Source organism: Furipterus horrens, unplaced genomic scaffold, assembly GCF_987537825.1.
Source record: "Furipterus horrens unplaced genomic scaffold, mFurHor1.1.pri manual_scaffold_4, whole genome shotgun sequence".
Taxonomy (NCBI): domain Eukaryota; kingdom Metazoa; phylum Chordata; class Mammalia; order Chiroptera; family Furipteridae; genus Furipterus; species Furipterus horrens.
The window spans coordinates 166,443,348-166,731,705 of record NW_028327174.1 but is presented as its reverse complement, the minus strand read 5'-3'; the positions used below and the strand labels follow the sequence as shown (position 1 = coordinate 166,731,705).

At 40.3% G+C, this 288,358-nt stretch overlaps 1 protein-coding gene and 1 pseudogene across 4 annotated transcripts; both read left to right on the top strand.

The window, feature by feature from the left end:
* Nucleotides 1–108,673: 108,673 nt before the first annotated feature.
* On the top strand, nt 108,674–109,208 carry LOC150013226 (glyceraldehyde-3-phosphate dehydrogenase pseudogene; annotated as a pseudogene).
* Nucleotides 109,209–186,176: 76,968 nt separating this feature from the next.
* On the top strand, nt 186,177–270,896 carry TLE1 (TLE family member 1, transcriptional corepressor). Of its 4 annotated transcripts, none has more exons than XM_090274202.1 (20): nt 186,177–187,475; nt 188,198–188,298; nt 189,756–189,819; nt 189,918–189,962; nt 214,789–214,851; nt 216,373–216,477; nt 229,243–229,447; nt 230,182–230,198; nt 241,850–241,966; nt 245,102–245,155; nt 245,650–245,802; nt 247,213–247,357; nt 248,330–248,520; nt 250,507–250,583; nt 262,416–262,665; nt 264,322–264,569; nt 267,501–267,648; nt 269,066–269,216; nt 270,118–270,194; nt 270,310–270,896. In XM_090274202.1, the coding sequence occupies exons 1-20, from the start codon at nt 187,452–187,454 to the stop codon at nt 270,415–270,417; spliced, it is 2,343 nt and encodes a 780-aa protein (XP_090130328.1). In that variant the 5' UTR covers nt 186,177–187,451; the 3' UTR covers nt 270,418–270,896. The 4 variants fall into 4 exon arrangements, with proteins under 4 accessions (XP_090130328.1, XP_090130331.1, XP_090130332.1 ...); XM_090274204.1 differs by having other exon boundaries at nt 186,179–187,475; nt 216,373–216,447; XM_090274205.1 differs by lacking the exon at nt 245,650–245,802 and having other exon boundaries at nt 186,178–187,475.
* The last annotated feature ends 17,462 nt before the right edge of the window (nt 270,897–288,358 follow it).

Here is a 288,358-nt window from a genome sequence, read left to right as displayed (position 1 = left end):
GCTCTTTCACTGAGACTGCAGAATGGGTCACAGTTTTCAGTGTTGATCCCTCTGAGGGCTGTCTAAAGGAATCTAATTTTTTTAGACAGTACCTGGCACCAAAGAAATTTATAATACCTAAAGCTGGGATCTCAGGTCCCCATGCCCAATCCAGGTGTAGGTACCTGTTGATTCATGCATTTTGTTTGCTCTTAGACAAGAGTGTGAGCATGTGGTTGTAAAAATTCTGCTAACCCATTCCCACTTCATTTTATATTAGTGGCAATTCTTTAAATGAAAATGAAAATACAACTTAACAAACTTTGTAAGGTGAAGCTAAAGCAGCACTTAGAGAAAAATTGATAGCACTGAATGTATTTACTTGGAAAGTAAGATTTACTATTTCTAAGGGGCTCTCTTCTTTTACTTACTTGTAACTATGCATTCAAAGTATTGGGAAACATGGATAACTTTCTAGTAGCTTAGTAACAGAAGGAGGAGATCCATACCACACAGGAAGGAAAGGATGGGAATATCTAAGAAGTTGAGCTGGAGTTTAGCCATGGTGCAGTAAGGATCCTGAAAGAACATGGTTTGCACCACTGAAAGTGCATTGGTACCTCAGTAAGCTGGATGTAGAGAGCACTGTCTAGGCTAGATTTTCAGGCACACATCACAGAGCCATAGCACAGACAACAAAGTTCCTTTAAGGTGGAGGAAGGGACAACTCAGGGAAGATAAATTCACAACCCTCACCCAGCCTCATCATCTAGTCCAGCAATGTGTCTATCCTTTCATGGCTCTTTAGACCTCTCCAACCAAAATTCCAACTCCACCCATCCACCATACCATATATTTACCTAGTGAAATTTTCTTTTTATTTCACCTGTTACCCAGATAGTGACTCTTTTATTGCTTGGTGATCTCCCTTTGGACCCTACATAACCTTTTTTAAGTATATTTTATTGATTATGCTGTTAGAGTTGTTCCAAATTTTCCCCCTTTGCCCCCTCCACCCAGTACCCCCCTTAATTCAGCAATCCCCCCCCCCTTAATTCATGTCCATGAGTTAGGCATATAAGTTTTTTGGCTTCTCTCTTTCCTATACTATTGTTAACATCCCCCTATTTTCTTTCTAACAGTTTGCTTCTTAATCCCTGAACCACTTCTCTCATTTTCCCCCTTCCCCTTCCCCACTGATAATCCTCCAAATGATCTCCATACCTATGATTCTGTTCCTGCTCTGGTTGTTTGCTTAGTTTATTTTTGTTTTGTTTTGTTTTTGTTTTTTAGATTCAGTTGTTGATATTTGGGAGTTTGTTGTCATTTTAATGTCCATAATTTTTGTGTTTTTTTTTTTTAATAAGTCCCTTTAACATTTCATATAATAATGGCTTGGTGATGAAGAACTCCTTCAGCTTTACCTTGTCTGGGAAGCACTTTACCTGCCCGTCCATTCTAAATGATGGTTTTGCTGAATAGAGTAATCTTGGTTGTAGGTCCTTGCTTTTCATCACTTTGAATAGTTCTTCCAGTCCCCTATTGCCTGCAAAGTTTATTTTGAGAAGTCAGCTGACATTCTTATAGAAACTGCCTTGTAGGCAACTAACTGCTTTTCCCTTGCTGCTTTTAAGACTCTCTCTTTATCTTTAACCTTAGGCATTTTAATTATGATGTGTCTTGGTGTGGTGCTCTTTGGATCCTACTTGTTTGGGACTCTCTGTGCTTCCTGGACTTGTATGTCTATTTCCTTTGCCAAATTAGGGAAGTTTTCTTTCATTATTTTTTCAAATAATTTTTCAATTTCTTGCTCTTTTTCTCCTCCTTTTGGCACCCCTATTGTTTGGATGTTGGTACACTTAAAGTTGTTCCAAAGGTTCCTAAGCATATCTTCATTTTTCTTTTTTTGAATTCTTGTTTTTTCTTTCTGTTCTGGTTGAATGTTTATTTCTTCCTTCTGTTCCAAATTGTTGGTTTGAATCCTGGCTTTCTTCCTTTTACTGTTGTTTCCCTGTGTTTTTTCTTTATTTTGCTTTGTGTAACCTTCATTTCCTTTTTTTTTTTTTTCCTGTACTCTATGAGTTCTCTGAGCATCCTTATCACCAGTGTTTTGAACTCTGTATCTGCGTTTGGCCGTCTTTGCTTCCTTTAGTTCTTTTTCTGGGGTTTTGTTCTATTCTTTCATTTAGGCCATATTTTTTTGCCTCCTCATTTTGGCATCCTCCCTGTCTTTGTTTATGAGTATTATGTAGAATTTCTTTTACTCCCTGTCTTACTAGTATGGCCTATGTAGCAAAGGCACCTATAAATTGTGGGGGGTGAAATTGCCTGGGTGGGGCCACTTGCTTCACCATTTTGTGGCTCTGTTTGTGGTGGGGGGCTTGGAGAGGGGACAATATTGCTGCCTGACTTCTGGCAATTTGTTTAGCATTCACCCTGTTTCCAGTCCCTTCACCCACTTCCTGTATGCAATTGTCACCCTTACAGTTGCTGCCCTGGTGTTTACGTACATTCTAAGACCCTCGTGGGTCCTTTAATTGACAAAAATCCTGAAATTTCTTCTGTTTTTACAGACAGAATAAATGGGTTTTTTTCTTCCTGGTGCCAAAACACCAAGCTGTGTGGTCGCTCCTGGGGGTGGGATCATTCGCTCCCACGATATCCCTTCTCATTTTTACTCACCACACATGAATGTGGGACTGTCTGTTCCGCCATTGCCACCAAATGCCACAACAGCTTTTTTGAGCCACACCACCTCTCTGCCTTATCTCTGCGACTCCACCCTCCTACCCATCTGGATGAATGTGGCTTCTTTAAATCCTTGGTTGTCAGACTTCCATAAAGCTCAATTTTCTGATAGTTTGAGTTGCTATTTGTTTTTGAAATCTGGCTGTAATTCTTTCTATGGTGAAAGAATTACATGAGGAGGTGAAATGTGTCTATCTATGCCTCCATATTGACCAGAAGTTCTAGATCCCACATAGTCTTCAAAAGTCTGCTGTGCCCAGGGATTTACATTCCTAAACTATAGCTTTCCCTTATACATAATGTGTGTTTACCTGAATGAAACCAGACATATATTCAGCAGCAGCTTCACCCCTCTAAGTTCCACTTTCTTCTAAAGATGTACATATTCATAGAAAAGCATGAAGGAGCACAGTAGCTGGTACCAACAGAGGGAAAACATGATAAAATGGGAGATGAGGGCATGGCACAGCCAGCACCAATGGCAGAAACTTTAAAATCTTTAATCCTTTTTCTCTCAGAAACCCTTTTAGAATGGTCAGTCTCTGAACATTCTCAAATGTAGCCCTCTTTACCCATACAGTGTCCAGCCATGCTGTACCCTCTTTATTCTGTCAAATGCCTTCTCTCTCCTCATTCTTTAATTTTTTTATTTTACAGAACGACTGTGGTAGCCTACAATTTGCAGGTCCAAACTCATTTTGATTCAGGGAGTTGGCTTGTCTTTAGCATAACTTCTTATGAGCAAAATTATAATTATAGTTAGCACCTCATTTGAGTTTTTTTAAACTACATCTATGGCTATTTCTTCCATGAAAAGATTTATGGTTTTTTTCCATTTGCTTTCAAAGTTTTTACCAAAATTCCTATTGAAATCTCTATTCCTTTTGAAATAATAATGTAATTTTAGTCCATGGTATATATGAATTTATTTCATTTACCCATGCTAACGATTTAACACTTATAATCACTACAGCTTAATCATTTAGATTATAAGCTGCAGAAGGTCAGCCTTGTATCATTTCCTTACTTTGCTTGCCTGCATTCCTTCCCTGAGTCTGATGAATCAGTTTGGCCCCAGACCCCCAATCCTCTCTATCCCATATGAGGAGGTTTACCAGTCTTGAAGCTCCATTCTTTGTGTGTCTTCTACATCCACAGCTTTGCCATTGTCTCCATTCAAGAGCAAGGTACAATGCAAGCCTACCTCCTTCTCTCATATCCTCCCTTAAATGCTGGGGTGTCTCTATTCAGAAAAATTCTTCTACACACCTTTCTACTTCTGGTATTAGTTTCTTGTAACAAGAGTAGTCTTGGCTATCCTTAGGTCCATAGGACTCATAGACATAAAACATCTTTTTTTCTCTTATTTTAATTATATTTTATTAATTACGCTATTACAATTATCCCAATTTTTCCCCTTTGCCTCCCCTCCACACAGCACCACTCACTCCCTCAGGCAATCCCCACACCACAGTTCATATTCATGGGTTATGCATATGAGTTCTTTGGCTAATCAATTTCCTATACTGTACATTCCCAGAGCTATTCTGTAACTACCTATTTGTACTTCTTAATCCCCTCACCTCCTCACCCATTTCCCCAAACATCCCTTCCATCTGTCAACCATCAAAATGCTCTCTATATCCATGATTTTGTCTCTGTTCCTCTTGTTTGGTTAGTTTGGTTTTTAGATTCAGTTGTTGATATTGCCATTTTATTGTTCATAGTTTGGATCATCTTTTACTTGAATAAGTCCCTTTAACATTTCATATAATAATGGTTTGGTGATGATGAACTCCTTTAGTTTTTTCTTGTCTGGGAAGCTCTTTATCTTCCCTTCAATTCTAAATGATAGCTTTGCTGGGTAGAGCAATCTTGGCTATAGGTTCCTGCTTTTTATGACTTTGAATATTTCCTGATTATCCCTTCTGACAGTCTTATGGGAACTCCCTTGAAGGTAACCAACTGCTTTCTCTTGCTGCTTTTAAGATTCTCTCTTTATCTTTAACCTTTGACAGTTTAATTGTAATATGTCTTCGTTTGGGCCTCCTCGGGTTCATCTTGTTTGGGACTCTCTCTGCTTCCTGGACATGCATGTCTACTTCCTTCACCAAATTAAGGAAGCTTCCTTTCATTATTTTTTCAAAGAGATTTTCAGTTTATTGCTCTTTCACTTCTTCTCTGGCACCCTTATGATGTGAATGTTGGAATGCTTGAAGTTGTCCCTGAGGCTCCTTACATTATCTTAGTATTTTGGAGTCTTTTTTCTTCTTCTTCTTCTGATAGATTGGTGTTTTTTGCTTCCTTAGGTTCCAAATAATTGCTTTGATTCTCAGCTTCATCCACTGTACTGTTGTTTCCCTGTAAATTGTTCTTTATTTCAATTAGTGTATCTTCGTTTCTGACTGGATCTTTTTTATGCTGTTGAGGTCTCACTAAGTTCCTTGAACATCTTTATAACCAGTGTTTTGAACATTGCATCTGACAGATTGCTTATCTCCATTTTATTTCGTTCTTTTTCTGGAGTTATGTTCTGTTCTTTCCTTTGAACCATATATTTTTTATCTCTTTGGCAGCCTCCTTGTGTTTTTTTCTATGTATTAAGTAGAGCTGCTACAACTTCCTGTCTTGGTAGTGTGGCCTAATGTAATAGGTGTTCTGTATGGTCCAGTGACACAGACTCCCCTATCACCCAAGCTGGATACTTGAAGAGCACCCTTCATGTGTGGGATTCAGATCCTCACTCCTCAGATACCCCTCCCAAGTTTTTACCCACCACACATGGATGTGTAACAAGCCCATTCTCTGTCTCTGATCTCCTACCAGTCTGGATGGTTGTGGTTTCTTTAATTCATAGTTGTCAGACTTCCATTCAACTCAAATTCCAACAGTTCCGAGTAATGGGTGTACTACATTTTAGTTATAATTTTGATGTGGTTGTGTGAGGAGTTGAGCCTTATTTACCTATGCCACCATCTGGACTGAAAATCTCAAAAACATCCTTTAAATCTCAGCAAGATAAGCTCCACCAAAAATTTTCTAGGTAAGAAGGGTTTATAAAAGTGGCACATCGGACTTCCGGCCAAGATGGAGGCTTAGACGGACACGCTAGGTCTCCCTCTACAACTAGAGAGGAATACAACTACTTCAAAACAAAGGATAACTAGAAATTCCAGAAAATAAAACTACACGGAAGCCCAACATATGAAGTTATAAACCAGCGGTGCCATTTGGGCAGGTAAGAGTTAAAGAAGGCAAAGCTGTTTGCGGAGCGGCGGGCGGGGCGGCGAAAAATCCCGGAGGCAATCAAGCCCCTGGCGTGCGCGACTCCAATCAAGCCCCTGGCGTGCGCGACTCCGGCGCTGGGGAGAGCAGCCGCAGCATCGCCTTGAACAGTGAGGCCCAGGGGGGCGGGAGGACGGATCCCGGTCTCCTAGCTGAATAACTGTGTGAATCCATCTTGGACCCCCGCCCCCACAGAAAGCACCACAGGGCTGCGAAATAGGTCGCAGACAGGCACCGGTCGCTAATTTGTGACGCGTACACAGGCACCGCCCCAGACAGCCGGCCCAGGAAAACAAAACGCATCTGTCAAAATGTGGCAGACAAATATAGAAATCCCGGTGGCACAACTCACCAGGCAGCAGATAGAGAACCTGACAGATGAACAGATAAGAAACCTGTCAGAGGCTCAGTTCTGGGCCATTGTTATCAGGTGGCTTACAGAATTCACAAAAGAGCAGGAAAAAGATATGAAAGAAGCGAAAATCTTTCATAACGAAAGGAACAAAACCACATACGAGACAGATGGTGAGGAATCCAGAGTTCATTTCAACAAACTGGAATATGGAGAAGGAACAAGCAGTCAACCAATGCAGCGAGAGGAAATAGGAAGCAACAATGAGAGGATCAGAAACCTCTGGGACAGCTATAAAAGGCCCAACATAAGAATCATTGGTTTGCCAGAGAATGAGGAAGATAAACTAGAACTTGAAAAATTGAGTGAAAATATAATAAAGGAGAACTTCCCAGACTTGGGGAAGGGAATAGACTTGCAGGTCCAGGAAGCAAGGAGAGTTCCCAAGAGACTGGACCCAGGGAGAACCACTCCAAGACACATTATAATCAAAATGTCAAAAATTAAAGATAAAGAGAGAATCTTAAAAGCAGCAAGAGAGAAGAAAAGAATTATGTACAAAGGGGTCCCAATTAGACTATCAGCTGACTTCTCAAGGGAAACCCTACAGGCAAGAAGGGACTGGCAAGAAATATTCAAAGTAATGAAAATCCAAAACCTACAACCACGAATACTCTATCCAGCGAAATTGTCATTCAGAATAGAAGGACAGAGAAAGTGTTTCCAGGACAAAATAAAACTGAAAGAGTTCATTAGATCCAAACCACTGTTATATGAGATGTTAAAGGGACTGGTTTAAAAAACAGAAGCTAGGGAGATGAAACAAAGGCAAATGAAACAGGCAACGAGAGTGGAAAAGGAACTGTGGGTAAGGGAAGCATAGTGGGGGGAGGTCAACAGGGAGGGGGAATGGGGAGAGGGAGGGAGATGATATAGGAATTGGGGATCATGGTAGGAGGGAATGGAATAGACGGAGAGAGGTTGGGAGGAACTGTATCCACAACTAATGGACATAATCTAAAAGGGGGGGACAACTGGAGGGAGGGGGGCCACCGGGTGGAGGGGAGCAGAGGGAAGGGAAATTGGCACAAATGTAATATTTTAATCAATAAAACACATTAAATCTGGAAAAAAAAAAAAAGTGGCACATCAACTATATTCTTTAAAAATGGCCTTCTCATGAAAATAAACAAGCCTGAGAAGCTGAACCAGGTAAAGGGAGGCTAAAGATGCATGACAACTAAATCCTGTAATGAAAGGTTTTTTTAATGCTACAAATAGCATTATGTGATAAGTTAACAAAATGGAATATTAATGGGAGATTAGTTAAAAGTTTTGTACCAAATCTTAAATTTATGAAGGAAATGACTATACTGTATAAGAGATTATCTTTTTCTCTTAAGAAATATATAATAAAACATTTAGGAGAAAATACATGATACATAAAGTGTATTCTCAAATATTCAGAAATGTATGTGTAGTACACAGAAACAAAGAGAAAGACAGAAGAGATCATAAGTGGATCAAAATGTTATTAAGTAAATTTGGACTAAAGGAATATTATTTTCTGTACATGCAACTTTTCCACAAGTTTAATTATTTTCAAATAAATTCATTTAAAAATGGACCGTTGATCTTTGTCCTGAGTGTTACCAGACCTTTGATATTTCTGCCTTTGAGTCCCACAGCTGCCATCACCATCATAACCAGTCCCCATAAGTGTGCAATGCCAACTTTACAACAATTGTCTGATTCTGTCCCAGGCAATAAAACTGGGATCCTCTGCATATTTGAAGCATGCTAACTTTTCAAATAGGATTTTACAAAATAATCAAGGGAACCACCCTGCTCCAAAAAAATTTTTTTTCAAAAAATTATACACAATGTAAAACAAAAAAATAAGTATGCTACAGCATGGAACCGCTAATTTCTCGTCTGATTCCACCAGGTCGCTTGTCTTCTGGGGGTTTGTGGGATGAATGGGTTTGCCATACCTCCTCTGCTCTCCTAGTTACTTACCATTTCCCACCTGGATTTCCATCTCCCAAAAATGTGTTGACATCTTTTGTCCTATCTTCTTCCCTTTTTGTCTTTCTCAAGCACATATTCTTTTTAAACTCTTTATTTTTTATCAACTCTTTTGAAATTATAATTTGCATACAGTTTAATTTAACCATTTACATTTTATAATTCCATGATTTTTAGTATATTCACAAATATGTGCATCACCACAATTTCAAATATTTTCATGACCTCAAAAAGAAACATTATAACCTTTAGCTATTGCCTTTCTCCTGCCCTCTCCCCATGGCCCTATGTAACCACTAATCTACTTTGACTCTGTAGATTTGTCTAAATGAATATTTCATAGGAATGAGATCATATGTGGGTATTTATGACTGGCTTCATTCACTTAGCATAATGTTTTCAAGGTTTATCCATGTTGTAGCAGGTATTAGTATTTCTATTGCCAAAAATAAAACAGTGTGTGGTTATATCATGCTTTATTTATCCATTGATCTGTTCCTGGACATTTGGGTTTTTTCCATCTTTTGACTACTATAAATGATACTGCTATGAACATTTGTTTATATGCTTATTTTTCAATTACAGTTCACATTCAATATTATTTTACATTAGTTTCAGGTATACAGTATAATGGTTAGACATTTATATAATTTACAAAATGATCCCCTGAGAAGTCTACTACCCACCTGGACCCTTGCATAAGAAGGGATTGGCATGAAATATTCAAAGTGATAAAAAGCAAAGACCTACAACCAACATTAATCTTCCCAGCAAGGATATTGTTTAAAATCAAGAGAGAGATAAAGAGCTTTCTAGACAAGGAAAAGCTAAAGAAGTTCATCACCTCCAAACCAGTATTACAAAAAATGTTAAAGGGGCATCTTTAAGAACAACAAGGGGAAAAAACATAAATGTGAATAATAAAATGGCAATAACTACATACTTATCAATAATCACCTTAATTTGAATGGATAAGAAAACAAGATTCATACATACACTGTCTATAAGAGATCCACTTCAGGTCAAATGACACATATGGACTTTAAGAAAGGGGATGGAAAATTTTATTTCAAGCAAATGGAAACAAGAAAGAGCAGGGGCAGCAGTACTTATATCAGGCAAAATGACTTTAAAACAAAGGTTATATAAGAGACAAAGAAGGACATTTCATAATGATAAAGGGATCAATCCAAATAGAGGATTAAACCCTTATAAACCCAATGTAGGAGCACCTAACTATATAAAGCAAATATTGACAGATAGTTGGGGACTGTAACACCTTATTGACATCCATGGGTAGATCTTCCAGACAGAAAAATGGACAAAGAAACAGCAGGCTTAACTGACTCCTTAAATGGATTTAATTGACATTTTTAGAGCATTTAACCCCAAAGCAGCACAATATACATTCTTTGCAAGTATGCACAGAATATTTTCTAGGACAGACCACATGTTAGGCCACAAAACAAGTCTCAAATTTAAGAAGTTGATATCCTATCAATCATCTTCTCCAACCACAATGGTATGAAACTAGAAATTACAAGAAAAAAAAAAAGAAAAGAAAAACACATGGAGGCTAAATAACATGCTAAAACAAAGAATGGGTTAACAAGGAGATCAAGGAAGAAATCTAGAGATACCTTGAGACAAATGAAAATGAAAACACAATTGATTCCAAATCCATGGGTCATAGCGAAAGCAATCTTAATAGGGAAAATCATAGCAATATAGGCCTACATTAAGAAACAAGAAAAATCTCAAATAAGCAGTCTAACCTTATGCCTAAAGGAATTAGAAAAAATACAAAAAAGCCAAAGTTAGTAGAAGGAAGTAAGGAAACAATAAAGATAAGAGTGGAAATAAACATAATGGAGCCTAAGAAAACAATACAAAATAATACAAATGAAACCAGATGAAGCTTTAACCAGATTCATAAAGGAAAAAAAACAGAGGATCTCAATGAATAAAATCAGAAATATTTATAAGTTTTTCTGCGAACATATGTTTTCGCATCTCTTGAGTATACAGTATACTTAGAGGTGGCATTGCTGGGTCATATGTAACTCTATGTTTAACACTTTGAGGAAGTACTAGACTTTTTTCCAAAGTGCCTGCACCATTTTTCATTCTCATTATGAGTGTATGAGGGTTCTATATTCTCCACATTCTCCACGACACTTACCTGACTTTGATTCTAGCTATTTTTATGTGTGTGTAGTGCTATCTCATAGTGTTTTTAATTTGCACTTTTCTGTTGGCTAATGATGTTGGACATCTTTTCATCTAATCTTTTACTTTTAATGGCATTTTGGGAAGAAAAAAAGATAAATATGTATCATTTACTGAGTTTAAGTCATTTTCATGCGTGACAGGAAAAAATTTTCTAAATATTTGAAACCACATATAGCGATGCCTATTTCCTACTTTTCTACTTCTCTACAGTTAGCATATTAGCATTGTTACTGTGTGATTAAGAAACAGCAATACCTGGCCGTGTGGCTCAGTGGATTGAGTGTCGGCCCGCAAACCAAAGGGTCACTGGTTCAATTCCTAGTCAGGTGACATGTCTGGGTTGTGGGCCAGGTCCTCAGTTGGGGATCCCCAAGACGTAACCACACACTGATATTTCTCTCCCTCTCTTTCTCTCTACCTTCCTCTCTCTTTATAGATAAATAAATAAATCATTTTAAAAATTAAAGAAAAGAAACAGCAATATTGTGCACTGATTTTGCTCTGTAAGATTACTTCTTTTAAGGATTTGAAAGAATTCACTCAAAGGACTCCTCAAGGTTGAGTAAAAGGCAGGGGGAAACTGGTTGCCAAAGTCTTTAAAGCTCAATGCTTTTTCATCACCAATGCTGTTTACATCTGTGGTGCATTAAATGTGTTTCACACGTGATAAATATCAAAGAAATGTGAGAGCCTTGACCTGGGCATATAGTATATGTCTGCGAGATGGATGGCAAAATGTTTCAATGGGCCTTTTGCACTTTAATCATAATGTAAAAAATGAGTTGTAATATGTATGCCAAATAATAACTGAAGGTTGGGTGAGGGTAACTGGGAAGATCTATTATTCTGTCTGTGTGTGCTGGTATATTTTTATATATTTTTGTAATAGCAAGTTTAAAAAATATAAAAGATGTTAGGTGCCTCATAAGGAGGAGAGGAAACGGGATACTTGGCCAGGGTGCATCAGTCCAGCAAGTTTAGAATTTCTCTATCTCTCAATAAGATTATTTCAGGAAGTGTCATTACTTTGAGGTTACGAAGGAAACTTCTTTCCATATACCATGAAGGAAAAGGGGAAAAAAAGGAATGTGAAAGTGTTTTGTTGGAATATTCTGTTGAAAAATTCCCATCTCAAGCCTTCTAGGTCCTCTGAGAACAGTGGTCCAGCACATCCATTTGAGCAAGAGAATATGGATTCAGTTTGAAGAAAGTGAGATTGAAATAGATTTGAGAGGCTTTGGAGAGAGAATGGACTAAAGAAACAGGAACCTAAGCTCCCTTTGTTTTGTCCACATGTTAGTAAGCATGGGATAATTATTTGTGGAATGAACGAATGATTTCCAGGTGGTTCTAGGGCACCAGATGACTCAGTTGTGAGATTTAATCCAATAATGATCAGTTACTAATAGAAAGGCACTTCTGGAAACGAGTTGAATTTTTGCCAGACAGGAAGGATTAAAGGGAATTTGAAGGGGCTGATTTTAGTGCAGATGTTTAAATGTTGGTTGCCCAATAAGACCATCTAGCCTATTTTTGGTGAAGGAGGAAGACGAGAAAGAGTTTTGTGTGTTGACAAGGAATAAGTGGAAAAATAATTGATGTGGAGTTGAAAAATTCACAAGGGGCATATAAACTAAAAGGATAGGCATTTAAGGTCAAAATTGGAAATTCAGACTATATTATTCCAGATGGCAGATGTGTTCCTCGCAATTAGCTCTACAGTGGGGCAGTGACTGCCCTGGAGTGGACATAAAGTACCCAAGATGAGATGATGTAATAAATGGGGAGCTGGGTTACAGGCCGCTCAATCCACATGGATGTTATGGCCCTCTACTGCCTGCTCACCTCTTCAGGCTTCCTGCCCTGGGCCCCATCCCACCCATTGTGACCCCAATTTTCAGACATTGTAAGGTCAATGACAAAACTCTGGACAAGAAGATACAAATGTGGTAGTGAGAGATGGTTGTGGTGGACATCTGTTTGTTTTTTTAATTTGTACCCCGTATTCACAAGTTCTACTAGAAAAACTACCTTAAGTGTTTTCTAGCACTGTCACCCCATTTTTGTTTCATAGTCTGTCCAAGTAGATTTGCTTTCCCTCCAGACCCTTATGGTAAGAGTGGGTATGTGTGCAGGTTTGGCCAAAATGAGCATTCTATGTAGGTCAATAGTAAGCCCCCAAATATCTGTATCCCTGGTGCATAGTCTAGAATTCACCTCTGGTTCATGAACTGCTGGTCTTCTATGGAAGATTTATATAGCTCCACCAAGGTTGCAATATCAAAGATGGTACCTCCATCCTGACAGGTGAAATATGCATGTTAAGAACAAGACCTTGTATATTGCCATCAAGCATGGATGGAAAGAAGGAACCAAGATCACCTTCCCCAAAGACAGAGATGCCATGCCTGATGATATCCCTGCAAATACTGTTTCGGTTCTCAAGGAACAGCCCCCTGCCTTTTTGGTGGAAGGCATCAATATGCTGTGCGGTGCTCTAAGCAGCCATGACGAGTGAAGCTTAGATCAGTTTGAGGGATCTACGGGCAAGACAAGAACCATGTGGAGATGATGAAGCATAAACCTTTGGTCCAACAGCAAGGTCACTCTCTCCTCTCCGTTTGTACTTTCCCACTCACTCTAAGGCAGTGGTTCTCAACCTTCCTAATGCCGTGACCCATTAATACAGTTCTTCATGTTGTGGTGACCCCCAACTATAAAATTATTTTCGTTGCTACTTCATAACTGTAATTTTGCTACTGTTATGAATCGTAATGTAAATATCTGATATGCAGGATGTATTTTCATTGTTACAAATTGAACATAATTAAAGCATAGTGATTAATCACAAAAACAATATGTAATTATATATGTGTTTTCCGATGGTCTTAGGCGACACCTGTGAAAGGGCCATTCAACCCCCAAAGGGGTCGTGACCCACAGGTTGAGAACCGGTGCTCTAAGGCATCTTTTCCTTACTTTCATCTTTATTTTACTCTGGGAAGTAGATAGCTGCCGGGTCAGTATTATGACCAGCTGATTGATGATTTTGCTCTGGAAGCAAAAAAAAAAAAAAAAAAAATGTCAATTCCTTAGCCTGAAGAAATACCCAGGGGCGGGGACTCCTTCCCCACAGTGACTTTCCAGTAAGTAAGCATCAATGTCAAGTTCAAAGTATGCTTCCCTAACATGTTAATACAACAAAGATCTTTAAGCAGATCTATGCTGTTCCTAGACCCTTACCCAACCAGGTCAGGATCTGCTGCATCAATATCCCCCTAAACATGCTCATGCAGGGTTCACTCACCTGTGGGGTACTCTGATCTCTGACTCCTAAATAATGATTAAACCCATCTCTTCTTCACTGATATTTTCTGAAAAATATACCTTTCCTTGACCCTCTTCAGATATAGAAGACCTGTCTTCTGTACTGCTTAAAAGAATGTTCAGCATTCTCTGAGGGGAAAGGTGTGGACTGCCATACATGTTTATTAATGCTAACCTACAAGGCAGGTGACACAGCCCATGTCCTCCAATGTCATCAGGGAAGAAATGGGTTTGGGGGGCGGGAAACATGATATCTATTTTTCAACAAGAACTCTGGGGGGGTGGGGTGTTGGGGCGCTGGTCACTTTTGGAAGACAAAGAAAGCAATCAGTACGTGCTAAACTAGCTTTTTTCCTTAAAGCATAAGCCATGAGATGCCCCAAACCCATGCTCCCAACACAGGAAACAGAAAAGACATTACTGTTATCAGAGAAACACTTATTGAGGTGAATCAATATTCTCTACAAGGAAGGAATTATTTTGGTATGGCGAATTTTTTTCCCAGGAAATTCTGGAGTAACATTTTCTGTCTGAGTAGAGACTGATCTCTGAACACGGACCTTCACTACTGCTGAGAGCATCAGGAGGCCCCTGGGCAGCTTGAGGCCTACTGTGGCTTGGATGGGGCACAGTCTGCGGGACACAGAGTAGGGATGCTTCTGACATAATAGCTGGCGCTTTCATGCCATGACTTTCTGGGGGTGTCTATCCTTGTCTCTGACTTTTCTACTGCTTAAAGAGCTCTGTCTAGAAAAGACAGCTGCTGGGCAACAGGACTTCGTATTTGTCACTTTACAGGAGGAAGCCCTGGAGTTGAAAGGATGCCATCGGACAGGCTCCTCCCAGGCCCACACTGCTGCCTTCTGCTGAGCTTTCCCAAATTTCACTGTAGAGGGAAGGGGCTCTTGAAAGCAGAGGATATCTATTGCCTGCTGGCACCCCAGTTTCTCTCCTCAAGGACCTTCCCAATGTCTGTCATGACTTCCTGAGCTTCCATCATCCCAGTAAAGGCAGCTCAACTTTTAACTGGGCCTCTGCTTTACATAGACAATATAGGGCTACTCTTTTCCTGGGAGTTTTCATGCTTTTTGAATTTTATCCCAGGAAAAAGGATTTCAGGAGGAAAGTATCCCTTCCATGACTGAGTCTGGGGAGAATTGCTCCCAAGCGTCTCCTTGTCCTGAGTAGGAAATCTCTTCCTTCTAGGTTGGGATGTTCCCAGACCTGCGTCCACTCCACAAAGCTCTTCTGATGTGGAGCTTGTGGGGCTCACTATTCTTGCAGCTGTTGTGAAATTGTTACCCAGCCTTAGACTTGCTTAGTGACCCAAAACTCCTGCCACTGCTCCATACTGACTCTTCTGTCCTCCAGATGGACATGCAGCACCTGGAAAGCTCCCATGTCCACACTGGAGGCACCCTGAGCATGAGTCAGGGAGGCTTTAGACATCAAGCTGTCTGAGTCATGGGACATGTCAGTGGGTTGGACTTGAGTCTGCCTTTGCTTCCCCTTCTCCAACTTAGACTTTGACTCAGGAATGAGGTTTTTCTTAAGGTCTGATGATTTGGGATCTTGGACAACTGATAGCTTTGCTGAGGATTTTCAGTGGTCACGGTAGTTTCTTCTTTACTCTCATTCACTAGTTTCAGATTGAAGAACATCAAGCTCTCAGCCCTGAACGCATTGAATGGCTTGAAAACAGGTTCTGATTTCTTCTCCATTTTCTGCAGCTTTGGGGAGAAAATGTTGGCTATTGAAAAATGTCTCTGACTTATTCTGCCACTGATGCTGTTTGTGACAGGCAGGTGAGTCTGTGTGGCATCCCCAATTCTCTGAACCTCCTCTGCAAGCCCATGGAGGACATCAGAGGGAGATTGTCTCAGGGTCCCCAATCCTTCCTCACCCACAAGTGAGGTGGCAGAGAGAGGATAGTGCAGGATGGTGGCTGAAGCTGCTGTACATACTTTAAAGCTTCCTCTGAGGGGCGTGAAGCCGCCAGATTTGGAGTGCACCTCAGAAAATATGTTGGTTGAAAATGAGTTGAAGTATCTTTCAACTTAAATATCTCTGTGGATTCAAGGACCTTGGCAAGAAAGCCCTACAACATCCTCATACAAAACATGGTATTATGGGCTTCCAGCATCTGCTGCGCACTGGACTCAAGGAAAGAAAGCTCCTGGGACCTGTTCAGGCTCTAGTCCCCACATACTGACAATGGCAACATCTCTATTTTATTTCGGTTTGGAATTTCACGAAAAGCGTCTGCTTGATAGCATGTCACTAACTATGCACAGTCCCAAGGAGCTGACTCTCATTGATTTCCTCAAACTTCTTGCTCAGATGCATTTTCAGGACATTTCCCAGTTGTCTCTGACTTACACTCTGCCTGGACACCATTGGATTTCCTCCTGGCAGACTCACATAACTGTCTAGGTATTTCTCAGAGTCATGTCCCACATCCTTTTCTGAAGTGCTCTCTGAGTCACTCAACAGATAATCTTTTGGATCATTTTCTGGGCTGTGTTTCCATTCTTTCTGCTCCTCCTCTAGCTGAAATATTTCTGACCCCTCTCATACAAACTTCCTGGTTGGCTCAATCCAACATTGACATTTTTGCTACTCTGACCTTTATACAAAAAGATACGTGAGAGGCCGTAACTTCTCTTTGACTCAGCTATACCTGAGAAATTGCTTGAGGCCTCATCAGTGACACAGACTCATGGATCCTGTGGGGCAGCCCCCACTGGTGTAGGATGAGCCCCTTTTTAAGGTGATGCTCTAGTTTCTCCCAAAGTTCACTGCTGAGGGGAAATTTTACAAGAAAGATGGAAATTAAACATGGGCCTTAGAGGGCTGGCATTAAGAAGTGTTGGGAGCTAAGGAACAAAGTCTTCTTGAGATTTTTGAATCATAGAAAGTAAACTCCACAAACTTTACTGATGCTTCTGCAACACACTCTATTCCAGGTGTTGAATTTCAGATGAGGTGAGACAGTCTGATTCATCCTGGGTTCTATGGAAATACACTCCACAAATCCTAATCTGGGGTATGGAACTGGATGGTAAGATTGGGGGTAAGGACTGAGGGTGAGCCTGGGGTTCGACCTGAGTGAGAGCTGGAGGCTGAGATTGGGGCAAGGATGGAGGCAAGAGATTGATATCCTGGATCATGGAAGAGTCAAGAAACGTGGAATTAAGGGTCAGAAGAGCTTCTGGTTGGACAACAGCATTTGCACTCCATGTGGTGGCAGAGAGGGAAGGTCAAGGGGTTGGGGTGTAGAATGGTTCACTGGAAATTTGGATTCCAAAAGAGGAAAAGACTCTGACAGCAGAGAGTAAACCAGTGGTGATGATGATGGAAAATCACCTAATTGGGTCCTTGGGTTAGGGGAGAAAATGGAGGGGGCTGGTGGGAAAAGCTCAGGCAGAGGAAGTGGTATTAGGTCTCCTGAAGGGACTGCTGAGAAGGCAGAAGACTCAGTGAATGATGGCTCAGTCACAGGAGCAGAGGAAGCCACAGAGGACACAGAGAGAGTAGAATCTTCAAAGTGTCAGAAAAAAGGAGGAAAGACAAGTCACCCTTTAAGGATAGAAATCAGCATCTTTTTCTTCTCTTCTTTTCTCTGGTAGTATCTGCAACCTGAGGAACCAGGACAGAGAGTTGTATGGGATGAAGGTAGAAGCACAGGCATTACAGAGGAATCTCTTTATGGGAGACCATTGGGATATTAAACTCAGAAAACCTCAAGACTCAGTACATTGTGTCAAATGGTCAATGATAATATTAAAGCAGTTCCCTTGTAGGTGTTGCTTCATTTATAAACTATTTTTGCTTACATTATCTCGTTTGATGTTGAAAACCACTCTGTGTAGCAGAGAGGTCAGTAGTTACGTCAAAGAGGAATCTGATCATCCTGAAGTCAAAGTACTTTTACAAAGTCAGGAGACACAAGTTCTGACTGTTGACATCAGCAACCCCCATTGCCCAGGTCCACCACTGCTTCACACCCAGGGACAGCAGAGCAGGGAATCTGAGAAGGGTCTCAGGTTCTGTCTTCCCACAAGCCTCTTCTCTGTGAGCTCTGTCTCCTGAAAGGAATTGTATCAAACAACTGACATCCCCAGAGACCATGGTCCTGTGATTTCACAGAAAGAAAGAACTTGGTCACCCTTGGGGAGCTCAAGTAGAATAAGCAGAAACTTACCTTTCAGTGTCCCACCTTTCCTTGTTCTCTTGGCTCTGCCCTGATGATGAAAAAAAGAAGAGAATAATTTCTCTCCTTAGGAAACTCAGACATTCAATATCTAAGAATAACATGACTCAATTTTAATTACTAGAACTTTGTATTGCTTCCTTTTATCAGTTTTTATTATTCTAAGATATTTCTAATTTTTTTCTTCTTTGAAAACCTCAAAGTAATATTGTGTCTATGGGGTCCATTGTTGGTATTCTCAGTCAGAAGTCCTCTGCTCAAGGAAGGCACAGAATCTGATACCAACAGTCACACAGCTGCTCCCTCAGCTAAAACCATGCAATCTGGAACAGAGCTCAGGCTCCAGCCTCTGCTCAGAGGCTCTCAGAGGCTCTCAGGGGCTCAGCACTCTGCTTCTGATCAGCCCAGTACAAGGGAAGGTTTGTCTAGTGAAGCTTGACATGGGAATATGACTCATGGCAAAGTGTTGGAGAACTAGGTTCTTCTGCAGAGGTCCCAAACTCTCAAAATAACCCAACCCAGGTCCATGAAATCAGTGTTTGGGGTTTTATTCAGGAATCTTCTGCTGCACCCAGATAGTCTGTGAGCTTTCAGATAGTGCCTCGGTTCTCCCTGAATCCCTAGCTCTGCCTAGTCTCTTCTCCTCAGACATCCCATCCTAGGTATTTCTCTGACCCAACTAAACTCATTTATAAATGTAGGGCTAAAACAGAACCCATGGGCTGCCCAGATTGAAACAGAACCCACGGTCTGTTCAGTTATGAGAGGCTTGATTGCCCATCACCAAAAAGCATAACTCCCAGTACCAGAGTTTGGTGAAAAGGAAAGAAATTGTTTATTTAAAGGTTATACAGATTTAGATTAATGGTGGATTTCTGCCATTAAGTCTTACTTGCTTTAAGACACCCACAAACACATAGTTTTGCCCCATCTTGCCAAACCAGGCTAGTTTAGAAAAGTCAGAGGTACCATTTCCCTCTATGAAAATAGAAGTCTGTGGCTTTGTATTTCCCAGACTCATCTCAGCTTTACCGGCAGCTCCCAATCATTCGTGCCTGACTAGGGAGGTTGTGCCTGTGTCACGGTGTTTTTCAGCTCTTAATCCAGAGCCACGTGGCACCTTCTTACCCACCTGACCTTAAGGCCAGCTGGTGAGGTGCTTCTGTTCTCTTTCAAACTGCATGGCTCTCTCCTGCTTAATGACTGCTGCCTTATTTTTAAATGCCTGACCTTTGCCTGTGACACAGCCAGTACGTGGTGACCAATCACAGCCACTTATAGAATTTTACACAGGCTCCCTTAGCTTTTTGTCAAAGCCCCTCCCACCTCCTTGGCCATGGAATAGCAATAGCTATTTACATATTAAGAAACTAAGTATAGGCCCTGGCTGCTGTGGCTCAGTGGATTGAGCGTCGGCCTGCGAACCAAGTGTCACTGGTTTGATTCCCAGTCAGGGCACATAATTAGGTTGCACGTCAGGTCCCCAGTTAGGGGCACATGAGAGGCAACCAAACAGTGATATTTCGTTCCCTCTCTTTCTCCTTTCCCCTCTCTCTAAAAATAAATAAATAGAGCCTACGATGAATTGCTTTAATTTCTGAAATAAATAAATAAATAAATAAAATAAAAAGTAAGTAAATAAATAAATAAATAAAATTTTTTAAAAAAGAAGAGAAACTAAGTATCTCTCAGGAAAATTGCTGTGCTCCACAGAGTCCCATCCCCCATCTCCAAACCACAGGCTGTGGGGAATTTGGGGATCCCACTCTGTAACAAGACTAGAAATGGAAACAACAATAAAGAATCTCTCTTGGGGCTTGTGCGGGGTTGCTTACCTTTTGTGTGTGTGTTTTATTCCCCAGAAGTTTGGGGTTGATAGAATTTTCACCAGGAAACAGAAAAGGAAGAGCAACCACAACACACAGATGTGAGTTAGGGTACAGTTACTATCTAAAGATTCTGAGCAGAAACTCAGGTAAAGGTCTAAGAGGCTATTCAGAAATTAGCTGAATGTCATTTTCTGAATGGCAAAGCTGCCTGAGGCAACTGAGCTTTGAGAGTGCAGACTCCTAACTTTATTGCCAGGCCCCAGGAATCACAGAGCGTTTCTGAGGGTGGCGAAGGCACACCTTTAAAAGTGTGTGTTCACATCTCCCCCCCACCCCCACTAGCCCAGCAGATTTGCTCCACCCATCTTTTGTCTTCTAGGTCCCTCTGCCTTGCTCTGCCATCCTATTTTCTAATCCACTTACATCGTATCATAAGTTTACCTTGATCAATGTTCTCCATGTTCCATCTGTAATGCAGATATTACCTGACATTTCCTTTAATGTTTAAAAACCTTGATTTGGGGCTCACCAATTTCTTTACTTTGAAAGCCTTGAAACAGTGCCTGGAATTTTTGCTTGTACCCAGACATTTACACTCAGGATCATATAGGACCTTAAATCCATCTTTCTTATGGAATATTTTCCTTACACAAACCCAGGTATAGAACTTAATGTTCTTTTATATTCAGTTTTCTGAATGTTAAATAGCAAATTTTAATTGATTTAGTTAGCCTTTACTGTCTTCAATCAGAGGAGATAATTAAAGTGATAATTTATTACTCACCATTACAAAACCAAAATTGTTACCTTCAGTATTTAGCTAGAAGAGGGGAGCAAACAGAACTAGACATTGAGTTTAATACACTGGGAAGCATAAGCTTGTTTGCTTGCTCAGCCAGGAAGCTGCAGCTTCACACTCCAGGGAATTACAGCATTTCTCCAAGAGGCTTAGCACTCCACCCTTCCCAGACTCTGGTACCAGATGACCAGGTGAAAGCAGGGGAAGACAAGCACAGGTGCAACAGAAGTCAAAATGGCACAGGGGGAGGTAGTGAACCACAGAGGCCTGTCAGTCTAGCCTGGGAAAAGAAGGGATTGGGCGCACCAAAAGTATACAAAAGTTTGAGAAATTGATTGGTCATTTTAAGAAATCACCTGGTCTGTCCCACACCCAAGCTAATACAACCCCAGGAGAACAAAGAAGCTGTCTCTTGTCCTGGTGACCCGCTCTTGACCCATGTGTTGGTGTGTCCTTTCTCCATGGCCATGTGGCCCTAACAGCTGCATGACCCGTGGCCATGTGGGCTTCACATACAGGCTCCAGAAGGGAACCTGAAATGGACCACAGCTGGAAACACATGCTAAGCTAGCTGGATGCTGGACTGGACTGGACTTTAATATGGAACAGGAACTCTGAACACTGGTTTTTATCTTGGCCTTACTGAGGACTCAGTTGGACTTTTTCCATGGTGGGACAGAGGGAGATGGGACATGGGAAAACCAGGGGTCAACTTCTCCCACACGAATAAACCATGCCATACCACAATCTCTCATGCATGGGTTCTTGAAATGCTTTTCTTTTGATCCTATGGAAGGATATAATTCTCATCAACAACATTATGAATATAAAATAAATGTAAATAATTAAACCTTCAAATGATCTTGGGGGTAAATCTGTAGCAATTATTTTTCTGAAGTTAGTGAAGCTTAAGCCACATAAACACTTCAGGAAATGTTACATACACACAGACATACACATCACAAATCAATATTTTCAAAATAAAGTGTTTTATTTTTTATTTTGACCCTACTTCTTTTTATTCTCTAAAATACAAACATTCTGCCACCTACAGCAATCTCCTAACAGTTGTAAAAATCCCTGTCTTAGTCATTTCTGGCTGCTATAATTAAAATACAATAGAATGTCTGCTAAAACAACAAACAGTTATTTCACACAGCTCTAGAGGCTGGGAAGTCCAAGATCAAGGCACCAGCAGATTCAGTGTCTGGTGAGGCCTACTTTCCAATTCATAGACAGCTGTCCTCTTTCTACTACCTCATGTGGGGGGAAAAAAGTCCTTTCTGGGATCTCTTTTCTAAAGGTGCTAATCCCATTAATGAGGGCTCCATCCTCATGACCTAAACTTCCCAAAGGCCACATCCCCTAATACCATCACATTGGGGTTAGGGTTTCAACATATGAACTTTGGACGAAACACAAACATTCATCCTACAACACACCCAAAGGTTGAGATAGGCTATATTGTGCTAAGCTATTGACCTCCTTAGTCCTCTGGTGGTAGAATGGGACCTAGCTGTGTCAAAGCCATAGGGAAGATCGTGTCTTGAACAGCCTCACCTGATTATTCTTGTCGATCCTATAAATATAATATTTTCCTAAGAGATCTGCATACAACTAAAATAAAGTGATAGAAATTGCTAAATAAGTAGGACTAAGTGTTACAGAAACCGGAGTCCAAAAATCCCCGGAGTTTGCGGCTGGGGGATGGGGAGAAGGAAGCAGATTTCAGAATGCCTCCACACACCTGAGGCTGGTGTCTGGTGTCTTTCATTATGCAAAATTGCTTGGATGCTTCCAAGGCCTCAGGTAGATGGGAGGAGTCTTGAACCAGGGGACGGTATGGAAAGCACACAGGGGATGCAGTCAGGGATCTATAGGCAGCTGCTAACACTTTAGGGGCGGCACGCTCTGGGGCTGTCTCCCTTGCTGGCAGGTGTTCGCAGGCGTGCTCTGGAGAAGGAGAGGAGATCCACGTGGTTTACAGAAAGAAGACAGTTTGCAAGGAGGCTGAGAATCCTGGCGGTTTTGTATTGAGAGCTGAAGGGCACCACAGCACAGAAAGGACCTCCCCAATCAGATTGAATGATTGGCAGCCGCTGGTAAAGCTGAACTGTGTTTGGGAAGTAGGGAAACGGTGTTTCTGACCTTCCTAAAACTGGCTAGGTTTGGTAGGGGGGAGGCAAGGATATGTGACACTGTTTAATAAACAATTTTCTTTTCACTCAACTGAAGTATTAAGAGTTGTAATTCTGGTGGCGGGCAATCGGACGCCTAACTAAAGAGCCCACGAGTTTGTTTTCAATTGGAGCAGCCCAGGGGTTCTGTAACAATTTGGCGACCACAAAGGGACTCTGTATCATAAGAACACAATGCAAACAGAAAAAAAAGAACAATTAATTCTTTAGCCAGGACACAGTAGATAGAGTCAGGGAAAACTTCAGAGTTGGTGCCAACCGACATAGGCCTTGTGAGATTATGTTCCCTCTTCCCTTCTCTTTCCTGTTATTATACCTCTTACTTGTTTGTTTGTTTAGACTTTATGGTTTAGATCACTTTACCTTCATAACAAAATTTAGCAGGAAGTACAAAGTCCTATATGCTCCCCTGAGACATACAGACAGACACTAGCTTCCCCACTGTCCACATCTAGCCAGAGGCGGATTAAGGTCAGTTGAGGCCCTGGGCACAGAAGAAAGTATTGGGCCCCTTAAAAAAAAGAGAGAGAGAGACAGGGAAAATAAAAATACATGTTAACCATATTTTAATGCAGCGTAGTAATGAAACCAAACTTGGTGTGTTTAGAAAAAAGTGTTAAGTTGAGGTTTTGTGGGGCCCTTCAGAAGTCCGGGCCCAGGGCACGTGCCCGGTATGCCCGCCGTTAAATCCACCTCTGCATCTAGCACTGAGTGGATAGTTTTACATTAGGGTTTATTCTTGGTGAGGTACATTCTATGGGTTTAGGGCAAATGTATAATGATATATGTCCACCGTTATAACATCAAAGAGAGTAGGTTCATTGTCCTAAAAATTCTTTTTTATGCCTGTTTATCCCATTCTCTTCCATAAACCCAGGAAGTCACTGATTTTTTTTTTTTTTTTTTTTTACTGTCATGAGAGTTTTGCTTTTCATCTGGTGGACTTATATAGCGTGTAGCCTTTTCAGATTGGCTTCCTTCACCTAGTAACATGCATTCAAGGTTTCCCCATGTCCCTTCATGGCTTAATAACTCATTTCATTTTAGTGTTGAATATATTCTATTATTTGAATGTACCACAGTTGCTTTATTTATTCACCTTGGACATCTTAGTAGCTTCCAATTTTGGAAATTATAGAAAGGTCCTATAAACTTTATTTTAAAAAACATTTTATTGAGATATAACTCACACACCATACAACTCACCCATTAAAAATGTACAATTCAGTGCCTTGTAGTCATCGGCAGCCGTCCATCTCGAGAGACGATGGTGTAGCTTCTTAAGAGTCTATCTGCACCGCCGAGAATGGCTGTGCAGTCCGACTCGGGAGTGACACGGTATCTGTCTCCTCCCGTGTTGAATCGACATCTTGCGATGACGCTGGAGTGTCCTCTCCAGTGAAGCTGAAGCTACAGAGCCTGGGCAGGGTGATATGGAGGGTCTGCTGTTGCCCATGCAGCAGACCCCCCCTCTCTTCGCAGCTGAAGGGTCCAAGGGAAAGACGGAGTCAATACAGCTTGGCTTCAGGTGCGCCGCAGGAGTTGCCGGTGTTGACTACAATGTCAAACCGCCTTAGGGACTCCGGCTCCGGATTTTCTGTCGGGGTTTACTCCCTTAGCCTTTCCCCTGAAGAGGTATGCCGCAAGGCAGCGGAGGTTTTTTGGAGTCAGAGTTTTCCTTCTCTGATGTGCCCTTGTAGTATATTCAGAATATTGTGCCTGCATCACCACAGTCAATTTTAAAACATTTTCAACACTCAAAAAGAAACTTTAGCCTTCTCTTCAACCTTCTTCTGCCCTACAACTCCTAGATTATCACTAATCTACTTTCTTTGTAGATTTGCCAATTTAGAACACTTCCTACAAATGGAATCATATGGTATGGGGTCTTTTGTATCTAGCTTCTTTCACTTAGTATGTTTTCAAGGTTTGTTTCTGTTGTAGCATAATTTATAGTACTTCATTTTTTAATGACAAATAATATTCCATTATAGGGAGATACCATATTTTGTTTACATATGAATCATTTGATGAACATTTAGGTATTTCTATTTTTTTGCTATTATCAATAAAGCTATAATGAACACTTGTGTACATGTTTTGATGCAGACTTATGCTTTCATTTCTTGCTTATTCGTTTTTCCAATAATTTAAAGTTTCACTTTGTGAAAGCTTGTTGCTTTCTGAGATTTTGGTAGCATAATCATATTAGATTCCCTATAAAATGAGCCCTTTCAGGTGCAAATGCAGTTTTTATCAAATATCTGCTGACACTCTCAAGAACAGCCCTTGAATCAGCAGGAATGATGTTGATGCGTGATGCTTAACATTTAAAAATAATGAGCACCTTATGTTCTCAAGGTCCTATTCTTAGAAAATCTGAAAAGGGTGTGGGAAGAGGAAGTCCAATGCAGCCAGAGGGAACATGAGTAAACCTATAACATATATAATAGTACATGTCTGGTCACAATAAAGCATAAGGTAAGTGCTTAAGGATGAAAGTAGCAAAAAATTAGGCTAAAAAAGTAAAAGGAGACTCAATTGTGGAAGACATTGAATGACAGTTGAAGAAGCTTAATTTGAACTGTGTACCTAGGGCAGTGAGAAGCTAAGGGTTTCATAACCAGAAGAAAGGCATACCCAGACCTCTGTTTTGGAAGATGACTGGCAAAAGAGAAGACGGTTGCGAGCTCGTGGGGAGATGTGCAGATTAATCACTGTGTCACATAGAACTCTTTCTCTTGCAGATGATAGAAAACCAGATGAATTCTGGCTTCAGCAAAAATTGCAATTCATTGGCTTATATTTCTCCACAATAGAGGAGGAGATTGAGCTTCTGACTCACCAACCCTTGGTTCTGCTTTCTCAGTGTTGCCTCATTCCCAATTCACTTCTCTTGTGGTCCCAAGATGGCATCCTGGCAGGAAAAACAGAAGTGCTGTCCTAGTGTTCTCAACTAAAGTCCCAATATTCCATGGAATGGGACTAGCTCGGTCATAAGAACACTCCTGAAATAATCCTTGGGAACTAGAGAATAGCCAAGTCTGTGTCAGTGCTGCTCAAAGTGTGGTTCATAGACCAATGTCTGTTTTCATACTTTTCTTACCATCTGCAAGAGTTGAAGTATAGAAATTGAGGATGGTTGGAAAGAAACATTTATTGCCATTTGGCAGAGTAATTAAATCTAATAATTAAAAAATAGGGGCATGTATTTTGTATGTTTTTGTTTTGTGTGTCATTTTTCCAGTGATTTATTTAGATTGTAATTTACACAGTATCAGTCCACAGTGGGCGGGGATATGCAAAAAGAAGCAAACTGGTTCATCACCACAGAAAGTTTGAGGAACTGTGGTCTAATGTACATACTCCACTGGGAAGCCTGGGGTGAGTTAGCATTCTGGAAGCACACAGAGACTTTGGGGAGATCTTTCCCTCTCTTCATTAGGTGGGACTTTAACAAATATCCACTATATTATGGAACCTAATTTGGAGAGAGAAAGGACATTCCCAGTCTCACTTTAACTCTCCTCTTTTCTTATGCTTTCTTCTACATGGATCTGCCCTTATTCGGAGTCCTTGGTAAGAATATACTCTGCTTAAGTTTTGCAAATGGCCATTTTAGTAGGCTAAACATTACTTGGGCATTCGTCTGCCCTCCCCACTGGAACTTTTATTACTAGAATCACAGGATTCAAAAGGCTCTCCTAAGCCATTAAGATAAAAGAAACTTGGAGGTAGACTAACATAAGGTTCTTACTAAACTGATTCAAATTCCTTTCCTATGTTCGTAGCGCTGAGGTATGGAAACGCCAGAGCCTTATGAATAAATGCCCACTCCCACTCCTGTGTCTCTGTTTCTCTCTTGCTCTCACTCTGTGTGTGTGTGTGTGTGTGTGTGTGTGTGTATACACATCCTATCTTATTGGTTCTATTTCTTTGGGGAACCCCAAAACCTTTATCAGCCTTTGGGAACACTGACTTTTGAAAACACATTCAAATATACTCACTTAGATGCCCAGCAATGTCCACCTTAATCCAGCTTCTCCATCCTATTGCAAGTTCATTTCATGTGACTTTCCAAAGCACACTCTGCTTTACTCCATCTGGTCACCTCACACATTTGTGCTCCGCACTCTGCTGAGAATGCCTTGGTGTGAGGCCTCCCCAGTTCCTGTCTTCAAGGCCTGGATTGATTACTTCCTGAAGAGGTAAGGAAGAAGTAAAAGGTAGAACAAGAGTCACATTTAGAAATATGTAAAACCAGCTTTGAAACATAAGTTTTTGTCTCATGTGCTAATCCTGACTAATCGATCGTGGCTACTTGGAATATTTTAGGAAAGATTCTGAGGTTCTGTCTGGAAGAATGCAGTGATCTATTAGTGATGCCTGACAGTAGAAGAGTGAGACGGGGTCAGAATGGAAATAAACCTCATACACATTTGCCACCTCTGGCCTGGTTATTCAGGAAACTAGCCAGAATATTTTCCTGAGCCTTTTCCAACGCCTCCTCAAAAAAAAGTATTGGATCTGTGAACATTTTGAAAATACGAATTTACATTCCAGTCATTTCCCAGATTTACATATGTAGGAAAAGTCAACAAGAGCATTCAAAGAAGGTAGAAAGCATACAGCGAACAGGCTACATTTGCTTCCCCAAAGCCTCCTTTCTCCCTAATACCAAATGTCAAGGCAGAATTTGCCTTCTGGGATGAGTGAGTGCGGAATACAAATATCCCCAGCATGCTCCCTTAGCTACTCCTTAGTCAAGCTGCTCAGCACCTAACATTGGAACAGCCTTAAAAATACTTTTAGGGAATCATAAGCTATAAAAATTCCCTTGGGGCATAAAGTTGAATTGGTCCTTCCATCATATCCCTGTTTTCTCATCCCAGGATGAGATAAATTTGCAACCACAGATTATGAGATACATTTTTGTAAACAGCCATCTGTTGATGAAAGAACTGCCTTTAAAGATCTGATGTCTGCCCTGGCTGGTGTGGCTCAGTAGATTGAAGGTGGCAGGTTCGATTCCCAGTCAGGGCACATGCCTGGGTTGCAGAACAAGTCCCCAGTTGGGGTCTGCATGAGAGGCAAACACACATTGGTGTTTCTCTCCCTCCCTTTCTACCTCCCTTCCCCTCTCTCTAAAAATAAATAAATAAAATATTTTTTTTTTAAATAAAGATCTGCTATCTTTCAATAATACACCGACAATCCTAAAAATATGGCATCTGCAGCCGTGTTCAACAAGCTAAAAAATTTTCATGGCATGGAATTTCTATCATAGAAATTTGTTTCTTTGTAATTTAAAACTCCTCTCAACCTTTGCAGCAGTTTTGGAGCCAAGCAGATGGCAGGGGAGGGTTTTACCAAGTGGTAAAGTTTCAGCTGCAAAAGGCAATTCCTAGAACAATTCAGAAGCTCATTTCCCCCAATACTTATATTGGCAGAGGGTTTGTGAATCCTTTTAGGAAAATGAGAAGGAAGCAGTGTATCAGAATAAGGCATTTTTTGTTTGCTTAGGTTATGTGGAAGCAAACACTACTAAAGCCAATTCTTTCCTCGTGTTTGCTATTTCCAGGACAAACAGCCGGACCTGTTTGAAAATTAAATAATACCAAAACAGCTAAAGCTTAGGGTCTGCAATATAGGAAACCTCTAGCATATGAAGCAACTACTAAATGCATTCTGAAACCATTGTATAATAGTTTCAGCAAAGTTGCCCCAATGCTGGTTAGCACTACAGACTCCTGTAGAAAGAGCATAACCTGGACTAAGATCCTGCCTCTGATACTAAATAACGACATGATCTTGAACAAATTATGTGTCTTTTCTGAGTCTATTTCCACAAATGCAAAATGTGGGTGGAGGTGGGGACAGAAGGGATAATAGCAATCTCAGAGGATTATTGTAGAACTCAATGTGATAAAATGTCTATGAAAGTAACTGAAAAATGGTCAACCTTAAATTGGTATCAGTTTTTCTTCATTTCTATTCTGCCTGGCTTGGCAAAAGTTCATATCAAAATAGCTGTCATTTTTCTCAAACTATTTCAGCTCTGGCTCATCTATAATTTTCCCTTTATCGTCAAGCAACTTTAATTTTAAAAGTTTCTTTTCCTTGAAATTCCATTTCCCTTTTTTTGTGTGAATTGGGCAGTCACAGTCAGCTTTGGGGGTTTTACTTTTGATCCTTTATAATGTGTATTTAATAGAAACTGTAAATGTATTTGTTATTCAGAAGCTATAAATGTATTGTCTTTCAAATGAGAACTGTTTAATTCAGTTTAAATTTCTTAAATAGAAAAAAAGACATTATTAGTTGAGATAATTTCTGTAGCAAATATCAGAAGATCTATTCAAATGGCTTAAACCATGAAGGGAATTTACTGGCTCCTGTAAGTGAAAAGAACATAGACTTTCATGGCTTGTTTCAGGCATGATTTGGTCCAGGCTCTGGCTAAATTTTTCTACAGGTGTCTCAGTTCTATCTGTCTTCAAATATTGACTTTGTTCCTGGGCTGTCCTCCTAAAATGACTGCCAGCAGCATTCATGGTGATTCTCTATTCACATGTAAGAGTAGAACAAAGGCCAAGGCCAGTTTGCAGCACCACGTTCTAATCAGCTGAGCTAACTGGCCAGTGGTCCAAGGCCAGTTTTTAGAACAATCATACGAAAGTCCCAAACTTCACTCTAATTGGACGACCCTGATAAAATCTCTGTAGCTAGGCAGATGCTATGGTTTGATTGGCTTAAATCTGTATCAACCACTATGACAAGGAAATGGGATTCTCCTCAGTAGCTTAGACCAACCAGGGCCCTTGTCTGAATCTGAAGATAAGGTTCATCCCTCCTTAGGGATTGTAAGGAAGAAAAAGTCCTAAAGAACATTGTTAACTGTGGGAACATTTTTTATAAGTTTTAGATTACATTTTAATATTTTAAAAATTTATTTCCAATTGTACCCACTGAATTATATTTAATAAACTTACTATACAAATACAAAGCATCCTATATGCATCTTCAATACGCTTCAGGTGAACATACCTAAATAAGCATCAGGTGGTCCCTGCAGGAAAATCTCAATATTCAGAGAGCAAGTGAGGAGTTTACAAAGATATGAGCAGGACTAAGGGATTACCCAACCCAACAGGCCAAAGATGCGAAACACCAGAGTTAGCAACAATAGGGAGCCCTTAGCACCTCTGGCTTGAAGGCAAAAGGAGAGGGAAGGGTTGCCAAAGACCAGACATGGATGGAGCTGAGCTTCTCTCTGACCTGCTGGTACCTTGGGCATCGGCAGGCCAAGAAGCCCAGTTGGTGCTCGGCACAGAGCAGGATGGAGACAGGTAGAAAGCTCAGTGGGACTGGCAGATGACGAATGTTTAGTATGTGTTTTTGTTTCTAAATTCTGCCAAATGTAATTGTAACTGGGTGTATAGAATAATGAAATTACTTAAAACTGATGATAAAATAAAATTCTCCCATTGACTCTCTTAGCAAAAAAAAAAAGAAAGAAAAAAGAAATTGTATGCCTATAGAAGAAAAGACCCTCAGATCAATGAAATTAGCCTTACGTGCATAAAATATAGAAAATCATATGATAAAAGTTAATCACCAAAACAAACCTGGAAATAAAATTCCTGAAAATGAAAGCTAAAGAAACAGTGATCCTATGTCAGATCACAATGGAGATGTGAGCCTCAGACCCACTTCACCCACACTCACCTGGCTGCATAAACAACTAAAGTAACATGTTTTTAACATCTTTGCTGACAGGTCCTCAAGGGTACATTTTCTGACATCTGCAGCCTAAAATCATAATAAAACCATCTATATTTTTAGGAAAACAGAAAGCTTTGTCCTTCTTAGCATCTCAAAGGATTATTTTTTCCTTTTGCATTATTTTCCATTACTTTCTGCATTCTTATCCTTGTGGACTCCTAGTGGGCCACCTAAACTTTCCGCTTCTTTGTTCTTTTTCACTGATGAACTAGAGAAGCAGGATTTGTTTAACTAATTCTTTCCCCAACATACCCCTCCAGTTTGTTCCCACATTCCAACAATGCAAGTCTCTTTCTCTTTCTAAATTCAACTTAGTGCAGAGTTCTGTGTTCTTCCATTGCTCTGGAAAACTCTCTTCCCTGTCCCCACCACACACACACACAAAGAGCCTTTAACTTCCTTCAATATCTGGTCTCAATTCCTTAGTAATCTCATCCCATACTGTGACTTTCAGGACCACCTCCCACAATCCACCTGACCAACATAATTAAACATCCCCATTCTTCTGCTCACCTGGCACTTAGTCCTCAAACTTTAGAATGATTCTGATCACCTGTGTTACAGTTAGCTCTTTTGGGGTCCATTTTCCCATAGATTGTTAGCTGTTGGAGGCAGAAATCATGCAGTTTAACTCTATATCCCCCGTAGTAAAAAGAGAAGATTCAGAATTTATGCTGAAAGAAAGAAAATCTGAAAAGCTTTTCAAGATATCTTTAAAGTTTCTAATAATAGAAGTAACTCTTATGCTCTGCCCTCTACTCCACTGTACATCAAGGTCGAGGAAAGAGATGGCGGACATTCGGGCTTCCCACTTGGACACTGGTTTCCCACTTGACCCAGAAATAAGGTCAAGGCCATTCCAAAAAATTCTTCTAAGACAAATACAAGAACAACATATAATAAATTAAAACCTTTTCTTCCCATTTAATTCTCAGCCAAGTTCAATATATTAAGTTGCTTTAAAATGAGTTGTGGCTGTTTATTAATAAGCAATAAGGTAGCTGTGTTTACGAAATGGGTTGTAGCTACAACACATTGACATGGTTATAAATAAAGCCAACTTCAAAGAGATTAGCAGTGGAAGATCTGATATTTTATTTGTTTCCACGAGAACTCTCCCAGTCACTTCATGTTTATGGCAAAGTCATAACTGCACCCTAAGGTCTGTTTAGCCTAGACTAAGCAGCCATTATCAGCCCCATTAATGCCACAGCAAGCTCAGGGGAGTTCTTTGCAGACCAGGGGTGGGGAGAGAATGGTGGCAGTTTGCTTTAAGCAGACACAGCTCTGAAATCTTTGTTTCCTTTGCAGTCAGTAAAGACAGACCCCCAAATTTCTGACTATGAGCTCTTAAGAGCTCCCTTCAAGCCCACTCCTCCCTTGAGTCATGTTTACTATTCACATTAGGTGGTCACCTAGTATACAGTAAGCTCTTATTACTTGCAGTCCACTGTTCTCTAAAACTGCTTGGCAAACTACAAAGGCCTTTCAATTCACTTGTTTTCCTGCCTGAGGTGGGGATACTCCTCCTCCATCTGAAACTAACAGCACGCATATCACAACTACCTTTCAGTGAGGATGGAACTTCCCCGATTTCTGAAACAACACAACAGAGTGGAAAGAGTGCTTTCTTTAGAAAACTAAAGGCTTAGGTAAAAATTCTTGCTCCATGACCAGTGCTATGACAAGGGTGAGGTGAGTGAGGGCCCTAAGGAGCAAAATTTAAGGCAGCATTCACCCCTGGGTTTCCCCTGAACCTGCTCCATCCATTACAGCCTGTCATTTATTTTTTTAATCAAAGGAAAATTTATATAAAATTAACTATTTTAAGTGTAGAATTCAGTGGCTTTTAATACAGTCACAATGTTGAGCACCACCATCTCTATCTAGCATCAAAAGTTTTTATCACCCCAAAAGGAAGCCTCTTGTGCCCATTCAGTAGTCACACCCCATTCCTTCCTCCATCCAACCCTTGCCAACTGCCACCATCCTTTCTATTGCCATAGATACAACATGTATGGTCTTGAGTACTAATAAGTACCTTACCTTCTGCCAAGACGCTATACTTAGAGACTTTTATGTGCAGTAATTCAATTCATCCTCACAAAAAAACCAATGAGGTGGACACAAATATTCATGAGGTGGACATGAATAGTTTATTATTTAATTCTTTAAATACTATTTCTTCAACAGCAGACCCTCCGTATCACCCTGCCCAGGCTCTGTAGCTTCAGCTTCACTGGAGAGGACACTCCAGCGTCATCGCAAGATGTCGATTCAACACGGGAGGAGACAGATACCGTGTCACTCCCGAGTCGGACTGCACAGCCATTCTCGGCGGTGCAGATAGACTCTTGAGAAGCTACACCATCGTCTCTCGAGACGGACGGCTGCCGACGATTTCTTCAACTGTAAAATGAATAAAATGGCAACATGCTAATAACAATTTGCTAAGCACATTTATATGAGAGGCGTGGTTGCAGGCCAGGAATCTCAGGCAGGACTCCTCTCTAACCAATTGCTGGAGTCTGACTTTCTGTGGAACAGGGAGAAAGGGATTCCTGAGATGGCTCAGTGGGACAGAGTACAGTCATTGACTTCAGTCTGTCGTGGACTGAGGGATGGGTGAAGTTCAGTAAAGAACAGAAATATGCCTTCCCTCTTAGGCAAGTAAAAAAATAAATAAAATATAAAACAGGGCAAATGCAATGCAGACTCTGCCTCGGTCAAGAACAGGAGGGAAGCCTCGCCCCTGTGAGTGCAATGAGGCAGCGAAGGCTGCTTGTGGAGCGTGAAGAGCAGAACTGCTGGAATTCAAAACAAACAAAATGGAACACGGTCAAATCTCAACTCTGCAACTTATAGGTAATGTCAAAGGCATGCTTTATAGTAGGTAATCATGAAAAAATAGTGAATAGAGAGAGTAACTAAATGTGTGGGTAATATAATCATAAATAATTTCTTCAAATCTTTAAAAATTGTCTAAAATATTGATGTCTCAGTTTGAACTCATATGAAGGCCAATTTCAAATGTGGGAAGATTATTTTTGCTCTCTTTACCCCCATTAATAAGTTTGAGAGATAATTTTTTTTAATGTGAGTATGAGCATCTAGGAAACAGTCAAAGGGGAATGAGGGCCTGTGAATTGATAACAAAAGCTGTTTGTTAAGAGTTAGTTGATAATGGATCAGCAAGAGATTATTCTGATGCTCCTAAAAGATCTGCTGTGAGATTTCCAGGAACTGCATGACCTTTAGACAGAAGACAGGGGCCACAGAAGAGCCAAATTGCTTTAGTAGAAAAATTGGCCTCTGACCATCAGCACTAAACAATTCCAACCCTCTCCCATATCTGATAAAACCCTCCTGTCCACATCTTCCCCTGCAGATACTGCCCTATTTCTCCCTTCCCCTTAACTGTCGTCCCAAGCTCTTTGGTAGTTGTTCATATCATTTTTCCTCCTTCACCTCTACCCTCACTCCACTAAAGCATCACTTGTCAAAGCCACCAACATTTCCTTATAGCTAAACATATCAGACATCTTTTCATCTTTGTCTAACTTGGCCTTATTGTGGCTCTGAATGATGATAACTTTTTCTTGGAAATTCTGACTTTACTGAACTTCCATAACGCAATAGTCTCATGGTTTTCCTCCTGTGTATATTAAATCATAATACGTTCTCTTGGAGACGTTACAAAGGCCCCCAGGTGCAAGACTCCCAAACTGAATGTATAATCTTTCTCTGCACATACAATTTTCCTTCTATGCCCTTCTTAAAAATGAATGCCTCTCATATGCATGGATGCTGAAGCTAAAGAATCAAACACCATCTTTGAATCTTCCCTCTCCCCCAGGGCCCATTCTGTCAGCCCACTGCCAACCAGTCAGTCCATGCTGATTATTACTGTTCCTAAGTAGCTCTCAAATACTTCTACTTTTCTGCACCCATTCTGAAACTGCCCAGTCCATGTAGCCAGCTAAATCACTGGGTGATCTCAGTGACCTCATGCCTCAGAGCCTCAACCTGCTGCTCTGTAATGTGAGACAGTTAGAATGAACAGCAAATTTCTTCCTTCTCTATATGCTGTGATTTTAAGAACTTAAGACCATAGAACGGATCAGGGCAAAATCAATTCCCATGATTTGAGAGACCAACCTTCTTTCCCCCTTTAAATTAAATACTAGTGTAACCATGGTTGTGCTTCATATTCTCCCATAGCACAAGCACAGCAGGGCAACAGCTATATCACAGACTAGTAACCTCAGACCATAGCATTTGGGATCCTACCAATTATTGATATAACTGGGTTCTGGCCCTTTGGAAAATGCCTAGGCATTCCAGGGCTAGGCTTCATACACAAAAGGAACTTGCCAATCCCTTTAAAATATGTAACTAACAGTTATCTTCACTTTGGTATTTTAAATATGTTGTTGGGGTTTCACTTCAAACTGCTATATAGTAATTTACCTCAAATAGCTTCAATCCAAGGCAGTGGCTTTCAAATTCTTTTGACAGAAGCTCACAAAAATATATATATATAAAAATTTTATCAGCGACCAGTATACACACACATGCACAAAACTAATAAAAAAGTTTTATGAAATTGTATTTACCCTTGTTACATATAATGCACCCTGATATTATCTATTTCATTTTGTTTCATTGCTTTTCAAGTGCTTGTCACAACCCCCACTATTTTATAATAGTTATTTTACAATCCACTACCTGTCAGGTCCTGCAATTTGAGAAACACTATTTTAAAATTATAGGTTCCAGATACTCAAGCCAGGAGTCTGGTGCTCACATTTTTTAAATGACTCATTTAAATGCATTATCAAAAAGCAATATTTGCTAAATAAATCTCAGTCCCCCAAAAGGGCATTGTTTGGGGGTTTCCTACCATAACTCACCAGGTGAGTAACTGGCTTTCCCTTTGCAGAACTGAGGCGTGAGCGAAACATCAAGTGAAAGTGGCATAAAATCAAAACGGAGTTGGAAAAGGAAGACCGTCACCAAATGCAGTGTGTTGTCCCTCTGGAAAACATAAAAGAGCCTAGAGTGAGGTGAATGGAACAAAGCAGAAAAGAGATGTTAATGGAGAAAAGACCAAGCTTGCAACTTCTACCGCCAAGCTTCACAACTTGCACTTGTGCTTTCCAACCGTGTAAGACGGAGAAATGTTGAGACTTCAACAATCATGTGGCCTTGAGTATCTCAGCAGACATCATTTAAGTCATTTAAAAAGATAACTGTAAATTAAATTAGTTCATCCTAGTTATGCAAAAATGATAAATTCAAATAAGCAAGGTAATTTGCCTCTAAATTAAAATTTTTTCAATCACTTGGCATCTCAAATCAAAGCAAATGGGTAATGCTAACAATTATATCAATTTGACTCTTAAATTTAAATACATAAACATATGATGAACAAGATTAAAATTCTTATTTGATATGCACTTAAGTTATTAAGAGCTGCACTAGGGTAGGAAACCACATTCAAGATGCAAAATAGGGTCATGTCCTTGAAACCAAAGAAAGTTGCCACCAAAAGAGCCTTTGTGAGAATCTAGCAACATAATGAGTCCCCAAAATCTATTAAATAGGTTACCCACCTCAGGAAAAGTAAGATAGATCACACTAGTAAAGGCAACACTATGGAAACTTATGAAATATTTATCAAGAGAAATATTTGGTAAATAAGAAAAAAATTCCATTTTAGGAAGCACTTTGATAATATGTTAAACTTCAAGTGGTTGCAATTGTAAGCACAGATTTCTGTTGCAGGAAAAGAAGTGAAGATTTATTGAACATCTATGTTTTGCCAGGCATTACTAAGAAATTTCAAATATAGTAGAGCATTGGAAACTAGGAATCAAAGATGTTAAGTAACTTTCCCTAGATCATATAATAATAAAGGACAGAACTAAGATTTAAACTCCATCATCTGATTACACATCAATTATTCTTGTCACGTTGATATCACTTTATCTTGAACCACTACTAAAAATACATTATTGTTAAACTATTTGCTTAAATACCAATATTTCCTCAGGTATATGACTAAGGTCAATTTAGATTCCAATTTCAAGGCTCATGAGCAATAAAGTGATCTTTAAAGAAAAAAACAGGAAAAAAGAAAACATACATTCTGGGTGGCACTACGAATTTTTCAAACATTTGCTAAAGTATTTTTTATGTTTCATGTAAAGATGAAAGAAGTTATCTTTTACTATATAACAAACTACATCAAATTGTAGTAGCTTAAAACAATACAATAATTTATTCTTATGTCTTTTTGTTCTGTGGGTTGACTGGGATTGTTTAGGGTCTTCTAGGGAGTGCAGTCAGATTTCAGCTGAGGCTGCAATCATCTGTGGGCTCATAGGGCTGAACATCAAGCTGGTTCATTCACATTTCTGGCAGAGGATGCTGGTTATTATTTGTGGCTGCCAAAAGAAAGGGTCTATAAGTGACCTTTCCATGTCACTTGGGCTTCTTGCAGGGTGGCGGCTGGGTTTCAAAAGAGAGCATCCCAAGAGCTAATGTTCCAAAAGACCCAGGATTCTTATACCCTAGCCTCGGAAGTCCTAGAAAGTCAGTTGCACAGCATCCTGTTGGTTGAATTGGTCAGGAAGGTCTAGAGGTGAGGAGTTCAACCCCATCTTTTGATATGAGAAACAATATGACATAAAGGGAGGGAAGGGTATTACGCATCACACCTTAGTCTTTTGCTTCCCACCCTGGCATCTCTACTTTACCCAAGTGAGCAAAGGGCAAATATATAATAAAATTATAATAACATAAATTATTTTGTGTATTTTCTATATTTTTTGGCTATGTCTCTTTCTCTGGAAACACAGCATTTCTTGAATAAGTGAGAAAATAGAAGTCTCTCTCTTTTCCATTCTACTCTCTTTTTTTCCTTCATTACTTTTCTTCTTTCTAACTGAAGATAAAAAGATAAAAAATTAATTAATTAATTAATTAGCAACATATCTAATTAGCTAGTAAATCTTATGGTTAACTTATAACTATATCTCCCATTTAATTTCTACCTGACAGATTCAGTCATCATCTTATATGAAAAGACAATAAAAGAATTTTTTTAATGCAAGCCAAAAATAGAAAAAAGTGTGAAAGAAAAAGCAGATAATTAAGAGAGAAGGAAAATATAACTGGAAGGGAAATAAATCAGGAAGACTGAACAGTATTAAGCCCAGGTGGTTGAAAAGACCAAGAGAAACAAACCAAATTCTCCCCATCTAATGCTGCATCCATGCCTTCCTTTCCAATCATTGCCACCATTGCCAGCCTAGTCCAGCTTTAATTCTTAATGCCTTATTTACTGCTGTTTCATCCTACCTAATCTCCCTGCCTATTCTGTATCCTCCTTAGAAACCACCAAAAACACTTTTTTCTTCATAGTGTTCCCAATTTTAAAAAAAGAAAAAAAAGAAACAATAACAACATCATTAAATGACATCTGGAGGATAAAGTCCAATATAAGCATTTTAAGGATTTTCATAATCTGACCTGACCTTCCTTGCCAATCTTGTTTCCCAAGTCTCCTTTACATAAAACTATTGATTCAACTAGAGAGCTCTATTCACCATATCCAAATACATAGAAAAATGAGACTATATCAAGCTATTACATCATGAAAAATACAAAATCTAAATCAAAGAAAATAATAAACAACAAAAAGATTGTGTTTCACAAAGCAGTGTGGCAACATTTCAAGCTTGTTAATTATAGCACTTAGGGTCCAGACCACTTCTCACAAATATAGCCTTCTCATTTTTGTCTTCTGTCCTTTGCTTTAACTAATCTTATCACCAGGAGTTTTCTGTGCTCTCTGCCTTCCAAAATCCTATCTCACAAGAACCCACAAGAAAATCTCTTCTTTATGGAAACTTCGGTTTGCTGATTAATTTAGAAGAAGTGTGATTAGCAAGATTATTCTGGACCTGAAGTACATTGTTTAACTACAAGCATCTGGTTTGATTCTCTACGGAGACCAAGTTGCTCAAGTTCCATTCAGTTTGTACTTTGTAAACACAGTAGTTTACAGGACCATTTGACTCCAGTTTAGTAGATAATTCAACCAGCATCCATTCATTTATACAACTTTTATTTGCAATAATTACAAACAGTGATTACAGAAACAGTTAAGAAAACACCACTGCAAATATTATAACTCTTTGGAAGTCTGGTATAAATGAGACTTTTTAAAAAGAGGATATTTGAAGATAATGATGGGTGTAGCACATGATCAAATAGATTTTGTGGTGAGAAAAGTTTATTGTCAGGTATAATTAAAGCTATGGGTACCATTTTGAAAGTACAGACTTTACAGGGCAAGAAAAGAGATGTTTTGAAGCAAAGTACAAATTAGGAATAATTACAGTGATGATCATGGAATGTCAACATCCATTTTCAATATAATGAGCTCAGTGTCCTTCAAAGTTCCATTGAGTCCAAGAAAGCATTAGTATAAAAGCAAAGGAAGCTTTGGGAAGAATACCTTTGAAGTATTAAGAAGTAGAGTGACTGGCAGCCAGAAAACATAAAAGTGGAAGAAAGCATAAATGTCTTGATCAGAAATTGTACATTTCAAAATATCTTATTAAAAAAGAAAAATAAGAGACTTCCAGTCAAGATGGAGGCATAGGTAGACACCCTTCACCTCCTTATGCAACCATGGAAAGAATTATAACCATATCTCAAAACAATACCCAGAACCATCAGAAAATCAAGCTGTGTGGAAGTCCAACAATCGAGGATGTAAAGAAGCCACATTCTTCCAAACAAAGGAAGGGCAGTGTCCCAAAGATAGGTGGAGAGGCGGTGTGGCACAGAGAGGCTGTGTGGCACGGAGAGGCAGCAGCAGTGGAACTGACAGTCCCACATTCATGTGTGGTTGATAAAAATCAAGAGGGATATCTTGGGAGCGAGTGATTCCAGCTCCATGCCAGACTGCACAGCCCAGGGTCCCAGCACTGGGAAGATAAATCCCCATTACCTCTGGCTGTAAAAATCACTGGGGACTGGAGCAGTGGAATAAACAGCAAGAATTTTGCTGCTTAAACGGTCCACACATATTTAGAATGTATGCAAACCCACCCACTCTGGGTTTCACTAACAGGACAGCAGCTTAAAGGGCATAAGTTGCATACAAGAAGTGGGTGAAGTGACTGGAAACATGGCAAGTGCCGGGAAAATCTCCAGAAGCCAAGCAGGGAAGAAAACCGGGGTTCAAATCAATGATTTGGAACATAAGGAAGAAAAGCTCAGTCAGCCAGTACAGAATAATAAAACAAGAATTGAATAAACTTAGGAGAGGCTTAGGAACCTCTGGGACAATTTTAAACATTCCAACATCCGAATCATAGGGGTGCCAGAAGGAGAAGAGGAAGAGCAAGAAATTGAAAACTGTGAAAAAATAATGAAAGAATACTTCCCAAATTTGGCAAAGGAAATAGACATACAAGTCCAGGAAGCACAGAGAGTCCCAAACAAGCTAGACCCAAAAAAGACCGCACCAAGACACATCATCATTAAAATGTCAAAGGTTAAAGATAAAGAGAGAATCTTAAATGCAGCAAGAGAAAAGCAGAAAGTTACAAACAAAAGGGTGCTTATAAGACTCGGCTGGTTTCTTGAAAGAAACTTTGCAGGCAAGAAGGGATTGGCAAGATGTATTCAAAGTGATGAAAAACAAGAATCTACTACACAGATTCCTCTATCCAGCAACGCTATCATTTAGAATGGAAGGGCAGATAAAGTCCTTCCCAGACAAGGTAAAGCTAAAAGAATTCATCATCACTAAGCCATTATTATATGAAATGTCAAAGGGACTTACTTAAGAAAAAGATCAAAATTATGAACATTAAAATGACAACAAACTTACAACTGTCAACAACTGAATCTAAAAAATAGAAACAAAATCCAACTAAGGAAACCAGAATAGGAACAGAATCATAGGTATGGGGATCATTTGGAGGGTTATCAGCTGGGAGGGGGAAGGGGAGAAGTAGGGAAATGATGCAGGGATTAAGAAGCATAATTGTTTGGTACAAAATAGACAGGGGTAAGTTAAGAATAATATAGGAAAGGGTGAAGCCAAAGAATTTATATGCACAACCCATGGACGTGAACTATGGGGACATGGGATTGCTGGAGGGAAGGGGTTACTGGACAAAGGGGAGCAAAGGGGAAAAAATTGAGACTACTGTAACAACATAATCAATAAAATATACTTAAAAAAAAAGAATAGTATGGAAAATGAAGAAACCAAGGAACTTACACTCATGATCCATGGGCATAAACTAGAAGGGGATTGCTGGAGGGGGGGTGGGGTACCAGAAAGAGGGGGGCCAAGAGGGAAAGATTGGGTGAACTGTAACAGCATCATCAATAAAACATATTTAAAAAAGAAAAATAAATTTTCTTTTTCACATCCAATATTGCATGCAACTGTTGCTTATTAAAATCTATTTTGAATTCAAAACTGGGTAAAACTAAACTTTTAGGGGAGTTTATAAAGGTGCTAAAATTAAAAAGAAAAGTAAGTAAAGATTATTATATCAGACAAGAGAGTGAAGGCTTCTGGGGCAATCAAAGTTGTATTAGTTGACATGAGTGGTTCTATGGACACTCAATTCATTTTGTTCAACTATGTTTCATGCATTTTGCTGTTTATGAAGATGTCATATATAAAATTCATTGACAATAATGAAATCTTAAACTTTTACAATTCATTAGCTTGTAGGTATATGTTTATGCCATAACTAGTGCTTTTTTCACATTCCTTTTTGCCCAAATGAAGCTGGTTGTGCATTTAGTGACGACTTGTTTTCTAGAATAAACAGTTAAGCTGGTCTGACCCTCAGTGACATTTCAAAACCATCTCTTTATGAGTAGGCATGAAATGTCCTTCTTAAAACAAGTATGAAGGGTTATACTTTGTATTATTTTAAAAACCTGATACAATGCTACACAACTAAGATGCATTCATTCATTTGACAGATATTTATTGACTTACCCGACTACCCAGAAAACCACAGCCTTTTGCCAACTTCTATGGTTAAATGGCATTTGATGAGTGCTCTAAAGACACTGGAGATTCAGCAATTTCTCATGGCTCCTGGATATCACTTACTCTCACTTTCATTTAAGTCTTACAAAGGGATACTAAAAAGGGTTGCCACTTAGACATTGGAGATGTAATAAAAATCTAAATAGAAAGAGTAGAAACAGGAGGGAATTTTAAAAAGCAGAGGAATAAAGAGGCAGAGATTGTATGACCAGCAAGGCTTGAGGGCCTTGCAGTTTAAGCTGAGCCACGTACTCTTCCTGTTCCCTTCCTTGATCTTTCCTCCCACACATGCCCTCAATCGGGAGGAGTCAACCCCTGCACAGACACCACTGAGACAGGTCAAAAGCTAAGGAAAGGTCCCAGGATCAAATCTTGGCTGAGTAGGGTCAAAGCTTCTGAGCAGCCACAAATAGAAAAAGCCAGAAGAGAAACATCACCCATTTTCAAAGGAGCGCCAAGGTGAAAAGCAGAAAAGCCGAAATTACTAATAAAGTCCCAAGGCATGAGGACAGAGTCAGAAGCTGGGAGGAGAAGGGGAATCAAGAAAGTCAAGTACCAGGTAAAGACAGAAACTGAAACTTGAAAGAAAAAAAAAAAAGTGAAATAAAGGGTCCAAGACAATAATTGGAGCCATTTCTCAGAGTTCTATACTGGATTTGGTTGAGTATGGGTTAGCTTAACTTGAAAGAAAAGAATCTGAACAGACACTGTCCTTCCTTATGACTTTTATCTTCCACCTATTGACAGCCTATGATTGAAAAGGCATTAAAAACACCAAACAAAATATAGAAGTCTTTTAGGTAGTCTTGCTAATGAGCCAACATAGTCCAGACAGATTTGGCCATGAAGGTGACCACATAGCCTGAGGACAGTTCTCCCTAGATTACTCCATTGACCATTTTGAGAAACAAAGCACTTGAAGAAATTGTATATTTAAATAAATTAGTTTAGATTTGAGCAGCCCAAGACATTGGTAGATGGAAATGCCTTACTTACCAGCAGAAAATTTACTTAACATGTACTATGTCCCATGCAACATGCTTCCCCAAAGTATTCTAAATATAATAAACATTTTAAAACTTCTCCATTTGATTAAAATCAATTAGATTTTTTTTTTTTTAGGACTTTGACCCTCTCCCTCCCCAATTTAATCCATAAAAGACTAGGACCATCTTGCCATATTCTTTTTATCCTCTATAATTTCCAGTCAACCCTCAAAAGTGAAGTATGCACTGGAGGCCCTTAGCACCTCAAAGATCATCTCAGTTCTGCCTGTTTCACAGTAGAAAAGTGACTTGCTCGGTCAATGTGCTGCTAAGTGTATAGTGTTTTCTTAAAAACAAGTGTTTTCTTTCTTTCTTATTGTCTTATCTTTCTTTCTGCTTTTCAGGAAAGAAGCAACAATAATTAAAACTCTGCTATGTGGCCTGAGCCAGGCTTAACAAAAGATATGGGTGTGTGTGAGTATGTGTGTGCATGTGTGTATTCCTGTTACACGATGTGATTGCTGATGTGAGGTGGGAGACAGGCACATGCATATTTATGTCAAAGAGATAAAGAGATGCTATGACCCCACAAAAAATTTATTTTTGTAGCATTAGTCTTATATTTTGGGGAGAAGTTTGAAGAGCAGCTAGGGCGATGTGTAGGGAGCCTCAGATATGAAGTTAACCAAAGCCTTTACCAGCATTAAAATATTTCACTCTAGAGAAGAAAAATGCAATGTTCATTCATCTTCTTCCCCCTTTCTCACTTCCCTGGTGCCCTTCCAAGGTAGGGCCCCTTGGTGTTGGCTTCTCAGTCCTCCTCCCGGGGGAAGCATATCAAGGCCAAGAGGGCCAGATGGGGCTGCTGGCAGAGGCGCTGCTGATCTGGCTCTTTCTTATCCCACTTTCCGTCTGCCAGTGCTTTTGGCGGTAGCAGCGCCTGTCCTGATCAGGTTCAAATTACCACCCTGTGGCCAGCGGCATGTGTCCCAGCAAGCATCTGGTTGCATTCACCAGTCCTCTACCTGCTCAGGGCTGTAATGTGCCATTGTCTCGTGATTCCTATTTTACACTTCACACATCAGCTTTCTCTCAAGACAGTTATTTGATCACTAACCTCTTTGACTATCATGGTCATCGGCTCATTTATTTTTTCTATTTTAAAGGATGGTGCTGGGTGCTCAGGGAGCAGCTGTATCGATTTCCACATTTGCCAAGGCATCCAAGTGTGAGCTGCCTATCATGGTACTGACTTTAATAAAAGGTTATTACTGTGATCATTATTCAGCATTTATATAACTCCTCACAATTGTTTACCCATTATTCCTCAGAGAACCCCTGTCAAGGTGCTCAATATTAGCAACACCACTGTAGAGGCAATAAATCAGAGAGAGGTTTTAGAAATATCCACAAAAGGACACAAATTGAATAACCACAGAACTGGGGTGGGCCTGGACCTTCTTCCCTCTAACATTCTTGGTGAGTTCATTCATTCCATCATTCTGATTAGCAGACCTACACAGAATACACTCCTTTTACAGGTTATAGCTCAGACATAGTGAGAGGCTTTCCCTGGCTGCCCTGTCTAAAATAGCATCCCCTCCTTAATCACGTTCCTGGGTTTATGGACTTCACAGTGCTTAGTGCTACTGAAGTTAACTTCTTTGTGTATTTTGTTCTTGTTTTCTGTTTGTCTTCACCATTCAAGAGGTCATCCCTATAACACAGCAGTCTTGCCTGGGTTGTTCATTGCTATATCCCCCTGCTTTGTTGGAAGCACCTGACATACCATAAGTGCTCAGTAATGCTTGTTGAGTGAATGGCAAGGAAAAGATCCCTGTAAATACTCCTATTATGCATCATCTCTTATGCCTTTTCATCTCCTTCTGGGCTTCCTGGATATGGTCACATATACAGTTATTCTGGAGCTAATGATCTGTTTTGCAGATGGCCCAAGTCCATGGCTTCTTTTTCTCCTTGGCTTCCTTTCCTCTGAAGATTCCTCCAGATCTTTCAGTCATGTATCCACTTTAGTTGAGAGGGTTCTAGGAAAGAGTAGGGTGATGAAAGTTCTACCAAACAAATTTACTATTTCTAATAGCTTTGGAAAGATACAAAGTTGAAATTATTGATTCCAAGATTTCTTTTTTACTGTATTTGTGGATTTTAAAAAATCCATCTGCTTTATATGTGCAATACAGTGAAAAGTACTTTGAAGATTTAAAAGTACTGTATAAAATGTAAGATATAATTATATATGTATGTAGTCCCATTAACCTTGATAATTAAGAGTTGGTTATACATTTAAGGTTTAATTAGTTTTGACAGAACAGTAGTTCACACTTTTCTAATGGGTAGGGCTGGCCAAGGACTTGAAACATATCTTTGGTTGATTTTTTTTTCAACCATAAAATCAAGATAAAGCTTAAAATCTCTTCAAAGTATGAAAGCTTGCCAGTAATGCTGATTTCTCATCAAGTAAGAATAGACAAATGGTACTAAACATTTGAATTTTCTTGCTTCAAATTTCAAATGAGAATACAATTTCTCCTCCTCACTCCCGCCCCCCAAAATCTTAGGCTGGTGTTCGAAGAAAGACCTTCTGAATAATCTAAAAATGAAGTTTTCTATTTAAAGGTTGTTTCTAATGTTCTCTATAGCCCTATATGCAACCATAAAATGGGTTGTCTTTTTGTTTTAAATATAACAAATCAACATAGGACCTTATACTTAATAACATGTGCTGTTGCATTTGGTATTACTACAATTATGTCCACAGATACTATTGTTGCCACTTTATAGGTGAAAAATGGAAGCAAAGCCATTGAGTACCTTACTGAAGGTTTTAGAAGAAGTCACCAAGCAGACTGGTCTGGCTCAAGTCTCCTGACTCCAGTCTAATATTCTCTACAATAATATTAGAAAACCATATTGGAAAGGGAAAACTCATTTCTAGTACTTCTCTCCCACCAGCAAGCCTCAAAGATCAGGCATATATTTTACTTAATGCTTAAACTGGCCACATTTACTCAGTCTATACCTTATTCCAGGCCCTGTGCTTTGTCTTGGGAAGATGCAAAGAAAGCAAAAAAATTAGATTTCCCTGGCTTTTACACACATAAAAACATTGCTGTAATACAAGGAGACGTCAGGATAGGAGAAGTGAGGGGAAAGGCATTAACAGAGATGGAAAACTCTATGAAGGAGGGAAAGAACAGTATCTGAAAACATTCCATGAAAGAGATCACCTTTTCTGCCAAAATGAAGCTGGCATAAAATTAAGATTTAACTGAAGACATATTGAGAAGAGTGAAGAGGGGGATGAAGTGGCTACCAAATTTTGTCTACCTAAAATTATATCTATTTAAATTTTGTCTACCATGTCAAGAAGTTAGTAGGTAATATTATAAAATTACTTTTACATAAAAGCATTTGTTTATTAGTTATATAAGTAGAGGTAGGCATAGGAAGAACTAAAATAGAAATGGCGAAAGTGATTTTCCCTGGGATATGGAACTGAAGGGATTGGAAAGAATGAAATTGTGAAGTGATATGTTCTTTTTTTATTTCTTTTTGTCTTTTTTTATTTTCAATTAAAGCTAGCATTCTATATTATTTTGTATTAATTTCAGGTGTACAGCATAGCAGTTAGACAGTCATATACTTTACCAAGTGCACCACCCCCCATATTTTGAGTACCCCCCTGGCACCATAGATAGTTTTTACAATATTATTGACTATATTCCCTCTGCTGTACTTTACATCCCCATACCTATCATGTAACTACCAGTCACTCCTTAATCCCTTCACCTTTTTTACCCAGCCCCCAATCCCCTTCCACTCTGGCATCCACCAGCCTGCTCTCTGTATCTATTAGACTGTTTCTGTTCGGTTTATTTATTTCGTTCTTTAGATTCCACATATAAGTAAAATGATATGGTATTTGTCTTTCTCTGTCTGGCCTATTTCACTTAGCACAATGCCCTCTAAGTCCACCCGTGCTGTTGCAAATGACAAGATTTCATTCTTTTTTATGATTGAGTAATATTCCATTGCATATATGCACCACTACTTTTTTAACCATTTGTCTGTTGATGAGCACTTGGGTTGCTTCCATACCTTGGTTATTGTAAATAATGCTGTAATTCTGTGCATGTGAAGTAACATCTCCTTGTCATTTTAATTTTCATTTCTCTGAGGTGATATGCTCAGAACTGACCTTTACATATAGCAATGATTCTCACATTTGAAATAGTCTGCTTGTTAAAGTAAAATTGCTTGGCCCCAAGCCCAAGGTTTCTTCTTGAGTTGGTTCAAGGTAGGGCCCCAAAACTGGCATTTCTACTATGTTACCAGGTAATGCTAATGATGTTGGAATGAGAACCACAATTTGAGAACCAGTGAAAGAGTAATCTAGCAACAAGAAAAAGTCAAGACTAGAGTACTGTGAAAATGAGGTAAAGGGACACATTCAACAAGATAGAAAATAGAAATGGGGCCCTGAATAGGAAGCTGATGGTGGGAAAGTACAGAGCAGTAATCAAGAGAACAAACTGATTCAAAGGACAGAAGATCATTGGACCATGTTCTGGGTCATTTGAAATCACAAATCATCAGTAAGTCGTCTCTAGTGCCTGTGCCAGGTACACAAGAAGCACTTACAAGTCACTTTTAAAATAGCAATCTTGTCTAGAAATTAAGCTGCGAGTTTTATCTTACTTTCCCTTCCTCTCATGTCAATACCTCATTCTAGTACAATTTACGTGGCAAAAGCATCTTCCAGGGAAAAGCTTCTATAGCTGCACCTTGTTAGCAAGTGCATCTGCCTGTGTGTATAAAATCATACAAAGCCTGGTTTCCTTATTATTTCATTTTAGCACATCCTTGTAACTAAATAGTGTTTAAAATAAATAAATATAGAGTACACGAAGCATCCATTTCTACCAAGTGGTGAAAAAAAATTTATTAACTCACCATACCATATAAATACCTCAGGAAAACATAGATGAACATTTATCCAACATTCATTGAGTATCTATTGCACCATGGATTTGCTAGTTTACAAAAATGACTAATACATGGCCTCCTCTAAAATCTAGCTGTCTTTTTTCAATGCTCTTGAATCTGCTCATGGATTATATTTTGTTTGTAATAAAAATTCTAAAACAAGAACAGAAAAAGAAGATACTGTTTCTAAACTGACCACCTCTGTTGCCTAATTATTCAACTGAAGAGAACACTTTGGTTCTGGGTTATTTCACCAAGCTCAGATATATTTTGCTGACACAGAGAGAGTCTGGGGAACATCCAGCACACATTTTCTCCCCTCGTCTTTAAGGATAGTGAGTGTTTTATCACTTACACCTTTCAATGCCCAAGTGAGTGCCACTTGGGTTTTTTTTTTAAATACCATTTCCTTTACTATCTCCCAAAATAACAGGGTCACTTCAGGACCATTGAGTGGTTGGCACTGTGATGTGTTTCCCAGAAGTACTAATGGTTCTGGAGAGGAGCAAGTATTTTCACAGCCACAGGTCTGGGTGCTGAACTTCTACTATCAGTGAAAATCATGTACCAGTGAAAATATAGAAGTGGAACCAACCGTCAAAGGGATAAGGTGACAGGGAGTTGTTTAGTTGAGTCAGAGAGCAATCAAAAGTGATTTCTACAGCTGAAACAAAACAAAAACAAGGGTTGATGGTCAACTTCCTCTTTTATGTTGGCTAATCAAGTACTCCTAAGCAGCCCTTCTCAAATGTTTCAGGTCTACTAACTACTTCAACTCTATAAAAGACCCGACATATTGTACGCTCTACCTTTTGGTCACTAGAGAGAAACAAATGGGAAAATGTTCAGTCTCATTAGAGTTAATGGAGTCATCAATGGGACTCAGGTCTCTCTGCCCCATCCCCAGCCTTATGCAACTCTAACAGTTATGAATGTTATTTGTTAAACGCTGCTCACATCCATCCACAATCACTCCCCTTAACCACACCCTGTGTAGTCTATGAATGTCATCTCTCATAGATTACTGCATCTTGTGTCTCTTGCATCTTGCTTAGTCTCCTCCAAACTATTCTTCACATTAATTCACAGTGATTCATTGACAGTAATCCTTTGAAAACTGAAATAATACTGTTAAAACCTGAATACCCCAAACATAAAAATAAAATTTAACTAAAATTTTTTCTCTGGCTCCCCATTGCTCCAAAAACTTATCCTGTTCATTTGGCCCAGAGAACTCTGCTTCATCTGTGCCTCTTGCCCTTTTCCTTTTTTTTGTTCCATCATGCCTTTCCACCCCTTAACCCCCCAACCCTCCACACACACACTCTTTCTGCTCTCATTCCCCTGCCTGGGACACTCTTCCGTCACTGCTTTGCCAAGCTGTCTGCTTCTCGTATTCAGCTCTTAACTCATATCAGCTCCTGAGGGATGCCTGAGGAAGACCCTCTCCTGCCTGGTTTAGGCCAAACCCCCTTGTTTTGAACTCACTTGGCACCATCAACCAGCTCATGAATTCTACATTGAGTACACCATAGGACATTTGTATAATCTTGTGTGATTGTTTAATTTCTGTCTGGACTCCCCACTAGACTGTAAAGTGCACAAAGGCAGGGACTCTTTTGTTGCTTACCATTGTATTCCAGAGCCTAGCACAGTGTCTGGCATACATTAGGTATTAAGTAAATACATCTGTTTCAAAGGAAGAAAGGAAGGAAGGAAAAATGTATGAGTGGCAAATTGACACTACTAAAATAACAAAGAGGAAATCTAGCATTTTATATGAATGATAATAATAGGTAATATCTTAAACTTCCAATGTTAGGTAAAGTTTTGAGATATATTTATAATTTATTCCTCATGCCAACCCTATAAGGTACTTATTTTTAAAGTATATTTTATTAAATATGTTGTTACAGTAGTCCCAATTTTTTTTTCCCTTTGCTCCCCTCTGCCCAGTACTCCCCTTCCCTCCAGCAATCCCATAAGTTCTTTGGCCTCGCCCTTTCCTATATTATTCTTAACTTCCCCCTGTCTATTTTGTACCAAAAAATTATGCTTCTCAATCCCTGTACCATTTCCCCATTTCTTCCCCTTCCCCCTCCCAGCTGATAACCCTCCAAATGATTCCCCATACCTATGATTCTGTTCCTATTCTGGTTTGCTTAGTTGGATTTTGTTTTTATTTTTTAGATTCAGTTGTTGATAGTTGTGAGTTTGTTTTCATTTTAATGTTCATAATTTTGATTGCCTTTTTCTTAAGTAAGTCCCTTTGACATTTCATATAATAATGGCTTGGTGATGATAAACTCCTTTAGCTTTACCTTGTCTGGGAAGCACTTCATCTGCCCTTCCACTCTAAATGATAGCTTTGCTGGATAGAGTAATCTTGATGTAAGTCCTTGCTTTTCATCAACTTTAATACTTTTTGCCAGCTCCTTCTTGCTTGGAAAGTTTCTTTTGAGAAATCAGCTAACAGTCTTATAGGCACCCCATTTGTAGATAACTCTCTGCTTTTCTCTTGCTGCTTTTAAGATTCTCTCTTTATCTTTAACCTTTGGCATTTTAATGATGATGTGTCTTGTTGTGGTCCTTTTTGGGTCTAGCTTGTTTTGGACTCTGTGCTTCCTGGACTTGTATATCTATTTCCTTTTGTCAAATTTAGGGAGTTTTCCTTCATTATTTTCTCACATAAGCTTTCAATTTCTTGCTCTTCCTCTTCACCTTCTGGCACCCCTATGATACCGATGTTGGCACGTTTAAACTTGTCCCAGAGGTTCCTAAGCCTCTCCTCATTTTTTTCAATTCTTGTTTCCTCATTCTGAACTGGTTGACTGATTTTTTCTTCCTTATGTTCCAAATCATTGATCTGAATCCTGGTTTCCTTCCCTTCACCATTGGTATTGTATGGATTTTCCTTCGTTTCATTTAGCATAGCCTTCACTTCTTCCTTCCTTTTTTTTTTTTTAATTTATTTATTGATTATTAGAAAGAGAGGAATGGAGGGAGAAAGAGTTGGAGAGAAACATCAATGTGTGGTTGCCTCTTCCACATCCCCAACTGGGGACCTCACCTACAACCTAGGGATGTGTCCAGACTGGGAATTGAACCGCTGACCCTTTGGTTCACAGGCTGGTGCTCAATCCACTGAGCCACACCAGCCAGGGCCACTTCTTCCTTTAAGCATTTGCCATACTTAAGCATACCTGTCAAACCTCTGAGAATCTTTATCACCAGTGTTTTGAACTGTACATCTGTTAGGTTGGTTATCTCCTCGTCACTTAGTTCTCCCACTGGAACCTTGATCCGTTCCCCTTTTGGGGCCATACTTCTCTGTCTCCTCATCTTGACAGGCTCCTGTATTTGTTTGCCTCTGAGTCTTAGGTAGAGCTGTTGCACCTGTTATGTTGTAAGAGGCAGAGCTTTATGCTTTGATCAGTATGGGCAACCTATTTCACCACATTATGGTGCTTTATGTGGGGGAGGGGTCTGAGAGGGAACAATGCCACTTGCTCAGCACTTTCCCCTTTTCCAGGCACTTCTCCCACTTCCCATATGGGACACGCGCCCCTCTTGCTGTTGCCCTGGCCATTGTTTCCAGAATGGGTGGGTCTGTGGACATTCTAGAATAGTGGGGCCCCTTTAAACAAGTGTACTCTGCTGAGAGACCGGCAGTTTCTTCCTATGCCCCAACCCCCACTGGTTTGTAGTCAGAACCAATGTGGCTTGATTTTGCCTGGCACTGGGACCATGAGCTGTGCGGTCTGGTCTGGTGCTGGGAACGCTAGCCAGGTGTTTCTCTCAACTTTTTAAAACATGTGACTGGACTTTCCACCAGCCTGCTGTTACTGCTGCTGCTGCTGCTCCTGCCACCACACCGTGTCCTCTCAGCCCCGGCTCCATCCCTCCTACCTGTGGATGAGTATTTCTTCATTATATCTTTGTTTGTTGGACTTCCATGCAGCATGATTTTCTGGAACTTCTGGTTGGCTCTAGTTTTGAGGTAGTTGTATTCCTTCTTAGTTGTGGAGGGAGATGCAGTGTGTCTGTCTAGGTCTCCATCTTGGCCAGAAGTCCTGGGTAGTTATTTTTATTATCCTCATTTCATAGGTGAGGAAACTGACCTGCATAGAGATTAATTTCTCACATCCACACAGCTAGAAATACACCCCATATATGATCATACACAACCATAAGAAGCCAATCTGCTCTGGGAATCTTTTTGACCAGCCTTTCTTTTTGTAATAATTTATTTATTTGTTTGTTTATTTATTTTTAGAAAGAGGGGGAACGAGAAAGAGATGGAGAGAAACATCTCTGTGTGGTTGCCTCTCACTCACGCCCCCAACTGGGGACCTGACGTTCAACGTAGTTATGTGCCCTGACTGGGAATCCAACCAGCGACACCTGGCTCGCAGGCCAACGCTCAATCCACTTAGCCACAGCAGTCGGGCCTGACCAGCCATTTTTAAGGAGTTTTGGAACCACTGCTTTTAAGGGTCAGGGATTTTTCTTATTTGGAATTGAACTTTGTAAGTACAAAACTCTGCATCCTCTTTACAAATATGTCAACCTCCTCAATAGATGAAGAAGATCAGAGATACTCTTATCTGCATTTTAACTGCCTCTGTATCACTTTACAGGTGAAATTTTTCTTCTAGATGAATGTACGGGTGGGCCAATTAAAATGAGCACAATGTAAAGTAATAATAGTCCATCCTCACTTCGGTTTTGACTATATTGTTTTAAAGTGAGCAGAACAGCAATTGAAGATCCTAAATGATGGGATGGAAGAGACAAAGAGAGAGTTCAGAATCTGAGAAGAAGAAAAGAGCAGTTTCCTAGGAAAAAAAGGTTTAAATGGAGACATATTTGTTTAGGAAAGAGAAGATAAAAAGATTGTGCTGCCCTCCAAATATCTACAGGAAACCACTTGCTGTGTACAGCACCACAGATCAGGTTATTTGGGGTCTGATCTGGAATAGAAAGCTAATGTGTAAACAAGACAAAGCCTTCTGTGGAAGGGAGGCAGGGAGTAAGGGCTTCGCATGGAAATAGCAAATAATTTATGTGCAAAATGGAACTCTAGATGGAGCAGTTCCCCTTATTTGAATTGTTTGTGGAGTCTGATGCTGATTTCACTGGATTAGTGACTATCAGGAAGACAACTAGTAGGAGTCCCTTAGCTCTGTGATTGGAAATAGAATGGAATGATCCATCACTTACAAAACAGAACCTGACTCTGTGGGTGGGATTCATGTAAAGAGGGGAAGGCAGGAAGATTAAGAAGAGCAGGGGGAGGGAGAGGAGTTATAATAAGAAGAGCTTTGAAAAGTTGTCCAAAAACATGGAGCGTACTACAGAATATATATGGGGCACAAGCTCCAGAGTCCAAGTGCTGGGATACAAATTTAGGTTTCATCATCTACCAGTTGTAATCTCACAAAGCCTTAGACTTCCCATCTTTAAAATTGGGATTCTAGTCGTATCTAACTCACAAAATTTTTTAAGGATTAAAGAACCTAACCCTTGTTACTTTATAGTAAATATTTAATAAATATTAGTGCTACTGCTGCTAGTAAAGATGATCTATCATGTGATAGCATAAACTTGAAGGACCAGCTGTGTTGAATACTGTTGGGACCCACCAAAAATAACTAGAACAATAACCGTACTACATCACTCTCTTCTGGGGGAGGTCATCACCTAACGGTGAGCTTTATACCTTCGATGCAGAAAGCCAAAGTAAGATGCCATCTTCCAGAAACTGTCCATTCTGGGCTTGTTCTAGAAAATCACTTTCTTGTCTCCCTCTTTTAGCTTTTGTTCTCCATCTTTTTCTTTTTTGCTTACTTTTCTACTTTGCACTCTATTTTCCAGTCCTTTGAAACCTCTGCTCCTCTCCACATGTAAGGATCCTGTCGAGACAAACTAAGCAGATCTGTTTCCTCTGTGTTTAAATGCTGGGGGCCAAGGAGGGAAAATGTTTCCTTTGGGTGGGTGCCAAGTAACTTCAGGGAGTGGGGGTGAGAGTTTTTAATGACACAGTAAGAAAGAAAATATTTATGTTTCATTTTAATTGAACTTTTCTTAAACTCACTACATTTTAGTAGGTGAAAAAAATCAACATATGAGAATACTGGGCACAAAAATATACACAGCTCTGGCTTTGTGCACAGAAATGAAAAAAACAAATTGGGGAAAGGGAGGTCTAGCACAAGCATCTATGAGAAGAGCTGTCCCACTAAAACTCTGAGCTTAGTAGCACTGCCTTTATCACATCATTCAAATGATTAGTGTAGATCCTGTTTGGCCCATAAAACTGGCAAGAAAATGAACAAGTTTATTACTTTACATATATTTCTATTTGTTGTGTCCACTGTGGTACCTTGAGGAGCAAGATTATAAAGTGTCACCCTCCAGCTAAACCTGGAGAAGTGAGCATTATGAAAGGAGGGGGCTTACCTTGTCTGATGACTCTAGAAATGATTCCTAAGCATTTTACTATGTGCTAGGTACTGCACTAACTACTTTATACATTTAATCTCATTTAAACCTCCCAGCAGCTCTGTGAAGTAGGTATTGTTAAACCTATTTTATTATGGGTCACAAAGCTGACACACAGAGTTGGAATTTTGGGTCACAAGGTTGACACACAGAGTTGGAATTTTAACCCAAGTTAGGAAGACACCAAACCCTGTACTTACACTGCAAGATCAGGTGTGGCCCCACCCATCCAGTTACTACTCTAACAATTTCTGGAAAGATTCGTTATCTTAGGATTTATGAAGACAACAGAGGAGCTGAGAATAAGAACTGTGTGCATATGTGTATACAATATAATTAAATGACATAAAATATCATGTTCTAGAAAATGAATCACAACAAAACTAGGTTAGAAACATCGGTTTCTCCCACTATTTCAAGCTAAAAGAATGCTTCTTTTCTAGTTAAAAGTTTCTCTCCTCATTGGGTTATCCAGCCTTTTCTAATCCATTTCTGTGTGGACTGCCAACCTTTACATCCCAGCTGTGCCTCAGTTTTATCATCTGAATAAGCAGTACGGAACTCAGAGAGTTATCAGGATTAAGAGAATCCATGCATTTAAAGCACTTGGAAGAGTGCCTGGCACATTACTGATATATTAAAAATGTTACCTATTAGCATCATGCCATTTCCTTGAATGGAGCTCATTTCCATCTGAAGCACTGATTTTAATCCTTGTCAATGGACTTCCTTGAAAATACAGACATTATCATGATATTTCCAAGGAGATTTTGCTTCTCTCCACCACATCTATAAATTGCTCTTACCTGATTGGCTTATTCAGAGAAGGAAAACTCTGACTCCAAAAAACCTCCGCTGCCTTGCGGCATACCTCTTCAGGGGAAAGGCTAGGGGAGTAAACCCCGACAGAAAATCCGGAGCCGGAGTCCCTAAGGCGGTTCGACGTTGTAGTCAACACCGGCAACTCCTGTGGCGCACCTGAAGCCAAGCTGTATTGACTCCGTCTTTCCCTTGGACCCTTCAGCTGCGAAGAGAGGGGGGGTCTGCTGCATGGGCAACAGCAGACCCTCCATATCACCCTGCCCAGGCTCTGTAGCTTCAGCTTCACTGGAGAGGACACTCCAGCGTCATCGCAAGATGTCGATTCAACACGGGAGGAGACAGATACCGTGTCACTCCCGAGTTGGACTGCACAGCCATTCTCAGCGGTGCAGATAGACTCTTAAGAAGCTACACCATCGTCTCTCGAGACGGACGGCTGCCGACGACGACGATTGGCTTATTAACTGCCCAAAAAGGCTCCTTCTTTTTCCATAGCCCCCTGTAGCTCCTTGGCATCCTCTGGGGAGGGTGAAGGTCTGTGTTGTACACCCTTTGCCACATTGAGATAGGGGAAAATGTTTTCAAGGACGATGGTAACAAAAATCATCTATTAGTAGTCCAAGCAAATTGATCTGCCTTTTTCATACATCTTCCAAAAAGATTTTCTGTCTACTGTAGAGCATCCTGACTCACAGAGTTGGTTTCCAAATTCCATGCCTGTTTCAAGTATCCATGAAGTCTCAGGCGCTACACATTTAATCATCCAATACAATGCTCCCATTTTACAGATGAGAAAACTGAGACTCCAAAAGTTGTCAGTGCCCTGATAATATTTTTCCCCCCATATTTTCTCTTAATTGAATGTATCTATCCTGAATTATAAATATTTCCCACCTCTCTCCAATAAAGATATTGCTAAATTTTCTAGCTAAAATTCCTCAGATAGTTTGTCACTTGTGTTAATAACTTGTGGAGGATGGGAGGGGACTTTCATATTGATATTTCTGAATCTTTTCTTTTCTCACCTAATTTTAACTCCATTGTTTCCCAAGGGCTATTCTGGTTTTATAGATCAAAAATATTAAATATTGGAAATTCTGTATGTTTCAACCTGATACCTAAAAGTCAAATACAGTCTCTATTTTTAGGTTTATGTAGACATTGATATTGTTAATTTTGTTTCTTGATTCTTTATTTTCTTAATATACAATATACTTTTAGCAAATACTATAAAATCAGGAGATTTACTATGTAAATAACTGTAAAACATGCACAAATATGAGCTAATGGCCCATTTAATATACCCCTTGAATTTCAGTCTCCCACAGCACAGCTAGGGTACCTATTTTGGGGTCCCCAATACTGCCCTTTCTTGTCTGACATGGACACAGTAAGGCACCAGGGGGAGAAATCAATCTACCAAAGAAGTCCAAATCTGCTGCGTGACTGAGCAGAGAACAGCAAATTACATTTGCAGCAGCCTGAGGCTGAGCAGTGTGCCTGGCACAGCACAGCAACCCAGGCTTGGGCAGAGGTCAGAGGTCATAGTGGACCCTGACTCATGTTCCTTCTCCTGATCAGGACCAGCTGGCTTTTCATATGTAAACAAGGAACAGACAGGGCCAAGTGTATGATGTCAGTGTATCGGTGACAGCACAAGGGCAGGTTGTGAGAAGTGTCAGGGAATGTGACCACTGAGTCTGCAGTGGTTTCCTCAGAGAAATCCTCGTATGTGACTCATTCCACGTCTGAATCACTCAAATGGGCAGATAATCACAAGCAAATTGCAGGCTGCATCAAACAATTCTTATACTGTACTGACACATCTATAAGACTACCTGGGAGTGGGGGGGCAGTGTTATTCCCACAGGGTGGTTATAGTTAATGAATGAAGAGATTAAAAGCTGCTTCAAATCCAGCTTTTAAAAATGTGAACAAAGCAGTAACTCAGTAGCAGTTTCCGCAGGACCCCCAAGACCCGAGCCGATTCTTTCAATCCAGTGGAGGCACACGTAGGAACAACAACTGCCTGTGGGAGAGGGGACACCAGTGCCACCGAGCCTTGGGCTCAGGATCACCTTGATTAAAGCTTCACTTTGTCACCTCAGGCAAATGACCCCACTGAGACTCAGTTTCCTCTTCTACAAAATGAGAGATACCTAAGTCATAGGGTCATGAGAAACAGTAGTCCCTGGTTGCTGGTGGTGTCAACAATTTAGAGAACAGTGCCAGGCATGTAGCAGGAAGTCAGTAGACAAGAAGGATTAATACCTATTTAAGGCTTGCTCTGTGCCAAGCATTTAATCCTCTCCACAACACAAAATGTACATTACGTGCATTTTATAAGTGAGGAAACTGAGGCATAGCATTAAGTTCCCACATTTAGCAAGGAAAGGAGTTGGGCCTCTAATCCTGGCTGTCAATTGACCCCAAAGTTCATTCTCCTCATTAATAAATGGTGATGCCCATTTGTCCTGAGAATGACCCATAGAAAACAAGACGACATCAACAAACCCACTGAGTGCTTCTTTTCCCCTTCCTCTACCTCTCTCCACCCCATGCAACCCAGGTCTTTTTGGAGCTCCTAAACCCTGTTGGGATTGCTGAGGCCCAGCAAAACTGTTCTGGATTGAAGAGAGATCAGTCCAGAGTCTTTTCAAGCTGTGTTCTGGGCAGTGAGCCTAACCTTTATTTTGTTACTGATTTACTCTACCCACAGTCAGCTTTGGCTATCTTCTATGAGAACTGGGTAGACTCAGGAAATACTCGGCTGGCCAACCAGAAAATTAAATAAGAAAGTCGTCAGGCCCTGAAGCTTAATTCTCAAATGCCAAACAATTTAGAACAATGAGTCACTCTTTCAAAATAGAAATAGTTGTCAACAAGTGTTTAAGTTCTTACAGCATACCATATTTTAACAGTTAAAAACACAGCCTGAAAGCATAAATTCTAGTCCCAGCTCTGGCTGTGTGACTCTGAGAAAGTTTCTTAACCTCTCTGTGCTATAATAGTTGCCTCATTTCTCACCTTGGAAGAATAATAGGCCATACTTCAGAAGTTGCTGTGAGGATTAATAAATTAATACATGTGCCTGGCACATCATGAGCACTATATAAATATCAGCTTTGCTTATTATTAATTTATTGTTATGTTTCAGTACATGTATACAGTTTTGCAGCAACGTCTTTCAAGAATAACATTGCTGATGCTTTATTCCTTTTGAAAATGGTTTCTCTGTTTTTACCATTTCACCACTAGTCACCACCCTTCCCTTTTAAACCTCCTTCCCATCATCTCATCTTTTCCTTAAGCAAAGGAAGTTACATTAAAAAGCCTCATGGAATTACAACACTCAACATTCTCATAAAAGTCAGGAAATGCAAAAGTTCAAATTCTCTTAAGACATAAATACAGAATCATGGCTCTGACATAATATTTCAGAGGGCTCAGTGTAGCCTCTGGTGGTGAGTTTTGAGGTCTTTACTACCTCCTCTTCCCCAGCTGCTTCTTTCTTCTAGAATGCCTCCTATAGATGTTAGCTGGCCTCTGTCTAGACTTGCCATTTCAAAGGAGTGCAACCCTTGCTCCAGGCTCAGACTCACCTCAGAGTGCAGTGGTTCTCAGACTTAAGTGAGCAACAGGCTGCCCTGGAGGGCTTGTGGAAACACAGAGAGAAGGGCTCCCCTCTGAGGTTACCGCCCTCAGTAGTTCTGGGGTGAGGCCTGGTAATCTGTATTTCTTATAAGTGCCCAATGGTGCTGCTGTTCTGCTCAGGATTACGCCAAGAACCACTGCCATAGGCATTTTCTTCACTTCCTTCCCCTGAAATCCCAGACTCTTCCAAACCACACAAAAATGGAATGAAAAATTCTGCTCGTGTATTCATTTTTACTCATCTTTTGAGAAATGCAAAATAAGTTTTGTTCAAACACGGACACAGCCTTAACAAAACAAGACTCACCTCATTTCAGTTGCTTCACTCATTCCACTCACCCACCCCCTTCTTCAATCAGTTCCCGCCTCTGTCTTTGCACAGATGCTCAGAGTTGTGTGTTTGTTTCTACTTCTCTAGCCCTGCTGTTTACATGTACACATTTGTGTTCTCCTTCTCCCCCATTAAACTAGAAAGTCCTTGAGTGTCTTTCTCTCTGAGGCTCCCCAGCGCCTGATGCTGAAGGCACAGTGGGTGTTTGGTAAATGGAGTTGACTGATAAACGCTGACTATTTTATTGTACCTGGTAAGCAAAGTGAAGAAACAGATATTGCCATAAGAACTTTAAACTTTGCTTCAGAGACCAAAGTGTGTTTATTTTTTGCAGCATTCATGTAGCCAAAAGATGACTTTCCACTCACATATAAATATGCAATATGTTGCCAATGAGCATTTTAAATGCTTTGATGCCATTCTCAGAAATACCATCTGTGCATCTTCATCTCACATAGTTATCAAAATGAGTGATTTAATATAGGGCAATATGTTGCAAACTAATAGGAAATTGCAAGAATAATATCAGTTTCTAGAAATATTAGTGTAATTTTAATCAACTTTTATTTTATGGGACATTCATGAAGGTGCACCAACTACATCAAATCTTTTCAGAATTAAATAAAGGAAATGCTGTTAGTCCTGAAGGCCATCAATGAGACTATTTCCTGAGAGTTAATAATTAACCCAGAAGTTATTATTATTATGTACTGATTTACAAGTCTCATGAACTTACATCATCAAAGGATGAGATCATTATTGTTTTATCTATTGACTAAGAGTTGAACTGTACCAAGTTAAGGATTCAGTACATTATCACTCTTTCCCAAGCAAGCAAAGGCTATTAGGGAGACAATCAGAAAGCAAAGCCTCTGTATCAATATCCTCTGAGATCTAGAATATACATTAACCATAATGACATTGGAGGTCAAATATTTACACAATTCTGTTGAAAGAAGTCATTGTTCTACCATGTCCCAGGTGATGTGACAATGTGTGGCCATTTAAGTATTTTTTTAAGGATTTGATGCTACATTTAACCTTCTGATCTATTTTTTCTGATCATTAAATTAAGAAGATTTTGCTAGTGTATTCTGAACACTTGGTTTCATATCAGTTTAAATCTTTCTAAAGTTCAACCAGGGACCAATAATTAGTTCTAACTGGGAATAAGTGTAAGCTGTTTCTGAATTTTTTTAAAAAGTAATTTCATGCTATTGTTAGTTTCATAATAAAACGTAGTGACATCTGAGTTGATTTCTTTCCTTGGTCTGATTCCCAATGTTGCTTTTATCCACCCAAGTCAAGTCTTGTTTTATAAAAGGAGCTGTATTAGTGATTTGAACCTAGCTTTTTCTTAGATATACCATATAATTACAGGCAGCACACTTTTCACCCTGGCAATGAATTCATCTTTTCCCCCAAAGAAATGAGAAAAGTAAAGGATAAAGGGTATTCTTTTTGTCTTTAAAAGTTAAAATCACATTTTGCCATATTGTACATGGATTTCAAGCCAGTAAGACTCTTTTTTAAAGTTTTAAAATTTTTTAAATTGAGATGTAATTGACATGTAACATCATGTATGTTTAAGACGTATGACATGTTGATTTGGTACATTTATATATTGCAATATGATCACCATGATAGCATTAGCTAACACCTCTGTCACATCACATAATTTCTTTTATGGTAAGAATAATTAAGATCTACTCTCTTAGCAAGTTTGATGTCTATAATACAATATTGCTGTCTACAGTCACTATGCTGTGTATTAGAGCTCTAGGACTTACTTATCAGTAGTTGGTAGTTTATACACTAAACCCTCCAGCCCTTGGTAACCAGCATTCTCTGTTATTATGAGTTCAGCTTTTTTAGATCCCACATATAAGTGGTATCATATAGTATTTGTTCAAGTCATTGAGGCTTCTTGGCTTATTGGCACAGCTTTAAAACCAAATGGGCAAGTATTACACACTAAAGTATGCCAAGAGCAGCTATGGTCAAGAAAATAGTAAAAATAATCTTGATCCTCCTCTGCTATTTCAAAAGCATAGTTAAAACTGACTTCAAAGGAAACTGATCTTTGGACCAATTCCAAGAAGATGAAAATTCAATCCAGTCCATTCACTCCCGGAAACTGTGGATAATATGAAAGTAATAGTCAACATAAACCCAGTCTTCAAGAAAGTCAGAGAACATTAAATGGATGATAAGAGGTCAAAAGGACTTGTGGTAAAGTACTTTTATTTTTCCAGGATTTTGCTGTGATTTATTTTCTAAATCGTGTTGAGTTTCTAGTTACTAGGAGCCTTGTAGACTTTGGGATTAGTAAAAGATAGTAATCAGTGCTGTAATTAAGCAGTGTTTTCACTAATAAGTACAGATTTTTTAAAAACTAGTTAATAGTCCTTTAATGAAAAAAAATTTAGTGAGAAGAAATATTTTAAAATCTTTTCGTTTGTTTACTAAGTTTAACTTCGTGGGTAAAAAAAAAAAAAAAGAACTAGATCTTAAATGAAAAGATCTAAAACTGAGCCCATTTTCTGTGTATCACTTATTAGAGAATGCTGGCAGCTTAGCATATCTACAATTGAGCACTGATTCATCTGCCCCAAGGTAAGTTTCATAGTGTTTGAGCTCTTCAGATACAAAGTAATTGGGACTGTTTTAAATTGAATCTTCGCAGTTTTTTTTTTTTTTTTTTGCATGCCCCACATTTGTACCTGTTTCGTTAGTTTCTTTTCTCAGTTGTTGCCTTTTGCAAAATTAATTTCATTCCCATGTAAAACTCTTCTCAAGTTTCCAAATAGAGGGGGTAAGCAAAAGTAGGCTTACAGTGGTATGTGAAACACAGTTTATTTTTGTATTATTATTTATTAATTATCAATTATTAATTTGTGTTATAATTGTAAACCTACTTTTTCCCACCTCTGTATATAATTTTATCCATCAGCAAAATTTTAGAATCTTTGCAACTATAATAGCTACATGTATTTCTGCAGACATATTCCTTTGAAGTGTAATGCTTTTGCAAAAAACAGGCTACAGATGACATGCCTGGGATGGAGACTGTCAAAATCGATGGTGGTATTCCCCATTGCTTTGAGGATGCTATTCTGGGTGATGGATGTTACCTGGCAATGTGGTAGAACATACACACGAGCTTTAGAATCAGACCTGGGTTTAAGTCTCAACTTCACTACTCAGCCTCTGTGTGATCTCTGAGAATTACTCAGCCTTTCTAAACCTCCGTTTCCACATCTATAAAATAGGGGTAGTAATAACAACCTCATCAGATTAGTGTAAAAAGTTAAGAAGATACTGCACGTAAGCCACTTTGAAGAGTGTCAGCATATAGTAAACACTCAATAAATGTGAATTGCTATTGTTATGTTTGTTTGGTTGGGTGTTAACTTCCTCCCTTCAAGAAAGTCCTCTTTTCAAATCAGTTTAAAAATACCATTGACCTTTGAACAATACAGAGATTGGGGTGCTGACCCCTCACACAGTTGAAAATCCATGTAGAACTTTTGACACCCCAAAAACTTAACTGCTAATAGCCTACTGTTGATTAACATGTACTTTGTATCATGTACTGTATTCTTACAATAAATTTAGTAAGCTAGACAAAAGAAAATGTTATTAAGAAAATCATAAGGTAGAGAAAATACACTTACATCACTGTACTATAGTCACCATAAGTTTACATCATATGTTTTAAGCTACACAGTTCATATGTGAATTTTTTCAAATTGTCAGTTGAAAAAAACAACAATCCACATGTAATTGGACCCTCACAGTTCAAACCCATGGTGTTCAAACATCGACTGCACATTATTTTCCCCAGAAATGGCTCATCCATTTTATCGTGTTACAACACACTACCTAACACTTGTTTACATACAAGTTCATCTTCATTCATTCAGTATATTTATACAATATTGGGTGAAAAGTATTTATTAGGGCTTATTTTGTCATCACTGTGACACATGGAAAAAAGAGTAAATCTTCCAGTAAGATGATAATGCCATCCTTGCTTTTCAAGACCTCACAATTTCATGGAAAGAAAGGTAATTTTTTTTTAAATTACAATTCAATGTGAAAGAATTTGGGAACTGGCAGACAGAGGAAACTTTTTATAAGAGGACATCTTGAAGAATGAATAGGAGTTTGTCAGGTCAAGAGGATGGAGGCTGGGGGTGAGTGAGGCTCCAGGCCGAAGTACTGGGAAAGCTAAGTTATTAATCAGAAGTTGACTAATGAGGACAAAATCAGAAAAAGAGAAAGAAAATAAGTGGTGCAGGGAACATTCCTGCACCTAAGGATTGAGTGGAGCACTGAGCTATCTCCAGCTAACCACAGAGAACAAACTCCCAGAGACCAGACTGTACCAGCTACCCAGATCTTATGTCTCTCTCTTGAAAAGAAGTAAGTTTTGCCTCTGTGGATTCCATTTTCTATACTGGCAACCTACATTTTCATGGGATATTATTCCTCTTCTTTCAAATTTATACTCTTTATTTACTAAATGGTTTGTTTATAAATGTAAATGATAAAATACATGTGACTTTAGCAAAGAAATAAAAACAACAAAACATGCTCCTCTAAGGCGAGCCATTTTAACATTTCTGCTTTAACGCTTTAATCTTTCTTTATAATGGTCCAGATGGATGTCAGTCTTCTGATAAGTGCTGACAAGTGCTGCACACTCATTATGCACCAGTCATTGTCCCTGACTTTACTTAATCCTCCCAACAGCCTTACAAATAGTGGGTATCACCCTTACCCACATTACATATATATATGCAGAAATGGAAACTTGGGAAAGTAACTTTCCTAAGGCCACAGTGCCACTTGTGACAAGGTGAAGACTTGACTCCAGATCATCTGGCTTCACAGCCAATACACTCTTAAGGCCCAGAACAGCGGTTCCCAGCACCACGTCTTGAAATGGGGCCAGGCAGTAAGGACAAGCTCACTGGTCTGTTGTGAGATGAAAAACAAAACCTAAAAAGCCCAACACAGTTATATTTTACGTAGAGATAGGCTTATTAAAATGTTCTTTATGAAATTTTGTCTTACTATTTTTTATATCATACTGTCCTTTATTTTATGAGATGAGATTGAAGATGGCACTTGCTTTCTTCACAATGCCCTACTTACAAAGGAAAACGAATGTTAGCATGTGATGTCAGTTTTTTAATTTAAAATTTTTGCTTTCATTCCCAGAAATTCAAAGTCTAAAATTTACTACTGGCTGAGAAAATATCTTCCTCCCTGTAAGGCACATGTTTATCCTTTGTTGTCCACATGACTAGTCATTGTCATCTTGAACCTTCCATTTTTCATTGCCTGGTTTTTAAGTGTTGCCACTTCCCTTTCCCAAACTTGGACCCATTTCTTAAATGCATTTATATTTACAGAAGGAGAGTAAGTGAATAGATAATATAATAGCTTTCTTCTGCTGTGGTTTCCACAAGAGTGAAAAGTCCAGCTTTTTCTTATCATAACTGGCTGGAAACATTCCACATCAGAGATGTCAAGTCATAACAATATGGAAAAAAAGAAAAGCCCACTTTGCTCTCAGAACTACAAAGTTCTTCTATAGAAAAGACATTCTTAAAAGCCATTTGCAATATCCTACATCAATTTCCTCTGGCAAGGCATCTCATACAAAGGGGTCTTATAAATGGATTAAATGTGGTTGGGTGCAAAAGTACAGTAAGCCCTCTGTCAGATGTTCTTGAGGGTAGACGCCAAAAACAGGGGCTTCCTTCATAAAGGTTCCCTGAAAATAGCTGACTTGAAGTTTTGTGACCAGTAATAACCTTCTTAAAAATAAACCACTTATACCATCTGCTGCTTAACAGTGCCCTATAAATTATACCAGGAATGTGTGGCTTTTCTACCCTGCCAAATGTCTTCCCAGTTGACAAAAGGATAAACAGAGGGAGGAGGTGAGGGCTGGGCAGCACTCACTCTTTCCATGCCTTGCCTGCTCGCCACCTTTGTTTGGCCTCTGCCTATGCTCAGCGTCTTCCTGGGCAGGAATAAGAGCAGAACCCACCTCCATATTTCCAAGAACAAATGAGTCAAGGTTGGACAGGGTTAAGTCAGAAGGAGCAGGGTGAAGAGGATGCTCGTGGTAGTCCGGGCTTCGATTGCTGGTTCAGTTAGACACAGACGCAAGCATGGGAGAGGGATCAAGAACAGACGAGGAATCAAAATATTATTGTTAATATCTGACAAATAAGTATTAGAAATAATTACTTGGGCCAGAGACCAATAGGGTTTCATCCTCCTCAAAATGTAGATTAGGTAAACTTACAAGGGGAGAGTGGGATTTGCCCAGTAATATCTAACCTAACTTGTATGCACTGAAATATGGCCTGACTCAGACTCTGCTGAGAACTAGCCACATGTGAGCCACATGTGAGCAACATTTCCCCTCTCAGTGGGAAGAGCCTGAGAGAGGGGGAGAGGGGGAGAGGAGACAGCCATTTATATCCGAGGCCCCTCAGAGAGGGAGAGGCAGGCATGTGGAGAAAAGAACAGGTAAGAAATCGCAGGTAGAACCCAGAGCATCTTCCCAGGAAGGCCACGGTTTCTGTAAAGCACCAACTTCAAAATCCCTCCAAACGCAAAAAGAAGCTTGCTTAGGCCACCTCTCAGATTGTTAAGAGAAACAGTTTTGTCTTACACTTATTCTAAAGTGCTGTGTCTTGAATCACAGAATTATATAGTTTTATTTAGCTTTTTTCTTTTAGTTAAGTAACACGAGCAATAGTCAAGCTAATATATAAGAAACTTAATTGAGCCTTTTCCCCAAGTAATTTTTTTACTCTTCAAAATGAAGTCAAACACGGCAATGACAATGGAATGGCGGGGGGGGGAATAAACTCAAAAAGAAAGCCCTATGTTCAGGAAATGAGAAAATTAAAATGAAAAAAGATTACTTGCATTTACACCAAATAAACCATATTATACTGGGTATCATCTAAGCCAAGATTTTTCTCAAGGGAAGTGCAAACAAGCTCATTGCAATTAAAGTCTTCATTCATCACCCAGTCAGTGATCTCCCAGGTCAGTCTCCATTAGTTCCTGAAGGGCCAAGAGGAGGCTAGTCCACTGCTGATTCCAGCTGGCTTCATTCTCTCTGAGATAAGAGTTCTTAAAGGAGTGCATTACACTCGTGTGTGTGTGTGTGTGTGTGTGTGTGTGTGTGAGAGTGTGTGTATGTGTGTGCGTGCGTGTGCATGTATGTGCGGTGAAAAGAGCCAGCAGGAGCATTCAGGAGCACCCAAGATGCATTTCAATCCTACTCCTGAAGGGTAGAATGAGCAACACATCACCACTCCGTCAACAGGCTCCTGGTGGTGCAAGCAAGAGTGCCGCTAGCCTCTCTTCAACACGCTCCTCTCAGGCGCTCTGAGCTCTCCTTCAGATGAGAAAGGGAAAAGAAACCAGAGGCTATACTGAGCCAGGCAAGAGGTATACTGGGTGTAAAAGGAGGAGGACCAAATTCTAGCTACTCCCAAATTCCACGTGATTTTTTGTTCTTCCCTCAGAAGATTATTCAAGGCAAGTTGGGAGCCGATGATTAGAAAATATGAATGTCAGGATGTTGAGAAAAACGCATGTAGTGGGGGAAAATAACAGACATGAGGTAAAATCATTCAGTTACACTTGTCTCAGCTAAATTCAAACTCAGACTTCATTCTTGCACTTGATCCTCAAAAGAGGGCCTCTGACTGGCACCTTGGTATTGCTGGGCTTTCTTGATCATATTGCAGATATTTATTCAGGTAGGTGGGCCTCAATCATCTTCAAATGATTTTTTTTAAATCTCTTATTCCATTCAGTTTGAGAACCACAACTGTAGAGTCTAGAGGCCTGAATTTCCTTCAAACATCACATGTTTTTTCCTTCTTCCTTTCACTCTAGATTTCCCTAACTCCCACCCTTTTTGTTCTTTTTCCTGTAACTTATTCAGACATATTTTCACTGGAACCTACAGTGAATGCAGCCCTTTTAAACCTAGAAATTAACTACTCTTGAAAACTTCTCAAGGCAACATTCCTCCAATTCCATCCTATAATAAACTCCTATTATGAGGAAAGCATGCCATTATGTGCTTTGGAGAATACAAAAACATGCCAGTCCTGTGTATTTATTTATCTATTGCTGCATAACAAATTGCTCCAAAACTTAGCAAGTAAAGCAATAAACACTTATCTTATAGTTTCCATGGCTCAGGAATTGAGAAGTGGTTTAACTGGATGGTTCAAGCTCTGAGTCAGTCCCAAGGCTGCAAATCAAGGCAGAAGCTGCAGTCACTTCAAGGTTCAACTAGGGGGAGGATCCACTTACAAGCTCACTCACACATGCCTTTCCACAGGGCTGTCTCTAAGCTTTTTTGTTCCATGTGGTCAGTCTCTCATCCTCCAGAGCCTTGCTAGCAGGATAGCCTGGGATAGTCTGGGCTTATTTCCATGGTGGCTGGGCTGGAGAAGGGGACAAGAATAGAGGGAGAGGGGAAGAAAGAGAAGAGAAAGAGGGAGAGGGGAGGGAGGAGAAGGAGAAATGGAAGAAAGGGGAGAAAAGAAGGAAGAGAAGACAAGCAAGAGATATTGATCAACATGGATGCCAGGCTTTTTATAACCTTATCTTGAAACTAACATCTTATCATTTCTGCCATAGAAGTAAATCAATAAACCAACTCACATTCAGGAAGAGAGGAATATGCAGGAGGTGAATGCCAACAGATGGGCATCACTGGGGAGCATTTTAGAAGCTACCAGGCTCCACATCTTGGACAAAGTGCAGCTACAGCAGATGCAAACAAGTTGTACAACAACAGTAGAAGGGAAATGCTTTGAGATGGCAGAAAAAGAACTTAAAATCATGTGGGAGATGCTTGGAAGGCTTCTTAAAGGAAGGGGAAAAAATTGAGCTTGGTCTCAAGTAGACCTCAAAAATGCATTTCAGGCAGCCAGAACTTCTTTAGTAAGTGATCTGGGATTGGAACAAGCATCAGAATTACTTGGAGGGCTTGCTAAATGCAGATGGCTGGGCCCCACTTCCAGAGTTTCTAGTTCAGTAAGCCAGTGAGCAGAGGGCACAGAGAATTTGCAATTCAGGCAATGCTGATGCCTTTTGTCCAGAGACCACACTTTGAGAATCCCTGACATGAGTGGAACAGGGTACAGATATTCCCCACAGCACATGGTTTGGGGGATGGGGGAAGGAGATAATACAGCTTTTAAGGTACTTTGCATATCTATGGCAAGATGGCAGCTAGGTAATAGCTGTGCTGTGGCCTGGGGCAAAAGATGTCCATGACTTAAAAGGAAGGGTGAACAGCCTAGAAAGAGGAAGCATGTTGGAGGAGCACATTGTAGCAACCATGTGAGAAGGAGCAAATAGCTATGCAGTTTGTAGTCAGGATCCAGCCATGTGACCTGGGCTAGTAAGAAAGCAGGCATACTACTGCTTTGATCATGACACTCCAGGTGACTCCAAAGCCACCACGGACTCCACCTTGCAGACCCAGATTCTTATCTGGACTCTTGGAACTCGGGACATATGGAAAGGACACTCTCTTAGGACTTGTGCCTTTCCTGGATTTCACTATGATCCAGCATAATATGGCACATTCTTTTCTGGACTATTATCAGAGGCTGAAGACAACATACCTCAGATTCTGAAGGGGAGAGCTAACAGATAAGGCGATGAGGAACTATTGGGCTTGGTTTTGACTTACAGTTTTTGGGGGAGCAAGGGAAGTGCTGGATCCTGTAGGAGAACAGGGCTCTGAGTAGGAGTGCTCCCAGTCCTTCCAAAGTTGGAATATCGTAAATAAAGACCCATTTTTCTCAACACTAATTGTTGGATCATACACCAAGGTACTACATGAGTGAGCCCTGGCTTGGAAGTAGAGTATATTTGGAAAGTAACAAATATATCTTTTTTACTTGTCAATTTGGATTGATTCAACTAGTTTCAGGGTCTTCTTAGAATCGATGGAAATGAAAGGCATTAGTCTATACTTAATGAATTCCAAACTATCAACTTCTGGTGCTGGTAAGGATTTAGGGAATCTAAACCCATCATTTTACAATGAGGAAAGTAAGAATAAGAGACAGGCTCAAACAAATGAGTTTTCTTTAAAATCACAGGGGGGGAAAAATGGTGGTGGGGGGAATGAATAAATAAATAAAATCAGGTGGATGCTTGTGGTTCCCTTACTCCAGGGCTTCTGAAAGAAATATACTAGAGCCCTTTCCCTTTAGAGATTGAGTGCTTTCTATTTGAAATGAGCTAACGAGTTTATGATCAATTTTCCCAGTAGAATACTCACCCTCTATAAAATGCATATTCACATACTTTAGTAGGGAAGAAAGGCTAAAAGAACTCTCAGAACACCTCTGGGTCCATTAGACAAGTTTCCTTGTGCAAATGGATATATGTAACTCCTGCCTGACTTCTGCTCAACAAATAGAAGCCTTCCTCACACTTCTGCCCTCACTCACCTGCCATTGTCCCTTTTCTCTCACAAGGCCTCAGGTATACAAATTTGACTGCCTAAATTCTGCAAAATTTGGATTTGGGGTGCTGTTTCTTTTTAAAGCTAAATAATTAATACAATCGCATGTAAACTGGGATACATCCATCTGGACTCCTAAAATATGCTTTCCTTGGAAAGAGGGAAGTGAAACCCTGCAAGCCATGCAGCTTGTTCCTTGAAATGTGTGCACAAAATTAGCTTGATGCCTTTGTTCTGTTGTCTGAGCTTTTGTCACCTTTTATTTGACTGAACATAGGAAAACAGTATGAAGACATTTAAAAGAAGCTCAAGGGGACCTCATTTGCATATTCAAATGCAAGCAGTTTTTATCATTATTCCCCTGCCCCTGACTTCTTTTACTCACTCTTCCCCCAAATTACTGCCCTCCACCAGACTCTGACATATGAGGTCTGTCCGAGAAAAGTCCAGCAATTGTTAATACAAGGAGACTGTTTTGCATGACATCCATGTAATCTGGCAGCCAAGAGTGGACTGCAATGCGCATGCATAAACAGTGATGACTTCAATGTACTAGTCAGTGGGGGCGGTAGACGCCACTGAGTGAGCATGTGTACTGTGGCCATCACATTCAAAATGCCTGAGTGAGTAGAGCAACAAATCGGCATCAAATTTTGTGCTAAGTTTGAACATTCCTCCGAGGTAACTATTCATATGATTCAGAAGGCCTCAGCTATGGGCAACTGATGACTGGCAGCTTCATCATGACAACACGCCCACTCATGCATCACGTCTCATGCAGAGTTTTTGGCAAAACATCAAACCACCCACGTGACTCAGCCACCCTGTAGCCCAGATTTGGCACCCTGTGACTTCTGGCTTTTACCAAAACTAAAATCACCTTTGAAAGGGAAGAGATTTTAAACTGTCAATGAGATTCAGAAAAATACGTCAGGGAAGCTGATGGCGACTGGGAGAACTGTGTGAGGTCCCAAGGTGCCTACTTTGAAGGGGACCGAGGCATCATTGTCCCATGTATAATCTTTCTTATATCTTGTATTTTGTTTAATAAATGTCTCTTTTTCATATTACATGGCTGGATACCTTCTGGACAGACTTCATACATTCTTGCTCCAAAAGCAGAAACAAAGATTCTGAAGGGAACTGAATGGTAACCCCCTTTCCACTTGTGGTTTCTGCGGAAACTTGCTTAGGCACAGGTGTCTCTTTAATTGTGACATTCTGAGAAATCCTGCAGCTCACCACCCACACTTCCTCCTAAAGTTAGGACCTGTCCCGAGCTTTAACCTTGAATAAAAGATAAACTACAGACAGATTGAAGTTAGCCATAACCTCACTGCAGCTTCTCTCACACTGAAATCTGGTTTCTGAGCATACATCTGTTAACTGGGATGAGAGGATGCCATGCAGCTAATGTCTTCTTGAAAACTTGAGAGATGAGAGTGGCAAACTGAAAATCCATTTTAGTCATTGCCTTTACCAATTTAACCACAAACTGCTTCCTCTTCTCCCACCAAGCAATGTTTAATGAGCTGCATCAGGCGTACAGTGGAAGCAGTGAACCACTGGAGGCAGGAGAACACGTCCTGTGAGCAAGCACACCGGTCAGACCCCGCCTTCTCCACTTCCCAGGTTCCTGGGCTTGGCCAGGTTACTTAACACCTCCAGGTCTCAGGTTCTTCAGGGCCTTGGTTCCCTCACCTAGAATGGAGGTGGTAAAATGGAGTCATCAGGAAGATCGCAGACTCTGTGTGAATACCTATATCACCCCGAGTGACAGCACATGTTCAATAAATGGCAGTTGTGATGACCGGCACAGTAAATTAAACGCACGAGTTTTTCCCCAAGTGCACCGTCTTCATTTACACCGTGCTCAGCTTGATTCTATTTTGCATTGGCTCAGAACCATTTTTGCGTATCTTACTCTCAATTCCAGCTCAATTAGAGAAATCCAAATTTACCTGAACAGTAGTCCAGGGTCAGCCTCTGATTGAAAATGTCTGTATTGCACTAAAATGCCTAATGTGCTTTTCCCAACCAAGACCAAGTTATTAACAACAAGGATGTTTTCTAAGTTATTAGGAAGGAACTGTCAGAAAGGAATCATTCTTTGTATCTTCTGCGGGTTGATAGGAAAAAAGAATTTTAAAATGTTGGAGGCTGAAGCATCAGTCACTGACATGTATTCATCTGAAACAAAGATGACGTTTTTTTAAAAATCTGTCGCGCACATAGACAGCAAGAAAGATACTTTGGCTGCAAAAACTCCTCATCTTCTCTGGGGAGGCTCAGGCCTCTGCCTGCTGTTCATCAGCCTTGATTTTGATGGGGTGATTTTTAGTCAGCTGCCTCAATCATTTTGGCACAGACAAAAATCCTTTAAAAAATGTTACACTTCATCAAAGTGTATCATGAGACTTCACGGTCATTATCTCAATGGTCGCTCTGATGTGCTACAATTGGCAAAGACACAAACGGTAGGGGGTGTATAAGAAGAAAGCCAGCGTTTCGTGTGGAAAGCTGGCAAGCCTCGCCAAGCTTCTGTCAACAACTCCGTGGTCTGATCCGATGCACTGAGCGTGCTGATGATGCTCTTGTTTCTGGAGGAAGTAAACAAGAAAATGAATTCCACCACGCAACACAGCCTCTTTGTATCTTCTAAATGGTGTGACTGGACCTGAGCCAGCTGCGTTGAAAGTTTGGCCATTTATGTCATCAGGGCCCCAGTACTGATGGAGGCTTTGATTACGACTTGGACCCAGCTATAAGACCCTTCAGGGGCAGCCACGCAGCAAATAAAGGCATTGATTGGTTGTTGGGTCAATTTAGCCATAAGGGTACAGAGCATGGCTCTTTTGAAAAGCCTAATGGATTAGCTACACAACCAGTCTCACTGTAGGCCTTATTTTTCAAGTAACTCCATGACAGTTTTCCAGCTTGGCAGGGAACTAACTCTTCCTCCAAAGCAAGCTTCAGGGCTGTTCTTGCTATCAATAGTAAGGCTCAAAGGATTAGACACAGCGGGCTTTACAATTTAATGAAAACAGCTGTTGAAGCAACAATTAAGGCCAACAATAGTTTGCATGGAAAGCTATTAATTATGTAAAGTTATGCAGAAAGTGGAATACTCTTTTATTCAGGGCCTTCTAAAGCTACTGAGCTGCCTTCCATTCCGTGGCTCTCAAGTGTCAGGAAGTGGGGTGCCTGTAGGAAGAGCTCCACTGCATGTGGGTTGAATGTGTCAGCAGAGCTCCAGGCTGCCAGTTTGCTGCAAAGCCAGTCATGGGTGAAATATTAAGGAAAAGAATATCAGTTTAATTTACATGACCTTGGGTATCTCAGATATAAACTCAGAGCTGTGTTTTCACAGGTTTCTGAAATTCAGTTTGAGCCTTGTGGTTGGGATCTCTCCTTTTGCTTAAATTTTGTGTGTGTGTAATATGCCCCCTTTGGGGCCTCACTCACCCTGAGACATTATTAACATTATTTTGTAAGTCAATAGTAAGGAACTGTCATGAAAAAAAATCACTCGGGGCATTGGTGAAGTCCCTTGTTCTTTGGACTAAGTAAGATTTCATTCTATTAGGATGGTCCAATTTGGACTCTCAACCACCCATGCTTCCACCTCCTCCCCTAAAACAGTTCATCTCTCCTTCCACTCTGTTTGCTTGCTGGGGCTCTTAAATTCATTGCTTCTCTCTTTGCAATTTCCATCCTTGACTAACAGTGCTGAGAACTGACTTATAGCCCCTCTCCAACCCAGGGTTCCACATCTCACTTTCTCCCCATATGGGAATCACCAAGCCAAGAAGTCCCATTAAGAAGGTTATTAACTGTATACATAAACATTGCCTCCTGCCTACAGTTAGATTTATTTCTCATCACTTCCAAGTAACTGGTTTTAACACTCTTCCCAGCACACCCAACACCTTTTATTTGACTATATTGTTTTAGCAAGGCCTTTGGGAATTTAGCTAATTTCACGCTGGAACTTATTAAGTGGGATTTGACACTCTTTGATAATTCCAATAAACCATTAGTCATGTCTCACTCCCTTCAGGGAAAGAATGAAAGCTTTATTAGTCATAGATTCCCTATTCTAAACATGTTACCTGAATTTAGTGGCGTAGGGGTACTGAAATGCAATTGACTAGATTGAATAGAACTTTCCCTGAAACTATAAGAAAGCTGTCATTAGCTATCAACAGTAAGAGCTTTTGCCTTTTTTGAGAAAATTCTCATTAGGTTCACCTGAGCATTATGAAATAATTCAGTGAACTTAATTTACTGTGAATGTAATAAAATGAACAGTGCACATGCGCATGCACATGCGCGCGCACACACACACACACATATACATGTACATAAATTCTCTTTGAAGTACTTGGTTTAGTCCTTTCCTCCACCCAGGATACAAGAATAAGCTCCTTTCCTTCTATGGACAGTTTTAAAATTGCAAGAGACCACATCTCGTGAAGGCCCCAGAACATAATTGAGTGTGCAAATAACATTCATTACTAGGGTCACAACAATAATCCAATTAACATGTATTTACGTAATGCTTTTAAAATCATTCTTAACTAAAAGCCACATTCATCCTTGAAGTATAAGGGAAACAAGTACCATGTCCTAGCATACTCTAGTTCACACTTTGCACTGGAGAGTACAAAACAGCATCAAAATTACAAAAGCAATTATTCCAGTTAGCCAGATGTGATTTTTCAATCATTCTAAGAATTTTATTTTTTAGCAGCCCTTATTCCAGTGGCACCATTCACAGCTCTCATGCTGGCACCGTGCTTACATCTCTTCATTATTAATTCAGCTCATGGAGCTTAATTGGACAAGGCTAGAGCGAATTTGACAAACATCACAGCAGCAGAAAAAGCAATCACTCTTTCAAGATGAAAATTTGTTTGATGTCTTACTGTGTAACTCATTTACTCTCCTCGGGAGTCATGTGACCTGAATGTTAATCAGCCATTGATTGGTTCCTCTCCTTGGACAGTTATGCGACTCGAATATTAATGGGCTGGCACTTGGTAGCTGTGCTGTTAGGCAACCTTGTGATTGGCTGCCAGGTTAAGATACGGAGATAAGTGGGTGCTTGATGAGCACTTGACAGAACTTCACAGAAAATTAAGGCCCTAAAATAGCATGAGAAAGTCTTGTCAAATCAAGCATGATTATCATTGAATGCTTAAGGAATTCATCATCTGCATGAAATTGATACACTTCAGCACCAGTAGACCCTGTAGTCAGCAGGGACTCATCAGATTTTTATTTATATGTGTTCACCAAATCACATTAATTCTGAGAGCTAAAACATGCTAAGGATGAAGGTTATTTTCTGTTCAATCTAATTTATCTATGACAATAATCATCACTAATAATGTGTCAAATTGGATCGCAGTCATTTTATGCATGCACGCTGATTTGGAAAATAGTGTTAAACCATCCCGAGGTAATTAACAGCCGGTAAAGGTATGCCGGCCCGAAGTAATCAGCCTATCTAGATGGAAAATTAAGTTTTATAGAATGAATTTATAGATACATATCCTTATTTAATTCAGAATATAAATTATTCCTGGTAAAAGCCGACATCATTTTTACAGCACCATTAAGGCCAATAACCATTGAGGGACTCGAATCCTTAACTTGCTCCATCCTTCACTTTTTCTCTCCTTTCCTGTGGTTAACTTTTTAATGGATGTCACTTCCTTCTTGGCAAGACCTCATTTTAGAGGGGTTTGGTAGGACTAAGTGATGAATGAATATGCATTCATTTAAGTGTTAATCGTGGATGAAGAACTCTGCATCACACCTCTTAATACACAATGCTTTATAATTATTGACCATGGGGGAGGGGGGCGTTGGGAGGTGGCATCCAGGAGAGTACAAAGAGGGGGGTGGGGCCCAACTTTGGCCTTTTCCTGTGCCTCTATTATTTCTCCTCACAAAGGGACAACAGGAAATTTTGCAGATTAACTCCTAAGGGATTAATGTTTCTTGGGGAATCATTTAAGCTTAAATTGTTTTTGTTGAAAAATACCTTTTATGGAATAGATGCTGGGGTTTTTTTTGTTTGTTTTTTAAATAACCTCTTGCTTTTACAAGGCATTATTTGAGTAATAAAGTATTGGAGTAATAAAATCTTAAAAGAAATGTTTATACCCTTTGGTGAGCTCAGCTAAAATGTTTGAGAGGAGACTTACACCCCGAAAAGAGGCAGAGAATAAAAATAAATATATGCAAACTGTTGTTTCTTTCCCGCCACTACCCCTCCGCGCACACCCCCGTGCTCCACCCACCCCCATCTTAATCTCCTGTGCAACCCCTATTCTCTCCCCCTCTCTCAGGAGGTCTCTTTATTGATTAAATGAATCTGCTCCAAAGGCTGGCTCCCAGGCTCTTTGATCTAATCCGATATGATTTTATCCTATCGCTTCAGCAGGACATCGGGGAATTAACAATAAGCAGCTTTACCACAAGTGTTTAATAACTCAACACAATCTCCTTATGGCTCCGAGCTGCTCATGTTCCCATCCAGTCCACCATAGCAAACAGTGTAACAGATTGGCCATCCCCCCCATGAACCCGAGGAATTTTCATGCACTGTGAAAATAATCGCTTCAAGTTCCTTCATAAATCATACAAAGCAGATTTTAGCATCTTAACAAATTGAAAAAAAAAAAAAAAAAAAACACAGCAGAATGGATAGGGGGGTTGGTTAACAGAGAGAACTCACCCTCCAGCAACAAGGGGGTGGGAGAGAGGCAGGCTTTTCAATATTGCAGTGGGGGGAGAGACAGATGTAAAATAACATGCTTCTCATGCAATATGTTTCTCATCTCCTTAAATTTTAACATGAATGAAATATAATAATTTGGGTAGGCTCAAACCTAACAATGCTCCAAGCTCACAACTGACCTTTTTTTTTTTTCCACTTTGACGGAAACAATGTGGTTTCAACAACAGGCTTCTTATTGTTGTTCCTGTGACAGCTCTTGAAGTATGCAAGAAAAACACAATTAAACAAGGACTGTGCATCCTGCACAGTGCCGACAGCCAAGATGTTAGACTGAAATGGTATGTCCCCTGGATTTCAAACCAGCGTACATGCATAAAGGGGCCTCCTAAATGATCACTCAATTACAAACTGCCATTGTTGAAATGCCATTTTTTTTCTTAACCTATGGCTGCTCCTATATATATGTCCCTAACTCTACATTGCAAAGGTAGAATTTATTTAATATCTTCCTCACCTCCAAACAAAAAAAAAAGTGCATTTTACCCTTCTTTCCCAAATATCAGAAGCACTGTGAGTAGAGGTGACTCCTTTTCTAAGGCAGAAATTGTGGTGCAATGGTTCACCCTTATGCCAGAGCCGGGAGTCTGTGAAGAAAAGGGGAGGGAAAGTGGGCTTGTGAAAGCTGCCGGATTATTAGTGCCATGGGGAAAATTTCACTCTAGCACTAATCTAAAATAAAACATCTTTTAGTTGCTCTATTTAATACCTACTGTACGTCAGAATTACCTATAAAAATATGTTTCATAACAGAGAAACAGCCCCCTCTCTCCACCTCTGCCATTGTTCTCTCCATTACCCTGGCAGCTCTGCGATTTCTTGCGGCATCAGCAGAGTAACGAAGTGCCCTCTAACTGAACATCTAGGGACACAGGGAATTTTGTGACTCAGGTTTAGGCCAGATTACTATTACTATGGTGAGATCTTTTTCCATCTCCCCAGGATCCAGGGTACTTATAAATTCACTCAGATACAGCTGGAGGTTTCAGTACTGCTTTCCAAAATAAAAACATTTATTTTTATACCTGCATATCCTCCTCCACCCACGTCCATTCATCAGTATTTATCCAAATTTCCCCACCACTGTATGAATCCAACATTTTGTGATGTCTCCCCTTTCCCACCCCAAAAAGGGAGATTCTGATTTTGCGATTTCTACTCAATATGGAATGGAACGCTAACATGAATAGTTATTATTTCCTCTTTGGAAATGCCTTTTGCCTTACTTTTTCCCCCCTCAGATAAACTACGTCATAACAGAAAAATCCCTGTGAAGTTCTCCAAAGAACTCTATGCCGCTTCCAGACCCTGGAACTATAATTATGCCTTGCGTAACTGAAACAGAAAGAGCATCCCCTGCCAACTGTGAGTGCCCGTTTACATCAGGAAGAGATAGCAAAATGTACTCAGGAAAGTTCCAGCCAAAGTATTTGAAAGGGTTGCCTGAACCCACCTCTGCTTTCTAAATATTGTCCCTGGGTTAGGAACTAGAGAAGCAGAGGAAAGGAAAGCAGGGAAGGAGGACCCCAGCCAGAGGCCTGTTGACTTTTCCTGCCGGGGCATGATGTCACAGAGTTCATTGACTTTGGGGGCTGATATTGACTGAAGTCTTGTTGCACACTTAGTCCAGGTGCTTCTACTGGAGAGCTTCAGACCTGTCATTCCACTGCGAGGTGGCCTTCAGGTGTCCTGAATCCCTGCACTCAAATGCAGAAGTTCAGAACATTCCACCAGGGGGTAAACATTCTTGACATCAAGTTGTACAAAGAGGACTCTTCTGATTGCAGTTCACTTAGTTCACAAGATTGTCCTTCTTTGGGGTTGCTGCAACTGGAACACGAAAGAGAAAGACAAGAAAGAACACTGAGGAAAAAGAAAAAGAAAAACAACTGAAGCCACAAGTGGGAAAAAAAAAACTATAAAATGGAAGTGCATTATGTTTTTGTACATTTTCGAAATGTAGCCAAACTAAACCATTAAATGAGGATTTTGTTTCACAAAGTCTGCAAACTATTCAACCGCTAACCCACTACACCAAGTATGTGGTGCCAACCAAAATATGTCAAGATTACTAGTACTCAATAAAATCTCAAAACCAAATGACATGCAAGCTGTATTTCATGATTAGAGCGCTTCCTTATGTCAAGGAACATACATATTAACTTGTTTAAACACAGCGATGGGCTGTCACTCTGTTTGTCAAAAGCAGAGGAGGGAGAAGCTAGTGCTCACCGAAGCCGTCCCGATGATACTTCACGCTCTATTTTCCTGGCAGACAGCAAGACACCATCCAATTCCTGCTTATGTCATCTGAGGGGAGAAGACTAAAGAATAGAGCAGAAGGGGAGAGAGGCCGAAGGGAGGAGGGAGGAGGAGAGAGGGGCAGAGAAAACTTCCCACTTGACAATCAGGGCACTAAAAGGCAGGGTTTGCAGGTACCTTACCCAAGGCCCTGACATAAGTACAGAGCTGGGATTGGATTTTAAAAATGCTGAGTCACCAAATCTACAAAACGCAAACACCTCAAATATTCTTTTTAAATCTAGGAACTAACATTTACATAAAGCGTTAACGTCTACAAAGAACTCATATATATTTTCGTTAATGAATTTTCATCACTGTCACAGTCATTTATATATTATTATCCTCGTTTAACAAAAATGAAGCCCACGTCTCAGAGAGATGAACTGATTTGTTTGACCAAGCAGCAACATCCAGAAACAAGTAAAACTAGGGCAAGACACCTATGTCTCAAACATCCAAACCAAGTAGGAATGATGCAAAATGCTGCTGCTCCTCCCAACACAGCGTTTCTTTTTGCACCAGAATGCTTGACTTTGAGCAGGATTCTAAAAATGGAGAGGGGTAATTATCTCATTCTCTGTCAACAGCAAAGAGCTGCTGTGTGCTTCTACCTGGCAGGAGAACGAAAGGGAAGCTGTTCTCTCATTTACAAAATAAGGTAGTGAGAGGTATGATTATGTTAGGAACACTTGAAGGGGATTTTAGGCAAAAAGGAAAAACCAGAGCCTGCTTCGATCTGTTACTGGGGTGGTTCTCCCCTTTTGTGAGCCTGGCAAGTCCCCCACAGAGGCTGACACAGATGCACATCCCCACCCACCTGTCCCCCTACACCCACATGCTTTGCTTGCATTCACCCTCTGGATGCTGGAGAATCACTGCCTCCCTTTAACTGCCATAGCCTTGTGGTGTTGTGGGAAAGAACTGGAATTCAAACCAGAGTCTCCTCTGACATATTACAATGTGGCTCCTTCCAGTCTGCCCTTCACACTGCAGCAGGAGGGTCCAGTGGAGCCTAGATGTGCTGGTTGGTGTCAACTTCCATCCATTCACACACATACCTTAGCCTGATGAGAAGTCAGGCCTTTCAATATCTGGGCACTCCTGGCATTCTGGCTTCATCCTCTGACGCTCATCCACATACCTGACTGGCATAGTGCGAACTTAGAATTTTGTCATGGGCTGAACTGTGTCCCCGGCTAAAATTCATACGTGGAAGCCCTAGCCCCCAGTACCTGTGAATGTGACTACATTTGGAGATAAGGCCTTTAAAGAGGTAATTAAGGCAAAATGGGGTCATTTGGATGGATCCTAATCCAACATGACTAGTGTCCTTACAAGAAGAGATTAGGATACAAAGAAAAGACCTTGTGAGGACACACTGAGAAAGCAGCTGTCTACAAGGCACAGAGAGAAGTCCCAGAAGAAATCAAACTGGCTGATACCTAGATCTTAGATTTCTAGCCTCCAGAATTGTGAAAAATTAAATTATTTTCTGTTTTTTGAGCCACCCATCTGGGGTGGCTTAACTAACCAACTTCTCATCCCCAGACAACTGCAGTGGTTTCCTGCATGCTGGTCCCTCTACCCGCCCCTGTACTGTTGGCCTAGCGGACACTGGCTTCGTTTCCAATGTTCAACTCAAATAGCACGTCTCCTCTTAATGAGATCTTCCCAGCTATTCGTCGGCACCCAACAGTTCATCAGTGAAAACACAGAGGCTGTGGCGTACATCTGTTACATGACCATCCCCTGCACTTACCTGGTGGTCTGTCTCCTCATATACGTGAGTTCTGTGGTAGAGGGACTCTCTCTTACTCATTTCCCTAGTGTAGCACAATGCCCACCAGAGAGGACATTCAATTAATGTTTGATGAGGGGACAAATGGGAGAATGGAAAGAAACAGCAACAATAATAATGACAATAACTAAAACTCATTAAATGCTTACTATGCACCAGACACTATAAGTGCTATGCTTGTATTAACCAACTTTATCCTCCCAGTGACCATATAAAGTAAACAATATTGTTATCTTCGTTTATACCAAAGACTTCGGCATGCCAAAAGAAGTAACTTGTCCAAGGTCATGCAGAGCCAGGGATTTAAAACCAGGTATCTGGTTTCGGAGTCTACATTCTTAAAATATGTCTTCCACTGAGAAAGAAAAGGAGAAAAGGAAGAAGGCTAGAAAGGAACAAAGAAGGGAAGAGGTCATCAATTGTGTAAACTTCGGCAAGATGCTTCAATTCTTTGAAACTCAGTTCCCTCTTCTGCTTATCTCAGGAGAGGCTCAATGGAGATAATATCGATGGAGAGAATATAATTGCAGAGTACTGCAGAACCACACAGCCTCTATTTTCAGTAACGAGAAAGCAGTCAAGTAACCACAGGCCTGTCACTTGAAAACTAGATTTTCCAGTGGAGACTCTTGCATAGTGGAAACCCCTGAGAAGACACAAGGAAGAGAAGAATGGGGTAGTCAAAAATGATTGGAAAGAAATACTGCTGTGCCTGACACCAGGGACCAGAAGCAGCGCAGCGTTTCTGCAGCACTCCAGGGACACAATTCCCCTTAACATATTTCTGTCCCCTAGAAGTATGCATTCCAACATTGACCAGGAGAGTCTCTGAGGATACCCTGCAGGGTGTCTTTGGTTCAGAAACCAGATTATATCTGTGATAGACTACAAATCACTATTATGTTAAATTTTCAGTTTCTCTAATCCACTTTATTGGACTTAGTACTTAGAGTAGGGATCCCAGTGTTACCTGTTGGGGTGGAAGGATTTCCCATTCTGTTTTCAATCTGGACTTCTCTTTTTGTTTGTTTTTTAAATACTGTCTTCAATGGAACACCATATCTCTTTTTATCTCTGATCCGGAAATGCACTGAGCATGAAACAAGGACTTAATGGGGCCTGTCTCTTAATGGTAAAGAGACACGTCTAGTTGTTCCACACCTGCAAAGACTTTTCTTTGAAGGTTTTCAGATGACCTACTTACTTAGGCTGGGAGCAGAGTGGTTAAAAGTGTTTGGAGGAAATCAGCTGTAAATAGAAAAGCTATGTTTAACATAATCCCCTCCAGAGGACTCCTCCAGTCACTGTAATCAACCCTGTAGTATCAGGTGAAGGTTCTTGATCCTCTCCCTGTGGCATTATGTCTCACCACATACCTGATAATAAACTGATGGATTATCAAACAAGATTACAGCCTTAGCAAATAAAATCATGTTTTGTGTTGAGAGAAAATGCTTACTATCCCTATCTGCCTGACTAAATATTTACATATCACAGGCTTTCCAGGGTCCCTGTTCTTTCTAATCTGATTTTTTAAAAACAACACAGAGGTTAAGTTAACAGAAAGGAACACACTGTGCTTTTGACTCTAAGCTAAATTGCACTTCTGTGAGAAAACAGGGGTTGTCTAAAAAGTAGAACTAAATCCAAGGCCTCAGGTTCAGATAAGATCAATGGGTACATGTGACAAAAGATGGAGCTGAGTGTGTCAGGAGGAGTCCAAACACCTATTTTAAAGGGAACATAAATGAAGAACAGAAATCTAAAATGTGTGTGTGTAAGGAGAGCAATGTGCTTATATAAAGTTTCATGATGATTTGTGTCTTTTTACCTTTCAAAGCCTTTCTCCTCCATTACCCACATTCTCCTATCCTCCCCCAACCCCATTTTCTTGTTTTCCCCAATCTCTCCAATTCACAGCCAATACAATGACACAAGGTGAGGCGAGGAGAAGGTAAGTGATTCGCAAAAGGTCCTGGAAGGCAGGCCTCTGCTAAGTGAAATAAGTCAGTTAGAGAAAGACAAATACTATACGATTTCACTTACATGCAGAATCTAAAGAACAAAATAAACAAACAAACAACACTGAAACAGACTCAGATACAGAGAACAGAGTGATGGGGGCGGTGTGAGGGGGACAGTGAAAAAGCTGAAGGACAAATTGTAGTTACATAATAGTCATGGGGATGTAAAGTACATACAGCATAGGGGATATAGTTGATATTGTAATAACTGTGTATGGTGTCAGGTTGAAAATGGAAAAGTCAGTGCTCCTGCGCCTGTCACTACCAGAACCAATATGTAGAGTCAAGGACTGAATATTTACAGGTGCTTTACGCAAATGCCAGCAATCTGAGAAGACAGCAGATTATGTACCCTTGAAAATCATCTTAACATCTCATTTCAAGCTGACCTTTTTTATGAGGAAGAGAAAGGATAGGTAAGGAGTTCGGGGAAAAGGTTAATTGGATAAGAGTTACAGTCCTGTGGTGAATTTCCTAGTACATCTTTATCTGTTGATCAACAATTCTTTATCTGCATCACAGGCATTCCTTCCCTGGGACACAACAGCTCAGATACACTCTCTGTGGCTTGCAGACTCCTGAGGCACAAAGGCTGAATTGCTTGTAGACCTCCTGGAGTCATGCATTCCAGTTACTGGAATGACGCTTTCCACATGAATTAATCACTTAAGCCTATCATCTAAGGCTAAAATCTCTAACTCTTGAGTCCCCCTATCAAGATGGGTACTATACTAGATTTATTGGAATGATCATTTCATAAGTTATATAAATGTCTAATCATTGGGTTGTACACCTGAAACTAATATAAAATAATACTGAATGTAAACTGTAATTGAAAAATAGAATTTAAAGTAAGACAAACATAACCAAAAAAAAAAAGGTCCTGGAAGGCAAGTCTCAATCTCAAATTTTCTGATTCCTACTGCAGCCCCCTTTCTGCTGCACTTCTCTGCTCTAACACAGGGATGCTCTCTCTCCTAAAGAAATGGAATGGCAGAGTTTTTGTTTCTTGTTTCTTGTTTTTGCTTTTTTAAAGCTTTGTGTATTCATATTGACAAATTGAAGTTAAATTACTATATGGATTAAGACTCACAGACAAAATGGATGTAACTTAAAATAGAAAATGGGCATTTTTAAATGCCTCTTAAGAGAGAGAGGAGTAATAAAGAATCAATTTGGAAAGTGTATATTGGTCAGTTTAACTTTGTTACCATCCCAGTGAAAAGTACATGGCATTGACAATAGCCTTAATGGCTAGTTACAGAGCAAGTTACTTCAGAAGATTTGACTTCCCTCTATGAATGACAGATCTTGCAAATATGGAAGGCCAAAGAGACTTGATTCTCTGCATGTGAAAGTCAGAGAAGCTCTTAGTTCCAGTGACTTTTTCATCTGCCACACAAAATAGCACGGGGCTGACCACTATGGCAAAGAAACTTCTGTTCAGTAGACATTAGAGGTCCACAAAAGTGCCTGGGGCAATATGATCTATACTTCTGTCTCCATGTTGCCACAGGGTAGATGATCTTCCAGGCAAATTAACCAGTTATTCTGGCATGAGAACATGCTAGCTTGAGAGCACTGTGCCCAGGTAGCCAGTGTGCTATGCAAAATCAGCCACCCAATGAACAGTTTTGAGTGAAAAAATAATGAGCGTAATACATGATCAAAATCTAATGCTGTATTTCTCTCTTGTAATGGTATGTCATCTACACAATGTACCAGAAGTAAACTAGTGAAACTATGACTTTTCCCTTGTAATAATTATAAGTGTTAAAGAATATAAGTTTCTTAAAACATACAGAAGACAACAAACAATACAAATTATCTACAAGTTTATATAAATATCAGCAATAAAAGTACATCTTTCCTCACTCACAGTCTTTTTCCTTCTATCTCCAGATGGATTCTCTTTACAGTTTGGTGTGTATCCTTCCAGATGATTTTGCCACTTTATTATTATTTTTTAATATTATGTGCAAAGGTCTTTTCCAGTTAATAGACAGAACTCTACCTTATTCTCTTTAACTACCACTTAACATTCAAAAGTATGGATGTTCCATAAATTATTATGGATTCTATTGATGGAGATTTAGGTCATTTCAGTTGGGGACTATTATAATCAAGAATGCCATAAACAGTTATGTGTGTATTATTTTGTGCACATGGTAGAAATCTGACTTGAGAGCAATGTCTGGTTTTAACTTTAACAGGTATTGTCAGAATAACTATCACCTTACACTTCCACCTACAGTATGTTAGTACCTGTTTTTCACTCTCTCGCTGACACACTATTATGAAATTTTTTAAATTTTGACAATTTGATCAGCAAAAACTACCTTCTGTTATTTCTGTTTCTGTGATTTGCAATTTTCTAGGATGTATTCTAAATTAGTTTTAGGAACTCTATACATTATCCATTTCGAATTACTTATGCTACCAACATAATACGTGGCAAACTTTTTGCCATTAAATTTATTTTCTTTTATCCTACAGAAGTTTTAAATTTTATGTTATAAAAATCAGTTCATTATTTAACAGCTCCTGAGTTTTTGCTTTATCTTAAAAAAAAAAAAAACAGCTTTTCCACCCTGAGTTATTTTTTCCAACATCTTCTAATACTTATTTATTTATGTATTTATTTTACACTTAGCTCCTTGATGTATCTGGAATTCATTTTTACGTATCTAAGAGATAGGGCTCTCACCTTATTTTCTTTCTAAATAAATAGCTAATGTTCCCAGCACCATTTATTAAATAACCCACACTTTACTCTCCTATCTGAAATGCAAACTTTTCCAAAGAGTAAATACCTGCATATGCTTAGGGCTCCCTCTTGTCTTTTGCAAGTCTCTATCTCTTCTCCAGTCATCGCAACACCATTTCAATTGCTATGGCTACATGTCCTGTTTTGACATCTGGTAGAACAAGTCCTCCTTCATTGTTCTTTTTCGAAATGATTGTATTGAATATTTTCTCTCTTTTAAAGCTTTTACTACATATCAAAGAGATAAATATTAATTTTAAAATGTGTTTGAGATTTAAAGAATAACAATAAAATGAATATACATGCAATCTCCTTCCTACATTTTGTTCTCAAAAGATTTTTAAAGTCAATGAATCTAAACAAACAATAAGTGTTGGCAAGGATATGAAGAAAAGGGAACACTGTGCACTATTAGTGGGGATACACACCAGCCATTGAGGAAAGCAGTATGGAGTTTCTTCAAAAAATTAAAAATGGAACTGCCTTATGACTCAACAATACCACTTCTGGGAATATATCTGAAGAATCTTGAACACTAATTTGAAAGAATATAAGCACCGCTGTGTTCACTGCAGTGTTATTTACAATAGCCAAGATTTGAAAGCAGCCCAAGTATCCATCAGTAGATGAGTGGATAAAAAAGTTGTTGAACATTTACACAATAGAATAGTACTTGGCCATAAAAAAAGGAGGAAATCATACCTTTTGTAACAACATGGATGCACGATAAGTGAAATAAGCCAGTCAGAGAAGGACAAATACCATACGATTTCACTTATGTATGGAATCTACTGAACAAAATAAACTAACAAAATAGAAAGAGACTCTTAAATACAGAGAACACTGACAGCTGTCAGAGGGGAGGGTATGGGGGGCTGGTTGAAAAAGGTGAAAGGATTAAGTGGAAAAAACAAAACAAAAACAAACAACAACTTAGACAACAGTATGGTGAATACCAGAGGGGAAAGGGGTTGGGAGGAGATAAGAAAGAAGAAAGGGATGATAAGTGTTGATGAAAGGAGACTTGACTTGGGGCAGTGAACACACAATACAGTGTATAGATGTATGTTACAGAACTGTACCCCCCAAACCTATACAATTTTATTAACTGTCACTCCAATAAATTTAATTTAAATTAAAATTAAAAAATCAACATATCTAATTACAGTTAACATGGTGCTGAAATTATAGTTTGGAATGCATTGAACTTATATATTAATTATACAGAACTGACATCTTTTAAATATTGTGTTCCCACAATGAAACATGGTATTTCTCTTAATTTTTAGAGAGTTCCCATGACCATCAGTTAAATCTTTTATTTGGTTTTTACAAGTCGGTACTGTAGTTTTAACTAAATACTCGAGCTAATATTTTCAGTTGATTATTTTGGATTTTGTAAACATATTTTATATAAATATATATACATATGTTGCCAAACAGCAAGTTGGGGGTCCCGCTGCCCACTGCCACCCTCTAGGCAAAATTCCAGAGACAAAAGTTTGGTGATAAAGGAAAGGAGTCTATTCAAAAGGAGTCACTTAAGCCTATCAAGTCACAGCTTTACTTACTTAAGTCTATTAATTAAAGCTAAACTCTAACACTTGGGTTCCCCTAGCATTTCACTGTTAGTTTCTACAGGGTTAGTTTACAAACTAAAACAACATAATATATGAAAGCTACACAGTTCTGAAAAAATGGCAGGCTTCTGCCTCAGAGTCTGTTCCCTCTAGAACACTCAAAGAATAAACCTGTCACCCTCTGCCAGGCTAGCCTGATCTTGGGCTGTGCCCGGAGTTCCTTCCCAACTAAATTACCGTCCATTGGAAAATGCAGGCAGCTGTAGCACAATCATTCAGGCATCTCGAAGAAAAAGAGCCAGCTAATCCAGGAACCAGAGAACCAGAGACAGAGACGGAGACAGAGACAGAGAGCCAGCTCAGGAGCCAAAAATGCTCTTGAGCCAAAGCGCCAGCCCTCTTTTTATTTCCATTGGCTCTGGAGACGTTCAGCTTCTCAGCCAATCCCATCCTAGACTGCTTTCCATTGCCTCGGGAAAACTTCTCCTACAATCTCTCCTATTTCACCCCAATAATCTTAATCAGATATCTCTGTGTCATATATACATATACATATATATGTATAATATATAGTGAAATATTTTTTCTTTTTTTTCCCAATATTATATGCATTTTCTCTTATACTATTCCTTACACCTAAAAGCTTAACTAGTATCATGCTTTCATTATAATTTTGAGTAAGGATAGTGATAACAAGTCTTTCTATCTTGTTCTTTTTTTAATGGTATGCTTTATTTTACCATAAAAATTTTGTATTTGCCTTATATTTCTGGTAGATACTCTCTATAAAGTTAACAAAGTTTTCTTCTCTGAATAGCCAGTAGGTCATTTTTATATTACTTTAAATAACAAATAGATATTGAGTTACATCTAATGTTTTTAGCACAATTGTGATAATACAAAGATTTTTCCTCTTTTTAATATAGTAAAATACATGAACTGATTTCCTAGTGTTCAATAATTATTGCATGTCTTGGATTAATACCAATTGGTAATAATGGATTCAATTTAAAAATATTTTACTTGGGTTCTAATTAATGTTGATATGGCAAATTGGCCAAAAGTGTTAATTTGAGTGTGTGTGTGTGTGTATGTGCAGTCATTGCCAACTACATAAAACAACAGATGAATTAAAATAATTCACTTCTATTTATGTAATTAGTTCTTAAGCTTTTGAAGAGATGAAGTCTATGAAATAGTATTAAATAGTCAAGGTCTTGTATCTCTTCTGGGGTAGATGTTTTATTACGTTGTCAATTTTCTCTATGAGTACAGGTATTAGTAATTTATATTTTCCTAGAAAAGCGTTCTTTTTCAAAAATTTTGAATGTATTATTTTAAGGTCAAAGACATTATATTTTTATAAGGCTTTTCAATTTCATCTATATCTGTAGTTTACTCCCTTGTTTATGAAGAGAGCATCTTTTTTTTTTTTTCTCGATCAGATTTACGAAAGGTTTTGTCCAATAAATGTGCCACTTCAAAGAAGTAGCTTTAGGTTTTATACAGAGTCCACTCTTTGGTGTTTTCTGTATCTATGTCATTACTTTCATTTAGTATCTTTTTTCTTATACATTCTTGTTTATTTTACTGTTTCTTTTCTCATCTACTGAGTTTTTAAATCCCTTCTTATTTTCTAATAAGTGAATTGAGGCTATAAAATTTCCTTTAGCCTTAGTCAGCAAGTGTTGATTGGTAGAGCTTTCATTTTTGTTTATTTATAAATGGTTAATACTTTCCGTCTTTATTTTCTATTTAAACCAAGAGTTATTTAGGAGAGTGTATCATTTTTATTTTATTTTTTCCATTTAATCTTTATTGTATATATTTTTACATTATCTTTTAGCCCCCTTATAGGCCTCTCCCTCCAGCAATCACCACACTGTTGTCCGTGTCCATGAGTCCTTTTTCCTTTTGCTCCATCCCTCCACCCCCTCACCTCCCCTGCCTCTTAACTGTCACCCTGCTCTCCATCTATGAGTCTGTTCCCATTTTTTTTATTAGTTCAGTTTGTTCATTACACTCCTCTTATGAGTGAAATCATATGCTATTTGTCTTTCCCTGACTGGCTTATTTCACTTAGTGTAATGTTCTCCAGGTCCATCTATACTGTTGCAAATGGTAAAATTTTCTTCTTTTTTACAGCCGAATAGTATTCCATTGTGTAAATGTCCCATAGTTGTTATATCTACTTATCTACTGATGAACACTTGAGCTGCTTCCATATCCTGGAAATTGTAAATAATGCTGCAATGAACACAGGGGTTTTTATGTTCTTTCGAATTAGTGTTTTGGGATTGTTGGGGTTTTGGGGGGATATATTCTAGACATCGGGTTGCAGGTCAAAAGGCAGGTCCATTTTTAATTTTTTGAGGTATCTCCATACTGCTTTCCACAGTGGCTGCACCAGTCTGCATTCCTACCAACAGGGCAAAAAAGTTCCCCTTTCCCCACATCTTCACCAGCACTTGTTTGTTGATTTATTGATAATAGCTATTCTGATAGGTGTGAAATGGTATCTCATTATAATTTTAATTTGCATTTCTCCGATGATTAATAACATTGAGGATATTTTTATATGTCTATTGTCCATCTGTATGTCTTCTTTGGAGAAGCATCTATTCAGGTCTTTGACCCATTCTCTAATTAGGTTGTTTGTTTTTTTGGTGTTGAGTTTTGTAAGTACTTTGTAAATTTTGTATATTAACCCCTTATCAAATGTATCAGCAAATATGTTCTCCCATTCTGTGGGGTGTCTTTTTATTTTGTTGGTGATTTCCTTTGCTGTGCAAAAACTTTTTAGTTTGATGTAGTCCCATTTATTTTTTCTTTTGTTTCCCTTGCCTGGGGAGATATATTTGATAAAATATTGCTACAAGCAATGCCCCAGGTTGTGCTGCCTATGTTTTCTTCTAGGATTTTTATGGGTTGGGCGTCTAACATTTAAGTGTTTGATCCATTTTGAATATAGTCTTGTGTGTGGTATAAAAGGGTGGTCCAGTTTTATATTTCTTCAAGTACCTGTCCAGTTTTCCCAACACCATTTATTGAATGAACTATATTTAGCCCAGTGTATGTGCTTGCTTCTTCTGTCAAATATTAATTGACTATAAAGGTGTGGATTTGTTTCTGGGCTCTCTATTCTGTTCCATTGATCTATGTGTCTTTTTTTATGTCAGTACCATGCTGTTTTGATTACTATAGCCTTACAGTACAGTTCGATATTAGGTAATGTGATTCCTCCAAATTTGTTCTTATTTCTCAGCATCACTGTTGCTATGAGGGGCCTTTTGTGGTCCCATATACATTTTTTAAATATATGTTCTAGTTCTGTGAAATATGTCATTGGAAAGTTGATAAAAATTGCATTGAATCTATAGATTGCTCTGGGTAATATAGACATTTTAATGGCGTTAATTCTTCCTATCCATGAACACAGTATCTGCTTCCACTTATTTGTAGCTTCTTCAAATTCTTTTTTCAGTGTCTTATCAGTTTCCAAGTACAGGTTTTTTACATCCTTGGTTAGGTTTATTCGTAGGTATTAAATTCTTTTTGAAGCAATTGTGAATGGGATTATTTTCTTGATATCCCTTTATATTAGTTTATTATTGGCACATAAAATGCAACTGATTTCTGAATATTAATTTTGTATCCTGCTGAATTCACTAGTCAGTTCTAGTAGTTTTTTGGTGGAATATTTTGGGTTTTCTATACACAGAATTTTGTCACCTGTGGATAAAGACAGTTTTACTACTTCCTTTCCAACTTGGACGCCTTTTATTTCTTCTTCTTGTCTGATTGCTATGGCTAGGATTTCCAGTACTATGTTGAATAAAAGAGGTGAAAGTGGACATCCCTGTCTTGTTCCTGATATTAAGGGGAATGTTTGTAGTTTTTGCCCATTGAATATGATACTGGCAATGGGTTTGTCATATATAGCCTTTATTATTTTTATGTATATTCCCTTTATTGCCATTTTTGCTGAGAGTTTTTACATAAATGGGTGCTGGATTTTATCAAATGCTTTTTCAGCATCTATTGATATGATCATGTGGTTTTTATTCTTCATGTTGTTTATGTGGTGAAGCATATTTATTGTTTTGTGACATCGTGTCAAACTTGTATTCCTAGAATAAATCCCACTTGATCATGGTGTATGATCTTTTTGATGCATTGCTGTATTTGATTTGCTAATATTTTGCTGAGGATTTTAGCATCTATGTCCATCAGAGATATTAGCCTATAATTTTCTTTTTTTTTTTTTTTTTTTGTAGTGTCTTTATCTACTTTTGGAAATAGGACAATGCTGGCCTCATAAAATGAGTTTGGGAGCCTCCTTGCCTTCTCTTGAATGTTATGAATTAGTTTGAGAAGCAGAGGCTTTAGTTCTCCGAATGTTTGGTAAAATTCACCTGTGAAGCCATCTGGGCCAGAGCTTTTGTTTGTTGGGACTTTTTTGATTACACTTCTACTTCACTGGGTATAATCTGTCTATTCAGATTCTCTGATTCTTCCTGATTTAGTTTTGGAAGACTGTATATTTCTAGGAATTTATCCATTTCATCCAGGTTGTCCAGTTTGTTGGCATATAGTTGTTCATAATATTTTCTTACCATCCTTTGTATTTCTTTGGTGTTGGTTGTTATTTCTCCTCTTTCATTTCTGATCTTATTTATTTGGGTCCTTTCTCTTTTTTTCTTGATAAGTCAGGTCAAAGGTTTGTCAATTTTGTTTATCTTTTCAAAATACCAGCTCTTGGATTCATTGTTCTTTTGTATCATTTTTTTAGATGATTTCATTGATTTCTGCTCTGATCTTTATATTTTCTTCCTTCTACTCACTTTGAGTTTTGTCTGTTGTTCTTTTTCAATTTCCTTTAAGTGTGAAGTTAAGATTGTTTATTTGAGCTTTTTCAGTTTTTTTTTTTTTTTTTTTTAGGTAGGTCTATAATGGTATGAATTTCCCTCTTAGGATTACTTTTTCAGTGTCCCACAGATTTTGGATTGTTGTGTCCTCATTTTCATTTGTTTCAAGTTATCTTTTTATTTCTTTCTTGATCTCATCATTGACCCATTCATTGTTTAATAACATGTTATTTAGCTTCCACATATTTGTGTGTTTTTCAGCGTTCTTGTGATTGATTTCTTTTTTCATAGCATTGTGGTTAGAAAAGATGCTTGATATGATTTCAATCTCCTTAAATTTCTTGAGACTTATTTTGGGTCCTAACATGTGGTCTGTCATAGAAAACATTCCATGTACACTTGAAAAATATGTATAGTCTACTGCTTTGGTGTGAAATGCTCTGAAAATATCAATTAAATCCATTTGATCTACTGTGTTGTTTAAGCCCACTGTCTCCTTATTGATTTTCTGCCCAGAAGATCTATTCATTGAAGTCAAGGGGGTGTTAAAATTCCTGAATATGACTATATTTCTGTAGATCTCTTCCTTTATGCCAATCAAGATTTACTTTACATATTTGAGTGCTCCTATGTTGGGTGCATAAATGTTGACTAGGGTTATATTTTCCTGTTGCATTATTCCCTTTATCATTATGTAATGCTCTTCTTTTTGTCTTACAATAGCCTTGGTTTTAAAGTCTATTTTGTTGAATATAAGTACTGCTACCTCAGCTTTTTATTCCTTTCCATGTAAATGAAATACCTTTTTCCATCCTTTTATTTTAGTCTGTGTGTATCTTTCTATCTGAATTGAGTCTCTTGGAGGCAGCATATATATATGGGTCTTTTTTCCTTATCTATTCAGCTACCCTATGTTTTTTTTAAAGTATACCCCTTTAGTTCATGTCCATGGGTCATGCATATAAGTTCTTGGGCTTCACCCTTTCCTATATTATTCTTAACTTCCCCCTATTTTCTGCCAAACAATTATGCTTCTTAATCCCTGCACCATTTCCCCATTTCTTCTCCTTCCCCCTCCCAGCTGATAACCCTCCAAATGATCCCCATACCTATGATTCTATTCCTATTCTGGTTTGCTTAGTTGGATTTTGTTTCTATTTTTTAGATTCAGTTGTTGTCAGTTGCAAGTTTGTTGTCATTTTAATGTTCATAATTTTGATCTTTTTCTTAAGTAAGTCCCTTTGACATTTCATATAATAATAGCTTGATGATGATGAAATTCTTTAGCTTTACCTTGTTTGGGAAGTACTTTATCTGCCCTTCCATTCTAAATGATAGCTGTGCTGGACAGAGTAATCTTGGTTGTAGGGCCTTGCTTTTCATCACCTTGAATACTGCCTGCCAGTCCCTTCTTGCCAGCAATATTCCTTTTGAGAAATCAGCTGATAGTCTTATAGGCACCCCCTTTGTAGGAAACTTTCTGCTTTTCTCTTGCTGCTTTTAAGATTCTCTCTTTATCTTGAACCTTTGGCATTTTAATGATGATGTGTCTTGGTGTGGTCCTTTCTGGGTCTAGCTTGTTTGGGACTCTGTGCTTCCTGGACTTGTATGTCTATTTCCTTCCCCAAATTTGGAGAGTTTCCCTTCATTATTTTCTCACATAAGTTTTCAATTTCTTGCTCTTCCTCTTCTCCTTCTGGCACCCCTATGGTTTGGACGTTGGCACATTTAAAGTTGTCCCAGAGGTTTCTACACCTCTCCTAATTTTTTTCAATTCTTGTTTCCTCATTCTGTACTGGTTGACTATTTTTTCTTCCTTATGTTCCAAATCATTGATTTGAACCCTGGTTTCAGTCCCTTCAGCATTGGTTTTGTGTGGATTTTCCTTCATTTTATTTAGCATAGCCTTTATTTCTTCCCTTATGCATCTGCCATACATAATCATATCTGTCAAGCCTGTGGGCATCTTTATCACCAGTGTTTTGAACTCTACATCTGTTAGGTTGTCTATGTCCTCATTTGTTAGGTTGGCTATCTCCTTGTCACTTAGTTCTCCCACTGGAACCTTGATCCGTTCCCTCTTTTGGGCCATACTTCTCTGTCTCCTCATCTTGACAGGCTCCTGTTTGTTTGCCTCTGTGTCTTAGATAGAGCTGTTGCTCTTGTTTCATTGTAAGGGACAGAGCCTTAGGGATTCGTCAGTACAGGGCGACCTGTTTCACAATGTTATGGCACTGTTTGTGGGGGAGGGGTTTGAGAGGGGACAATGTCGCTTGTTCAGCACTCTCCCCCCTTCCAGGCACCTCTCCCACTTTGTATGGGACTGGCGCCTCTCTAGTTGTTGCCCTGGCCATTGTTCCCAGAGTGGGTAGTCTGAGGACATTCTAGGACCATGGGGGCCCTTTAAACAAGCGGACTCTGCTGAGAGACCAGCAGTTTCTTCCTCTGCCCCAACCCCCACTGGTCAGCACAGTCAAAAGCAATGAGGCTCTATTTTCCCTGGTGCTAGGACCATGAGCTGCTAGGTCTGGTCTGGTGACAGGAGCATGCCCCAGGTGTCCCTCCCTAGATTTTAAAACATGTGACTGCGCTTTCTGCTGGCCTGCCAGTGCTGCCACGGTGCTGCAGCCACCATACCGTGTCGTCTCTGCCTCGGCTCCACCCCTCCTCCCTGTCTGGATGAGTATTTCTTCTTTATATCTTTGTTTGTTGGACTTCCATGCAGCTCAATTTTCTGGAACTTCTGGTTGTCTCTAGTTTTGAGGTAGTTGTATTCCTTCTTAGTTGTGGAGGGAGATGCAGCGTGTCTGTCTAGGTCTTCATCTTGGCCAGAAGTGTACCCTATGTTTTTTGGTTGACGAGCATTTAAGCTGTTTACATTTAAAGTGATTATTGATAGGTACATATGTAGTGCCATTTTATTGTTAAGACAGTTTTCTTTTTTTTCTTTCTCTTTTTCTTCTCTTTTTAAAGCAGGCCCTTTAACATTTGTTTCAGTACTGGTTTGATATTAACAAACTCATTTGTCTTTTTCTTGTCTGGAAAGCTACTTATTCTTCCTTTAATTTTAAATGATAGCCTTGCTGGGTAAAATAGCCTTGGTTGTAGGTTTTTGCTTTTCATCACCTTGAATATTTCACACCACTCCCTGCTGGCCTGAAATGTTTCTGTTGAGTAATCAGCTGACAGTCTAATTGGCACTCACTTGTAGGTAACTACTTGCTTTTCCCTTGCAACTTTTAGGATTCTCTCCTTGTCTTTAAGCCTTGTCGTTTTAATTATGATGTGTCTTGGTGTAGGCCTCTTTGGGTTCAACTAATTTGGGACTCTCTGAATTTTCTGGATTTGTGTGTCTTTTTCCTTCACCAGATTAGGAAAGTTTTCAGTCATTATTTCTTCAGATAGGTTCTGGATCCCTTGCTTCCCCTCTTCTTCTGGTATTCCCGTAATGCAGATGTTGTTCTGCTTCATGTTGACCAAAATATTTCTTAAGCTCTCCTCATTTTTTAAAATTCTTTGTTCTTTCTGCTGCTCTGCATGGGCATTTTTTCTACCTTACCTTCCAAATCACTGACACAATCCTTTATTTCATCTAACCTACTGTTTATTCCTTCCAGTGTATTATTTATTTGAGATAGTACATTCTTTATTTCTGACTGGTTCTTTTTTATGGTTTCTATGTCCTTTTTCATGCTGGTGAATATCCCTATAATCATTCTCTATTTGATAAATTGCTTGCCTCAGTTTCATCTACTACTTCTTTGGAGAATACTCTTTTTCTTTCACTTGAGGTCTGTTTCTTTGTCTTCCCATTTTTGGCTGCTTCTTTGTATTTACCACCTTAATTCTTAAATTAATCAGCCATTAAACTGATCAGTTATTAAACTAATTAAGCTGTAATCAGCAGCCCAGCTGAAGCTCTGTAGGGTAGAGCAGAGTAATTCCTGTGGGCAGGGCTCTTGCTTCCCCTCAGGCTGATGCCACTTGGAGAAAAGTAATCTGCCTAAGAAAGATGGCTTCTGCAGTGTGGGGAATCATTCAGCACAGAGATCCTGGAGGCTGTTCCTTCGGTTCTCTTCCCAGAGCCACCAATCCCAGAATCTCCTCAAGTGTCACTAATCTACTCTTCCAGAGCCCAGGGTAAGTGGCTGCAAACAAAATTTTGTTTGTTGGCCCTTTAAGAGGCTCTGTGAGTCTCCTGCCATCTCTCTCTGGAAGTCAGAAACCCTGCTGCTTTTCACAAATGGATGCTGTCTGGGTTCCTTTCTGGCTCTGGTGCTATTGGCTAGGTAGCCCAGCTTGGGGTTTAGACCCCACACTTCTGAGAGAAACCCCCCAAGCCACTGAAATATACCTCCCTATCTTTAGCTACCACCCATGGGAACATGACCAGATGTCTCACATCTCTTCACTCCCTACAGTCATGTTGTGGTGGCTCTTTTCTGTTTGTCAGTGGGTATAATGCTTCTCTCCAGCTAGTGGATAGTTGGTTATTAAGGATGCTTTCTCTACAATCTCATTGTACTGTAGTTCCAAATTGGTCCTATGAGGAGGTTAGTGTAGCTTCCACTTAGTCCTCTGCCATTTTGGATTGTCTCTTTTTTTGTTTCAAAATGCATAGGTTAGCACTATAGTATTCTCCTTCTCTTACTGTTGTTACTATTTAATTTTGCTTTATTTTGTTCAGAGAACATGAAGTATGATTTCTGCTCTTTGGAATGTATGGAGGTTTTCCTATAGACTAATACACGATAAAATTTTGTAAATGTTCCATGGATCTTTGAAAATAATAAAAATTCTCTAGTTGAAGAATATGAAATTTAAAAATACTTAAAATGTAGAAATTATGTTATAGCAGGATTCTTAAATGTGTTTTAAAATTCTGTCTCCTGGATTTATTCATTTTTGTCAGTTGTATTAAAGTCTTCCACTATGATTACAGGTTGCTCATTTCTCTTTGTATTTTTATCACTTTTTTCTTTATATGTCATAACTTTTTTCTGCATACAATTTCATTATTGTATTTTTTGTCAAAATTTATGTATTTTTAGGGGGTAATGTCACATATCATAACAGCATAAAGTTATTTTTTTTTCCAGTCTGAAAGTCTGTGTTTTAAAGGAAGAATTTAAGCCATTCTCATTTGGTGTGAATACTTATATATCTGACTTAAATTTGAACACTTTTATGTTTTTTATTTATCATTTATTTAATTTTATTTATTTTATTTTTAGAGACAGGGAAAGGAGGAGAGAAAAAGAGGGAGATAAACATCAATGTATGGTTTCCTCTGACATGCCCCCAACCAGGAACCTGGCCCACAACCCAAGCCTGTGTCGTGCCCAGGAATTGAAAAGCAATCATTTGGTTTGCAGGCTGGTGCTCAATCTATTAAGCCACACCAGCCAGGGCTATTTATCATTCTTTTGTATTCAGTTTCTTTTTTGTTCCCTGCCTCTTGTTAAATTAACTTAGTTGTTCCATTTATTTTCTTCTTTTAAATGTTTATAAAGTTATGTATTTTCCTCTATTCTCCTTAGGGATTGCCTTGACATTTTAATACTCACTTTTAAATATTTATCCAGTCATGTGTCACTTAATGACAGGGGTACATTCTGAGAAATCTGTCATTGAGTAGGCTATTTTGTCATCTGAACATATTAGAGTGTATACTTACACAAACCTAAATGGCGTAGCCTACTACACATCCAGACAATATGGGATAGCCTATTGCTCCTAGACTACAAAACTATACAGCATGTAAGCAATTGTAACACAATGGCATTTGTGTGTCCAAACATAAAAAAGGTAGTCAAGAAATCCAAGATGGTGGAAAAGTAAGTGGAAGCTACACTAACCTCCTCCCAGGACTAGTCTGCATTTACAACTTAATTTTGGAGAAATCATCTGGAATAACCAACCGAACACTAGCTGGAGAGAAGTCTTATAACCATGAAGAGACAGAAAAGGCCACTACATCACAACGTGACCGGTAGGGAGTGCAGAGATGCGGAAGGGCTGGCTGGGCTCACACAGATGGCAGCTGAAGGGATTGAGAAACAGCTCAGCAGCAGGGGGTTCCCCCTGAGAAGGGCAGGATCTAGACCCCCAGGTGGGCTTCCCAACCTACAGCAACAGAGTGGAAAGTAAAACAGTATCCAGCTGTGAAAAGTGAAAAGCCACAGGGTTTCTTCCTAGCTGGAGAGAAACAGCTGGAGAAAAAGAGCTCTTAAGTGGATCACATACAAAGACATTTTGGCCCCCACTTACCCTGGGCTAAAGCAGAGGGAAGGCAGAGAGGACTAGAGATGCTTGGGGAGAGTTTGGTGTGGTGGCTTTGAGGGGAGAACAGGGGAAGCAGCCGACAGGGTCCCAGTGCTCACTCATCCCCAGTACTGCAGGCAAACCATTCCCCTCCGAGTGGCGTCAGCCTGAGGGGAAGCAAAAGCCTTGCCTACAAGAATTAAGCTGCCACACCCTCGGTCCTTAAGCCTGGCAGCTAATAACAGATTGAATAGATTAACGACTAAAGGAGACAGACAAAGGCAGTAGATCCCTGGAAGTCTCCAACACCCTGCCTAGGCCCAGACTGATACAGGATCTGACACCACCAGGGGCAGATCCAGGAAGTGCAGATCATTCTAAGAAACACCAACAAACAATAAGAGTCACAAAAATGGGGAGACAGAGAAACAACCCCCCATAGAAAGAAAAAAATAGAATCCCCAGAAAAAGTTCTAAATGAAATAGAGGGAAGCAAACTATCAGATATGGAATTCAGAACATGGATTATGGAGAAGCTCAATGAGCTCAGTGGAAACTACAAAGAATTCCAGAAAAACTACAAAGAACTTACTGAGAATTACACCAGCATGAAAAAAGACATAGAAGTTATCAATAAGAGCCAGGAGGAAATGAAGAATACGATCTCTGAATTGAGGAACACAGTAGAAGGAATTAAAAGCAGGCTAGAGGAAGCAGAAGATCGGATCAGTGAGCAGGAGGACAACGTAGACAAAAAGTCCCAGACAGTGCAACAAAATGAAAAAAGACTGAAAAGGTTCTAAGACAACTGCAGGACAACATGAAACATAATAATATCCATATCATAGGAATTCCAGAAGGAGAAGAAGAAGAGCAAGGGATAGAAAACCTCTCTGAAAAACTAATGACAGAAAACTTCCCTAACATGAGGAGAGAAAGAGTCATGCAAGTCCAGGAAGCACAGAGGGTCCCAATGAAGATGAACCCCAACAGGCCCACTTCAAGACACATCATAATTAAAATGGCAACATTCCAAGACAAAGAGAGAATCCTAAAAGCAGCAAGAGAGAAACAACTAATAACATACAATGGAGCTCCAATAAGGCTATCATCAGATTTCTCAGCAGAAACACTACAAGCCAGAAGGGAATGGCAAAATATATTCCAAGTAATGAAAAACAAAGGCCTACAACCAAGAATACTCTACCCAGCAAAGCTCTCATTCAAAATGAAAGGTGAAATAAGGAGTTTCCAAGACAAAAGAAGGCTAAAAGAATACATCTCCACCAAACCAGCATTGCAAGAGATGCTAAAGGGTCTGCTTTAAGCAGCACTATTTACAATAGCCAAATGCTGGAAACAACCTAAGTGTCAATCTGTAGATGAGTGGATCAAAAAACTGTGGTACTATGTAGCAGAAAGAAAGAAGGAACTTCTACCATTTGCAACAACATGGATGGAACTAGAGAGAATTATGCTTAGCGAAATAAGCCAGGCAACGAAAGAAAAATATCTTATGCTGTCTCCTATTATAGGAAACTAATGAACAACACAAACAAATGAGCAAAATTAAACCAGAGGTATATAAACAAGGAATAAACTAACAGTAACAAAGGAGGATATGGGAGGGAGAGAAGGGGGTAAGAAGGGGAAGGGTCTAGTCAAAGAACATGTATAAATGACCCATGAACATGGACAACTGGGTGGGGACTGAATGTGGGAGAAGGGGGGGCAGGGTGCGGGGAAGCAAGAGGGGAAAAAAGTGAGACAACTGTAATGGAAAAAAAATTTTTTAGTGGGGGAAAATATGAAAATATAAAGAATGGAAATGCAAGTTCAGTGAATATTAGAAGGACAAGGATTTTCCTTCACACTGTATATTTTTCTCCCTATCTGATCCCTCCAGAGTTTGGCATTCTAAAGAAGTAACTAATGACATAAGTTTCTTTGCATAAAACTAATAAGACAGTTGTTAATAGAGGTTGTTTTTACTAAGACTTTGACTGGAATGCCATGCCTAAAGGAGACATGCTTGGGCTCTGGTTGTAACCAAAAAGCCCCGAGGAACTTGGATTGACTTTTTTTTTTTATGTGTTTTATTGATTATAATATTACATCTGTCCCAATTTCCCTTCCCTCTGCTCCCCTCCACCTTGTGGCCCCCCTCCCTCCAGTTGTCCCCCCCTCTTAGACCATGTCCATTAGTTGTGCATATAGTTCTTCTCAACCTCTCTCCGTCCACTCCATTCCCTCCCACCATGATCCCCAATTCCTATATCATCTCCCTCCCTCTCCCCATACCCCCTCCCTGTTGACCTCCCCCCAATATGTTCCCCGTACCTATAGTTCTTTTTTCACTCTCGTTGCCTGTCTAGTTTGCCCTTGTTTCAATTCCCTAGCTTCTGTTGTTTCTTGTGATGCAGTTTTCATTTTAGATTTCATAGTTTTGATCCTCCTTTTTCTAAACCAGTCCCTTTAACATCTCATATAACAGTGGTTTGGATCTAATGAACTCTTTCAGTTTTATTTTGTCCTGGAAACACTTTCTCTGTCCTTCTATTCTGAATGACAATTTCGCTGGATAGAGTATTCGTGGTTGTAGGTTTTGGATTTTCATTACTTTGAATATTTCTTGCCGGTCCCTTCTTGCCTGCAGGGTCTCCCTTGAGAAGTCAGCTGATAGTCTAATTGGGACCCCTTTGTACATGATTCTTTTCTTCTCTCTTGCTGCTTTTGAGATTCTCTCTTTATCTTTAATTTTTGACATCTTGATTATAATGTGTCTTGGAGTGGTTCTCCCTGGGTCCAGTTTTTTTGGAATTCTCTGTGCTTCCTGGACCTGTAAGTCTATTTCCTTCCCCAAGTTTGGGAAGTTCTCCTTTATTATATTTTCACTCAATTTTTCAAGTTCTAGTTCGTCTTCTTCATTCTCTGGCAAGCCAATGATTCTTATGTTGGGCCTTTTATAGCTGTCCCAGAGGTTTCTGATCCTCTCATCGTTGCTTCCCGTTCCTTCTCTGTATTCTGGTTTGTTGAAATGAACTCTGGATTTTTTTTCCTCACAATCTGTCTCGTATGTGGTTTTGTTCCTTTCGTTATGAGTGTTTTTCGCTTCTTTCTCATCTTTTTCCAGATCTTTTGTTAATTCTGTAAGCCACCTGATAACAATGGCCCTGAACTGAGCCTCTGACAGGTTTCTTATTTGTTCATCTGTCAGATTCCTCATCTGTTGCCTGGTGAGCTGCGCCACCGGGATTTCTATAGTTGTCTGCCTCATTTTGACAGATGCGTTTTGTTTTCTTGGGCCGGCAATAGGGGGCAGTGCCTGTGTACTCGTCACGACCCAGCGGCCGGCGCCTTTCCGCAACCTTTCTCGCTGCGCCGTGGTGCTTTGTCATCACAACCCAGCGACCAGCGCCTGTCCGCAACCTATTTCGCAGCCCTGTGTCGCTTTCTGTGGGGGCGGGGGTCCAAGATGGATTCACACAGTTATTCCGCTAGGAGACCGGGATCCGTCCTCCCGCCCCCCTGGGCATCACTGTTCAAGGCGATGTGGTGGCTGCCTTCCCCAGCGTTGGGGTCGCGAGCTGCCGGGGTTTGACTGCCGCTGGGATTGTTCTCCCTGCCGCTGCCCCAGGTGCGACCGCAAACAGCACCGCCCCCTTTCGCTCTTACCTGCCCAAAGAGCGCCGCTGGTTTATAACATCATGCGTTGGGCTTCCGTGTAGCTTTATTTTCTGGAATTTCTAGTTACCTTTTGTTTTGAAGTAGTTGTATTCCACTCTAGTTGTAGAGGGAGACCGAGCGTGTCCATCTAAGCCTCCATCTTGGCCGGAAGCCCTGGATTGACTTTCAAAGGTAATAAAAGCCCACGACATAAAACGCCTGATACCTTGGTTGGATGTGCAGTCCGTGGCAATCTTTCCAGGGAAGGAATGTTGTTTTCCTGAAAGATGACTAGAAGGAACCTTAAGGCACAATGGAAAACCAGAAGGACTTGGAAAAGACAGGTGTTTACAGGCAAGGCTGAATGCCAGGTATGTGGTTCTGCTTCTGGGCAATGAAGGGCAGACTGAAGGTCATCCTAAATGTTCCTTGAGTAAGTTCCAGCAAAGCAGGAATAAAGATCATAAGTGATCATTTTCTGCTCTTGTTGTGTTTATGCAAATGAACAGGGTAAATTAAAAATGGACTTAATGCAGTCTCTTTAATGACAAGGAGGGTAATCTTAGGGAGAAAAATCATGATTCAAGGAAAATCACAATGCTCAGTGGTAGACTATAAAGTAGTGCAGCTAACCATCTTTAAGGTTCCTTTTCATTTAAAATTTGTTTTCATTTGAAAGTTAAACTATGTGGTATTATCAAAGATGTTTAATTTACAGGCAAGAAGAATGTCAAATGCCTTGCAACTGGATGTCTTTCCAATAGGACAGTCTTACAGATTTAGAGACTCGTATGTGGATTACGTTACATAAATTAACATGCGTTTTCTGTTTTCAAAGGGTATAAGCCTATGATCTCATTACCTGAGTGATTGTCTGTATGTATAGGCCTCACTTAATTCTGTCTGCATCGCTGCCTCCTGAGACTCAATGGTTTGGCTGAATTAAGTGGCTGGGTTGGTGAAGTATGGGGTGGTCTGTGGGTTTCACTTTAAAACTGGTTCCTCTTTTCTGTCCTAATGGCTTGGACAGAAACAGCCCAGAGGTCTGAAAGGGGGGAAACCTAAAATATTTCCCTCAGCCCAAACTAAGTATAATGGGCAAAAGGGTTTTGGACAGGTGAGATGTACCTGGTACACCTTCCTCCAAAGAAACCCTTCTTTTCCCTAATGTGGAACATTGAAAAATTAATCCCTGCCTTTTGTCATCTAGTGGTTATGGATTGAATGATGTCTTTGAACCCTGTTGCCAAATCTGTTGCCCATAGAATACAACAAGGATGCCAGCCTGTTAAATCAAGCATGCCATGGTCTGGGGACAGCCAACTGACATTGAGTCTACACGATCCTTCCCCATGTGGGAAGGCCACCCTCCCCTCCACATCCCCCACTCTAATTAGGGATTTCTGTACCCAAGGGTACGTAGGACGACGACCATGCCCAGCTTGAAGCAGCTAGAGGAGCTGGAGACCTTCGCCCATTGTTCTTTATAAGATTATAAAGAGTCTCAAGTCTGAGAGGGAGGGACTGTTATTTTTTATTGTTAAAATAATTAATTAATTAATTAATTTTAAAAAAGTAGAATAATATATGAAAGGGTGAGGCAGGAGAGCTTGTATGTACGACCCATGGACATGGACTTCGGCGGGGGGGATTGTTGGGGGAGGAGGGTGCTAGGCAGAGGGGAGCAAAGGGGAAAAAATTGGAACGATTGTAACAATATAATCGATAAAATATACTTTAAAAAAAACTGCTGTGGGTCTATGTGAGAAACCTTTCATTATGGTATAATGAACAGAGTCATTGGAGTGATGAAAAATTGGCAGCTATCTAGAAAAATAAAGTCCTTTCTTCCAAGGGGAAAAAAAAAGGTACAGTCAAAATGTGATATAAAAGATAACAAATGATACACTTATGTAGGTCACCTACCATAAATGGAGCTTATAGGACTGGAAGTTGCTCTGGGTGAGTCAGTGAGTGAATGGTGAGTGAATGTACAACAGTTTGTTATAGACAGCCAGAGGGGTGGGGTGGCAGCTGAGAGCAAAAAACTGACTACAGTATAAGAACTATGTATTGAATTCTAGTTTAAGGATCTTTGCACTACTCCATCATATGTCAAACACCAGGAATAAGCACTTCTTATGGCTAGCTAAGAGTGATGAAAAGCAAATAAAGGTACAGACTTTTGGGTAAAAAGAGCTAACGTCCATCAGCAGGAGCTAAAAGGGATCACTAAAGGCTATATTTTCTTATATTGCTGTAACCTAGCAATATTGTTTTCATGTGATTTGGACTGGCTCATAGGCAAACTTTTGGTCCACTATTTGGCAGAATCCAAAAAGAGCATGTGTTTTAGGGGAACCAAAAAGAGATAAAAAAATGTAAGGACTTGGACAAAAACCAGTAACCATAATGACATCTCTTCATGTGGCCATACTCTCCTCAGATTTTTTGAAAAACAAAAGAATGGTGTCTTATAGGACAATAAAATAATGCCATAAAGTACCATAAAAGTATAAATACCAAAGTAAATTGAAGTTCAAGTTAAATTTCACATTTACTGAAAGCCTAAACAAACTTCTTGATAATTAGTTTCTAAAATGTATAAGTCTGCTGTTAGATATGTGTACATAAATTATAATAAAAAATGCTGGCATGAAATCTGATTCAAAGTGCTTTTTAGCAATGTATGAAATGATGCATGCTGAGGAGATGCAGGTATATTTAATTGGATATAATTAAAATAATGATGTATGTTAAAAATAATGATATGTTAAAATTTTAACTGTAAGTGTCTGAAGAACTTATAATAGAAGTCAAAGCAGTAACTACCTTTTGATTGCCTGATTATTCACAAAGCAAATACCTTTCATTTAACAAGTAATGCAGTAATGCTGTAACAATGTCACACAGGAGGGATGCAGGAAGCCCCACTGACACTGAAGACGTGGGCCTTGGCTCCTCTAACTTCAGAGTGTGTTTCACCCTCCAAGTCTCTTCTCATGCAAATTCCCTTCAGCAAAAGAACATGGGGCGGGGGGTTGGGGTGAGGGTGGATAGGTAAAATGTTGACAATTAGTGAAGCTGGGTAATGGGTACATGAGGTTCAGTGTATTTTTCCTCCCTAATTCTGTGTATGTTTGAAATGTTCTTTTAGTAACGAAAAAACAGAAGTCTCTGTGTTAGACTATAGGTTCTATGATGTTTGGTAACTTTGATTCCTCTCTATGTAATGGACATAATCTATTAAGATGTCAGTACATGAAATTCCTTTCAAATTTCTACCAGAAATTTCTTTTGGATAAGTGGACAAATAGCAGATAAATGTGCATTTATAACTCAGCCCTGGTTAGGCAAGACCCCCTGAAAAGATTGTATTTTATCTCTGCTGTCACCTACCATGCGTGACCTAAGTTATTATTTGGTTCTTTTCCTTGTTGTTCACCATACTTCCTGCTTCACCTTGAATCTATAAGTCACATTTGCTTCATCCATGTCCCAGGATTTCTCAGATGAGCAGCTGATGAGCACCCTACATCCCAGACATCTCATTATGTTCTGTCCTCTGCTGCCCTGCTGTGACCTCAAACTGAGCTCAATTCAACTCCCTGCAGGGTTGTATGGGAAATCAGTGTCCTTGAACCCTAAACTCTATAATTCAAGATCTTGCAAGAGGGAAATGGCTTGGTTGATTTCTTTTATTTCTGCTTAATATGACTAAGCTTCTGCACTCAAAGGGGGAAACTAAAGTTACGGTGCATTTATAACATTTCTTAAAGATTAAAACCACTTTATACATGCTCTCTCTATTCCCTCTCTTACTTTTTGTGTTTAATAATTTACAAATTATAGCCATGTTTTCAGTATTTTGAAATAGGTACTCTGTAATTTTTAAAAATCATCCTCAAAAATATTTTAATTCTTCTAGCAGTTAATAGCCTCACAGCTTCACAACTTCATCTTAAAAGTGACCTTAAAGAAGGGTGTATCTTCTTTGCAAAAACACATGTGAAATATCCAGAAAACAACATGCACTAGGGAAAAAGGTCAACAAACTTTTAGGCATTATTTGTCTTATAGCCATTCAATTTCAACTTGTATGGACTATGATACAAAGATTTTGATTATCTACTGGCAGCAATCCAGTTCATAAATTGTACCTGCCTTCTATTATTCCTATTTTTGTTCTGTCCATGTTTTTATTACTTTATTGGTCAGTACAGTATCAACTTTAGTAGAAACAAGGAAAGGAAATAAAAATAGAAAAATGGAAGCTCATCTACTGTACCCGTTTTAGCCTCTATCCAATAAGATTGTTTGGAGGGAAACCTAAAACCATTGGCCAAAATGACATCTCTGGAGTTTGAAGAACTGTGCAATTACTCTTTTCCCAGTGCTAAAAGCAATGAGAGTACTGTTTTTATACCCCAACTTTAGCAAGATAACCATGAAATCCAGTTCTCAAATAGTGTGACTGTATTTTTGTTAAGATTTTCCAGTTAACATGGTTTATTTAAACAAGTACGCAATGAGTATCCAGGACCCAGCTGGATGCCTTAAAAACTACAGTCTATATCCCACGAGAGTGTTTGCATTTGAATTCTCACGTGTTATCTCCCAAAGGGCAGTTGAAAATTAATTAATCAAAAACTTAACATTTTAAAGAGAATTACAAAAAATAAAGATAAAATTTTAAAGGATAGTTGTCTTCTTTCAGCAAGTTTTAACATTGTCAAGTTAGTTTTCTTAACTTTTCTCCCTGTTCCCTCTCACTTCCTTATCACTCACCCACAATCTCTGGCCCAAATCTCCACCACCAGATTGTACACGGCAGAGAATGGGGAAAAACATGGAGAACAAGGGAGGGTGAGGAGGGGTAAAAAGAGCCAACAGAAACTTTTACTAAGGCCAGCCAGGGTTTGGAGATTATGACACAAGTTAAACAAACAGCAGCTAAATTATTTATTTTTGCAGTTAGTGGAATTTTCTTCTTCAATGTCTAGACACAGGATCCAAACTTTAGAAAGTCACAGTTTTCCCAAGACTTGAAAGAAAGATAGCCTTGATCATGCACATATTCTTGGAATGCTTGCAGGTTACATCTGATGTTCTTCCACCGGATGAGTTTACAGGCCAAAATGCAATCAAGTTTAGGAGCTCCTGCCTTCAGTTACAACTGCAAATAGGGTACAATAGTCCCTCTCTATATTGCGGTTCACTTATTGCAGCCTTGCTGTATCATGGGATTTTTTAAAATATTATATTTAATTATTTATCGCAGATTTTTCACTATATCACGGGATTTTGCGGTACTGTATATGTATGTTGTTAAAGTTACGTAGGTTTAAGAGTGTAGAATATGTTTAAGAGCATAAATAGTGTTTATAAAAGTGTGGAAAAGGTTAATATGGGACTGGAAATGGTTTATAACTGTGTGGAAAGGGTTTATAAAGCCTTAAAATATATATATAAATACTAAAATAAATGTAAGGTTCCTACTTCGCGCGTTTTCATCTATCGCGGGGGCGGGGGGGACTAGAACGTAATACACCCGATAAGTGAGGGAATACCGTAAATAAAGATTTCCAAATTATATCTTCAACCTGCCAATACATCCTCTCCTACTCATCTCTCCCACTGACCTAACTTTGAGATTCAAATAATTGTTCCATGCTCACTAAGGTATTGAAATACAAGTTTTTAAAAAATCTCTTAAAGACAAGAAAAGGTAAGCAGGGGTCACAGTATGTTAGGTGTTACATGCAAAGAAATATGACTTTCCCTTTAGGGGAGCTATGATAAGTTTTTAAGCAAGATAAAGATTAGACCATGTTTATTTTTAAAAGGTAGTTCTGAAGATGCCATTTTCTTCTGAAATAGTGTATCGATTTAACACAATCAACAAAATCTCAAGTGTGTTTTGAGGGAGAACTTGATATAACGATGCTAAATACTATTTTAAAATGAAATTTGAGGGAAAAAGTAAGTCTCTGCCCCCCAAAAATATATATAAGTAAATGAATAAGGAGCGAAGATGGGGAATTGGCCTAAATATTAAAACCTGTTAGAAAGCTACTAGATTTGAGACAGGGCATTTTTGCTAAAATTTGTAGCCATATTGATGGAATAGAACAGAAAGCTTAGAAATAGAATTTAGTGTATGACAGCGTGTAAGTACCTGAAATTATTGGGGAAAGAATGGATTAAACTGTAAATAATATCAGAAAACTGCCCAACCAGTTTAGGAAAAATAAACTTCAGACCTCATGCCAAAAAATTTCCAATTAAAAACAAATATAAGTCATGAAACCACAAAAATATTACAATAAATTAGGTTCTCTGCTCCTCCTGTCCGACAGACAGCTGCGTCTTCCTGTGCAGTGCCAGCCTCAACTCTGTGACATGATGGTGAAGGTCAGAGTGAACAGATTTGGCCATATTGACTGCCTGGTCACCAGGGCTGCTTTTTTACTTTGGCAGTGTGGATATTGTCACCATCAATGATCCCTTCATTGACCTCAAGTACATGGTCTACATATTCCAGTATGATTCTACTCATGGCAAGTTCAAAGACACAGTGAAGGCTGAGGACAGGAAGCTCATGATCAATGGGAAGTTCATTGCCATCTTCCAAGAATGAGATCCTGCAAACATCAAATGGGATGATGCTTGAACTGAATGTGTTGTGAAGTCCACTGGTGTCTTTACTACCAGGGAGAACACTGGGGTTCATCTGAAAGGTGGAGCCAAGAGGTTCATCATCTCTGTCTCTTCTGTGGATGCCTCCGTGTTTGTAATGGATGTGAACCATGACAAGTATGACAACTCCCTCAAGGTTGTCAGCAATGCCTCCTGCACCACGAACTGCATGGCTCCCCTGGCCAAAGGCATCCATGACAACTTCAGTGTCATGGAGGGACTCATGACCATAATCCATGCCATCACTGCCACCCAGAAGACTGTGGACGGCCCCTCTGGGAAGTTGTAGCATGATGGTTGGGGCTTCCCAGAACAACATCCCTGCTTCTACTGGTGCTGCCAAGGCTGTGGGCAAGGTCATCCCTGAGCTGAAAGGGAAGCTCACTGGCATGCCTTCCATGCCCTACCCGTAATGTGTCGGTTGTGGATCTGACCTGCTGCCTGGAGAAATCTGCCAAAAATGATGACATCAAGAACGTAGTGAAGCAGGCATCAGAGGGCCCCATCAAGGACATCCTGGGCAAAACTGAGGACCAGGTGTCTCCTGCAACTTTAACAGAGACAACCACTCTTCCACCTTCCATGCTGAGGCTGACATTGCCCTCAATGACCACTTTGTAAAGCTCATCTCCTGTTATGACAATGAATTTGGCTACAGCAACAGGAGGGAGGACCTTATGGTCCACACAGCCTCCAAGGAATAATAGCCCCCTGGACCATCAGCCCCAGAGACAGGAAGAGAGGCCCTCAGCTGCTAGGGAGTCCCTGCCCCAAATTGATCCCCAACACACTGAGAATCTCCTGACCTACAGTTTCCATTATAGACCCTGTGAGAGGAGAGGGGCTTAGGGAGCCCTACGTTGTCATGCACCATCAGTAAAGTTCACTGTACACCCCCCAAAAAGAAATTATATGCGATCAAAAGTTCCATTTCAAGTAAATGTTTCCTAAAGAAGTTAGAAAGTGATATAAGTAGATAAATATAGAACAATGTTAAATATAATATCATTCATAAAAGCAAAATAACCTGGTCGGCTTTCAGAAAAAATATTATTTAAGTAAATTGTAGTACATCCATACAATTGGATAATATAAGCCACCAAAAATGATATAGCTGTGTGCTATTTCATTTACAAAAATACTCACAACATATTAAATAAAAAGGCAGATCAGCAAACAGAATTATGTTATAATCTAATTTGTGTATATGTGTGTATAACCATAGAAGAAATCCAAGAAAGATACACACTGGCTTTTATATTGGTGATAAGATTTGTCCATTTAACAATAAAGTATTTGCTTTTGTAGTAGAGATAAAACTTGGAAGAGTACATTTTGAAAAAGATTAGCTCTGAGAATAGTTTGAAATGGGCTGGTGTAAGAAACACTAATGATGAGTCAGGAGGTTGCTGCAAAAGTCCAGCTGATAGCAGATAAGAACCTAAAGATAGACGAGGGCAACAAAGCTGCATCTGAGACATATCTGGATGGTGGGAGCAGCAGGACTTGGTGATCAGCTGGGCTTTTGTTACTCAGTTGCCCTTTAGAATGCCTATAACCTAAGAAAATCAATGGGTCATTAATAAAGAAGGATACCACTGCATGGTAGGGTAGGTTGGCAAGTCAGTAGATCTACCTTTAGACATAAGTTGCAGGACATTATGGAAGAGCTATCCAGCAGGCAATTGAAAATAAGAGACTGGAACATGAGACATGGAGTTAATTAGTGGAAACCATCATCATGGCTTGTAAAAGCACTGCAATTCGTCAGGGAAAATGACCACTGAGTCCACACTGCTCCTAGAGCTGTTATCCCACTGGACTACATTTCCCAAATTACACGGAATTCCATTTCCTGAAATCCTAATCATCTAAATCTTCTGTATTATTAGGATTCCCACTCTATCATAGTCTTAATTAAGAAACTGTTAGTGCCTGCTTTAAATCTCTCTTTGGCTTCTTATTTCATTTAAAACAAAATACAAATTCTTGGCCAGAATTTACTCACCCTATATGATCTGCACTGATACTCTCTCTTACAGCTTTTCTCACTATAATCTTGCCATTCTGGCCTTCTTTCTGATCCTTGAACACAGTTTTGTTTTGTTTTTTCATCTTAGGGCTTTGCATGTGCTCTTTACTTTGTGAGGAAGGCTTTTGTTCGGCTTGTTTCATGACTGGCCCCCTTTTTATCTTTCAAACCTCAACTCAAATGTCTCCCTCTTCAAGAGGCATCCCCTGACCCCCATTTCTAAAGAATTATTCATTACCTTCACAGAACTTACGTCTATTCAACATTATTTCGTTACTTGTTTATGTTAATCTTTCCTTCTAGAATGTAAGCTTCATAAGACAATTCATATAAATCCAACACCTATAACAGAGTCCAACATACAGCAGGCATTCAAATATTTGTGAAATGATACAATGTAGAATGAATGAAGAACTGAGGCATTTATAGTCAGTAGTACTATATTTGCAATCAGAAGACCCAAATGCAATACAACCTTAGCTAAGTGAACCTCAATCTCCATATCTCTAAAATGTGGCCAAAAACGTCTAGCCTGCCTATGTATTTGGGTTTTTGTGAGACTTTATTCATTCACCAAATGTTTTTCCCAAGTACCTTCTATGTGCTAGGCACTGTGTTAGCTGCTGTGGTCACAGCCATGAACAGTTTAGTAACCGAGACAGCCATTTAAAGACATAATAAGAAATGATAAGACTATTAATAAAAAATAAAAAATAAAAAGAAGCACAGGATGCCATAAGAGCACATAGGAGAGCTACCAAGTCCATCCTCAGGGACTCATGTAAAGGTGATCAACAACAGAAATCAACCTGGCGACTTCTGGCCAAAATGGAGGCCTAGACTGACATGCTCCATCTCCTTCCACAATAAGAAGGAATACAACTACAACAAAACCAGAAATAACCAGAAGTTCCAGAAAATAAAGCTACATGGAAGTCCAACGTATGAAGTTATAAAGAAGTGGTGCTGGTCCAAACGGGTAGGATGGGAAAAGCCAGGGCAGAGAGGTCAAACTGTGCTGACAGTGGCAGCTGCAGTGACAGCGGCAGGACAGCGGCAGGACAGCGGCAAGCACAGACACCCATTTTTGAGGGGAGGTGAGAAGCACCTCAGCAGCACCCCCACCTGCAGACCAAACCTGTCAGCTCACGATTCCAATGCCAGGGAAGGCAGACTCCCATTGCCTTAGTCTGTGAGGGCCAGACGACGTAGGGATGGAGGAGGAGGTTCCTGGTCTCTCAGCAGAGAGTGAAGGGCAGGAATCCATGTTGGACCCCCACCTTCACAGAAAATGCCACAGCAGGGTCAGAGGGTCGCCAGGTTGTGATGAGTGCACAGGGCTCTGCCTCCTATAGCGTAGGAGGTGTGACAGCCCTCCCCAGGAAGCAAAGGTAAACACAAAACTGTCAGGTTGGCAGGGATCATGATAGAGATTCCGGTGACACAGCTGACCAGAGAGCAAATATCTAATCTAACGGCTCAGCAGATAGGAAATCTTTCTGAGGCACAGTTCAGAGCTTTGGTTATACGAATGCTTACAGACATAACAGCAGCTCTCAAACAAGACAGGGAAGGAATGAAGGCCAGTCCTGCTGAAATGAATGAAAACACATACAAAACTAGTGATGAGGGAAAGAAAACCAGGGATCAAATCAACAAATCGGAATATAGGGAAGGAATAAACAGTCAACCAGTGCAGAAAGAGGAAATGAAAAGTGAGGAAAATGAGGAGAGGCTCAGAAACCTATGGGACAGCTATAAGCAACCAACATTCGAATCATAGGGTTGCCAGAAGGTGAAGAAGAACTAGAAATTGAAAAGTTATGTGAAAAAATAATGAAGCAGAACTTCCCTAACTTGGGGAGGGAAATAGACTTACAGGTCCAGGAAGCACAGAGAGTTCCAGAAAAAACTGGACCCAGGAAGAACCACACCAAGACACATTATAATCAAAATGTCAAAAATTAAGGATAAAGAGAGAATCTTAAAAGCAGCAACAGTGAAGAAGAGAATTACATACAAAGTGGTGCCAATAAGACTATCAGCTGATTTCTTAAAAGAAACTCTTCGGACAAGAAGGGACTGGCAAGAAATATTCAAAGTAATGAAAAGCAAAAACCTACAACCATGATTACTCTATCCAGCGAAGCTGTCTTTCAGAATGGAAGGGCAGAGAAAGTGCTTCCAGGACAAAGTAAAACAAATCCAAACCACTGTTATATGAGATGTTAAAGGGACTTGTTTAGGAGAAAGGGGATCAAAACTATGAACATTAAAATGAAAACTGTATCACAATAACCAACAACAGAAGCTAGGGAACCGAAACAAAGGCAAACTGAGTAGGCAATGAGAGTGGGAAAAGAATTATAGGTATGGGGAACATTATGGGGGGAGGTCAGCAGGGAAGGGGAAGGGGGAAAGGGAGGGAGATGGTACAGGAATTAAGAGCATAGTAGGAGGGAGTGGAGTAGACAGGAAGATATTGAGAAGAACTATATGCACAACCAATGGACATGGACTAAGAGGGGAACAACTGGAGGGAGAGGGGTCACTGGGTAGGGGGGAACAAAGGGAAAAGAAATTGGGACAACTGTAACAGCATAATCAATAAAGCATATTTTTTAAAAAAGAAAGAAAGAAATCAACCTGGTAAGGAGAAAGGTTTGGTGGGAGGGGGATAAACAGGGAAAGGGAAAATAATCCAGACAGAGGGAACATGTGCAAAGGCCCAGAGATAAGCAAGGAAAAGGCATATGAACTGCATAAGTTACTCTGTATAGCTGAGACTAGAAAGAACGAGTGATGGCAAAATTTGAGTCTAGAACTCTAAAGAGAATCTAGGTCATAATGGGCATGGAGAATTTCGAGAACTGGCAGGACCAAAAACAAAGAAGGCAGTAGTGAAGGAGGAAGGTTGATTAGGCATGCCAGAGATGAGTCTAGAAATAGGGAGAAGCTTGATCAGAGAGGGCTTTAGATGTCATGTTAAAGGGTTAGAGTTCATGCTTAGCATGAATAGGAAGTTTCAGTTAGACAATGGAGACAAAATTGGAGGGAGATAAAATAAGGAACTCAAACTTGTTCATTAAACCAAGAGAAAACTAATGGGTGGCTTGAATTACGAGTGATGGTGGTGAAGAATCAGAGACAAGTTCAAGAGATGCAATACTTAGGGCAGAGATTTGATGTGACTTTCAAACCATGTTTCTGGGAGGCATCAATGTGTTAAGGGATTCCTGTGATAACTCTCTACTAATAGCAGTCTTTTTTCTATTTAGTGAAAAGATAATAACCAAGAGAGAGTATTTTTTTAAATCTTAAGCTGTTCTATAAATTTTCATTAAGTTTTGAATTCTGTTTCTGTTTATTTGTAACTACCTGGCTCAAGACAGAATCCTATGCAGAGTATTAAGATAGGGGGTCTCCAGGAAGCAGATTCTAAGACGAACAGAGTTTAGTGTGCAGAATGTTCAGTGAGGAGTGTCCTTGGGATCAACAGCTGTGGAAAGGAAATGAAGACAGAATCAAGTAAGGCAGAAATCAAGCATATTATGGACTCAATGATAGCCTTGGACAACACCAAAAGGAGCTCCGGAGCTAAAAGGACCTGCCAAAATTGTCCCATGCTGGACTGAAATGGCCAGGCAGGCTTTTAAACCCAACTCAATCAGTGGTTGGATGTAAGCCACACCAAGGGTGTAACCTTGAGTCAGGCAATAATAAGGTAATGAGGTAATCCCTGAAGGGGCTGACAATAAGGTTGTCAGCAGACCACATTCCCAGCAGTTGGGTCAGTAAGCTCTTCAGTGAAGTGAGACCTCAGCAATGCACCTCTATGTCACAAAGTGATTATAAGTCTGTTATTTCAACATATCAAGACCCGCGGGGGACACCCTGACAGCCAGGAAATATGCCACCCTGGGCATGTTTGAGAACATTTATTGAGCACATATGTTGTGTCAGGTACTGGATCAATGGTGAATGGCACAAAAGTAGCCTTCAGGGAAAGGATCATGTAATGGGGGAAACAGTGTCAAAAAAAGGGAAAATATTGTACAGTTAAACTAAGTACTTTCCCACAGAGATAAGTGCTCCAAAGAAAATGAAAAGGGTGAGTAACTCAGAGAATTCTCAATATATAGCACGCCCCAAGGAAGCCCTTCTAGAGGCCACCTGCATTCCTTGGCTCATGGCCCTTGCATCTTCAAAGCCTGCAGTGCAGTCTTTTCTCTCTTCTCAGGCCTCTGCTTCCATCCTTGTATCTTTTCACGCTGATTCTACTCTTGCCCCCTTTGTGTAAAGGACCTGTAAATTACATCAGGCCCACATGGATAATCCAGGATAATCTCATTTTAGCAAAACCCTTAATTACATCTACAAAACCCCCTTTTCTATGAAATGTAATATATTCACAAGTTCTGGGGATAAGAGAGTAGACAGCCTTGGAAGGAGGGTGGGATGGCATTATTCAGGCTACCACATTCAATTTCCTAATCTTTAAAACAAAGATAGTAATAGGACCAACTCATATGGTTCTTGAGAAAAATTAAATTCATATTAAGTACAAAGAACACTGCCTGGCACAAGGAAAACTCTCAGCAAGTGTTAGCAGCTCTTTTTCCCACAAGGACTTCCTTATCTATGCCCTCCTCTTCATCCCTTAATTTTCTGCCTTATTTCAGTCCCTATTCAAATCTCTCCCAAATCATGTTAGCGTTAGTTTTGCCTTCTTATACACATATCCTTACACTCTCACACTCCCCACCTTCCCAACCACTACCAGAGTGAAACCACAATGATCATATTTCATTAATTCATTCACTCAATAAATATATATTGGGTGTCTACAATAATCCACACACCTGCAATCACTGTCTACATGACCAATTTCTGTGCCAGTTGGACATCCTGAGCCCAGTATTGAGTCTTATTTATTTCTTTACCCCGACATTTTATAGTCCCTGGATTGCAGTAGGTGTTCCACAATGCCTACTGAATGAGTTAATGAATGGATGAATCTAGTTATAACATTCTTTAGTGCTATGACTCTATGAGATTAGTAGCCCTGGGAAGATATATCTGATAAAATATTGCTACAAGCAATGCCTGAGATTTTGTTGTCTATGTTTTCTTCTATGATTTTTATGGTTTCAGGTCTAACATTTAAGCCTTTGATCCATTTTGAATTTATTCTTGTGTGTGGTGTAAGAAGGTGGCCTAGTTTCATTTTTCTGCACATATTGGATATCTCCCTAGGCAGAGGAAGCAAAAGAAAAAATAAATAAATGGGACTACATCAAACTAAAATGTTTTGCACAGCAAAGGAAATCATCAACAAAATAAAATGAGAACCCACCGAATGAGAGGACATATTCACCAATGTATCTGATAAGGAGTTAATATCCAAATTTTATAAAGAACTTACAAAACTCAACACCAAAAAGCAACCCAATTTAAACAATAGGAGAAGGACCTGAACAGACAGTTCTCTAAAGAGGAAGTACAGATGGCCAATGGATATATGAAAAGATGCTCAACATCACTAATCATCAGAGAAATGCAAATTAAAACCACAATTAGATATCACCTCACACCTGTCAGAATGGCTATCATCAATAAATCAATAAACAAGTGCTGGCAAAGATGTGGAGAAAAGGGAACCACAGTGCACTGTTGGTGGGAATGCAGACTGGTGCAACCACTGTGGAAAACAGTATGAAGATACCTAAAAAATTAAAAATGGATGTGCCTTTTGACCTAGCTATCCCACTTTTGGGACTATATCCGAAGGAACCCAAATTACTAATTCGAAAGAACATAAGCACGTCTGTGTTCATTGCAGCATTATTTCCAATTACAAAGATATGGAAGCAGCCCAAGTGTCCATCAGTCGTCATCGTCGGCAGCCGTCCGTCTCGAGAGACGATGGTGTAGCTTCTTAAGTGTCTATCTGCACCGCCGAGAATGGCTGTGCAGTCTGACTCGGGAGTGACACGGCATCTGTCTCCTCCCGTGTTGAATCGACATCTTGCGATGACGCTGGAGTGTCCTCTCCAGTGGAGCTGAAGCTACAGAGCCTGGGCAGGGTGATATGGAGGGTCTGCTGTTGCCCATGCAGCAGACCCCCCCCCTCTCTTCGCAGCTGAAGGGTCCAAGGGAAAGACGGAGTCGATACAGCTTGGCTTCAGGTGCGCCGCAGGAGTTGCCGGTGTTGACTACAACGTCAAACCGCCTTAGGGACTCCGGCTCCGGATTTTCTGTCGGGGTTTACTCCCTTAGCCTTTCCCCAGAAGAGGTATGCCGCAAGGCAGCGGAGGTTTTTTGGAGTCAGAGTTTTCCTTCTCTGATGTACCCTGACTGGAAGATCGAGCCAGCGACACTTAGCTCGCAGGCCGACGCTCAATCCACTGAGCTAAACCAGCCAGGGCGTGAATAAAACAGCTATGGAATATTTACACAATGGATTAGTGCTTGGCCATTAAAAGAAAGACAATTTTACCCTTTGCAACAGTCTGGATGGACTTTGAGAACACTATGCTAAGTGAAATAAGTCAGTCAGAGAAAGACAAGTACCCCACAATTTCACTCATATGAACAAATTGAACTAACAAGGAAAATGGGGACAGACTCATAGATGGAGAGAAGATGACAGCTAGTGGGGGTGAGAGAGTGGAGGGATTGAACAAAAAGGAAAAAGGACTCGTGGACATGGACAACGGTGTGGTGAGTGCTGAGGGGTGGGCAGTATAAGGGGACTAAATGGTAATGGAAAAGAAATTCAATGGAAATTAAATTTAAAAAAGAGTAGTAGACCTATTAAATTCTCATCAGAGGAACTTATTCAAATTATTCCTAAAGCAGGTGACGTGCTATAAAAATGTATGACCTGTAGCTCAGTGCATCCATGAGAAACCTATCTGTTCCTCCACACCCCTCAGAGGCCTCTTAGCCAGAATAGCACAGAGACACAAGTGCAGAGAGGGCATCTAGGTAAGTTATCAAAGAGGCAGGCTTTAGGGTAGACACCTCTTTGCAACTTTTTGAGAGAACAAGCTAGTGACCCTGTGATGTGGATGCCATTTTGGTAAGGATGCATTTTCTCTGTTTCAACATAATCTCATTTCCTCTCCACCACCACCAAAAGAAAAAAGAAAAGAAAAAGGAAAAAAAAAGGCAATATATTGAGAAGAGCCCTTCTCTCTGCTCCCCATTCAAGAGTGCCTGCCAAACCAATTAATACCTCCTGAATGTTATCTCCCTGCTATGATAATGTTATGTTAATAAATGCAATTAAGATAACATTCAGGAGGTGTTAATTGGTTTGGCAGATGTACATGAATAAGAAGCGCAGATATTTTGCTTTCCCTATTTATGAAGGCAGGAAGTGACAAAAAGTTGGACAAAAGGAAACTTAATTTGCTTCCAGTCTCTTTTGATACCACTTAGGCCTTTTCTGTTAAGTAATATGTGAGATTCTTAAAAATGCTAATTTAGAAGGTATTACAAAGATGAAGTGATTGTCAAATGTTGCAGAAACACTAAAATTGTCTTTTGCCACCAGAATTAACTATATGGTGTTTACTCGCTTTAAAACACTATATATGTCATATATGCTATTTTCTTTCTCTCTCAAATGTAGCTATAGCATATATGCAAATAAACTCTCATGCTAATCTATGAAGTAGATCATTCCAAAGGACTAATTTCTAGACTTTTTTTTTTTCGATTTTTGTACAGTTGACATACATACAATATTCTTGATGGAATTAGTCATTTAATATATTCCAGTAATATAAGAGTTAATGTTCTTTTATTCTGACAACAAAACAGCTTTTTTTATTTTTTATGTTTATGTACAGTGTATTTAACATTAGAAAACAGAGGTTTTTCTCTAAATTTGTACTTATACAAATATAAATTTGTATGGTCTTGAAGCAAAGAGATATTACATTGTATTGCCATCAAGGTCAGTGTGCTAATTTCTGGAATTGGCATTTGACCGCACACCACATGCCTTTGGCAGGCTGTCTTCCCGGGACTGTATTCGAACATAGCTCTGAGAAGAGTCCCACTAAGAGCTGAGATCTGAGAGGATGACAGAGCACAGACCCACTGAGGGCAATGTTTCCTGGAGGGCAATGTTTCAAGTGGATTGTTTCGAGCCATTATCTGTTGCATAATTCCAGAAAATTCACCAGGCCTTGAGAAATATATGCCTTTGTTTCTTTGCTAAATGCCCATCTACAGCTCTTAACTGCCTTTATATCACTGTTCTCAATGTAATTTCCTTGGGTCTTACATATAAGATAATAGTGAGACTGTTCCTAGCTTTCAATCTGTGAGTGCGGGTAATTTCTGAAACCATAAAGGGTTATTGTTGCTCTCCAGTGACAAGAGCTGTTAACTGAAGATTGTTGGGAAATACTCTTCTAATCTGTGTGTGTATGTGTAAATATGTTTGTGATATTTTGCTGTGAGATAGAATCACTGTGGCTCAAATTCTTTAGGTTTTACAATCTTGGCTCCCCTCCAGGCTAAGGAGGTAGAGGAATTCTTCCAAATGCAGTGACACTGACTCACTGTTGGGGGCAGTCCCCACTGTGGTTTTTGGCTTTGGTTGACTCGGGAGTGGCAGTGAAGCCTTGACACAGATTCCATTGAGAAACCATTCCCAGAGATATGCGGTAGCCTTGAGAGGAGTGTTACTCACAGTGGGCCCCTCCCACTACACTGCCCCAAGAACTCAAGAGGTCTCTGAGGATGAGATCACACAATAAAACCTCATTCTCAAATCAGTGTAGTCTGGTCCGGGGGTTGGAAAACATTTTCAGTTAAAAAAGAAAATGTAGGTTATACTCACTTTAAATAATTTTGGGTAAAATTATTGTATTTATACTCTGTAGCAGAGATAGCACATAGATTATATCTGTGTGTGGGACGCTGGATTGCATCCTTCAGAAATTCATATGTTAAAGCCCTAATCCCTAGTACATCAGAATGAGAGAGTATTTGGAGATAGGGTCTTTAAAGAGGTAATTAAACTACAATGAGGCCATCATGGTGGGTCCTAATCCAATTTGAGTGGTGTTTCAGTAAGAAGAGAAAATTTGAACACACAAAAGAGACACCAGGGAAGTGTGTAGACAAATGAAAGACAGGTGAGGACATAGCAAGAAGTTGGCCACATGCAAGCCAAGGAGAGAGGTCTCAGAAGAAACCAAATCTGCTGACACCTTTATCTTAGGCTTCCTCCTCCCATAACTCTGAGAAACAATTTCTGTTGCTTAAGTCATGCAGTGATACAATGATACACTGAGCAACTGCTATTGGCTGCCTAAAGAACTATTTAAAAAGGATTCTGATATGGCAAACATGAGCACGGGAGGTGGAGAGGTAGAATATTTGTTGATATTAGCCATCTTTACTCCATGGGGTGGAATTGAGATCTAATTACCTATATAGTAACCTGCACACAAGAATAAACCCTTAAGTACTTAAGTAAAAAAAAATCTTGGTTTTACTCAAGATACTTATGTATTCTACCTATAGTTTTAAAAAGATGGAATATATGTATCTTTGTTAGTTTCCTTAACTTTCACAAAAAAATGTCCATCTTACCCCAACCCTGCTAATTAGTAACCATTACACTGCACTGAATTGAATCAACCACCTCGAATAGATGGTTTTCCAGTCAGAAAGAAAACCCTGAAACTTATTTGACGGTTAATATTAGTAGCAAATCAATAAATATTTCTTTATGATTAAGTGAATCTCATTCAATAGCTTTCTTTCTTAATTTTGTTTTTTGAGAACATCCATTTTTAGCTTCATTTCTCCCTCCAAAGCACTTTGGAAAAACAGCATTCCTTCCCAGAAGAATTTGTGACCAAAAGCCATTTAAAAAGTCATGTATGTGTGAAAGTAAGCTTCTGCAAAATTTTACTGGGTTTGCTTAATTTTTATTTCATTGATCTTCTAATATTCATGTTTCTAACATTGGATTCTCTTTTTAAAATTCAACATATACTTTTGATTCTAACTAATCTTTACCTCAAAATTGAATAACTGGGTTTTTTGTTGTTTTATTTCTTTGTTTGCTATAGTTTAATGTGTCATAACACTAAGTATATTAATTTGGTAATATCCCCCAATGAGCGCATTGTTTCAGAGTGGCCAAATGTCTTAGATCTTTGTGTGGGAAGAAGACCAGACACTAATCCCCTGATAAACTCAGCCTCCCTTATTCATGAATAAGGAAGAGCATAAGGGGATGTGGTTATGCAATGTTAGGACTTCGGAAAAACTTTTATTCCATTTAGTATAGACCTGATCAAGGAAACTAGCCACATATCATCAACACAAGCAGACCAATCTGGGCAACTCAGGAGAGTCCATTGCTATGCTCTGAATGTCTGTGCCCTCCTGTGCCCCTCCCCCCTTATAGAACTTCCTATGTATCCTTTTCAAAAATAAACTAACAAAAATTTCATGCGTTCATTTCTAAAGTCTCTATTCCATTCCATTGATCTGTATGTCTATATTTTTATCAATATTTCATTGTCTTGATGACTGTAGCTTTAAGTAAATCTTGATATCAGGTAGTATAAATCTTCTAATTTTATTTTCAAAATATTATTGGTTATTCTACTTTATCTTTCCATATAAATTTTAAAATCAGTTTGTACTTGCTGGGATTTTTATGAGAATTGCATCGACTATATAGATCAAATTGGGGATAATTAACATCTTAACTATACTAAATCTTCCAATCCATGAACGTGGTTTCTTTGGATTTCATCATTATTTTGTAGTTTTAACCATACAGATCTTGGTAAATTTAAACCTATGTATGTATATGTATATACATATTTAGCAATCGTAAATGGCTAAATAAGCTTATCTAAATATTGTATATTTAAATTTTCAATTTGGGTTTCCAATTGTTTATTGTTTTTACAAAGGAATACAATGGCTTTTTATATTTTAATATCATAGCTTAAAACCTTACCAAAGTTACTTTTAAGTTTTATGAGCTTTTTTGTAGAGTCTTTGAGATATTCTACTTAGGCAATAATGTAATTTAGAAAGTTTTATTTTCTAATCTGAATTACTTTTATTTCTTTTTCTCACCTTATTGCACTGGTTAGGACTTCCAGTATGGCTTCATTTCTTTTTTCTTTTATTTTCTGAAAGAGATTATGAAGAACTGATATAATTTCTTCTATATATGTTTGGTAGAATTCACCAGTTCAATGACTTTTGCCTAGAGTTTTCCTTGTGAGAACGTTTGTAACTACACATTAAATTTCTTTCATAGAAGTAGAACTATTATGGTAATTTTTTTCTTTTCGAGTTTTGCAGTTTGCATTTTTCAAAAAATTGGCATATTTCATTTAAATTTTCATATTTATGGACATGAGTTGTTCATGGTATTACCTTATTGTACTCTTGTGCCTATAGGGTTTGTAGTGATAGCCTCTCCTTTCAAATCTATTTGCCAAACAAATGTAAGAGTAATCCTTCCAAAACACAAATCTGATTATGCCAACACTCAACTTAAAGGCCTACAGAGGTCCCCCATCATCTTCAAGATGAAGTCCAAAGTCCTTAACAAAACTCTTCATCCTCTGACAACAGATTTCACATTTTCTGCTTCACCCACACTATATTATTTTAAATTCTTCCAGCTCTTTCCACTCTATCCTGCTTTAAGAATATGAACCAGGTTGCACTCAAAGCCTGAAAATATCTTTCCCTGCCTGCCTCTCCTCGCCTTCCTTTTACCTGATTAACTTCTATTAGTTCTTCAGGGATAAACTTATGTCTTTATTTCTCCAGTGAGTTTTCTCTGCCACCTTTACTCATATTATAAGCCAAATGCCTTGTAATATAATTCTGTCAAACTATATTTACTTCTCTTGACCATGAGATTACAATTGAAGACAAAGAACATGCCTTATTCATTTCTGAATTTCTAACACTTAGCAAAATATTTAGCTTATAATAGTTTTCAAAATTTATTTTCTAAATAAATTAATGAATAACAGAATTTGATTCCTAAATATACTCTCAGATGGCAATGTGGGTCATAGTTTCAAGAGGGAATTTCCTAGAAATCAGAAGACAGGTTACAAGAGAAAGTGAACCACAAAAGTAAGTAGAAATGCCGGAAAAGGGGACTAAAGCAATATCTCAGAAGTAAAATCAGTAGAATTGGTGATTAGGATGTGGGCAGTGAGGGATATATTGTGGTATTAAATGACTCCGGATTTCTGACTTGGGCAGCAAAATAGCAATACCTTAACTCAAACAGAATACAAAAGAAAGAACAGGTCAAATAAAAGGCATAAAGATGATGAGTTCATTCAGGGCATGTTGAGCGTGAGGTGCCCATGAGAGATACTGGTGGAGTTATTTAGACAGCAGCATGTAGGATGAAGGGAGGAGTAGAAACAATAAACTGGATGGCCCACAAGAACAGTGGATGCAGGAAGGAGGTTGAGCATAGTGCCCCCAGAACATCAACTTTGCTTCAGGTTTGGCTAGATCTCTTCCTTTTTTCCCTCCAGACTGACTCTCCACCTTGCCTCCAGGAGACTCACTTATGTGAATGACACCAATGGGCTTCCTCTCCTCTGGTTTTGTTTGGGTTTAGTTAATGTAGGAGGCTAGCAGGAGATAGGAGAGTGAAGCCTAGATACTTATTCTCCAGCTTGCTCCCTGCTTCATTCCTCCACCAAACATCACAGTAACTTCCAGGTAGCCTCTTCATGCAATTACCTCTCCAGGTTCCAGTAACTGCTCCTTCCCCCATCAAGGCTGAGTGTGGTAATGAAGCCTCAGTGTTACTAGCATGGCCTGTTACAAAGGCACACACACTTTGTAAATAGCCTATTCATTAAACTTTCCTCAATTACCTAACTTGGATATGTCATCCATTTGCTAAAGAGACCCTAAGTGACACACAGAGGATCCTAAAGACAGGCAAACCATCTGATAAACTCTCTCTATTCAAGTGACGTAGTGGATTACCATTCTTACTCTTCTCAGAAACCAAAAGAATAACTCTAATAGTGGAAATTTCAGGCATCCAGGACAGATGAGTAAGTGTTTATTACTTAGGATGACTATAAAGGAAAATTAACTGGGGAATCCCGCAAATTAAATTTCAGTGAGACACTTTTCAAAGGGCTAAACAATTGTACAGATGATGCACTTGTATGTATCTATGGTTGTTACAGAGCCCCTGGGCTGCTCCAATTGAAAACAAACCCACGGGCTCTTTAGTTAGCGGTCCGATTGCCCGCCACCAAAATTACAACTCTGAACATTATATTTGAGTGAAAAGAAAAGTTGTTTATTTAACAGTTACACATATCCTTGCCTCCCCTCTACCAAACCTAACCAGTTTTAGGGGGGGTCAGAAACACCGTTTCCCTACTTCCTAGGCACAGTTCAGCTTTACCAGCAGCTGCCAATCACTCAGTTCTTATTGAGGAGGTCCTTTCTGTGCTGTGGTGCCCTCCAGCTCTCAATGCAGGACCACCTGGATTTTCAGCCTCCTTGCAAACTGTCTTCTTTCTGTAAACCACGTGGATCTCCTCTCCTTCTCCAGAGCACCTCTATGAACACTCACCAGCGAGGGAGACAGCCCCAAAGCGTGCCCCCCCTAAAGTGTTCGCAGCTGCCTATATATCCCTGACTGCGTCCTCTGACGCAGTGGGTGTTGCCAACAGTTCTGACCATTCACAGAACCTCACATAGGCTCTGTGTGCTTTCCATACCATCCCCTGGTTCAAGACTCCTCCCATCCACCTGAGGCTTTGGATGCATTAAAGCAATTTACATAATGAAAGACACCGGCCATCAGCCTCAGGCATGTGGAGGCATTCTGAAAGCTGCTTCCTTCTCCCCATCCCCCAGCCACAAACTGTGGGGATTTTTGGACTCTCCTGTTTCTGTAACATGGTGACATGGTCTTATATTGTAATGAACTTTGTAAGACAATAATGGTGGGCTTTAGAAATAACGGGGTATAAAATGCTGGTGGGTTGGGGGAGTGGAACAAAAGCATTGTACTTTTGCCAACTCAGTGACATCTGCCCTACCTGGGTCCAATGGCTGGGCATCAAAATAGAGCAAAAGAAATGCGGGGATGTTAGGAAAAATTCAGCTGTTTAATCCACTGGAACCACAAATTAGTAATATTTATATATCTTGTTGTATTAAGTATAGGATTTTGACATATGTATATGGCCTCGACATTATTTTTGAAAACATTTAAGCTGGACAACAACAGCCTTTCTGTAGGTTCTGCTGACTCTGCTCCAGTTTCGTGATTCCTCCCATATCTGTATCCTCTTGGTCATCTTTACTGCTCCACAGCTTATGACTCATTTTCTAAATGAACCCTCTCAACCAACCCCTCAGGACTTTTATATTGTCAACTTGTTTACAGAAAGTGGCTAGATTGCAGCTTAAATTTGTCTTTCTATGATTTATCCAATCAATTCTGCCAAAATTCAGGACAAAAAATAAAATAAAATGACCACTCAAAAACAATTAAAATGCCAACATGTTTAGAAAGAGAGCTATTTGTTATTCAAAAATGAAATACATTTGATCTTGATATTCAGGTCACGAGAACTTAATCTTAATCAAGATATTAGAACTTTGAATTGACTTACCAGTTGCGCAAAGAAAGGCAGCAGAGCCGGAGTTAAGGGTTGGTTGACTACTTATCTCATGGCAGCAATCTAAGTCAAATCAAAGAAAAATCCCAAACTTAAAAATAACCCCAGTTTCTCTCTACTAACTTTTCAATTCAGTAATTTCTCATATGAAGTCCCAAAGTCACTTCATGCATTCAACAGACACAAACTGAGCACCTGTCCCTGACGAGCATCATTTAACCCAAAAGATAAAAGCACCTTGGTTTTTACTTTCAAGCAGCTCACACCAAGCCTGTCCTTGAGAGCTGACTGCATGACAAATCATCATCCCCAAGTTTACCTGAATCGAAGTCTGACTTGACACAATTTCCAGAAGAAAAAACTCCATTCTGTCTTTGAATATTTTTAGGGTGTGATAATACTTTTGTGCCATCCCTCCCAATCCAACTCTCATTTAGGCAAAAATATATCAAGTTTGTTCCATCACTCCTCATATGACTTGGTGTGCAAGCTACTCATGACCCTGGTCATACTCCTCTGTACACATTCAAGAGTGTCAAATTCCCTCTTATTATGAAGAGCCCAAAATGGAAGATACACCTAAGATGTGCTCTACAATGACCTGGACACTATTTTTACTAATGCAGCTACAACTCCTTGGCTTTTTGAAAATTCTCTGATGATTCTGTTATATGAGTATGGGCTTTGAAGTCAGACCTGAATTTTTATTGACAGATAATTTTGTAATGTTGGGCAAGTGACCGCACTTCTTTAAACCTTAGATTCATCTCTGAAACAGATATAACCATCATTTCCTTATGATTTTTTTAAGCGTGAAAATACATAAGATATGTAAGGCCCACAAGACAGTTCTTGATACATAAATGCTGAAAAGTCAATTAACTGATGCCATTAATACTATGTCGGCTTTCACAGACACATCCATTGTTTTTCTCCACATAAACTGACACCAAATTTAATACAATGTATACTGTATTTAAGTGATTTGCTCCCTGAAATTTAAGACTTCGAATTCACTACTAACAGTTCCCGTGCTTTCATCTTATCTTCCCAGTTTATCAAGATATTATCTAACTTTTTATTCTATTGTGTCATCTGCCTATTTGATAAACCTGACCTTTAAGTCCTCATCCAGGTCACTGATAATGCTTAAACTAAAGGACGAAGAACAAAATCTAAGGGGCCTGTGACAGATCAGAAGGCCTTCATTCAGGTTTACATTAGTTGTTTAATGAGTTGTGCATTGACATCTTACACACATTCTGTCACCTTCAAACAAGAGCATCCTAAGAGAAAACCAGGCTGATAAATTTGTCCCTGGCATTCCTCACATCTATTTGCCCAGTAACTCTGTAAATGAAAAAATGAGCCCTGGCTGGTGTGGATCAGTGGATTGAGCTCTGGCCTGCAAACCAAAGGGTCACTGGTTCTATTCCCAGTCCGAGTACATGCCTGAGTTGCAGGCTAGGTGCCCATTTGGGGGTGCATGAGAGGCAACCACACGTTGATATTTCCTTCTCTTTCTCCTTCCCTCCCCCTCTCTCTAAAAATAAAATAAATAAAAGCTAAAAAAAAAAAAAAAAAGATAATTAAAAAACTTTTTTTTTAAAGAAAATGATATGTTATAATTTAGTAAATTTATACTGGCTCCTGATGCTCATTTTCTTTTTTATATTATATTTTATTGGTTATGCTATTACAATTGTCTCAATTTTTCCCCCTAGACCCCCTTTCCCTGAGCCTCCCCCCACCTCCACTCCCACAAGCAATCCCCACACCATTGCTCATGTCCATGGGTCACCTGTATAGGTTTCTAGGCTGCTCCATTTCCTATGCTGTACTTTACAACTCCATGACTATTCTGTAACTACCAATTTATACTTCTTAATCCAGTCACCTTTTATGTCCATCCCCCCTACCCCCTCCCACCTGGTAACCATCAAAACATTCTCTGCATCTATGATTCTATTTCTGTTCTGCTTGTTTTCTTATTTTGTTTTTTAGATTCAACTGTTGATAGATGTGTATTTATTGCCATTTTATTGTTCATAGTCTTGATCTTCTTTTTCTTAAATAAGTCCCTTTAACATTTCATATAATAATGGTTTGGTGATGATGAACTCCTTTAGTTTGTTCTTGTCTGGGAAGCTCTTTATCTGCCCTTTGATTCTAAATGATAGCTTTGCTGGATAGAGCAGTCTTGGCTATAGGTCCCCGCTTTTCAAGATTTTGAGTATTTCTTGCCGAACACTTCTAGCCTGCAAAGTTTCTTTTGCGAAATCACCTGACATTCTTATAGGAACTTCCTTGTAGGTAACTACCTGCTTTTCCCTTGCTGCTTTTAAGATTCTCTCTTTGTTTTTAACTTTTGGCATTTTAATTATGATGTGTCTTGGTGTGGTCCTCTTTGGGTTCATCTTGTTTGGGACTCCCAGGGCTTCCTGGATTTGTATGCCTATTTCCTTCACCAAGTTAGGAAAGTTTTCTGTTGTTATTTTTTCAAATAGCTTTTCAATTTCTTGTTCTCTCTCTCCTCCTTTTGGCACCACCATGATGTGCATGTTGGTACACTTGAAGTTGTCCAGAGGCTCCTTATACTATCCTCAATTTTTTTGAATTCTTTTTTCTTCTTGCTGTTCTGATTAGGTGTTTTTTGCTTTTTTCTATCCCAAATCGCTGATATGATCCTTAGCTGTATCCACTCTACTTTTGATTCCCCATAGATTATTCTTCGTTTCAGTTAGTATGTCCTTCATTTCTGACTGGTTCTTTTTTATGGCTTCCATGTCCTTTTTTACGCTGTTGAAGTTCTTCCTGAGTTCATCTGCTCTTCTTCTAAGTTCACTGCACATCCTTAAAACCAGTGTTTTGAACTCTGCATCTAGTAGATTGCTTGTCTCCATTTTGTTTAGTTCTTTTTCTGAAGTTTTGTTCTGTTTTTTCATTTGGGCCATGTTTCTTTTTCTCCTCATTTTGGCAGCCTCCCTGTGTTTTTTTTTTTTTTTTTTTTTTCTTCTTCTATGTATTAGGTAGAGCTATTACAACTCTCTTGCTTGGTAGAGTGGCCTAATGTAGTAGGTGTTCTGCAGGGTCCAGCGGCACAGCCTCCCTTTTCACTCAAGCTGAGTACTCAAGGTGCACCCACTATATGGGCTGTGTACACCCTCCCTTTGTAGTTGAGCCTTGATTGCTGTTAAAAGGTCAATGGGAAGGATTTATCCAGGCCAATCAGCTGCAAGGACTGGTTGTGACCACTGACCACCAACCTCTGACCACTGTGGAGGATCAGCTATGCTGAGGCCCACTCCACAGAGCAGGACTTACTTCATCAGGGCTCTGGTGCCCCCTGAGTCTGCCCTTGAATGTGGTGCTTGTGAATGTGGTTGGGTGGTGGTGCTCCAAAGTAGTCCGTAGCTGTCCACTGGGTACACTGGCTCTGGGGCTTCTCAGGAGGTGCAGGTCAAGGTCAGCCACCAACTGTGTTCTGTCCAGGGTGACCTGGCATAAGCTAACCTACAAAGTGATCTGCAGATGGCTGCTACTTGTGCTGGGCTTGAAAGTGCCCAGGCGAGGCCAAGCTGTGAACCAAGGCCAGCTGCTGCCAGTGCCAGGCCTGGGGCCGTTTAGTGAGAGGTACTTGGCTTGCTGAGGCCATATGTGCTTGTTTGAGAGGATTTAGGAAAATCTGAAGCATGAGCCTAGACAAGCCATTTGGATGGAAAAACCACTAGAAACAGCTTAGTTGGGCCCAAAAGTTGGGTGGGGCAGAGCCTTGGGGAATCAGCAGGGTGGGGCAAATAGTGTGAGCCTAGTTGATGGAGTCTCAGATGTGGCATCTGCCTTCTGGCTCTGTGACTCTCTTTGAGGGAGGGCTCAGAAAAGAAACCATGGCTTAGGACAGTAGTTCTGTCTACGAGAAAGCCGTCCCCCAGTTCTTGCCTTGATGCTAGACACTTCAGTTCCTCCCCATATGCCTCTGGTGCCTTTCAAGCTGCTACACTGGTACTGGAACTCAGAGGGCGTGAGTCTGACTAACACTATGTATGGCCTTTTAAGAGGAACTGCCTTGAACCTAGCAGTTTCTGTATTCCACAGCCTCAATTCCCGCTGGTTTTTATAGCCAGATGTTATGGGGACTTGCCCTCTTTGCACTGGAACCTTCAGCTGGGTGACCTGGTATGAGGCTGGGACCCCTTGCTCCTGAGATATCCCTCCTGAATTTTATCTGCCACACATGGGTGCGGGACCAGCCTGTTCTGTGTCTCTGCCCCTGCTATCAGTCTTGATGTGGTTTTCTCTTTAATTCCATAGTGTAGGGCTTCCATTCAGCTTGATTTCTGACAATTCTAAAAAATGACTGTTTCTGTAGTTGAGTTGTAATTTTTTTTAATTGTATTTATTTATTTTTAGAGAGAGGAGAAGGGAGGGAGAAAGAGAGAAAAACAACGTGTGTTTGCCCCTCAAGCGCCCCCAACCGGGGATCCGGCCTGCAACCAGGCATGTGCCCTGATCGGGAATTGAACCAGCGACCCTTTGATTTTCAAGCCAGTATGCAATTCAATAAGCCACACCATGCAGGGTAACTGAGTTGTAATTTTGATGAGGTTGTGTGAAGAGGTGAGCCATGTTTACTTAGGCTGCCATCTTAGCTTTCTCAATGCCCATTTTCTTTACTAATTACAAATCATCTCTCTAAGAATCCATAATATTTTTTTTCCTCCTCCTTTATGGTAGACAAAATAATGCCACCACCCCCCTCCCCATTTGTCCAAATCCTAATCCTGGAACCTGTGAATTGTTACTTTATATGGCAAAGGAACTTCACCAATGTCATTAAGGTTAAGGATACTGAGATAAGGAGATAATCCCAGGTGGGTCCAATCTAATTACATGAATCCTTAAAAGCAGAGAACCTCTTTCCTGGCATGGTTAGAGGCAGATCAAGTTCTCTAGCAATCAGAGTAAAGGGGTCAGAGAGTACAATGTTGCTGGCTTTGAATATAGAGGAAGGAGGCCTCAGCCAAAGAATGTGGGCAGCCTCTAAAAGCTGGAAAAGGCGGGAAACAGATACTCTCTCTCGAGTCTCCAGAAAGGAACGTAGCTCTGCCAGTACTTTGATGTTAGCCAAGTTAGATGTGTGCTGGACTTCTGACCTTGAGAACTGTAAGAAAATATACTGGTGTTGTTTTAACTCACTAAAAGCATGGTAATATGTTACAGCTGCCTTAGAAAACTAATACCTTCTCATCCTCCTCTCCTCCTCCACTATAAATATATAGTTTGAGTTGTCATAAATTTTTCTTCAATTCACTTTTGGCCAATTGGGGCTTAATTTGGCCAAGGCATAGGAGACCACTATAAGTCTGGTGAACTGCAGGAAATCATGAGTTAACCTCCTCCTAATCATCAGTTAATAATTAGTTAACAAATTATCCTTATCTCTTCATTAATGCAGGTTGCAAAGAAATGTCTCCATAGAAAAAGTTAGAATTGATCACCATGACTATGTAATGATATTTCTTTTTAAAAATAAAAAATCTGAAGTTCTTCTGATATTTACTCCCTTACACCTCTGAAATCATTCGATAAAATCAGGTGCAGAGTTACTGACTGTATTCTTATCTTTACAACACTTAAAATAATGTTATTAAGGAAAGTGACATTTGTGAGCTGTAGCCCAACTCTCACATATGCTTTGTGACTTTCAATAATCACCTCCATCCTTCTGAACCTCAGTTTTCATACCTCAAAAAAATAAGAGCATTAGATAAGATAAGCTCTAAGGTCTCTTTCTTCCTCTAAATTGCTATGTTATAGTGGAGTACAGATAAAAAAATAAAAAAAAAGAGTCCCCATTTCTTGGCTGAATGATAAACTGATTGAAGTATAGTACTTGAATCCTTTGTTCATGCCAGTCCCTCCACATGAAATGCACTCTTCTTCTTTATTTTCTCTTACCACTTGTATCTCCAGCTAGTAAAACCCTCCTCTGCTTTCAAGTTCCAAATCAAATGCCACTTCTAGTGAAAACTTCCTTGATCACAGTATCAGGAGTTAATCTTGCTCTCCTCTGAAATACTACAGCACTCATTGCCTGTAGGGTTCTCACAGACTGAATTATTATTCTTTTTTGTTGTATCCTCTTGCCACTCCAACCAGACTGTAACTTCTTGAGGACGGGGATGGTGTTCCTTGTTGTTTGCCAACAGCAGGTACTGAGTAAATATCCTGCCTTCCCTCCTGTCATAATGGAATTGGTGCCCTACTCCACCTAAAAAGCCCACCTCTTCTTGTCTTCTGATGCCATACTTCTTGCTTCTCACACACTTGGTGACATCATTATGCCCCATCTCTCCTTGTCCTTCAATTTCTCTTCCAGACTCAAGCCCATCAGCTCAACTATATCCCATCAAAAAAAATTTCCTCCTTTGGCCCCTTGTTCAACACTAGCTACATCCTTAGATCTCCTACTGCCAAACTTCATGAAGTAGTTGGGTTGTTCACATTTACTGCCTCATCTTCATCTTTCATGCTTCTGTCCACTCAAGTCTAGTTTCTACCCCATCGCTCCAATGAAATGTACAACCCCAAGGTTACCAAAGTCCTCCAAGCCACCACAGCCAATAGGCACTTACTATATTCATCTTGTAGGCAGCAGTTTGTACTATTGATTATGATCTCCTTTTTGAGGTCTTCCATTGCCTTCCATGATATGATACTTTTCTTTCTGCCTAGATGTTCCTTTAGTCTCCATTGCCAGCTCACCCTCTATTATTCACCTCTTAAATCTTTAACTTCCTTAGAGTTATATCCTAGACTCTCTTTTTCATTTGGTCTGCAAGGTCTTCCTAGATCAGGGGTTCTCAACCTGTGGGTCGTGACCCCTTTGGGGGTCGAACAACCCTTTCACAGGGGTTGCCTAAGACCATCGGAAAACACATATATAATTACATATTGTTTTTGTGATTAATCACTATGCTTTAGTTATAGCTGGGGGTCACCACAACATGAGGAACTGTATTAAAGGGTGGCGGCATTAGGAAGGTTGAGAACCACTGTCCTAGATTCTTCCCCTCTCCAAGGCCCAATTGTCATGCAAAAGAGCAAATTAGACAAGCCAGGCCTTTGCTCTACAGAAGTGTATGTCCTAATATAAAAAATTGGACAATAGACAAATAAATAAATTGTAAGATAATTTCACATACTGAAAAACTAGACATAAAGAACATTTTCATATAGATATCATACAACAATAAAATTAACCAAAGTTGTAGATCAACAAATGTAGGACTCATAAACTTCAAGTTAACAATTTTAATTTCCTGGGACATGTGCAGATGGCTACTCCACCCCATGACCTGAATGTGGCACTCCCACTCAAGGTGAAGGTTCTTCCGAGTCCAGTGTGCTGACCATATGCTATGCAATGACTCAATGCTTCCACCTCTTGTCTCTGTTCAAATTATGCAGAATCTTTCTTCATAGATCCGGTGATGAAGTCATTTGGCCTTCACTTAGAGAGGACATAACCTTCACATATTAACTGCCTGAATGTTCTTTTTTTCTTTTTTTTAATCCCTCAAACAATTTTTCTCTGACAAAGTGGCACTCCTGGCACCAACAAAATCTTCAGCACAGAAAAACACGCAGGCCGTGAAAGCACATGGCAGCTCTCTGTTAAGCTGATCATCCAAAGGAACCAAAATATGTTGATAGTCATTATTAGCATCAAAATGAAAACAAAATTAAATTCTTGCAGAGAACTCAAGGCCCCTTGAGAATACAACTGCAGACTGTCAAGGATCTTAAGACCCTAATTTTAAAAATATGAATGAAGTGAGGCAGGTTCTTGAGTTAAAATAAAAAATTGTGAAACACAACCTAGCCCTGACATTTATAATGATTGACCTAGGATATTTACCTTATAGATTTGTTAGAAAGATTAAATGAAATCATAGTAATAAAATTATTTATGAAATCATCTTTATAGCATATTAGAAGATGTCTTAGCCAGGTTTCCTAGAGAACAGAAGCAGAGAGTAAGCAATGTGTTAACATTTGATGGGAGTGCTATTCCAGAGATGCAGGAGTCAAGAAAAGCAGAAATGCCTGCTGTGCAAAAATCATCACAGATAGGAATATTGCAACCTTCCTTTGCCCCTATCAGGGTCTTCAGGTTATTGATACAATTAGAAAAAATACTAGCCTATAACTTTGCATTTAAATTGTATACTCAATTGTAGTTTTTAAAATATAGCCAAACCCTTTACTCTCTCCCCAAATTCTCCTTTAAATAGAAAACATAAAACCTTTTATTCCTAGTGACTATTTGAGGGGCTTGTTTACATATAGTCTTCGGTCCCAGTTATGGCTATGTGTACATGGAAGTAGGTTTCCTGAAACTAGTTGCATGATTTCAAATGCAAAATTTTAGAAATGCAAACACATATACATGATTGCAAATGAGTAAAGCAAAGCATCATACATGAATAGTCCAGACCAAGACAAAGTCCTGTTAAATTAAATTAATAAAACAGCTGTTGGAATACGCTAAGAAGAAGTAAAATGTCTGAAGTGGCTATATGCCCTCAGTTGACCAAGAATATTAATCTTATTTAACCTGTAAAAGATAATTTTAAGGCAAAATATCAAAGACTTGGTCTGTGTCTCATCCTTTTCTCCACCCAGCCATTTTGCAATTTTCATTTCTCACTTCCAGGCTCTGTATCTATTTTTTGACATTCACTAACACCTGGTATAAGCCACTACATGTTAGGCATGAGTTGATGAACAGTAATATCTGTGGGGTGGTAACATATTGTGTCAGGGAGAGTCAGGCGAGATGGGTGGTGGAGAGAAGGTGTGTTTTGTAATCTTACATGAGATTACACCATGGAGTTGATTAAAGGAACAATCTATGTGCTCCCAGACACCAGTAAAGAGAAGGTTCATCCTGCCTAGAAGGCTTTGAACATTCTGTTCACCATCAGCACCTGGAGAGCCAGCCACCTGAGCAGAATGACAATGGATCCCCTTGAGAGTATGCAGAGGGAACTCATTCAGGTCAGGCAGCTGCAGTGAACACAGTTCTTCCAGTGGATTGCCAGAGACAACACTCAGAAATAAGAACCACAAGTTAAAAAGCAGACATCACAGCGCAGACCAAACCAAGTATGGCAAAAGCAATGGAGAGCATGCAGAAAAAAATTCAGTCCAAACAAGCAAAAAATTCCCTGATCCACATGTATGTGTATGTGATATGTGTAAATTTGAGTGTAAACTACTATTTGTATTTGGTTTTCTTTAGGGTTTGGGTCCAGTCATTCTCAATGTATTTTGTCTTCTTTGAAGTCCCAAGTTAAAATGAGTACGTGCATGAATGAATCCTATGTTCTTGCCATATATACATTTCTAGATTAGGTTTTTGATTTCTGACTTTTATCAAGACTTCAGTTGCCGAGATGGACAGATAAGAAACATTTCTCAGGTCTATGTGCAAGCATATTATATATACTTATTGTGGGTATCTGGTATTTGTTTGACTAGAACTCTTACCTCTTTCCAAGAAAGAAACTCTCTTTTTGGAATGGCTTCTTTCCACACTTCCAACATGTGGCACAAGGGGGTTGGGCTACCATGTTCTTAGATGACATACCACCCCACTGACACAACTGACTGGACCAGGCTGGCGCCCCATCTAAAGCCAAGACAATTAGGGCCTTCCCCAAGACTTTTCTATCTGTAATTAAGAACTAAAGTTGGTCCCTCTTTGGTGTTTTAACCCACAATATGTGAAACTCAAGATCTGCAATGAGAGAATGACTTGGACAACTAGGAGGAGTAGTGACAAATAGAGAGAGAATCCTGGTAGCAGTCTGGCTTCTGGCTTCAGTCTTATTTTCTTTTGTATTAAATTTCTGTATGTTCCCTTGTCTTTCCCATAGATAGACTTTTAACCCTATCTTCAGTTATTTAAAATATCCCAGTATCCTCCCAGTAAATTCCACTCTTTTTCCTAAACAAATTCAGTTTGAATTTCAATTGCCAGCAACCAAGGGGGTTCTGAATAATAAAACAAAATATTGTTATTGTCTTACTCTTCAAAGAATGAACATGAAAATGTACAATGGCTAAAGGACTAGGTGGTGATTCCTAGTTCCAACTTTCTTTTAGCTAACCTTGAAAGGTGGCTTAGCATGAGTTTAACCTCAAAGGTTAGGCTGATACCAAAAAACAAAAACAAAAACAAAAAACCTCTACATTGTTGGGCCGCACTAATGAACAGGTAAGCGCTGTAGGAGATAGTGGGAATCAGTAAGGTTTTCAAAGAGGTCTTTCTTTCGTTCTTTTTTCATTATTTTAAAAAATCCTTTGCTTCTGAACCCTTTGCTCCACAGGCAGTGCAGCTGGGAAGCCATGGGTGGCCTCCTCCTCACCCCACATGGACAGCCTAAGACGACGTGCCTCATGGTCACGACCCCTATCTAAGCAGGGTCCCAGGCTGGGAGAAATCAAGTTATTTTTACAAAACACGTTTATTTTGCATTCTCTGCAAAGACATTCTGGGACTGTTTGGCTTGAAACTGGCACACCTGAAAGAGCTATAGCAGGTTGGGAATGGCATGGAAGTTCCCTCCACTTAGCTCTTTCCCGCCTCTCACCACCAAACCCACCAAACCCACCAAACCCACTTTCAAAGGACAGCAGAGACATCAGTGCTCAAATGGTTTAGAACAGTCTTTGAATTTTCCCTCAGGGGGCAGATTTGGGAAGTAAAAAGGTTTTGTTTGTTTGCTTGATTGGTTGGTTGAATTTCTATTTTTTAAGAAAACCTTGACAACATAGCACCACCATCAACATCTCCCCCCATTTCAGTGATTGGAGGTAAGGAGGACAGAGCATCACCCAAGGTGAACAAAGACAAATTAAGACTTGACAACCTAGCACTCCCCTGTCCAGGCCCCTATTCTGGCTCCTATCAACTGAAGACAATTCCACAGTGAAGCGTCCGAGCAAGACGGACATCAGTCCTACCACCAGCCATTGCCTGTGCAGCAAACTATCATTTTGAAAAAGAAAATCTGAAATCTTGACCACGACTCCAGCCTCTCCCACCCCTGCCAACACACACACACACACACACACACACACACAATCTCCTACACAACAGTCCCTCCCTCGCTGTTTCATGGGGAGGAAGTATAAAAAGCAGTGCAATTTAAGTGATTGTTGCCCCTTCTCCTTTTACCTTGGCAGTAGCATCTGTCTGAAGACTAGCCTGTTGTTAACCAGATGAAATCTAGAAGATTAGATTTTTAGCTCTTATCTGTGTGTGGTACTTAAGAATTTTGAAAAGAAACACCCAGGAACAAACTCCTTTACAAGTAGACTTGCTCTTCTGTACTTTGACAGAGAGGGCCATGCCCACACAGGGGCCAGCCTCCTTTAAGGTTAATTTTTCAATGTGTCATTAAGTTAGTAGAGTGAGGATTATTTTTTTTAATCATTAAAAATACTTCTGCTGAGTATGAAAATCAATGAAAGTATTTTATTACTTGAACTGTATTCATATCTACTGTTTATGAGTTTTCACTGTTTTTAAGCCCTTAAAGATTTCACAGCATTTGGGCAGAGTCCTGTGGGTTGTTTTGCAAATGGGCTTCTGTGTATGTTTACTGTGACTTTTAAAACCTAGAACTTACAGAGTCAGATGTATATCATTCCCTTGAAAGCAGTCCCTTGAAGAGACAAGAGTAAGGCTGAAAGTATTTAAAGTATTTCTGGAACCTCCTGAAGCACTGCCTGCAGAAAGAGCATGTGCTTCAGAGTGAACCAGACCTGGGTTGGGATTCTTGCTTTACCACTCATTTTCTGTCTTATCTGATAATTAACTTCTCAGCCTGTACTTTCATCCATAAAACAGGTTGCTAATACCTACCTTTCAAGGCTACTGAGAGATTTAAAGAAGATAGTTGCTGGGAAGGAATGTTATAACTTTGGAAACAAACAAAGCTTTAATAAATAGTTATTTTTTTCCAAGTATAAGAGAAAGTTTATTTAGAAAGTTACAGAGGTGGTAGAAGTGAGGCAGCTGGGTTGCCTAGGCTCAGGAAGCAAATTACAGAAGCAAAAGAAGGGCCCTTGGAGCTTAGGAGAGAGAAAGGCAAAGGTAACGCACCTGGGGGAAAAGGGGGCCAGGAAAGGCTCCTGGACCGCGCTCTGAAAGGGAGAATGCCAATAGCTATTCCAAAGGCAGCCTTTAGAGCTGTCACTGTGCTTCTAGATATCTTCAGTAGTAACAACCTTGATATCCTGGATTTTTGAAATGGTTCAAAATTTATTTAAAGCTCATCCCCATGGGAAAGGTGATCAAGCTGAGTCAATACTGGTTTGGGGCAACTTCTGGCCAAGATGGAGGCTTAGACGGATACGCTCTGTCTCCTTCTACAACTAGAAAGGCATACAACTACCTCAAAACAAAAGATAACCATAAATTCCAGAAAATAAAACTACATGGAAGCCCAACGTATGAAGTTATAAACCAGCAGTGCTCACCTGGACGGGTAGGAGGGGCGAAATCGAAACTGGAACGGAAAGGTCAGGTGGTGCTGTTTGCGGTAGCAGCGGGGAGAGCAGCCGGGGGAGTAATCCCGTCTGCAGCCGAGCCCCGGCAGCTCGCGACCCCAACACGGGGAAAGGCAGCCTCCCCAATGCATCAGACGGTGAGGCCCAGAGGGCGGGAGGACGGTCCCGGTCACTCAGCAGAGAATAATGGCAGGACCCATCTTGGACCCCCACCCCCACACAAAGCGCCACAGCACAGCAAAAAAGGTCGGGATTGCCACAGGTCGCCGGGTAGTGATGAGTACACAGGGTTCCGCACCCCCCAGCCTGCCCAGGAAGCAAAGCAAAACACAAATCTGTCAAAATGAGGCAGACAACAATTGAAATCCCGGTGACGCAGCTCACCAGGCAGCAGATGAAGAACCTGACAGATGAACAAATAAGAAACCTTTCCGAGGCTAAGTTCAGAGCTCTAGTTATAAGGTGGCTTACAGAATTAACAAAAGATTTGGAAGAAGACAGGGAAGGAAAGAAAGCCACTCATTCTGAAACGAACGAAAACACATACGAGACAAGTGGTTAGGAAATAAAATCCAGAGATCGAATCAATAAACTGGAACATAGAGAAGGAACAAACAGTCAACCAGTGTGGAAAGAGGAAACAAAAAGTAAGGAAAGAGAGGAGAGGATCAGAAACCTCTGGGACAGCTATAAGACATCGAACATTCGGATTATAGGATTGCCAGAGGGCGAAGAAGAACTAGAAATTGAAAAATTATGTGAAAAAATAATGAAGCAGAACTTCCCGAACTTGGGGAAGAAAATGAACTTACAGGTCTAGGAAACACAGAGAGTTCCGGATAGACTGGACCCGGGGGGGGACCACACCAAGACACATTATCATCAAAATGTCAAAAATTAAAGATAAAGAGAGAATCTCAAAAGCAGCAAGAGAGAAGAAAAGAATCATGTACAAAGGGGTCCCAATTAGACTATCAGCTGATTTCTCAAGGGAGACCCTGCAGGCAAGAAGGGACTGGCAAGAAATATTCAAAATAATGAAAATCAAAAACCTACAGCCACGATTACGCTATCCAGCAAAACTGTCATTCAGAATAGAAGGGCAGAGAAAGTGTTTCCAGGACAAAATAAAACTGAAGGAGTTCATTAGATCCAAACCACTGTTATATAAGATGTTAAAGGGACTGGTTTAGAAGAAGGAGGAACAAAACTATGAACATTAAAATGAAAACTGCATCACAAGAACCAACACCAGAAGCTAGGGAATCGAAACAAAGGTAAACTAAATAGGCAATGAGAGTGGAAAGAAAACTGTAGGTATGGGGAACATACTTGGGGGGAGGTCAGCAGGGAGGGGTAAAGGGGTAAGGGAGGGAGATGGTACAGGAATTAAGAAGCATAGTAGGAGGGAATGGAATAGACCGGAAGAGGCTGAGAAGAACTATATGCACAACCAATGGACATGGACTAAAAGAGGGGGACAACTGGAGGGAGGGGGCCACCGGGTGGAGGGGAGCAGAGGGAAGGGAAATTGGGACAACTGTAACAGCATAATCAATAAAACATATTTAAAAAGAAAAAAGAAAAAATATATGGGTTTGAGTTGGTCACAAAGTAGACCTGTTAGATAATGAGGCTGCTTTGGTTTTGTTGCTTGAACATTGGTTCCAAAGAAAATACCAAAGAGAATTTCTGAAAGTGGTTACATAGCCTTCCATGGTGATTGTTTGCTTCAATTTCAAGTTGACGACTTCATCTGCTACAGCCCCTCTAACCCACCTAGTTTCACATCCACAGTCAGTCCCAAATAATGCTGCTTGGTTCACTGTCCATCTGGAGGCTTAACATTTAGTCATCTTCCCAGAGCTGGTTTTTGGTATCATGTTTACAAGGGCTGGACACCTGAATCAGCCCCTGAATCACTCTGCTACCAACTAGATTCAGGTGCTCAAGAACGATAAATGTTACCTTCTTAAGAAGCTGCTCTACTCAGCGTCCAATATTAAGCCAGTACCTGCAACCTGACTCTCCCCAATTTGCCAGCTCTGACAAGTTAGTTACCTTGCTGAATCTTCTCTATTCTCCCAAATCTCTTTCGTGCATGCCAATTCTCCTGCTATTTGAAATAGGCCCTGCTACACAGGGGGAGAATCCTGGCATAGAAATTCAGTCAAGTTCTTTTTTGCAAGCTGGTTGATTTCAATAGAGAAGTAATTTATTAAAGGATATTGAGACTTGACAGAGGAGGAAGGGAGACTGGACATCCAGGCTCAGTAAAGAAGAAACACTAGACATCAACCAGAGCCAGAACCAAAATCACACCAGAGCCCTTCTATTGAGGACACTGCTGCCACTACCACAGACTGCTGGACCTACTGGCTTGAATGACATCAGATGCTGCCTCCCCCATGGCTGTTGTCATTGCACACAACCCCAGATGGATTCTACACTGTGCCTATTTCTTTGCAAAAATAGTTTCAGCCTCAAAGTCTAGAGGGAGCCGATTTGGTTTATCCCAGGTCACATGACAATGCCCTAACTTCAAGGGCACCCAAGAAAAAGTATCTGGCATTTTCAGCTTCTATAGTAGGTGGACAAAAACCAAGTATCCCACTGTTGGTGTGCGGTGACTAAATAATTATCCACATAACTAAATACCTACAATAACTAATAAACCATGTTGTGTCTGCTTTGGAGAGAACATTTATTCCAATGTAGTAAACTTTGGCACATTGGTATTTTTTAAATTTGGAACACTTTTCTGGAAAGACTGGATTCAGAAATTTCACTTCTCAGCCTTATAATATGAATATGATGGATATAATGTGAAACAAACTAATAATTCTTCAAAACCAGGTTTATGGCATTATTATTAACTATTACAAACTAAATGTTCAACAGATAATTGTTTACAAAATTATGGTACATTCACTTAATGGTAGATCATGCAGCCCTGGCTGATGTGGCTCAGTGGGTTGAGCATCATCCCACAAACAGAAAGGCTGTGAGTTTGATTCCTGCTTACAGCACATGCCTGGGTTTCAGGCCAAAACAGGCCACTTCCTCAGTTGGGGATATGCAAAAGGCAACAAAATGATGTTTCCTTCTCTTTCACCTTCCCTTCCCCTGTCTCTAAAAATAAATAAAATCTTTAAAAAAAATAAATTTCATTAATTTTAAAGTGTAAAATTGCTTATATTAAAGGAAAAATTACACACATAATGGTCTCAACCATGTAAAAATACTGACAAATAGGTAGGCAGACTGATAGAAATAGGTAAGTATAGCAGAAAAGTAGCCATGCTTACAATTGGTGGAAGATATAAAAATATTTATTATTCTCTCACTTCAACTTCTTGCTGACTGTATTTCTTTTTTTAATATATTTCATATATATTTTAAGGGTAATTTTTATAATATCTGTTTCACTTCCTTATGGTCACTCTTGAGACAATGGTGTATCAATTAAGTTACCTTATTCTAGATTTTAAGAAGCTAAGAGCCATACAGTTAAATGCAATGACCTGCACACTTATAAATGTCACCTGCAGGACAATTGTGGGTATTTGAGTATGGACTGTGTGTTAGATGATATTAGGGGATTATTTGGCAGGAGGATGTATCCTAAAGGACTAGTTTGAACAGTCGTAATGTCTACAGTTTAATTATAAAAGGTTGGTAAAACTATATAAAGGAAATATAGCAAAATATTAAGGAGAGACATACATGAAGTATTAAGAAGACTGAGATTAACTGGCTAGAAAAAGGAAATAGATTATTAAAAGGATGCAAACATTAAACAAAAGAAACAGGGTGTAGTTATATTAATATCAAAGTAGTCTTTTTTTTTCTTTTTTTTCTTGATTATGCTGTTAAGTTGTCCCAATTTCTTTCCCCCCTGCTCCCTGCTGCCTCCAGTTGTCCCCTCCCTTAGTCCATGCCCATTGGTTGTGCATATAGTTCTCAACATCTTCCTGTCTACTCCACTCCCTCCTACTATGCTTCTTAATTCCTGCATCATCTCCCGCCCTTTCCCCCCTCCCCCCTCTCCGCTGACCTCCCCCCAATATGTTCTCTGTACCTATAATTCTTTTTCCCCTCTCGTTGCCTACTTAGTTTGCCTTTGTTTTGATTCCCTAGCTTCTGCAGTTGGTTGTTGTGATACAGTTTTCATTTTAATGTTCATAGTTTTGATCCTCCTTCTTCTAAACCAGTTCCTTTAACATCTCATATAACAGTGGTTTGGATCTAATGAACTCCTTCAGTCTTACTTTGTCCTGGAAGCACTTTCTCTGCCCTTCTATCCTGAATGACAGCCTCGCTGGATAGAGTAATCGTGGTTGTAGGGTTTTTTTTTTTTCATTATTTTGAATATTTCTTGCCAGTCCCTTCTTGACTGTAAAGTCTCCTTTGAGAAATTCGCTGATAGTCTAATTGGGACCCCTTTGTACATAATACTTCTCTTCTCTCTTGCTGCTTTTACGATTCTCTCTTTATTTTTAATTTTTGACAATTTGATTATAATGTGTCTTGGAGTGGTTCTCCCTGGGTCCTGTTTTTCTGGAACTCTCTGTGTTTCCTGGACCTGTAAGTCTATTTCCTTCCCCAAGTTCGGGAAGTTCTGCTTCATTATTTTTTCACATAATTTTTCAATTTCTAGTTCTTCTTCTTCACCCTCTGGCAATTTCTAGTTCTTCTTCTTCACCCTCGAATGTTCCTTCGCTTATAGCCGTCCCAGAGGATTCTGAGCCTCTCATCATATTTCTCACTTTTTGTTTCCTCTTTCTGCACTGGTTGACTGTTCCCTCCCTATGTTCCAATTTGTTAATTTGATCCATGGCTTTCCCTTCCTCACCACTTGTCTTGTATGTATTTTTGTTCATTTCAGCAGGGCTAGCCTTCATTCCTTCACTGTCTTGATTCAGCCCCACTGTTAGGTCTGTAAGCTGCCTTATGACTATAGCTCTGAACTGAGCCTCAGAAAGATTCACTATTTGTTCATTGGTCAAGGCTTTTATTTGCTTTTTCGTTAGCTGTGTAATGGGTATTTCAATCATTAATTCTGCCATTCTGACCGTTTTATCTTCCCTTCTTGTGCGGGGTGCTGTCACACTTCCTATACTATATTGGGCGGAGCCCCATGTGCTTGTCACAACCTGGCAACCTTTCTCACCACACTGTGGCGATTTGCATGGGGGCGGGGGTCCAAGATGGATTCCTGCTGTTACTCTCCACTGAGGAACAGGGCCGCCTCCCAATGGGGTCTGCCTTCCCGGGTGTTGGAATCGCGAGCCGATGGATCTGGTCTGCAGCCAGGGCGGCTCCTAGGCGCTGATCTCCTCCCCCCAAATACAGGGGTCTGCTTACTGGTCCTGTTGTTCACTGCTGCGGCAGCCGCCTCCAGCACAGTTCAATCTTTCTCAGCCCCAGCTTCGCCCCTCCTACCCGTTCAGACGAGCACCACTTGTTTATGACTTCATACGTTGGACTTCCATGTAGCTTTATTTTCAGGAACTTCTTATTGTTTTTAGTTTTGCAGTAGTTGTAGTCCTTCTTAGTTGTAGAGGGAGAAAGAGCGTGTCAGTCTATGCCTCCATCTTGGCCAGAAGTCCTCAAAGTAGTCTTTAAAGAAAAATAATGTTCCGTTCATAAGAAGATAATAATTCTAAATTTACCTTCACCTAGTAACTTCATTTCAAATATAGATGTAGCAAAAACTGAAAAAAGAAATAAGTTCACATATTAATGAAAGATTTTAATATAGTTCTGTTAGGAAACAATAGGGTAAGCAAACAGTCAAAATTAGCAAAACAAATCACATCAGCAAAAATACAGGTGATTTGAACAAGATTAACACACTTGACATAACTGATATACAAGAAATATTCCCATCAACAACTACAGAAAGCAATTTCCTTCTTCAAGTGCTCTTGGAATGTTGACAAAACTGATGTATGCTGAACAGCAAGGCAAGTCTCAGCAAGTTTCACATGACAGAAAGCACATAGAATCAGTTCCTTGACATCATAGAATTATGCTAAGACATTGCACAAAGATAACTAGAAAGTTCACAAATGTTTGGAAATTAAGAAATACAAGGGTGGGCAAAAATAAGTTTACTGTTGTGAGCATACAGAAGTTTATTCTTGTATTATTATTTATCAATTATTGTATTATTCTCTATACAAACAACTGTAAACCTACTTTGCCCACCCCTGTATAGTTCTAAACATCTTGTGGTACAAATAAGAAATCACAAAAGAAACTAGAAAACATCATGAATTGAGTAGTAAAGAATCAAGTCATCTTCTCTAAGATGTCTTATGCTACACTAGGTTGCAAACCAAAGATAGTCAGTTTTTGTTTAAAATACCAATACTTTTCTAATAATAAAAAAAAAAAAGCCACATACAAACAAACAAAAATATCAAGGTCAATAGTGAGAAATAGTCTCAATGTTCTAATTCCTTCAGAAAACAAGAACCAATACCATCACCAACAAATCAACAAACAACAAGTGCTGGCGAGGATGTGGAGAAACGGGAACCCTGTGCACTGTTGGTGGGAATGCAGATTAGTGCAGCCACTATGGAAAACAGTATGGAATTACCTCAAAAAACTAAAAATGGAACTGCCCTTTGAACCAGTGATTCCACTGCTAGGATTATACCTGAAAAATCCTGAAACCCCAATTCAAAAGAACTTATGCACCCCTATGTTCATAGCAGCACTGTTTACAATAGCCAAGTGCTGGAAACAGCCTAAGGACCCACCTGTAGATTAAAAACTGTGGTACATTTACACAATGGAATACTATGCAGCAGAGAGAAAGAAGGAACTCCTGCCATTTGCGACAACATGGATGGAACTAGAGAGAATTATGCTTAGTAAAATAAGCCACACAATGAAAGAAAAATACCATATGATATCACCTAATATAGGAGACAAAGGAACAATACAAAGAAATGAACTAAATTGAACAAGGAACAGAATAACAGTTAACAGGGGGGAGAAGAGAGGGAGAGAAGGGAGATAAGCAAGGGAAGGATTTAGTCAAAGAACGTGTATAAAGGACTCATGGACATGGACAATGGGGAGGGATATGATTGCGGGAGAGGGGGTGGGCTGGGTGTGGGGAGCAATGGGGGAAAAATGGGACAACTATAATTGAAAAACAATAATAAAAGAATAAGTAAATAAATAAAAAAGGAAACAAGAGCCAATATTTGGGTGAGTCTTGAACTTGCCCAGTGCAATACAATTTGAGCGATGAAATTAGTCCAGCTTACAGGTTCAAAAGCATTTTTAATATGCATGTGATGATGTTAATTCAGGTTAATTTTAACCAGTACTTCTCTCTGTTAGAGCAGAGAGCAAGAAATAACTAAAGCTTTCTGGCTGACTGACAACACACGACAGTACAGGAAATGTCACCCAATGCAGATAAAATATGACAGATGAGGAGCTGCACTTCTGAAATAGACTCAAAGAGCTTTAACTAAGCATTTCAGTAACCAACACCATAAGGGAAGAGTCCCTTGGTCAGGAATTTAGAAAGGAGACATTTGGTGTCTGTTCCAGGCTGCACATTTTCAGCAAAAGAAGTCTGTTCTACCATCAGAACTCCTAAATTGAGCTCCCCCACTAATTACTTTGTGTCCTTGAGCTAAGCATTAAGCACGTTTGATCTCCTTGAAAGAGGGTGTATGACAACCATAATAATGAATGTGGATTGCTCTGTAAACTGTAAAGGGCTGCCTAAATGTTGATGACCGTTATGTCATAACCCTGTCCCAGCTGAACCTTTATTGAGGTCACGGCATAAGCATAAACACTCTTGGAAGATTTTTGAAGTAACCACTTAGAAACTGAATATTCCTCCCTTCTAAATTATAGTATTTCCTTGTTCCTTTTTAAGTTTCTCGCTCTCTCTCTCTCGCTCTCTCTCTTTTTGAGTACTGCTCTAGTAACAGTGGTGGTACGTTGAGCATATAATAATGCAGCAGACTCTGTGCTCTGTACTTTACATATATTATTATTAATCTCTAATTCTTGCAACGGCCTTCAAGGTACAAATTTTTCTAATTTCCCTGATGAGGGCACTGGCACATAGAACTGGTGGCATTTAAGCCTGGTGTGAAGCTGAGAAGGGTGAGAAGAATGAGTATTAGTATAAAAGAGCCTTCTTTCTAAAAAGAAATACTATGGAGCTGGAAAGGAAGAACAAGCATGCCCCGGGGTGATTCTGTCTGCTCTGGTCTTCTGTGGAGAGCTAAACCACTAAATTAGTTAATCTGGTCAAATTGCTAGAGAATACAGAACCTGCATTCAAATCCAGATCTCTACCAGCAAAACGCAGGCTTTTTCTACTGTATTTCAATGATGTAGTATGTAACACAAATTTAAATTTCTATTTCTAAATCAGAAATAAGTGACCTTTGTATAAAACTTAAACTAGATAGCACAACTTCATCGATAAAATAGTTTTGCCAGAAACTTTTAACATGAATCTAATCAAACCTCTAGATTGAACTTCCATATTACAGTCAATACAGGGAATACTGAAGCAAATTAAATGACATCATAAGGAAACAATCAGACAAATCCAGAATTTTATACATTCTATATAACAGTGAGCCTAGCCTCTTCCAAAGTCAATGTCATTAAAAAAAAAAAAAAAAAAAGGCGGGGAAGCACATCTATATTAAAAGAGACTTCAGAGGCGTAAAAGCCATATGTACTGTGTAAACCTTGATTTGGAAACAGGTGAGGGAGGACAATAAAATGGCATTCTTGGGATAATTAAGGAAATCTGAATATGGATAGACATTATACAATTGTATGAGATTGGAGCTAATTTTTTTGGTTACCAAATTAGGTGTGATAACGATGAAAGTGTACTGATTCTTGGAGAGGCATGTTAAATTATACACTTAGGGTGAAGCGTTGTGTCTGCAACTTTCGAACAATAAAGAAAAACAAACACAGAGCATAATCTCTTGACAATTGGTGAATCTAGGGGATACAGATGTTCCTGGTACTATTCTTTCAGATTCTCTAGATGTATGACAATTTTTCAGGGAAAAGGGAAGATACAGATACAAAAGACTAAGTTCTATGACTGCAGAACTGAGATATTCCTGTTCACTTGTGTCCCAGGGCCAGGAATAGTGCTCATGGAAGGAGCTATAAATAATTGCTGAAAGAAGAGTGGAGGAAGGAAAGAAGGAAAATTAGCTTTAGAAACCACAACTCACAAAGACAACCAATTGCTACCTATGGCAATTTAAAAGTAACTTAGGAGAGCCATGTTGAATCATGTTGAGCCATGTTTAGTCACTCGCAGACTTTCATTTTCTGAAAGTAAAATTTTGCCCAGCACAGCAATTTTGATGACCCGTCAAGTTTGTCAAAGTAAAATTCCTTAAAGGACACAAAAGTAGAAGTAAATACTGGGTGTCACGCATTGTGCTAGGAACTTCCATATTCATTATTACATTTAGTTCTTCAAATAGCCCTGTGAGGCAGCATTATATTTTACAAAGCCTATTCCCTACAACCTGTCTTGTGTCATGGTTAAAGGTAAAGACAGAGTCAAGATATAAAAGTGAAGGGAAAGAAAGGATAAGGAAAGAATGGATAACTAACCACTGGAATATATCTATTAATCCTGTCAGCATTTAATTACTGTTTCTTGATGAAACAGAATAATTATGCATATAGTCTTGTGATAAAAATTAATTAAAAAAGGTAAGTTCATATGCCCAATAATAAATTGGCTTGGTAAAGTATTAATAACAAACCCAGTGATAAATTATTTGATAGAAAAGAATCCAAAAAATAATTAGAATGTAAGCATCCAATATCCACAAGTTAAGAGATTATAATAGGAAAGCATATATATGGGCCATCATTTATTAGATACAAGATACTGATGTTAATGCAATTCATTAAAGGCTCAGTAATAACAGGTGATGGTTTACATTTTCACTTACCATGTTTAGTATTTCCTTAAAAAAAAACCAAAAAACAAAAAAAAACAAAACCCTCTCCCAAAATGAGAAAAACGGGAATAATGACAAAATGAAAAGTGAAAAAAATGGTAGTTTAATTTAAGAAAATGATTAAAGTAATACTTTCTTCATCATGGCCAGTGTGGCTCAGTGGATTGATACCGGCCTGTGAACCAAAGGGTCATTGGTTTGATTCCCAGTCAGGGCACATGCCTGGGTTGTGGGCCAGGTCCCCATTTAGGGGTGTGCAAGAAGCAACCACACACTGCTGTTTCTCCCCCTCTCTTTCTCTCTCCCTCCCCTCTCTCTGAAAATAAATAAATAAAATCTAATATATATATATATATATATTCATATATATACATACACACACAAACACATATATATATATATATAAAGTAATGCTTTTTTCAAGAACAATTTAGCATTTACCAACAGTAAATTATATTTGAACAGAACCATATTTGATCTTAGATATTAAATAAACAACATTTTAAATCTAGTTTGCAAGAACTTCAAATTGAATGTTTCCTGGCCTTTTTCCTCTTTTAATCATCTCAGAATGTTTGATACAATCAGAAGTCTTAACATTTAACATACATTTTGAAAATATTTTCCTCTTAAAATCTTGGGGAAATGCCATTCCTATTTTTACTATACTGGGAAAAATGGAGTGGACAATTGAATATAAAATTCACTCTCATTCAAAGACAAAAGAGATGCAGGAATATTGAACTGGCTTTGCATGCATATTTATATAATTACTCCAGTTTTTAATTTTTGCCTAGATAAAGGCTAACAGTTTAAAAACTGGATTACTTAGGCAAGAGTTTGCCAGCTATTAATTGTTATACTGTAATATAAATAGAGGTTTTAGTAGAACACAACATTAATTAAAATAGCTGTCTTAAAGTGATTTGTGCTGTCTATATGATTTATAATAAATCTTGCAAATTTTCTTTAAAATACATAAATTTTAATTGGAGAAATGGGAAACTTTATCATAGTAGAAAGGTGATTTCATAAGAATATAAGAGGAAATGCCATTTCATATTGTATCAATTAACAAAAATAAAAAATCTACCTAGCCAGGTAATGCAGTTGGTTAGAGTATCATCTGGATATGCCAAGGTTATGGGTTTGATTCTCGGTCAGGGCACATACAAGAATCAACCAATGAATGCATAAATGGGTGAACCAACAAATTGATGTTTCTCTCTCTTCCTCTAAAAATCAATAAATAAAAAATTTAAAAACAAAAAACAAAAAATCTAGCAGTTTCAACAATCGTACTTGAAAAATTTACTGATATCTTCATTAAAAATAATATCTCCTTCACCGCTAACATTCTACGATTAATGTTTTCCATTGAGTATTGCTTTATGTTTTCCTCTTTTTAAGTGTAAAAAGTATCATTGAATGTGCCAATCAGAAACTTAAGTGTCTCATGACCTGATTTTTCTACCTAAATATTCACTCACGTGGTCAATTTATAGAGCTCTAGAATCAGGACGAATATTTGTCTTCAGAGCACAGAGAGCAGTGTACTTCCTGTCAACCAGGGACATCTTTACTCACAGATGGCTTATTGCGTATGTGCTATGACATTAGGATAACCTACTCCACTGGCACCTGATTTTCCACCATTAGATAAAGTAACTTCATGAGGAAAAAGAGTCTGGACCAGTCGTAAGAAGACCAGGTCTTTAGCCTTAACTCTGCCACTAACAATCATGGTATAATACCAGCTACCCTTGGATAGCCTCAATTTGCTCATCTACAAGATGTGGTGGGACTACATCAATGGTTTCAAACTTATTTAAAAACCCACAGATCCTTTCCTTCAAACAGAATTTCATACAGTGCCTATCACATCAAACAGATAATAAGGACGTGACTCTGGCTGAAGAGGATTGGGAAGTCGAAGTGGATCTGTCCACAGTGTACTAGTGCCCCTAGGAAGTTCCAGAAAGCATCTTGGTGGCTCCTCCAAAAACAGTATTAAATTCACTAGTTTAGTTTTACTCTAACATAAGTCAGTAACAGGAGTCCCTCTGGTAAATCAAGATTATAAATAAGTTTTGCTTGGTCTGCCCAGAATTAATCAATTTATTTTAATTTAATGTCATTAGGTGGACTTGCACCCTCCAGGTTAGCCCCGTCTGTACCACTCACTCCCTTGCTGACTCCAATGGTCTTTTCGCACGCATATTCATACTTTCTGCCAGGGCACTAAAGGTGGCTGAGCTTGTGACCCTGTGACCTAAAGTTTCCTTCACCGGTGACTGTCTATGATTAATTTTTTTAATTGAGTGTTGCTTTTTGTTTTCCTCTTTTAAAATGTAAACAGTTCTAAAAAAGTTTATGCAATCATTCTAAAACAGTTTGAAGGTAAATTAATTTATCAGAATTTCCTCTCCAATTAGAGATAATGAAAATCATGATTACACTAGGGGAGAGGGAGGGGCAGACATAAAAGGTAAATTTGATTTTCTTTACCTTGAGGCTCAATGGAAAAATGGCTAATTCCAGCGATGGGCAGAGAGATACAAGATGGGCCAATTGTTACAGCAAGTAAGATGGTGCTTCAAAGCATCATGGAAGCATGTCAAAAAGACAAGCCAGGTTGAAGGAGCTGTCCACTCTCCAAACCTGGGAAAACTTGAGAATCAAAATAAAAATTGACATTAATAGATTACAACCCAATGAATAACATGAAAATCCATGAGTTCATACTGAAATAAGTAAATGAAGAGAAGGGAAAGCTCTTCCTTATAGCAAAAAGCCAACTAATATATCTAGAAGGAACAATGGAGTCAGAACATCCTGAATGGATGCCAGAGTAATCACCAAAACGCTTTAGAAACAGTATCTTGACGCACTCTCAAAATTTCTCTCCACAAATTGGTTGTAATTTACAAAGAGAAAAGCTGTAGCTTTATGGTGGAGAAAACATCTTAGTGGCCAAACCTAACTCATTTACGTTGGGACAAATGAACATCAACGACTCGATTCACTGAGAAGGACATGACATCACTGCAGTGGTTTCTCTGACAAAAAATACATAACCCAAGTCATGTATAAACATGAGGAAACTCCAGTCAAATCCAAATTGAAGGGCCTTTAACAAAACAAAAAGAATATTGATCTGTTTTTTATTTAAAAAATGTCAAGTTAAGACAAAGGCTGAGAAATTTTTCCAAATTAAAGGAAAGAAGACATAACAAGTCAATACATTGTATGATGTTGGATTGGATCTTGGCCTGGGGAAAAAGTAGCTTATAATTAATTATTGGGACATCACTGGGACAATTGAGAAAATTTGAATTTAAGTTTGGACCTGATTTTGATAAGAACCATGGTTATTAAAGAGAATGCTATTCATAGGAAAATACCAAAATGTTTTGGGAAAAAAAGACATAATGTCTCCAATTTACTCTCAAATGGTGCAGGAAAGAAAGACTGTGTGTAAAGTAGGCAGATTCATAGAGAAATAGTGAATGGGGAGAGAGATAAATAAATATGAATCTTAGTACAAGGTATATAAGTTTTTGCATAATTCATGAAATGTTTATATAAATTTGAAATTATGTTTAAAAGTTAGCAAAATGCTAAAAGGAAAAGTTTTCTGGGAATGGCTGGGCCATCCGCAATCCCTAAACCTGAACTTCAGTGACTGGTCAGCACCAAGTAGAAAGTACAGGATGTTAAAATGTATCATCTGACAAACAAAACGGTGTTTTCCAGATGAGGTAAGGCTGAAGCTACCAGAAATATTGGTGCCACAGGAAGTATTTAAGGTTAAAAGTTTTTTTAAGGTAAAACTACTATACTAATTTTTTAGATACAACTTTCCTTCACATGAAAGGGAGTAATTGTCCCTGAACCATCATATTGGAATGGGTAGGAACAAACCCAGCTGTGTTTCCTTTTGGACTTCTAATTTAAAGTCAATATTTTAATAATCTCTTTGACTCTTCAGTTGGTTGCTCTCCGCTGCAAATAGACCACTACAATATGTAATTAAAGGAGAATAACAAATAGCTAGAATATAGATTACACAGGTGTTGGCTTACAAAGGCAAATGTTGTAGCAGAAGATTAAGCTCCCAGGAGGTTGGAGGTGTGTGTCTCTGCTTATTGCCATCATAATTCATTAATAGCCAAAGTAAGGCTGAGATCAATATTCCTACAGTCATGGGAACAACAACAAAAAAAAAGATCAACACAAAAATAAGACACAAAGATAGTCTCAAAATGTTTCTCCCTACTTAATTAAAAAAAGTCATTGTCATGAATTTTAAAGCTTAACAGATTTCCTTACCTGTTCTATGTTCAAGAGATGGCACAGCTTAAATAATCATGGTGAGAATTGTTGTTCCCCTAAATAAGACCATATGCAAAAAGAGGACAGAAAGATAGGTCATTGTTTTTTCATCTTGGTGGTAAAGAAACGAAAGGAAGGATGCTGTGATATGGTAAACACCACAGAAGGCAACACAGCATGTGGTAGTCTCACAATAAGCTCAGTCCTCAAATATACTTGAAGAGGATGTACAAACAAGACTTTATTAGATTCATGCTTAAACCAATGGTTCTAATGCCCCAATAAATAGGATAAAATTGAATAGGACTGCATTTGGAACCAGGAGTTCTGCATTTTTAACAAGTATTGCACAATCCACTCTTTCAGAAATATTAAGAGGCAACTGTTGTTGTTTTTATGAATTTAATTACTATATTGTGTTATAGTAGTAAATGCACTATATAATAAATTAAACAGTGTGGACAGAAAGGTACAGAGGGGCTTATGATGATTGCTCCCTGACCCCAGTCCCATCTCCTGTGAATACTATTTTAAACACTTCTGCTGTTACTTCTAGTTGTAGACAGCTCCTCCCCCTCCATTTTCCCACTTTTTAGAAAATAAATACTGCTTTTACCATATCCTCATATTTTAGATACATTAGAATAATGAATAATTGAAATAGTGTAATTGGCTTTTTAGGTAAGTACTAATTTTGTGCAAAATTTGAAATAGTCTAACTCCTGCCAAGAGCAATCAAGAATTGTATTAGCAGGCAGTGTGTATGGCAACTGTGTTTATCCGTGTGGCTATGTGGCATGCCACTTTAGCCAGTAATCAAAAGTACAGTGGAACTTGTAATTACACACTCTTTGATAATAGGAATTAGGCTGTGAGAAGTTGGGTGAGTGGCTCCTTTCCTCTAGCAGCTGGCTCACCTTGGTCATTTCATTAACTTTGCACTAAGTTGGTTCTACATGTTGACACAACTGAATTTTTTGGACCTCACTTAGGAAGTTACAGCAGTTTTACTTGCACCTGCCATCATTTAACAGATGCTTGTGAACCACACTGTTATTGAAATGCACCAGATGTCTAGAAGTGATTCAAGTGACTTTTGTTATTTTAATTTTTAGAATTGTAATTTTTAAATAGTTTTTATCCTATAACAAGGTCCTCTAAGCTTTCATTCAGTGGAAGCAAAAACACAAATCCGAGAATACATTCTTTAGGAATGGAAGTTGGTTGTAATAAAACACTAATAGCCCTGTACCATGCTATTAAGTTTGGAGAGGGTACTCTGTAAAATATTAGACATAATTCTGAGAAAATGTAAAAGACCATTAAAGCAGATATGACTTTAAGTTTGTAAATTAATCTTAGAGTTAGGCGTGGATAATGGAATGGAAAAAAATGCCATTGGCTGCAAGATCAACAACATAATGTGTCCTTAAGCTACAGAGATTGTTGGTACCTGTGCTGTGAGATCGTGCCCCCTGACCTTACATATCTGCCTGTGAAAAATCACCCATGAATTATGCATTCTTTGAATATATCGGGTGTTATAAAAATCATTCATCTTTCTATGTCTTGGTTATGAATGTCTACCAGTTATCATAGATAAAAATTTAGCTCATTTATGTTATCTTCTTCCTCCCAACTCCTCCGGTTTTGGATAGTTATATTATTCCTGTGTTAGATCTCTTGCCTTCTTCTTTCTTGGATAACCTCCTCATTCTGCTGGAATACATATGAGGTCTGTCCGGAAAAAGTCCAGCCGTTGTTAATATAACAAGAATGGTTTGCACAACATCAGTGTAACCTGGCAGGCAAGGAGAGTGGACTGGAATGTGTATGTGTGAACAGTGATGACTTATTTTTTTTCTCAACAATGTCCTCTGATTAGGGGTGGCTGCTTTGGCAACAGAAAGTCCAAGAGATTTATGGCCCTTGTTTCTGTGAAATGCTCAAGGGGGAGGGAAACCAGGTCTCAGCAGGATGCTGGCAGCTCTGCCTCAGTTGCCTCTGATAATAGGGAACCTCGTGATGGGGTGCTTTGTTGGTGACATATACCTTCTTTGTTCCAGCACAGGCGGTGGCTCAGGTCCTCCAAGTCCCAGTACATTCTAATACCAAACAAAAACCAAGCCCAGAAGTTCCCTATCCCTTATCTCTCAGCTCTCTCCTTCAGGATCAAAGGTACTGTCCTCAGCCCTGTGAGAAATGCTCACAACAAAACACTGGGACACAGCAAATGATGACTTTATTGTACTAGTCAGTGTGGGCAGTATATGCCATTGAGTGAGCATGTGTACTGTGAGGCCGTTGCATTCAAAATGACCGAGCAAGTAGAGCAACAAATCTGCATCAAATTTTGCATTAAGCTTGAACATTTCTCCATGAAAACTACTCAGGTGATTCAGAAGGCCACAGCTATGGGCAACTGGTGAATGGCAGCTTTATCATGACAATGCACCCACTTGTGCATCATGTCTCGTGCAGAGTTTCTGGTGAAATGTCAAATCACCCAGGTGGCTCAGCCTGCCTACAGCCCAGATTTGGTGCCCTGTGACTTCTGGCTTTTCCCAAAACTAAAATCAGCTTTGAAAGGGAAGAGATTTCAGACCTCTGATGAGATTCAGAAAAATACAACAGGGCAGCTGATGGCGATTGGAACTGCATGAGGTTCCAAGGTGACTACTTTGAAGGGTACTGAGGTGTCATTGTCCTATGTACAATGTTTCTTGTGTCTTGTATCTTCTTTAAAAAATGTCTCTATTTTTCATAGTACATGGCTCGATGCCTTCTGGACAGACTTTGTATTCTGGTAACTTCTTAAGAAAAGAGTCCTGAGAAGTAAACTTTTTGATTATTGGTTTATGTGAAATGCCTATATTCTACTCTTATAGATTGATAGGTTGACTGAATATGAAAATTAGTATCAAATTCAATTTCCCCAGAATTAAAACAAACAAAAACACTATTATCTGTTAGCAGCCAAAGATGTTAATGAGACTTTAACAGCTTTCAATTTTCATTCCTATATATGGCCTAATTTTTCTCTCTGGAAGCTTTTAGAAAGTTTTATTTATTCCAAGAATTCTAAAATTTTACAAAGTTGTGTCCAAGTGGGTTATTTTCCCTTTATTGTAATTAGTCTTCATGGGGCTCTTTTAAGGTAAAGATGCATGTCCTTTTCTGGCAAATTTTCATATAAAATTTATCTAGCAATTTCCCTTTTACCATTTCCTCTTCTCACTTTCTGGATCTCACATTACTTAGCTATTGGATTTCTTAGATTGGTTTTTGCATCTCTTCTTTTCTCTCATATTTCCTATCAGTGGTGGAAAATGCTATTTGTACCTCGACATCTTCTTCACTACTGTCTTCTTCTTTGCCCACATCAACTGATTAAAATAATAACTTTTAGTAATATTCATCTCAGCCTGTTTTTACCACTTTTAGTGCCCTATCCACAGTCATGTCCACCCAACTGTCATTCTAGGTAACATCCTCTTGGAGAGTTGATGCTGAAAATGTCAGGGGATGGAATTAAAAAGCAAAGGAGAACAAAACTTACTGAAAGTTAACAGTAGATCTTGCTTTCCTCCTCTTCTGCCAGGCTCAACACTCTCTCATAGATCAAATTAAATTGTCTGGCATAATTTGTACTTTACAAAATCATGTTGATTACTACCCAGTATCCTGTGCTCTTCTAGGTGGTTGCAAATTGATTGATGATTTGTTCTTGTATCTTCCTAGGTATCCAAGATAAGCTGAATAGTCTATAATTACCATGGTTTTCTTGTCCCTGTTTTAAAAAAACAAACAAACAAACACATACTCCCTCTGCAGATTCCACTTGTAGGACCTTCTCCTTCCAATCTTCCTTTTCTAAAACAAAGGCTGTTAGTCTCGCAATTATATTTGCTGATTCTCTAAGTGGTCTGGGATGCCAGTAATCAGGCCCCACTGGCTTGAAGGTATTGAACTTTTTGAAGTGCTCTTCAATCACTTCTCTCACTTTGTTTGCTTTTGTACCTCTAGTAAGCTAGCATTTAATCTGATTTAGTTTCCTTATCACTGCTGATTAAAAGAAACAAAAAACAGATACAAGATAGTGGAAACCTCTGCTATTATAGTTATTTGTTAATAGCTTTTGTTTAGCAGTACTTGTTAAAATAGTTTTGTTTTGTTAATCGTTTTTGTGGTTGTAGCTTGCATTCCATAAATTCTTTCTAGTATCCTTCCTTCCTTCCTTTCCTTCCTTCCTTCCTTCCTTCCTTCCTTCCTTCCTTCCTTCCTTCCTCTCCCTCACACCTCCACTCCCTCTTTATTACATTTCTTATAGAGGGAAAACAAAATAAGGAAAGAATTTCATATAACTTTACGGCAGAGACCTTTATTAATCAGCAAAGACCCACATGCTCCCCCAAAGTTCCCAGCCTGCTTATTGTTGGGGCGAGAGGCATGTGACTAGTTCTGGTCAATAGGTACTTAAGAGCCATGTGTGTGCTCCCCTTGTCTTCTTTCTTCCAGCCCCAGTGTGCTGGGAACAATGTTTTAGACTGTGCACCACAGAATGCAAGAGGCTTGGACCCTTGAGTCACCCATGGAAGGCAGCAGTCCTGGAGAGTCATCAAACCACCCAGAGGACTATGTATGTGCTAAGCCCCTAAGATGTTGAGGTTTGTTTTTGCAGCACAGCCCATCTTATCTTTACAAACACAATACCAATTTCTGGATTAGTCAGATTATGCTAGGTTTTGCCAAGGGAACAAATTAACCCTGAAAGCTAAGTGGTTTAACATAACAAAGGTTTGTTTCTTATCTGTGGTATGTGATAGCTAATCTCTAAAGAAGGCTGCCAATGACTCTTACCTCCTGGTAGTCACACCCTTGTATAGTCACCTCCCACTGTGTCTCTACACTGATCCCACAACTCATGTACCCAAGAAAATGTAGCAGAAGTGACACTATGATGGTTCCGAGCCTAACTCTTAGGAAATCCTGACAGCCTCTGCATTTAAAGTCACTCATGATATGTCTGACCATCCTATTGCAAAGAGAGGCCATGCACAGATGCCCAAAGAATGAGACTCCATGTGGAAGAGTACTGAGGTGCCAGACCTGAGCAAAGAGACATCCTTAATTCAATACCAGTCAGTCTTTCCAAGGGTTTGTTCCAGCACCAGCTACCATTTGACTACAACCTCATGAAAGCTTAGGTCAGAAGAGCAGGAGAACTGCCCACTGCAACCTAGCTAATTCACAGAATGTGAGACAGAACAATAAATTGTTTTAAGCCATTCTGTATGGGATGGTTTGTTAAGCAACATCCCATGTTGGTGTATGGGGGTTGAGCTCCCCACAAACATTCATGGAATCACACTGATTGATCCAGGTCCCACCATCTTGTATCTGCACCATTAGGAGCTTGTGGATTCCTTTATTGTAGTGGCAAAGAACGAGAGGGTGAAGGGTTGCATACCAATTTCTAAATGCTTCTGCCTCTTCACCCACTCCACTGGCCAATGAGAAATGTGGGGGGTAAGTGGAGATTCGAGGAGCATTAAATGTCTGTCACAGAACCTGCAACCTAAAATTTGCTGTTTTTTCCCCACTGGTATCATAACTAGGTTTGTTCAAGAATCATCTGTCTAGCTTTCCAAAAATTGTAAATAGTGGTGTGCAGGACTGGCATATCTAGCTCACAAGAGTGCACTGAGCGTATCCCCTCCCAATTCTGTATTGTGTGATGCAGTGTTGCTAGTGTGAAATCAGCCATGGCAGAGAAATTTACACCACAGAAATTGGTGGATGTTGCAAGCCACGGCTCTCCTTACCCCCACTCCACTCCCCACCCCCGAGCTGGTTGTTAAATATTAGCCAGACTGCTAGTTGTACAGGATCCAATAACTATTATTGAGATTGCCCCTATATTCATGAATATTCACTTATTATTATAGGTAGAACTTTAAAAACTCCATCAACAGTCTTCTCTTTCTAGTCCACATTTCCAGTAACAAGGTGAATCTAAGAACTGAAGACGTTTACACAAATCTGAGTAACCTTTATTAATTTAAAAAAATGACAATGTGAAGTTTTCTATATGGAGTCAGAATGTACATATTTTCATAATTAACTTCATTTTAGTACAGTATTAGAAATGTTGCTACAAACTATAGAACATACCTATTTTCAGCTATGATCAAAAAGGACTTCATCCTTCCAGTAATTACTGCATCTAAAAACACTACCTTAGCTACCGATTTATTTTGAAAGCTTCAATATTTTTCAGGCTTGAGAGTTTATGAGACTAAATCTTTTCTTTTAAGTCTTGTTGAAAGAGTTAAATCAGCTTCCTATTCCAGTTCACAGCTCTTCCCCTCCTAGTCTTCCCCTCCACACACACACTCTCAAGTCAGGCCATCAATAAGGTCCAAGCTTCTATTATGGGATATGAAGCAATAACATATTAAATAGCACCTTGGAGGCCTGAAGGAGTTAATACATCTTTCAGTAGTGCCTACTTTACAGCTATGGAGTATTTTGGACCCTGGAAATCTGGATCATTATTTATTAAAAGCGTGAGAAGGGCCCAGTTGGAGGGAAAACCTCATTCGCCAAGCAAGAAGGGATATGCTTACAAATGATATTTGAAAATAAGATGACTAGAAACCTTTCTCTACAAACAACAGAGGATTTGAATTCATCCATACCTGATTATATGGTAAAATAGAAATATAAGATGGTTCTGATATCAAGGAGACAAGTTGTCTTTAAAATGCTGTTTCCTGGGTAGAACCCAGCATACGCAGCATGAGCACCTGTGAGTAAATTTGAGGTTCATTAATTCAAAACAGGGAGAAAAAGAAAGAATTCTCACTGTACCCACCAACCAGGATATTTTTCATCACAGCATTAATAATTTTCTGGGAACTCTGATACCTTTTTGAGTTTTAGGGATTATTCCATATGTTAATCAAGTTTTTGTTTATAAGTATGACCAATTCCATTTTCTAAAAGTGTCCACAATGACATACATTCCAGCCATGTGTTCTCACAATGTGGTGGCAGTTCTTCATTAACAGGCGGGGGCCCCTGGAACACAGGTGGATCTTTGTAACTACCTCCACAAATAGGGTCAGGCAGAAATAAAACTGCATGACATTTGAGGTTAGGTCACAAACGGTGGATATGGCTTCCACCTGGCCATCCTTCCTTGGGACCTGTGCCTTTGGAGCCCTGAGCCTTCAGGTGAAAGTCCATCTATCCTTGAAGCTGCCATGATGAAGAGACCACAAAGTGAGAGAGATTTCTATGTAGCTCCAACTCCGCCAGCCCCCAGCTGCTTGAGCTTTCCGAACCCAGGCACCAGGCACACGTAAGAGTTCAGGCAATTTCAGCCCCTGGCCTTCAAACTGTCCCAGCTGAAACCAAGTTGGAGCAGAAATAAAACGTCATGTTAAGCTCTGCTCAGTATGCAGATTTGTAAGCAAAATAAGTGTTTTTATTTTAAGCCACTAAATTTTGGGGTGATGTTACACAGCCATTATAGCTAGAATAGCAAAGATCAGAATCCCTTGAAGCTAGCATTATCAAAAGAGTGAAGGTTAGAATACAGAAGTTGAAGACTATCTAATGACACCCCAGAAGAAGAGGTAAAACTGGGTCTCATGATGGGTTGAACAAGAACAAAATTAGAAACCTAGCAGAAGCTAATTACCTACTTCGCTCCTATGTCATCTTTTTCCCTCCTTCTGTCTTTTTCTCTAATCTCACTCCACAGCCCTCATCTCTGCCTCTCAGCACATCTAATTCCTCTCTCAGCAGCCAGAGAGTTTATGTGCCCCTGGCATAAGAGACCCCAGGAATAACACCCCTTCATTCCAGTGACAAATTCCTGGGAGAGAGGATCTTATTGGTTAGCCTTGAGTCAGATGTCTGCTTCTGGCCCAGTCAGTCAACATGGGGAAGGGCCACAGTCTACCACCGCGGCTGCTACTCCCACCCCCAGATTACTGTGGGAATTCTTAGAAGACGGCCTCAGAGGTTTCCACACATGACAATATGCCTAATAAAGTTAAAAAAATTTTTTTGATTGATTTGAGAGAGAGGGAAACATCAATCTGTTGTTCCATTCATTTATGCATTCATTAATTGATTCTTGCATGTGCCCAGACCAGGGATCAAACAGGTAACCTTGGGGCATCAGGATGACACTCCATCCACCTGACTTACCTGGCGACCTGGCCAGGGCCTATGGCTAATAAATTCTTGAATGTTAGAATGCATTTTGGATGTTTTTATCTGTACCCTACCATAGACCCTCCTTTAATTTGCTTGTCATTGTTTATAAATATGCTTAGATAAGTGTATACTAACCTCATCCCCATTCCCATCCCATCCTCACAACTTGAAAGGGGGTTCTGGATTCTCTATAACAACAAAGGAATTGGAGCAGATTGATGTGCCCTCAAGTACACTGAACTAGATGATTAATCTTGTTTATTTCATTTTTATTTTTTGAGGTCTACCTTCTAATGTGAACTTGAGTCTTTATTTTAATTACCTTTTACCTGTTAGGGCCTCCGAGTAACTGAGCTGACTAGGAATCACAGAGACAGAGAAACTGAGGATTCTTGATGAACTTTGAATTTTCCTGCTATTAAAAATTCCCCTTTGCTAGCTAATCTATTGCATTAGAGGTCAGGATAAAAATTACTCCTGGGGAAGAGAGGTACTGGATGGGGTATTTTAGGTACTGGTAATGTTGTGCCTCTTGGTCTGGGAGGTGGATGTGTAAGTTTCTAGTCACAAAAGTTCATGAAGCTGTATACATGCTATCATGGTATGTACATTTTTCTGCATTGTGTTATCCTTCAAAATGTTTCAAAATATTTCACTAACTATAAGACATTGTTCAAACTAGCTTCACTGTATGTTGATCAGTCTGTGGAAATATATATACAGAGTGGGGCAAAAAGTAGGTTTACAGTTATGAGTACATGAACCAGTTTATTCTTATATTTTTATTAATTATTGTATAGTGTATATTGTATATTTGTATATTGTTTCCATACGAACAACTGCAAAAACTACTTTTACCCCACACTATATATATATATATATATATATATATATATATATGATTTAAGGATACAAATACTACCATCTGTAAATATACAGGGGCATGTTAGGGTGGGAACTCCATTGTAACATTTCTTTAGGATGCTACACAGATATACCTCTCATAGCACATTAGGTTCCTAAAATACTCAATTTGTGGCGCAGTGGAGTGCTAAATGGCTCAGGTCAGATGGTCCAGGTTCCAGTCCTGCAACGTGTACCTTTGTGGCCTTGGGGAAGTTGTTGAACTTCAGCTTCTCTATCTGTAAAACAGAAATATCAAAAATGCCTATGGGGGTGAAGACGGACGAATAGGCAGAACACAGAGGATCTTTAAGGCAATGGAACTACTCGATATGGTACTGTAAGGGTGCACACATGCTGTTCTATATTTGTCCAAACCCACAGAATTACACCACCAAGAGGGAACCATAATGTAAACTATGGATTGTGGGTGATTATATGTCAGTGTAGGTTCATCAGTTGCAATATATGTACCACTCTATTGGGGGATGTTTACAATGGGGAAGGCTATACGTGTATTGGGGGTAGGGGTACATGGAAAATCTCTACTTTCACCTCAATTTTGCCGTGAATCTAAAAGTGCTCTAAAAAAATCAAGTCCTCAAAAAAAAAAAAAAAAAAAATCCTACCTCATAGGAATATTGCGAGAATTAGAAAGAAATAATGTATATAAAAGTACCTGGAACAGAGCCTGGCCCATAATAAACACTTACTATTAACTTTTATTACGTTACTATTATTATGATAAAGTAAAAAGAGAAAGCATCTCTATTCCACCTTTTACTATTTCATCCACTTCAACTCAACAGAACCCACGGCAACTTAGCACACACTGATTGAACGTCTCTCTGTGCCAGGTACAGGCAGAACAGACACTTAAAGCATATTTCTGGCTGTTCTGAGTCCCCCACTGCAGGGACCCTGGGAGAATTTCTATGTAGGCAGCTTTCCTGAAAGGCTCTGTGGTTCATTTCTTTCCCAGTTCATTTCTGCTGCTGTTCGAAGTTCCACACATTTCAATTCTGAGCCAGTGCAAACGGGAGCAAACCCTCTGGCTGGGTTTTCGTAGGAGGAACCTGGCAAGGCAGGAAGGGGAAGCAGGATGAATTTGCTGCTGCCTTGGATTTTGCTGCAGCAGTTGTGATCTGGTTCGTTTCACTGTAGTACCAGTGGGCTTGACTACATTGTAACACCATGTGTAATCTTTTGTAACACAAGTATTACATTAAGGAAGCCTAAGGAGGTGAACTAAAGAAAATGATCTAATCAGAACCTTAGTTCCAAGCAGCACTCTTCACAGGTGCCTTTAGAACCACCCAAGCTAAGCAGTTGTTTAGAGGTCACTGTGACCAAGAGATCTGCAGTGGACAGAAGCAAAAGTGAATCGTCACCTCCTCCAGAATTCACAGTCCCCTTGTTTCCAGAACGTCCTGTTTTGTGTACATTTCTTTACTTTTCTGGGGGGGGTGTCTTCACTGCAGCAACAGATGAGCTGAGAACCCACTGAAATGCAATTGGTGATAAATGTAAGGGAAATATTGCTTCTCATTAGGCAAACCTGATTCACTAACAATTGTCAAAAACAAAAGTGGAAACAAAACGGACACCCAAATTCCTGAAGCAGTGTGTTTTCACTGATTGCCCAGCTCCCATCCTGAGACCACCTTGATCTATGCTCCTCTTCCATGTCAGATACAGGACAGGTGCTTGCATCTTGGTTTCTCTCCTGCTCCCACCCAGGTAGGCACACAGCTAGTGAAGAGGGGGAGAGCTGGGGGAAAGAAGGGCCATAACTCAGCGGTGAGCAGTAGAGTCACCAGCCCCCTTCCAGCTTAGGTAGCCCCATGCACTGCAACCTTGGCGTGTGGAGGGTGAGGGATCTTACCCTCTTGGTTATTTTCAGGTGAGATCATACAGTGCTTAAGGGCATGTGCTCATTGCCAAAATGCTTGCGTTTGAATCCTGACTCATCCACTTACCTTGCAGTTTAACCCCTCTATGCCTCAACTTTCCTGTCTGTAAAATAGGAATTATAATATCTAGCTTCTGGAGCGATGGTGAGATTATATGAGTTAATATCTATAAAACACTTAAATCAGGGCCTAGCATATATTAACCATCCAATAAATGTTAGCTACTACTATTATTATTATTATTATTATTATTATTTTAATCCTTACTGGAAGATATGTTTGCTGATTTTAGAGAGGAAGGAAGGGAAGGAGAGATGGAGGAAGGGAGGGATGGGGAGAGAGAGAGAGATTTGTTGCCTCCCTCACCTGCCCTGACTGGGGATTGAACCAGCAACTTAGGTACTTGTTCTGATCAGGAATTGAACCCGCAACATTTTGGTCCACAGGATGATGTTCCAACCAACTGAACCACACGGTCAGGGAAGGTATTAATTATTATTATCTCCTTGGAATATTGTCAAATCATAATTATGGTGCCACATCATTATATGTTACTAATCATGAAACACCATGCAGGCAAAAATTAGCCAGTCCTTTTGCCATTTTGTTCTGAGATCTGAGATGAAACGCCTTGGACTGATTCAAATCAGTAATGACAAAAGTGAGGTTCTAGGCTTCTATTTTGCCAGTAATTTTACTTCTAGAAACACCATCTTCAGGAATTTTCAGATATGCAAAGACAAGATACCAACATGCTCACTGCAGCATTATTTACAAGGTGAAAAAGTGGACACAACTTATGGGTGCAATAATCTTAAAGTGATTAAATAAGTTAGGACAATACTGCACATATTATGCAGCCATTAAGGGGGTGATTTGAAAACTTTTTAATGACTAGGAAATACCTGTTAAATGAATGTAAGTAGAAAAGCAGGCTTCACCACAGTGTGTACACCAAGATCACCTTTCGCAACTATGTCCACACATTTGCAGAGAAAACAAAACTGAAAAAATGCATCAAGATGTTCACAGTAGGGCTGAAGGCCTTTGTGCTTGGATTTTGTTTACATTTCATTACTTTTTTGGGGGGTGTCTTCATGTTTTTGCACATGAGCACAAATTATCTTCATATTTAGGAGAAACATTAAATCATGAAACCAAGACATTTCATAAAGAATCTTTCAGAAGACACACTGTGAACCAACAGGAACTGAAACCATGTTTCCCTAAACTCCTAGTTTCTTTTTAGCCCCAAATAATGCCACATAACAGGCATAAGTGTTACTACTCTTCCACTTATCTTTGCTTTGGAAGAAAAAGCTACCAGAAATCTCTGGTCTGAAAGAAAGAGAGATAGATGGGGTGGGGACATTGACTAATACAACCATTTGTTTTCACAACATTGGGCAGAAACATCCTTGACCTGCAGCAAAATGGAAGAGAGGTTTTTTGGAAGAAGTTTAAAAAAGTTCTGTGGTTAAAGAAAAGAATAGTAATGCAAACAGGGAATCATACAAGTCCAAGTAGGGAAGTAACAGAGTTCCGGAATTCCCAGGCCTCTGCCACAGAACCTTGCTAATAAACCTCCCGTCTGTGTCCTACACCTAAGAAGAGATTACTACTGAGAAGAGCCCAAATCTAAACGGGCCTGGAAAATATCAGATTGCCAGTTTACATTGCAGGCCACCTAATGCCATTCAGGCCAGGACCTTCCCATCCAGCTGTGTGTTCAGGAGGATGGGCCTTGTGTGGGCCTAGAGGCACGATTAATAAAATTAGGGTTATTTATGATGCAAGTGATTTAATAATATTTTTCAAAAACCTGAAGGATTTATGTAGAGGAACTGCTGTTTTAGTAACTAAATCCCTTTGGATGGACTCCAAGATAAACCAGACTGGTCTGGTTGCTTCTGCCCTGGGCCCCTTCACCTCATCCAGTTTCTCTTGGGAAATATGTCTTCTACTGACAGGAGGGCGATGGTCAAGGAGATGACCTTTCTGGCTGCCTTATCTACCCTCATCCCCTCCTCAAAATATTTCTCAGTGGCTCTCTTTGCTCAAATCTCAAAGGAAGAATCAAGAGGGGAGGGAAGTAACCTTTATTGAATGCCTTCTACAAGCCTGGAGCTGGCAGGTACATTACCTCATTTAATTCCCATAAACACCTTGTGAGGTAGGTATATTATTCCTATTTTGCTTGTTTAGGAGATAGAGGAAATTTATTCTTTTAGCAGCTGGTAAGAGAATTCTTCCTGGGGACACAACCATCTTTGTGGGAAAATGCCTTGATCAGCCCTTTTGGGCTAAGGGGGGTGGGGGCGCTATGGGGAAATGTGTGGAGAATGGAAGGGAAAGGTGCTATGGTGCTATGGCCCTCTCATTCAGAAAGAGGGGACATAGAGGCAAGAAGAGAGCAGGAGGCTTAGAAGAAGACTATGTGGGGCACAATATGCCCACTCTCGAAAGTGTAACTCTTCAAATCTCCAATAACTTTACTGAACTCATGAAATGCTTTCTGGAAGAGAATTTCCTGAACGGGCCTGTTAGCATAGGGTGAAACAGAAGCCCCACCTGCTTCATCTGAGATGGTGCCAGTGGTTTCCCACACTTGACATAAAGGATGGGGGGAAGGGAGGACTGAGGTTGAGAGAAGTTGATCAACTTCACTAAGATCATACCGCGGGGATGCATACATGCATCTCTAGCAGAGACAGAATTGAACTCTGGGCTATTTACCTCCAATGTCCACTGTTTTTATTCTGTTCCACATGCTGCACAGCGAGAATGCTTTCTCCCCTCTCTATGGCCAGCTTTTTCAGTGGTGTGCTCCATACAATTGCTCAGTAAAGAGTAGTGCATCCGTTAGCTCAGCAGTCCTCCCAACATCACCGTATATTTGAGAGTGTAATTATGTAGATTTTAGAATATGGGAACTGTTGCTTAGAGAAGTTAAGACATTAGCTCAAGATCCTACTGCTGTAAGCAGTGAAACCAGCATTTGAACCATACTTGTATTTTCTCATCTTACCCCTTCCCACCTCCTTTAAGAATGAGTCTCCTAATTAACCCATTTAATTAACCCCTTCTCTCCTCCCTGCAGCACCCTGGATTGCGCCTTGAGATGGGACCAGTGGGGTCTGAGGAGGTCATGCAACACTGAACACAGATGTTCTGGTGGGCTCAGGTCAAAGTCACTGTCACAGCTGAGACTAAAAAGGAAACTTGGAGGGTTGGCAAACCTTTTCTTTAAGGGGCAAGATAGTAAACGTTTTTGGCTTTATGGGCCATATGCTTTCTGATGCCAACTCTTCACTCTGCTGTTGTAACATGAAAGCAAACAGGCAAAAATGAATGAGCACAGCTGTGTTCCAATAAGACTTTATTTATGGACACTGAAATTTCAATTTCATATACATTTTACATACCACAGAACACTATTCTTCTTTTGATTTCCCCCCAACTACTTAAAAGGTAGAAGCCATTTTTAATGTGAGAGGGACATAAAACCGGAGGCAGGCTGCATTTGGCCCCCGTTTTTATTGAACCCTCCCTCCTTTTGGGGGTCTGCATCCAGCAGGGTCTGCGTCAGGCTGAACAGTCTCTGGGCTGGGCTTTGATCCTGCCTTCCTCTTGCCTATAAAACCATTCGGGCTCAGCTCCTGAGCCTCTGTTCTGTTCACTGCTCTCTCATTAGGAGCTCTCCTCCAGTCCTATAGCTTCTCCGACTGAACCAGAGGAAAAGCAGTTTTCTGCTGTCCCTGAAAGAGGCAACTGCAAAATAAGACAAAACTGCTATCATTTAGATGGCCCCGTGAAGCTAAGCCCCAGGACAAGTTAAAGGAGCTTCACCCTAAGGCTGTGACAAGGCTTGGGAAAGATATGCTTCAAATACACAGACTGAGCATCCTAGAAAGGATCTCTCTAGTAATGGTGGAGAATACATGGCTAAGAATCTGAGTCCAAGGGAAGAACCCTGGAGCCCCAAATGCAAATACCTTTCTCATCTAGGAGAACAAGGCCAGAGGAGAAGAGACAGTGGGTCCAGTGAAGGAGAGGAATGCAGCTCAGTCCTGGGCCTGGGGTCAGCTTAGGTCCAGACCCAGAGAGAAGACTGAAGTGCACGGAGTAAGGAACAACTGAGAAAAACAATAACTGCTGACACAGTAACCATTTGCCGTATTCCAGGCACTATTGATGGGTTCTTTACACGTTGTCTTATTTAACCCTATCCACACTCTGGTAAAACAAATACTTAAAAAATTTTCATGCATTTATTAAAAACAAAGACAAATGTTCATTGCGCATCTTCTGTGTATCAGACACTATGCTAGATGCTGAAGATAGGTCAGTAAGCAAAAACACACCTTGTATCTGAGTTCATGGAGATTATATTCTAGTACAGGTATTGGTATATTTTTCTGTGAAGGGACAGATAGTAAATATTTCAGATTTTGTGGGCCATAAGGCCTCTGCTACAACTACTCAACTCTGTTACTGTAGTACAAAAGTGGCCACAGATATTATGTAATTAAGTGGAAGCGGCTGTGTTCCAATAAAATAGCATTTACAGAATAATCTGCAGGCCAAAGCTGGCTATAGTTTGCTGAACTATAGAAGAGACAGACATTAAGCAGATAATAACACAAATAATCATGAAGTACTATCAAATCAGAGAAGGAAAACTCTGACTCCAAAAAACCTCCGCTGCCTTGCGGCATACCTCTTCAGGGGAAAGGCTAAGGGAATAAACCCCGACAGAAAATCCGGAGCCGGAGTCCCTAAGGCGGTTTGACGTTGTAGTCAACACCGGCAACTCCTGCGGCGCACCTGAAGCCAAGCTGTATTGACTCCGTCTTTCCCTTGGATCCTTCAGCTGCGAAGAGAGGGGGGGTCTGCTGCATGGGCAACAGCAGACCCTCCATATCACCCTGCCCAGGCTCTGTAGCTTCAGCTTCACTGGAGAGGACACTCCAGCATCATCACAAGATGTCGATTCAACACGGGAGGAGACAGATACCGTGTCACTTCCGAGTCGGACTGCACAGCCATTCTCGGCGGTGCAGATAGACTCTTAAGAAGCTACACCATCGTCTCTCGAGACGGACGGCTGCCGACGACGACGACAACGACGACGACTATCAAATAAAGTTCCTGATACTACAAAAGCCTATAATAGGGGGGGAATTTACCTATTCCAGGAGATGAGGGATTTCCTAGAGGGAGTAGCCATAGATCTAAAGAGGAGACTATTTCAGACAGAAGAATAAGTAAGCGCCAAGGCCCTGGAGTAGAAGGGAGCATGACAAACACAAGACTGAAAGTTTTATGTAATTGAAGCAGAGTGAGGATCAGTGGATAAAAGATGAGGTGGAAAAAGACAGGTAGGGGCTACTCTATACAGGGGAATTGAGCCCTGCTGGAGAAAGTCACATGACCCTGAAAATTGATGAAACCCAACTTTGAGTCTCTGGCTTCATGGAACCATCAGTGGCTCCTACTTGTACTTTTATTAGCTAACAAGGATCGACACACTCCTTAAGGATCCACCCCAGTAATTCATGGAGATGACCTGTTCCATGCAAGCAGGTAGCAGTAGTATCTGTGCCCAGAAGACAGAGCAGTGGGGACTTCTGCTAAGAATCAGGTTGGTGCCATGTTGGCAAAACACAAGAATCATGGGGGAGCCCTGGCTGGTGTTGCTCAGTGAATTGAGCTCTGCCCTGTGAACCTAAGAGTCACCGGTTCAATTCTCAGTCAGGGCATATGCCTGGATTGTGGGCCAGGTCCCCAGCTGAAGACACATGAGAGACAACCACACATTGATGTATATCTCTCTCTCTCTCTCCTCTTCCCCCCTCTCTCTAAATAAATAAATAAATAAATAAATAAATAAAATCATGGGGGAAACCCCACATAAAGAAAACTAGCTAATAGCCACCCCACCTGTCAATACATTCCACCCCTTTTTCATAATCAAAAGAGGATGATAGCAGTAAAAACGTACTATGTGTCCACAGAGGGTTGACAGGGCAACACAAATAAAGATGAGCATATGAGCACTCACAATAGAGTTGAGGCAAAAATAAAATGTAAAGTAGTAGGGACAATAGAGAAAACTAAAGAAACTGCATAAATGGAGGCCCAGGCCATGTAGCTTAGTTGGTTAGAGAATCATCCTGGTACACCAACGTTGCCAGTTCAATCCCTAGTCAGGGCACATACTAGAACCAACCAATGAATGCTTACATAAGTAAAACAGCAACTCGATCTCTCTCTCCCCCCTCCCCCACCTTCCTCTCTCTCTCTAAAACAATCAATATATAAATTTAAAAGAAATAGAAAATGTATAAATGGAGACAGCTCCTCCACAGAAAGGTTCAGGAAGATTTTGTATCCATCAAAAACTCAAAGCAGATGTATAAAATTTAAAAATGGATAATTAATTTTAAAATACTCCAGAGCTTGGATAAACAGTAAAACAAACAAAACTAAAAGACATATTAGTGAGCTGAAAGATCAAGCTAAAGAATTTCTTCCCAAATGAATTCCAAAGTAACCAAGTAACAAAACACAAAGCAAGGATAAGAGACATAGCATGACCATCCAGAGGTTCCAGAGGCAGCTTCAGTGGAAGACAGCACAGATAATACAGGGAGAGGATGGTAAAGAAAATAGATAAAAGAAAATAAAAGAGGAAAATACTCTAGAACTGAAAAAGCATTGGTATAAGGGTGGGCTTAATGGCTAAGCAGAGAAGATTAAAAGAAGTTATCGGGTTCCCCCTGGGAAAGTATCGAGACTTGGAGCCCCACGCAGGCCAGTGAAGGAAATGAAGCTTGTAAGACCTGACTGGAAAACCGGGAGAGCTGGGTGCATATGTGCCTTAATGCTATAGCCAGTGGGACCCAGTGGAAATCGGGCCGTGAGAAAATGCTTTATGCCCTTTGAAGCTTGCCATGTTCTTTTACCTTGCTTGATCACTTTATCATACCAGCAGCAGAGGTTTTAACTTTAACTCAAAATGAATTCTCCCTCCCTATTTTATGGCCATCTGAAGTCTTTGTGTCCAACACACCCTGACCTGAGGAAGATCTCAATGTCCCTTCAGTTGTTACCCCTGAACAATATGTTTTCTGTAATCAGCACTGTTTAACATTGGTTGATAAGCTTTATGTGCAGGCTATATGCCCTAAAGCTTACCGTACTCAGTAAGACCTTGAAGGAAGGCAGTTGAGGCATTTGTCTCTCAGGTATTTGTTGGCTTTCTCTCCCGTAGCACGAGCTGCCTGGGAAGTCTTCATTTCATCTGTGACACCAGGGTATCTCTGAGGGTTGGGGGTCCCCAATAAGAAGTCATATACAAAGCTCTAATTTCAGTGCACATAAAAGTAAAATTTCCAAGCGTCAAGGAAAAATTGTAAAATATGGAAAAAATATTACTTAAAATAATAAGTATTAATTTTTCTAGATGTGGAAAGAGGATCATGGCTAATAGAAGATTCTCCTTATTTTTTAAAGAAGTATGCTAAAAATATGAAGGGTGGAGAAAATAAAAAGAAGGCAGGAGAGGTCAGACCATGCAAGATCATGTGACTCTGGTTAGGGTATTAGGTCTCTAAGTGTAGGAACTATTATAGCACAAGTAAGTAAGTAGCATGTTCAAGGCTGTATAGCTAGTAAAAGATGGAGCTAGAAACCTCACCTGTTTACCTCCAAAGAATACTTCTGTATTCTTTGTTTACTTTGGTTTTATGTTTGCCTTGTGTCTTTATAAATTCCCCTTTATGGAATTCCGAAATATTTCGACTAAATTAAAAGGGAATTTTGTCTACACCTAGGCTATAAGGCTAGCAGGCCCTGACATCAGCTGAAAACCAAAGTAAACCCATTAGAGGAGTTGTGGTTACCGAGAAGGAAGTACAAGCACTGAGGAAGTACAAGCATAGCTGTACTCTATTCTCTTGTTATCTCTGATGCCCCCTGTTATGGAGCCTTATTAACTTGTTCTTTGTATAATAGAAAAGCAGAGAAACAAATTGTCCTCTCCTTCAGATGCAAAAAACAAATTGTTCTTTATATTCTACATCACATAACAATCTTCTGATTATTGCCAAACTCCTTACACCCACTCTGACGTTCCTTCCTGATCTAGCCCCTGCCTGCCTACCCCTTCAGCTCTGTCATCACCACTTCCTTTGCCCCTCTGCCCTTTGGGAAAATTGGATGACTTGCTGTTCCATAAAAACTTCACATCCCCTCTTTAATTCCAAACCATTCCTTCTGCTGGAAGAGCCCATGGCTAGCCTTGACCCCTCATCTGGATACCTTCCTTTCTTAAAGACTCAAGTCAGGAAATTCTCAGGCTTCCAGTTCCAGGGGAAGCTTTCTAGGCTTCTACCCCACTTGGCCTGCACACTGCCTGCTTCGTGTGTACTCACACAGTGCCCCAAGTTAACAGGCTAATATCCTTAACTACTGTTCATGCAGCTCAGCCTCCCATAGTGGTCTCTGAGCTTGTGAGCTCGGCGACAACTTAAGTTCACTTCCCATGTGGAGGCTGACTTGTTTAACTTACGTTTTTGCCTCTTAATTATCTTCATATTTCTCCTTTAGATCCCTCGATCCACAGTTCTCAAAGCGGGGTCCCTGCTCCAACAGCATCAGCATCGCCTGGAAGCTGCCTAGAAATGCAAATTCTCAAGTCTTCCTCCACCTCTGAAATCAGAAACCCCAGGGAATGGGGTCCAAAAAGTGTTTTTAATAAGCCCCCAGGTGATTCTGATGTGCCCTGAAGTTGGAGAACCACTGCCTTACAGGTTACTGCTCACAAAACTGGTGATTCCCTGAAGATGGTACTTGGTTATTTTCCAAATGGAGAAGAAAGAGTAATTGAGGAAATGACAACACTTTCATCAGGCTGAATCTTTACAAAAGGAATTTTCTAGGGTCTCTGGTTCGATTCCCAGTGAGGGTACATGCCTGGGTTGCCGGCCAGGTCCCCAGTTGGGTGCGCATGAGAGGCAACCACACAGTGATGTTTCTTTCTCTCCCTCTCTTCCTCCCTCCCTTCCCCTCTCTCTGAAAATAAACAAATAAAATCTTAAAAAAAAAAATGGAATTTTCTGACGTGACATTTCAAATATGTGACTGTTCAAAGAACTTTGAAAACAAGACTGATTTTCCTCTCTCAGGCTTGGGTGTGGTCTTGCTGAAGGGCAGGGATCTGGACAAGATAACCTCACCAGGTGCCTTCCAGTGCTCAGGTTACCTGCTTCTAGGATATTCGTATACATTATGAAAGAAGTACGAGTTAGTGAGTGGGGCATTATTGCCTGGGAACTTTGGGCTTTCAACCCACAAGGAAGTATATATACGCTGCCCACCTCCCCCCACCCCCATAAACTGAGTCTTTGCCAAACTATACTCATAAAAGAGACCAAGACCTTTTGAGAATGGTAATTGTTCGTTCGATTTTAGGTCATAAAAATGAATCCTTGCTTTGTTTTCAAAAGAACATGTTCTTCTTGCAATCTATACAAACTGAATGACAAGTAGGTTAGGTCCAAGATTGGAAAGATAAAAACTTCATTTGTTGATTCTTGGCTTAGAGATGAAACAATAGGACAAAGGAGTGGTTTGTTGTTGTAAGCTCCATAAAACACAATAATACTAGTCATGTAAACAAAGAAAATAGGAGAGGCTTAATGAGGTAAATTACACCAAGTCACCACATTAGGGATTAAAATACTCTGATAAAGCAAACACTAAAAGTCCCAACAGAAAAGATAAAGGGAAGAGTGATAACCTCAGATTTAGAAAACAATGGGTCCTTCTATCTAGGGTGCTGTCTGACAAGAAGAGCTTTCAGAGGCTGCCGAAGCCGACTGTGAGCGCCCATTAAAATCCCACTTTTCATCCAAATAAACAAACAAAAAATCATCCTATACGCAAAGCATTATTCTCTTCTTCTCCTTTACATTTGCTAAGCAATTCACTTTGCAATATAAGTCTGTGAAGGGAATAAAAGCTTTCACAGGTTTCTAACTCTATTTGCATTCTCTCTAGATTTGTTGGCCTGACTTCCGAAGTGGGAATCCGCCGCTGTTCCCAAGCTCTGAAGAAAACAGCCAACTTATTAGTGCTTAAGACTACCCATGGATCTTTGAGAACAGCAACTTCTTCATAACTGTTTTTGTAAGAACATTGAACAACTGAAGTATGTAATACACAGATTTGTGCTATTTAAACTAATATAGCTACCAGGTCTTGAGTTGATATTATATCTTTATATAGTTCTCTTTATTAAAGTGTACATCTATAAGTATGATGAAACAAAACTTTTCCAAAACTTAGAATGGGTAAACTTTTACTGGCTCACACTTCCCTAAAGTTCTTGGCAATGGTGATGAGCACAAGAATGTCAAAAAGCCAGGGAGTGTTTAAAAAGCAATAGCAATAAATAAATAAATAAATAAATAACCAGGCTATTATCATGGCCCAGGTTCAGGGCAAAAACTGACAATACTACTGATAGAGAAGTTTCCCTATCCATGTTTTTCAGGAACATCTTGGGTGTCAAAACTGAGCCTAGGTTGTTTCAAAATGTGAATAATAAGGTTCATAGAAAGAACACTTTTAGCTTTTTGCACTGGAAATAAAAATTCCCAGTATAACATCTTCCACACACAACCAACAACCCCCCACCTCGATCCCTCTCCCAAACCATTTTGGCTTCTATCCTCAACCCCCAAAAATGATGGTCGTGAGAATACTTCATTCCTAGAAAAGAATTTCCTAATTCTAGTCCAGTGCCGTTGTGAATCTTCCAATCCATGCTGGTTCTAATGTCTGCTAATGTATTTACTATGTGAACACGCTTACTGAAAAAGTGAGGTGTGTTTCTAAGGGTTGTTGGAAGGCATTCCATAATAGCTGACAGACTACAAATTCTAGGGATGCTTTCCCATTTGACATGGAAAGAATTCCTACTGAGTGAAATTTAAGAACAAGAAGTACCACATTCTCCTCCCTGTTCATTATTCCTCTTCTCTCCTCCTCCAACCCTGGGAGCTCACTGCACTGTTCATAGCACAAAGATAGGCTTTGTTCTAGCCTCCCGAACAGAACTTTTCCTTAAATGGTTGCAATAGGGGAGGGAAGTAATCTTGATATAAAGGCTGGTAGAATTGGTCTATGTAGACATACAGAAGCTAAGCATACTATGCTTTGTAATCATGAGTTTCTGTTTTAAGCCTGATCTGAGTAGCCCAGACTGTACCTGATAGTCTCATTTTTCCTTACTGGAAAAAGCCTAATCTAGAGAGAAAAATATCTTCTTTTTTTTTCTCACTCCCTCATAAAGATTTCGAATGAAGAATGACACATGGAAGAGGTCCTAAAGAGTCTCTCAGTAGACAGAGAACTGTTGAATTTAAAGATAATTGAGTTTGACTTCTATCACATAATAGCAACCCATAGCCATTAGGATTCTTATTTAGCCAGGCCTCATCAATTCTCACTAAACCTTACGCACAGATTTGAGACCTTGGCCATCGCTAATAAAATAGATGATGAGAAAGAAAAGTCTCTGAGAGGAATGTGAAAGTTCCAGTTCAAAAATAATCCTAGACAAGATCACATTCCTCAAGCGTTCAGTTAATATCTAATTGACTTCCTAATTTCTATATGTGTTTCTCAAGGTCTTTCCGATGCACAACTTCATATTGAATGGGTGAGATGGCATGACATTCAAGAATAGCATATTTGAGACCTAATTCCATTAACCTTTCGCTGGTTAGCCACCCCCCCCCCTTTTTTTTTCTTATTAAATTATCTAAATGTTCAACTCAGGGCAGTTAGCCTCCAAAAATAACTGATGTTGTTCATGATTTGTTTTCATAGCCTTCCCTCCCAAGATTGCATCTTTACTTCCAAAAAACATATAAGTACTTGTGTTTCTTCTTGAGTATCAAACAGCCTATGAATGGGCATGGGGTGGTACGGCATTCATTCAAGGTCGGTGGCTTGGCCTTTCCCTGAGTTCCATTTATCCTGCCACAGAGAAAAACACCATTGTGATGTATTTCCTGGGCCTGACTACTGGGCCATGACAGAACACACTTTTGGAATCCCGCTGCAGTCTGATTTTCCAGGATATATAGAGAGTAGCTGGGGTGGCACTTCTCCAGCTCCTGGTAACCTAAGGCAGGGCCTTCATCAAGCCCCAGTCAAAACACAGAAAGAGAACAAGGTCGTCAGGGCCAACCATTGTGTTAAGTACAATACTATGTAATCTCAGCTAATCTCTTTTAGTCCAGGCCTCCGCCTTGAGAGACTTGTGCTATTATCCTGATTTTACAGGTGAGGAAACTGAGGCCCAGAGAGAAGTGGTTTGCCCAAGGTTATATAGTAAGACAGAAATTCCATTCCAGGACCCTTTGTCTCTGAGCCTGGTGCTCTTTTCGTTCCATCACTCTAGGCCTGAGTGGGCCCTGATGATGAATGAGGGATGCAATGAGAGTAGGGAATGGGATGGGGATGCTGAAAGGGGAGGGGAGGGGGAAAGGCAGAAAAAAGACCTCAGAGGAAGAAGTGACAAAATAATTATTCTTGAAATTCTCTGAAGAGCTCTGAATCCTACTCACCTGGAACTTGGATTTTAACTTCATTTAAGGCACGGGTTATGATTTATCACTGCAAAAAAAAAAAAAAAAAAAGTAACAGAAAGAACAATCTCTCCCTAACATTATTGAGTAGACTGGTGTTGCCATTTTTCATGAATATGGTTTTGGGGTTAATGACTTTTCATAAACTGGAGGTGTTAATATTCAAATTGAAACACTCCATAGCTGTCATGGTTCATTTTATGTGTCAACCTGATTGGGCTAAGGGATGCCCAGAGAGCTGGTAAAATGTTTCTGGGTATGTCTGTGAGGATGTTTCTGGGAATCAGCATTTGATTCAGTACACTGAGGAAAGATCACCCTCACCAGTATGAGTGGGACTCATCTAATCCATTGGGGGGCGCCCAAATAGAACAGAAAAAGGGTGACGGGTGAACTCTTCTTTTCTTGAGCTGGGGCATTAAGCTCCTGTTTCTCCTGACTTCACACCACTCTGGGACTTATACGAGTGGCCCCTTAGACTTGGATTGAATTATACCACTGGTTTCCCTGGTTCTCCAGATTGTGGGACTCCATGGCCTCCATAACGATGTGAGCCAATTCCTGTAATAAATTATAATACATTTCTCTCTATATATCTCCTATTGGTTCTGTTTTTCTGGAGAATCCTAACTAATGCAACAGCATAATTTAAAGCAGTGCTTTTAAATTATGTGTTGCAACCTGTGGCTGTGACCTGTGTGTGTGTGTATGTGTGTGTGTGTGTGAGAGAGAGAGAGAGAGAGAGAGAGAGAAAACTAGACTGAGATTTTAAGAATGCATTTCTTAGTATGGTTCACAGTCAAAGATATTTGAAAGCCATTGATTTTAAGAGGGCTTTGGAGGCTAGAAACAAATCTATTTATACTCAACAAGCTGAATGTTTCCAAACATATTATCAGGACCCAGAGTACATGTCTACTATTACCAAGACATCCCAAACTGTTACAGGAGAATGAGCAGCAGAGCGGAAACAAAGGCAGGACCCTCCCCATTACAATCTAAAAGGAACTTAATAGAGGAGGCTAGAAGCAGAAGGAGACATGTCTCACCCGCTAACCCAGCAGTCCTGGGCCTGGTCTGATAACATTGCCAGGTGTTCCAATATCACAAGAAACACCGTGTTAGCACAGGAGGAGAAAAGTCCTTGGAATTCTAAGTATTGTTTCTACTATCTGGGAAGGAACGCCTTTGAAACTGTTTACATCCCAAAAGGCGGAAAGGGCCCATAGGGCCTAAAGAAAGAAGCCCATTAACGTTGGGTGTTCACACCCCAGACCTGGAAAGCTAACGCTACCTTTACTTGTCGATCAATATGTAACTTCTTCACCCCATCCCCTATCCTACCAACTATGTAAGTCCTCAGAACAAAGGACTCACACTCTTGGCACTCTTGACCCTCTGGACCCAGCCTCTGGCCACACTAGGGCGAGCTTGCCACCTTGCCACCCCAGCCCTTGGCTACCCTTGCTTTTGCTCTCCCAATCACTAAAAAATTTTGTGTGCCTGCTAATAGGCTTGCTGATCTGTAATTGTTTACTGCGTCATCAAGAAGAACCAGGGTTTCTCTAATAACAAAACCATTATTAATCACAGAACTATGTACAGCCCCCCCCGTTATTTTATTTTTGTATTTTTAATGTTATCATTGTTGAAATTGCAGATAAGGACAGTTGTTTTGCTGTCCTAGATGAAATTGAGACTTACAGTCAGTCTCCCTCATTCTTCTGTTTCAGTGGGCTACTGAGCTCATTTTTTTTGCTGAACTGTAATTTGGGGTATGGATTGGGTGCAGCCAGAAAGTATACAAGTGAAGGTGGCTGCAATTTCCTGCCGGCAGACACAATTCTAGAGCCCCAGGGCAGCTGTTAGCTCTGTTTACAGGTATATAAAATCTTTAAGAATCAACCTCACCTCAAAAGCACCAAGAGAAATCCTACTGCACTTGTGGGCAAAACACAAATAAATATTTTCCTATCAGAAGATCAGTGAGGGACGTGATCACTAGAGCAGAGTGAGAAATGGCACTGTGAAGGGTAACTAAGTATTCAGCTCTGGATAGTGGTGGCTAGTGGGCTCTCTGGAGTGCCAGGGTTCAAGCCCCAGCCAGTACAAGTCACTGAAAAACTACTAGGCCTCAGGTTTCTTGTTGGTAAAACAGGGATGATAATAGTACGTACTTACCTAACAGAAGTGATGTGAGGGTCAAATGTAGTACAAATGGATAAAGCTTTAGAACCCTGTTTGACACAGTAAGCGCTCAATAAGCAAACAGAGGTATGCACAAATTCAAGAAATGAATAGGATGAGAATCCTCAGTAAAACTGGTGCAAGACAGAAAAAAAAAAAAAGACTCTTATTGACTTAAAATGTTGGTAACATATGCATGATGTAAAATTTATCATTTTAACCATTGTTAACTGTACAGTTCAATGTCATTAAGTACCTTTGCATTGTTGTGGTACCACCATCACTACCCATGCATGGAACCCTTTCCACTCTTGCAAAACTGAAACTCCGCACCTATTGAGCAATAATCATCATTCCTCCTTCTCCCCACACCCCTGGCAAACTCTGTTCTTGCCACCTTCTATCTCTGAATCTGACTACTCAAGCTACCTCAATATAAATGGAATCACAAAGTATTTGACCTTCTGTTTCTGGCTTATTTCACTCAGCATAATGTCCTCCAGGTTTGTCCATGTTGTAATGTGTCAGGATTTCCTTTCTTTTTAGGGCCCATTGACTTTTCAACCTATCAACTTTTTTTTTTTTTTTTAATTTTCAGAAATCAAACATGTAGATGTGATCACACACCCCTCTCTCCAGCAAAGGCAAATAACTTCTCCAGAGTTACCTGAAGATCCCTGTCTCTATAGAAATGCTAATTGAGAGCCAGTTTTCTTAAGAAAGGTTTTACTCCTTGAGGCAGTCTGTTTACATTAATCAACATTTCTCTAGTACTTGTCAGTGTTTTGTAACACTTTTTCAAGTGTCAATTGTAGCTTGCCAGTTCCGCTGAAGTGTAGAGGCTGCCAATAGGAGAAACCAGAATGGTAACTGTCCCTGTGGGGCTTTTTCTGTCATGGTGAAGCAGTTATTTTTAACGTTTTCATTTTACATAATCATTGCTTATGTGGATGGTGGATGGAAATATTGGACAGACTGATTAGTCACTGTTGGAAAAGTGCTGGTTCCCCTGTATTTTCCTATCTGTCTCTCTTTAAGGCAAGTTTTTCATTGGAAGTTGTGGATTTAAGCTGCTCACATGCAAACTGGAATATGTTCACCACTGTCACAGAAATTTTTCCTTTCCGTAAACATAATGGTGATAGGAAAAAAAAAAGCTAAATAGTTACCATTAAATAAAAAAATACTGGATGCCAGCTTCCAACTGTCACCTCTCAGATTATGCATTGTCACTTTTCAGGACTTTTCTAGAAAACTTTATTAGCATATCATAAACATGTGCCTGTGATTCTAGATGAGCATAACATCATCATCCAAGATTCAGTGCTATTTTCATTTCTTTGCAAAATTCATATCTAAAGCTTAGTACACAGAAATAATCTGTTTCAGCATCATATTTCAAAACATTAAGAAAATTTTCAAATCACATTTATAAATTTCACTATTAGATAGTTCAAATGATGAAAAGGCCAGAAGAACACCTATTTATAATGGGAATTAAGAAATTATAATAAAAGTTATTTTCAATTACGTTATTCTACATATATAAACAGTCTATTTTAAAGATTTTCTGGTGATTCTGAGCTTGGTGGCCCACAAAACAGTGCACTAAAGGATTGCTAATATAATGCCCTAATATGTTTAAAGATTTCCTTTTTATATTAATTGATAACTAATGGATATTTGAGATTGCAGGGAAAACAAACAAACAAAAATAAAATAGCATAAATAATTTTAAAAATCAAAAATCCAGAGTAAACATACTGGATAATACTTTGGTTTATTAATATAACAGTTTTTTTCATGATCAGAAAAAAGAAATCTTTTTTTTTTTTTTATACTTTTAAAAACTAGAAACATTGTAAGGCAATCTTTTAATGCTGAAAGGAATTTCCATTTAACATATGAAGAAAAATATGTAGAAAATAAATCTAAAATTATTTTCCCAAACTTATCATGAAAAAATTCAAGCATACAGAAAAGTTGAAAGAATAGTAAAATGAGTAACTGCAGGCTTTATCCCTAAATTCTATAACTGTAGTTTTTGCTAAATTTGCTTTCTTTTGCTCCACACACTTATTATTTACAGTTGCTGGAGTCATTTGAAGTTGCATGTTTCACCATACATCTTCTCAGAATAACATCCTCCTACATAACTACAATATTCTTGCATCAAAAAAAGAAAATGAACAGTAATTCCATATTATCTGAGAACCAGTCCACATTAAAATGTCAAAGAATGTCTTTCAAAATTGCTGGGGGTATTTTTGAACCAAGAGCCAGTAATGATTCACTTACTGCATTTTCATGGTGTCTGTTTTTAGGGAACCGTCGTCCCGCTTTCTCCCACCTCTCCTGACAGTGACTTTTTTAAACAGCCCAGGACAATTGTCTTGTGGAAGTCCCAGTATTTTGTATTTATGTCATTTGACTTGTTCGTCTAGGCCTCAGCTTGCCACTCCAGAATCCGTGGAGGTATCTGGAATATTTACTTGCCTTCTAGCCCTAACATTCTGTATTTATGTCATTTGACTTGTTTGTCTAAGCCTAGACTTGTTGCCATTCTAGAATTCATGGTGGTATCTGGAATTTTTACTTGCCCTCTAGCTCCCTTTCCATTCCCAGAGCTCAACTGCCTTCAACCAAGAATACAAAGAGATCACAGATTAGCTAAACTCAATCTTGAACCCTTCAAAGAAATTACTAGCTTCAGGAAGAAAGTTATTTAAATGATACTGCCAAAGCAAAAGCTTTTATGAAAGGAAAGGTGTCTCAGTTTAATGTTGATTTCCTAACAAGTCCAGGGCCTGTAGCACAGTGGGTCAAGGCAAAGAGCAGGAAGGGGCTAAGGTCTGCTCTTCATAGGCGAATATGTAGGAAGGAGCATCAGAGGTGCTTCCTTTACTTTTTTCTTTTGCCTACCAAATGCCCTTAGCTGTTTTTGAGGTAAATGCTAAACTGACAGAATAAACAAGTATATTATCACAACTTTTATCAGACTTAGAATGGGTTAAGGGGGACAGGGGGCAGAGGGCAGGCAGTGGGTAGTTAACTTCACTGAGACCCATTATTATGGCCTGAGCTCCAGACAGTATCTGATTTTGCTCCCCAAATACTGTTCTTGCTTTTCAAGGAGACATCTTTCTAAGTGGACTTGGAAAACTCTGACAGAAAGGCCCTCTGCTTGAAATATTTCAAGAAAAAATAATGAACCTATTCTATTGGTGTGAAAATCCCAAATTAATTAATCTACATTTAACAACATAGGAGTGTGCTATATATGCGCACAATCTGTAAGCAGGCTTAAAAGGAGCATCTATACACAGAAGAACATGATACGATGGCATTTGTATCTGCACTTCTATGATGGCTTATAAACACTGGCTATTTTAGCCTGATACCTCTCTAGAAACACAGACTTAAATAAACAAAAGTTTGACCCCGGTAGAGGTGGTGTTCTTCTGCAGGCAAGTGTTTTTAAAAAACATGATTGGCCAGCCAAGATGTTTATCTGCCTGGTGCCTCACATTCTTAAACAGTTTATTTGAATGCTGTGTGAATGGTTAATCTCCTACAAGTTTTGGGGCTTTAACAAGGTAAACAAATGGGTGGGCTGTGAAAGTAAACACTGCATTTCCTCCCAGGCTCATCCTCCACTCCAAAATTCTGCTCCCTCACTCCTTTCACTAGCCCCAGCCCTTCTCTTTTCAAGCTTGGTCTCTTGCACTCTGTTAAAGTACTGAAATTGCAAAGGAGACATTTTTAATTATAAGTACTACAGTAATGAATTCAAGTACACTCATTTATCATAAAGGGCTTTCCCATCTGTCTCTAAAGTATACTTAAAAAGGCTGTGTATTTGATAACATTAGCACCAAGCATCTTCCACATGTTAATGTTCAGTGTTTTAGATGTTTGCTCCCCTCATCCCCAAAGACAGCATGGCGGCTGTGCCAGAAAGGGCACATTTATCTCTGTGTTTGGGAGTGCCTGTGTGGTCTCTTCCTAATTTATTCGTACTCCAATCCTCATGGATAGCATCGCAATCCCCGAAGGCGAAGGGGAGATTAGGGAACAGGATTGTCTGCTTCACCCTGACAGAAAAGGGAAAACAACTTCCCGGGTCCCACAAGTTCTTCTGGCCACTGTACAAATTGTTCTTGAGCATGGAGGGTTTCCAAAAGCCCTAATTAGCAACTCACAGCAAACATTTCTTTGTATTAGCTAATGATCCGGCTACACTTGTAAGCAAACAGAACCAACATATCTAATCAATGCTGAAAAACCAAACCGAATGCCTATTAAACATCTGGATGTAATTTTCTAGTTAGAACAAAATGAAAACATATGCAGGTTCCTTTGATCTGCGTCTTAACAAAAAAATTGTTGATAAAAAAGCATACTGGTCAGTCAACGTGTCATTTTCATAAAGTCTGCTCATTTCTCTTCAAATGTTCCCAGTTTAATTTAGTTGGTTTCCTGCAATCTCTAATTTTACCATATTGTGTGAAACCACAAGAGATTCTTTGGATGTGATTTTATTTGAGGTTTTACTGCTGCATGGATCTGCTACTGATTTTTTTCTTCTCTGCTTTCTCCCCTCCACCCCCTTGTGCATCCTGTTCTACTCTTTCGTAGAGGGGTGGGAAGAAAGGTTATAAAGCAATTATAGGAAAACTTTTTCTGGACCCTACATTCTAAGGTTTAAGAAACTCTAGGTTTAAAAAAAAAGTCAAATAAAATATATACACAACAACTCACACTTAAAAGAAAGAGAAAATGATAAAACTGGTCTTTTAAAAATCGACATTCTTCATTTCAAATTAAAAAATAGATTTAAATGAATAGGCATAATTTCTATCATCAGAAGCCATAATTTTTCCTAGTGCTACTATATATAGCATCTAGTTTTTGTAATTGCTTATGCTATTGGTGAGTTGAGCATTTGATAATCAGTAACAAATGAATGTAAATATACCCATATATGACATCAGTGATAAAGTAAACAATCTGACAATCTTTTTTTTGCAGAGGATAAAAAAGGAAGTTTTTTCCAGACAATTTTTTTCCTATGGAAGTGGAATACTTAATATTAGTTCATGTAAAAACATCATCAACATATGAATATGTTAAAGGTAAAGAAGATTATGTTTAACAGACTTTAAATAGAAGACCAAAATTATAGATTTCATCAGTAGGACTATTTTCTTTTAAACAGGCCGTAGGCAATCTGCACATATATTATTTATTTAAAACATAAGATTAAAGCTACTTGATTGTTTAAACACCATCATTTGTAATGCAGTTTGATCAGAGTTTTGTAGTATAATTATTACAGCATGACAATCACTGAGAAAATATGTCCTAGAAAAGGGGCCCAGCTTTCTCCCTCTCTCAAGGAGGATGCACTGTCCTAGAAAGAAGCCCTCAAAACCCTACCATCTTTATGCACACAATTAAAGGTCTTCCGATTTTAAAATAATTCCTCTTTCTTTTTCCAGTTACTGCATTATAAGGCAATCATAAGGCCTGGTGTTTCAAACTCTACTGGTAAGAAAGCACTAGTTAAAAGAGATTTCCAACTTTTACCCATGGCAAACTGGGAAAGGCAGTGAGTAGACATGTTTGCTTTGAATGGTTATATTAGAGAACATTTGAAGACACCGTGTTAGAAATGATTTTGAAGGGGATGGAAAGGGGAGAGTAGAAGTAGCGACACTTTTGCTCCTGTCTGAAAATAGTGTTTTAATTTCTGTTTAAACTTAATTACCAGCCTGTGCCAATAAATTAAAGTTAAACTTGGGTAAGCCAGGGAGAAGTCTCAGCGACCTCAGTTGTTCCAGCATACACAGGCATATCTGTGACATCCAAGCACTTCCTACAAGGTCCTGAAGCTGATCATGGGATGCACTGACCACAGCTTGGCATAGGTGGCCCAATCACTAGATGAAGATTACAATACACACAGGTTACCAAAGGACAAACTTAGTTGCCCAAGGATCATATGATTTTAAGAAGTCCTGTATGTGGAGCAAGCCTGTTCTGGTCATCGCCAAATTTAACCAAGAAAAGAGAGGCAGTGCTTCCTTCCTTTCCATTCTCCATTTTATCAAAATGAATAATATGACCCCTTTCTTAATCCCACTTAATAAATTAATAAGAACACTGCAAAGCCACAATGCTAAACTTGTTTAAGAATTTGCCATGGTCTTGTAAACACGGGCTAAAATTGCTCCTTTTTTATTTATAAGTGATATTTGGAATTGATGCAATATAGACAAATCAATATCATACATATTTAAAAACAACTCCAACAGTAAAATGTACCACCTACGATGCTTTTAACATTTAAAGAAAAATATCTCTGTAAAAGGAAATCTTCGAATAAACTGTATTTCTGTTCAAATAAATACCTTTACATAAGTTTCTTGAAAGTAAAACAATAGGACCGCAGAGTTATTAGTACTAAAAACTTGCTAAGTACATTCCAATGAAAGATAAATGCTTGTCAAAGATGTGTCTTTCTCATGGAAGAATTCACCACCATTTGGCTTAAACAGCATTATTCACTTACTAATCATGTGGAAATAGCTCCACTGAACTGTTCTTTAAAGAAAAGTATAAATGCAGCAATATTGAAGTTTTCTGCTGTGTGGTATATTTAGAGAAACAGAAAAAAAAAATAACCGCAGATTTATACAGTGCGCACGTTTACTGAAAAATCTCAAAATCCTTTTTAAGTCAAGCTACACTTCGTAACAATTTTAGCCACGTCGTTCACCCAACGCTTCGCACTTATGTCGTTACAGGGCTCAGCCTGGGGTACCACCCAAACTGTGGGCAGGACTGGTTGTTCAGGTCTCAATGCTGGTTTATCCCATTGTCTCCCTTTGTTTCCAGGAATTGGAGACAGACTCGCAGTCGAGTTGCTGAGGCCCCTAAAACTCTCAGCAGTCCCTTATCCCCCAACACAGCGAAGTTGGTTTAAGGCAAGGACCCTAGATTTCGAGTCACGGGGCAAAGCATCGCATTTGCGACTGGGACGCGCGTGCCTTACCCCGTAGCACCTTTGGTACACTTGCCGCCAAACGAAGGCAGGCCGACTCTTTTTGCAAAATGGTTTGAAATCCTCCGACAAAAACCAAATACTATCACCTTGGGTGCAAGGGGACGTGGGCGTTAAAAGCCTAGTCTTACGCGACTGGTGTACATGTGACAACTAACGCTTGGCCCATTTATGCATTTTCCACCAAGTGCACAGTCCACTCCTCGTGCATCCGCGAAAAAGCAGCTTAAGGACAAACAACAAACCTCCGAGAAATTTGTGAATGTGACCTCACTTTCAAAAGAGTAGCTTCAAAACAAGGGGTCAGCACCCCAGAGATACGTTTGGCTCCAAATACCAAAAAGCATGCCCCGTCTCCCCCCCACCAAGAAACTACGCAGTTAGTCTCTGAGGTACTTTCACTGCGATCTCAGGATTTTAATTAAAAGGAAAAATGAACAAGTGTCAGTATTTTTGCAAACTCCAACCGCCAGCTTCTGCGGCTACACGCTTGCAGATCCGTCCCGCTCGCGCGCACCCGCGCGCTCCCTCGCAGGCCCCACGTTACTTTGATTGACAGCCCGGCTCCGCCGCTCTCCTTCCCACCGACCTTCCCATCCACAGTGCCAATCTCCGAGTCTCGCCGCTTCCCATTGGCTGGCTTCGGCGTCCCGCGGTTCCTCCAGGAACATTTCCTCAGCGAGCTGGGAGGACCGGGCTGGTTGAGAAGGGTTGGGAGGGATGGGAGGGGAGACAAGGGAGACGACGGAGATGGAAGCAAGTGGCGTTGAAGAGGAGGGGGAGTAGCGGGGGGGGGGGGGGGCCGTCTAGTGCTGCGCTGCCATAGGTTCCCGGGAGGCGTCGCGTCTGCGCCCCACGTTGGGCGCGACGCACGCTATTGGCTGACGGTGGACTTCTGCTCCCCCCACCACCTTCCCGGCCTGGTCGCTGGCAGGCTAGGAGCTCGCGCACCCCCCGCCTGCGAGGGGCTGGGCGGGGCCCGCTCGGGGCTGGGCGGGGCCCGCGCTGGTTAGCTCTGGAGTGTGAAACCGCGTGTTAATGTAACCGGCGCGAGAGACGCGGGCGGCGGCGGCGGCGGTAGGAGCGGCGGCTGCCGGAGCAGCAGCAGCCTCGGCGGGTTTCCTGTACCCCACGTCCCGCAGGCAGCCCACTACACCACCCCCACCCTTTCACGGCCGGGCGGGACCCGCGCCACCAGCCCGGACCTCTGCCGGCCGGCGGCGACTCAACCCTCGCTGGCTGCCGCTGTCGCGACTACACCGGACTCGTCCGCGGAGTTTGCCGGCCGGGAGGCAGGCGGAGCGGAGGATCTCACTCCTGCTTTTCTCTATCATCTCGTGGATGTCATACCCCGGGTAGTGAGAGAACTTTGCAGCGCGCTGGAGCGCCTTTTACGGAAAGGCAGACGAAGGGAAGGAGAGAGGACCGAAGAGGCTAAGAGGAAGGGTCCGAAGCGGCCGGGCCGGTCGTGCGGAGCGAGTGCTCACTGGGCGCCGCGCCCGGATGCGCCCCAGCGTCGCGGAGCAGCGGGCGGCCGCGGGACTGCACTCCGCGGAGTAGCCCCGTCGGGCCTGGGAGGTTTGTGCAATCGCGGAGAACGTCGAGTGCCGGTCACGGGGCGTTCGGAGCAGCCTCCCAACGTTCCTTCCGCACATTCCCGGCCTCGCTGTCATTCGGCGCTCTTCGGACGGGGTTGAGGCTGCGGAGCATCTGGCGCGGATCGTCCACCGCGGCCCCTATCACTCTAAAGTCTCTCGGGGGCCTGCGACCGCCCGGCCGAAGGCGCTGCCCTGACCCGCTTGGGTCGGCTCCGAACGTCACCAGATTTGTGTGGGGTTTGTCGGAGGCACGGTACCACTTGCACTTCGCCCGCCGCTAGCGCCGCGGGGAAAATCCGTAGAGGAGGCGGACCGGGAGGAGAGCAAAGGAAAGCAGCCCGCCTGGATTTGTTTGCCCGGGACGGTTGCCGCGCACGAGGATCGCCTACGGGAGCGGGTCGGAATCACCGCGCCCTCACCTCCCAGCCCGGGCGGCCGAGGCCCGCAGGTTGGAGAACAGCGCGTCGCTGCGGAGGTTCTTGGTGCAGCCGGGCCTGGGGTGCCCCGCGATGTGGCCCTGAACGCGGGAGCCCGCACCGGCGGGAGCAGGAGCAGCCGGGCGCCGAGTGGCCAGTCTGTCTCTCCGACCGCGCCTGCGTGCGTGGCCAACGGGCCCCAAGCTCGTCCCGCCTTTAACTGATTTCCCGGCTTAATTTTCCTCGGCGGGATTAAAGTTGGGAATTGAGCGGAGGATTGAGTTACCCGGGAACAGAGCCGCGGCCGCCGCCAGAGCGATGTTCCCGCAGAGTCGGCACCCGGTGAGGCGCGGCAGGGTGGGGGGCAGGGTTGTGGTGGGAGAGGAGACGCTCTTCCTAGGTGTAGGGAGGCGAGTGGCTGCTACATTCTGGCCGACCCCCTCCTCTCTGGGAGTGCGAGGCTGGGAGGTCCGAGGCCCAGGCCTCCTGGGGTGGGTTGTGAGCGTAAACTCCCAATTTCCCCTTTTTTCCTCTGGGCCCCCTCCTACTTGACGTCTAGACAGAGGCTGGGGTTTCGCTCCCGCAGCCACATCCTCCCCCTTCCCCGGGGCGGGTAGAGCGCCCCCCCTTTTGTTTCTTGTCTCGCCTATTTGCATGTCAATGAGGCCCCCGTTCCGGCGCGCCTGGAGGTGGCCCCGGCGACTCTGGGAACTGGGAGCGTTTGGGAGTTGTTTTTCTCTTCTGGTCCCCTGGGTTATTATCGCCCCCGTGGGGGAGGGGGCGGCGATGTCGTCAATCTGACGGGGTTCTCAGCGGCCGCCCCGGAGCCCCTTTTCCTCGAGGCTGGAGGAGGCTCCGAGCCTCTGTAGAAGCTGGGGGTTAGAGGAGGGTCCATTTTCTCTCTCCCCAAAGGAAAGCGCAAACTCGAGTTCAGGACTCGATTTTCTGCTACTTCTAACTTTATTTTTCGTTTATGTCCCACCCACTTTTCTGTCCCCTGACTTACTGCTTTATCCACCCGCCCGCATCCCCGACCCTCGGTCCCCCTCGCTGATCACCCTCAGACGCCGCACCAGGCTGCAGGCCAGCCCTTCAAGTTCACTATTCCGGAGTCCCTGGATCGCATTAAAGAGGAATTCCAGTTCCTGCAGGCTCAGTATCACAGGTGCGTGTCCGGCCGTGCCAGGCGAATGGTCGCTGGGCAGCCTGGTGCCCCTCGTCGCCCAGCCCCGTGGAAGCGGTGGCGACGTCTGTACTTAGGCCAGGCGTCCAGGCGGTGGCGTGTGGAGTTGCAGTAAAGACCTGTCATTCACATTACCCCCTTGCTTGGCTCTTCCAGGGCAGCCCCTTCTCTTGTCTCCTCCTCCTCCCATTGTTTCCCTTTAGCCCGTTTGCTGCTGTTCCAGGGAGTCTTATTTTCGTGTATTTAGGAGTTGCATGAGAACCATCAATATTTGCGCTTCATTTATTTATTTTGCAACAGGCTGAGCTAAAACCTTGGTTCAGTCGATGACCCAGCCCTGGAGTGCGGGTTCAGGGAGGGAAAGCCAGTGTTGAAATCACTGTTTGCCATGCTAGAGAATTGAATGGTTTGAGGCAAAGTCCAGTATTGAAAGCTAGATGCTTTTAGCTGTGCCCAGCATCGGTAGTGGTGGGGGGTGGGGTGGATGTGGGTAAGGGAAAACTGCCCTGCTTTGGTGTCATTCTGGGTTGATTTGGATAGGACAAAGGATGGGAGTCATGTTTATACCCATCTCAACTTTAGTCTTTTTTTCTAATGAGAGCCTATTTCATAAAATTTATAAGTGAAAACTGTTTGTAAAGCATCCCATTCATAAAAGATTTCCAGAAACGTTAGTTTCTTCTCTTGTTTCTCTGAAGTCTTAACTGATTAGAGCTGAGAAATAACTGTGTAATGACAGTTTTTATTTTTTGTCATGCTTGAGAAAAAGCACACAGATGCTTGAGTGTGAATTTTCTTATTTTGTCAGAGGCTTTCTGATTATTGACCTTTTGTCTACTTGAAGATAATAATCTCTAGAGCTTGAGGCATACCTGCCCACACTGTGTTTACCAAGCAGAGAGGACTTCAACCCACTTTATTGCAGTAGCTGCTTGACATATTTTGGCAGGGATTTAAAAACCAAAGGTTTTAAAAGGAACCAACAATTGTAGAAGTAACTTTACAGTTTTCAAATCTAGAGACTGTTTGAGTTGGCAAAGATAGTACAGCCTGTGCCTGAGACTGAAGATTGTGCAAAAGCCAGGTTTTGGTGGAGTCCAAAGAAGCAAACTTTGATGCAGGGAAGTGGGAGTGAACAGATGACTACCAGGAGGAATCAGTCTTTTGGAAAGATCAGAGGTTTTGACAGATTTTTCCTTGTCATCTGATCGAGTATGCACCAAGAAGAAAAAGGATAGTAGCTGAATGGATATTCTGTATATAAATACTTAATTTCTTTTCTCTGTTACATGCAAGGATAAAGTTTTTGGGTGTTTATCTAGATAGTTTATGGCTTTTCCAAATTGGTCTCTGTTTTTACTTGAAGTGCAAATATGTGAGGCAGATGTTAAAACAAGTGACATAATGTTTACATTAAGTTGCCTGTTTTGTTTTCTTAGCCTTAAATTGGAATGTGAGAAACTGGCAAGTGAAAAGACAGAAATGCAGAGGCACTATGTGATGGTAGGTATCCTTTTCATGTAATATGAGCAAATATGTGTTCTTAGCATTATAAAACATGAGTTAATGAAATGCTTGATTCTTTTTTCTTTTTTTTACAGTATTATGAAATGTCATATGGATTAAACATAGAAATGCATAAACAGGTAAGCTTTGGTTAAATCTCAGGCTGAAGTGACAAATGAGTCATGATTATTTAATACTTGCTTTGTCCTCTAGTGGGGCATTTGTATGCCATTTTTCTGCTTTGGTTTCCCTTCCTGCAAACTGGTGGTAGTATTATGCAGCAAGGGTTGCTTCTTGACAGTTACAGAATCTTTAGATGACTGGGTTAGAGGTGCTTTGGAAATGTACACTAACTTGTTTATAGGCAGATAGGCATTGAGACTGAGTTTCCTTTTGCACCTGGGTAGATACATTCTCCTTGAAAGATCTGGGTATTCTAGAGTTGCTTAAGTTGATACTAGCTAATATCTTTGTTCTGGTTTGGAAAGAAGTGTGGACCTGTGAGACACTCCTGTCTTTAAATCAGGTTAAACAAGGTATATGACTTGACTATGGAATTTTCTTTATGCTTTGGGGCTGTATAAAGTGATACTCAGGATTAGTGGCTTATTAGTATATATGTTCTAGAAAAATTTCTCAGTCGGTGCAGGTTGGGAGGTGAAAAAAGCCTTCCTTTATGGCCACAGCATATGTTGAGAGTTGCTTCAGTGCTAGTGGTTTTAAAAGCATGAAAAGATTAGTGACTGGAAAGCTCTAGCTATGACTATGAGTTTGCAAGTTCCCATAAAATTCACACTTATGGCTACTATAATGGTGTATAAAAAGAGTATTGAGCTGGAACAAGGCACTAAGGACCTCATAAGAGAAGAAAAGCTAAATGATTGCTCAGCGCAAAGGACCCTCGATTGAGTAGTCATTGTCTGCCAAAGAAAGCATTAATGGCAGGGTGTAAGTATTCTGGAGATATGCTGACATTCACTTTTTCATCAAGACGCTGGTACAATAAGTCTTTTAGAAATCGATTGCCTCTTAAAAAATTATCATCAGATGAAGTTGCACAGTTGGACACATTTCAAAGTGCAACAATACAATTCTTACTTGATGTATATGTGCTATTTCATCTCAAACCCTTGTTTCATTAAATTAAAGAGCATGGCCGAATGGCTGGGGCACAGTGGAGAAATTGATTAGTTCAGCCTTCAGATCTTCCTTATATTCAAAGACTTTCATTAAGCAAGTGTGTTTCAGAGTTGAATTCTGCTTTTGTAACTCTGCACTCTTTGATTTTTAAAGATTTTATTTATTTACTTTTAGAGAGAGGGGAAGGGAGGGAGAGAAACAGCAATGTGGGAGAGATACATGGTTCGGTTGCCTCTCACATGTCTCCAGCCAGGGATCTGGTCCACAACCCAGGCATGTGCCCTGACCAGGAATCACACTGGTGACCTTTTGGTTCACAAGCCAGCACTCAATCCACTGGACCACACCAGCCAGGGCTGCACCCTTTGATTTTTTAATTCATCATAGGTTTCATAATGTTAAGTTACCATCTTGTACATCAGATCTGTTCTCAAATATGTGTTTGGAAAGAGATAGTGAAGTTCAGGGCCTTTCACTGATAATATAATTGGGCCTTTAAAAATGCTGATTTTAATCTCATTTGCAGAGTTGGTAGCCTAGTCTGCGTTGGATTTGTGCCTTTGTTTTTGCATGTGTAAATAGCTAGTGCCTGATTGAGGCATTTGTAACTTGTTGATCATAATTGGGCTAGAAGATCTATGGTCATTTAAATGCATTCTGCAAATAAAGTTGGCCAAGAAGTTCTAACCTCCTCAACTCTAAAGCCTCCCCCATGCCTTTTTTTCTTTTTTGGCTAAGAAACATTCTGGAAGAGTAAGAGGAGACTAAGCTTTTTCTTAAATTAACAAACTCAGAGGATTTAATAACCTCACTGAATCTTTTTACAAGGGAATGCCACTTTTGTGTGATGTATACTGATGCTGGATTTATTGGGGGAGCTAAGGAGGTGTGTAATTTTGGGTTCTTGTAGGTTATATGGCGGAGCGTTCTTTTCTTTATTGTGCAGGAAGAAAGAAGGGGAGAAGAGAGTGAGGAATCCCTATGGTGTGAAAATAGTTTTCTAACAAGTTTCTATACTCCGTCAGGTATTTGTTTGTCTGTGACTGGCTCAGTAATTTGAAAAAGGTGCAAAGCTGAGAGACGCCATATTCTTCATAGTAGTGTATCCAGCCCCCTGAAATTTAGTTTATATTGTAAATGCTGACAGACCCTTAACTAGAGTGGTATGCAAAGCAGTGCTATAATTCAGTTTAAAGTGGCCTTACCTTTGAAAAACATCCTTCTGAATGTCACACATTAATAATAAGTTCTGAGGAGACATTTGGTGCAGCTAGTAATCATAATTCTTATTAAAACTGGTGACGTCTGGCCCCCAGGGTGTAGCCAGGCTCAAATTGATGCTTTTTGCCGCCTGATCACCAGCATGGCCTAAGTGCTCATTATATTGTAGAGAGGGCCTTTGGAGCTCTCATTAGATTTGACAGGAATTCTCTCTAGGGGGAAACTGGGCATTAGCGAGACTCCTGACAGGCTGAAATTAGTCCTGCTTTATGGCTTATAACCAAATGCTAGCAAGGCATCATCAGGGGACACAAAAAAATTGTCATTTCTGACAACATCTTTGTTACTGAAAAAAAATGCAGTGATGGGGAAACTTTCCTTGGTGAGAGCTTTAATGTTATTAAGATTTATCTCCAGTGTAACTACTCTCCCTTCCCACCTTTCAGCAAGTTTGTTGAAAGAGGGAGTTTTAGAGATTTCAGTGTCAAGTCTCACCAGACTTTTCTGTCTGGGGAAAAAAAAGTGGAAGTGCGTCCAAATCAAGAATGGTATAATTGTGGTTTCCTTACTTGGTTTGGTGCCCACATCCATGTTTATGTTGTGTCAACACTTCCTGATAAGCCTTCCTCTTACTTTCTCTGCTCCCATTTGTGGCTGGTTACTGACAAGTCAATGGCATAGACATGGTAATGGATGCTTACTCTTTTATTATAGCATTAAAACAATTTTTTTTACTCTCGCAACTTTTATAAATCTCTGCCTGTCTCTCTCCGGGTAGATCTTAAACTCTGGCTATCTCTATATTAAAGAGAGGTGGAGACCTCTCATGAGAAATGGAGGCAATTCTGATACCACCAAAGTGTTAGGGTACAATAAAAACCAGCAGGTTAATGTAAGTCTAGTTGTTTTGAGGTTTGTGCCTGTTGTGTTTAGCAGTGTGAATTTTAAAGGCTTTTTTTTTTTCTGTCGTGGTATATTACCTCATTTGACATTTTTTGGGAACAGCGTGCACTGTAAATATATATAAGCCTTATTTATTCCTCTTGTGTATCTTTTCAGCAGGCTGGTGTAGCTGTGCCATCAGTAGTCATTAGTGGCGTGAATTTTTACAGCAATTACCAGTTTTCAAAAGTGATTTGCTTCATTCTGTGGAGTATATTAGGGGTAGGTGTTTTGTTCTGCCCGCAGTGTAGGCACGTGTTCAGAGTCTGGGCGTTGTCACGGCCGAGCACCTACTGAAGCTTGAGGTTGGGTCACCTGGTCCTCAATTCAGTGTTTCTTTTCTGAGGATGAGGTCTGCGGCACAATCATCCCCTGGCCTCTGTGTAGTGACTCAAGTCTACCTAGTGCATGTCTTGCCTCTTCTCGCTCTCTGTGTTGACCAACTTCACAGTTTATGAGACACATTGGGGCCAGGTGTGTGTTCTAAAAGTTATGAAAATTAGCAGTGCTTAGGATCTGTGGAGGCCACAGCTGTGGGTATGTAGAAAGTCGTAACCAACCTGGCAACACTGTCTGCAGGTTAAAATAATGTTTAAGAATAAAAGAAAATTTGAAACCTGTGGCCAGGACTCCTTGTTGAGACTCAGTGATGCAGTGAGTTTGATCAGCCACTTTGTCTCACGGGCCTGTCTTCTTCTGAAGAGCAGGCAGGGTGAGCACGTGGGGCTTTCCAGGGCGGTGATGAACTTAAATGAAGGGGCTAGCTCCGGAAGGAACGATGTATTCTACAGCCCTGGTCATGTGGTGGAAGGAGGGGGGAGAGAGGAAAAACCAGGTGAGAGCTTAATGTTTTCAGGCCCATGCAATACTTCAGCAAGCACAAAGTCCCTCAGACCATGTCAGTTTTGGAGTAGAACTGCTTTCACAATTTTGATGTGTGCTTCCAAGTCTCTCAAAAAATAAGTTGTTCTTTAGTAGGTTTTTTTAAAAGTGTTTAGTGGAACTGTTAGGGATTTACCTGTAGGTTAATTCCATAGATGTGACTCTTAGTATTTGTAAGTTTTACCTTTCTTCCTGTTTTTTAACAGTTGTGTTCTGTGTCTACAGTTTCTCACTTTGATATATATATTTTTTCTAAGTCAATGTCTCCGAATAGAAAGTGACTAGCTGGAGTGCAGGCACTTAGAGTTAAGCTCCACCAGGTGTTAATCTTGTAATACAAAGAGGATAGCTGTCATCAGGATTGGAGTGGTCCCCAACTTCATTTTCATTAGCCAGGCCTATCCTTTACAAGCATAAGTTAAGAGATAAAGCTCCTGTGTATTGAGAGCCCAAATTCTGAGGTGCAAGATTAGCCTTTGTTTTTTACCCACAAGCAGGGCTGAGTCCTTAGTACTTAACCTGCTCCTACCCATCCCCTTCAACAGTTGGGCTGGTTGCCGGTTTCTGTCCAGGGCTGACTAGGGTGAGGTGAGTGAGACACTTGCCTTGGGCACAAAATTTAAGGGAGGTATTAAAATACTTAGTATGCAAGATAAAAAAAATACTATTTTTACAATTAAAAATTGATGCCAAAAACTCCAAGAGGGACAAAACATTATATAAAGGCAGGACCTGACAGGGTTAGGAATGGGATGAGGCAAGGGAGGCAAGTTCAGAGACAGAGAGCAGAGAAGATGTGGAGAGAAGGGCCCATCGGGAGCTGCTGTGATCTGTAGGATCTGCCTTGGTGTGAAATGCTTCATTGAGACTCCTTAATTAGGTACTTCGATTAGTGACTGGGCAAGTCATTAACATGTTGCCTGGGCCTTGGTTTTCCTCTCTGAAAAATGAGGGTTTGGATGAAGCAGGTTCAAAGTTTGATTCATCTCATGATAGGGGAGTCACACGCCACCAGAACCCAGCACCTCGTGCATATCATTTAGGGAGAGTCTTTCGCTAGAGGATTTAATTAACACTATTCTCCAACTAGTGTTTATTAAGAAACATAGGGAAAAAAATCTGTTCCCTTAGCAAATATTTGAATAAATTATCTTGTGTGGTAGTTAAAAGATATATATGCATTCAGTTATTGGCTCATAGAACCATTTTAAATTTCCATAGATCTGAGTCTTTGCTCTTCGGTTATTAAACTTTTGTGGTCTCCAGAAGTGGATTAAATTGGAGGAAACTAAGAAACTGACTGGGTTCTCTTTATTAAGGCTTTGATTGACTCAGTTACCCAGTCCCTTCCAGTCCCTGCTGCTTACTGTTGCTTCAGATTATCTTAAAATTGAAATTATCAGAACTAGTACCTTTAATGTGGAATGTTGGTTATATGGTTTTCAATTAAGTTTTAGATAGCAGTTTTGGTCTGTCCGCTTATTTGACAAGATCAGACATTTATACCTTCCAAATAGTCCTCACTAATAGGATTGGCGACTTCTATAGTAAGAAATGTATCATAGAACAACTACGTATGTATATGGTTTGGTGTTTTAACTACTGAGAGAGTAGGTGTAGGCACTCAGGTGTGGGAGAGATTTTTCTAATTTTCTGAGGCATAGTTTGATTTGAAAAGTGAAAAAAATTACACCGAAAATTAGAAATAAATTAATATATTTATTTATTGCCATACACTTGGTTAAAGAAAAAATGATTTCAAAAATTGTTTGCAAAACTACGATGATTATCGAATTGCTCAATGGGTAGACTGCTCAGTCACCATAATGCTTTTTTTTTTTTTTTTTTTTTTTTTTTTTTTTTTTTTTTTTATAAAACTCCAAAAAGTGTTGACACAAAGTATTATCAAATAATTTACGATTGTCCTGGCTGGTGTGGCTCAGTGGGTTGATCGCAGACCTGTGAACCCAAAGGTTGCAGGTTCCATTCCCAGTCAGGGCACGTGCCTGGGTTGTGGGCCAGGTCCCTGCTTGGGAGCGCGTGAGAGGTAACCAATTGATGTTTCTCTTACTCACTGATCTTTCTCTTTCTTCCTCCCTTCCCCTCTCTCTAAAAACTTTAAAAAAATAAAAAATAAAAATAAACCTGTGATTTTTCACAAATCTATATTTCATTGCTTTATAATTTAGTGTTTAAACATTTTTTCAAAAAGATTTTATTTATTTTTAGAGAGAGGGGAAGAGAGGGAGAAAGAGGGAGAGAAACATTGATGTGTGAGAGAAATATCAATCTGCTGCCTCTCACACACCCCCAACCAGTGGCTTGGCCTACAACCCAGGCACGTGCCCTTACTGGGAATCAAAATGGCGATGTTTTGGTTCATAGACCGGTGCTCAATCCGCTGAGCCACACCAGCCAAGGCTATTATTCAGTTTATAAATAATATTTAAGTTTAGTTCAATTTGTCTGCCTTAAAACAACATAAAGTCATAATTGTGAGCACATTGTTTACCCCCTTTTCCCACATGTTTTTGGTCCTAGGTTGGGTTTAATATTAGCATCATTACTCGTCTGACCAGATTATGAGTCTGGTATTTTGTGCAATCTGTCAGTAAAAAGTTTGAAAACATATCACCAGACTTTTTATGCATGTATTAGTTATATAGGTATATTGTCATATTAATATATTGTATACCTTTATTATAAATGGAAAAATTAAATGGAGGGGTTCAGATAAAAGTTCTCATTTTCAGTGCATCACATTGGCCTGTCCTGTGTGGCCCTAGGGCACACCTACTCTACAGACCACTAGCCATGCATTTCAAACAGTCTTGGAGCTGTAGCCCTGGAAAGAGAGCATCTTTAAGATAATGAATGCAAAACACCTTTAGGGGCTTGGGTTTTTTGACCTCCTTAATAAGTCTGTTCTTTTTAATTTTGACTTCCTACTTCAGTAATTGCCTCTGCTTGTCATTCACAGCATCTGTGTCTGTCCCTGATTAGTGTGCCTGCCAGTCTTACTAGACCACCTCCTTCCCGTTCCCTCCAGGTCCTTTAATCCAGTCAAATAGGTCTCTTCATGCCTAAAATGTGTTCTGTGGTTTTTTTTTTTCTTTATAAAAAGCCAGGCCTCTTTGTCATACTTCACATGGCCTTCCTCGGTATCCTTCAAGGTCTGGTTCCAATAACACTGCCTGTTTACTTCAAGGCCTTCCGTGACTGCTCCAACAGGAGGCCATCACACCACTTATTTTTGCTCTGATGTCTGTAATAATACTTTTTCCATGTGCCTCTTTTGTTACTCCAGCTAGGTAGGTTGCAGTCTGCTTAAAGCTTGAGTTTGAGATTTATATCTACCCTTCCCAATGAGTCAGGCAGATTAGGCGCTTGTTACATAGCATTTAATGTGCTTCTTCTGTAGAGTGGTAGTTGGATCCTGGAACTGTATGAAGATTAGGTAAAAGCTGCTTGGCAAAAAATCATAGACTTCTGGTCCAGATGAAGGCGTAGGTAGACACGCTTCAGCTCCTCATGCAACCATAGAGAGAATTATAGCCAGATCTCAAAACTAATAACACCCAGAACCATCAGAAAATCAAGCTGTGTGGAAGTCCAACAACCAGGATTTAAAGAAGACGCATTCATCCACATGGCTAGGAGGGGCAGAGTTGTGGAGACAGGTGGAGAGCAGCAGCAGCAGTGGTGGCCCAGCTGGTGGGAGGGATACCTTAGGAGTGAGTGATCCCAGCCCCAGGCCAGACTGCACAGTCCAGGGTTCTAGACTGGGAAGACAGAACCCCGTTACCTCTGGCTGTAAAAACCAGTGGGGGTTAGGGCGGCAGAAGAAACTGCTGGATTTTCGCGGAAACTCACACCCTCTGGCATTCACCACTGGGGCAGCAGCTGAAAGGGTTCCACTTGCACAGGGGAAGGGAGTAAAGTGACTGGAAATGCGGTGAGTGCTGGGTGAACTGCCAGAAGCCAGGCAGCAGCATTGTCCCCTCTCCGAGCCCTCGCCACACAGCTGTAAACTAGTGAAATGCGTTGCCTTGCCCTGGCAATTACTTAAGGCTTAGCCCCACAAAATTAGAGGTGCCTTTTTTACATAGGACCTAACTACTGAGATGGAGTTAAAGCAGCTCTATCTAATACACAGAAACAAACATAGGGAGGCTGCTAAATTGAGGAGTCAAAGATATATGGCCTAAATGAAAGAACAGAACAAAACCCCAGAAAAAGAACTAAGTGAAACAGAGATAGCCAACCTATCTGATGAAGAGTTCAAAACACTGGTTATTAGGATGCTCAGAGAGCTCCTTGAGTATGGCAAAAAAAAAAATAAATAAAGGAAGAAATGAAGTTTACACTAAGTAAAATAAAGAATAATCCACAGGAAACCATCAGAGAAGGGAAGGAAGTTGGGATTCAAACCAATGATTTGGAACATAGGAAGAGATGAACATTCAACCAGAACAAAAAGAAGAAACAAGAATTCATTAAAATGAGGGTATGCTTAGGAACCTTTGGGACATCTCCAAATGTACCAATAACCAAATCATAGGGGTGCCAGAAGGAGAAAAGGAAGAGCAAGAAATTGAAAGCTTATGTGAAAAAATAAGGAAGGAAAACTTCCCTAATTTGGTGAGGGAAATATTCATACAAGTTCAGGAAGCACAGAGTCCCAAACAAGTGGGACCTGAAGAGGACCACACCAAGATACATCATAATTAAAATGCCAAACATTAAAGATAAAGAAAGAATCTTAAAAGCAGGAAGAGAAAAGAAGAGAGTTACCTACAAAGGAGTTCCCATAAGACTATCAGCAGATTTCTCAAAAGAAAGTTTGCAGGGAAGAAGGGACTGGAGCAGATTTCTCAAAAGAAAGTTTGCAGGGAAGAAGGGACTGGGAAGTATTCAAAATGATGAAAAGCAATCTACAACCTAGGTTACTCTATCCAGCAAAGCTATCATTTGGAATGGAAGGGCAGATAACGTGCTTCCCAGACAATGTAAAGCTAAAGGAATTCATCATCACCAAGCCCCTATTACATAAAATGTTAAAAGGAATTACTTAAGGAAATGAAGAAGATCAAAAACATGAACATTAAAAAAGCAGCAAATTCACAGCTATCAGCAACTGAATCTAAAAAACATACACATACTACACAAACTACCAGAACAGGAATAGAATCATAGATAAGGGGATCATTTGGAGTGTTATCAGCTGGGAGGGGGAAGGGGGAGAATTGGGAAATGGTGCAAGGACTAAGAAGCATAATTAGTAGGAACAAAATTGGGGGATGTTAAGAATAACATAGGAAAGGGTGAAGCCAAAGAACAAACCTATGTGCATGAACCATGGGCATGAACTAAGGGAGGGATTGCTGGAGGGAAGGGGGTAACCAGGCAGAGGGGGGCAAAAGGGGGAAAAATTGGGACAACTGTAATAGCATAAGAGTAAAGTATACTTAAAAAAAAAAACTGTATGCAATAGCTTTGCTTAACAATTTTGACTCTTCATTAAGTCATGGGACCCAGGTTAAAAATGAATCCAGAGTGTGGGGCCTTATGCTAAAATTCAGAATGAACGCTTATTAGATATGTGATAGGACTTTAGTTCTAATAATCTTATCTAACCATGTTTGTTCAGTTGTTTTCCTTTTGGAAACATGATTTATAGTCAGATTATCCACTGAGGCTTCTTAATGGGGAGTTTAATTATAGTAATAGACTTGGATTTGTACTAAAAAACAGAGAGAAAAGGGAAGCAGCATGTTGCTCAGGCATGTGAACTGAGTGTGTGCATCAGTTAGTATCCCTGGAACCACTGCTTATTTCCTCAGGTGGACCGCAGCCCTGATAGCCTTGTGGGTAGGTTGAATTACAAGGTTTGCCCAAGGCATTAAACTTGACTTGTTTCTTAATAGTAATGATTATACTCATTGATTATTTACTTAGAGTCTTTACATAGTCCCTTTGCTCTCTAGACATTTTCTTAGCAATTTCAAATATACAGAAAAGGAGAAAGAAATATACAGCAAATACCCATATTGTACCTACTTATGTGATACCAAAAGTAAACATTTTGTAATGTCTGCTTGTCAAATATCTTACATAGAGCTTTTGTACCTCCCACCCCTTTAATGGATAAATGGTTAATTCTGGAAGACTAACTCTGGAAAAGGTGAAGCGATTGTTAGAGGTCTGTGCCTTTCCTTAGCTACCAACCCTGTTTTAGACTGATAGCATGGAGGAGGAATTTTCTCCAAGTACATTTTAAGAATTCCATTTTAACAGGTGTTTCTAATACAACATTTTCCTCCTAAGCTTGCCCTTTGTGTTTTGGCATGGTTGTATTAGGCGATCCACAATTATACGGTGTTAGGGTACTTTGTTTTTCAGCCTGCACCCTGAAAGTGAAATTTGTACTTACACGGGACAGCCAATTTTCCTTCCTAAGCCCTCTTGTCGTTTGGCCTTATGTATTGCACATTTAAGATGCAATCAGTATATTTGTTGGGGGAAATAGCTTTAGTGTTGATAGGTGGGAAACAAATAATTGTGCAGAAGGACTCTGACCTTGGACTTTGTGTGGCTGGAAACTGTCCTAATGGAGAAGTTAACTTGGCTCCAGAAGCCATGGGGTGATAGAGGGGTGTGAAATACCAGAAAACAAAACCTCTTTGAGTCCTTCTGTATGTGGAGGAGGCTCTCCAAGTCAAGGGGCCTCCCAGAGTGCAGCCTCTGTCCCCTCTTGATGCCTTGAGCAAACAGCCCATCAGAGCCTCTTACAAGTAAGGTGACCAGCCAGTGTATTGACACGCACAGACACAATAGAAAACTGCATTAAGAGGCGAGCCATTGGGATTTGCAGTAAATATATTACAGAACACAAGTGACTTGCCGATACTGCTTGTTTAGCAGTTTGCAAGGGCAATGACAGTATGGATTTTTGAATTAGAAGGGAAGGGCTGTTCTTTCCCTGTGCGGGAACATCTAACTTGATGGCTGGGGAGAAAATTGATTTAGAGAACAAAATGCAGCCTCCTTTATTTGTGCCATTTGAAAGGCTTCTATGGATTAGTGAGTGAAAATAAAAAGGTTGCTTTTGGTTTTGGAAAGGGGGTCTTAACATTGATCTGCATGTTGGTCTGGTATGGGGAGAATAAAGGATGGGCCACCAGGATGGAGGAAGGGCAACCAGTCCCTGTGCAGCCTGCAGCTACAGTTGCCTGCGTGGTTCTTAGGAGTTGTCTTTTTCAGCTTTGGTTTTCAAAAGTCAGCCTTGTGGGTTGTTTATTGTCCAGTAAGCTTATTTGGTACATGAGAGTGAGGAGTCATAGTCCCCACTGTTGAGCTCCCACATGCCCTAGGAATTGTGCTGTAGGATCTCTCTGTAAATCCTTCCAGTCCCCCTGATCCCCCTTTGTGTGGGTGCCAATTATTCCTCCTTACAAAAGAGTTAACAGGCTAGTAGGTTAGGGGATGAAGACAGGACCTACCCTAGAGGGTAGTTACCAGGATTAAGTGAGTTTCTTCATGCAGGGGCAGCTACAATTGGGCATGTTATGTGGGCACTCTGAGGATAGCTGTTGTTGAAATCTGCTGTTGATCCCTTTAAAACTGTACCCTCTTTTTGGAATTTTAGGCCACACACCCACCTTGTTTTTCCAAGACCAGTTTCCTTCTTCCCTCCATCTGAGTTGTTCACTTTTCACTCCCCCTCCACCTCATTGACTAAGCTTTTTAAATTTGTTTCCTTCTTAAGATCAGAAGCATTTATCTTAAGGTTCAAAAGGAATTTTTTTTTTTTTTTTTTTTTTTTTTTTTAAGTCAAACGAAGCTCCAATTGGCAGCCTGTTGTCTAAGGAATCTAGAGGAATTCAAGTGCCGTATTTAGGCCAAACAGTAAAATGTGCCCTTGGAAGGCATCAGCCTTAAGTATTTAATACAGCTACCAGTGAAAATAGAGTTATGTTGAGTTTTTTCATTTAAGGGGATAGATGAAGCACAAAAGAGGATTTGGTTCATTTTATTGAAGTGAGTTTTGGCAGAAAAAAGGATGGGAGGTGCATTTCTGATTTTTTTTTTTTTTTAATGTAATATAGAAACTCCAACTCATAATATGAAGAGACTTTGTTGGGGGAAGGGGGTAATGAATTACAAGACCAGCTTGTTGCTTCATTAGGGAAAGAAGTTTTCACCATTGACGAGATATATATTTTGGCTATGAAGATATCCAAGGTGCTGTGCAGAAAGAAGTGTGAGTCGGTCACTGTGTTACGTTCTCCATGCACATCATGGGCTTGAGGTTTTTGTGGACAGTCACATTCACAGCTTCTGCTGTGTGCTAATACTTGGAGATCAGGAAAAGAAATGCACAAGGTGGGAAAGGGCCACTAGGATTGCACATACTGGAAGTTCAGACTGTTGTCTCCTACTGCCCTGCAGGATGCAGTAGACACTTCTTGTGTGTCTTTGTAAGTATTGGGGATAAAGGAGAGCACATTTGAGACACATTATGCCAGTAGCTATTCTCACACTCGTATAAACGCTCAGCTACCTTATGGCATCTGTGTGTTGAGAAGCTACACATTTCTGTCTCTTTGTGTTTAGCCTGAGGAGGTCCTGAAGTCCTGTGTATCTGTAGGGAAAGTGTGAGGTTCTTGACAACCCCCTCAGCCTGCCAGCTGGCCTGGGTTCCGGAGCCTTTTTCATTTGTGAGCTGGCTGGATCTTTTACAGTGCCTGGACTGTGAGTTCCTGCAGAGCCAGTATCCTTGCACAGCTACTAGGAAGATTGGACTTGGACCACTGAAATGTATCCAAGGTCTGTACTTTTTAGCTGACTGAAGGCCAAAATCGAATCAGGCACTCAGGAGGGGAACTGCTAACTTTCAGATCTTACAGAAAATCTCTATTCCATGATTGACTATGCTGGATACTGTAATATTTGTGAGTTAAATGCAGTATAAAGAGGTGTCACACTTTGCTTGACTTTCTCTAAGGGCACAGGGATTTTTCAACTGGTTGTTAAATCTGTATCATTCTTATTTCTTGACTAATGAATCAAATATGGCTTACCCACCTACAGAGCCCCAGAAACATCCATGTCAGCATATATTATGATCTTGTGCAGCCATTGTTTTGGTCATTATTTTATCACAAGGTCAAATATCCCCAGAAAGCTGTGATTTCTTTTTTATTTATTTTTTTCATATTAGCTACTGGAATTACTCTTATCAGTTTCCCTCAAAGTACTGAACTTGCTCAAGGTTTATGTGGAGTGAGTGAGTACCAATTGTTGCTTCTCAAAACAGTATAAAAGGAAGGGGCTTTTGAAGAGACTTTGCACTGTGAGAATATTGGTATTGACAATGTTTATAATTTGGAGTGTAGTTTGAAGACCAGATTCTACTGTTTGTCGCATACTGGTTAATATGGCTGTAAAGAGGAGATGAATGTGGCTACTTTTCCAAGTCTATTACTCAGGAGGACTGTAAATTTGATTGGCTGTTACAATTCTAGCAGAATCATTCGATTTGAGAGCAATAGAAAGATAAGATATCCAATTACCCAAATGATTTGCAGGGTTAGCCAACGTTGTCATGGAGACACGAGTTGGAACAAATTAAATTTTAAGCAATAAAATAATCTTAAAGCCCGTCTGGGAACAAGAAAATTTGGCAGTGGCACTTACCTGAATTGAATCTTAGCTTGACACGATGTTGTTTGACATTGATATACTGTGGGGGCCTAAACTTATATATGACACAACATTTCCTTAAAAACGTAGCTTGGCCAAATGAGTAAAGGGGAGTATTAATATAAAATAGGGATAGTAACATTGATTCCATGGCTTAAATGATGATTAGGCTCTGGATTCCCAGGAATATTTTGTATTTTAAGGATTGAAATGCCTTAATAATAATTAAGCATCATTAATTGGACACTTGAAAAAAGATTGACTTCTTAGCAGCATGCAGTTTTTGGAACTGCTGCTCCCTTTGTGTGTGTTAACAGACGCAATAGAAATCTGGGATGTCTTTTGGTGGGGGGTGGAGGTGTAAGTATGCATATATTTGCATGTACAAATAAGGAGATTTTGGCACAGGCTCCTGCACTGCAGATGATTTTCTGTATTTGTTAAAATTTCGATTTAGCTGTAGGACTGCGTGTAGACTGGAAAAATCGCCTTCCAAACTTTAGCCAATGACCCAAAACCTGAGTAAGCATCACTCTGGGGCTTAGAAGGTTATTTTCCCCTATTAACGTATTTATTGTTTAACTGGTTCCTGGCTTGTGCCACAGATTTGAAAACACCCGAGTGGCCCAGAAGGAGGGAGGGCTTTTTATCCACATGTCTATTAGACAGATGGAGATGAAAATTGGTCTGAGGTCAAGCCATTTGCAGCGTTCTCACAGCCTTCGATTTTCCTCTCATCCTCACCACAGATCATCTCAAATGATTCCGTAATGACCAAAAGTGCAACCTTGACCTTTATTCCCTGGTGGATTACTGTGTTTCACAGTCCAAATGGCAGGAAGTCTATGCTGTTCTTCCAGAAGGAGCTCAGCATTATTGAACCAGCCCAGCCCTGTGGGAACCCTGTGAGGGCAGACCAGTGAAACAGAATATGTGGGTTAAATTTGGTTTCTGGTGCTCTGGGAAACAAGAATTGACATGTCCTGAACCCACATAATTAATGGAAGAATATCTGGGATGCTTTCTAAAAACACATGAGCACAGAAATTGACTTGTCTACTTGTAAAATAACTGGTAAATTATAGGAGCAGTAACTTCTGGTGGCCCCATGTTTATAAATTGTCTCACTTTCATAATTTCGTTGTTCTCTCTTCTTTAATGCCCCTCCCCATTTCTTAAACAATATATTGTAACACTGTATCATTTTAAAATTATAAATTGTCATGGCCAGGCATTAGAGGACCCGAGGCTTTTCTTTAGCATACTTTTATTAGTGACATCTAATTTATATATAGTTTTGGTCAATCCATGTAACCCTGAATAAATTTTCTCTCATACAGCATAGTTTTTTTCCCTTGAAAAGTGGCTTGAGAATTATCTTGGAGAAATGATGATGATTTTTCTCTTGCTTAGATATCTCTGTGGATTGTATTGTGATGTGATGACTAGTGTTTTTAAAAGAATAACTTAATTTGTATTTTAAGTGATACTCTTGTTTGCCTCCACCTCATAGCTGCATTAATATTCTGCGAATCTTTAATACACTGGTGATGTCTGTCGTCTTAGCATCTTCTTAAATACTTAAAAGCTTTTCCAAAAGGTTATGCTTTGAAAATTTTTACCAGCATCCCAGATTTCATTTTAATCATGAGCTAAGATGCTTTTGAGAAAATAGTTTTTTTTTATGTTGACTTTGCTGTGCACAAGTGTTTTTCTACATCAGTGGCTCCCAACCTGTGGCGCCCGCCACTTGCTGGGTACAGCAGTACACTGTTCCTAAGGCAGAGGCAGACTCCCAATTTGTAGTGGAGCCCCCTCCCTTAAAATCTGTCTTCTGGCCACTCAGAGGGCAAATTTCATTCTGGAGCTTGCAGGTTTCTTGGCACATGATGTTGATTGACAAGAGAATCCCAAGTTCCAACTGGAAAGGCCGAGAACTTTGTCTTCCTTCCCAAGGTACCACCTCTCTGGTAATGAAGCCTGTGAGGGGAATAAGGCCCAGGGGTGGGGCTTCCAGACTTGAGACTGAGTTGGGGGCTCAGTGGCTTTGCTCTGGGGTCTTACCATTGCATACTCTGTAACTCGTGGCCATTCCATTATTGGGTCACTGGGCACTGGTGGTGTAGGCCTGCTGGAGGAATAGTTGCTTTCCCCAAGAAGTCACTCCAGCAGTGTCATTCATGTGTAGTATGCTTTTAAAATTGGGGGCACCATCCCACAGTCACTTCAGGTAGGACATTCTTCTCCCACTATCTGGATTGGCTAAGGGAAATAATCACACCAAACTGCTAATCCAGTGATCTCCAAACAAGATGTGGGGAGCGGGGATGGGCAGTGCTCAATCCAGTGATCAGTAGTGCTTGATTGTAGTTTTTTGTCATGATGGAAGGCGTGGAGATAGCGGTCTCAGACTGTTGGAAGTCAGTACCAACCAAAGAGAGGTGACGCAGGCCTAAAACGGTAGTTATAATGAAGAGCCTTTTAAATTATTTACAAATTTTGAAAAAATAACCTTCCTTGAAACCTGGTTTTCAGAGGTGACTTGATTTTTGCATATTCCTGGGCATATTACATAGGCATATTTTATTTTCGTAATTGTAATGTTAGCCTTCCTACGGTGATGATGATGATGATGATGACGATGATGTAGTTGGCTTTTCCTCCCACTAATTCTGCTATTGTATGGTATTACCTAATTTCTTAAGAGCTCCTTCATGATTAAGACCTTTGAAGAGGGTGAAAGGTGTATGTTTGCTGGGGTGTGTTTCTGGGGAGGCTAGTTCTCTTTCCCTTCCGAGAACAATAAATGTTGACTTCACAGTAGTGTTCTGTGATTCACCCTACAGAGTTTGTCTTAAAAACCTGTGGCGCAACAGAGTGCATTTTCCTTTCAGGCTGCCAAAAGCTGTCTTTTCCCATCACGGGACAAGTCAGTGCGATTTCATGTGAACAGCACTTTCTGAACCCTATCACAAGGGCTTCTGAATAATGGAAATGTGCTGGGTAGGCACTGAAACAGCTGCCACGCTTTTGTCAAGGATGCATCTTTACCAAAATGACAAATTAAAGCCCAAATGCTCTGCTTGGCAACAGTTGGGTCAAAACATTTAAATCATTAATTAGAAGGAACTGAAGGGGGGAAAATTTACACAAATACACAGAGTTGCAGACTCAACTTCATCTTGGAAATGCAACTGAATTCTTAAAAAAAAAAAAAAAGAGGGCAGCCCTCAAGTGGAGCCTGCCAAGCTTGTCATTTGCAAATAAATCAAAAGACCATCATTGTAGGAAGGAGAACCAATGAATAGAGTTGCTTTGTCATTCTTTGATGGGCCCCATACTCAAGCCTGCTATTAAAAATGAATGCATTCAAGAGACTCCGCATTAAGAACATAAACAATTAAGGGCACTTGAGTTGCTCTGCTGAGAGCTGCCATGAAGAAGATACAGAAGCGAGAGCTTTCTCCGGAGATGCAGGCCCCTGCAATCTGTCTCTGGAGGAGCCAGAGAATGGGAGCAATTAGTGTTGCTGTCTCCGCCTGGACAGCCTTCAGCAGGTTTTTTCCCCTTACTTTTAACCCCTCCTTGTTTTCAGAGAAGTTGCAGTGAACACTGAGCAGGGAAAGGATAGAGTCTGCACCCAGTTGGAAAGGACTCAGATTTAGAGTGCTGCAAGAGCTGCCAAGTGAGGGGGAGATGGAACACAAAAGTTATTATCTGCCAGTAATTGGTGACTTATGTTCTGATTAATTGAGCCACTAAAGGGTTTCTGTCATCTGGTACTCTTTGTTTTGTTTTAATCATAGGGTTTTAAGAACGAGAGAGATTACATTGCCATGGGTGGAATCATTTAAATGAATATTGTTTGAGGTTGTTTCCTGCAGTAGGCAAATGGGTTCTGACATCCTGGGTTTGTATTCTTGTGTTGGCCTTGTTTTGTAAAAATGTGTGCAGGAGGTGGCCATGGCATTGTGGCAAGGCTGTGGAGAGAGGTAGGCCTGACTTCCACGCCCACTAGTTTTTGACCCTGGTTGCAGGGGACCTGCTTATATTGCAGACTGGAGAGTAGGTGGAAGAGGACCTGCTGTGTGCTAAGCAGTAGGCCGCCACTGTTGTGGTTAGGGGGTGACAGCACTTTTCAGGCTGTGGTTCTTAGGCCAATAACTGCAGATAACCTGGAGACGTTATAGAAGTGCAGATGCTGGGGCCTCAGAAACTCTGGGAGTGGGGCCCAGCCATCACGGTTCAGCAAGTCTTCCAGGTAATTCCAAAGCAGTCTTAAGTTTGAGAAGCACTCATAACCTCATCGCAACCTCAACTTAATGATACCCCAAGTCCTTTTCATTTGGATTTCTCCAAAATGTGATTAGTTATTTTATTGACACAATTATATTTTAAACAGAAAGCTACTCTGATGTATTAGAATTAAAGGCAAAATTAACCTTTTCATGAGGTGCTGTGGTGGGAGATAGTAAATCTGGTGACTATTGGATGTTCTGAAGGAAGTCTCTAGGCCAGTGGTTCTCAACCTTCCTAATGCCGTGACCCTTTAATACAGTTCCTCATGTTGTGGTGACCCCCAGCCATAACTAAAGCATAGTGATTAATCAAAAAACAATATGTAATTATATGTGTGTTTTCTGATGGTCTTAGGCGACCCCTGTGAAAGAGTCGTTTGACCCCCAAGGGGGTTGCGATCCACGGGTTGAGAACCGCTGCTTTAGGCCAAGAACTCTTCACCCCCCAAAGGGGAGCAGTGTGTTAGAAGATTATTTGCAGTGTTTTGCATATGTCATTTTGGGTATGTGGTTTTTATTCAAAGATCTTGAATTTTCTCTAGCTACATCAGATGCCACCTTCAGGAAATAGGGATGTGTTTGAAGATATGTTTTTGTGGGTTTTGCTGTACTGGAGGGCCAAATTGCTGTTAGCGTGATACACCGACTCTCTCTGCCTGAGAAGAGGACTAAAGTGCAGTTTGGCTGTGACTTGCTTATCTAAGGTTAGCAATTTATAGCTGAGGTCCCTTGTTAAATGCCTGTTCTGCTTTGCAGAGCACTTACCTCAGGGCAGCAAGGGTACAGTGCCCTTGTCATTGACAGACTGGGACCACTTCTTGTGGTACCATGGTTGGCTGAGAGATGACAGAGCTGTGGCTTTACGCTGTTGCAGTCCTGTTTGGGCTGTATTGCTTCGCAAAACAAGGCTGGACTTAACCAGCTTTATTTCTGATCTTGACTATGTCCCAATTTTCTGCTTTCACTTCCTGAAGAAAGAGCTAGGCAAAGAATGTGGCTTCTAATACAGCTTTATGATCCTTTAGATGTTCATTTCTCCATGTGTTATTTGAGGCTTGTAAGAGGGCTAGGCATCCAAATGGTTTTAGTGTTTGCCAGCATTGTTGCGATTCAGTGCCATTGTCAGTTACAGGCATGGTGGGCCTGACCACTTTTCCTGTCTTTCTAGTTTTATTGCACATTTAGATAGTAGTTCAAAGGTGGTGTTCACAAGGTCAGTGGAAGGAAAAAAGTCACTAGTAATCCTACTCCCCAGCATAATTGCGGTTTTTATTTTAGGTATCAATAATACTTGGCCACATGCATATGTTGTAAGAAAAAATAAGATCACATCTTTGTTCTTCTCCTGCTTTATCTGGTAATGTTGGTCATTTAAGGATCATTATCATAAACATGACTTTAAGGGTTACTTGTTCTGCCTTTGGGTTGATGCAGTGTATTTGACTGTTCTCCCAGCATTAGACAACTGATTTCTCAGGAGGGCAAATTTAATTTTTTTCAGAAACTTTGTAAATGGTGGTAATACGTCGAACTGTTGTTACATCTTTACCTGTTTTTTTATCTTTTTTTTTTTTTTTTTTTTTTTTTTTTTTTGCTTTGAAACTAGTGCTGCAATGAACAGCTTCATGCATAGAATGCTTTTCATTTGAACTATTTCCTTAGGACAAATTCTTAGCTGTGGGAAGTCTTATCAAAGGGTTTGGATAATTTCATGTTCTTAAAAGACATTGGCCAGTTGCTTTCCAAGACAACTACCAATTTACTCTGTCATTAGTAATTTATGATCGTTTCAGTTTCCCAGAGGATTCATTATTTGTTGTAAAAAACAACAAACCTAAACTGGTGCAGAATGACCCACCTTACAACAAAATTTGTATTTTGTTTGGTTGCTGGTGAAATTGAACATTTTTCTGTATTAAATGTCATTTCACAGACTCAGAAACTTCTAGTCAGAAGGGATTTAGACATTATCTATTTATTTTCTTTTGTGTGCTTTGTTTTCATGTTCTCGCTCATCTATCTGTTGCCAGGTACTTCTTACTTGCACTCCACTGTGTTTTTCTCTGGGCTTCCTGCTTGGCTTAAGGAAACCAAAAATCAGTCTGCCAGCTCTCAGCATAAGCAGCATTTTTTACGATCCATCAATTTGCAATTTAATGGTGGTGGAGTTTCCCCTCCCTAATCTGACTTTGGGCGAGGTGCCATTGCATTGCTTTGAGACCATGGGCAATTACTCTTAAGCAGTCCTCACCCTGTTTTGAGCTTCAAACAGCATTCATTATACATTACTTTGTAGTGGAGAAGTGAGCAGACCTGGGGGAGTGGCCTCTTCAGTCTTGTAATTAAACTAGGTGTAAGCAGTATGAAAAGGTGGAGAGTTGAGATTTCAGGAATCATAAAATCCTAAAACTGAAGTTCAGATGCCCAGAAAATGTCTTCTGTTTAAGAGGCCTGCAAAATGCACCAGGGTTTGGTTCAAAAGATATTTGAGCATATTTAATATAGTTAAAAATAGATGAATCTTGTACCTACTAAGTGTTAAAAAGAAACAGCAGCCCCAAAATGGAGTTGCTTGTGCTAAGCCTCACATTGGCAAACCAAGACTTAACACCTAACCTAGTTGCTGTTTTTAGCCTTTTCCAGGAATGTAACCTTTAACCAGTCCACCTGGAATTACGTGGTCAGCAGCAGTATTGAGGTAATCTAACTGATAGGCACCCCCCTCGTTCCCCTTAGTTGGGCAGCCTTGCCTGAAAGAGAACATTCTTTGGTAATAATTTGCATTTTCCTTCCCCTTTCTGCCTTTAAACACCTTTCCTTTAGGACAGCTCTTTGTAGCTCCTTTCTTTTTGCTGGATCACATGCTGCCTGATGCATGACTCATTGAATAAAGCCAATTAGATCTTAAGATTTACTCAGTTGAATTTTGTTTTTTAAGGTAAGATGTGATTTGTTACTGTAAACAGAGACTTGTTCTCTAACACTTCAGTAGTAGTTTATCTGGTTGCTTCTTGATCATTGGGTACGTGGAGATTTTGCTTTAGTCAGTGAACCATTCCTTGGAAACAGGTTGACTGTGTGCCCTGTGGGCAGTGTTGGCAGCAGGGGTGCAGTGAGGAGCTGCAGCAGAGGGTTTAGTAGGAGCTTTGGTCTCATGCTTCCCATCTTGTGTGGAGAAGTCTTGTGTGCTGGAAGCTGTTAAGAATCTCTGTGAAAGCTTTTTATGTAAGAAGTGATTTTAAACAAATAGTCTTAGTGTACCCAAAGACAACAAATGCTGTAGAGGTTCTTGAAGGGCCAAGAGAAGACTTTGTGTACCGCTGTTATGGGGGAAAGGCAGCTTCCAAGTGGATGTGAGGTAGGCCTCGAGGGATTGGCTTAAGAAAATAGCTCATTATAATAGTTCAGCTGTAGTTTACATATTAGCTTACTTGATTTTGATGAAAATCAATTCTGATCGAAGACCGAAATAGATTGGTAGTAAGAGAACTGTGGCCAGCTGGTTGAAACGACTTAAGGACACCTAGTACTGGTTTGCTGAGATGGAAACCCAAGCTTTTTGGTTATGAGGGCCAACTCCATTAAGCAAGTCAGTGAGGAGCATTGGTGTTGCCTCAGTGGGTGGAGGCCAGCCATGACGGTAAGGCTTTATGCTGGGGCCTTGACCCAGCTGGTTAGTTCTCTGGACACAAAGGTTCTGTGCAAATCTGGTTTGGATATAGTTCTTAAACACAGACTCAACGTATTGGCTTAACATGGTGTCAGAAATATAGGCACAAGGAAGGTTTATATAAATATAAATGCTTATAAAAGCATTTATGACTATTAGTAGGTACCAAATACATCTTCAACTTTCATCAGGAAAATGATTTCCAGATGGCACATATAGTTAGCCTGAAGTTTCTTTGTTTTGTTTTTGTTTTTTTCTCATTGGAGTTGTCTAGGCTTTGGAAGAGGTAGAAGGCAGTCTGAAGAGCTTACAGAACTTTCTTAGTACCTGCTTAAGCAGGGTGAAATATCCAGTTTAACCTGCTTGCAAACTCTGTGGTCAGAATAGAAGCATGGGTGGGAAACACTAGTTGTTAATTTGTGTTCAGTTAAAGGTCCTGCCTTGAAGCAAGAGATAATACTTAAGAATTATTGTTGGTTTTTATGCTGCTTTTCAGAGTTTTTTAAGGGCTGGAAAAAACATTTATGAAACCCTCCTGGGTGGTAGTGATGTTTTAGAACTCACAAAGAAAGCACTACCAGGGAAACAGGTGGCATCCTGCCTCACACTGCCTGAAGGTAAGAGCTCTCCTTATGAAGAAGCCAGGACAGCTCCAAGAATTTCTGGGTAAACCGGAGGTGAGACCTTCTCCCTCCTGTTTCTGTCTTACCTACTCTAACCCAATTTATGTGGTCTATGCTTTAATATGTACTTCTTGTGTTTTTTTCTTTAAGTAACTACTGTTCATTTCATTTAGACCAGGTCTTAAGTGTCTCCTACAGTTAAAATCAGTTCTACCTTAAAGCCACATACTATTATTAAGTAAAGAAATCATCTTTTCTTGACCAAAATAAAGGTCAAGTACTTAAGTATAGAAAGTATAACCATAGCAGCACTTAAAAGAAAATTAAGAATGGTATCTATAATTTTGGAGTGTTCTAACTCTGACGCAGCAGCCAGGAATATAGAAACATTATTCTTTAGTTTGACCATATAAAAACTTAGTAATGCACACCATAAAAAACCCAGAATTTACTTATAAAAAACTGTATGTGTATTCTTACATGTTTAAACTTCAGTCACCTTCAAAGTACTCTCCATTTGATGCAATATACCTGTTGAAACTTTTTTCTGCTGCTCAAAAACAGTTTTTGAACTGGTTGATTTTGATGCCTTTTAGTGCTTCTGCCTTTTTTTGTTTCACCTTTTCTACATTGGCAAAATGTTTTCCTTTGAGGACTTTTTTCACCATGGAAAGTGAAAAAAGTCAGTTGGGGCAAGATCTGGTGAATAGGGAGGGTGGGGAGTGGGTGTCATGCATTTTTTTGGTTCAAAACTGCTGAACACTCAGCACAGTGTGGACAAGTGCACTTGTAAATCACCCGTCATGAAATGGGCAAACGTGTTGAAAGAGCCTTCAAAAAAATTCACCGAAGCCGAATGCAGCCTCTCACAACAACACCAGCTGGTACAGTGACACAGATGGATTCCTAGAACATTTACCTAGTGGGGAAAGCCTGTACTACAAGGGGCCTTCTCTCCAGAAGATAATTCCAGTTTCTTTTGGGTCCCCACTAGTAGAACCAAATATATGGTGCAGAACCCTGTTGCAAAGGAAAGGGAAGTCTGCTAGTGCTTTCAAGGAAGAGCTGTGACCTTGAGTTAGCTTGAGTACATGGCCATTATATGATGAATTGGGTGGGGCTGCCCAGTTCTGTTTTTGTACCTGGTGCAGCTGCATCCTTTTTCATACATCTGTTTGCCCTGCTGGTTAAATCAAGGTCCTGAGTTGGCTCTCTATAGCAGTCATTTCCCCTTCTAGTACTACATTTCTTCCAAGGCCCAGGCTGGAACCCTATCTCATTGGTGGTTGGGGAGAATTGAGTTGGGCTGGCCCAAATCCAGTCCCATCAAACCAAAGGCCTTATTGCTCAGATAACTGGAATCATCTTAGAAGACAAAAACCAGCTCTCTTACATACTTGAATATATGGTTTCTGAGGGTTCTACTTTATCTTACTTATTCCATTCTCTTTTTCTCAAAAGGCTATGTGCTTCATAATTTTCTTCTGTTCATGATTTTTTTTTTTTTACAACTTCGCTAACAAGCAGCATTAATAAGCATTGACAAAAAAGATGAAATAAGTAAGGTCAATACTGGCACTCTTTAGATGACCCTTTTTTATTTTTAATTTTAAAGGTTGTAACTGTTTCTTCAGAGTTAGAGAAAGGCAGAGCTGTTTTGTGTTGCTGGAGGGTGTGGGAGGTGAGGAAGGAAGGTGGATCCTACCATGTGCTGGAGGCAGAACATCCTTTATTCTCTCCCTCGCCAGTTTGTCCCTTGTAGCAGAAGGATCTTGTGGATTTAGAGCTGAGCAGAGACTTTTCCTTCCTTCTTTAGAACAACCCAGGTTGCAGACATTCAGGACGTATTTTGTTATATTCAGCTGAAACGTGGGCACTGTCACTGAGGTCTTTACATTTGATGCTGAATTGTGGCAAAATTTTATAGATACTCAGAATGACTTGACTTGACTGTCCCTCTTTGAGTTCTGTTTTAGCATTGTTTTCTTGGCTTGTTTAGAGTTGGGGCAGGTGGAAAGAGGTCCGTGGCCTTCTTTCTTCTGGACTCACCCTACACCTTATCTTGAAAGCCAGACTGTTTTGACGGTGCTCGTGCTCCCCTGGTTTCTGACACCATTTGAATGAACTTGCTCTAACTACATAAATGCGCCATGGAACGCCATAATTGAATAAATCCATGAACGGGTTTACAATCACCAGGTTAAATGATTATATAGCCTTAAACCACGTAGATTTTCCAGTTCAATTAAACTGCTCATTATCTCTTATTTAAGTGACCAATAAAGTGTGCAGTTATGTCTTGCTTTGCAAGTGGGATTAATATCTACTGTTTATCTCAAGATAAATATTAGTAAGGTAGCCTGGGAAAGCAATTTCATGCCCTCAAGTGTGAGGCAATGGAGGGCTAAAGTATTGGATATGAAGTTTTATCTTTCTGAACTGATTATGAAGTATACTAAACATTTATATGGCTTTGTCTTTATAGACTGAAATCGCCAAGAGATTGAATACGATTTGTGCACAAGTCATCCCATTTCTGTCTCAGGAAGTAAGTAAAACTGTTCAGCTGTTAAAGTGCAATTATGTTGCTTCTCTGTTTGCAAATTAGCTAGTTTTAAGATGTTAATTTTATCACAAGGAACAAGTGTGAGAACATCTGTTACAGCTGTGGTGTGCAAACCCCCTGCTATTCCATCTAGCAGATCCGAGGGCGCACTGTAGAAGTGGTGGCAATAGCTCAACCTCAAATTAATTTTTTTCTTTGGAAAACTGCAAAATGACTATCAAACAAACATAAAGCTTCTCTTTTCTTTGAGGAGTATAAGCTTAATAGCTACTGATGGTTCCAAATGTCCTTTCTCTAGAGAGCTTTTCTTATACCGAATTTTAAAAGTGGTTCCATCAGGGTCAACTTGACCACAGAAGCGTTTATTTCATTTGTTCTTGTACAGTGGTTGACTTAATGCTATCCGTGGAGGGAGTGGATGCTAATACTCTTAGAGATGAGCTAAGTGTTCATGTTACCTTAGCTTATGGAGCCATATACATATAGAAGCCATTTTATTAAGTTAAAAAGCCACAGAGGTCTACCTTTAATATTTTGAGAGGAAAAAGCTCTTTATATCAGTAATCTATGATATTGACTCAAAACCAGTATATTTTAGTCTGGCTTTAAATATTGGATACAAGCTCATAAATGCTTAACTATTTTATGTGTGTACAGGATGCATATATCTTGAGACAGTGAAAAACTTGTTGGACGCGGAGCTGAATTACTCTCTGTTCTTGTTGGCATGTACTGTTCTGTGCTGCATAGCCCCACTTCCACTATTAAAGCAGCCTTGTTCAGCATAACTTTTACTTGATGTTACAATTTAGAATTGTTGGCCTTTTCAATTGTGTTGTTTGTTAGACTTTAGTAATGCTGGTCTCTGCTATAATCTGTCTCATGCCTCCTGAAGCACAGGTGTAGCTTTGCTTTTATTTGTGGGTGGAAGTTGGGAGGTGTGCAGAGTGTTTCCAGTCTGCGAATGGAGGTCTTTCCTTTCTGGAGGGTGGAGTATCTAAAGGCTAAAAAAGGAGAGGAATTCTCAGTGTTTCCAAAAAACTACTTGTGGGTTGAGATTTGTTGATCAGAGAAGTGATAGAAGGTTTAATGTTTAAATTTTTAAGCATTGAAATGGGTGTTTTAAAATGGTTGTAAAGTTTACCTGCTCAAACTTATCAGAACCCCTTCTGCGAACCAGGGTGATTGTTCACATTGCATACTATTTATTTTCTGAAGCCTTTTTGGTGTCTTTTTTGACTTTCTACCATTCTGTGTCATTTTTCCATCAGCAGTGAAGTGGTGCCTGGTGTTGGTTAGAAACAAGGGAAGCACTGTTCTGTTTTCCTTTTCCTTTTCTACATGTGTTCTGTGAAATAATGTGTGCTTGAGAAATTTTGCATATAAATCCATATTATAACTTCAGTCTGCATTGCATGTGGCATTTGTCTTTTTGTTATTGTTGGAAGGTACAGTGAAGCTCTTGGCTGCCTTGCTAACACTTTCTTCTCGTTGTTTTCAAAGCATCAACAACAGGTGGCGCAGGCTGTCGAACGTGCCAAACAGGTGACCATGGCAGAGTTGAATGCCATCATCGGGGTACGTGGCCTACCAGGTCTACCTCCTACAGTGTGTATAACCAGCTTTAATTTCTTACTAATTTGATGGCTTAATCTGTATACATAAAATAACTTATAGCTTAACATTGACCTACTTGATAAGGGTGGGAGGGAGAGGGGCTTCAGTTATGCTGAGGTGTGTAGGGGAAGAGCGTAGCATAAAAGGGAGATGACAGGAGAAACATAGGAGGAGAGGAAAAATCAACCTGCTTTTTAATGGAAAAATAAATATTGTTTATCCTGTGACACTTAACCACCTTTGCTCTAATAGCCATGTTAAAAAAAAAAACAAAAAGCAACTTTCAATTAGATTTTTAAACTCTTTTCCTTATTTTGTCTTACAACTTTAGATCACAGTGCGGCCAAGACATGTCTCATAATGAGCGTTTCATTTAGTTATCTTTGCTTTTGCCTTTTGCTTTCCTAGGGTATTGGAACCTAAATAACTGTTTGGTCTTTTTTTCTTGTACCTCTTTCATGAAGTTTTAAGTGGTACCCCAATGAAAAACACTCTGTCTTGCTGTTAAAGAAGTGATAATTGTCTGCCCTAGTGCCCTCTAGCCTTTCACCAGGTTTCTGCTCTCCTGTGTTGAGTTCAGTTAGTGCTCCTCCTGTTGACTGGTTGTCAATCACAAGTCATTTGCTCGGCAGTAATGAGCCTGGTGAACCCTGCGGTCCATCCCCTCTGCATGAGTTCACAACTCCCCCACCCCCCACCTTCAGGATCTAGGATGGTTCTCAGGTTTTCTGCCTTTCCAGATGAAGTGAAAGAAGTAGCTGAAACAAGGGACCATCCTTTCTGATTTTATTCATATGTGAGTGCCTTGAGCAGATTCAAATCACTCATTTATCAGTTTATGTTAATTGCTTGTGAGAAGATGTCCTGCTGGTCTTTATAGTTCCCTCAGACACTTTGTAATGATAATTAGACATGCTGCTGTACGGATTAAGAGTGCTATAGTCCAATGACGGCCACAGACAATGGAACCAGTTAATCCATCAGGGTTTAAAATTACATCCCAACTGGAGATGGAGAAAAAACATAAGAGCCAAGGAGGATTAAAGAATGAGCCTCAGCTTGAAAACTCTCCTTTCATCACTTTCTCAATTGCAGGTCTGCAGTCGGGTTGCCTGTGGTAAGCTATTGGCAGTCAATTAGGTGAAATAAACTGGGAGGGTGACCTTCATTTCCTTTTAATAGCTTTTTCCTCCCTGAAATGGGGAGCTTCAGTGGATTTTCAGCTTATATTTTATTCAAGCTGCTTTATTACACTTGACAGCTTAGCTCTGCATAAACAATTCTCCCCTTCTCATACTCCCCCCAGGTCTAGGCTCTGCATTTCTCCCCCTTTAGTATCACATTTTTGACTGTTACTTAGTGGGCTCTCTAATCACATTCAACAAAAAACACAATTACATCTGCATTTGTCTGCTGCCTTCTGTACCCTTTTCTTGTGTAATGAATTGCTTTATTTCAGAGATCAAATCAAATATTCACTGGTACTTTTGCATGTACCGTGTTTGATTAGCAAAGACTAATAGCAAATTGTACTTGTAGCTTGAGCACAGAATTTTTAAACCTAATGAACGAGGATGGAAAAGCCTGTTTTGATTAAAAGAAAACATATGCAAAGCAGTTCTCAAGTACCCAGCTAAACTTTGTGGAACATGTTTGTTTTCTGATAGGCTCTAAATTTTTACATATCGTTTCTTGATGGCAAAAGTGTGTTTTTAATTCTCAAAGGCACTTCTCAGTCGGACACATTAGAAAGGAGGAAATTGTATTAACCAGATGTTTATAGGTAATACTCATTTTGAGCGGAATCAGAAAGCAAAAATAACAGGTTAGTTTTAGAAGGACAGATGAATCGCTAATTTTATGAATGGCTTTAGTCCAGGAAACATGTTGTGGAGATTAGAAAGGCAGATTAGCTCTGCTAGCTAGCAACAATAACCCAAATCAGTGAATTGGGCCCAGCACAAGACTCAACGCCAATTGCATGTCTTCAGCATACTGGCATGTGCAGTTTTTATAAATGTAATTTTTGAATCACTTTATTAATTTATGTCAGCAGGCTCTTTTAAAGTTTGTAGTGATCAATAATTATCCCACATCGTGAGTTTCATTGCATCGGCATATGCTTGATTTTTGCTTGAGAGGAATTGCGTGCGTCCTGGAAAATCGAAGTAGCATAAAATCGGGTTGACAATTCAGTGGACCTTTGAACCCCTTCATTGAACATGCAGTGTGTCAACCTGTCTTCCCCAGAGGGGAGGAGGCTCCAGGAGGCTGTCTGTTCCTACAAGCAGCAGCTGCGCGCAGAGTAAATGCAGCCCCGTTTGATAGCAGCTGTCAGTATTGTTCAGGGACAGATTTAGGGTAAAGAACAATGGGAGAGGCCACGCTCTTCATCTGCATCAACTTTCAGGCTAAGAAAAGAAATAGTAATTTAACGGTTTAGACATCTATTACAAGTGTGAAAGATCCTGAAAGAGTACCCTTTAAAATGCAAATGAGCCGAAACATTCTCATTCCCTTTAAGGTACAATCAAGGAGCTCACTGCTTGCTTGACAGGGCTAAAGATATTTCTCTTTAGCAAACCTGGAGAAAGTTAAGTATTCTCAAGGACATCAAGCTTCTAGGCAGATTTAGCTTGTGTACTGGGACTAGGGATGCTCTTTTAGGAGGAAGAGAAAGGATATATTCTTTCCATCCTTGCTGAGTGAATTAATGGTGCCCATTTCTCACCAGAATTGAAAACTTGTTCTTCTGAAGGAAAAATGAATTTTAAATCTCTTCCACCATAGCACCTGCCTCCAGCTTTAAATTATTACTGGTATGTAAGAAAAATAGTTTCTTAGATAGTTGATACTTAGAAAAAATTATTGAGATGTTTTGTTATACATTTTTTAAAGTATCTTTCACTGATAGCAGATTGATAATTGGCAGAATAATAACTGCAGCCCTGCTCTTTGAATTTTGCTTTTCATAAGCTCTTTGGCTATTAAGCTTGTTATACTCTTGTAACAATAGAGTACTTAATAATGCAGAGATATTAATAGGCACAGGGTTTATTTGTTTTGATACACAGCTCACTTGTGCATTAGAAATAAATTAATTGTGCAAAGGGATCGTACCCATTTGTGACCTAGATTTTTTTTAAAAATCAGGATAGTCTCCACAATTTAAGCATTGTCTCTCAAAGATTTTTATTTTTTTGTACCTAGAATTCTGTTAAACATGCTTAAAACAAAATTAGCAAAATGATATAACACTTTACTTGTGGGATAGATAGTTAATGGCTAGCTGAAGGCAGAAAAAAATTGACTGAAGGGCTCTTCAAGATTGCTCCCCACTGTATTGGGGAGTTTGGAACTAAAAGCTCTCTTCAACTTGCTCTGATACTAAATAATTAATTTTAGCTGAATTCGGGATTCCAAATAACTAGGGTTATCTTTTAATCTGGTTTATATGACATAATTAATAGATACCATATATAGATTTAGATATGTATATATCTGCACACACAGATTTTCTTTTTGAATGGAGGTGTAATTTATGCGTAGTAAATGCACAGATCTCACATGTATGATTTGATCTCTTTGGACGCATGTACACCCCTGAACCACACTCCCCTCAGAGCAGTGTTTTCATCACCCCAGGAAGTTTCCTTGTCCTTCTTCTCAACCAGTTTTCCCCCACCCCCTCAAGAAAAATGGTTGGATTTTGATTAAAAAGTAAATAGTGAAGTGCAGTTTTCTTTTTTAAAGATAACAGAACAGTTGCATAGTTGTATATCTGTTTCTAACCAAGTCTCTGCTGCCCAACTTTATGGTGTTTTTGTGCTCATCTTTACAGGAACATTTGTATTTGTAACCTGGGACAACACTTGGGCCTAGGATCAGAGGGACTTGAGTAGGACATGTGGTGCTTCCAACTTCTTGGCTTTGTGACCTTGTATGATCAGTTCACCTGTCAGTGTACCATCTGTAGATGGGTAGTATTATCTAGCTTGCAGGGCATTGGTGGGGATAGACCCTGGTTGGCAGCCTTCACACAGTATGTGGTCCTTACTTTCTGAACTGCAGTTTTGTCTGTCTCTGGTTTCTGTGTCTGGAGCAGATCTGTGGGTCCAATTGGACAAGTGTCCTGTGAGGAGTGACTGCTCTGAGCAGCGGGTCACTTCCCTCCTTTGTCTTCTCTAGTGGTTACATGGATGCCAATGTTTGAGATTAGATCCAGCCAGATGCTCTGCCCCTGCCATTATGCTGTCGTGCATGGGTGACTTTTAATAAGGATACAGGAGTACAAAACCACTGCCATTTAACTCTTGCTGAACAAACTTAAAGTGCAAAACCAAAGGGATAAAGTTAACTTTTGGAACAAATGCAGAGAGAATTGAGAAGTAAAAATGTGAGGAAAAGGCATCATTGGCTTCCTTACTCACTGCAAAGAGGAGGGGGAACAAGTCCTTTTTTTGGCACTGGGAGGCGGCAGGGATCATTATGATAGAATTGGAAGGAGAGATGTCCAGATGACCAGGGGGGTTTCTTTCCCATACTAAGAAATGCCAGATTTCTGCTAGCTGCCTCAGTGTTAACTGTGGGTATAAGAATTTGAACAGTTTCTTATAACAATTGCCTGTGAGCTTCAGGAACTCAAGAAATGTGGGGTTAATGTAGGCAACTTTGTTTTTTCTTTCTCATTTATTTGGACATTTATTTTCCATTAATAAAACTTCTGTCAAAGATGATTGGGCTCAGACCTGTGGCTCCATTTATTGGTCAGATATGTATTGGGTTGGCCAAAAAGTTCATGTTTTTTCCGTAAAATGGATGTAATAGCGCTTAGTTGTCCTTCGAAACAATTTTGTTAGATTGTATTGTGACAGTTGTCATATCAGTGTGTATTTAAGAAAAAGCTTATCAAAACTGGTGAATTGTCAGCCCTGGCTGGTGCAGCTCAGTGGATTGAGTACCAGCTTGCAAACCAAAACTGAAGATGGAAGAAACTATGCAACATCTTTGGCATATTATGCTTTATTATTTCAAGAACGGTAAAAACACAACTGAAACACAAATATCTGTGCAGTGTATGGAGAAGGTGCTGTGACTGATGGAATATGTCAGAAGTGATTTACGAAGTTTCCTGCTGGAAAGTTCTCGCTGGATGCTTTGCTGCTTCACAGTCAGGTAGACCAGTTGAGGTTGATACCGATCAAGTCGAGACATTAATTGAGAACAATTAATGTTACACCATGCAGGAGATAGCTGGCATACTCAAATATCGAAATTAATAAAGTTATTTGTGAAAATGAAAAAATGTGTCTTATATTTTACAGAAAAAACTAAACGGATTTTTTGGCCAGCCCAATATGTTCCTACTTCCTGGGCAGATTTGTAATCCTCTTCACTTTAAAACAACTTAGCATGAAATAAGTGTAGGGTATTTTGTGATGTCTGGCTATGCTTGTTTGTGTAGAGGATGGCTGTGAGTACACACTCCTGATGTGTCTGTAGCAGGAGCCTTTCTCTCCTTAAGAGATTGAGTTGTAGACCTAAAGGACTCCCATTGTTGCATGAGATGATTGGTTTAAGGATTAGCAAAATGTTGGATTATTTTTCTCCTCTGGCTGTAACTGTCAGCTGTCTATAGGATTGTAGTGTGTGAAGTTTAAGAGGATGAGGTTAGCCTCTTATTCTTATGAGCATGCTGTTAATCCCTGGAAAGCCCATCAATAACCCAGCTGTGAGTTTCTTTATAAAACAAATTTGCCCTAGGAGAATAATGCATAGTTTGCTACCAAGAAGAGAAAATGAAATGGCTGCAACAAACAAGGGTCTTCTAGCTCCACTAACTTGTATTTTGTTACATGCCCTCCATTTAAATTTCAGTAGTCCAGCCCTTTTTAATTAATTTTCCAAAGGGAATGAGCAAATGAGCACAATTGCAAAAAAATATTTTATGCACCTTCTCTTTTGGTTTAAGTTGGTTTTTACTGAGTACAGCTTGGTATCTGACAAATGCAGGCTTTGGCTTGAGTGACTAGGTTCTTCTGAGGAGTCAGAGTGTTTTAGTTGTTAGAGAATTTGTTGAAGCATTGTTTACTTTTTAATGTCCTCACATATTTTTTCATATGATTTGTACCTGATTCCTTGGAAAAAGCATACTATTTTCTCTCTTTAAGAAAGTATAGAGCACCCCATTTTATGTTATACCTATGCAAGTTTTTAAAAAATTACTTACAATTTATATACTATAAAATTCACCCTTTAAAGCATACATCTTAGTGGGTTTTAGTATATTCTTGTGCCACCATCACCACTGTCTGATTCTGTAACATTTGTAATACTACGGTAAGAAACCCTATATCCCCATTAGCAGTCAGTGTTCTTGTCCTGCTTCCTCTCACCCTCTGAACATTTCATGTAAATACAGTCATATAACGTGTTTTTTTGTGTCTGACTTCTTTCACATAACATAATATTTTCAGGCTTATTTATGTTGTAGCATGTACTTCAGTACTTTTTTTTCAGTACTTTTTATAGATGAATAATATTCCATTGCATCAATATCTGCATTTATTATTATTATTATTTTTTATCCTCACCCGAGGACATTTTTTTCATTGCTTTTAGAGAGACAGGAAGGGAGAGAGAGAAACATTGATGCGAGAGAGAAGCGTTGATTGGTTGCCTCCCATACACACCTGGACCAGGGATTGCAGGTACCTGGACCAGGGATCGAATCCACAGCCTAGGCATGTGCTCTGACCAGGAATCAAACCCGCAACTCTGGTTATGGGACGACACTCCAACCACAACTGAGCCACACCGGCCAGGTCAACACACCCCATTTTTTGATCCTGATTCATCAGTTGATGGACATTGAAGTTTTTTCCACCTTTTGACTCATGACTAATATTGCTATGAGTATTGTATACAAGTTTTTGTGTGGACATGTTTTCTCTTGTGTCTGTAACTAGGAGGAGAATTGTTGGGTCATATGGTAACTTTATGTTTAACTTTTTGAGCAATGGCCAGACTCTTTTCCAAAGTAGTAGATGAGAATTCCAGTTTCTCTACATCTTTGGTCAACATTAGTTATTGTCCATCTCTTTGATTCTAGCCATCTTAGTGGGTATATAGCAGTATCCTATCTGTGGTTTTGATTTGCGTGTCCCTGATAGCTAAAGATGTTGAGCATTTTTTCATTAAAACCTTATGTGGTTTTTATACATGAAGCTACATAAATAACATGACTTTTTTAAAACATTGTAATTCAGGCTTCTAAGTCCCAGGGTTCTGGTCACCATCACAACTGTAGCAGTCATTTACGGCAGGTTGGATGAGCAAGTCAGTGATGACGCAGGCTGAGTTGGTCTGCGTGGATTAGCTGAAATGCAGAAAGAATAAAGATGAGTTCATTCCTTTTCAGAATTTTAGGCCTTCATCCTGGTGCCTGCCTACATACAGGCCATCATTTTTCCTCTGTGTGTCCTTTGTGTGCTGCTGCTGTATTGAGATGGTGCCTTTCAATGGATTGTTGTTGGTTTTTCTTTAATTGTCTTCAAGTGTCTTGAGAATTCTTGGCCCCAGAAAGCAGTTTCTGCTTGTTTATCACCCTTGCCCCTCTTCACGAAAGAGGTCATTCACATAATGGGAGGTTTTCAGAGAACTTCCTGCAGTAAGTAATGTCCTTGGTTTTTCTTCTGCCACACAGCTCTTTTCCACCCTTCCACTTGTGTAGCAGCATACCAATTTTCTTTTTCTGCACTCTCCCAAGGTAAGAATCGAGTCTTTTAAAAAAACAGGGAAATAGAAATCAAGTAAGGGTGATTTGGAGAGAACTGTTAACAAATACTTTTTTTTTCACATTTTTTTCTCCTTTAAAAGTGTTTAAATACCAAGTGCTATAAATTCCACTGACTGTCATGCTTTTAGCATTCGAGATGCTATTTTGGGGCATAGTTTTAGTTTGGATTGGGTTCAGTTTGTGATCTCTGTGACGTAGTTTTTCCTGAGGTTATAAACAGGATTAAGTTCAAGTTAATTTCAGTGGTTGGTGATAAGGAACTTGGTGTCTAGTGAGGGTGAGGTGGGCATTGGCCTCACTTGCATTCCGGTGTCTTCCAGTTGCATAGGCAATTCTGGTAATAAAGTAGTGCTACGCCTGGCTTGGGAAAAAGAAATTAGAAACACTATGTGCACTATTACATTAAAGCTCTGAGTGTAAACAGGTCAGATTCATTAGAGTACCATAATTGACGCAGGCTCCTCTAGGTAGGAGATGAATTAAAATTCTAAATGTGTGGCTGTTGTGTGACATGGATGAGGTTACTTTATTCCTTGTGGTTTTCAGTATCATTAACTCAGGGTTTGATGTTTGTTTTATTTGTTTTGCTCTCAGCCTGTTCAAATTGTTTGCGTAAGAGAAAGTACATTCATCACCTCACCCCACCCCTGACCTAAACCTTTTGGTAGTCATCTTTGAGCACCAGAAACATTGACTTGTAAAAGTTACCTGTGTAGGTATTTCCTGAATCATTTTTTAAAGTAACAAGTTTTTGTTTTGTTTTGAAATTGTTAGTGGTGTCAGCTCTAGGGAGTAAATGCTCTCTCTTTTTTTTAAGTTGTGACAAGGTACTCAATAGTGATGAAAGGAAAGTGAATAGTTGAATTTTGAAGTTATTTTTATTTTTTAAGCAACCATTTGGCAAGTCATTGGGTGTTCAAAGAGCCTGAATTTTAATATAATAGGACAGAATTCCACCTTAGATCTACACCAAAATTTCTCAGCCTCAGCATTATTGACATTTTGGGCTTGATAATTCCCTGTGGTGGGGGGCTGTCCTGTGCATTGTAGGATGTTTAACAGTATTCTTGGCCTCTACCCACTAAATGCTAATAGCTTTCTGTCCCCTTACACTCCCAGTTGTGACAACCATAAATGTCTATAGATGTTGCCAAATGTCCCTGGGATGGGGAAAGGGTAGGGTCAAAATCGCTCTGTTAGAAAACCCACTGGCCTAGCTTGATAGCTTCAGTAATTGCTAAAAACCACCATTGCTTATCAAAAATGCCTTTTCTGGTAGATTTATTAACTGTTTTGCTTGTGTTCTGTGCTGTATAAACTTATAAGCATTAACTTAAGACAAAAGTTTACTATTTAGTGTAAACTAATGGATAGATGGTTGAATTTTCCTACTCTTGCTGTCACGTTAAGAAACATTTTGTAGGTTCCTTGGTGATAAGTTCAGGTTTGGGTCTACAGAGGACTGATGCATATAAATTCCCCTAATTGCAGAGCCATTGTTTTTGTTTGTTTTACAGGGTTTTTTTAGTTTTATTTATTTATTTTATTTTTTCTGGCCATATAGCAATGTCAGTACTTCTTTGTTGTAAAACATATTCTTAAATAGCATTCATGGTTTTTCTTTGGTGACAGTGATGGGCACTGGGTTGCCTGTCTCAGGTAAGCCTTGTTGAGAAAAAATGTTTTTTCCAAGGACACATGGGGCAGGTGGGCTGCACTTTCAGAGATGCTTCACTTTCCAGGATGTGGGCCATCTATTCCTTTCAATAAATGTTTTATCTTAGAAACAACACTTCTTATCTGAGAGACTCTAAGCAGAGCTTTCTCTGTTTAGGCTTGATTCTTCTTCATAAGCTTGCTTGGAAGAAAGCTGGAGCAAAAGATATCCTCCTTTGTCAGTTGTAGGGACAGGGTATTGGGAAGTGGGGATTGGAGAGTTGGCATTCTTGAGTTATAAACCTAAGAACAGAGTCACTGCTAAGTGCATGGTGCAGATGGGTTTATCGCCTGGTAAATGTCCAGTGGTATGTTTGCAGTATTGCATGCCCTTAGCTCCCACTACTTGGGAAAGACAGAAACATGAGGTCTTTTGTGAACAGGACTAGTCCAGGAGAAATGCTGTTCTGGGAAACAAAAGCTTTGCATTCATCGTTCTGGCTATGAGCCCCCAAGGCAAGCCACTCTGTCATCTGTGAAATGGGAGCCTTGATGCCCACCCTCCCTGCCTCAGGTGTGTTGTGAGTTAAGGCCAGATAACTGAAAACGAAAATTATTATCTGGGAGCTCTACATGGCATGGTAAAGAAGTAAATGTGAGACAGTGATATCCGTGTGTCCTGGGTCTACAGGATCTTCAATAGTGGATCCATCCTTTTGCTACCTACTACACCTTTGATTTTGATAGGATTTGCTTTTGAAAAAATACAGAAGCTTTCAAGATGGCCAAATTTAAGGATGGAAGAATCCAGCTGCCTTTGATGATGGACAGTGAGCTGTTTCTGAAAGGTGAAAGCTTAGAGCAGAGATGGGGTAAAAGTGCAGTTGCCCATTGCCAGTTAGGCTCTTGGGTATCACCATTGAGTTACTAGCCTAAATGTTGGGTATAACCACGTACATCTACTTCACAGCTGTGGTAAAGCCCTTTATTATATAGGGTAACCTTTCTTTTCAGTAACAGAGACTACTTTCCAGTTCATTTTTCTAAAAACTAACTTGGGTTTGGTAGAAAATCTATTTTTCTCCTTGCATATCCAAGTTTTGCCTTTGTTCTGACATAAAATTCCTCCTCTGAAGTCGTCTTTTGGTGACTGGATTCTGGATTTGGGGGGGAGTGGGGGCATGCAGGGAGGGGTGGTAGGGTGGTGTCCTCAACCCTGTAGTTTACTGCCTTCCCCTCTGCTTAGCCTCTCTCATCTTCTTTTAATCAGTGTCGTGCTTAATCGCCCTGCTGCACTTGCTTATGTATGCATCACTGCATTGCCGCTCCCCATATCCGGACATAGCTCTTACTCTCCAAGCAATGATAGTAATTGCTGGTAGGGCAGACCTGGTCCTCATCCTTCTTCAAGCGCATTTCTTATGGCAGGTGTCTAGTTCCTAATTAAGTGCTAATGAGCATGCCTAGCGGACCGTGAGGCCACCGCTAGCTTCTTCAGTTTTATGTCTTGCTATTGCCGAACTCTTAAAAGGCGACAGAGCAGGAATTAGTGTCTTTTGGATGACAGGAAGGTGATTTTATGCGTAAAGGAATTGTTATTATGATCTCAAATGGTGAATGAGTAGCTTATAAATACTTTCCTAGAATACTTAATGTCTGCTCGGACCTCACCCCCTTTTCCGTTTTCCCTCTAATTAGAACTGTGCTCTCTTTGGACGGAATGGAAGTTTAAAGAGAACATTGGCTCCTAAAGATTTTTAAAAAGATGCTAGTAGTAGTTGAACATTGACTGTAAAATGATTTTGGACACTGATTTCTGATTTCTGCTTTTAAGATGCTGTTTTTTCTTGCTCTTGAGGGCAGGGAGCATGTTTAGGATTCAATTAAAGATCAGTAGTCTGGGTGGAAATTACTGAAGATCTGGCGTAAAGATTTAATATATTCAGTGCACGCAAGGGGGTAATAAATAAAACGAGCAATTGAGTCCCAGGGAAGTGAGCACAAATCAGAATCTTAAGAATTTCCTAACATTACACCTTAGAAATTGAGCTTAAATCGTTTTTACTGTCTCATCAAAAACCAGTTTTATGTTGGACAGCTGAAAAGTGGCCAGATTTATGGTACAAGGGCCATTTCTTGAATACTTTTTCATTTCTAAAACATGGTCTTAAATATAATATACGAGAGCAATAATATTTTTTAATATGAAGAGATTTATAATCTCTGGAATGGGTTAAGCGATAGAGGCAACGACATTTGGGAATGGGGGCTTGGATCACTGTGCTTGGTGTCCCATAGGGCTGGTGAGAGTGTTTTCCCATCAAGGTGGTTGGCCTCTCTGAGTTTCAGTGTTTTCTTTGTGACATTGAAAGACTGGGTTTGGGGCATGGGGCTCAGAGAAAGTAAGGGATGGACAAGGCTTCACCTTAACTAGGGCTTCTTCCATCTGTCACGCATGGCTCCCTGAGGCCTTTCTGTATGCAGTGGCACAGTGACCATTGCAGCCATTAGGGTCATTTCCATATTGACTATACTCCCCACCCACCTGCTGGGACTACCTCTGCAGTTTTCTCATTGCTTTGAGCCTTGGCTTCCTTCTGTGAAATGGGAATGTCAGTACCTGCTCACAGTGAGGGCTTAATGAAATAAGGACATGCAGTGTTTGGAGGTGGAGTGCATAAGAAATGCTGGGTCTTCCTGCTTTTTGGGTTCTGTTAATGAAAGATAATATTTTGGTTTTGTTTCATCATACCAGTGTGGTAAGTTCACACAAGAATGCTGGAGTGAAATGGAGTCACTCGCTAACTGATGACTACTCAGTTACTATATTGTAAGATGCATATCTGTGCTTCCCCAATTTTAACCGTTCTGAAATCAGGACAAGTCTTGAATCTGTGGCATCTTAGATTCAGTGACATACTGGATTTCATCCCTTGAGGCACTTAGAGATGGAACTCTTAACATGTGAGATGCTTACTAACTTAGGCTTGCAAATGATAAGAAACAGTTCCATTTCCAGGAGTGAGTTATGCCAGAAAGGACAGTGTAGATCTGAGGATTGTATTTTGGGAAGATTACAACCCATCAGGTAAAAAAGCTTCTGATGAACTGTAAGTACTAATCACATTTTTTCTTTTTTCTTCCCTCTGTCTCCTTCTTCACCCCCTTCGTGTGTATCACCCTCCTATCCTGTTCTCCTCCATCTGCTCATGTCATGTCTACTTTTCCCTGGATGCTGTCAACGCCGCCACCACCACCACCTTCTCCTCCTCTGTCTCCTCCTCCTCCCTCACCACCAACAGCAGCAGCAGTTGCAAGCTCAGCATCTTTCTCATGGCCATGGACCCCCAGTCCCCCTAACGCCTCACCCTTCGGGACTTCAGCCTCCTGGAATCCCGCCCCTGGGCGGCAGCGCTGGCCTTCTGGCGCTGTCTAGTGCTCTAAGTGGGCAGTCTCACTTGGCAATAAAAGATGACAAGAAGCACCATGATGCAGAGCACCACAGAGGTGAGAGGCCGGGCAAGCCAGATTAGGACTTTGTCCTCACACTCATACAGTGCTGCAAAGTTGTGTGCACCGCTAAAGAAAGCCCCAACCTATTCAGAGAGCAAACAATGAGCTAAGAGGAACTGTCGCAAAGCTTGGCCACTGACATACAGTTTACCCTGGAAGTTCTCAGGGTTTAGCGTGGGCATCTGTAGATTTCTTGATCTCGTTAGATTGCAGGCATCTTGACATCTTGGCAACTGCCTAGTTAATGCCAGTGGCCTGTACCATATTATGGAAAACTGTTAACTGCTTAATTGGGTAATTTTCAAAGAAAGTAATGTTGTTAAATGGGGCGAAATAAGAAGTTAAATTTGAAAGTGAATGTGTTCAAATGAGAGGCTTGATAATTGCATCTGTTACTACTTAGTTTCGTAGGCTTTAATTCTAGTATGCATTAAATATTGGGCAAAATTGCACTTGACTAATTTTTTGAAGAAAAGTAATTTATTCTGTCAAGAAATTAAAAAAATAGGCTTTGTGTATGGTTAAACTGTAAATCTTATGTTTACAAAATACTGTAATTTTCAGGAAATCACTGTATTAGGAATGTGCAATGACTTATATAAATAAAAGCCATTTTTAAAACTGTTTGGGGCTTGTGTTCTAATTATTCCCCCCTTTTTTTTATTTCTGTTCTTGCCTCTGTGTCTGAACGGGCATATCTGTGCGTTTCTTGGTAACCTCGGGAGCAGACAGAGAACCGGGCACAGTAAGTACTCTTACCGCCTGCTGCACATGAACATACCCCCACCCCTTCCTGCAATGCATCCCAAGCTGCCTTTCTTTAAACACAGGCACAGACGCGCATATTCTTCCGTCTCTCTCAGTCACCAGGTTTTTTATTAAAAAGAAAAAAAAAAGACTTACCCCCCCCCCTGTTGTTTTTATAAAACTTTTGTTAGATGAGATCAACATGATTTTGGGGCAGAGCTGTTTGCTGTGATCTGTACGTGCCCCACACCCACTTAAAAGATGTTTCCTGTTGCGTTTGAGTCTTGGTTGCCTGTAGTTTAAAAGAGTATTCATTTTTATCTTAAATCGGTTTTATAGGCAAGTGGTCACAATCCATATGTGAAATTGGTTAGTAATGTGTTATTTCTACCTGAACCATTTATTATCCTCTGCAAATGCATCTTAGTTGCTAGGTTTCCATATCTAGTTTTCTTTTCATAATTGTCCTTGGAGTGTGAACTTGAACTTAAATTTATTTTAGACTAAAGAAGTGCGTGTCTAAATTCTTAAAAACAAGGAAATTCAGCAGATGGGGGTTCTGTGCTTGGAGAGCTCATCTTTTCACCCGCCTAAATCTTACCCATTGTGCATAATGCTTGTTTGATCTGTACACATACTGCCAGTTAGATGTGGGGAGATCTGTATCTAAAATGCATCTCTCAAATGTTGTGATCAACTGGAGTGAGAAATTGGCCCCTTTTCAGCTACAGTAGCCTATGGTTTTTGCCTCCTTCTCTCCCTTTGAACATGGTAGTATCTTGACCATTTTAAATCTTAACTGTGGTCAGAAAAAAAAAAAAAGAGAGATACAGAACTTTGAAATAATTCTGATAAACTTTTTGTTATGGGATTGTGGGTAAGATATGTAATTCTTTTCATTCAGTTTGTTTTTTTACCCTTCCATATTTTTGTGTAGAATAGTAGTTGACTATTCTCTTTGAGACAAATCTTGGAATACTTGATGTATCAGGATGTGTTGGGGGAATGGGTAAAGGTGAAAGGATCAGGTAGCTAGTTTTAAAATTTTAGTACTCTTAAGTCTCTCTGGAAAATGTTGGGGAAAGAAAAAATTATAGCGAGGGAATAAAATATCCTCCTCGCAAAGTACACACCTAAGTAAACTGACTTTGATTTATGGAGGTGACCTTTATGTTTTGCTGTTTCAGTGTCCCTGTAGATTATCATCTTTTCTGCCATGTTCACTCAATAGAGTGTCAAATTAGAAACCCTAATTCTGGACCAGAGAACAGACGGCAGATGTTGAGAGAGCCCACCCATGTCCTTTAGTCCACTGCAGGTTTTAATTTATTCAACTTATTCTAGGTTTGGGACTTAAAATTTTTATTCTCAGTACTATGATTTCACCATAAATCACTGTCTATTTATTGATTGTGTGTTTACTATATGCAAGGGAAATGGTAAGTGCACCTGTAGTTTGGGATTCATAGGCATACTTATCCTAAGGCCTTTCTCAAGGAATCAAGGAAAAGAGACCAACATGCTAAAAGGCAGACTGCAGGAAGTTTCGGCAAAAGTTGTAGGCAGTAGTGGAAAGAGTACCATGGCATGTGCCTCTGAATGCCAGTGAGTGGCAGGAATGAGTAGGAGTTTGTGTGCTCAAGCCAGTAGAGGCATTTTTCAGACCTCCTTGGTATTTCTGAATGTATCTAATAACCTCCTGTTTGTATTTTTGGCTGAAAAATGGAAGCAAGAACTTAATTTATTGTGGGAGTGGAATGGAGGAAGGATGATGACTTACGTCCTTAAAGAAGGACAAAATAGTTCTTGAATTTCAGACAGCTGTGGCTTGCTTTTAGTTAGCAGTGGTTTGAGTGAGCAGTCAGTGAATGTTCATATCAAAATGTGCATACATTGCAGAAAGCAATCTGTAAAATAATATAAAATAAATTGTTACTTAATGTGTTATTTGTATGTTGTCTTTCACATCAAATTTTTGACAAGTAATGATAATTTCAGAATATTTTATAATATTCAGAGTGTTTTCAGACTATGTACTGTGTTTTCTGCCTAATCATTAACTTAAAACTCTAGGTGATGATGATATAAAATGGAAAAACTACACTAATTTGTAACATAAACATTAAATTCGGTCTGTAGAGAGGAATCAAATGACTCACTGTCCCTATAAGTGGCATTTTGTTGAAGTTATATAAATAAGTAGCTCTCCAAACTGTAAAATTGAACGTGAGCAGCAGTGGGGAATAAGATGATGTGTACTATTACCCTAAAAATATTATAGGACTTACCTCTTTTAATAAAGTGGTTTGAATTATGAAGTCAGATTTTACTTGGCAGATAAAATCAGTTGATTGCTCTTTAATGCTTTTGTTTCTTTTCACCCAGTGAGGGGTTAAGGGCAGTTGTACAGGGCAGAGGTTTTCAAACCTTATGGTCTCAGGTTCTTTATACCCTTAAATTAAAATTATTGATGACCCCAGATAACTTTTGTTTATCTGGGTTATCTATTTTGAAATTTTGCTGGATTAGAAATAAAACAAATTTGAAAATCACTTAAGCAGAAAAAGAGCTACATAACTTGTTTTAACATTATTAACAAAACAACTATTTTCCAAAATAAAACAATTGTAGTGGGAAGAGTGGCTTTGGCTTATATGTTTGCAAATGTCTTCTGTGCCTGGTTTAAAAAAGGATAGCTGGATTGTCATCACCATATGCATTCTTTTGGTTATGAAACATTGTTTTATAGGAAGAAAATCTGCCCTCAGAAGAGATATGTAAGCGTCTGGGAACATCAGGGGTTCTTGGGCTAAACTCAGAAAACTTCTGGCATAAGACTAAGGAGTTTTGAAAAATTCCAGTCTGGCCTCTAGTCTTAGATTTTCCTGCTCTTCTTTCTATAGGGAACAAACATTTATATGAAGTACAAAAACCAGGAACTTATGTAGATCCAGAGGGAATAGGGGTGTGTGTGGGTGTGTATGGATTTGTATCCATAAGTCTGAAACTGGTTTGTAGGTTATGTTTGTTTATTTTTGGTGACAAAATTATTCTGTTTGCTAACTTAAGGTTTATGGTAGGAAAACGGTAACTAGCCTTTATGTAACCCGTTTTAATGTAAAACCCAGGAGATGAAAACAGTAAGAGTAGAGTGAAAACGTGGACACCCTTCTCAGTTTTTTGTTTCTGAAAGTGGTGAATGATAAAGTGAGTAACTTTTAAGAGGCGTATTTTGCGATTTGACTTGTTTATAAATTAAGATTTGACTAGTGTTTTTCTAATTTGCAAAACTTGGTGGTGGTGGTTAATTTTAACATAAGCCTACTATCAGAATGCACTTACTGTTAAACAAATGTGAAATGACCTACCAAAGGCCATTTCAGTAGCAGTAAACACCTCAGACTTTGAATTAGAGATGAATTGCATTAAATTTTGGCTGAAGGGAATATCACTCAAATAAGTAAGCTTGAAAGATCCAGAATTAGGTGACTTAAGAATTGTATGGCTATTAAGAAAATAGGATAGAATATATGTTTTAATACTCATGTATTGAGCACTTAACTATTGTGTCAAGCACTGTTTGAGTCGCTTGTTGCCATTTTCCAGTGATGTCTTTTAATGTCACAGTCAAATATTTTTTGAATGAAAATACTGAAATTCCTGACCCATGTGATCACTATTTGGAACATTTAGAAAAGGGAGGAGACTTGGAGGTGATATTTGGGAGAGACTCAGAGCACAGAGGGTCTGTGGACTTAAATAGGGTTCATAGATGGGCCTCAGAGGGTCCTTGAACCCTTAGAAATTATATGTAGTGTTCTGGGTCAGTGCTCTTTTACATAGTTCTGGGGAGAGATCATAACTCCCATCAAATTCTCAAAAGGGATTCCTGGTTCAGAAAAGTCTGAGTACTATTCATCTACATTAGAGATCATAGCAGTGCAGTTATCATTTTATCAATAAGACACCAAGCTCAAGGAGATTGAGTGCCTCTGATCTCATATCACATATTTACTTAGTTAATGGCAGTAGAGAATTAGATCATGTTTCTGAGGGACTGTGTTGTTACTCCTGTAATTGACTTCAAAAATTATTGGTTTTCATATTTAGAACATATTTAAAAGTAGTTATGCCAGCCATCACTGTGTTTAATGTTTTTTTGTTCTACTTCTCTAGTTCTGCTTGCCTAGTTAATTGGCCGAGGTAGGTCAGGAACTAGGGTTCAGCACCATTCATGACTTCACTTTTTCTCAAAACAACACTCAGCATGTTGGAGAAACACAGGAGGAAATAAGACATGAGAAAACTGTATTGTTGGTGTTTTTCTGAAATTTTATTTTTGAATATCCCATTATCTGCCATTGGCTCTTTAGGAGTATGGCATCCTAGGGGTGGGGTGATAGAAAGACCACCTGTTTGGACAAAGGCAGACTTCACTGGAGGTCTGACTACGCAGGCAAGCTGCTTCTATCCAGTGGTGATGGTGGCTGCCTCACAGGGCCACGGTTTAGGTGACAGAAACACCGAGTCATCAGTCATAACATAGCACACCTTTAGGAACGTCCTCTCCCTGAGTACCTGCGAGCAAGACAATAAATGCATTATTAGTTATGCTCAACAAAGTTACTTGTGGTTTCCTTTTTAAAGTACAACGGGCGAGGCAGTTGTAGAAATGAGGGCCCATGTGACAGGATGGTTACTGGTGTTTTTTAGTGTGTTGGGACCATGAAACCAGTCTCAGCTTCTTAAGAACTCGGTCAATCTCATGAATATCCTAGGTGGAACTAGGAGTACGTATTTTCATTGAAATTTTTGTAACTTTATCTCGACCTGGTACATGTTAAGGAAATGCCTGGAAATACGGGATGAAACTGAGATAAATCACCTAAAATTGCAATATTTAGGCACAGTAGAAAACACTAAAGTTTTCTTAAGGAGTTACCTCAGCAGATTTTCCTTTTGATAGAATTTGAAACCATGTGCTTGAAAAAAAGGGACCCTCTGGGGATCATTGTCATGAGAAGGGTGAACCCCTGAAGAAAGGAATGCCCCAGCGGTTTCTAGGTCGGTAGGAGTGGTGTGTGCCTGTAACAGGTGGAGGTGTCTGTCTGTTGTGGGTGCCATGTCTCTCCGGGTGGGTGTTGGGGCCTTTGTGTGGCAGGAGAAATGTTTAGGGTTTATCTCACTGTTATTATAGTGTATATAGGGCATCTTTAGTCTAAAAAACAGAAACAGAAAGAGCAGGTAGAAACTATTTTCTTCCTCCGATACCTCTTTTTATTTTTTAACTTAGTTTGTGTTCTGTAATTAGATAACTTGATGCCCATCATTTAGAGCAGTTTTTCCTAAATTTCATTTTCATTTTGGCCCCATAATGTTTTCATTCCCTCTGAAATGTAGTAGGCAATAAACTCTGCATCTCCCATTTTCCAGATAAGGAGAGTTGGATGTAAGAGCCCATTGGGTATCCAAATAACTCACAGTCAGGTCCCCACCCAGTGCTTTTTAGTCCCAGGGCCTGGTCTTGCAACAGAAAGTACCTCAGTAGGGGCTGCAGAAAGAAGAACAGTAACCCCTAAGCAGCCCTTCAAAAACATGCTTTTAAATAAAGTTTGAAATACAGATTTGACTTTTGTTGTGACCAAGGTCCCAATTAGGGGAACGAATGCAGCTCTAAAGTTATTATTTCTTTTGCTTTACCTGGAGAAGCAGGTGGAGAGCAAGCTAGGGACATAGAACATGATGCCTAGGGTATCATGTCATTCGCTGCTTACTCTTCTAGCCCAGATACTCACTAGGTTTGTCTGTCTTCTGCTGCATGGCTATGTCCTTTTCCAGGAGTCCTCCTGACTGTCCCCCTTCTGCATCTGACGGCACTGAGTTCCTAGATCAAGATTCAAGAACACACTGGTTCTTTCTGTAGTTTGCATTGTAACTATGAAAATCAACGTACACCCTTCAGCAGACCTGCTTCACCGCCAGGGCTTCTGAGGTGTGATGTGCTTGCCAAGTGGACACATTTCCACACACCCCCACTTTTTTCCACTTATTTGCCATTGACAAGTGGGGATCTCATTAGTTTTATGGGTAAATACATTTGTTGAAATGTCAGGCAGAAGACGTGTATGACCAATTGGGCTGCAACAAAAAGTGCAGCGTGGGGTGATGACTTAATTGGTGCCAGGTGTTGGTTGAGAAGGCACACAGATGTGATGGGGTGCGTCGTCACCTAATTGTTTTAATGTTCACCGAGAAGTTAATTGTCAGTGTAGAGTGTGCTAGCAAATTAGGTTCCCACTGCCTCAGTGTAACTAAGGATAAATGAGGTGTCATGAGTTTCCAATCTGTACCTATGACACAAACACTTTTCCTGCGGGGAGGAGAAAGTTCCCTAGGGGAATCAGCATGGCAGCTAAAGAAACCCATTTGAATAATGTACATTATTTTTGCATTAGGGAAACTTGTCTAGCTTTTGCTGTATACGTGAGCGGTTTTTCCTTTCAGATTTGCTGCTGGTGGCTTCAAGGTTGAGATTTGGTTGACAGAAGAATTGCTCTGAGGTCTCAAGAGTAGATGAGGAGTATATGAAGGCTTTGTAACAAGTGTTCTGATCGTTCTGACAGTGGAACATTTCGTGAAACTTGCTTTCTTTCATATTTTCTGGAGTTTCCAAAATGCCTCAGCATACATGAACAACTATTCCTGTTAAATTGCTAAAAGTAAAATTCTTGGAATAAGATTCTAAAGACTGCTTTTATTCATATTGAAGCAGCTGGTTCTACCTACCTTAGTCTTGAGTGGGTAATCAGAGCATGAAATAAAAACATTGTCCTGAACGGTCAGACTAAAGGTACCAAACATAAAGTCCCAATATCAACATTTTCTTTGATTCAACTGAATGCTCTCTGAGGTTCAACAGACTCTTCTACTTAACATGGAAGTTTGTACGTGAAGGTATGGTTTAATAATTGCCGTTGGATGTTTACTTTTGCTTTATTTTAAGAGACTGTATTGTCTCCTTCTCCCCACGAGGTTCAAACCCTCTACCAACTATCTAGTTAAGGTGATTCCATTGAACTAAAGCAGAGGATCTTCCTGGTATGATTTTACAAAACATGTTCACTGAGTTAGGAAAACTGTGCTCTGGATTTACCCCTACTTAAGTTTAGAAAGTGTCCAAATACACCTGTGTTATAGATTATATCAGCTCCAAAATCTCCTCTTCCAGACTCTCGAGCAGATACATTTAAGGACAGGGTTGTATCAGCTGTACTCACTGGTTATAATTTTGGAAGATTTGCTACTTTTTTTCTCTTGAGTGGTTCCTTTGCGCTCTCGTTAGTGTTCTTAACCATCACATCACACTGTTAGTGTAAGATGTGACCCTCAGGAAGCATATATTAGTCATAGTAAACAATTTCCCTCTTCCCAGTGAAGAGGCCTACTGACATTTTATGTTCTCAAAGAATCACAGATTTTTCTTAAGAGGGAGAGGGCGTCCCTTCTTGCGGAGCGTGTTTTCTCTGTTTGTGCACCTCATGTAGCATTTCATGTGTAGTTTCAACATAAAACGGAGAGAAAGTCATGCCAGTTGGGTGAGGAGGTCTTTTGGACCCTCCTTATATCTCTGGTACTGAATATTCCAGAGGGTTTATTTTTCTTTAGAGACGGGTTGGATATGTATCTCCCTTTTCATTTTACTTGGCTGTGAATCCGTGCATGCAACACAAAGGTGCAGAAAATCATGGTTTTAGAATTTTTGTTTGAAATCATAATGTGTTTTCTCATCTTTATTTGCTCAGATTTAAATATTCTCCCTTGGCTGCATAAAACTCCTATTTTGAGTTCTTGTAGAAGATCTAAAGTAAATAAGATGATTTTGTTTTGTTCTTAACAAAATTTTAAAACAAAGGAAAACATATATCCAGTCTGGAAATCCCAGCCCTCAGGACATTTTTAGTAGAAGTCTCCCTAATAATTACAGTGTTTGAAAATTCCTGGCTGATTTTAAAATTTTACCAGCTGCAAGGTGAAATAAAACATTGAGCTTCTTGGCTAGAATGAGTATGTCAGTCATTGTGGTAACACTAGTTCTCATGCTGATCAAAAAAAGTGATTCATGATTAAATATTTATCTGGCAAATAAAGCTTGGAAAAAGGAATTATACTTGATGAGTGCTGTTTGGTAGATTAAAATCTTTCAAAATATGGAGTCTGGAAAGAGAGGTCTGTAGTGGTAAATAGGTCTGTGGGATCCCTCCCAGCCGTGATCACCACCACGTGAAACAAGTGCTGTGGGTACCTGGACTGCATTGTTCTCTGTGGAGTTCTTTGTATGTATGTGTAAATCTTCGGTTATAAATGGTAGGGCTCATGAAAGCAAATGTAGGAATTTGGGACTATTTTCAGGCCATTTTAAGGTAGGCTGTGAAATGTTCATTTTTTTATTTAATGTTTACATTTTTGGTATTGTGGACAGACGGCCAAGTGAATCGTGTGTGTGTGTGTGTGTGTGTGTGTGTGTGTTTAGGAGAGGGGAAGAGGGAAAGTATGCAGCATATATTAGGCATTATTCTGCCCATTAGAATGTTAATAAAGCTCCATAGGCTAAAGAGCTAGTGTGACTTGTAAGTATTTGGGGCCACGGTATTTGGGTACAGGTATTCAAGTACATAAAGTGAGTTTAAAAATCACACTTCTGGGAGTGATGGCACTTTGACTTAAGGGGAAGAGCTTCTTGATTTTAGGCAGGTCTGTGTTTATAATGCATGACTTTTTAAATAATAACAAAGCGAAGCAGCCTCAGTTATATTCTTTTGTCACGGCCTTTTCTTAAATGTTGATTAAATGTTACTTTGAAATGTGATTTTACCTTATCCTAGTTGAAATCTAACAAATCAAGATAGAGCCCTAAATTTTGAAAGATCCAGAGGATATTCAGTCAATACCCAGGTATAATCCCTTCATACTTAACATATGTATAAAGTGTCTCATAATGACCATCAAAATTACAGTATTCCACCTCTGAGTTATTTGGTGGTGCATAGGGAAGAACATAGCATGAGAGAAATAGAATTACTGTATCATGAGACATCTAGTAAGTAATACCCATGAAATCACTTTTGGTTGGGTTCCTGGGGAGCAAATGAAGGAACCATGAAGCTTGGGGTCACCTCTGCAGTAGTTTGCCAAAAGGTTGTCGTTGCTGACGTGAGGTTCATTAGACAGGAACTATTTGCTTAAATCAAGAACAATGAAGGCAGCACCGGAGCTGGGAGAATGTCATGGGGGGGTGATTACACACAGAAAACTGGGTTCATGGGGACAAGGCAAAGGAAGTGGTCTGTTTTAGGTGGGGCTGCAGCGTGAGCCAGGAACCCCCTGACTCCTAACCATGGCTCTCCAGCCTTTGCAGTCCATACTCTGCTGCCTTGTTTTGAATGAGTTTTGTAGCACGAAGAGTATGATGAGATGTTTTGTTTCGTAACTTAGGTCTAAGTCTGCCATTTGAGTGTGGCCAATTTTCAGATAAGGAGGGTTATCTAATTGCTAGCCCTGTCCAAACTGAGAAGAACTTTTCATAGCCTTTTCAAAAATGCATTCAGATTGTAAGCCTTATTTAAGCTGCACAGTAGTAACTTCTAACATATAGACAGGGAGGCCTCAAAACTTGACATGCTTACATTACAGGTCCAGCTATAGGAATGTTGTTATGGTTTCTAACAAAAATTGTCTTGTTCCTAACAGAAGTGTTGTTTACTTTTATGTTTGCAATGTCACTTGTCATCATTAAAAAATAATATTATTAGAAGCTGTCTTTGAATGGTTTGGTGGTTTGGCTGCCCTGTTGTGGGTACAGCAGAAGGACAATGAAGGTAACACTGATGAGAGACTTTGAAACTGCCAGTGGCTACCAGCTCAAGGGTTCTGGGTTCACATGTACAGTTGATACAGCCCTGTCCTTAAATGTATCTGCTCAGAGTTTGGAAGAGGATGTTTTGGGGGCTAATATAATCTACAACACAGGTGTATTTGGACACTTTCTATACTTCAGCACAAGCTGTTACTCCCCTCCTTGGCTCAGCTTTTCTGAGTGCATGTTAGCACTTTGCAAAACTTTTATTAAGTCTCTGCATTTTGTCAGACATGTCGGTCTGGCTTGGAGGGGTTTGGTTTTAGCAGACATTTGCCAAGGTAATTAGTTCAGGGATCCAGCTAGCTCACCTTTCAGTCCCCTAACCTGTGCTAAAGACATTACTGTAAGCTGCTTTATATTGAATTGCATTGGTCCTTCCCTTGTTTTCCTGTAAGCCTCCTGGCATTTGTGTAGCTTGAGCAGTCCTAAATGAAAAGCTGAGCCCAGGTCAGAGTCAGCTCCTGAAGTGGCAGAGGCTCCAGACTGCCTTCTGGTTCCCAGTTTTTTTTCCCTCCAGTATGTGGTTGAGCTGTGGATCCACAATTGTCGCTGTGGAGCTTTGAGAGCCAGCCACCTGGCTGTTCACTGCAGGCTAGTTAGGAATGAATAATACTCACGGTGGTTAAAAAATGCGAGTACAAGATTTGCTCCTGGTACATACAGTGGTGTGAGAGGTGGTCTAATATAAAGGTTTTCCTCAGACCTTTCTCTTAAATTGTGGCAGAGGAAGGAAACAATTGTCTGTTGGCCCTGGGCATCCTCCTCTTAGTTCTCCTACATCTTTCAAAAATGGGTTGTCTGTGCTTTGTGGAGGGAGGCTTTTGCACAGCTTGTTCAGCATTCAAGGCAGTAACACATCACTGAACAAATTGCCCCCTTGCATATGCTAATCCGGCACTTAAAATAACTCATTGTAACATGTTCTGATGCTTTAGCTCCAGAGGAGATGGGAATTGACAGACTGTCAGATCATGTCATGTGACCCCAAATATCTAAAATGCCTCTTTTCTTTGGGTCAATAGTTCATACTCAAGCACATGCGAATGGAAGTATCCTGTGTGGCTTGTGGAAAAGATTAGTCCTTGTTACTGCTTTTATGTGTGGGAACTGGCCTTGCTGTTGATTCACTGGGTCTTAAATTTCGGTGCTTTTGGCGAGGAACATCAAGTCTTACTTTCAACAATAAATTAAAAGAATTCAAAGGAGTTTCTTCATTGTTGCTGTGGAAAGTGTTGATTTGTTTTTTAGGAAACCTTGCTGTTAATCCCACCTATTCTCTTTGCTTTTTTTTTCTTTTCTTTTTCCTTTTCCTTTTTCTTTTTCTTGAGAGGCACACACTGACTCTTGCTGTCACGGAGAAGTCTAATAGAATATTACCTCAGGTTTTACTCATAGGCCATTCATGTTTTTGCCCAGGAAGTCACAGTGGGAAAGAATAAAAACACATCCTCGTATAAACAGCAGGCTCTCACTTCTCTTAACAGTTAACAGAACAGAACTTTTTCAGTGAGTAGGGCCTGAAGGATGGTTTGATTGCATAGTCAGGATCTCCCTTTTAAGTGCTGAAAGTTCTATAAATGTTTGCCGGCCAAGTCTTCAGATGAGATGAATTAAATGGAATGAAAGACCGTGTAGGTGTCACCTTTCTAAAACAGCTATCGCATTCAGGTTGGGTTTTCACGTGTACAAAAGAGACCTGGGAAGAAATCTTTGATTAATTTTTTGTCTTGCAGAGTAATTCCCTCTTGGTCCCAGACAGTCTAAGAGGCACAGATAAACGCAGAAATGGGCCTGAATTTTCCAATGACATCAAAAAAAGAAAGGTGGATGATAAGGACTCCAGCCACTATGTAAGTGAATAAAGGACTTGAAATAATATTTGTTGCTTACTTGCTTATTTTCTAAGTGAGTATACTCTGTGATCTTAGTGATAATCCATATCCCTTAAAATAATACTACGAAGAGGATAGGTCCTTACATTGCATTATTTTATTTCCCTCTAGAGCTGTAAATGATGCTTCTGCCAGGCTCAGTATTAAATTTCAAGCTTTCTTCCTTAGTTACTCTTAAGTGGGGATGCAAGAATGCAGGGCTGGCTTCACTGGTGTGCAGCCTGTGCCGCTGCGTAGGGCCTCGCTTGTGAAAGGGCCCTGACTCATCCTTGGCTTTGATGCCCTGCTCTCAGCCATCTTCAAATTCTAATTTTTTGAACAGGGGCCTCTGCATTATCATTTCGTCCTGGGCTTCGCAAACTTGGCAGTCTGTGCTGCTGAAATGATCAGGGTAGGATTTGTGGTGTCACAAAATAACTTTTTGGATGCTATTCTGATAGTATAGTCAAGCTCGTGTTAGGTTTTGAGCAGAGTTCATCTTCTACAGTAAGCAGTTGAGTAGTAAAAATGGAGGAAATGTTGGAGGCGGGTGGTTCAGATTCTGCAGATGAGATCACATGACTGGCTGACGGGTTAGGACCGCTGACTGAGAGCCAGGGAAAACCGCATTCACGTGGAAAGCACACCACGCCAAATGGCCGTTGGCTCTGTTCTTGGTGTCATAAACATTGCAGCTGACAGATAACTTGGAGCTTACTTGTGCGTCCCTGAGTCTCTATTTCAGGATGAACACAGTCTCAGGAACAATATGAAAGTGGAAAGCTGAATTAGGCCATTTCCTGTCGCTCCTGGAGGAGGAAGTGTCTACCTCCTGCTGCCTGATGTGCAGGCTTGTGCGGAGGTTTCCATGCAAGGCCTCTGCCTCCTGCTAGCTGGCTCAAGCCTGTCGCTAACAAAGGGTAACATTTCTTGAGTCACAGCTCAAGTTAGTGTCTGCTACTGGGTGCTTTTATTATGCATGGATTGTTTCATTTAACTCTTAAAACAGCCCTGTGAGTTTGGTACCCCCTCACCTCCATTTTATAAAGAAACTGAAACACAGACCTTGTAAGTGATTTGCTCAACGTCAGAGTTAGTGGCTCAACCTGGAGGCATTCTGAGTGTAGAACCCATCTCTTAATCACTGTGCTAGGGTCCCCAAACTGAGGGTTTGGGGTGGATGTGTTCTCAAAGGTCCTATAATAATATCCTACGAGCCTGGATTTTGGTCCTCATCACCCTAGGCCTTGTAGCACGTAATGTTTGACCCTTTTCCTTTTCCCAGAGCCAGAGTCCGGTGCAGGCACTTCTTCATATACAGCATTGACTGTTAGTAAACTAGTGAAAAGGTCCACGATATTCAGTAATTTGGTTACAATTCCAAGTTGTTCTGCTTGTGTGTTTAAGTTATTTAATAGTGAGTGAGCTACAGTCTATCTCTGCATGACTGTTTTGTAACACACGTGTATGTCCAGTTGTGTAGCTGGTTGAGGATGATGTATTGGGATGATGTTGAAGAACCTGGGGCAGAGGCGTCAGACCTATAACAGGCATATACTGTACTGTGAAGGTATATTTGTGGAAGGGTTCAATACAAAGCTAAGATTTACATTACAGAATACTGAAGGACTCACTTCAAAATTCTGTTGTAATAAATAAATTGTTTGCTACTTTTTGCCAGTTCAGTGTATATACTACAATACATTAACTGTTTCTATAAAATATTTTTTCTAAAAAGGAAAGATTTTTAGCTTTTTTTTTTTTTTTTTTTACTATGCCATCCTTGGGTTCTGTACTCCTAAAACCATTAATGCTTTTCCATGGGCTTTACTAAGCAAAAGAAAATTATTTTTAGTATAATTTATTTTTCTTTTATTACATGAAAATATGTCTTTCGATAGACTATTTTGAATTACTTAGGCTTCCTCATTGGTTGTAATTTTATGTTGTTACTAGTGAATTTGCATGGTGCCTTTATAACAATGTTTAAAGTAATACATTATTCAAGGAAGTAAATTAGGTCTCCCACATGTAATGCTCTAGGTATGGTTAGAAAAGTTGAGGTTAACTTTCTAGCCTGAATTTGTATCCCACAGAAGGTTAATGTGGGTAACATTTGCACTGTACTAATTTCTTGAACATTATTTGTTTATTCTTAATTGATAAATGCCATCAGTAAAAGGACTATTTAGATCATAAATTATGGGCCTACTTCTTTTTGAGAACTAGGACCCATTGCGATAGCCCACGTTTTCCATATGCTCGTTGTATTACTCTGCACTAAAGGACATCAGCCCTTTTGGCTAAGAAAGTAAGAAAGCCTTTTTCAGCCTGCCTCAAACTTGTAGGAGCGATCACATCATTAAGTTGGACAGCTTTTCTGAAGCTTTTTCAAAATCAGTGCAACCTTGGAGTTTCCCCTGATTACCAAAATATATGGCTTTATGAAGAGACAGTGAAAGCCCTACTGCAGGATGCTGGTGCCCTTCGGACACTGCCATCCTATCTTCCTTCCATCTCTCCAAAAATATTCCCAGCTGATGGCTAAACAGGTTTATTCTTAACATGAGGTCAGATCCTGGTATGTTATTCCAGCCAGTAACTAGCTTTGTTGTTTTTAGTTTTTGCTTGCTTGATTTTATTTTTTGCAGTAATTAGTCAACCCATTGGAACATGGTTTAAGTTTGTCTCTTTAACTATAAATTGTCTAAACATTAGATTTGTTGGCTGTCATCAAGGTGATAGACATAATAGCAGTGACATGAACTAGTGTTTTTAATGTGAAATCTAATGGGAAAAGACCTGATATAATGCATATTTCAGATTATACGGGAGATTCAGCTTGCAAACATTTATTGAGCCCTTCGGATATGCCAAGCCTCATATGCTAGCTCTGATTTATATAAGTGGTATGCAGTTGCAACAGAATTCCGGCCTGGGGCTTTATGTAGCCTCAGGTCAATTAAGAAGGGAAAAAGGAGATTAATTACTAGGGCTGACAATGTGGAAGGGAGCCTGTGGACATATCTCAAGTCTGCCTGATACCAAGAACTGTAGAAATTTAACTGGGCCTCAAACCTTTAATAAATGGCATTAAAACTTTTGTTTTTCCAGGACAGTGATGGTGACAAAAGCGATGACAATTTAGTTGTGGATGTGTCTAACGAGGTAACTGTTCCCTTTATCAAACTTTATGTTCAGAGTGACTTGTGAGAAAAAGAACTGGAGCCACAGTGTTTGGTTTCTCGTACTTATATACATTAGGAACTTAATGGTTGTTCATGGATAGAGTAGTAATGCTCTAATTGACCCGAACCTTTGTTTCCTTTAAAAAAAGTGTTTCCCGAATGGTTTTGGATTCCTAAGTTGGGTCTCTGGTGCTCATTTTCTTCCCGTGCCCTCTAGGCCAAGTAGTTGAGCGTGAGGTGGGATAAGATTGTTCCTAGAGTTGTTTTTTTCTTTATGGTGTCTAATTGGGTGTATCTGCAAATACCATCCTATTCATTAGAACAGTGTTCGTGTGCGTACCCTCGAGTCCCCTAAATCTAAAGGACTTTCAGCATTTCCTTTACTTTAGAGAATTAGTGTGGAGATAGGAGTGTGTAAGGGAAAGAACTGTCCCTTGTAAGCAAATCATGGAAACTTTGCTTGTGCTTGTTGAGGACCCTTCTTCTCCGAGAGCAAGCCCTGCCCACTCACCCAGGGAAAACGGGATCGACAAAAACCGCCTGCTAAAGAAAGATGCTTCCAGCAGCCCGGCGTCCACGGCCTCTTCGGGAAGTTCCACTTCTTTGAAATCCAAAGAAATGAGCTTGGTAGGAATAAGAGTTCTTACTTGCCTATACTTGCCTCTTCAGCAGTTTAGGATTTTTCTTGTTTTTTGTTTTTGGTGGACCAAAGGACTCTTAAGTATTTGAAATGTGGGGTTTTTACTGATTGAGAGCTCTGTTTCTAAGTGCTTAAAAGTGACACTCTTTCCTCTGCTCTTTATTCCCAGACCATGTTACTTTTCCCCTTCTCAGTTGTCTCTTTTGGGCCATGACAAGAGAGAGAGAAGCTTCCATGACCATTGCCTTCTTACTTAGGGGATATTTTCCCAGCACAGGCACTCTGAAACTTCCCAGTTAGCATATAGTTCAAACCTCTTAAGTCCTAAGAAGTCCTTATTTCCTTAAGCTGTCCATTTTTACCTGGTTTTACACTGAATCATCCTGTCAGGGCATGTTGTGATTGGATGGCTGGTCAGTTTGGTGATGTACACAAGGCGGCACTGGGACAAGCCTGGAACTGGTGGCTGTGGTGTAGCAGAGCCTATCATTCTCACGGTCATTTAGCAAACACTATGGTGTATCATCTCTTAACTCACAACAACTGAGCCGTAACAACACCCTGCAGTTAATCCTTACAGAGTGTCCACACTCGTGCCATTTCATTGATGGGGTGGGAAGCCTGAGGGACTTGCCAGTGTATGCAGCCCATCAGATCCAAAGCCAGACAGAGCCAGGGTCTCTCTCGAGCCCATGTTCTTTGCTACTGCACCAAAGCCATTTCAGACTGATTTAAAGGACGTGAAAGGTTGAGAGGCAAAAGAAGATATTCTGTAACCCTGTTATTGTCTTGACTCATGCACTAATGGTTCACACTGGTTTTATAGGCAAGTGCGCAATGATGCTTAACTCGAAGGGGCTGTCTGTTCACTTTAGGCATATTTCTCAAACACAATGATGGGACTCGTCTAGGGCTTTTGCCTCTGGGATGTGGTTTGCGTCTCATAAAATCAGCAACCCCGCTGTCTCTCGCCATTACTCTCACTCCCACTGCCACTAAAGGCAAGATTAGAAAAAGGGTCTTCCCTCTGACATTCTTGGTGACTGGACATTTGTTTCTGAGAAACCAGGAGCTTTCCTCTGGATGGTCATCTTTCTAACTTGGGCTAGATCCAAAGTCTGCCAACTTGATGGAAAAAATGCTTTTTAAAATAAAATCTGTGGAGGAAGAAGTGTGATTGTGTTCTGTGTCTCTAGCTAGAGTTTTAATTCTGGCAGGAAGAGGAAAGGTCAGCATTTCTCGCTCACAAGTTAATGCTGTCAACATTGTGTGGATTTATGAAAATTGGCTGAGGGAGTAGCTAGAAGGTGCCCAGTGTCCCAGCTGCTGTTGTGATAAATTGTGTAATATGGCTTGGATTAAAAATAATACTCATTTAATTTGTTTAATGATACCAGCATGAAAAAGCCAGCACGCCTGTTCTGAAATCCAGCACACCGACACCTCGGAGCGACATGCCAACGCCGGGCACCAGCGCCACTCCAGGACTCCGTTCAGGTCTCGGCAAGCCTCCAGCCATGGACCCCCTCGTTAACCAAGCGGGTAGAGCATCGCCTCTTGTTGGGCTTTGTTTTGTTTTTCTTTTCCCAGCTTGATTCGTCATCTGTTCATGTTGTGACGCAATTTCCCCATGAACATGGAATGTAGTTACTGGCTGCCTCCCTCCTTCCCATCTGAAAAGCTATGATAAGAAACAGATGTTCATCCTTGGGTTTCAGCAGCTGTACCCTGTTCGATCTCCGACTGTTTAGATTTGGCTTTTCTTTTCTTTCCAAATAACCCAAATCCTAGGGACTTTAATAACATTTCTGATAATTATTCTGAATGTAAGCTCCTTCCCAAACTATCATTGTGTGTCTTGAGTTTGCTAATATTGACTGAAACGGCCTGTCTGGCTGGCCCAAGTGTGCTTCTTGCTTACTTTAGTTGGCTGATTTTCTGGCAGTTCATCAGGAATCAGGGATCTCTCCTTCAGCAGAAATTGGGAGTTTCATTGAGACCCCAGCCTGTGAATAAACTTCTAACTTGCAACTTGATCCTCCTCACTGGGAAAGGAAAAAAGAAACACCCAGGGCCCAAAGGAAAAGAGGCACCAGAATATTCCTTCTAAACCCCTGCTTTGGTTTATGTAAATCCAGGATCAGATTTTCATTTGGAATTGGTCCCAGGGAATGAAAGGATCGGGCAGAAATCTTGGATTTTATCAAGAACACCTTCTTTTGAAATTAAGTCAGGTAAATAGGTGGTATCTGTACCTCAGTTTGCCTTGTGTGAATGGGGTGCAATGATGCTGCTTAATTCCCCCTGGTTTCCCAGTGCTACCTAGGAGGAAAGCGGGCACTGCTTCCCCTGGGGTCTGTTCTTCCAAGAGATGAATTCCGATCTGGGGAAGAAGGAATGCTGTATGGAATTGGAGGTGATGATCCACACAACGCAGCATCCACTCCTTCTTCCACCTAATGAATGGCAATAAAAGTGATCCTGCAGTCACGTGCGGCTTACGCTTCCTTGCAGCAGCTGGCCTGAGGACGCCGCTGGCGGTGCCTGGTCCATACCCCCCACCGTTCGGGATGGTGCCCCACGCGGGCATGAACGGCGAGCTGACCAGCCCCGGGGCCGCCTACGCCAGCCTGCACAACATGTCCCCGCAGATGAGCGCGGCTGCCGCCGCTGCCGCCGTGGTAGCCTACGGGCGCTCCCCCATGGTAGGTGACCGCGCAGCGGGGCTGAGGGGGAGCACGGGGTGACAGCCCCCACACTTTGAAAACAAAGACCCAGTGTCCTCCCCTGCTGCCTTTGCCTTGTTCTCCTTCATCCACATGCCGCTTCATTCAGTTATGGCCAAACGCTTTTTGCTTTACTGTTTCTGTGGATGAAAAAAGGCAGTGTTTAGAAGCCGCTTTAGCGGTTCAGAGGACATCTGGTTTTCTCCCACCAAAGTAGGTTTTTTTTTGGAAGGCGATGAAATGGCTCAAGTAGCTTACAGAAGCCTTTTCATCCGTTTTCTTGAAGATTTTTTTCCCCTCTTTAATTCTTAGAAAAAATATTTGAGAAACTATAACTCTCTTTCCATGCCTGTATTATCCTTTAAACCCAATAACACGGCTTAGTTGTAAGAAGTGATCTCAGTGCAGTAGGCAGAAACAGAAAAAAGGAATGAACATAAGGAGGGGATAGATTATGACCCACAGGAAATAAAAGTCTGTAAATATTTTCTCTTGGTTGTTTGACATATGTCATGTGCATTTCTGTCCTCTCTTCTTTTCAAGTAGCATTACCTCCAATAACTTGGAGTGAGAGTCGAGTTTGTTGGTTCTTCCCTTATGTTGCACTAGTAGGAAAGGCTGTGCATTGGAGGGCAGGATAGTTTAAAGCAAAGTAGGCGGCTGAGGAACAGGGTATTCTCATCAGGGTGCACAAAACTATGTATGAATTCTTAAGGATTAACTTAGACCAGTGGTATGGAACTGTGGGCGATGTTGTCTCCTAGGGACATTTGGTAATGCCTGGAGATGGGCACTTATAGGGAGAATCCAGGGATGCTGCTAAACATCCTCTTCTCCAGACAGCCCCCAACAGAGAACCGCCGGGCCCAAACATTGATAGCATCGAGGTTGAGAAACACTGACTAAACAACATACTGTTCTTCGTACTTGCTTGGACAAGACGGAGTGTCCTCAGCCCACAGGGGGTACAGCTAACCCTCAGCTCTCAGACATCTCCCATATCGAGCAATTCCATTCTTAACCAAGTTGTCTAATAAAAAGTTTGGTTTTCAACTGACAACCCTTTCATGCTGATACCTGTATGATCAGTCACGGGTCTCTCAGGTAACAGAGATACAGTTTTCGAACAAATCGCTTCTCGAACAGTTTTCCAGACCGAATGAAGTTCGAGAACCGAGGTCCCACTGTATTGACCATGGGAGGCTGGTGCTCAGTGTACAAGAGATCACCTTCCATTCCACTCCAGCCCCCAAAAAGAACTATGTCTTGTAGTATTTAGAGGGTAGTTGTATCACTTGTATTATGTTTTCTTTGGGGCCCTGGCTGGTTTAGCTCAGTGGATTGAGCGTCGGCCTGCGAGCTAAGTGTCGCTGGTTCGATCTTCCAGTCAGGGTACATCAGAGAAGGAAAACTCTGACTCCAAAAAACCTCCGCTGCCTTGCGGCATACCTCTTCAGGGGAAAGGCTAAGGGAGTAAACCCTGACAGAAAATCCGGAGCCGGAGTCCCTAAGGCGGTTTGACGTTGTAGTCAACACCGGCAACTCCTGCGGCGCACCTGAAGCCAAGCTGTATTGACTCCGTCTTTCCCTTGGACCCTTCAGCTGCGAAGAGAGGGGGGGTCTGCTGCATGGGCAACAGCAGACCCTCCATATCACCCTGCCCAGGCTCTGTAGCTTCAGCGTCATCGCAAGATGTCGATTCAGCACGGGAGGAGACAGATACGATGTCACTCCCGAGTCGGACTGCACAGCCATTCTCGGTGGTGCAGATAGACTCTTGAGAAGCTACACCATCGTCTCTCGAGACGGACGGCTGCCGACGATGTTTTCTTTGGAAAATGCTAGCACATGTTACTGTTCCTGTTTATGTTGCTTTGGAGATCAGAGTTTCCAGTGAGAAGTGTTTAGAGATGTTCACAAAGTGCCTACCCTGTGTAAACTCCGTCTGCCTTATTTTGTTTTTAGGTTGGATTTGATCCTCCCCCTCACATGCGAGTACCTACAATCCCTCCCAACCTGGCAGGAATCCCTGGGGGAAAACCGTAAGTACCTCCAACTCCTCAGTTTTATTTTCAAGGCGGTTACTTAGTCATGGTTATTAGCAGACTAGAATTCCAAAGGGAGCACAGGCCTGGGCGTTTCCAAGGAGATTTCTAGTGTCTTTTCCTGAGGAGTGTTAACACTTTCTATAAATAGGCACCTTGTAGGTGTCAGGCCCCTGTCTTCTCACTGTGGGTGAGCTCATGCATTTAGTTATTTCTGGAGAGAGACTGTTAGAGACAGGGTGGGGAGGGAGGCAAGAACCAGAGGTGGTTGGCCCTCCTCCCTTGACCCTTCTTCAGAAAGCCACTCTGCTTTGCCGTGTGGTTAAAGGGTAGCTGCGGGGGATTTCCAGCAGGGCTGTGTTTTGGTCATATGCTGCCATGAACTCTTGAAATCTCAGGAATTTGAAATGTGTTATCCCTTTACCCAACTCAGTGCTACCTTTTCCTAATTTTGGTGGAAATGAGAGCCTGTAAAGGGCAGGTCGATCCCCAAGTACAGATTTGCGGAGTGCGTTACTCCGAGAGGTCCAGAATTGCAGAAAGCGGAGTGGCTATGTGGGGAGGCAAGGGAGACAGGTTAAAGGGCAGAGGGGCATTCAGAATTTGAAAAATGCTGTTGGTTTAGTCCTCCAGAGTCACTTGAAATCACTTGCTTTCCATAATGTTAGTAATTAGAAATGTGATTCCAAAGAATTCCTTAAGTTCTCAATTTTTGTACAAAGCAAAATTGAAATATGTCTTACTTCCCAGCAAGTACTCTGCCTTTCCCAGGGATGGGAGATGGCAGAAAACCTGTTCCAATTTTATTGATTTTTCTAAATAGAGGTACATGTCCTAGGCCTTGAATTTGTTTTTGTTATGCTCTCTACCTTTGTGTGTTTGCAAGGGACACAAAGTTGAAAGCAGACGTTATTATTGCATTATTTTGAGTGGTCCATTCAACTACCTGGTCATCTTTCTGTGATTTTGAGTGAAGCCTGTTTCAACTAAACCGGGAGCATGAGGAAAAATAGAATTCTTTATTCTCATCACCTGCTTTTAGGAAAGTGGATTCCTCTCATTCCACTTTTCATGCATCGCAATATCTATTTCATAGTGATTTGATTAATGATGACATGAAGCTTTTCTCTACACGAGGAACCAGTAGAGGTGTTAAGAATTTAGGTGACATCAAGGCCCAGGGAAAAGTGGGATTGGGGAGTGGGGCAGTGTTGCAAATGCTTACTTTGCTGGTAGATTCCTTCCGATAAAATATTCGTGAATTACTATTTTGTGTTTTCTTCAGTATGCCGCCCTCTGTCCAGCCTGGGATGTCTCAGGGCACTTAGGGATTTTTAAAAACATGTGTTTGCTGACAGGGTCGCTGTTTTGTATCCTACTGATTGGTGACTGGGTAGCAACAAGCAAGTAATATTGTGATAAAAGGCAATAATTAATAGTCATTGATGAATCTTTGAGGAAGTAATGAGCAAATAAAGCCAAGTTCAACCACCCGTAAGGAAAGCCAGTTTCAAGAATCATTGGTATGGAGGCGTGCCCCACTGCCCGGACCCCACCTGGAGCGTGGTGTGTGAAGGGGAAGGTGGGCCAAGCTACGCTGCAGTTCTGCTATCAAAGGCTGCTGTGCAGGCACGGTTAATGGAGACCCAGTTCCTTACAGTTGTATTTGTGCATGTGTGTGTGTGTGTGTGTGTGTGTGCAGTATTGTCTATGTCAGTGTGATTATACACTAAAGGTTTAATCCTTCAGTGAATGGCAGTACTGGTGTCATGCTTATTAGAGCCAAAATGTTCATGTGCTTGGCTTGTGAGAACCTTGGGTTTTGTTCACAGAGTGTAAACAGGATATGCAGTGCCCAGGACAATGACAGTGGGCAGAGGGACAAAGTTGTGAGATTCTCACATATGAGGGTGCCTTTTTCCTTTTGGTTGAATGGACATTGGCTGTTGGTCTCTGGATCAGAGCAGTCATAGCTGTTTAAAACAGTTAAAATATATTTTTGAACTGTTTTACATTTTATGTGAGCAAGATGGAGTTAATATCTGAAGGCAAAATGAACTTCCCCATTTTCACCAAGATCAGGGCTATACAGTCTTACTCCCTATATCAGTCCATTAATTAGTAACTGTTCTTGCCAGTTAGTGAAGTAATTCTGCCTGAGGCAGTGTTTCTCAAACAGCTGCAATGACAGATCAGTTTTTCCTAGTATGGCAGATGGGTGCTCTTGTTATATACGACACAGATGAATGGAGGGGAAGATACAAAGTATCCCAACTTTCTAGTACGAGAGTCATGAACTGACTGTTATGCAAACATTTCTTAATGAGTTCACAGTAGCAAATGTGTGTGAACAGCACTGGTCTAAGACACTTAAAGAGAAAGGGTGACAAGCCAGTATGTTCAGAGTTGGGTGAACAAGGTGCAAAAGGCTTTGCAAGTGTCATTCTCTGAGAAATACCAGTCGAAATATTTGGATGGCTATTCATGGGTGTTTGAGCAAGGATCGTGTGGCAGGCTTTGTGCTAGATGCTGGACATGCTCCAGGCAAGAGAATGTTCCCTTCCCTGCCTGGGGGGTGGAGGGGGTGATTACTGATAGGTGATGACATTAAAGGAACAATGAATTCTTCAGTTGTGTTTGTGATTAGAGGTAAGTGCTATGCAGACAGAGCAGTGGGTTATAGGCTAACATGTAAAGAATTACCAAAATTTGGGAGGGTGGGGCTTGCTCAGAGTGAGGCAGATACACTGAAGGCTGAAATATGTGCAGGAAGGAATAGACCCAGGGGGCAAAGGGGACAGAGTGAGATAAGCTCCTAGCACAGGGAGCTTGAGGGATCACGGGCAGATGGATCACTGCCTCTTAAAAGTGATACAGCCAGAGAGGTTCAGTTGGTGTGGAAGGGTCCTTAAAATGCCTCTAGTATAGTAAATGCTCATCTGTGGCTCAGGTCTCCAGCGATAGCCTCACCAAGTGTCCGGGTGCCTCTGACACAGTGGATCGTGACAGGGGACTCACTGCTGCCTGGAGCAATCCATTTTCTCCAGCTGTGTGAAAACTCTTCCAGGCCTTAAGCTGAGATCTGTCTCCCTGGAACTTTTACCCATCAATCCTGGTTCTTTCCTACCCCCAGAGACCACACAGTGCACCACTCATCCATCATCCTCAAGACAGCTCTTCAGATATGTGTGGAGACCACCATCTGCCACAAGGCGTCTCTTCTGGCTGATATGTCCATGCTTCAGCCCTGTCTCCTAGGATGTGATTTTGGGTTCCTACACCATCTGCTCACTAAAATCTAGATGGTCACCTCCCTCCTGTCCTCTTCCACAAATTTCATCGACACTTGTTCTACAGGCATAGGGTACCCTTTGGGAGCTCCCAGCCTAGTGATGGAGAGACAACATTAATCAAATAATCACAAAAAATAAATGCCTAATTGTAATTGAGATAGAAGCTATGACAGAGAGGAACTCTTCTATGAAAGCCTGTGACAGGCTGATCCCATCTGGGGGAAGGGTCAAGGAAAAATTCTCAGAAGTGGTTTCTGAGCCACATTAACCCACAGGGGCAGGACAGAAACCTCTAGGTGAAGGAACCAACATACGCAAAAGGCCCTGTGCCCTACATTCTTATTATCAAAGTGGACTAGAGCAAGATGAGTCACGTTGCTACTATTCTGTACTTGTTTTTGGTGAGCAAGTCAGCTAAGATCTCAGCAGGAATTTGCAATTGACATGGCATTTTCCCTCTCCCACACCAGTCTTTCCTGACTGACTTCTCCTTGTTAAAAGCGTGTCCCCCAGTGTCTCCCAGACTTTAGCCTTTGATTCTTCCTTACTTAACTCCCATTTTACCCAGTCTTTTTATTTGTTAAAATCCTCACTTATTTTATACCTGCTTTTGTCAATAGGATCCTAGATGAGGTTTCCCCTTTTTAAAGTATTTATTTGATCAGATCCATTTCTTGCTCAGAGGTCTTCAGAAGTTGCCCAGAAGCTCCCATTGTGACATTCAAGGCCCTGTGGCAATGTCACTCTGGCCTGCTGTGCCAGCCTCGTCTGTGTTTGCCTCTTGTGCTCTGGCCAGATGGGATATCCACTTACTCCCTGACGGTCCCTCCGCCTACCCTGAGCTGCATCCCTTCCCACCAGCCTTCTCCGCTTCCTGTGGAGATGTTTTCTGCTCAAAGACCACTTCAGTTGTTGCCTTCTTCACAGAGCCTTTGCTCATGACTTTCCATATATGATCTCTCCAGTAGCACCTTGTAACATTTTGTGACACCTCTTCACACTTTGACCTCGAGTAAATTCGTGTCCACCTGTCATTTCTATCTACTCTTCCCCAATAGAATTGAAGCTTCTGAGGTCCCCTTTGTCTCTTGAGCATAGATAGCCAGTAAACAAATGTTTGCTTCATTGACTGGGTGGGAAATGAGCCCAGGGCTGTGGAGACTCTGACATTCATCCTTCCCAAAGGAGATTCACATTTTGCACTTTAGAGTTAACTGGTACTGATTTATAAGTGGTAGCCCCAACTGTTTCCAAACAGTCAAGGTGAGATTTATTTGATATTGTTTGGTCGGCCCAACTTGAACTCATTTTTAGTTGTAGGAAGTGTATTCCTCTGAGCTCTGTGTAGGTCACTGATGAAAGAAATTAAAAGTTTAGTCAGATTGACATCTCTTTGTCGTGCCTCATGCACTCTCCACCCTGCAAGACGTTTCTCTAGCCCTGGAGCCCTGCTTTCCTCCTGTGCTCTACCTGCCCCCTGTGGTAGCACCTGGAGGTCAGTAATAACTCAGACAAATAATAGTTTGGCTTAAGATTCTAGCTTAGTTCCAGGTTCCTTCACCCTGTGTTTTAACGCTAGACGTGTAATTGAGAAATCTTCCACCCACTTGTTTAGTGTTTAAATAAATCTTTAAAGTACCTTTTGGAGTCGGAGCCTAAAGGGAAAAGAAAATGCTAACGACATGTGGGGTAAAATTGCCTCTTAGGAAAACATGTTTTGCAGCACTGAAGAGAGGCCACCCCTGGCTTCTAGCCAAGGAGACGCTTCAACGGCCAGCACTTCACCCCCCACTGCCCTTTTTTCCCCTGAAATTGCTTATGATTCTTCTGTTGACTATGTCTAGATTCACAGCTGATTTATTTAGGGGATTTGAAAATTCAGCTCCTCCCTCCCCTTTTTTTAAACTGTTATAACATTTGAGTGTTTTTTGTCTATTAAATACTAAAAGTAACATGCCTCTTTTGTGCCTTATTATCACCATGTGGGTTTAGTTTAACTTCTGTTTTTCTATCCTTTGATGACCTGGGAATGTGTAGCTAATAATTTCTTGAGATTATTGGACATCTGAGGCCCTTTCTTTTGATGTAAGATATGTTTACCTGCTGGACAACTAACTGCCCCTCTCTTTAGTTCTCTCCCTCTCCGCTTCTTAAGAAATGATGTGCAGCTTATCAGATATAAGTGTAGTTTGTATACTTCTTGCATAGATAATGCTGTTTGCCTGTGGTGGTTGGAATCTTGGCTAGAATTTTGAATTGAGCTTTGAATTAGCTGTATTTTAAACTCTTTATCTCACTTTGTTGTCCAGGAATCTTCGGTGTTTATCTTTGTCTTTCATTGGAGCCTTGTTGCTGCCTCAGCACATCAGCAAATTTGGAAATACTTAATTAATGGAGAAAGAAAAGGGCCTAGCACTCAGAAACATAAATGCTGATTTTGGCCAGAGATCCTCCCAGTTTATTGACTAGGCTATCTTTTCTTGTTTTTTCTCTCTAGTGATTTACTTTTTTATGTCCATTTGCTTCTTCTGCATTTGCCTTAAAAAAAAACTGAGAATAGCAGGGTAGTCAATTCCATTAGGAAACAAAAAGTTTTCTATCTTAATGCTATGAAGTCCTTCAACTTGTAATTTAATTGTTACCAAAGCCCTCTATCCTGTTGGGATACCAGACTGGAAAAATTCTGTGAAAGAAGTAAAGGATTTTGTAGATGTCATGGGTTAGATATGCAGACTCTAAGGAGTGTTAGAGGTAAAGCTTGATATATTGGCATAGAGGGAGATTTTACCAGAGTGGATGAATTAGATGTCTGAGGACCTGCTTTCTTCTGTTGAAAATTTTAGAATAATATCTCATTTTCTTATGACCCCTCCTCACTCCCTCGCACCCCTCAGCCACCACCTTCACTGTTCTAGTTCTTGGGGCTAAGGGTGTCCTTCAGAATCATAACTTACATTATTCTCATCTACCTTAAAATGAGTCAGATACCCCAGCCCTCAAAGCCTCCTGTGCCCGGGGCTCTGTACAGAAGGACACTGATAAGCTGACATGCCTGATGTCTTTTTGTGCAGCGTAGGTGGCTCTTGTGGGAGGCGAAAATGTCAAAGGTAGTGCAGATATGGAAGCTAAGGTAAAGGTTAGAGATCTGCTTTTGTAACTGGCCTGCCCTGGACTTGAATCTTGGCTCTCCCACTTATCAGCAGGGTGGGCAGGCGCCTTCTCCTGTTCTGCATCCCCCTCCTCTAAATGAGAAGCAATAGTGCCTACCTCCTGGGTCATGGGAACCAAAAGTCGACAATCTACATTGTACTTCATATCTTTTTTGGAAGTACTTCTCCACATAACTTCATTTACTCCACACTCAGCAGTCAGGATTATAGGGTACGTTTTCTCATAGCACATTGTAAAAGTAGGGAAACGATGCCCAAATAAATTATACGACCCCCACATCTTATAGTGACTAAACTGAGACTAACCTGTGTCTCCTCACTTGTTGTAGTTTACCCCGTTCTTTTCAGCGACCAGCCACGGGATCGAGCTTGCTGCATATGGCCTGCGGCTGCTCCTGCCTCTGCCTGCTTTGGAAGGCTCCCACATCCACTGGGCCCTGCTGGTTTGGGTTCCACTTCTGTACTATACTTGCTTTCATTGCCTTTGGTTCAAATCAGCTCTCAAGGGACTGCTTTTCACCCCCTTGGAAAAGTTGATACCATCTCTTCACAATTTTAGGTGCAACTACTAGAAATTCCTTGGGAAAAATTGGCTGGCATAACCCAGGGGGTCAGAGGACTCCCCACGTTCTTGTCCTAGCTGACTTTCCTTGTCAGAGCAACCTTTCACGCCTCAATTTGTAAGTGATTAGGCAGCAATAAACAACTTGGGGTATTTGGATTCATTTACTGAGTGCCAGCTATATTCTAGCTGGTGAAGTCATCCACCTGTCCCTGAAGAATTCTGGAATGGGAAAGACAGAGAAGTAAACAACACATGCAGTAAATAGTCCACACAGTGAGATGTGCCATAGTCGAGATTGATAGGAAAAGAATCATCCTGCCTGGGGAGGCTGGCAGGCAAGGAAGGGAGGAAGTGAGTACACTTCAGAGGGAGGCGGTGCTATTCTAGGCAGGAGGGAACCATTTGTGCACAATGTGGAGATGTGACAGCTGTGGTATTTTAGGGGACTGGCCTGTTCCACGTGGCTGGGAGTTTAGGATACAGGACAGTCGTACAAAATGAGGCTCAATGTGAAGGGCTTGGGCTCTAAAGAGGTTGAAGAGTGGGTGAGGGTATTTGACACGATCAGATTTTTGATGCCTGTTAGCAAAGCAAGACATTGCACGTCAAGCATGTCAAGTCCACAGGCAGTGGAGTCCTGGTCACGGCCATTATCTCTGGGGTCCGTGTTCTTTCATTACTGTTTACTGGATTCTGCTGCTGCTGTTCCTATCTATTTACAGCAAACCAATAACTCTGTAAACACCTGTTTTCCTTTGGCCACAGAACACAGCGTAGTTTTATTAACCGGATCCAGCCTGTCAGGAAAAAGCAACCTGCTTCTCCAAATGCAGTTTTGTTTTCCAGTTTGCCCCTGCGCTGCTGTGAGGAACCCTGGTGGGGTGGGAACTCTTGAGTTCTTTCTCCTCTGCTGTGTACCCAGTAAATAAAGAGTCTTCTGCTCCCAACATGTGTGATTTCATTCAGTTTTTAAGTTTATGATGTCCAGTGGGCTTTATTCTTTTCAGTTCTATGACCAAGTTTCACATTAAGATCCTGATCTGCAGATGCTTGGTTCAAAAAGCTGGGTGGGCCTGGGGCTCCGTTCTCTTTCTTGGATACAGGCTGGTGGCTCTAGCGGAGTCACCCTAATGAGGGCTCCAGGGACTGTTCTTTCTGCCCTGCCATTTGCCACAGTCCTATCCCACCGCGCCCCTCTTCTCTTTGCCGAGTGTCACCCTCCCATGCCTTTGCATTTCCTGACTTTTCGTACCTGTTCTTTGCCCTGTGCTTTCTGACCCTCACATGTCCTCTGGTCCACATAAGAGCTCTTGTTTCAACATATCCTCTTTCTTCTTTTCAAGTCATGTGTTCAATATTGACACTCATCGCCTGAAGGCCCCTGCAGGTATCAAGCACTGTGGCAGTGTTCTGCAGTTTCGCAGCTGTTACCACTTTTAATCCTTACAACCACCGCTTCGACCTTTATATTTTGTTTTTAGTTCTGCCTTGTGGATCAACGGAACAGGTAGTTGGGCTGATTAGGAAGACGCAGTTAGTGAGGCCAGTGAGCCAGGGCTTCCCACCTCATGTTCATTTAAACCAAAGTCTGGGATCTCAGCTTGACTGTAGACCTGGTGTAACATGTTCATCCGTCAGGAGCCCTCCCCTCAACTTTTTTCTTGAATGAACAAACGAATATAAGATTTTGATTATTGACATAGACATAGAGGAAAGTGCATGAACCATATGTGTATAGCTCAGTAGCTTTTCACCCAAAGCACCCTGGAAGCCTGTCATGTGCCCGTTCCGGTTGCCCTGGGTAGCCATCCAGTTCACCTGGTTTTGCTTCCAGTTCCACCCCTCTTTTGAGACCTGTCCACCCTTTGTGTTGTTCTGGTTTATTCATTTGATTAGGCTCCCAGCACAGCGGGTGGTGCCAGCTTCCTTTGAGGCCCCCTAGGACTCAAGTATTAACATCCATATCGGTCTCCCCTGGGACAGACAAGTGTTTGCAGCTCCTGGCGGTACGGTAGTTCAGTGCATGGTGAATCAATTTTAAATTGCCTCAGAATGATGATCACAGACCTCCTGTGCAGTTTAAAGAAGAGGACACCTGGGAGAGAGGAGGTATCTGCCTGAGAAGACAGTACAGCTCTCTATCTGTACCATGTGCATCTATTTTGATCTGGAACATTTGACGCTAAAATAAGCAGGGTTCTAGTGGAAGCAAGAAAAAATTTCCTTCCTCTAAAAATCCAGAATTGCTAAAAGGGCTCCTGATGGAAACTTCACCTATGTGGAAGTTGATTTATGGCAAACAAACTGACCTTCACACATGCCATTATTCTCACAGCGGAGACCTTAGAGAGGCAGGTTCTCTCCCACTGTCAATCACTGTTCTCTGAAAATACATCCAATTTCAATTAAAAAAACAATAATACCTTATATTCAGTATTATTTTGTATTAGTTTCAGGCCACACAGTCATACACTTCACAGAGTATCCCCCCAATATTTGCAGTACCCACCTGGCACCATACATAGTTATTATAATATTATCAATTCGATTGTTCACTTATCCAGCTTCACCTGGTTACTTGTTATTTTCAGACCCAGGTCAGGGTGCTTTATGTCTAGATTACATAACTTGATACTGGATCTTGAAGAATAATTCTCCAACAGTGTGAATCAACTTAAACCCCAGTTCTTGTGGTCTCATCTTCAAGGGCAACAAAATGCTATTTGATTTCAAATAATAGTAAATGGCATAGGTTCAATTAACTATATAATGTGCGTGTATTGAAATATCACGTGGCCTTAATATATTACTAAGGACAGCAAAGTATACTGTTGAATTAGAAATAGGAGATCTAGGGGTTTGGTGACACGAGGACTTTGAGCGGTAGTTGTTTATTTCTCAGGACAGTCTGTGTGGTTCCCATGGCGTGTGCTCAATTATTCAAATTAAGAGTGACATTAAGGATTTGGGCCAGATAGCCATTTAATATTAGTTATTGTAACCAATTTGTCAGGAGATAACATATCTAAAATTGTGTGCTTCGGTTGAGGGGAGGGGCAGTTTTTTTAAAAGTCATGTATTTGATATTTTGCTTTTATAGAGGGAAAATACTAGCATATATTTCATTTACAAGCTAAGCAGGTATGTGGGTTCTATGTGCAGGTTAGTAGAGACCCGATATCTTGTATCAGTTTTCAATTTTTGTGCTTGCTAAGTTATTTTACAGGATTTGAGTTAACATTAAAATGAAACTTTAAATTCTGTATTAGTACTCATGGCCTTTAGATCTGTAAAGTGACTGCAAGGTACCAATAGCAAGTTCCAGAGAGTGCCCAGGTTTATCGCAGAGGGTTATGGGAAAGAGGAAACTCTACATACATCATTTATTGTTTATGTATGTGGACATATAGAAGAGGTTTAATGTTGAACTTCTAGATCACCTGGGGATGCTTCTGACAAGAAAGTGAAAGTGGTTTTCTGTGACTAATTCCATCAGTTTGGATGTAGGGTGAAAAGAAAGTTCATTTCTCTCCCATTGTGTTACCAAGGCCTCTGCCTCCTGTCTTTCTGTTCTGCCTCCCTCAGCAATTGATTTCCATCTTCAGAGTCACCTTTTGGCCCCAAAGGGCTGTTGGAGCTCCAGTCATTTTGCTCATATCTCAGGTAGCAGGAAGGAGGAAGAGAAGAGGGGAGGCACACCCCCCCCTTTTAAAATTCTTTTTCTTTTGTTTCTTTAATTAGTACACTTATTTCTTAGAGCAGTTTTAGGTGCACAGCCAAATTGAGTGGAAAGTACAGATAATTCTCACATCTTCCACAGGGTCCCCTTTGTTTTAGGTTAAGAACTTCCAGCAGCTTCTGCCTAGATCTCTTTGGTCAGAACAGAGCATCGCCTGGCTATAAGGAAGCTGGGAGCTTTGCTGGAGTTTGTGGTCAAAGTAGACAAGGAGATTATTGAGAAGAAAACTTGAAATTTCTGTCACAAAGCCATTTGACCTAAAAGAATCTCTTTTATTTTCTCTCAGTTATGCAAAACAGAGCTTAAATTCAGGTCTTAAACTGGTACCTTTAGAAAGCTGATTTGGTTTGTTAGTGTTGAGATATACTGTTTACTGTTTATAATTACTATGAGTTCTTAAGCTCTCATCATAAACCTCAAAAATAATTAGTTTGCCCTGACCAGTGTGGCTCAGTTGGTTGGGCATCGTCCTACAAACTGAAAGGTAGCTGGTTCAATTCCCGGTCAGGGCACATGCCTGGGTTGTGGGTTCAGTCTCTGGTTGAGACACACACAGGTGCGGGAGGCAGCCGACCAATGTTTCTCTCTCGCATCGATGATTCTGTCCTTCTCTTTCTCCCTCCCTTTCCTTCTCTCTAAAAATAAATAAATAAAATATGTTTTAAAAAGCAATCATTTTAAGTTATACAAAGAAATGATACAGTTATATAAGGTACTTGGAAGGAAGTATCTTATGTTAATTTGGAGGCACATTTAGTTTTTATAATGGGATTTGAAGGAAGGTTTTACGGAATGGATAAACAAAATTTAAAATTTTTTAAATGCAGTTCAATATATATATCTGTTGGTACACCTTAGATTCCTATTACTCTTTTAATTTGTTCCATCAATAAATACTTCAACTTATATTGATTTTAAAAGGAAATCATAACAAGCAAATCTTGCCTTTTGTCTTTCTCAAAGAAGTATACTGAGGTCCTGACTAATTTCTTTTTGATAAATTTTTTTTCTGTTTACTCTCTTGTCCTTCTCCCTTCTCTCCAATCATTCCCTGTCTAAAAGTGCATACTCCTTCCACGTGACGGCGGATGGGCAGATGCAGCCTGTCCCTTTCCCCCCCGACGCCCTCATTGGACCCGGCATCCCCCGACACGCTCGCCAGATCAACACCCTGAACCACGGGGAGGTGGTGTGCGCCGTGACCATCAGCAACCCCACGAGACACGTGTACACGGGTGGGAAGGGCTGTGTCAAGGTCTGGGACATCAGCCACCCCGGCAACAAGAGCCCTGTCTCTCAGCTTGACTGTCTGGTGAGTGAACAGGAACCAGTGCACAAGGGTAATTTCTCCCTGGAGACTCAATAAGGAAATAGCTGTCCAGGCCTGGGTTTTATTCCCATTATGAGGAAATGGAAGCCCATTCTGTTTCCTGTGTTAGCTATTTAGCTTCCCCACCCCTCTCCCTTAAATGTGAAGGTTTCATTTGTTGCTCTTTCAGTGGTTAAATCCCATGATGGATTTCGTTTTTAAAAAATATTTTAGAGTCGTGTACAGAAGCTGTCCTTGTTTGAATGTGTGTTCAAGAGGGGGTTTCCTGTGTAATGGATGAAAGCTCAGCTAGCCCTGGACTCTGAGCCCTGCAGTCCACTCAACTTCTAATTTCCCTGCAGCCTTCAGATAAATATTGAACAGTAAACATTTGATAACATGGCATTAAAACCATTCTGAACAGGGTCTGTGTTTTCAGAGAGGCCTAAGGGAGCTGGCTGGGTTTTATTACCTTAACTACAGGAAAGGGTTAATAGATCACACTGCAAGAAATCAGGGCAGCCATCAGCAAAACAGGACTGGTGAGAATGCTTTCCCAAAGTACCCAGTCCCACTCCGAGTGTGAGAATACCACTGTGCATTTTTGAGGATCATAGAACACACTGGGACATGTTTCAGTCTCTGAGCTGCAACCCTGGGATTTACAGACCACATACCACTGGCCTGAGGCAGACGAAAGGCCACCCTGCCCCGGGTATGGAGTCTGCCCACACTTTGGAATCGCAGATGGTGCTGTTCACTCACTGCCTACCTGGATTCTGAAGCGAGTGCTTCCAAAAAGAAGAATGGAAGTATTCTTGAGATAATTTTGGGGGGTGGGGAGTAGTTACTGGCTTATTTTTTTAATGAAAAAACTTAAAATTATTTCCACTAATGAAACTTAAACATACCTACACACAGCCCAACATTCTGTAGTAGGAATCTTTTGTAACATTCATCACCATGGTTAAAGCATAGTAAAAAATTTCAGCTATATCTATTTGGGTTGAAGGATAGCAGTTATTTCTCCTGGTAGGGGGTCACTTTCCACCCCACCTCCCTTTTTAAGATGTGTTGACTTTGATGGAGAGATGCCCTCTTTTATCAATTAATTTGGCCTTTGGATTGAGAGATATAAATAACAACAGAAGCCGTATTACAGAGAAAGCAGTTCTGGGAAATTCTTAGTCAAGGATCCATCTGGCTAATGAAGACACAGTGCCAGCCTCAAGTACGCTTAAGAGTAATGAAAACCAAAACAACCTAGGCAGGGGTTCCACAGTTCCATATAGTAAATAGTGGAGAATGATGAGATCAAAGATTTATAAATTAGCTTTGAAAAGTGGTTTCTTCAGAGAGAAGTATGTGTATACCCATCTTATAATGACCAATACTTTCAGTTCTGTCTACTCAGTGGAGAACTGGACAGGAGGAACAGTTATATCTAAACCTGCAATCCTATGAGTTTGTCTTGTTTACTATTTTGAAAGAGACAGCTGCAATCAATTGGATCCTGATTTTTACTACAGAACTCTTGCTTGTTAGTGTCTGTGAAATACCACTTTTCAAGTCAAAAACCAAGATAGCAGTTAAGAGAACATGGCATTGTTACTGCTTGGTGTAATGCATTACAGCAATTGAATTATGTTCGTTTCACAGAATAGAGATAACTATATCCGTTCCTGCAAATTGCTCCCCGATGGCTGCACTCTGATAGTGGGAGGGGAAGCCAGTACTCTGTCCATTTGGGACCTGGCTGCCCCGACTCCGCGCATCAAGGCAGAGCTGACGTCCTCGGCCCCCGCCTGCTACGCCCTGGCCATCAGCCCCGACTCCAAGGTCTGCTTTTCCTGCTGCAGCGACGGCAACATCGCCGTGTGGGACCTGCACAACCAGACGCTGGTGAGGTGAGCACAGGTGGTTTCCTAGGGGGAGCTCAGAAGGCCGCCTGTCACCCCTGCTTCTCCAGCTGCCCCAGTCACTCAGCCCACACATTAAGACCCTAAGTGTGCTAGGCTTGGAGCTGGGTATTGGGAGTACAAAGACAGAATTGTGTCGCTTCCCGTGAGGCACTCACCATGTTGATACAATGCTTGGATGTCCCCCAGACTTTATATTTAACTCCCTTGTGTTCCCATTCTCATTCTTCAGGCACATAAAGATGACGGGCTTTTTAAAAAAATAGCCCTGGCTTTTGCTAAGTGGCAGCACATTATGGATCACGTGGTGGTATGAAAGGTCCCCAGTGCTAGATATTTTTGGCTTTGGCTACAACGTTGTTTGTGCAAACAGGAGCCAAGTAATAAAGGATAACAAAATCAACAAAAAGAACATTAGAAGAGAAGATACCACTGATTTCACACGCAGTGGTGTTCAAGTATCCGTCTTTTTCAGTAACTAATTAAGGGATGAACACCCAGGAGTGAGCCTGGCTTCCTGGGACCTGTCACCCTAACTGTAGGGGGAGCTACGTTCTGCCACCTTCATGTCTCTCCTTGGCTCTGGCAGTTCATTCCCCCTACCAAGTCTGTGATGTTGCAGAAGAGGATTAGGAAACGTAAGCGTTAAGGGGACATCTAAGGCAGAACTAGAATGTCTTTCGTCCTTTGTTTCACACTTCATCTTCGCTAGGAAACACCCTGTTTATGATGTGACTTTAGTCTTATGGCTTGTTCAGCAGGCCCCCTCCTAACGCTTTTGGGTGTGTGTGCTGGAGGAAGGGACAGGCGGTCTGTGGATGTCAGCAGCTCACTGTCCCTTCAGTAAGTGTATCCGAGCCAGACTCTGTTCCTGTGTGTATGTGATGGTGTGGCAGTTGGTTTTTTCTTGCCACTTACTAGGCAGTTCAGGTCGGGCGAAATGGACCACTCAGTGAAGCTGGAGCTGACAACTGCTTCAGACTTTTAACCAGCAAGTGCTCATTGTTTTTTCTTGTGTTTCCTTTTTCTTTAACTTAGAGGAAATAGCACTTTCAAAATACCACTTCTCAGTGCTTTTCAACTATTAATCCATTTAATCCTCATACTGTCTGCACTGTTGTTCCTCCCATGTTAGAGAAGAGGAGCCTGAGGCACAGAGAGGTTAAGTTTACGAGCCTGCGGTTACACAGCAGGCATGATGGGGCTATGATAGGGTCTGGGCATTCTGTTCTTGTGTCTGTATTCTGAACCCCTGCTCTGTGCCAGCCCCCTGCAAGTGACTACCTGTCGGATATAGTGTGGGGCCTTGTACAAATGTCTTTCTCAGTTTGGACTGGCCACGTGTGGATAGCAGGTAGTCTGCGGCAGGGCGGTGGAGAGTCTACCCAATGTCTGTCTCTGCCGTGACCCAGCACGTCCTGAGCAGTCCGAGGGGGTGCTTGTGGGAGCCTGAGAGTGGTGCAGAGTTGTGTGGACAGGAGGGATGGAGGAACACCCGCCAGTCCTGTAAGTCAGCGGAGACATTCTTAGTCCAGGAGTGAACGAATTTCAAGTTCTACAAGGAAAAGGAAGTCAGAGGGTAAAATAGAGAGGAGGTTACTGGCTTTCCAGAGTGATTGAAGGGGAGAAAAGCAGCACTTTCAGCAGCTGAAGCAGGGTCTGCTCTAGGCCTCTGTGGCCTGTGGGGAGGCCTGGGAGGCACACAGGTGGTTGAGGCGCACATGCATGGTGACAGGGTTTGGAAGAATCAGGATGTGTGGTGGGAGAGGACTAAGAAGTTCAGAACGGCTTGCAGCGGAGAGACTTTCTGAAGTGAGGACAACAGTGGTGCTTTTTTCTTCCGCATCCGCACTAAGTTCCAGGCTCAGCTTAAACGCATGGGGATCTGTGGGAATAATTTGGTACCAGGAGGGCCAGGCATTAAAACTTTACTCTTGGTGTTGAAATTCCCAAGCAGTTCTCTAATGGGTCCTGCCTGTTATCATAGTAATTGGTCCTCAGAACTTCTCTCACCTGTTCTGGTCGCTCCTGCCAGCTCCCCCTTGGCATGCAGACGCAGGTCCAGAACCCCCATTCCGCCAGCCCTGGGCGGCTTACGTTTACCCTGCTCCTTAGCAGGCCCCCTGTTACCTGGCAGAGCATCTGCACTCAGCAGATCCCTTTTGGTTGATTGTTCTTGGTGGTGTTTTGTTACTGAAGCTCAAGGTTTCCCTTTAAGAGAACAACCTTGTGTTTGGCTTCAAGGCAGGGTCCCACTGAGGTGCCATGGCTTGGTCTCAGCAGAGAGCTTTGTTGATGCTCAATACCTTTGAGTCAGGAGGTGGGCACATGACCCTTTGTGTCTGGGAGTCCAGATTTTCGAATGCAGGGCTCCTTCTAACACGGAAAGCAAGGCTTGAGTGCCTGCGGGAGCTCGTGCTCTGTTGGCATGAAGGCCGCCACGGTGTTGATTCACTCACGGAAATATGAGTGCTTCTAGACCCCGGGGTTGTGACGTGGTGATGCAGGCCTGCGGGAACCGAGGCTGGGCTTCATTCTTCTTTAAGGAATGCGGTTGGGATTTTTGCGTATTTGTCCTTTTTTTTTTTTCCTCCTAACACTTAAACACTTTCCCAGACCTGGGAGAAATTTTACCTTCTAGACTGGTTTGTAAGACCGGCTGTAGGAGTTTATTTAACTGCTCCCGTGTAGCAGCCTAAAATGGCATTCCATTTCTTTAGCACTTGGATCCTGAAAAAAGAAAAAGAGAACATGCAGGTGCGCTCTCTTCCTCCTCGGGGGGAGGTTAGTTTGATCTTGCACATCGGCAGACACCGAAGAGATGACACACACACACCCCGAGTCCAAAACTAACAACACAACAGTGTTTACCTTGAGCTCTGGCAGGAAATCATTATTCAATCTGGTTTGTTTTATCAGGCAATTCCAGGGCCACACAGACGGGGCCAGCTGTATTGACATTTCTAACGATGGCACCAAGCTCTGGACGGGCGGCTTGGACAACACCGTCCGATCCTGGGACCTGCGTGAAGGGCGGCAGCTGCAGCAGCACGACTTCACGTCGCAGGTGCCTGGCTTCTTTCTACCCGGGGTCTTGAAGTGGTGTGTGGTGTGTGTGTGAGCACGCGCGTGTGTGCGCATGTGTGTGTGGGTGGCGTCCTCTCCCAACCGTAACACCCCCACGATAGTGGTAGCTGTACAAACAAGCCAGGCTTAAATTTGAGATTCTGGGTTTTTTTTAAACCTCTCGCAGATAAATTTTTAAAAATCCTTGAAACACTTAGAGTGGTGTCTAAACTCCTGTAGGTTAAGTCATGTTAGCTGTTCCATTCATATGTGATTTCGTTTAAAGAACTTGTGCAATCAGGAATATACAGTTTTCCTTCAGCAGTGTTGGGTCCGTTTTGCATATTCTCCCCATCTAATGTGGGGGTCAGAAATGATTATTTGATTCACATATAAACTGAGCTTGAAAAACATGCAGGCATAACACAAGGAGTAGAGAAAAATCACAGCAGCTCTGAAAGTTAATTCATTTTTCTTGCATCAGGGAGCATAAAAAATGGAGCAGCATCTCAGTGGATGCCCATTTTATTACTCATCCTGTAGAAAATGGACTCATGGCTGACTAAATTTATGGAGTTTTGAAATGATATAAATGTCTCAACTTTGATTGTGGATTGTGAGGATTATTTAGATGAGGAGTGTCTGAGTCTAGACGTGTTTTGGGAAAGTGCCATTTTAAGTGCTTTCTAACGGTAGAATTGTTCTTTTCATCATTACTTAAACTTAACTTGTTTGTAATAGAAATAATTCCGCTAAGAAAAAATAGGACGAAAATGGAAAATAACTATACATACTACTAAATTTCGTGTCCCTGTTAAAATGTTGTTGAGTTTCTTAATAGTATTCTGTTTTAGCCCCTTTCCCAGTATGAGTAAAATATTATTTTTAGTCTGCCTTTTTTTTTTTTAAATTTCTTATGGAAATTTTCAAGTGTATATGAGAGTACAGAGAATGTTCAGGCATATATGAAAAGCACAGAGGGTTGTACAGTAAACCCCACATGCCCGTTACCCAGCTTTAACAGTAACACATGGCCAGTCTGATCTCATCTATCATTCCCGCCCCCAAACACTAGATTATTTTATAGTAGGTCCCAGACATTCTGCCATTTCAGCCATAAATATTTGTTAGTATCTGTAGAAAGCAAGGATTTCTTTACAACACACATGAATACTACTGTTAAGAATAATTTTTTAAATTTCATCACACACATGTGTTCCAGTTTTTCTAGTTGTCTCATAGAAGATTTTTAAGACTTGGCTCATCTGGGTTGGGTCGTTTGTCCTGTAGACTTGACCACAGTCTGGAGTTTGCTGATACAATCCTCCTGTCGTTGCTATTTCCCTCCCTTTCTTGTTGACTTTTCCTTCCTAAGTTTACTAGGCAGAATCATTAGTGAGCCGTTCTGCTTCTTGCAGATCTTCTCCCTTGGATACTGCCCAACCGGGGAGTGGCTGGCCGTGGGCATGGAGAGCAGCAACGTGGAGGTCCTCCACGTGAACAAGCCCGACAAGTACCAGCTGCATCTGCACGAGAGCTGCGTGCTGTCCCTCAAATTTGCTTATTGTGGTGAGTTCAGCTGAGAGGAAACCCAAGGACACTGATGGCCGAAATAGAAGAGACTTACAAAAAAATATAGTAGAGATTGTATCTGGAAAAAAAGTTGTTCTCTGAGCAGCTGGATGCAATAATTCTCTTGTCTTAATATGTCCCTCAGAGCATAGTGATGTCTGTTTTGGTCTGTTTTCCTAATCTGAGAAAAGTCAGCAGGTGGTGAAATAGCTTCATACAAAGTTTTGACACATTTGTTTTTAGTGGGAAGAGCCTGTGGTGGGGGTGGGGGTGGGACTCCATTAGTTGCAACTCTGAGGAGGGGTGGTGGGGATTTATTGAAGACTGGGGCAGTAGCAGAGGAAATCCTTGGGGACTGACCAGGATGAGGAGCCCAGTCAGAAGGGAATGTTTAGCTGAACCTGACTGTTGCACTCTGCAGTGAGGATAAAGAGGGGCGAAATTTCACATGGAGTCAGGTGTTTGTTCACGAGATTGATGCTGGCTGGATGAGTAGCTGTCACCACAGTCTACGTGCCATATTATCGTGTCTGGCATTTTACTTTAGGTTTGTTATTTAATCCTTCCTAGTCCCATTTTGTCATGGGGAGACTTAACAAGGAGAACAATTTCATTGATGCACTGTTTGAAGATCCACTGTGTGCTGGGTGTGATGCTACCTGTAGTGGCTAAGGGGGCCTGTGTGGTCCCTGCTACTGCTTTGATTAAACCCAAGATCGCAGGTGGTTCACAGCAGAGCCTGGACTTAAAACCTGCTTTCTCTGCTCCTGTCATAGGCCAGCCCTTGGGCAAGATAGTTCACAGTTAAAAACGCAGTGAGTTTGATTAGGTTCACGTGGCTAATAGTGTAGTAGGGGTTTTAATCTTGTTAAAGTACATCTTCCTTTGCTAATTCTAGGTAAATGGTTTGTGAGTACCGGAAAAGATAACCTCCTCAATGCTTGGCGGACCCCCTATGGAGCTAGCATATTCCAGGTAAGTCAGTGTTCATGGTGTTGTAGTGACACCAGAGTGAAGGTTCCTGGGAGGGAGCAGGGCCCCTGAGTATCTCTGTTCCATATTAAACGTGCCCCGATTTTTTCTCTTTCAGTCCAAAGAGTCCTCATCTGTGCTCAGCTGTGACATCTCTGTGGATGATAAGTACATAGTCACTGGCTCAGGGGACAAGAAGGCTACAGTCTATGAAGTCATCTACTGAAAATATTGTGTTTTAATGTTTATAGTTGAATTGGGCCAAAATGTTTTGAATTTGTAGAAATAGAAAGTTGTAACTTTAAAAACAAGAAAACCTGTTTTTAAACCTTGACACGAAACTACTTTGAGGCTACAAAGAGGAGGTGATGAGTCCATCAACAGAAGGTCACCTATCTCCCTAGACCAAATGGAGCACCGGGGCAAGGTGGACAGGGGTCCAAGGGCTGTAGGCTTGAGGGACAGAGCCTGCTGACCCGGGCAGAGCCCGTTCTTTTCTTTCCGTGTGATCTGCCCAGATTACCTTTCTGTTCCTTGCGGCCCCCCTCATGTTCCATCCTTGGTAGCGCAGCGGTGTCTCCTATGAACTTGTGTCCTGGTTTTGCATCTTGTGAAATGTTTTTTTGTATTTTTGTTGAAGGTTAAACATTTGTATAAATTGTAAATATATTTGGTTTATTACAGTAAAGGCTTTAGTACCAATAAGTGGTTTCCTTTTTTATTCTTTCTTGTTTTTACCAATGCTTTGGAATCATTGATGTGAGTTTGACAAGCAAAGCCCAAACATTTGCAGAGGAAATTTTAAAATGCACTTCTGATTTTGTAAATATGTTTGGTCATGGGCTTCCGCTGCACCAGAACCTAATCAACACTTTTAAGTTACTGGAAACTCAAGCCTGGGAATTGTGGGTAAATTGAAGTTATATTAATAATAGTTTTATTTGGAAAGTTCAAATAATTTCTTCAAAATTTATTCCTTTGTTAGGATACTTTTGCAATTCAAGGTCACAGAGTAAAGCTCTGCTTTTTCTTGGTTATTCACAAGCTTCACATTTCAAGAAACACTTTTCAAGAAATGGAGGTGACTTGGGGTTAGTGTTAAGACTGATGATGTTCACAAGCTGTAGAGTTTATTAACCTGTAAAAGAAAGGTGGTCTGTCAGCTGGTTTTGTCTTCATTAGTATTTATTTGATCTATTATATTAATTTACTGTACTTAAGCCAACCACACCCAGCACTTAGCCTCATTCTCCTCGTTAAAGCTTCCCCTGAAGCTCCAGCCACTGCTCTCTGTCATTAGTCTGGTCTGGTCTTTGTGAACAAGCTTTTCCATTTTGATTAGATGAAATCTAACCCTGGGCTTTTAATAAGTTACCATGCATGTTTCCTCCTGAAGACTCCATGGCTTGTTCTTGATATACTTATTGTTTACTGTTATATTTTAGAAAATAATAAGTAATTTTAAGCCAAGTTTCCTGGCTGTTTAAAAATAGCATCTAAGGGATTTTTAATTTTCTTATTTTCTTACGATCCAGTGAGCTGTTGGCAGTTTGTCTTAATATATTTTCATTTGTTATCCAGACCTCATTTTTATACATTTAACAACATTATTCTGTTTGCTTTTTGCCAAAATCATACTTGTTTATGTACAGAGTTTGTTAAATATTTTCTCTTCTCATTAAGCGAATGGCAAGGCCCTAATTACTAAAGCTGATTTCTCTCATCCTTTCCCTGTGTAATGTAGCAGGTTTCTGTACTATAGACTCTGAAGGTTTATTAACGTAATGTTTACCTTCTCTGTTCTCTCTCCTTCCCTGACTTACTTCCCTGTTTTCTGTAATAATAGGATAGAGGTTACGTTACTAAAACAGACCCAACTACACAGTGGCCTAGAGACCACAAAGGTTTATGTCTCTCCCACGTGAGATCCAGGCCAGCAGTGCAGCTCTGTGCTCCCACGGTGGCTTCATTGTCCTCATTTCCAACTATCCAGCATTGAGGAAAGAGAGGAAGTCAGGGGAAGGGATATACTTTTAAGCAGGTGACTGGGAATTTGTTTATCCCTCCCCTTCCCAGTTGATGGGCAGGTACTTAGTCAATTCCCAAGTGGCAAAATGTGGTCTCTAGCTGGACAGCCATGTGTCCTTGAAGAAGCAGGGACACATTTGAAAGGATTCTGAGTTAAAGAACTAGTCCTGTTTTTTGTTGTGCATTTTCTCCCTTCATGCATTTATCTTAACATCTATTTAATAGGTTCCCAAGCTTTCCATAATTCTCTAATGGGATTTTCTGAGGGTCTAGGGCTAGACCTTCCTTATCAACCCTCGAGTCTGGTGAAACCACGTCCATTTGCTTTTGGATGAGACACTAGTTTGGTCCTGGAAGAGGCATTCCCAGAACGAGTCCCCCTGCGCAGACGTTTTGGAATCTTGGAGAATTGCCTGGACAATTGTTTCCCACTCATAAAATGAGAATGTGAAATTGTGCCTGCCTCTCAGGGCCTTGAGGATCAGAAGTGGGTATGTGAAGTGGGATTGTGACTGGACGGGGCATTCGTGGGAGATTTCTTTTTAAGCTGTGAATTTAGGAAGTAACTGACCTAGAACTCCTCTTCTCCAAGAGATGGAAATCATGATTATGGAAACCCAGGTAAGCCAGATGTTTGCCTCTTGCCTTGAATATGGATTACAAATTAGGGTGCAATTCAGATTCAACTGGACATTGATCACCAGGATCTGCCAAGAGCCATGCAGTTTCCCATATAAAAATGTGAGATTATTGTCATTATCCTTAATTAGATAACCACGTCTCAGGGAAACTGTCCCCATGGCCTCATAGGAGGTGGAACCAAATTCAGGTTTACCATGAATCTCAGCGTGGTTTGTGATTTTTCCTAGCTATCCAGAGTTCCTCTTTACTTAATTTGAAACATTTACAACTCACATGCTTCCCAGTCTAGTGCAATATTGTAAGTGTAGCTAGGTTTGTGTTCACTGATTTATAACTTAATCTATACAAAAAGTTGTTTTCTCCAATCTTTGTAATAGATTTATCTTAACATCTACTTAATTTTTTTGATCACTCAGTCTTATACCTTGAATGTAGGTTTCTGCCATGTAGCTCTTCCATGGACTTGAAGTTCTTTGGGTAAAAATTGAAGTTCTAGTACAATAGGTTTTTGTAATGCCTTTTTTGTCACTAAATGTTTCTGCCCCTTGTAAAAATGACAAAATATTTCAGCAATATGATCATTAATATTTATTAAGTTTCTGTTATTTACCAGATGATAGGGAAGTGTTTGACAAATTATAATAATCCTCACAATGGCTGAGAGATGGAATTTTTGATGGGTTAATTATTTTAAGATTTTTTGACTAGGAGGTAGCAGCTGGCTCTAAAGCTGTGGAGTGTTAATACAGAGATTTTTAAAATTGTGCTTTTGCTAATGGTGCACTGAGGTTGTGACTTTCCCAGAAGTTTTCCAGCAAATGAGGCGTAGGGATCAAATTCTTAATTTCAGCATACTCTTTAATTCTATCAAGAGACTGCTGCCTCTGTCGTCAGCTTGAGCTAGTGTGATGACATTTCTAACTCTCCCCTCTGCTGTAGGTTCATGGATTGTTTACTTCTCAAGGATGTCTTCTCTTCGCTGGTCACTCAGCAATGAAATCGACAGATCACCACAGTTTCAGGCTTCTCTGAGCAAGATGAAACTTGTATTTAAGGGTCATTTTCTGCCCAGGGTAACTTACTCCTCAGACTTCTAGCACTTAAACAGTTCAGTGATTTTAATTGGGTTCATGTTTCTAGAGGAGTTTTTCTCAAACTTTTCGTCTGCATCCAAATCAGCAGGAGGACTAAGTTAAAATTCAGATTTCTGGGCCCCAGTCTCTCTCAGTGTTGATTCAGTACATCAGGGTGGGAGCCAACAATGTGCATTTCTCAAACCAGTTCCCAGGTGGTCATGAGGCTGCTGGTCAAGGGATCAGTGTGAACTGCTGATCTGGAGCAGTGATCTTGACAATCGAGCTACTGATGCAGTCAAAGTATTTGATTGTATTTATATTCTCATGACACTAGAACCCTAGTATTAAAGTTTGGGGGTTGAGGATTAAAAGTACAATGACAATAAAACACAAGGCATACTGTTTTGAAGTTGCTTTCCTTCCATTAGTCTGTTTCCAGAACTTCTTTTACATTAAAATTTGGGGGGTAACGTTGGTTAGCATTATGTAAGTTCAGGTGTAGTTTTAAACATCATCTGTATATTGCACTGTGTGCCTATCATCCCAAGTCTAGTCTACTGTCACCTTACATTTGACCCCCTTTACCTTCTTCCTCCTGCCCCACCCCTTCCCCTCTAGTGACCACCATTCTGTCACCTGTGTCTATGAGTTTGTTTTGTCTGTGGCTTTTTGTTTTATATCCCACATAGGAGTGAAATCGTATGGTTCTTATCCCCAAAACTAACATTTGAAACTATATTATATTAGGTCTAAGCCAAAACTTTAGCTTTTAAAAATGTAGCTTTTTAACTTAGCCGCAATTTGGTGTGAGTTATGTGAGTCTCCCACAGCTTGGAAAACCTACTATGATGACCAAATGTAGTAGAAGCCTTGAGAATAAACACACTGTTTAATTGTAGTGATGATGCATAATTAAAAGTTAGAAATCATTCTTTGAAAAATTGGAATACTTACTGTTTGTAGAACAATAAGCTGCTGACTTTTATAGACTGCTTTTTATTCAGATTATCATGTGAGATTCAATCAGCCAGCATTTCTGCAGGATGTGGTCTCATTCAGCACGTGCCAAAGGGGCCACTCGCAGGTGACTAAGGTGGACTTATTCCAGTGAGGGGGGACTGGGAAGAATCTGCTGATAGTAATGGAAGGATGTGGGTGAGGCACTCCCCTGAGGAAATCAACAGTAAGGGCCGGCAGCTCTCATTACTCTTGGATGTTGTTACTAATTCGATATTGGCCAGCTAGGACAACCAATGATGCCATTCCAACAAGTGGCTAGAAGAACTATTGTGTGTCAGGCACTCCGCCAAGGGCTTCCAGATGTTCTCTGTTGATTTTTTTTTGTTCCGTAAAATTATATTTATTATTATTTTTATTCCATAAAAGTATCATATATCTCTAATTCTCAGTTTGGAAAATATGGCAAGGTACAAAGAAGAAAATAAAAGCCCACAATTGTACCATCTAGGAAAAATATATAACATGCCAATTATGTCAAATTTCACACAGATGATTAATAATAGCGAGTATTTATTGAGTGTTACCACCATGTGCCAAGGACCATTGAACTCTGGTATCTCACTGAATCTTCACAAGGGCCCCATGAGGCAGTTCCTGGTTTCATACTCACTTAATAGATGAGAAACTGAAGCACACAGAGGATCAGTGACCAGCCTGAGATCACAGCTGATTGGTGGTGGAGTCCAATTTAACCCAGGTGGTCACACTCCAAAGCCCATTGTCTTCATTCTACTGTTCTACCTCATCCACGTGGGTTTAGAACCTGCTTCTCCTTTACTGTCTGTTTTCTTTTTCCTCTAAAGCTTGAGGCGTAATTGACACATACAATTCTAAGCTATTGAAAGAATATACAACACGATGATTTGATATGTCAATACATAAACATTGTGAAAGGATTCCCTCCATAGAAATAGCTCATCCATCACCTTACATACTTACTTTTTTGGGTAACAACACAAGTTCACTTTCAGTACATTTCAGTTGAACAATACAGTATTGGTCTCAGATCTTACTCGTCTTATAACTTAAGTTTGTACCCCTTTCCAATGTCTCCCTATCTCCCCTACTCCCCTGCCTTGGCAATCACAATTCTACTCTGTTTCTGAGTCCAACTTTTCTTTTTTCTTTTTAAAATCCACTTATAAGTGATACTGTGTGGTAGTCTTTCCCTGTCTGGCTTATATCACTTAGCATAATGCCCTCCAAGTTTTTCCATGTTGTCCCAAATGGCAGGATTTCCTTCTTTTTAAAGGCTGGGTAGTCTCGTGTGTGTGACATATTCTTTACCCATTCATCTGTTGAGGGCCACTTAAGATGTTTGCATACCTTGACCATTGTGAATAATGCTGCAATGAATGTGGAAGTATAGATTTTCTCTGAGATAATGATTTTGTTTCCTTTGGATATAAACCCAGAAGAGGGATTGCTGGATCATATAGTAGTTTTTAATTTCTTGAGAAACCTTCATAGTGTTTCCATAGTAGCTGCAGCAATTTGCATTCCCACCAGAAGTTTATGAGGATTTCCTTCTTTTCACATCCTCAACAGTGTTTCCTATCTTTGTGGTAATAGATGTCCTAACAGGTATGAGGTTTTGATTTGAATTTCCCTGATGGTTAGTGACATTGAGCACCTTTTCATGTACCTGTTGGCCATTTGTGTCTTATTTGGGAAAATGTACATTCAGATCCCTTACCCTTTTTTAAATTGGGTTATTTGGCTTTTTTTGTTTGCTATTGAGTTGACTTTATTTTTCTTTATTATTAAAATTTATTCATAAACAACTTACAACGTTGGGTTTACTATACTTTTCCCATTTCTCACTTGCTAAGAATATAGGTTATTTCAAACATTGAGATATTATAATCCTTATAAAGAAAATATTCATATATTCTCTTCTTCTTTCTGCTCCTTTCCTTAGAATTAATCTCAAGAGATGGAATGACTGTGTCAAAAGACAGAATGTTATTTCAGACCATTGATTATTATGCATTGTCAAATTGCTTTCCAGAAATGCCAGGTCCATTTATACTAGCCCCAGCCAGGCATGGCAGTACTAGCTCGTCCTGGATTGATCACATTGTTTTTACTCTAAAAACCATCTGCTAATGATAGGCAATAAATGATATCTCATCTTACCATTTAGTTTTATTGTAGCTTAGATTCAGTTTTTGAAAGGAACCTGGAGAGGTCAGCACATTGATCATCTTTTTTCCATATTTAAGGTGTCTGCTCTGTTAACAATCTCTAGAAAATCTTTCACAAACCCTTGATACCTTCTTTTAGACACGTAAATTGCCTCCTTTTTTTTCAAGACGAGATTCTGTTGTGTAAAATTGTGTTTTATTTTTAATATTAATACCCTTTGTTTGCCTCATAGAAGTAATTTAGAACCCCAAATGATGGTAAACCTTAAGAGTTAAAAGCGGAGAACTGTCTAACCTACATCTATATATATTTGTTGTGTAAAATGAGAGGTTCTGTGTTTGCATGAGTAATAGCCTACTTGTAAGGAGAATGCCAGCTGGACACTGTGGTGTGTCAGAAGCCTGCTGCATTTGGAATCAACTCCAGTGGGGTACAGACCCCAGGTGTGACAGTTACCACTTGTAAATGGCCTTGGGAAAATTCCTTAGCCCCTCAGGATCTCTCTTCAAGTGGAATTTTGGAATGAAAATGCCTTCCTCGGACTTCTGGCCAAGATGGAGGTGCAGACAGACATGCTGCGTCTCCCTCCACAACTAAGAGGAATACAACTACCTCAAAACTAGAAACAACCAGAAGTTCCAGAAACTCACACTACATGGAAATCCAGCAAACAAAGGTATAAAGAAGAAATACTAATCCAGACAGGTAGGAGGGGCAGAGCCAGGCAGAGAGGATGCGGTGTGGTGGCGGTAGCAGCAGCGGCAGGCCAGTGGAAAGCGCAGTCACATGTTTTAAAAAATCAGGAGGGACACCTGGGGAGCATTCCCAGCTCCTCACTGGACCTCGAAGTTCACGGTCCCAGCACCAGGGAAAATCAAGCCACATTGCTTCTGACTGTGCAGACCAGTGGGGGTTGGGGTGGAGGCAGAAACTTCCAGTCTCTCAACAGAGTCCGCTTGTTTAAAGGGCTCCCACGGTTCTAGAATGTCCACAGATCCACCCATGCTGGGAATGACAGCCAGGGCAGCAGCTAAAGGGGTGCCAGTCCAGTGCGAAAGTGGGAGAGTTGCCTGGAAAAGGGGCGAGTGCTGGGCAGGCGGCATTGTTTCCTCTCGGACCCCTCCCCCACATACAGCGCCACAGGTGGTGAAACAGGTCGCCTTGTATTGATGAATGTCTAAGGCTCCGCCCCTTACAACATAACAGGGGTGACAGCTCTACCTAGGACACAGTGGCAAACAAACAGGAACCTGTCAGAATGAGGAGACAGAGAAGTATGGCCCAAAAGGGGGAACAGATCAAGGTTCCAGTGGGAGAACTAAGCAACGAGGAGATAGACAACCTAACAGATGAGGAGATAGACAACCTAATAGATGTAGAATTCAAAACACTGGTGATAAAGATGCTCACAGGCTTGACAGATATGCTTGAGTATGGCAAACACATAAGAGAAGTGAAGGCTATGCTAAGTGAAACAAAGGAAAATCCACACAAAACCAAATGGTGAAGGGAAGGAAACGGGTTCAAATAAATGATTTGAAACATAAGGAAGAAAAAAACAGTCAACCAGTGCAGAATGAGGAAGCAAGAATTGAAAAAAATGAGGAAGACTTCCCAAATTTTGTGAAAGAGATGGACATACAGGTCCGGGAAGCACGGAGGGGCCCAGGTGAGCTGAATCGAGGGGACCACACCAGGACGCATCATGATTGATATGCCAAAGGTGAAAGATTAAAAAAAAAAAAAAGAGTCCTGGGGGCAGCAAGAGAGAGCCAGAGAGTTGCCTACAGGGGGGTACCTATAGGACTATCAGCTGATTTCTCAGAGGACACTTTTTAGGCAGGAAGGGACTGGCAAGCAGTATTCAATGTGATGAAAGGCAACCTGCAACCAGGATTACTCCAGCAAAGCTATCATTTGGAATGGAAGGGCAGATAAAGTGCTTTCCAGACAAGGTAAAGCTAAAGGAAATCATCACCAAGCCATTATTATATGAAATGTCAAAGGGACTTACTTAAGAAAAAGAAGATCAAAACTATGAACACTAAAATGACAACAAACTCACAACTATCAACAACTGAATCTAAAAAATAAAAAACAAATCCAACTGAGCAAACCAGACTAGGAACAGAATCATAGGTATGGGGATCATTTGGAGGGTTATCACCTGGGAGGGGGGAGGGAGAGAAATGGGGATATGGTGCAGGGATTAAGAAGCATAATTGGTTGGTACAAAATATACAGGGGGAAGTTAATAATATAATATAGGCAAGGGTGAAGCCAAAGAACTTATATGCACGACCCATAGACATGAACTAAGAGGGGTGGGATTACTGGAGGGAAGGGGAAAAAAATTGGAACTACTATAACAACATAATCAATAAAATGTAGTTTAAAAAAAATGCCTACCTCACAAGATTGTGAAAGGGATTAAATGAGATACCATTATTTAGAGAACTCAAGAATTAAATTTGAGAAATTTTAAACATTTTAAGAACATTTATCAAGTTTCAAGAGTTTTGAAAATTTAACATGGTGCTGGTCACGCTTTTCTTTGAGAAGTTGCCCCTTTAGGGCCAGTGTGGCTCATGGCTGTTACCTGTGAATGCCTGGGACAGTGAGGAGATTGTCCCACCGTGGACTTGGACCAGAACTTGCACACTGGGAATGGGCACTGTCAGCAATTCCAGTTTAGTGTGTTCAGGCGCATCTGCAGATCATGAGAGGTCAGGCCTCTGTATTCAGGACCTGCCACATTGGCATCTTTCCCTAGAATAGGCAACTCAAATGTCACCTTTCCAAAAGGCAGTTTGTGAAGGAACTTGGGCTCTGTTTGCAGCATGCCCAGATGGTAAGGGTGCTGCGGGCGTGTTCCAATCCCGACACCATCCGCTGATCACAGGGGTTTGCCTGCTCTGCTCACGGCATCTCTCGCCTCTGGAAGAAGATACTAGCGGTGCCAATAAATGGATTTTAACTTAATAGGTTAGGTTGGGTGGGGTACCTTTCATTTCATAGAACACTGGTCATTCAGACTTCTCCAGGAGGAAAATGTGTTTCAATATCCTTTAGAGTTTGCATGGCATATATCTCTTGCTATTTTAAAGACTATACTATGCATTTCACTCGAAAGTAGTGAGCTATGAGGCACAAATTCTGCCTGTTCCATTGTCAGGTGTCAACACATTTTTGATGCATGTGGCCATTGCCCTTCTAGTTAGGGAAGTAGCCAGTGTAATGACCCAGCTTTATGCTGTGAAACTGATGCAGTAAGTGACAGCCAAGCAAAGCCACTTGTACAAGTGAGTCAGGAATTATATATCACTGAAGGAAGATGATACAAAGTGTAAACAAAAAGGACCCCAAACTTCTTCATATTAATACTTCTATTTTTGATTTATTTATTTTTTGATGTACTTCCCTCTTTCTACGTGCATTCACATGTAAACACAGCACTCATTTCACTTTGTATTCTGCTCTTCACATTAAGCTATCACAGGTTCTTTCCCCGCACACTTCTGCACAGCCTTCAGTCCTTTTTATTGGCTCCATCAAATGATACACTGCCATTTATTAGACTACTTCTGCAATCTTGCATAGTTATTTTAACCACATTTTAACTCCAATAACTAATACTGCATTAAGAATCTTCATATATAGCACTTTTGTCTTCTTTTGAACTGTTTCCTTGGAATAATCTCAAGAATGAGATTGCCAGATCATAGGGTGTGAATGCATTATAAGCTTGCTTTTCATTTCTGTAGTTGGCTTTCTTGTTTGCATAAAAGTAAAATCTCTTAACTTCCACCCAATACCAGCATATCAGTCAAGAGCTTTATTTTCATCAAGCATTTTGGGTGTTTTATTTCTTGGGAATGTTTAAATGGCAAATTTAAAGACAGGAATACACTGTTACCCTTCCTGTAATACAAAGCATCAGAACTGAAGTGAGGTCTGTGGGGCTGAAACCTATGCCCTTCTGGTTTTCTTTCTGATATTGTATGAAGTGACCCGCATCCTACTTCTGCATAAAGGACAATTGATGAGAAAGACAAAACTCTTGTTCTTTGGGTGAGTGATTCACTGGTTGATTGCCTAGCGTTTTCCACTTGGGAGCAAATTCCTTCTGTGATTTCCAGAGCTTGAAGAGACATTAGTTTGCTTTTCAATTTACATGGCCATTCTACTGAATCCAGCGCACAGCGCTCTGAGATTGTAAAAGCCCAGATACATAACTTCACATTTGGAAGGTAAAGCACAACCATTCTTAATAGTTCAGTTTAATGGCCACTCTTTTCTCCCCTACGGTTTCTTGTATATTATTATTTTTTTAAGCAGCCATTTTAATGCCACCACATTCTCCATTTAACATACCCTCTGCAGTGAAAATCCTTTTAAAAACAACTGGAGTCCCTTGGAAAGCAAATCACTCAGTGTGAGAAAACACTGATCTCTTGGGGGGGGGGGTGACCCAGCGAACCTTGTCTGGAACATTCCTTTCTCTCTTTAAACCCTCTAAGAAACGTAGGTGTGTTGTATAAGAAAGTGCGTGAGTAGGTGGTCTGAGCCTCAGGCAGAGGGGCTGTGTAGACCCGCGGGATTAGGTAGTTGAAGGATGGCGTTTTTTAAGGTCCGTGGCAGACCGTCACCACCTGTATATTTGTTTTACTTGAATGACTAGATATTGAATTAAAGAAAAACTTGTATTTTTTAAAAAACCTTATGAAGTTTTAGGTCACTTCCAATATCTTTTCTTCCTTACACCGTTTCAGCTAATCCCAGGACTTGCTGACTTGCCCCTTCAGTGCTGTCTTCTGAGATCAGCAAAGGAAGAATTCCTGCTCTCAGCAGTTGGGGGGCGGCATTCCTGATTCCGTTACCAGGGAAACCAGGTTCAGATGGGTGTAAAGAAGGTAAAAGGTTCAAACATCTTATTTGAAATAATGAAATAAGAACGCAACCCATAACTTCCCTCTCCCCCCACCTATCTAATGTCAATTTCCATGGAAACAGGATCAGAAAGGCCACTGACAGCCAGCAACTGACAGTAAACTCAACCGTCTCTCTAGGTGGCAGGCATCCTTTTGATATCTGCAAATGTCAGTTTGTACAATCCCATGGAATATCATTGGGCTGGAAGACTCTTATATGAAGAGTGAATAAAATAGAATCTACCCAGCCAAGTATCTGTCCTTTTATGTTTTATCAAACAAATAAACATTCAGGAACCTGGTCCAGTTTATTATTATTGCTCTGTCAATATGCAAACCTCCTTGTTTTTCATGCTTGTGTTTCTAATTTCTGGACTAATACTTAGCAGCATGATAGTTATCTCTTCTGGGCTGTAATTTATTATATCAGATATTTTGATATTCAGACTTTCTGTGTCTTCAATATATAGAGTGCAAATATTAGTGTTGTTTTTAATCTCTGCAGGAGTGTCTAAATAGATTATCGCATTGTCTACTAATTTATATCCATTTAAGATGTTTTGCCTTCTGGAAGACATGCACCCTAGTTAACAAAATTATGTAGGTTTCAGGCATACAATTTCACAACACATCATCTGTACACTGTATTATGTGTTCACCACCCCAAGTCAAGTCTCCTTCCATCGCCATTTATTCCCCTCCCCCCGTACCCTCCTCCACCTCCCCCAAAACCCCTCCTCTCAGCAATCCCCACACTGTTGTCTGTGTTCATGAGTTTTTTCCCCCTCTTTTTTTTTTTTTTTTTTCTCAATCCCTCCACCCCTCCCTTCCCCTTGGCAGCTGTCAGCCCACTGGACATGGACTCTCAGGATGCAATAGTGGGAAATCTTAACATTCTCATTTAAATAATTGAAAAGCTCTAGGTAGTCCCTAGCATCTGCAGAGAGAATCCCCCACAGGTAAGCGAGATACTGTTAAAACATGCCTCCTCACTGCCGTAATTCAATTGAAGATTTCAACATGGGATGGACGTGAAAAACTTAGTAGCAGAAGGGACTTCAAAAAGGAGCAGAGTGCTTTAAAGTGATTTCAGCCCTCACTGTTGCTGTGCAGAGATGCTAGATCACTCATTTTATGAATTTTTGCCTTTCTACTCAGCTTTTGTTAAAATTAAAATACAATTCAGCATGCCAAGTACTCTGGACTCCTCTATTAACATTAGACTTAAATTATTTATTTTAAATAGAGTAGACATTTACTGTTTATGTTTTACACCTCAATCAATTATTTGCACATAGTAAATACCAATTCTACCTGTTAATGGTGGTATGAAATACATAAACTCTTAAATTTTTTAGCACAAACCTACTTCTTTGAGAAAGTACATCTGAAGAATGATACCCATGGATGATCAGCCCAAGTCCACACCGCCCTTTTTTTGTGAGCCACATTCCTCTTAGCACCCACAGCCAAGGAACGCCTTCCCATTCACCACAACTTAACGCATTTTCTAAGGGTGACGTGATGGAGAGTTGATTGGTTAAATGACTCAATAAGTAAAGTGCTGAAATGGATTTTGGTGCTGGCCTTTACCCCCATCGTGGGCGCAGAGAAACATTAAGACAAGTCACCAGTTAGATAATATTATCATATGCTAAAAAGCATTAAACCTACCATGTTCTCTTCTAAATATTTCCTCAGCTTGACTGTGAAATGGGCAAGGCCTACATTCCACCTGGGCTGCGCTAAAATCATACACAAATGATTTCTTTGACTTAAGTTGGGAGACACAGAAATGTGCATAAATAAAACTGATTTGATTTGAACAGAAATTTCATTGTAGGCAGTGTGTGGTTCCTTATGCTGGCAATTGACAGCTGTTCAAAAGCAGATGATTAAATGGCTTTCCTTGCATAATTGTGAGAACTTATAGAATAGCTTCCAGACACAGTCACGAAAGTATCTGTGACTCTCGTGTTAGAATGGGAAATGTTTCCTTCCAGCATTTACACAGGCTGTTTCACAAGATTCTGTTTTTGTCATTGTCTATATTCTGAGTTACTCTGTCTTAATGGCTATTTGAATTTTAGGAACTGCAATTTTGTAATTTTCCAGTAATTGAAATATTCTAAGTCACTTGGGTCAACATTTCAATGATTCTAGAATGTGAGGAAAATCACAGAAGAAATAAATGCCATTCAAATAAAACTAGAGTTGATTAAAAACATTAGAGCAAACTCTAAAGTCAGTACTGAATTACACTTTATTTTTTGAACTTTCAATAGAAAATAACCATACTGACATGTAGCCATGTGTAAGCAATACTGCCTGGTGCACTTTTTATTGAACCATAATGTTATCGTAATCGTCAGTGGACTCCCAGAGCAAATGCGTATCTTCATTGCACTCCATAAACAAGGCAAAGGAAACCCACTGTTTTCCAGCCTGAAGAGAAAATCTTTTTTTCCATCCAGGACTCAGTGGAAGCATTTGCTATCTAAAAGCATTTGACTTGACTTTTTAAAATGCAACCTTTGAAATGTTAGAGGTGAATATAAAGATAAGGGCAGGCCCCAAATACCAAATTTGTTCAGTCTGACAAAACAGGCAATTATGTGCTTCTGCAATAGGTGAAAGGTAAGAGGATACATCAATTGCATAACAAGCTATTACTTAATTTAACAAACATTTACTATGTGCAGGTCACTCTGGTAGGTGCTATTTGAAAGATATAATAGTAATTACTATGGTTAACATTTATATTTAGCACTTACTGTGTGTCAGGCACTTTACTCAGTACTCTGCTTGCCATATTTCATTTAAAAATAATAAGACCTAACTTCTGCTCTGAAGGAGCTGATACCAGGGCCAGGACGAGGGTAAGTTGATGGAGACATCTTCTTTTGCTCAAAGTTTAAGACGATGACAAAAATCTCAGTAATCAAAATAACTAATGTTTTACTGTATATTAAAAACATTGAAATAATGCAAAAATCTGTGATGATGTGCAGCAACAGAAACTCATTCACTGCTGGTGGAATTGCAAACTCGTACAACCACTTTGGAAGACAGTTTGGCACCTTCATACAAAATGAAACACACCATCTAGCAACCATGTTCCTTGGTATCTACCCAAGGAGTCAAAAACTTACATCCATGTAAAAACCTGCACAAGGATATTTAATGGCTGCTTTATTCATAATTGTTAATTTGGAAGCAACCAAGATGCCTTTCACTAGGTGAGTGGATATGATGGTTAATTTTATATGTCTACTTGATTGGGGCCCAGGCTGCCCAGATATTTGTTTCAATGTTATTCTAGCTGTATCTACAAGGGTGTTTCTGGGTAAGAGTAACATTTGAATAGGTAGACTGAGTAAAGCGGATCTCCCTCCCTCAAATGAGGGTGGACCTCATTCAATCATTGAGGCTGAAATAGAACACAAAGACTGAGTAAGAGAGAATTTACTCTCTCTAATTCTTTATAATAAATACCTACCTCTCTCTCTTTCTCTGTCTCTGTATATATATAATATATTGTATAATACTATGTAATATATACAGTGGGAAAAAGTAGGTTAATAGTCGTTTGTATGGAAAATAATATAATAATTACTGAATAATAATACAAGAATTAAATGTGTATTGCATACTCATAATTGTAAGCCTATTTTGTCTACCCATATATATTTTTTATTATCTATTTATTATCTATATATTATGTATATATTACATTATCTGTATCTATCTATTCAATATATATCCATCTAATCTATTGGTTCTTTTTCGCTGGAGAGCCCATATTAATATAGTGGATAAATCAGCTGTGATACATCCAGACCAAGAAATGTTATTCAGCACTAAAAAGAAATGAACTTTCAAGCCATAAAAAAAAAAAAAAAAAAGGAAGAAACTTAAATGCCTATTACTAAGTAAATGAAGCCAGTCTGAAAAGGCTACATGCTATATGATTTCAACCATATAACATATGAACCAGGTAGGGGTTATATTGTTAAAACTGCTTTTAAATATTAGCAAGCCTTATTTTATTATTTTAGATTATAAATACATATGTAGATACATACATATATAAATTAAAGTATTAATATATTTATCCCTATGTATCCAGTGGAACATCTTTCATACAAAGGCCACATGTCCCATTCAATTTGCAAGGTGCATCAAGGGATGGGAGGGTGTCCTCATAGCAAAGGGTGATGTTACAGATTCTGTGTGCAGGTGAAGTAGATTTCTGTATTAAAACTTTCCAGCAGTAGAGTTGGAGGCTGAAAATAATACTAACGATGCAAGTATACGCAACCAAAAATGTCAGTGCTGACACTTTCTACTTGGAGTGTTGGGAACTCTTCACCAGCCAAATTATTAGGTTAAAAAGAAAAGGTTTGCTTTAGATCTATCAAGAAGTTTGTCCAGAAGAAAAATTCAAAATTATTGAGAGGACTGTTTGAGGAAAAGGGATTAGGGATGCACATCAACCTAATATGTTGGATTCTTTTGTTAAATGATTAGAAGTAGGTGAGGGTTCTTTGTATTCTCCTGGACCACCTCACTTCCAGATTGGGGAGTAGAGCATTATATAATGGCCCCTGGGGATTATTCCTCCCTGTGTTACTGCTAATCCCATCAAGAGCGGGTAAATTCTTTTGCCCCCATGAATTTGAGCTGGCCTTGTGACTCCCTTTGACAAATAGCACATGGGGGAAATGACTTCAGCTAGTCTCTCTAGAGGACTTTGAGCCTGCACAAGCTCAGCAGACCAAAGAGCAGACTTCCAGCAAACAGAACTGTGAAAATTAATAAATCATTGCTTCAAGCCACTGAGGCTGGGGTGGTTGGTCACATAGCAACAGGTAACTGACACAGGTGATCTGTTAAAAATGGAAGCTGGGATAGCCACGGAGAGACAGAGAAGGCTGCTTCATCACAGTGTGACCGAATACAACAAGGATGCCAGCCTGTTAAATCAAGCATGCTGTGGTCCGGGGACAGCCAACTGACCTGAAGTCTGCACGATCCTTCCCCATGTGGGAAGGCCACCCTCCCCTCCACACCCCCACTCTTATTAGGGATTTCTGGACCCAAGGGTAGGTAGGACAATGACCATGTCCAGCTTGAAGCAGTTAGAGGAGCATGAGACCTTTGACCATTGTCCTTTATAAAATTATAAAGGGTCTTAAGTCTGAGAAGCAGGAATTGTTATTTTTTATTGTTATAAAAAATTAATTAATTAATTTAAAAAGAAAAAGAAGAATATAGGAAAGGGTGAAGCCAAAGAACTTGTATGCACGACCCATGGACATGAACTAAGGGGGGGTAGGATTGCTGTGGGAAGGGGGATACTGGGCAGAGGGGAGCAAAGGGGAAAAAAAATTGGAACTATAGTAAAAACATAATCAAAAAATATACAAAAACAAAAAACAAAAAGGAAGCTGGTCTCAGAATATACCAACTTTTGTAAGAGAACATCAGCCAACATGTAGGCTTGGTGCAGCCTCTGTTCTTTTTCCTCATGAGCTTTCTGTACAGCACCCTGCATGGAAGGATCAAGCCTTCTAGTTGGATCAGGCAACAGGTTCGTTCAGGACCGTGTGCAGTTTGGAACTGGGACTGCTCTGAAGTTGCTGGGCTGCAAGGCCCCCCGGGGTGCTTATTACATCGTTCCTGTGGTGTGATGCTACATGCATAACCATTCTAGCTAACCAAAATAGCTTGAAAACATTCATTTTCCCAATGAAAAATGTAAACATAACATTCCTACGCTAATTAAGGAACACGATGCTAATTTAGATAATGATATTTGAAGCATTTGCACAATCTGGAGTATGAACTCTGGGTTAGGGTTCTTTGCTTCCTAATTAGCTGCCCCTGTAGAGTAGGAATGCCTGACAAGAGGTGTGCTAACTCACAGCAAATAGGGACACGACAATAACATACATGTCCTCTGGATCCTTGATTTTATTGAATCTCTTTCATTTTCTCTTTCTCCAGGCAGACACCTGGTGAAAGAAATAATTCATAAGTTTCAAATTGCATGCCATTCTGAGGAGCATGGTGAAATTTCATGCTATTCCGCTCCCTCATTCCAGGAGATGAATCATCCTACCCAACATATCCATGCTCTAGACAATCCCTGCCCATAAGTCACGTAGGAGCCATCTCAGGTACCAGGTCCGCTGTTGGGGTATCACAGTGCTTGTGTTTGAGTTGCCTTCATTTGACTTAGTAATGGCACCAAAGGGCAAGGGCTGTGAGGCTGGCAATTCGGATTTGTCACAGAGCAGCCATAAAGTGCTTCCTTTAA

Bases quoted from the DNA above. Each gene is read 5' to 3' on its own strand.
- TLE1 (XM_090274202.1), top strand. From the start codon at position 187,452: ATGTTCCCGCAGAGTCGGCACCCG. The intron at 188,299-189,755 runs GTGCGTGTCCGG...TTGTTTTCTTAG, and splicing joins CTGCAGGCTCAGTATCACAG to CCTTAAATTGGAATGTGAGA. The intron at 247,358-248,329 runs GTAGAGCATCGC...GCTTCCTTGCAG, and splicing joins CCCCCTCGTTAACCAAGCGG to CAGCTGGCCTGAGGACGCCG.